Here is a 288,358-nt window from a genome sequence, read left to right on the forward strand (position 1 = left end):
TGTAAATATGAAAACTTCTTTCGGTAATTTATAAGTGAGATTGATGTTGAATTCTGGACTATATATCGATGCTCCACAACTTTTATTTTCTAATTTGGAACCATCTGTGTAAAGGATGGAAAATCCAGGGAATTTTGAAGCCACAATGCTTTTAAAACAGTCATCCACATTTTGAAATTCATTTGGGGAAGATAAAATACTCTTCCGAAAGTCTGATGTTATTGTGTTCGGCATAAAAGTGATTGCCTTAAATGGAATATTGTATATAGGGAGATTGGGAACTTCTTTAAGATATTGGAGGGAAGATGACAAATAATTATAGAGATGAAAACTTTTAATTAGGAGAGGAAAACATTTTTTTTCACTCAATCTTTTATTAGAATTCAAATAAACACTTAACCGATTAAGACTTTATTTAATAGGATGATGTGATAACGATAAAGCCTTGAAAATATATTTATTGGCAAGGAATTACCTTCTGAAATATAATGGAGGCTCCCCACATTCCACCTGAAGCGCATTAATTGGAGAAGACTTCATAGCTCCAATAATCATTCTGAAGGCTTTTGATTGAATTCTTTCCATTTTCTTATCTAAATATTTAGGGAGGGGGTCAAAAAGGAATGTGCCATAATCCAAGTGGCTCCAAACTAGGGAATTATACATTAATTTAAGAGTGGTAGAATGAGATCCCCACCATACTCTGGAAACTGCTCGCATCATATTCAGTCCCTTTTCACACTTTGTAGAAATTATCTGAATGTGTGGAAGCCAGGATAATTTATGGTTCAAAAGAAGACCAAGGAATTTGATTTGAGTAGCGGTTTGTAGAGGCACATTATCAAAAGAGATTGAGAAGTGGCGAATTTTTCTTTTGCGCGTGAAAGCCACGACCCTTGTTTTAGATGCCGCCAGATTCATCCCATTTATTGACAACCAGCTTTTAATATATTGTAAAGCCAAATTCATTTCCTTAGCTGCAAGAATAACATTTTTATGTAACAAATATATAAGGATATCATCCGCAAAGTAAAGTCGCTTGATAGAAAAAGGAATTACTGAGTCTAGGTCGCTAATATAAATATTAAACAACAGAGGACTGATAACAGAACCCTGGGGTAAACCTCTCCATAGTTTGCGCCTTAAGCATTTAGAGGAAGACTCAATAATAACGGACCTATCTGTGAGCAAATTAATAATAAATTGGACTAATTTCGGGGGGATTTGTTTTTTAATTAGCTTTTCTTTCAAAACATTCAGTAAAACATCATCGTAAGCTGATGAAAGGTCAAGGAATGTGGCCAATGTATAAGAATTTAGGGATTGAGAAACTCGGATATCAGTTGTGGACAAACTCAAATTATCCATTGTAGATTTCTTTTTCCGAAAACCATACTGATTTGGTGAGATAATATCTTGACTTTCAACAAACCACTCTAGTCTGTTTTTTATCAAACGCTCCGCTACTTTCACCAAACATGATGAAAGAGCAATAGGCCGATAAGACGAAATTTCAGATGGATTTTTTCCAGGTTTTAAAATGGGAATGATTTTTTGAGTTTTCCAATCATCTGGAATTAGTCCTGTTTCAAACATATTATTAATTAGAGATAAGAAATATTCAACCACCATATCAGAAAATGATTTAATGAAACTATAAAATATTCCATCGGGACCCGGAGCAGAGTCAGAAAGGGCTCTTATCACTCGTTTCATCTCATCAATGGAGAAAAGAGCATCTAGCCAGTTAGAGTGAGATGGATACGGCTTAATAGAAGGCATTTCTTCACATCCGGCTTAAGAATTTCTTCTGATATATGTTTGATTCTCGGCGGAGAATACGATGATCCGATTTTTTTTAAGCTAGACCAAACTGAAGACTGAGGAGTTTCCGGAGACAGGTTTTCACCGAACTTCCGCCATCCAGCGCGCTTCTTATTTTTCAAAATTCGTTTGATTTCTGCCTGGGCTTTTTTAACTGATAAAAATTTTTCTAGTGACATACACTTACGAAAAGAGGAAATTGCCTTTTTTCGAGAGTTGACGGAGCGAGTGCATTCCTCGTCCCACAACGGAGTAGAGTGTTTTATTTTAATGTTCGCATTGCGTTTCGGGATGGATTTGTCTGCTGCATTTATAACCATAGAAGGAAACGTCTCACATTGCATTCTGATGTCTCCCGGGGACGATTTTGTTAAATTAATAAGGTTATCTAGTTCAGAAGAGAAAGTGCTCCAATTCGCATTTTTCGTTCTAAATTTGAGATTATTTTTAACTGGGGGGGGAATAAGTATTGAATTGATGGTGGAAGCGAATTATAATTGGGAAATGATCACTAGAGAGGGGATCGTTTAGGATTTCCCAAGAGCATTTAGATGCTAACGAATACGAACAAAGAGATATATCAACAGCACTTTTCCGTTGATGAGGGGGGGTGAATCTGGTTGGCGATCCGTCAATTAAAAAACATAGGTTATGGGTATCAATAAAATCTAAAAGATCGCGGCCAGAACGATTTGTTATTTCGCTACCCCAAGAAGGGGAATGTGCATAAATTAAATCTCCAAGGATCATATAAGGGGAACAAATCTGGGTTAAGATTGGTGCCCATTCATTTTCAATAAAAGTCGTAGAGGGAGTAATATATATTGACAATATTGTGATATCAGATAAGACAGCTGCTATTATCTGGATATCGTCGGAGGGAGTATGAATATTAATTTGTTTAAACGGGATAGAATTATGGATTATCAGAGCCGTGCCGCCTTTACCATCCGGTCTGTCGTGTCTGAGACAATAATAACCTGGAATTCTTAAGTGAAAGGAGGGTTTTAACCACGTTTCAGAAATGGCGGCAACTGAAACCCTAAATTTTAACGATTTATATTTATGATTTGAGAGCGAGTCAATTTTTTTTACAAATCCATTTGCGGAAGCGGCAGTGTTAAACTCGATAGATAATTTATATCGCCCTTCCGGTTTAATTGAACCGTTCACAATACCAAGGTTATTATTTTTTGATTCAAATACGAATTTTCCAAAATCCAAAGGATGAATAAGTTTTCCCTGTTCAGTTCTCTGAACACTAACAATAAATGGACCGGAAGCTGAAGCAGGATAAAGTAAGTCAGTCCTTTTTGTATTATCGCTAGTTAAAGGGCTAGGCGCTAGGGGAGGGGGTGGGGGGGGGGTCGCTAGTTACCAATAGAAGATGTCTCGTTACATTTGATTTTGGCAGGCTGGCGTATTTTCCCGACAATTTACGTAATATGACAGTTTTGATTTGAGGTTTGGGATGTGTGATTTAAAGCATGTTTTTGTTCCTAATTTAGATTCTAAAGACCAATTCACATTACATTAGTATAATTCAATATATAGTGTCCGGGGGTAAAGTGACTAACTTCGGGAGGTATTTACTGTGGTATGTTTTTTTATGTATCGTATGTTTGCGGATATGAAAGAGACCGCATGCCTAAGTGAAACAGTTGAATGGGAGTATAAATAGTACGTAAGTTGTCCATTGTCTCGGATTCGGAACAACAACCTTACCCTATATACCCGATAGAATTAAAGAACGGAAAAGTACCTGTCTTAAAGAGTGCGTATCTTATTTATCAGAAATAATAAATTTGGGTAATTTGTCGGCCACGATACATAATTACTACATTTACTTTGGTGTGTGTGTGTTATTTTTTGTCACTTTTAATCCATAGTGTAATTTTGTGAATTTTGTTTTGAAAAAGCTACCTTATTTCAGACATACTATTTTTAGTTGACTGTTACCGCGTGAATTTTATAAGAATTTTATGAAATTGATGTTTTTTATCAATAAAAATGCCTTATGCATACGTATGTAAATACAAAATCAAAAAATTACGTTTATATCTAGCTACAATCAATTCAAAATGTCTAATGTTTTGGTTATCCTCTGGGAATTATTATAACAATTTTTAACTGTATGAACAAGATAAAAAGAGAAGTGAAAATTTTCTTGCAAATTCTTTAAACGAAAGGGACTGTGTTTTGGGAATTTTTAATCCTCTGATATTTTAGATTTTAATTAAAAATGTTTTTGATACGTTTTTTTTTCAATTTTAAATATTACTTAATATATATTTCAAATATAAAAATCTAAAAGGTAATTTTATCTACTTTTGTTTTTTTTGGTTTACGACATCTTCAAAATGAAGATGTATATAGAACATTTAAAACGCCTTGCAAAAAATCAGAAATTCGATGAGAAATTATTATTATTTCAAGTTTATACAACAGGTAAATAACCCTCTTTGACTGCATAAGCAATGTATGTACGCAATGTATACGTCTTCTTCGGCGAGATTACAAGGATGCTTTGTTGGCAGCTACTCGTCGCCACCGGACTTTGACTTCAGCAAATATCGGGCCTTCCAGGAGTAGCAAGCCGTATATTCCTCAATGATCACCTTACACCCTCTAAAAAGTTACTTATGAAGAAAGCCAGGGAACTTAAAACTTTAAAAAAATTAAAAATACCTGTGGACAAAAAACTGTTATATATTTATGAGAAAAAAATACGGTTCTCCTGTTATTCGAATTTCCTCTGAGGCACATATATAAACAGAATAGCATGACTCTTTTCAAATACTCCAATGATTTCACTTACACCATCTAATCATAATCTTTTTCTTTTAATTTCTTTTCGCATTTAGTATTTTTAAGTAGCAGACAAAATTTAAATCTTTTCTTTGATCTTATAACTTCCAGTAAACAAATTACTTTTAATCAAGTTATGGCTTATCATACGTCTCGTAATGGGTTAAATTTACTTCTCAGATTTTTGTCAACACAAATCGAACTCGCATTACTACTATACATACCATTTTTATTATTATTATGAAATTTTCCATTTTTATTATTATTATGAATACCATTTTTATTATTAATATGAAAATTGAATGTTTCTGATATTTTATTTATGTTTTACAATATCGCTTCTTTAACCGTATATTATCAAAACATACACGGATTACGTACAAAAACGCACGACTCTCTTAGGGCTGTTCTAAATAATGACTTTGTTATCTGTATTTCAGAAATTTGGCTTCTCGACAATATTTGTGAAGGGAGATATTTGACGACAGATAAAATATTTTTAGACGTGATAGAAACTATAATCTCATAGGTAAAACATCGGTGTTCTTATTGCTGTCCAGTCCAAAAATAATGATACTCATCAACCTAGCTTCCTAGCTCACATTAGAGGCTGAAGATATTTGGGTAACTATTACTTCAACTACCAATAGTAAAAAATTATAATATTTGCTGTTTTTACCATCCCAATGGCATAAATCATATTAAAAAAACCTTAAATATCACCTTGAGTCCGCTAGTCAGCTCCGATTGAACTATTCTGATGATGACTTTCTTCTTCTTCTTCAAATATTTTTGAATACAGTGGGTATGGAAGAAGCTACTAATAAATTCTTCAAAATTATTTATAAAGCAATTGATCACTATGTTCCATCAAGAACCATACATCTGTCTCCCAAATATCCCCCGTGATATGCTTCCAGCCTAATCAAAATCATCGAAGAAAATCTAAAGTTTCACCGAAAGTTCAAAAAGTATTCACACCTCTCAGACTACCATACCATCTCATTACTTAGAACTCGATGAAAGAGAACTGAAATAGAATGTTATACTAACTATATAAAGAATTCTTAGTTAAATATAAGGAAAGATGTAAAATATCTTTGGACTTTCTTGAAATCAAAACAACCATCTTCTGAAGTACCTAATAACATAAAAATAATAATTATTATATTTGGCTGATTCATATAGCGCTATTTTCGTGAAAAATCGCCTTAAGAACGCTTTACAAATATACAGGGTATCCGGGGGTAAAGTGCACTAACTTCGGGAGTTGATTCTACATGATGGTAGGAGTAAAAAAGATAATTAACTTTTTCAGAAATTCCTACTCTATTTCCTACAAAACGACATACCTACTTAAAATCCTGTGAATCCAGTATGAGGACAAACTTAACGGTTAAATTCGCTGTGAGCTTGCTGAGATCGAGGTGGCAGGGTGGTGACCGGAACAATAAAATTAGGCCGAGTGTTTGAACTTTACAATTATGCTACTATTCGTATGTGTTAAACCGAATTCAAATAGAACTGTACTAAAATTAACAAAATGTATTAACACTTTATTCAACTTATTTAAGTATAATCACTTACTTAATGCCACTGCTTTTGACTAATTTAACGAATTTTTTAAATGTCCACCTTCCATGTGTATTTATATCGTGTAACCCGTAAACCTAATGAATGTCTTCCCATTCATCATGGGTGAAGCCAGACATTGTCACAGTGATTAAAATTACTCACAAATAAACACAAAGTGTTGAAAATAAGTCTTTGCAGAAAACACGCACTGAATAAAGATGTTCTTTCAAGTAAGTCTTACCTAATGCACACTAATATAGAGTGCTAAAATACACAAAATTAACAAGTTTGATTAAAACAATCAAGTTTTTAAAGTTATGTGTTACAAATAACACATCTGCCCTGATGATGAATACTGCAATGCTGTCCTAAACGTTGGCTAAAGAAAGAGTTAGCGCAACACGGCATAAGACCCTAAAAACAAATAACAAAAATACTTTTGGCCGTGAAAATCTTAAATCATATTTGTATTTTTACTTGTGCAGATAAAGCCTGCCGTTGTCATTGATGAAGCTCTTTTTGTCCGCAATAAGTCGGCTCGTCGGGCGGCCACTTTGTACGACTATTAGCGCAATTATCGGCGACTGTATCAACATGACATGTTACATGGAATTCCATGATATTTCATCTAAATATTCCGAAAATATTTGAGTCAATAATTACAAAGAAAATCACTCCTATTTTCAAAAATGTTCTGATTGAGGAACAGCATGGATTTAGATCGGCGAAATCTACAACTACTAATTTACTGTCTTTTAAAAACATCATTGTTAAAGCTTTAGAAGACAACTCTCAGGCTGATGTCCTTTACACCGACTTCTCTAAAGCCTTTGACAAAGTAAATCACTCAATCCTCATGGCCAAACTTTATGCTATAGGTATTAGAAACCCAATGTTATCATTTTTTCAATCTTACTTGAGTGACAGAAAACAAAGAGTAATAAATTTGAATCCTTTAACATTGATGTAACGTCCGGTGTTCCCCAAGGAGCCCATTTAGCAACGCTTCTTTTTAACCTTTTTATTAAAGACTTAACTAAAGTTTTTTCGCACACACGCTTCTGGCGTTTTGCTGATGATAATAAGATTTTTAAGATAAATTAATCCTTTCATGACTGTTTACTATTTCAACTTGATATTGATTCATTTAATGATTGGTGCAAACTAAACTGCTTGGAACTTAATGCTGATAAATGCAAAGTTTTTTCCTTTTACAGAGCCAATAAACCTATTCAGTTTGAGTATAAACTAAATGGTGCTTGTCTATCAACTGTCACATCCATCAAGGACCTTGGGGTCACTCTTGATTGCAAACTCTCTTTTCGAGATTATATAAATAACATCGTAAATAAATCACTTAAACTACTCGGGTTCATTCATAGAATTACCTCAGACTATATAAGAACACTTAAAACTCTTTATTGTTCGTTGGTTCGCCCTCACCTTGAATATGCCAGTGTCATTTGGTCTCCTTTCTATCCTGTCCACATTAGTCACATCGAATATGTCCAACATCGCTTCCCACGGCGAATTGCTTGGAGGTTAGGACTCGAAAGAGGCGATTACTCAAATGAGGAAATTGAACAAACTTTAAACCTATCTTCATTAGAAAAACGTAGAAAAGACTCCGATCTAATTTGCATATTTAAAATAATCAACAGTATAACCGACTCACCTGAACTGTTACAACTCATTCAATTCAACACCCCATCCTGTAGACTCCGAAATAATGAATTGTTGTTCCTCAATCAAAACTCAACTAACTATGGGTACCATTCTTCTTTGTCCAGAATGTCGAGACTTGTAAACTCAAGTCAGAGCATTGATTTTTTTGGTGTAAGTCTAAATGACTTTCAAAAAGCGATACGTAATGTGTGATTTTTCATAACTTAATCGTTATTGATGCTCTGACTTGTAGTTATTTTCTATATGTACATTTTCTATTTTACATTGTCTTTGCCCTTCACATTCATGTACTCTCCATTCACTGTCATCTATGTTTTCTTATTCGTGTCAATATTATGGTATTAATGGACATATTGTCCGTAAATTAATAAATAAATGAATAAATAAATTACAATTAAACACACCTTTAAAAAGTGATATAGAGTCACTAAAAGTCATTCAATAGGTGACATAGGTAACTATTTAACCTAGTTTTTGTTTCATCACTTTTCATGACTTTATATCACTTTTTGTAGGTGTGTTGAGCTGTCATTTTGATGAGATACCCGGTCACCGTTGCATGGCTACTTACGTTTGGGAGTATCAAATGTACCTAAATGGTAATACATCCAAAAGAAGAACTTAAACTGCGGAGCTAATATATTATTCAAATAGGAATAAATTGTGTTGAGTGGTACGAGACATCATTGCGGAATAAATACCACAAATAAAGGTTACTAGTTATTACTATATATAGGTATATTATTGTTTCGATATTATTCCACTTCGTCCTTCAGGACGCAATTCGCCGCGAGGTGATTAGAAGGATTAGTCCCTTTGGATTACTTATCATATTGTCGCTCATCAAACACCAGGTTTTTGTTCATTGATAACGGAAAATGTGCGATAGAATCGATATATTATTGATTATTTTCTATCGACCATAATATTGAAATGACATATTCGATAGGTTGGTTTATTCCAACATCTGGTTGGGCAATTTGCATATACAATAGTAGGTATATGAAACTACTATAGTGACTGACAGGTACATTAGAAGTTAGACTGCAGACTGCAGACAGGATTAATTCTGTAATAACACCCTTTGAGATCCGAAAGGTACTCCAAAATCCGAGAAGTACGACTTCTCCGCTCCATCCGAACGGAACGGCAAATCGCCGATTGGGTGGCACAAAGCGCCTATACACCGAGATCCGAATTGAAATATTAATACCTCCTGGTATGGTCCTCTGTGAGACGGGTCCCTCTTTCCTCCTTCAGAGCGTTTAGTTGTACTGCTGCATGCCAACAGGATTTGGAAGGCAAAGTATAGCGTTTATAATAGTAGACACAGATTTGGGCTGTCGTACATTAGTTGTGTCGAATTAAAAAAATGTATTTTGAGCTTTTGAAAGTGATATCAATCAATACATCATAATTCGACAAAATCTAAGAAAAAAATCATGATTGGTTAGATGTAATCCGCAGATATACAACTTTACATAGGGCTAGTCAAATTACATTTGTCAGAAAATATTTAAAAAATAGTCACAAAAACCAAATTATAACATAAAAGTATTGTAATGAAAAGGAGAAATAAGTGTATGGCTTGGAAAAACACCTCGAGCACATGAGTCATCCTACGATGAATTCAATTCAGTTGGAGCAAAAAAGCCGTCATAAAGTTTGGTGTAACATGATGCCTACAAAAAGAGCTTTGTGAATCAAAGGATAAAGAAAACAATGTTACCAGTGCAAACACAGACATGTCTATTCATTTTTCGATGGTAAAAAGGGACGTCGGACTATGTAAACATGTACCATCACAAAAACGTTTGCACAAGTGATGGTCAGCGAATTTGCAATCTTTTTAATGATTATTTCCAATCTGTCCTTATCCCTGATAAAACTACTAGTAATACTTCCTTTAATAATGTGTAAATAAGTAATTATGATACCATGAATACAATTAATTTCAATTTTTTGTGTGTTTATGTATTATGTGAAATATTTAGAGTCACCTGTTGTAAATTGTATAGACTCTTTGTTTTTGGAAAAAGAATGTATTAAAATAAAATATCTTAGCCAGGTCTTGAGTTAGCCGGGGGAGGATGTTAGGAAGCTTTGTAGATGCACGCACAGATGGCAGTGCATAGAGCTTGCGGGGAAATCCACAAGATGGAGCCAGTGGCCGGTTGTCGCCATGGACAATGCGAAGGCTCTCAGAGAATCTCACTGGCCCAGATTCCAATTAGCCAGCTTCTAGCTAGGTCGACTATCGAGTCACCAATATAATACGCGGAGTATTAATAAATCCCTGATTAATATAAATAACCTATTATTTATAAACTTCTTCCTAGACGAGTTGGAGATCTGTGTGTGCGAATATAAAATTTTTAATATTTTCGAAGGAAGCAAATACTTTGGGGTGTGACATATTGAATGAAAAAACATACATACAAACATACAGTTGATATTTAGCCCCGATGAAGGTTGAGACAAGCGAAACCCGGTTGGCTATTGTTATTGATTCAAAAATAAAGTGGTGTCTTACTAAGTGTATGTTTTTTCATTTAAAATTTTTAAATTTGCATGATTACGATTTTTTTCATATGCATCGTACATTGATAGATATATTATACTAGATTATAAATAACTTTTCATTTGATTAAACTGTCAAGCCACAAAGTAAATGCTTTCTTTGATAATTATATACTTTTTTATATAAATAATTTTGTAAATTCATAAAACTTCTGATCAATAGTAAATATATGTACGTTTCCCGTTTTGGTTCAATATGTAGTGTACAGAATCCAAAACTTGAAATGTGAAAATAAAAATCATTTTGTGTTATTTATTAGTCCTTTACCTGATTCAGACCTGGTTTAGCAAAAAAATATTGCTTTGGTGACGGCTTTGTATTCAAATTACAACAACACCTCGGTAACAAAATGAACGCTGTTCCTTTGTTTCGCTTACGAGTTTGAACACTTGTACAAGGAGTTTAAACAGAGTTGGGTTGTTAAGTTCATCTCCATATTTGTGACGTACGCTATGTGGTGTCATTTTTAAAATGAATTTAACTAGACAGGGCTAATCTAGTATAATACATCAATGTACGATGCATATGAAAAAATTCGTCATCATGCAAATTAAACAAATTTTATCCATGTAATAATGTATAAATATTTGATACAAACTGTAAAGAATAATTATTTATCTTTCCAATGACGAACATATCACATATCTACGCATTATAGAAAAAAATATAAAAATATGTCCTTCAGAGGTTGTAATGGAATATGATGTTTGTGGTTAGTCATGTCCTTCCGAGGCCTCAAGTGTTAAGGACCATACATAAAATGATTTAGAAATATAAACAATTGGGCTTTATTATATGCATTACAAAGCCTTTTATTGTAGCACACACACTAATTCTGCTATATATATCATATGTAAGGTTGTTATGAAAATAATTACTTTTGTTTTATAAATAATTATTTTCCTAGCTAAAGTTAGTAATGTTTCATATTACCCCGGGTAAATTGCAGTCAGTTCATTATAATCGACTGGCTATGTATAGTTTCATCTTTTCTCCGGGAATAGTTTAATATTTGAACTCCAGAGGGTTATTGGTCGTTTCGGTCACTTTTTGGGAACGCGTCGACAGGCCACGGCACGTTACCGACTGGTCACAAAAATGTGGATTATTTATTAATAAAGTGTAACGGATCGGTGTGCAATTTAGTAGTATTATGTGATCGTTAAGTTTACAGCCGGCCGAGGAGCGACCGCGCTGATTTAATTGTTTTATTTTGGAAATTCAAGTTAAGAATTCCGGCTATAATGGCGGGCGGTGATACCGTCTTTGTAATATTCATATCCGCGGGATATTTACGTCATCCGACCATGTTGCACAGCGGAGGAATAAACGTCACATCGCATTACCGTATCTTCGTGTCCGCTTATTTGTGGAATTTGGGGATTCCACCTACCTCATGTCGAGGTTCCACGCGCACACCAGCCAGGGGGGGGGGAAAGAGCTACAAGACCAGACGCTGATGCCATGAGGAGGGAGATGGAGGGCTCCTCAGGCCCGGGGAGTCTCCATCCCGTTTCCAGGAACCCGAATCGTCGCATCGAGTGATCTTAGGTACTATTTAGATAGATAGCTCAGGTGTAGAATTGGTCCACAGGTATGTGTTTAAACCCAGGTATATTAATTAATAAATCTTTATATACATCTATTTTATTTATTATGATTCCAAAGCTCTAGGTAATGTAAAAAACAGTGCCCATCCCTGATGATGATGATTCTCATACTCTACCACACTGTTCAGCATACTTTGTCTTCACTGGCATAGTTTGGCGTCCAAGTTTCCATCAAAGGAAATGTTCACTGTGCAAATTGATTGCATCTATGTACCATATATTATATTACCTACAACGGATTTAGTATGATTCCATTGCCCGTAGCAAGGTCACCACTCGAGTTTGCCTCAGTCATTTGGAATCCTCAATATCAAACATACATTGATCGCATTGAAAATATCCAATACAAATTTATTTAACGCCTATCGTATCGCTTTAGCGATCATCTGTTTGACCCTACCGCTTTATATAAAAGCAGAAAAAATTCTGATGCCCTATTCTTATATAAAATCGTTAACAATCTTGTTGATTTATCATATCTGTTAGAAAAGATTGCATTTCGTTAGCTGAACACAACACAAGATCGAACGACTTATTTAGAACACCACACTGTAAAGCCAAATATGTTCAAAACTCTTTAATAGGACGTATCTATAAAACTCACAATGCCTCTTGAGATGTACACATTTTTGACTGTAACTTGAAAACATTTTAAATGCAGCTTACTAAACTGATAACTTCATTATTTATTGTTATGAAAATAGTTAATTTAAACATAACAATTGTAATCAGGTACTGATTATCACTTCAATTATTGTCTATGGGTTTTTTTTTGACAACCACATTTGAGCGCAACATAGGACGATAGGAATTATTCTTGCGGGTTTTGGCACTTACCCACAGGGTCCAGTTGGGCTCGGACTCTGTGGGAATGTCAAAAGTGCCAAGTGGATAACAATTGTGAATTTTAAAAGTCGAGCGGAGCAAATGCTCGAATAATTTGATCCAGGCATCCGATCCTGAAACGCGGATTATTGCGATCATGGGCAACATCGCGAGTAAATACGATTAATGCGCGATTTAAATCTGAACCCGGGACAGTGAAACGCGGTCAATGGACACCGGGGTGCGAGATTCCGTTTCGAGAGTAATCCTCAAAAAGGGCGGCAATCCTCACTCGCTTCGCGCGTATTACCCGACAGGAGCAGGCAGTAATTGACAATTTATCGGTTGGGTGTCATATTTGAGAGCGGAATCGCCTATTTCCCGCCTTACCACACACGCCTCGCGGTCCTCGCGAATACTCGGATGGATGGTAACCGGAGGCCATCGCAGAGGAACTGATAGTCCCTGGGCTGGGACTGAACGAGAGACGGAGCGGGCGGGCTGGTCGCCCGCGCTGAAGCAGTCGCGGACCCTTGAAGGAAGGCGTCTCCATCCATCCTCAACATAGCTAGATAGATAGGGTATTGGTATACGGTCTGTGATGGGGGGTAAGTTTATACACGGTGTCCGGAAACTCGTAGTACAAGCGGGAAACTGGAGAATCTACACCACATGGGGAACCCAAAAAAACATAAAGTTTTTTGATTTGAGCATTTTCAAAAAAAAAAAAAAAAAAACCAAAAAAAAATATTTTTCGGCTATTTTAGGGTTAAAGTTTTTTCTGGTGTTTAGGGTTGAATAACAGATGTTTTAACCCTGCAGAGCAGAAATATTTTATGATTACACCGGGTTAAATGAAGGGTGATTTCAAAATAATGCTTCAAATCCGAGTTTCTTCATTTGTTTTACTTTCAAATAGTTTTAATTAGTTGGGTACTTTGATCTTCAGTAATAATTTATAAGAATTTGATTAAAAAAAAAAAAAAAATCAACTTCAAACTCGATTTACTCGATAACGAAAGCTCAAATAAAAAAAAAAATATACTACAAAATCGACTCCAAATGTGATGTAGATTCACCAGTTTCCCGCTTGTACTACGAGTTTCCGGACACCCTGTATAATATCTTTTCTGTAAAAACTACTTATGTTTGAAATAGAGATTATTGGTCCTATTTGAGAAATTGGCTTTCATTAATACGCAGCAGATCTGCTTGCGAATAAGCCCCTTATGCCCATCCCCGAGGGAGGGTGTCATGTATCTACCACAGCGCTCGGCATACTTTGTCACTCAAAGTTTGGCGTCCTAAGTTTCCTACGGAAACAAAGCCGACTGTACTGGACGGGAGTCCGCACAAGACTGTAGATTTAGGCGCCGGGTCCAAACCGTGTCTTCAACCGATGAGATGCTCCTTTACGGCCGATGATGATGATTGTAGTTGATATTGGTGATGAAATCTGCCTCCCGCACCCAGGCTTGGTGAATGGTGGGCACTGGGTGTGCTTTCGTCTCTGCTCGCTTCTGGTGTTGGCGGTTTTCCAAAGGAGGGCCGGCTGGTCTCGAAGAGGTAACACCAGAAGATCTTGGAGCAGCAGACTTGGCGAGGTGAGGCAGATGTTGGGCAGGAGTCACTTGTAGATAATAAAACGCTTGGTTTTGGTGGTAAAGATGAACTGATTTATTTTGAATTATGTGGCTGCTTATATTTAATTAGCCTGACTCGCGCCCGACATTGGGCTAGGAGCCCAAAAGTGGTGGGGGGTTGTACCCGCGCCAACAATGAGTTTATAGCCTCCGACAAACTGTTGCATATTCATTTTGTCGGCAGCAATGGTGATAGTGGTCGCTTAAATTTGCGAGTTAGAAAAGATTTTGAACGCTTACATGAATGACAATTACATAGTTTAAAAGCATAGTAGTTATGAGAATGTGTATCTTGACAACTAGATTTTTTGTTTGCCAAGATACGACAAAAAATAAGAAATGTTTGTAAAATAAATGTGTAAAAATGATCTCAAGCGATCAAATTTGTAAAACATGTTAAGTTAGTATTTTTCCGAGGTCCCCCGTAACATAGCGCTCAGAAAGAGATAAGATTCACTATGCTACGAGGTTCCTGGATTTTTGTACACGCAAAAAAGGTAAAAAATATTGTTCAAAAATGGGTTTACATATGGGTGAAAAACAGCTTTTTTAATATCTCCTCAGCGGTAGTATATCGAAAATAGTGTTTATTTGACTACCGCCGAGGGGATGAACAAGTAAAATATACATATTTGCAATGTTTAAAAATTGATTTTTCTATGTAAATTTTACATAGAAAAAATGCTGGACATTGATCCACGCGGCAGGTAAGCCGGCGACGCGGTATCGATGCCGTTCGTAGACAAAGTTTTCAAGCCGCTTGGGCCGAAAACTGGACAAAATGACCAGTGGCGGGGAGTGGTGATTTTGCCAGTGGCGTGGAGTAGGGACATTTTATAAAAGTAAACAATTTTTATGATATTAAATAATATGGTCAACTACGTCCGTTACACTCCCCCCGTTTAGCTATGCTGAACTAAAAAATAGGACGTTTGTTGGTACGGCGCAGTCCGCGGCGGCCAGTCCCTCTGGGATGGTGCTGGGCTGGTGGTACTGTTGAGGCTGCATCGGTAGGTGGGGCCGGCAAGATTACAGCGAGCTTCACAGCGGGGCGGACGTAAATTCCGGTGCTCGTCTGGATCCTGGCGGTCCTCACTTGGCCGTCTGCAGCAGGGGTGGCATCAAGGACTCGACCGCGTGGCCAGCTGTTGCGGGGCATAGCGGGGTCCATGATGATCACGAGGTCATCCTTCTTGATGGGGATGACTGGCTGTTGCCATTTTTGGCGAGCAGCCAGGGTGGGGAGATATTCGCGGAGCCACCGTCTCCAGAACATATCAGCAAGTTGTTGGCTGATACGCCACTGGCGACGGAGGCATACCTCCTCATCCTGCCTGTCGTATAGTGACAGATGAGGTCGGTTTCCGGCTCTTCCCAGTAAAAAGTGGTTGGGGGTGAGGGGCTCTTCGTCCCTGGGATCCACCGAGACGTGTGTGAGGGGGCGGTTGTTTACAGTCCACTCGGCCTCGGCAAACGCTGTCCTCAAGGTCTCTTCGCGTGGAGCTCGTTCCAGCAAGATGGCCTTCAGGGCGGTTTTTACAGAACGCACCAGGCGCTCCCAAGCTCCCCCCATATGAGGAGACATTGGAGGGATGAAGTTCCATTCGATCCCCTTTGTTGACAAATGATCCCTCATCCGGGTATCATTTTTGAGTGATTCGATGGCATCCTTCAGCTCGTTGTCGGCACCATGGAAGTTCGTACCATTGTCTGAGAACAGAGCTTTTGGTTGGCCTCGGCGCGCCGTCATGCGTTGTAAAGCCATGATGGCGGAGTCCGTGGTCAGTGAAGTTGTCAGCTCAAGGTGAATGGCACGAGTAGATAGGCATGTGAAGATTGCACCATATCTTTTCTCCCGATGTCTGCATACGGTGACTTCCATCGGCCCAAAGTAATCTAGTCCACAGTTTGTGAATGGAGGAACATGGTGGGCTAGCCTTGATGGCGGCAAGGGCCCCATCAGTGGGGGGGCTGGCTTGCTCCTGCGCATCTTGCAGGTGGGGCAGTTGTGGGCGATCATCCGAATATTTGTTCGCAGTCGCAGCACAAGGTAGCTGCCTCGCACCTCAGCCATCGTTCTCTCCGTACTTGGGTGATCGGCTTCCTGATGATGATGTCTCACCAGAAGTCTTGTATAGGCGTGATCACCATCCAATATGATCGGTGTCCGCACTGCTTGAGGCACTTTACTGAGGGCTTGTAATCTGGAATTCATCCTCAGTAGGCCATCAGGTCCAAGGAAGGGGCTCAAGGCTTTGGCCGGCTGTCACTTGGTAGTGGATCTCCTTTCTGGAGCGCATTTATGTCATGATAAAATGTCTCTTCTTGACATATTCTTGCCCATCGGGCCTCTGCTTCTTTGATTTCATCGCTTCTTAAATATTTATCAGGTTGTTCGTGATGTTTTCCACGACACCTTTTAATAAAACGGTGTATCCAGCAGGTAGTTCGAATAAGTCGACGCCATGAAGAGAATCTGTTGATTTCGGGCAGTGTCTCTGCCACAGTTGTTGTGATGCCAACGTATTGAGGCCTCACTTCCAGGGTGCCATCATCAGGCTGAGGCAGTTTGCACCGTTCGCGCGGCCATTCTGCCTCGTCTGAGGTCAGGAAGGCTGGTCCACTGAACCATCGTCCAGAGTGCGAGAGGTCAGGAGTGTTGACGTCTCGGGTGCCGATGTCTGCCGGGTTTAGTTTGGTAGGGACCCATCTCCAATCTGCAATGCGGGTGAGCTCGTCGATTTCGCCGAGTCTGTTGGCCACAAAGGCGGAGTATGTGCGTGGATCTGTGCGCAGCCAGCACAACACTGTTGTCGAGTCTGTCCAGAACACTGTTCGCGCAATGTTGCTGCGACATTCTTTCTTCAGGGTTGCTGCCAGTCTGGCCGCCATGAGCGCTGATTGTAGCTCAAGGCGGGGTATTGAAAGAGGTTTCAGAGGAGCCACTTTGCACTTGCTGGCCAAGAAGGTGGCTGTGGTGTTCCCATCAATCTCCTCGGTATGGTAGGCGACCGCACAGCATGCCTGCTCTGAGGCATCACAGAAGAGGTGGAGGGTGACGAAGCTCTCTTTGTTTTGTAAGCAGCGCCGAGGTATGGCAACTTTGCAGTCTTGCAGAAGTCCCAGCCAGTCCATCCACCTTTCGTTGTGTTCAGGTGTGATGATGTCGTCCCATCCGATGTTGGATCGCCAAACAGCTTGTAGTAGTATCTTCGATCGGACTGTGAGGCAAGCGACGAAGCCCACAGGGTCGAAGATTTTCATAACAATGCTGAGCAGCTGGCGTTTGGTAGGCCTGCTGATCAGTTCAGGATCGGCAGCATCGCGAAATGCATATAAAAATCGATCTGTGACAGGATCCCACAGAAGTCCGAGGATTCTCTCGGTATCTGCTTCTCCGCTGTTTATGGTGATGGCTGACCTGGCTCGGTCTATAAGCGGGATAGTAGCCATCACTGAAGTGTCGTTAGAGGCCCAGTTTGTTAGGTGGAATCCTCCAGTTGACAGTACTTTGGCAACAGTAGTGATGAGTGCTGTCGCTTCAGTTTTGGTATCGACCGCATCCAAATAGTCATCCATATAAAACTTTGTTTGGATGGCGGCTGCGGCAGCAGGGAATAGTGCAGAATTCTCCTGGGCCACTTTGTTTCGCACGTACTGGGCGCTGCTTGGTGAACAGGTAGCGCCAAACATCATTGATGACATCATGTAAGTACGTGGTTCTTGTTGAGGTGTTGGTCTCCATAAAAACAATTGTGACTGTTGATCTTCACTTTTGATTTTCACTTGTAAAAACATCTCCTTGATGTCGGCGGCGAGAGCTATTTTTCCCTCTCGAAACCGGAGTATGTTTCCTAACAATGAAGTCAGCAGGTCAGGCCCAGTCAGCAACTGATCATTGAGGGAGGTCCCTCGGCAGCGGCTGGCAGCATCAAACACCACACGGATCTTGTTTGGTTTGTTTTGGTTCACTACGGCAAAATGCGGTAGGTACCATTTGCGGGCAGAGGGTTTTTCTACCTCTCGATCCGTAAGTTCACGTGCGTGGCCTTGTGTTATAAGTCCGTTGATTTTAGCTGCATAGGCGGTTGCCAAGTCCTTTTCCTTCGATAATTTTCTCTCCAGAGACCACAGTCGTTTTAATGCACATTGCCGATTGTCAGGCAGTGTGATATTATTCTCCTTCCACAGAAGGCCGGTTTCCCATCGGCCAGATGTCAGTTGATGGGTTGTATCTTCCATCAGCTGATTTGCACGTACTATGTGCGCAGTTACACGAGAGGCGGACGTGATCCCCAATGAGTCAATCGCAAAATTGTGTTTGATGAGATCACTCATGAGGTCGTCTTTATGGCTCTCCTCGCGCAGGGCCAGTGTTGTAGCCTCAGCTTCGTGTTCAGGGGGCCCTCCGCCATGGGTGATCCACCCCAACGCCGTCCGTGACAATATTCGCGTAGAGTCACGAACGTCGCGCACTTCCCTCGAGACAATAAGGTGTACATTGTCTTGCCCGATGAGAAGTGTGGGGGTGATGTAGCGGCCGTGGACCCTCTGTTCAGGAAGGCTGAGCTGCTGGACGGTGTTGGCCTTGATGACGTACTCATCAGAGATTCCGGCGCCGCGTAGAGTAATTGGCACGCGGCGGGACGTCAAGTCTGTTGAGCACATGTTTTTTGCTCCGTGTAGTCGTAGCTCACGGGTAGGTCCGGATGTGCCGATTTTCTGTGCTGTGGTGGCATCAATAAGGGTGACAGTTGAGCCCTCGTCCAGAAGCGCAAAGGTTTTAATCTGTCGCTTGGGGCCCGACAATATGACCCCCACCACTTTTAACACGGCACTTTCGGTGTGGCGTCACATATTGTGAACGTTTGCCACTGTATTGTTATTTTCACGATAGTTCGGGTTGTGAAGAAGTCGGTGGTGGGGGTATCTGCACTCCCCCACTCCGCACCAGTCACTAACTTTGCAGAATTTGGTAAAATGTTTGCCATTGAGGCATACTCGGCACAATCCGGCACTTTTAACTGTCACAAAACGGGTTTTTATGTCTTTCGCGGCGAAAGTACGACATTCGCTAAGTTGGTGGCCATTTTCACCGCACTGAACACACCCGGCGCGGTTGTCGAACTCGCGAACTTCATCGTAACTGTTTTGCACTTTTTCCCCGCTTCGATTATTTTCTCGATTATTACCAGACAAAATTTGGGGCATTCGATTATTACCAGACAAAATTTGGGGCTTTCGATTATTTTTCGCGAACTGTTGTTTTTCACTAGAATTGTTGTTGTAAACATTGTTTTCCCGCGATAAAAACCGTTCTGACGCGGCAGACGTGTTTAAACTGTTGTCACAAGTGTCACTTTTGTTCGAATTGTTTTTTCGCGAAAACTTATCTGACGCGGCAGACATATTTAAGAAACTTTCACAGGTATCACGTTTTTTAGCACCGTTTTTGCGCGAAAACTGTTCCGTTGTCGCGAGCGTGTGTTCACGGCGTGGGCGGGACCTCGCGGGGTCAACCAAACCGGACTTTGGGATGGCGTTCGCGACGGTTTTCAGGAAGGCGGCAAACTGGCAGATGGTAGCGGAGGCCTCGTAGTGCCGCACTTCCATCAGCCACGCCAACCGCAAGGTGGGCGGCATCTTCCCCGCGATGTCACTGAGCAGCGCTGGATTCGTCAGGTAGCCATCATTGTTGAGGGAGCGGAGTGATGCCACCAGGTTCTGAACTGTGCCAGAGAAGTCTGCGATGTCCTCCAGAGAGGCCTCAATTGTGAGGTGGGGCAGCTTCTTCACCTTGTCCAGCATCAGAGCAGCGAGTGAGGTAGTCCCTCCAAATCTCTGCTCCAGGACTGCCAGGATCTCCGGAACCTGAGCAGGGTCCATCAGAAGGGGGCCGACGGCTTCTCGGGCTTTCCCCTTGAGGGCCCGCTGTAGGCGGATCAAGTTTTCACTGGAGGTCATCCGACATGTGGAGGTAGACTGGTTAAACTGTGCCCTCCAGGTGGGCCACTCCAGTGGATCTCCAGAGAATGGAGGCAGGTCCTTGGCCATAGATTGTCTGGCAATAAGGGCCGCCATTCGTGGATCGTCCTCGATTGTGGGACGGGGGCTGTCCTGAGCCCTTGAAGCTCTGATGGCTTCTGTCAGGGCGGAGGCCAGCTGAGCCATGGGACTGCCATCATGCTGAACCCAGGCTCTGGTATGTTGGGCCGTCTCATCCGCCGTAGGTTGGGGCGGGAATCTCGGCATGGAGCTGGTACTGGCTGTGGGCGGGCCATCTGGCCGTGCCGGCACGCCATACTCCTGTTCGCGCAGTGGTACGGGCGGCACATGTCCAGATGGTCCAGATGGTCCAGAGGGTCCAGGTGGTCCAGGCTGTGTCCATGGCACGTCCCACTGCTCCAGCAGTCCGGCAGGTGATCCTGGCGTCGGCGCTGGGTACCCCGGGTGGGGCAGAGGTACGGGCAGCACAGGGCCATGAGGTCCAGGCTGCACCAGTACTGGGCATCCCTGAATGGTCCAGGGTGCTGGTTGCGCAGGGCCTGCTGGCTCTTGCTGCGCTCGTGATGCGTACCTCTGGTCCACCAGAGGTACAGGTCCGGCTGGCACTTCAGGTACGGCTTGCCTCTGTTCTATCAGAGGGGCGGGCGGTACGGGGCCAGAGGGTCCAGGCTGCATCATGTTTGGCCACCCTGCATTGGGCCAGGGTGACGAGGGCGGGGGACCGGCTGGCCTTGGCTGCGCCGCTGCTGAGTACCTCTGGTCCACCAGAGGCACCGGGCTCGGTTGGCCGGGCTGCACCCATCCAGGGCTGTACCCTTGGAAGCGCCAGGGTCCTCCTTGGGCAGGATACCCTTCCAGGAGTACGGGTCCAGATCGGGCAGGCACTGCTGCTGCTGGTTCCTCGTACCTCTGGTCCACCAGAGGCACCGGGCTCGATTGGCCGGGCTGCGTCCATGATGGTGGTGACCTCTCCAGGAGCTTCGAAGGTCCAGGAGGGGCAGGGGCTGCTGCTGTTGGAGCTGATTGAAGAGCTGCTTTAAGTCTCTCAATGTGCTCGGTTTGACTGCGAAGCTGTTGTCGCAATGACTCCATCGCATCCTCTTGAGATGTGGAGGGCGGTGAGTCATGATGTGCAGGTGGTGCCATGTCAGGAGTAGTGCTGGGCGTGGGCATGGGGGTTACGTCAGGCGTGACGTGAACCGCAGCCGTGGCCTGAGACCCAGCGTCCAGGGCATCTGCAGATGGTGTTGAGGATCCATCGTCTTGGATCCGGCTCGACCGTAAAGTTGGAGACATCCTGGTTGAAGGCGTGTGAGAATCCGGCTCGAAGGACCACTTGTACTGGACGGGAGTCCGCACAAGACTGTAGATTTAGGCGCCGGGTCCAAACCGTGTCTTCAACCGATGAGATGCTCCTTTACGGCCGATGATGATGATTGTAGTTGATATTGGTGATGAAATCTGCCTCCCGCACCCAGGCTTGGTGAATGGTGGGCACTGGGTGTGCTTTCGTCTCTGCTCGCTTCTGGTGTTGGCGGTTTTCCAAAGGAGGGCCGGCTGGTCTCGAAGAGGTAACACCAGAAGATCTTGGAGCAGCAGACTTGGCGAGGTGAGGCAGATGTTGGGCAGGAGTCACTTGTAGATAATAAAACGCTTGGTTTTGGTGGTAAAGATGAACTGATTTATTTTGAATTATGTGGCTGCTTATATTTAATTAGCCTGACTCGCGCCCGACATTGGGCTAGGAGCCCAAAAGTGGTGGGGGGTTGTACCCGCGCCAACAATGAGTTTATAGCCTCCGACAAACTGTTGCATATTCATTTTGTCGGCAGCAATGGTGATAGTGGTCGCTTAAATTTGCGAGTTAGAAAAGATTTTGAACGCTTACATGAATGACAATTACATAGTTTAAAAGCATAGTAGTTATGAGAATGTGTATCTTGACAACTAGATTTTTTGTTTGCCAAGATACGACAAAAAATAAGAAATGTTTGTAAAATAAATGTGTAAAAATGATCTCAAGCGATCAAATTTGTAAAACATGTTAAGTTAGTATTTTTCCGAGGTCCCCCGTAACATAGCGCTCAGAAAGAGATAAGATTCACTATGCTACGAGGTTCCTGGATTTTTGTACACGCAAAAAAGGTAAAAAATATTGTTCAAAAATGGGTTTACATATGGGTGAAAAACAGCTTTTTTAATATCTCCTCAGCGGTAGTATATCGAAAATAGTGTTTATTTGACTACCGCCGAGGGGATGAACAAGTAAAATATACATATTTGCAATGTTTAAAAATTGATTTTTCTATGTAAATTTTACATAGAAAAAATGCTGGACATTGATCCACGCGGCAGGTAAGCCGGCGACGCGGTATCGATGCCGTTCGTAGACAAAGTTTTCAAGCCGCTTGGGCCGAAAACTGGACAAAATGACCAGTGGCGGGGAGTGGTGATTTTGCCAGTGGCGTGGAGTAGGGACATTTTATAAAAGTAAACAATTTTTATGATATTAAATAATATGGTCAACTACGTCCGTTACACCGACCACTGGGTTGGATGAGAATCATTATGTAAGTACCCACGTATCAGATGGCGCCCAACGTGGGGCCATCTGATACGTGGATGATAATTTGAAATAATACTATCATCGTAGTTTATTTTATTATTTTTAGTATAATCTTGCGAAAACTGTATTAGGTACTACTAACTGTCTTTATTTGTTTTAAAACATTTTGTAATTCCTTATAATGTTTATTTATTTTTATATTTCCTTGTCATTTATAAATATATACTTGAAAAAAAATCGAAAATCTCCTACTACCACCACAGTAAGCGGAAAATGTTGCTTGTGTTGTGATATTGTGTAGGTACAAATACTAAATCAACAAATAAATTTAATGGAACTTTATTGGTCTAGAACAGTGGTCGGCAAAGTGCGGCTCCGGAGCCGCATGCGGCTCTTTGGCTTCTTGAGTGCGGCTCTGGCACAAATATGCACGGGCAGCAGGTATCAGCAGGTTTCAGGAGTTTAAAAACAGCAGAGCGACCTTAACATTCGTCAAAAATCCCCTTAATGCTACGATAACTGAGTTGAAATTTTCTCCTTTTGGCATTGACACATTGGTAACTTTGAAATACAATTGCAGGATTTTTAAATCGGAGGAAATATGGAGCTCTAAATTTCAACGTCTTTGTATTGATTTGGAAATATTGAAGAAGAATAAATGTGATCTTAGTTCACAACACAAGTGGTCTGTTTGAAAGACCTGGAGAAGGACGACATGATCATTTTCAACGTGTGGAATAGTATTCCTGACTCTTACGATCAGCTGAAAAAACTCGCGTTTGCTGTTCTTTCCCTTTTTGGTTACATATTCATTTGGCTACATATTAATGCGAACAATCTTTTTCAATCATGAACTTTATAAAGAGTAAACTGAGAAGTCATCTTATTGATGAGAATCTGAAATCATGCCTAAAATTAAAAACAACAACAGACAAACCTGACTAACTGAAATTTTCCAAGGAGATGCAAGGACATTGTTCGCATTAAGTGTTTGTCAGTCATTGTCATGATTTAAATTTATGGATACCTTACTTTCGTATTACTGTTTATCAAGGAATAAACCTTTATTAACTGTGAAATCAAGTTTTATTCAGTGTACCCGTAATTTAATGAAGGTCTAAAATTATAATAAAGGTTTACTTAATTAAAAAAACAGATTTGGCTTTCAGATTTTTTTAAAATCGTTGTAATGTACGTATTTGGCTCATTGGCCAATAAGTTTGCCGACCACTGGTCTAGAACATATGAATAATTACTTTTATGCTAAATGTATGACTGTTTGTTTCATAAATAATAAAATTTAAAAAATTACACAACCGTACTCAATCTATATTCCCATCTACTCTATATCTTTCGTACTTTATCATAATCCTTAGTAAGTTATAGGTTATATTATAAAGAAAATGGTGACAGCTGGTGTGCGGCTGGCGATTAACATTTCCCCCGGCATACTAAGAACTTAATATGGGGATTTGGTTATCAGTTGTGTAAAGTTTGAAATAGTTTATTAGTAAGGAACTGAATGTATAAATAACTTTGTTTTAGAAAATTTGACAATACGGCGTATTTTGGCTTCTTCAAGCTGCGCACTCCAACCCTGGTGGTGAGGGACCTGGGGCTCACCAAGAAAGTGCTGGTCAATCTAATAAACTCTCTTCATATACGAGTATCTATATTTGTTTACTTCAAAATTAAAATAGCTTCCCATATTGCGAACAAATCATTTTACTTCTTCAATATTTGTAAATTCACTTTGTGGCATCATTTAATTCAAATCAATTCGTTCAATATTAAATCTTAAGGCGATGCCATACGTAGTAATGCACAATCATGTGTTTTTGGTTTGAAAATTTGGTCGCCTAGAAATGTTTCAGATAAGTACTTTCTACTTATTGGCCTTTGAAATAATCGAGTATTTTTTAGATAAGTCTTTTTATAAGCCCAGAAGAAAATAATGTATAAGTCCTATGAAAACGTCTTTAAAGTTCAAAATCTCCTACTAAAGAACCTATTTTCGGTTATGATTTTATTGTATAATGTGGCAAATTAAGTTATTTATAAAATGATCGAAATTTTTTTTAATATTTATGCCTGAACATCCACAAAATAAAATAAAAGGCACTTTTTGGCCATGTTTTTTTCTTGCTTAAATCAAAACAGGCGGATGGTGTTAAGCGGGAATTTAAACCTTATTTGCCATATAAGGGCTGTTATTGATAGCGGCTCAATTTAAAATATTACAAGACGTAGTACATCGCCTTAAGATAAACTACCGAGGCATTATTCTTGTAGAATGTACACAACAGAATAAATTATTCCTAAAAATACGAGAGTGTTGAAAATGAAATTAACAAGGTAAATAGGTACTTAACCCAAAAACGGCTTATATGCGAGCAGGTCTGCACCAGGGAAATCTTGTCGAGTGCATGTCCACCTAGACAGATTGTATTTCTGTTTGAGCTGAAATTCCGTGTATTATAAGAGAATTCAATAGTATTAACAGGGCGGCCCGAATTCCCATTGATTCAGGTGTGAAGACAATGGTACAACATACGCCTTCAGAACTTCATCTATTTCACTTTGTTTTGCGTCTATACTTATTAATCTCTCTATACTTCTATTAATTTAGGTAAAAACCAATTAATTTAACATTTTTTGTAGAATTATTGTGGGGTTCGTTTAGAAGTGTGCATCTCAAAAATAAAAATAAAAATTGCGCACTGACGCATTTCGGAAAAATGCGTTTGGTAAAATCATCTGTTCAAATCATTCCGTTGACGTGACGTGTAGATTTTACGGATAAAAATTTAATTTTAAATTACAAACAGCCTCACCGTCCTACACTGACATTATCATACATAACACATCAAATCATCCATTTTCCCATAAACACTCAATTCCATTCAATGGTCCATCGCTTGGTCACGATACCAATGTAACCAATGTCTAATAATAATTTCGCCAAATAATTAATATTAATTAAAAAAATTTGCTGTCAATAATGGTTATGATACAGATTTCATAAATATAATCCTAAATAAAAAACTAACACAAATAGCTATTAATCAATTATTATTCTCCAGTCCATCTCACAAAATCAATGATAATAATCTTAATTACATAATTACCAATGGCGGAGGATTTTATTCATCAATGATTTTTTCACTTTAAGTGTAAAAAACCTTCCATCTGAAGTAAGACTGGATTTTTATACAATTCTAATGAGTCATTCGGGTATTTACAAATTGAATTGTAATAATTGTTCAACTTTTTATATCGGTAAGAATATTAGGATAAAAGAACACCTTCCCTGCCTAAATAATATCGGCTATTCAGAATTCGCTAATTACCTGATTGATAAGGATTATTAACTTGTCCGAAAGGCGTGCAAGATGGATCGACCATGTTATACGACAAGAAGGCCTCTTGCATGTCATAATGGAGGGTATGACCGAGGGGACCAACTCTAGGGGACGCCCACGCCGAGAGTACCTGGAGGACCTGCTGGTGGACCGCTGCTCATCATATGCAGAAGTCAAAAGATCCGCACAAGACAGGGAAGAATGGAAGAGGAGATTAGATGAAATTGCTGCAAACCAATCCCAGGATTGAAACCAGAGAGATAAGGATTATAATTTCTGCCATAGCACCGGCGCTAATCTCCTACATCAGAATGGGCATGGTATCAGATTAAATAATTTAGAGTCTAAATAATCAATTAGAAGTATCCAGTAGTCCAATTTTAAGTCTGCTTCCAATAAACCCAGTTCCCCGAGTCAGTTGATGCTTTGTCTCTTCCAATAGATTATGTTAACGTATTAGTATACATAACGGTCTGTCGATTTTTCCTTATTTCCTTTGTATTCATATTCATTTATTTAACTCACTGTTTTGTTATATCTTTATCTTGTTGTCTCCCTCTACATCTGTCTTTTTATATATAAGCACACACTTTATATTTATCGTTTAGTATTAATTTGCACCCTGATAATGTTTGAGCTAAATCAATAAAAAATCTTGGTTTTAAACAAAATAATTGTTTTATTTTTTAGTGTTATAACCACAAAGTGATTGATTTCTACAATAATTTTAATTGATTTAAATATTTATTCATATTGTTTATGTACAGGCTAAAAAAACAATTAATCTAAATATATGCGGGCTCAAACAAACAATTCATCGAAATATGTTTTGATAAATATAAAAAAAAACAGTTTTTTTTTAAATAATTAAATTTAAATTAGCGCCATCTATGAACGAGTAGTTTATGAATAATTTTAAGTTTACCCTTAATAATAACAACATTATAAAATATTTGTTCATAAGTTTGTCAATTTAATAGTTAGTTTTATTTTTAAATGTTACCAATTTTGAAAAAATCTATTATAAACGAAAAACGTCCACTATTATTGTATTCAGGTTACAATTTTTATACATTTTTAAATGCCTACTATTAAAAGTTCATACCCGTTAATGTGTGAAAGCCAAAATAAATAGTAAAGAATATTATGAAACCTGTTTTAAGTAATATTAAAAACAACATATTTTTCTAAGTATTAAACACAATAAGAACCACGTTCGTGATTTCTGGATTTTCATTGAGCGGCTTATGCTAAAAAAATTTTCGTTTCTCGCTCAAAAGTACAAATATTTGGTGACCGGTGAAAATCACGTCTGGTTGGACATAGTTTTTTGAAAAACCCACGGAGGTGTAAACCATAATAAATTAAAACCATACATCTGGCAGCACTGAAATATGATAATAATCAACATGCAAGCTAGCCACCGCTATCTTTATTGCTGTAAAAACTGAACTACAGGACTTCTTGCAAAGGATTTAGCAGGGATTAGTACTAATAAGATGGCGGTGTCCTATCACAGTGATAAGCATGCATAGTCAGGTACCTAACCATTGCAGTTAATCCATCATAAATATTATCAAAGAACGGTTCCGACACCCGACGTGCTTATCAACAACACCCGTTGTAACGCTCATGATGTTACCCGTAAGTAACACTTCACATTATAATATTTATAAAATTATTTCTCATCAAATAAGATGTTCATTGTTAGGTAACTAATATCAAATGTAAATAAAAAAAGTTAGAATTAATATTAATGTAAAAATAAATAAATAATATAAAATCGTTTTTAATCATGACGATAACTTTACGTGATTTTTTCGCTAATAAATAAATGTCGGTTTCGACAATATTGCTGCTGAATATCTTAAAGGAGGTTGCTGTATAATTCTCACATGGTTGTGAAATCTTTTTAACCAATGTTTAAATGAGGGTTACACGCCTTTAGATTGGAGAAGGGCTGTGATCATGCCATTATACAAAGGTAAAGGGTCACGTATGGAATGTGGGAATCATAGGGCTATTAGCCTGCTAAGTTCAGTTGGCAAGCTGCATGGTAGAATTTTGATTGAAAGGATAAGAAAGGAAACAAAGGATAAAATATGGGATGTGCAAGGTGCTTTTTGAGAAGTTTCTGGAAAAAAACCAGAAACTTTTCTGTGCCTTTGTAGATCTACAAAAAGCATACGAAATGAGATTCCATGTATGATTGTGTGAGAATGTGGAGATCCGCAAAGAGTGCAAGGCTGATGTAAGCGTAATGAGTAAGATTAAGAAAGGGACTCTTAGATGGTTTGGGCATATAGAGCGAATGAGCGAAGAAAGGAGTGTAAGGAGAATATCTGATGCGAATGCAAATGGTAGCAGAAGTCAGGGACACCCGAGGAAGACATGGCACGATCAAGTGAATCAGATACTCAAGTCGGGCCATGTCAAAAGAATAATAGAATAGTATGTACGAGACGATGTATGAATGTGAATGAGGCAAGGAGAGTGTGCCAAGACCGAGTTGTTTGGCGGTCCGTCCTCTCTGGTGATGGTTAGTTAGATAAATAAACAAATAATAAACTCACCTCAAGTTATATTACTGATCCGTCACACAAGGTCAATCAAAGAACTGTTACAAGATCATATATTTTATAAATGTTTGTTTTAAATTGTTGTATGGATTGATTAAATTATATTATCAGTTCCCGCCGGCAAGCCTAGAGTCAAGAATCTTTACCGCTCAGCCACGGAGGTCAAAACTAAACACTTTTAAAGTAAAACTCCAAACAATTTGATTGGAACCGCCAGCAAGGTGCGAGAGATACGGTAATATTATAGAAGGATAAGCTAAGCAGCCTTAAGACTGGCACTGACTTCTCTGAAGACTGATTTTACAAAAGTTATTTAAATATATACATAAAATTTCTTTATCTAAAAATATAGATATCGATTTTGAGTTACTATGGTGATATATAATTTTTAAATCCGTAGCAGATAGGCGCACCCTACACAAAAATTAGTGAAAGTACGTTTGATCAACGATCGTGAACAAAATAGGATGAATATTTTTTCTTTCTGCTCAGAGGCGTGCATTCCATATAGTCACATACCTATACTATTCCAAATAGGCACATACGCACTGCCCTCGTCCGTTCAAAGGAGCCGTAGGTTATTAGGGTAAAAGGGAAAAGCTATTTGAGCAGTATGATGATATTGAGTCGGTACCATGTACGCACCGCCTCCCCTATCCTATTTGTGAACAAATATAAATAATATCAATATTTATAAATTTATTGCAAGAAATCAATATATTCTTTCAAAAATCACCACACCGAATACAGACATTATAGTGTCAAAAGCAGAAACTAGATATGCCAAAAACCGCTCACATCAGAGTATTCAATGTTTATTTTAGACTACCCAAAATATGAACGTATGTGTTGTGTAAGTATTCAGAACAAATCGCAACGGCCAGCAAATACTGTAGCAATCTGTGCCATCTGTTGGTACCTCTATTCATTTGCGTCGTCTTTCTTTCAAATAAGTTATTCTCCAAGTAAAATGTGTAGAGCCTCCCCTATTTTTGAGATGAAAATTTTATCGCATCACCCTTTTGTTTTTTCAGTAATTTGAGCAACAGAATGAGAGTAATAGATTCCCTCTCCTACTAAAAAGTTTTCTTTCATTCAGATCACTGTCTTCTTCCCTCTTTTTACAGTACCGTACTTATTTACAGTACCCCGTTTGATGCCATCAATTTTATCCCCAACGTAATAACTTCTGACTTCCGGACGAACATTTTAACATCCCCTAATAACTTTAAAAATGTTGAGGAACATTTTTAAAACATTATCTCTTTGAAGTTTCCTGAATTTTACCTCATATACACAGATGGTTCCAAAACTGTCTGATCTCGGTGCAATTTATTCAATCGTGGATTATAATAATTACTAGCAGTATTTAGGCAGAAATCTACAAAATATGCAAAGATGAACTTTTTTATACATGTTTGTGTGCAAATAAAAAGCGCGGTATTTCCTCTTTCGAATACTTCTCAAATCACATATATCTTACCATAACAAAAAGGAGATAGAACGACGTTGATGAATCGGTCGCAGTTTGTGCTTTAAAGTATCCAAAAATAGCAGAGTGGTTAACAAAACGGAAATATTCAATATATTGCGTAAATAGCTGTATTTTTACATACTGCTACCATTCAATAACAATTGTGACGAGATGCCGACATTTTACAATGTGTTAGTCATTAAAAGCGATTTATTTAATTAATAAAAAAAACGTATCGGTTCTGAGTAATAACAGTTATTTAGTCACTAAATTTACCCTGTCGAAAATAGAAGTAAGCTCCTTGTTACTTGTGATGTTACACAGACACTCCACCGATTAAGTGGGTTTTGACGAGACTAGAAAAATTATTTTTATCACTAAAACTAACTGTAACAATAAAATATACTTATTAAAATATAATACATTAGGTATTTAGAAGGTTAATATTATTTAAAAAAAATGGATTGGATTTCCTTATTCTGTAAATAGAAAAAAATTACATTCAATATAACATTGTATGTGGGCTCGAGCGCAAAACCGACTCGTACAGTGATCGCGGAGTCATGATATCCATGGCGACAATCTGAGATGTAAAATAACTGTATTGAAAAAAATATTTTTTATGTAAAAGTTTCATTTGAAAAATTATAAAATTTTTCTATTATTCGTACTGTTTCGTAAGTGGAACTTATAATTTTGATATCAAAATACCAATGTTAAATTGTAACTATTAACTCCCACCTATGTATTGTAAGTTCCTCCCGTCTTACAATGAGTTTTTTAACTCATCGGGGTTGCTCTAGTAAGAAAAAAAATAATAACAAAAAAAGTATATGTGATTTATAATTATTTAGGATCCCTTACATGCTACTTATATGAGATGATTATATTTTGTACGTAGATACCACAAATTTCAAAACACAAATAATGCCAATAATAATGATAATTATTATTATCGTTTGAAATTTTATATTTTTAAAATTTGTCCGTGTGAAATCAAACCATGTCACACTGTGCGATATTTTGGCCAACGCGCCGCGTAAACAAAACGGTTCGGTCTCTAGCTCCGCCCACCGGAAGGCCGTCAACTCTTTGTATACGCCCATATCTAATATTTTTTGGAATAACATAATAGAAAATAATATATTATTTATAATACATTAAAATTAATGTAATAATAAATATACGGGGACTATGCAAAATGGGCTAGTCCGCCCTCAGTAGCAAGAATCTAACATCCTGATCGCGGCATGTGTGCCTTTGGAGATTCAATTTATGTTTGTTATTTATTTCCCATTTTTGAAAACCAATATTATTTAACCGATAAATGCTATATACACGTAAAATAAGTTATTTAAATATTTGAAATTAAATATTATTTACAATAAATCACGTAATTTTAGATGCCGAAAATACTAGCACAGGTCCAATAGGCATGCCGTCTGAGCGTTGAATGACGATTGTTTGAAATGGACTTATACAGGGTGCGGCAGAGAGGACGGACGGTTTTAAAAAAATCATAAAATACTTAATTTTTACTCAAAAACAAATTTATTGATGGAATCAGGTTTGCGAGGAAATAGCATTTGAGACAGTCAAGTGTGGAAAATCACATCAGGCATGTGGTGGCCGAAATCGTTGATGAAGTGCTGGAGGCGTTCTTGGAAGTTTGCGCAGACTCTCTCCAACATCGCTCTCTCAACTTGGGCGACTTCCACGCAAATTGCGTCCTTCAATTCATCCAGAGTTCGGGTCTTGTTCTTGTATACTCTAGCCTTGAGGTGTCCCCATAAGAAAAAGTCGCATATGGATAAATCTGGGGACCGAGGAGGCCAATGAACATCGCCAAACCTGGAAATAAGGCGACCAGGGAAGAGAGGGCGAATAACGTCCATTGATGCTCTGGCTGTGTGGGCGGTCGCCCCATCCTGCTGGAACCACACACGTCGGATTGTAACATGTCGCCGTCGTAATTCAGGGGAAAAGAAGTTGGTGATCATTTCGACGTAGCGCTCTGAGTTCACGGTAACAGCACGACCATTACCGTCTTCGAAGAAGTAAGGTCCAATGATGCAAGTTTGCGATACAGCGCACCAAACCGTTACTTTTGGGCTGTGCAGCGGTCTTTCGTGTAACTGTTGCGGATTTTCATTAGCCCAATAACGGAAATTCTGCTTGTTAACCATGTTGTTTAGGCGAAAGTGGGCTTCGTCACTCATGAACAAAATGAGGTTCTCATTTTGATCGATCAGTGCTTCTATCTCACGTGCGAAGTTCATTCGTTGTACATAATCTCCGGGCTGTAATTGTTGCACAGTGGCCAATTTGTAGGGGTGAAAGCGGAGATTCATATGCGAAATTCGCCTTACCGAACGATCACTGAGGCGAAGTGCAGCAGCATGTTTCTGGGCAGATCGAGTCGGGCTGCGAAGAAAGGCTTGTCGAACGCGTTCAACATTTTCAGGAGTTCGAACTGTTCGCAGAGTTCCTCTTGGTCTTTTGTTGATCAGTTCACCACGCCTGCGAAGTGATTCAACCCAACTAAGGATGGTGTTTCGAGAGGGAACAGCTCTATTCCGATGAATGTTGAAGTGGCGACGAAACTCACGCTGTACGATTGTGACTGACTCATTATTTCGGACGAAACAATCATAGGCGAAAACGCGGTGCTCCACCGTCCACGGCTCCATGACGACAACTGGTAAAACAATGCTAGGAACTAACGAGTTAAGCGGCAATCCCCCCTCCCCACCTCTCTCGTAGACGGAGGGGGAGAGTACTACCCATCTCAAAAACGTCCGTCCTCTCTGCGTCACCCTGCATAATGGACTTGTTAGAGAGAGCGCGCTAATATTTAAAACGATTGGAATGTCTTATTTGAAATAGAGCAAAAATCTCTCGACAAATTATTTAGTTGCATTTAAACATACATTCTGAATTTTTTCATGCCTATAACATATTAAATAACAGAAAAAACGTGTTTTTAATAATTATCGGAGCTTATTTTTCGTTTTTTGTCTCTATCGAGAGAATTTTAAATAATTAACGTTTCGGCAAAACAAATGTATTGATACTATCTTCGAAAATCACATTTTTTGGAACTTAAAGACTTGAGGAGTTAGCGAGAAACTTAAATCGGTAGAAAATTAGAATGCCGAGGCTTAATGAACTGTTCAAATTCTGTGAAACAACTGGCCTTTGATATCATTTTTTTCGTCAATCAACACGTCAGGAGGCCTACTCTGTATCTTTGGAAACTTTCCTGCCGACGGTTTAGCCACGTCACAAACCCGTATTAACTCTTCCCTTACGGTGTTAAAAAGGTCCACGTCCTCCAGTGTTATACACTCGGTAAATATTTATACATTGTAATTACCTAATGCATATGCACCTAATGCAATTACCTAAACGGTCGCACTAGACATATCCAAGGCCTTTGACCGGGTCTGGCACCGAGGACTTGTCAACAAATTGCCTTCTTACGGACTTCCCGCATCCCTGTGTACGTGGATTGCTGACTTTTTAAGGGATAGGTCGATTCAGGCGGTTGCTGACGGTTTCACCTCTTCCTTACACTCCATAAATGCTGGCGTCCCACAGGGATCGGTTCTGTCTCCGACTTTGTTTTTGTTGCACATCAATGACCTTTTGACATGTGCACCGATTCATTGCTACGCGGATGACAGTACAGTTTATGATAGCTTTTTGTTTGACAAGCCCCCAAAGGGCACACAAACCCCAACGGCTCGGAGGGCTTTGAAGCAGAGAATGGACGGTTATCTCGAGAGTATTTCCTCCTGGGGCAAAAATAATCTCGTCGAATTTAATGTTTCAAAGACCCAATCCTGTCTGATTACGTCTAAAAGGGATCCAAATGATAATCTAGTCTCCTTCAACGGAAGCAATCTTCCGAAAGGCCTTCCATTGATATGCTTGGTGTAACTTTAAGTGACCAGCTCAGGTACGGGGGCTCCATCGAAGCCAGAGTAAAGCTGGCCTCTCAGAAGCTGGGCGTACTGTACAGGGCCCGCAGATACTTTAATAGTACATAACTGCTGACCCTGTACAAATCGCAAGTGCGCTGTACTGTCAAATTTGGCAGCCATCTCTGGTCCGGAGCCCCTAAATACCTGAAAAAAACCCTTGACTCTGTGCAAAAACGGGCGGTCCGTTTGATAGATTCCCCAATCTTAACAATCGAACTGCAATCTTTAGAGCACAGGCGTCAGGTAGGTATGCTGTCCTTGTTCTATCGGTATTACAATGGAAGATGCTCTGAGGAACTAGCGTCATTGATCCCTTCGGCACAGGTGCGTAGTCGGGATACACACCAAATGCCCGCCCAACATTTGTACACGGTTGACATTTGTCACATGAGAACGCGTCGCTTCTACGATTCGTTCTTAAGTTCAACAGCTCGGCTGTGGAACGAACTGCCGGACTCTGTGTTTCCTCCCTCCTACAACATGGGACTCTTCAAGACCCATGTTCACTCCTTCCTCTCCACAAAAAGACCCTCCACAGAGCATCCCCAAAGATGACATAGGCCCTGAGTGAAATTATTTTCTTCAGGGCCTCCTGTGTGGAGTTAATATATATAAAAAAATAATGTAATACTTAAATATATTGCGGAGAAATACTAAAAAATTTGAACCCTGTGGTGAGATATTTTATTAATTAGAAACAGTGTTCACTCAGTTGACAGCACCAGCAAGGAAAGGTTAAACCACGAACTTACTGGTTTGTTAACCCGAAAGATACGGAGTAGGCCCCCGGATTCGACATTCAAGCATAACCCAACATTTTAGTTAAAAATAAAATTTGTTCCGAAATCGGTGTTGCCTTGATAATGAACATTTTTAGTTCCATTTTATTAAATTTCTTAATGATTTTGACATGAGAACTGTATTCACGATAATCTATTGATCCAGAGACCTCCTCAGTCCTCAACACCTTGCTACGCAGCTCCCTCGGTAACCGCGGGGGAGTGCACCCCCTTCAGGACCACTTCTGTTGTGGGCACGTCCTCCGGCACCTCCATCTGGTAGTTAATGCCGAAAGGCTTCAGGTGGTAGATGAGGTATTCCAGGACGTACATCATATTCGGTGAGATGTAGTGGAACGACACGGCACTGTCGGAGCAACATTCCAGGCCCTAAAATGCAATAAAGTACATACAAACAACATATAAACCATTTTATAAAATCGCCGTTGGGACGGCTATATCTGTAAATTAACACCGTGCCCAAAGTGTTATAAATTGTTTAAAAAATTGCGACTTTGTTCAACAAAATTATTTGATCGGTATATCGAGGGTATAATCAGTGAAAAGACCTCGTTATAACGGCCAATTATTCTAATTGTAGTTGCTCGTTATAGCGGTGATTGTTATAATCAAGTACGACTGAATTAATATAAATGCACATTACCTGCATATTATTATTTATTTATTTATTGACGCCCTATTGGGCTTTTAAGTACATAAAAATTACAAATTTCATTTTTAACAACAGTATAAAACAAACAATAGAAAATCGAAATAAAATATAATGATTTCTTATGCATTATTTACATTTAAAAAATGGTGGACTAATTTGGCTTTAAATGTATTGAAGTTTAAATTAAATATATCAGCGACATCACTTAGTTCATTGCCCAACCTATGTATTCTTTCTAATACAGAATTCGTAGCGAAGTTATTGTTGTAGAATAAAATATTCCGTCTAGTATATTTTGGAGGTATATGTAAAGATAGCAAGTTTATAGTGTCAGGACAGTCTAACCTTGAATGGACAATTTTATATAATAAAATGAGATCAAATATTTTTCGCCTTTCAGATAATTTCGATAAGTTAATTAGGTTTACTGCGTAAATTGACATAATTGATTTCAATAATAGGAATACCAATTTTGAAATTAATAAAACGTAAAAATTTATTTTGAATTTTTTCAATTTGTAAACAATGAGAGTTAAAATGAGGACACCAAATGGTTGCATTGTATCCAACCTGACTTCTAACCAGAGACGTGTATAGTAATTTTATAGTTTTTATGTTATAAAAGTCTTTAGCGATTCTGAGAATAAATCCAAGCATTTGTAATCCCTTACTGGTAATGCTATTAATGTGATTCAAGAAGCGTAATTTGGAGTCAAAGATAACTCCAAGGTCATTGAATTCAAAAACTCTTTTTAGATTGGCATTGTTAATTGAGTAGTCGAATAATAAAGGGGTTTTAGATCTATGGAAACTGATCGTTTGGCATTTGTTGATATTAAGATGTAATTTGTTTACGATGCACCATTCATAAAGTTTATTTAAGTTAATTTGTAGAGTTAAACAATCAGAAGAATTACCGATCGATTTAAACATCTTTAGATCGTCGGCGAATAGAAGAAAGTGAATATTATCGAATATTAGTGAAATGTCATTAATAAATAGTAGGAAAAGAATTGGTCCTAGGTGGGAACCTTGGGGGACCCCACTTTAGGCAAAAAAAGTGTAAGAAGTTGTGGAGGTATTTTTTACAGATAATTTTTTGTATGATAAGTAACTTCTAAGCCATTCAAGAAAGTTGCCGCTTATTCCCAAATGTTCTAATTTTTCCATTAAAATGCGATGAGAAACAGTATCAAAGGCTTTGCTAAAGTCAGTATAAATTGTATCAACTTGAAGACCCTAGGACAATGCACTAGAAATAAAATGTTCGTAAAGCAATAAGTTAGATGACGTAGATCTGTCTGGCATAAAACCATGTTGAAATGTTGATATAATTGGTTTAATTTGATGCATGATTTTACTTAATATAATCTTTTCTAAAAGTTTAGGTAGCGATGACATAATACATATGGGTCTATAATTTTCAATTTGACATTTATCTCCTTTTTTAAAAATAGGTGTTATAAAACTACTTTTCCAAATATCAGGAAAACAACCTGTAGATAAGGATAAATTGAAAATTATAGTAATAGGAAGAGCTAGAACATGAATACAGTTTTTAAGTAATATTGAGGGAATCATATCTGGCCCCGAATTCGACCTGGTATCCAGCTGTTTGATAAAAGTCACAACATCATATACTACCACATGGATGTTATGCAAGTTGAGTGAGCTTTCGGTAAATTGGGGTTTATCAGATAATATGTTGTCATTGTCTTCAACATATACATTCTTGAAGAAATCTGCAAATAAATTTACAATATCGTTTTTGTCATGACCCACTTTTTTCCCGTAAAACATTGTACCGGGAAAGTTAGAATTATTTTTCCGAAAGGAGTAGTAATTCCAAAATTTATTAATATTTGTTAAAATAGAATTTTCAACATTGTTGGTGTATTTCTTGAAACATACTTTCGATTTCCTAGTACAATCTTTACGCAGAGTGGAGAATGCGATATAATTATCTAGCGTTCTATTTATTTTATAACGTTTGTGGGCAATTTTTTTATCGTACGTTAGATTAATTAGTTCAGAATCGAACCATTTAGGGAATTTAGAAGTGTAATATTTTTGTAGGGGTACAAAGCTATCGATTGCTTGATAAATTACATTGTAAAAAAGTTGCATTGTAGAAAAGTATTCTAAGGCCTCATTTAAACTTGAGCTTTTACAAGTGAGATCATAAGCCCAATTATAAGTGGATAAAAATTCTATAATCTTTGGGTAATCTGCTTTTTCAAAATTACGCTTGACAATCGTGGGGTCAATTACCTTAACATAAGTATTGAGGTAATTGATTATTAGAGGGGGGTGGTATTTATCGAATGGAAGAATCATTTCATCAGAGGCATACACATTAACACTAGAAGAATTTGTAAAGACAAGATCGAGAAGACGAGAATTGATGTTGTAAACATGGTTTTTCTGATGCAGATTTAAAAAGTTCGAAATTTCTATAATTTTATGGGAGCCATGATTGATGTTGTCCGGACTCGAGGACGCGATGTTCTCAATGTCCCATACAATATTTGAGAGGTTGTAGTCACCCATCAGAATAAATGTGGCGTCAGGAAATTTTCTTCGCATAGTTTTCACCGGTCAGTGGTTGAGTGGGCATAGCGCTTGGGTATCACCCGAGCGTCGCGTGTTCGATTCCTCGGCTGGCTAAGTCCTCCAGCACAACACAAGCAACATTTTCGGCTTTCTGTGGTGGTAGTAGGAGATTTTCAAACATTGTTGGGTTATTCGTAACCTGGGAATGTTTGTCTTTCTTTTTAAAAGAAAAAAAAAAAAAAGTTTCAACTTCAAGGTGGTGCTCCTTATATGTTTGCAGGCCGGAGGATGGTGGTATATATGTGCAACCGATTATAAGTTTTTCATTTTTTAAGGAAACCATTACAAACACTTGTTCAAGATGTTTGTGAAGGCATTTCAGTTTTTTCGAATTCAGTTTGGTTGATACTGACAATAGTACGCCGCCACCTCTTGTTTTATTGCTGGAACTTTGACATCTGTCGTTTCTGTAAATGAAATGATCTAAAAACCCCAGCTCTTGATCGTTTATGCCAGCATTCAGCCATGTTTCAGTAAGGGCATAAATTTCGTAATTCATCGTTGGTAATGTACATTTTAGTTCTTGAAGTTTCGTTCTCAGTCCTCTTACATTTTGATAATATATTATTAGTTTGTGGGTCAGTTTTTTGGATTTAATTTTACAATTGTTGGGTGATTATTAATGCACTTGATTGTAATGTCTTGCTCACCCGATGATTGCCTATTTTTTAGTTCGATTCGTAAATTATTTAGATAGTTCCTTTGAGCAACTGATTGATCAGGGTACATGAGGATGTTATTCTTCAGCGAGTGTTTTTTGCCGAGTAGGATTTTCGGCCATTTAGACTCATGGAACTCGACTTTTACACCCCTCGGTTTATTAGTATCCCCTTTCCCGATTCTGTAAACTTTCAGGTCAAGAGAATTGGTAGAGTTGTCCAGGTCGAAAATGATTTTTTTATGCTGGTAGTGTCGTCTTTCATCATATCAGTCTGGGTTATTGCTTTGCTTTCGGGGAAGTTACATATTATAATATTTTTTCCCTTAAATTTTGATCATTCACCTCAGCAATAATATCGCAGATGTTATTTGTTTGCAAATTAGTAGTGGTAACAGCAGGAGGAATATTTTTGTACACTGATAATTCGCCTTCTAGGGTAGCCATTCTTGCAGCCATTTGGCCTATGGACCCTAGGATATTATTAGTTTTGGGCATTATTTTGGCAATATGCTCCTTGGTAAATTTGTTATTGGGATCCATCACAATATTAGTTAGTGCATTGATGGCATCTTGTGCAAGGAATATGTATGTCTGCGCATCCATGATGAGTTCGGAATTAAGTTAATAAAAATTAAAAATTAATAGTAGGTTGAACTCTCCTGATTACTGTGTGGAATCAAGTTCACTAACAGGTAGTAATGAGTAGGTATCAGTACCTACAACGGTCACAAGGCGTGCGGAAATGCAGGTTACCTGCCTTTGGTGTAACAATAATATTAAATATTGAATTTAAGTAAAGTTATTATTATTTGTTATTAAAACTTCGGGCTTTTATTTTATTGTTGAGGACACAAAGAAATGAACAGATTCACAACTTTTACACTGGAACACAATGGCACAGGAATAGTGTGTTAAGTTTTATTTTAAATATTTTGTGGACAGAAATAATTCGTGACTGGTTTAGTTAACTGTTGTTGAGTGAGTGATTATAAATGCAAATTACCTACATATTATTATCAAAACCACCTAGATCGCAGGCCGGGACAATGAATGAAATCGGCCTCTTATTCCTCTTTACTTGTACGAGGTCTTTGACATATAGCTGGCGTTGCTCGGAGATATGAATGGTTTGGAGTAAATTTGACCAAACATTATTATTTTATCGTACATAAGTATTTGTTTAATTTGTTCTTCAACATCATACATTTTTCTTACACCCTTACTTCTTTCAAGTTAGGAGGCTGATTTTATGCAGTATTGCCTCATGTCCTAGGTGGTGTTGGTTTAATCCGAGTACCACTTTGTATTTGGGATGCATTTAGGTTCATACATCAACATGTACTAATATTTAATTTCTTTAAATTAAAACGATTCTTGAAATGTTACAGATCTAAATTGTAGTGAGCTATCACAGGTCCTAGTATATCGTACCGGTTCAGACTTGTAGTAGACGTACTTGAAGTACCAGCTGTCATTCTTCAAGATACCGGGGACGAGGTGGTGCTCCGGGACGAAAGGAAAGAAGCGCCCTCGACCCAGCGGGTCCCGCGAGTCCCCAGCCTGGATCCCAACGTTGGAGAGACACTTGCCTAGAGTCAGACAACACACAAACTTATTGCATGTAACCATCAATGCTTGTTTTCCGAGCTCTGTGCGAACCATGGACCTAAAAAGCCCTGGACGGAGTTATTCGATAACAATTTGAAGCTGGGGGGTGAGAGGGAAGATAGAATAAAAGACAAAAAAATAGAATAGAAAAAGAAAGAGTAGAAGAGAAAAATGTCAAAACCTATAAATTTTTCAAATGACATATCCCATTTCTTGTCTCATCAAATACTCAAATGAATTTATAAGCCGTTATAGTCATAACGGCAAATTATTAATGCAGTTGCATTAACAACACAAAAATAAAATTATAATAATTCTTTAAGCACCACATTGCGTACAAATTATTCCAAAAGATTGTCATACAAGATGGCTGCCATTCAATTTAGCTTCAATGCAATTCATACAAAATCGCACCAATGCTCTGTCCAGGGCTTTTAGGTCCATGGTGCGAGCAGCGCCACCTTGACGACGTGTACCAGCGCCGATTGATTCAGCACGTAGACAGAACCCCCGTTCAACGAATCTCTAACCAGGGGTTTCCAGGGCAATACGAGAGTATCTACCACTCTGAATGAATGAATGAACTAGCCTATTTCAGCGTCTTCTGCGCCCTCGTCCCCCTGCCGGCAGAGCTTGTCGTCGGGCAGCGCCGCCTCCACAAAGCGGTTCAGCGCGGAGCGGCTCAACACGTAGCCGGCGCCCCCGCTCATGTAGCAACGTATTTCTAACCGGGGGTTTCCAGAGCAATACAAGAGTATCTACCACTCTGAATGAATGAATGAACTAGCCTATTTCAACGTCTTCTGCGCCCTCGTCCCCCTGCCGGCAGAGCTTGTCATCGGGCAGCGCCGCCTCCACAAAGCGGTTCAGCGCGGAGCGGCTCAACACGTAGCCGGCGCCCCCGCTCATGTAGCCCTGCTTCACGTAGGGTTTGAATCGGCACCCGAAGTACACGGGCTCCTGGGGGCTGTGCGCCGACAGCATGTAGCGCAGATTCTCCACGATCACGTACCTGCAAAGAGAACCATCAGAAATGGGCGAAATTTACGTATCGGGCGAGCATAGTATGCTCATTGCTCATACGCTCTGAGCTCACGGCTCCCGTTCAATTGAAGCGACCTACTAGACAGGGCAAAAAGTCAATTTTTTGAGGATCAAATTGTAATAGGCCACTTGAATGAATTTTATAATGTCTTCAAAATATCGTGTGGATAGATCTTTCTAATAAGATTTCAAAAAATGATACAAAAAATTAGAATGTATGTATGGAAGGACTTCTAGTTTTCTTATTTGTTCTATGGGCTAAATGAAACAATTGTTTTAATTCAAATTTGTATGTAAGGCACTTCTATTTTTATTTATTGATTCTATGCTCTAGCTAGAATGTACAGGATTGGACTACATTATTAGTAAATTCAATATTACGTGTCATCATCTGCCTTCATGAACCAGTCTGCATCATCCCGGTGGTGTTCATAAATATACGCAAAGGCTTCTTTGGTTTTACCCCATAAATGGTCGTGTCCTTCTCTCGTAGGTAGCGCAATTGAGGGAAGTTTTTCATCTGAAATAAAATAATTTTATAATGTTCATAATAATGGGATGTGTCATGATGCTGCGTAGAGAGTCAACGGTTTTTCCAGGAATTTTAGGACTTGACACTAGAGGTGTCAAATGTAAAAGTGGGGCGCACTTGGGACGCCCAAAATGCAACGATTATTTATTTGTTTGCCTGTTCCTGAATACTTTTTAAACATGCTTTTACAACATAATAAGAAGTTGATTAGCATTGCACTAATTATTGGGATTCAAGTTGCTTATTAGTGCGTACATAAAAAGAAAATTTTCAAGAATTTCTCCAGCCTTCCTTTGCAAAGTCAGAAATCGATATTTATTTCTTAAAATTACAATAGCTACGTGCGCAAGTAAATTTGGTACATTTTTGACGGCCTCTCTTATTAAGGGTAAGGCTCTTACTAGTTCACCGGTTCAAATAGTCACGTAAACTTAAAAGTAAAAATTTTAAAAAGATAATTTCTCAATGTTTCCTTTGCGTGGTCGGAACGTGGTACATATTTTCAACAATTTGATACGTATTTGAAGATCTCCATGGTCAAGTGGTTCAAGAGGGCCAGACAGTTTGCGGTGCAGACTACACAGGGCAGGCCGCATACATAGATAATAAAATGAACTTATAATAATTTCTTTAATTAGAACTGTGATTTAAAACATTGAATTTTCACCATATAAAAAACGGCCGCTTTTTGTCTGGCCAAAATAGACCATAAACGGAGAGTGGTCGTTTTTCACTGGCCAAATCTTAAAAAAACACTCCGACGGCTGAAAATGATTACCGGCCACAGAGCTCATGAAGAGAAGGATGTTGCAGCGGCGGCCCCAAGTATTCTTGACGTGGATGGCCTTCGTTTCGTGGTTGGCGGGCCCCGTCATGATCCAGCACAGCACGCGCACCTTGCTCGCCATGGCGTCTGCCACCGCCGTGTCCTCGAACTTGTGGAATGCCTCGTCGTGTTCATGTGCCCCAAACTGGAAGTCCGTCACTACTTGGTCCTGGTCTTCGTCGAATTGTGGCGGGCCCCGGAAATCGTATTGGTGGTGTATGTCACTTTTACTGGAAGAGAATTTTAAAATAAGTTGTTGATTCTAGCCGCTCGGGCTTTTCAATGTTTTTAAATAATTAACGCCTCTGCCATAAGTCGCCCCAAGTGGTTTAATACGTCTAGTGATTTGGCAGGGATGGCCGGGTTTGTGGGCTGAGTAGGTCGTCTTAGCAGCGAATGCGTCTGCCCACCACCACTACTGAGGTTTCCTTTACATCAAGTCTTTGTGAATCTATACCTACCCTCGCCCATATATAAATAAATATTATAATCCACATTTTATGTCGAAGTTAAATTTAAGTAGATTTTATTCCATTTTGTTTCCTATTTCTGATGTCTTGGCGACATAAAGACGGTCAAAGTCCTGTTCAAGTTCTGTTAATATATAATTATGAACCAGTTGCTTCACAGAACTGAAATAATAACAGAACTTAAATAGAATTTTCACAGAACTTGAAAATTAACTTTGAAATTTGCTGAATTGCTCAAATTCTGTGAAACAACCCGTTATAACAGAACTACACAGTAACTATCATTGGATCCATGTTGAGTGTTCGGGGACCATATGTGATTTGTGCTTGCAAAATTTAAAAAAAAGTGTGTCTCAAATGGGAGCACTTTTTTAATGTTATATAACTATGTTCCCGAAGAAATGTTAGACTTAAGCGATTTAATTATAATCGTAAATATTTTTTTCTCTAAGCTATTCCATATTCAATACATCCTCTAACTGTGGGAAACTAAAATCGTGGGACATGACAAAAACGCTGCGTACAAACTTTGGAGAAAAAGCCCAAAGTTATATTGTAATCAGATTGTTTATAAAAATCATTTATCATAACAACAAGTATTTCGAACTTTAGGATTATTTCTTCGAAACTGTTCAGTTGTTGTTTTATAATTACCAAAGTATTTATTATATATCAACTCACCCAAACCAGCCACTCTGTAGATTGCTTTCTCTGGGAATGAGTAAAATGTAGGCAAAACTGAACCCAGCGGATACTCCTGTCGCTAGCGTTAGGATAAATCTGTAATTCACCGCAGCCATGATCCCTAAAAGCAGAAAATACTGTATTATTTCTAAGTTCGTCCCAACTTGATTTCACTAACAATAATTCATTTTACTGTCCCAAGAGGGCAGAAACTCAGCTATCGTGGAGAGAGCATATTTGAACACAAATCAACTAACTAATATTCCGCCTTATAATTATATCCTTATAATCCATTATTGATAGAATTATAAGGCTTTATCGAAAGCTATCGCAATCATTTGCGAATTTAGGAAGAACAATTTGATGTACTGATGTCTAAGATATAATTACGCTAAGATACCTGGCAACATGGTATTATTTTCATGTCTAGCTTATATGCACAGAGTTCCAAAAAATATAGTTTCATTGTTTTTGCCGTTGTTTTTTAAATCATTGTTTATGAAAAAGTGTTCGTTGCAATAGTTGATACCCTAAAATTTGGTATGAAGGTAAAACAATAATTATTTTTTGAAACATTCAGAGAGGTGTTATTTAACTTTAATTTACTAAGTTACAGTAAAATTTCAAATATAATATTATTAATTGCAGAATCACAGTCATTCTTATTTTTGTAAGCTTCTTGCTTCTGATCCCAAAGACAGGGATAACTTTGGTATAGAGTCATAAATCTAACCATTATGTCATTCGACCACTTAAAACATTCTTTCATTTAATTAGATGCCATGATGGTAGGTACTAGGTACGCATAAATAAACCACTCACCAGGAACGTCTTTCGTCTACTTTAGACCGCAGGGAACTAAAAATCGCAAGCGACTTGAAACGTATGTTCAGACTTGATCAACTAAAATCGCCCTGTGTGAACGGGGTATTACACGCGGTATAAAGAATTTAAATACCCAGTCTGGTTTAGTAGAGATTTGATAAATTTAATTAAACGTAAAAAATAACCCACAAACTATATAGGGAACACGAAACACGGAGTTTGTACGTGACGTAATATTGTCTATATTTTGCCGACTTCTTCAGTTTTCCTTACCTAACTATACTCCTAATGCCAATTTAAACATGTCAAATGTATGCATTGAACTCAACAAAATTATAAAATAAATAAATCTACTTGATCCCAATAAAAATGTCGGTCCTGATAACATTCCACCATTACTCTTACAGAAGTGTGTCACCGTTCCTGCTTATCCCCTCAACATACTATTCAGTCATTCTTTGTCGAAGGGTATATTTCCTGATCTATGGAAACATAGTTATATAAGGCTAATATTCAAAAAGGGTGATAAAAATATAGCTAATATAACTAATTATAGACTGATATGCATACTATCAACAATTCCAAAACTTTTTAAGAAGCTGATTTTGGATAAAATAATTGAAAAAATTAAAGACAGCGTATGTCCTGAACAGCATAGTTTTATAACTGGTAAATCAACACTTACCAATCATATCCTCTATCAAAATTTTATTTCCGATGCAATGGCAAAGACGCTTCAAGTCGACTCGATTTACATTGACTTCTGTAAAGCGTTCGACAAGGTTTGTCACGCTATTCTTACTGAAAACTGTCTAAAGCTGGAGTTGATGGAAATATGTTGCGTTGGTTTACAATCTATTTTAATAGAAAACTTAGTGTTAAACTAAATGGGGTATTATCTAATGATTTTTGTCTATCCAGTCGCGTACCGCAAGGTTCCCACATAGGACCGGTTTTATTTATCTTTTTTATGAACGACATTTGTAGTATTTTTGAAAACGTCGATGTACTTATGTTCGCAGATAATTTGAAGCTTTTAAAAATAATTTGAACAACTGTCATACTTCTCAGAAAACTTGTTAAAATGATTTGAGTGGTGTAGCGATAACAAGCTCTACTTAAATTTTAATAAATGTATAACTATGAGATTTAAAAACATAAAACTCCAATTTTTTTTCAATTACACAATAAATAACATCAATCTCGAATCTGTTTCAAAATTTAGCCATAACTTTTGACACCAAACTTAGCTTCATACCACACATTGAAAATGTTTCAAAGAAGGGCATAAATGATAAGTTTTGTACTGAGAGTGGCCAAAGATTTTACCAACGTTAAAGCATTAAAACTTCTGTACACATCACTAGTGAGGAGTCAGCTTGAATATAACTCAACTGAATAGTCTCCCCACTATAATGTGCATTCTTAAAGAATAGAAAGAGTAAAAAAAAATCCTAAGCTTTTTAAATTATAAAATCAAAATAATTAAAGAACAACTTAACTACATTTATCTGTGATGATTAACGAATTTGTTAAATTTGATGTTTCCGATCGAGGGTTTTAATTTAAAATCATACATAATAAAATTGACAGCCCCTGAGTTACTGCAGCTAAGTTTAATATGCCGGCCAGAAATAGAATAGAATGAATATCACTACCTTATTACTGTAACAATACTGCAGCTGCAGCACTGTTCAACAGTCCGATGCATAGAATCCAGAACTTGGGTAATACGTATGGACATAATATAACAGATGCATGGAAATTATCGCTGTCACAATATAGATGTGTACCCACGAACCATTTATCTACGGGTGATATAGGTACTCCCTAAGAAGTTATTTCATAAATTTATTAACTACACCGACGAAAATATTAAACTTGTTTTGTCAATTTCTATCCAATGTTTTGAATATAGACAATGTTTTGTCTCCCCAGATACTGCAGCGCTTCCCGTATGTTCACGGAGGGGCGAGTTCCCGGATATGCAGCCCTTATTAGATCCAGGGTGGCAGGAATGAGGGAAAGGATAAGAAGCTCTGGAAATATCCTCACTATGGAAGCCCGCCTCACTCCATCCTCCAGCATTGACGCACACTGGACAAAAATACTAGCGCCTAATATAGTCACGGCTCCCTAAAGGCTTCAACTTTCTATTATTCTATTATTTTATCATTTTATTCTATTTAATTCTCAATTTATTCTGTTTTCTTTTCTTTGTTTTTCTGTTCTATCTTTTTGTTTTTGATTATATATTTTATTATATATTATCTCTATATGGAATGTGTGGGACTGCACTAACCTCCCCACATACCGGAATAAACACTTTATTATATTATTATTATCCAATTTTTATTCAAAATACTAAAATTAATCTTCGACTGTTGCGAACCTCCGTAATAATAATAAATAATAATAATGTTTTGGTAATTTGTATATAGCGCCGTTTTTGTGCAAAATTACCTCAAGGTCGCACACCATAAACCTAAACATACCCACAAAACAACACGACAAAATAAACGTTGTACCCAAACGCAACTATATTGGCCACCACCATAGACATATGAATATTAGTAGACCTGCCCTAAGTGATTAAAAGCGTATTATCCCCACTCCCCATACCGGTTCCATTGGAGCCGGCTGTGCTCGCGTATGGCCTCAAGTGAAATTTGAAAACGTGACGTCATCATTCTTGTGCGAACTACGGTCGAGGCATCATCGGTTCATTTTACGAAATAACACGGCAAAATGTTGACTTGTACTATGAAAACTTGTAAAAATAGATTTGAAAAAGAGAATAAACCCAATTGTCGTATTACATTGCATATATAAGCATTATTTTACTTTATTTTAAGCATATTCACATCGTATAATATAGATCAGTTTTAGAAACATATACTATCACATCGAGAAACGTCTGGACGCGAAACACAAAGCTGGTTGGTTGCTGGGAAGTAAATTATGAACATTTATAAAAGTGTCTTAACTAAATACTTAAACGAAATATTCGACTTTGAAAATAGAACCGAATTTTCTTGCCGAATTTGGACTTCGCAAATTAGTTCATAACGTGGCGAGTAATTTGCGCTCCCATGTAAAAATGTCTATTCATTCAAAAGCAGATTTTACTTTTAAGAAGTAAATGGTGATATTATAATGCGAGATGCCTATTTATTGTCAGATTGATTTATTGACGAAACACAGTCAGCCTTACTCCCTTCGTTCTTCAACAGTTGATTTTACCCCTCGCCATTATCTTCTCGTCTATTAATTCCTATGTCTGTGGCCACCACTATATTTTTACTTTTGTTCGTTGTATTTTATTTTTATTCTTTCTTTTTATGTTTCAAAATTACCTGTCATCTTAAAGTTGTACTACCTACTAGTAAAGGCCCTCTGGGCGATAAATATATAAATAAATAAATATCGACCTTTTTTACGACCAATTTTCCCAGAATATTTTTTTTCAGAAGAATAAAGTTTTCCAGGATCAAAAATATCCCAAAATGAAAAATTTCCATTCTTCAAATAACAAAATCAAAAGAATAAACGTCTAACCAAATAAAAGTTAAGTCAAATATAAAAACTGAAGAGAAAAATCGATCGTATTAACCCAATATATGTTAACATAACTCTTGTTGTAATCATTTTAAATAAAATGTAGTACCTACGCTGTTTAAATATTAAATACAAACAGCCTTACTAATAAAAACACTTCACAACCGTTAAACGGTGTTTTGTTACACATTGGACAAAGACTGTAAAATTTCTATTTCTTTTAAAAGATGTCTTGGCAGGCTGGCGTATTTTCCCGATAATTTGCGTAATTTGACAGTTTTGATTTGAGGTTTGAGATGTGTGATTTAAATTGTAATAACAAATTCACTATTATATTGGTATAATTCAATATATAGAGTGTCCGGGGGTAAAGTGACTAACTTCGGGAGGTATTATTTGTGTTATCAGTTTTAATCCATAATATCATTTTGTGAATTTAGTTTCATGTTATTGGAAAAAGCTAGGTTGTTGCAGACATATCATTTGTTAGTTGACTGTTATCGCGTGAATTTTATGAAATTTCATGTTTTTTTATTAATATAGGTAAATGCCTTATGCATACGTATGTAAATACATACTCAAAAAATGTACGTTTATATCGTGCTACAATGAATTCAAAACATCTGATTTTTTGGTTCTCCTCTGGGAATTATTATTACAATTCTTAATTGTATTAATTGTATAACTTCTTTAAAGTACCGTATTTTGGAAATTTTTAATTCTCTGGTATTTTAGATTTTAGTTAAAAAGGTTCTTGATACGTTTTTTCACTTTTTTAAAGTTTTGAATGTAATTAAAACATGCATTGCAATTTTTAAATATAAAATCTAAAAAGTAATTTTATCTACTTTATAATTTGTTTTTTGTTTTTACGACATCTTCAAAATGAAGAAGTATATAGAACATTTAAAACACGTTGGAAAAATTCCGAAATTCTATGAGAAATTATTATTATTTCAAGTTTATACAACAGGTAAACAACTTTCTTTGACTGGATAAGCAATGTATATATCTTATTTATTTTTATATGACCTATTTTATGTCAGTTTCAATTAGTAAGGTTTTCACATTCACAGTCGATTATCCATTGAATAAAATTTTCACCGCGTTTTTAGTAAGACCGATAATGTATTAGTAGATAGGTATAATAAGGAAATTTATAATTGGTAGATACCTGAGATCAGTTAAGTTCACAAGTAAATTCACATTTATAAACGAACACTATTATAAACTGTCACATAAACATCGTTAAACACAGACTTGAAATCCGGAGCATTCGAGCCGCGAGCAGTACTGCCGCCTGTGTGGAAAACAGGCATATTGTGCTAGTGCAGTTTATAGATAATAGTGAGATTTGGCAATCATTCAATAATACAATCAAAGGTATGGTGCATGACGTATCAGAATATACAGAGGAGAAGTAGAGAAAGAGGAAAACAGGCATAATATGCTATTGCAGTTTATAGATAATAGTGAGATTTGGCAATCATTCAATAATACAATCAAAGGGATGGTGCATGACGTATCAGAATATACAGAGGAGAAGTAGAGAAAGAGGAAAACAGGCATAATATGCTATTGCAGTTTATAGATAATTGTGAGATTTGACAATCATTCAATAATACAATCAAAAGGATGGTGCATGACGTATCAGAATATACAGAGGAGAAGTAGAGAAAGAGGAAAACAGGCATAATATGCTATTGCAGTTTATAGATAATAGTGAGATTTGGCAATCATTCAATAATACAATCAAAGGGATGGTGCATGACGTATCAGAATATACAGAGGAGAAGTAGAGAAAGAGGAAAACAGGCATAATATGCTATTGCAGTTTATAGATAATTGTGAGATTTGACAATCATTCAATAATACAATCAAAAGGATGGTGCATGACGTATCAGAATATACAGAGGAGAAGTAGAGAAAGAGGAAAACAGGCATAATATGCTATTGCAGTTTATAGATAATTGTGAGATTTGACAATCATTCAATAATACAATCAAAGGGATGGTGCATGACGTATCAGAATATACAGAGGAGAAGTAGAGAAAGAGGAAAACGATGACATGGTGGTGAGTAGCATGATTTTCAGGCATTCGTTTCTACTGCAATCAGTCTGACATACAATCTTTCTCTACCAGTTTCATGTCTCTCTGCCATACATTAGGGCTGGTATACATTCTGTACTGCTAGCTTTGCTTCTTTGAATATTTTTGCTCGCGCCAACCGCGTTCAGTCCTCCATTTTCCACTATTTGATAAGTTTATTGATTTATTTTCACAATTTTTCTAAAGTTGAGTTATAATTAAAAAAATGAAAAAAATACCGTGTTCACTCTCAAACGCCTAGGGCACAAATTAACTAACTAACTAACTAACCATCACGACGTTTCCAGAGAGGACGGACCGCCAAACAACTCGGTCTTGGCACACACTCCTTGTCTCATTCACTTTCATACATCGTCGCTTACATACTCTGACTACTATTCGTACTCTATTATTCTGACTCTTGACATGGCCCGACTCAAGTATCTGATTCACTTGATCGTGCCATGTCTTCCTCGGGCTTTTTAGCTATATATTTCAGCTACTTAACCTACAAATTCATCCAAAATCTTAAATCTCCGAAAGTTCTTCACCAACTGCTTTGAAATTTTGACACAATGTTGATTTCAAATTCGCGTGTGTTTTTATTTACTTATACTATGTAGATGTAACCTGTGAGAGGTAAAAACAAACTTTATTTGAAAAAAAACAGCGTAATCTATTGGACAAACATGCTTTTTAAAAAAAACCGCGCCATCTGTTGATCGTGAAAGCAACAAGCGCCATTGTTTTTCTATCGGCACAGACAGACTGAGCCACAGCAATGCGAGACGGGGTACAGCTAGTATAAAAATAAAAACAGTGCAACTAAATTAATGTCCGAACAGCTCGGGAAGTTTTGAAGCGAAAAATTGACCACCACCTAGAGATGGTTCGTGCCTGGGGTAAGGCCAACTTGGTCAGTTTCAACGTCTCAAAAACCCAAGCGTGTCTGATTTCGGCAAAGAGGGAGATCAATGACTGTCTGGTGCAATTTGATGGGAGCACTCTCCCCAATAAAGACTCCATTGAAATGCTTGGAGTTACTATATCAGACCAGCTCAAGTATCGGGGATCCATAGAAGCCCGAGTAAATCAGGCCTCCAAAAAGTTGGGCGTCTTGTACAGGGCTAGGAGATTCTTCAACAGTGACCAGCTGCTGACCCTGTACAAGTCTCAAGTCCGCCCAACTATTGAATTTGGGAGCCACCTTTGGGCTGGTGCCCCAAAATACTTGATAAACCTGCTTGAGTCTGTGCAAAGGAGAGCGATCCGTCTGATTGACAATCCGTTGTTAACAGACCGATTGCCTTCTCTGATGCATAGACGCAATGTAGGCATGCTGTGTCTGTTCTACAGGTATTTCAATGGAGCCTGCTCCAAGGAGCTAGCAGCATTGATTCCTGATGCACCGGTGCACGTGCGCGAAACTCGAAGGACACGAACTGAACACCCGTTCACGGTTGACGTTGGCTTCATGAGAACGGGCCGTTTTTACGACTCGTTTTTGTGTAAGTCGGCTCGTATGTGGAACGAGCTACCGGCATCTGTTTTTCCTCCCTCCTATAATCCGAGCCTCTTCAAGGCCCGCATTAACAAATCCCTTCCTACAGCCCCTAACTTACTCCGCCTCACAACGCCGCCCAACCGGGTGGTGACATAGTTCCCCTGTCTGTACACTGCACAGGCAGGGACACTCTTGTGAGGTGTCACATAAAAAAAAAAAATAAAAAAAAAATCAAGACTGTCATGTGAGTGTGCGATTTGCCGGCACCTGTGTTTCCTCCCTCCTACTACATGGGTTTCTTCAAGAACCATGTTCACTCCTTCCACTCCTCAAAAAGACCTTCTACACAGTATTCCCAAAGATGACGGTTTCTTGATAGAAACTAAACACAATGGAAATTCAACACACAAAGTGATCAAAAGTCATTAAAAGCGATGAAAAAATGATCATATAAACCTAACCTACGTAACCTAACCTAACCTAACCTAAGTAAGATGTTTAATTTAGTATTTGTTTCACCACTTTATAAAGGTGGGTTGAATTGTCATTTTGATGAGTTATTCAGTCTCCCTCCAAACTCATTTCTGTTGCAATGAGATTTCACTAATTTGAATTTTTGAGTTTTCGCTTAGAACGGGTTGTGTCACAAAATTTCATCAAATTTCAAAGTTAATCTTCAAGTTCTGTGAACGTTATATTCAAGTTCTGTTATTAAATCATTATGGGTTCTTTCACCGAACTTAAATAATAAGAGAACTTTCACAGAACTTTAAATTTGATGAATTGTTAAAATTCTGTGAAACAACCCGTTCTAAACTACTTTGTTTTGTTTGAAAGTGACAGTTAAGATTATTTTCCTTTCCTCAAACTTGCAAAGAATTAATATTTTTTATGCTGACTGTTTTGGTCTTCGATGTATTTGAAATTGCAAACTTTGAGATTTTTTATTGTTTCAGTTAAAATCTCGTTTTAAGTCTGAGCTCAATTCGTAGATTTGGGAAATCTTGGCAGAAACCTGGCGACCCATCAGGGGAACCCACTTCACGGAGAAAAATCAGTATTTCTGATTTATCAAAAGCTCTTCAAATTATTGATAATCCGTTTAAAAACGGGACTGCCGGCCGCTTTCTGATAAACTTTTCGTAAATTCGTTATAATGCGTTCATGCACCTGTGTGTCTTAGTAATGATAATAATATTTGGATGATTGTATAGAGCCGTTTTTTGAAAAATCACCTCAAGAAAATGTTAGGATTTTTATGAACACGTGTTCCGACTTCCGACATCATGACAATACATTGGTATTTTACTAAAAGTTTTATCAGGAAACCTATTAATTCATTCGTCGATGGCCTGCAATTCAGTTATTAACCGGATAATAAATTAGGGATATTTTTATCAGTAAGTTTTCTCCGTGTTGGGGATTTAGATTATCACGTGGAAAGGAATTACATCAAAATAAATTGGAATACTATTGGAGGGTTCGTGCAAATAATCTACAATCAGATAATATAACTACGACTAAATTCCCCGAAAGGGTGATAATAGAAACTTCCAAATAATAATGGTTACATATAATTATTTTAGTTGTTATCTTTTGATAAAAAATTAGATCAAATTTTGTAGGTCGTCGGCTTAGCTAAACTGCATTATCTATAATAAAATCAAATTGAAATGTGAAATTCAGTGAAAACCATTAGAAAATAACAATATTATTGCTTTACAGAATTTGAACAATTCATCAAATTTAAAAGATAATTTTCATGTTCTGTTATTATATGAATATGAATAAGTTGCTTTACAGAACTGAAATAATATCAGAAGTTGAATAAAAGTATTATAAAACTTGTAAATGAACTTTAAATTCGATGAATTGTTCAAATTCTTTGTAACAACTAACTGACCATAAGCTTTTAGGCTCTCTTGAACAATTTGCTAAAATGTAGTTATATGCAGTCTGATAGTCTGATGTGAGAATTAATTAACAAACACGTTTTTACTTTTATTGATATCGAGCAATGGTCGCCAAAAGATCGTAACTGATACTTTGATCAAATGGCGTTTTCTATCATAAGCTTCGTAAACGGCTAGACCGGGGTTGCCAATTCTTAGTAAATTCCCTAACTTTTGGGGAGTTGTTATTTTTTCTCCCTAATTTATTAATGTACATTAAATATGCCAAAGCAAGTAGAATGACCTGACTTGTTTTTATTTTATTTTAGAAATATACGTCCGTTTTTACTTGAATTTTATGCTTCTTCGTTCAAAATATATTTTGTGATTTATTAAAAGTGATAAAACAAAAACTAGGTACCCTACCCTACTATAAGCGGGTAGGGTAGGGTAGGTAACTACCTATGTAACCTATTTAACCCAGTTTTTATTTTATCACTTTTAATGACTTTATATCACCATTTAAAAGTGTGTTGAATTGTCATTTTGATGAGTTACACCCGAAATTTCAATGTATTTTTTCAAAAACAATTTTAATGGTCATTTTTAAGATGATTAAATATCCCGAACGCGGATCTTAGTCCAATACATTAATATTATATATTTTCCATGTGGCTTGATCAGTTAACATATATTATGACTAAGTTACGTATTTGGTACACCATTTTGATTTTAGGGTATTTACGTTGCAAACATTGTTTTTTTTTGTACGCCAACAGTCGTGTGTATTTATGACTTTGTATGTACCTTTCCTTATTTATTTGTATTCTATTTTATTTGGTACATTATTTTTTACAATTTATGTTTTCCAGTAATGTAGGCCTCACTGGGTGGCTTGCCCGTGCTGATACCTTCATTTTATAATATGAAAATTTAATCTACATATTACATTTAAAAAGAAAATAATACATTTAAAAAAAAATCATTTAAAATTAAAAATACGAAATACATAGTAATACATTTATAATTAAAAAATAATACAATGAAAATAATCTTGTGTGTTTGTGAGTTATGTGTGTTTATATTGGTTTTGTGTGTTACGTGTAGGTTTTATTTTTATTTTATGCTATGACATTTTGGTAATATTGTCTTTTTTGTTCTTTAATCCATTTTGTAATTTTGTGTGTGAATTTATTTTTATTTTCCTCAATTTTAATTTCAAGTTTTACACTGTTGAAAGCTTTTATAGCATTGTATTGGTAGTGTCTTTGTCCAAAGCTTGAATTTATTGTCGGAGTTTTTATGTTTTCTTTGTACGCTTGTCTAACTGGTCTGTTAGTGTTATTTTGTGTATGTTGAAATTGATTTTTTTTTGTCAAAAATGTAGTTTAGTAGTGTTTTAACGTATAATTGGCGTATATCTAGTACGTCACATCTGTTGAATATTTGGTCTGTATCAGTCAGTCTATGTTTTTTAGTATTATTCTGACAACTTGCATGAGGTGAGTGTATAAGCATTCATTAAGTATTTTTTGCACTAATAATAATACCGTTGTCGTGGGACTATTTAAATACATAATTCATACCTATTTGCATAAAATCTTCAATTTTTCGTGGTTCTCTGTTTCCGCAAACATGCAACATTTACATTTTTTTGTTTTATTTTGTAGACCATTAACATTGACATGAATACAAAGAATAAAAATATAGCACGTTTCTATTTCTGATTGAAATCGAATTTTCGAATCGCATAAGTAAAGAATAGCCACCACCAGTAGCGGCGTTAGGGTAGGGCGCGGTTGGGCGACCGCCCAGGGCGCCGGATTTAAAGGGGCGCCACAGGCGCCCGGCGCGCCCCTTTATATACCCCGTTCTTTGAACGAGGCCTACTTAACTACTTACTCGTAAATTCCCTAAATATAAGGAAAAAATTGTTATGGTTGCAACGCTAGAATCTAGAATGGAACCTTCGATTGCACCGCATGCAGTTCATTTTACCGGGAATCCCCAACCAATTGGCAACCATAGAGAAAAACAATAAAGTTTATGAATATAGATAAATATATCACAACATAAAATCAAGACCTGAATGTGGCATCTACATCTGGAATACAAACGAATTCATCGGTAGTGGAGCCTCTGTCTGACAAGTCAGATCAGATAGCTGCTGAAGAGATTGTGAACGAAGTTTCCCGAAGTGAGGGAACAAGTTGTGCTACAATTACAGATGCTGCTCAGGATGATTCCATTGGTGATGTACAACAAATACAAATGCTAGATGACGTTAGTACTGTTGTCCCGAATATAGCGGATCCAGCCACTTGGCCACTCATTCGAAATAGCAAAAATTAATTGATCATATAATAACAAGTGGCCCAGTGCAAACTCACATTGATAATTATCCGAAGAACGATACAGGGAGACGTTTCTCTAATTCTCATTTCATAAAAAAACTACCGAACAATGAAACAATTCAGCGTCGTTGGTTAATATACTCCGTTTCTAAGGATCGAATTTATTGTTTTTGTTGCAAGCTATTTGATAGTAGCTCAACGTCGAGTTTAGTATCTGAAGGATATAACAACTGGAAACCCTTGTCTGAAATGTTAAAAAATCATGAGAATAGCACTTCACACAAGAAGTTTTACCTTTCATGGGTTGATACTGAACTACGATTAAAAACAGGAAAAACAATAGATTGCCAAGAGCAACATTTGATTAGAAACGAAACTACCAGATGGAATAATGTTTTGTCTAGATTGATGCATATTACACTTTACTTAGCTGAAAACAATATGGCGTTCAGAGGTACTTCTGACAAACTATATACGCCAAATAACGGAAAGTTCTTGGGCTTAGTACAACTACTAGCCAAATTTGATCCAGTTATGCAGGAGCACTTGCGATTAGCTATGAAGGGTGATGTTTCAGACCACTACTGCGGAAAAGACATTCAAAATGAATTAATAGAGTTGATCGGTGAAAAAACATAGTCAGAAATCATATCTCGCGCAAAGAAATCAAAATATTATTCTATTATAGCTGACTGTACTCCGGACATTAGTCATGTAGAACAACTTTCACTGACAATACGATTTGATGATTTATCATCAGATGACGATAAAGTATCAGTAAAAGAGCATTTCATAGAATTTATACCTGTAAATGAGTCGACTGGTGAAAAACTGACTGAAGTTATTATTGATTTTTTAAATAAACACGGACTGGAATTGAACGACTGTAGGGGTCAGGGTTATGACAACGGAGCGAATATGAAAGGGAAAAATATTGGGGTTCAAAGGAGGATTCTGGACCTAAATCTCTTAGCTGTTTATGTACCTTGTGGTTGTCATAGCTACAATCTCGTACTATGCGATGCCGCTAAGTCATCCGTAAAATCAGTCACTTTGTTTGGGGTACTTCAGAGGTTGTTCACATTGTTTTCAGCTTCTGTTCATCGATGGAAAATTCTAACCGATCATTTGGGATTATATACTATAAAAAAGCTCAGTGACACACGTTGGGAAGCAAGAATAAACAGTGTTAAAGCAGTCCGTTATCAAATTAGTGCCATCCATGACGCTTTAATTACTTTGGCTATTGAAACTCAGAAAACTGATGTTCAAGTCTCCCATGAGGCTACTACTCTAGCCGAACAGTTAAAAGATTTCAGCTTCATAGTTTCGTTGGTTGTTTGGTATGACATACTTTTTCAAATTAATGTCGTTAGTAAATCTCTACAATCAACAGATATGGACAGAGGCGGATTTGCCCTTAGGCCTATGTAGGCCCGGGCCTAGGGCGGCCAGATATTAGGGGCGGCCAATCGTGACAAAAAAGTCACAGAAGATAACAAGAAATTACTTCCTAAGTACCTAAATATTCTACGTACGAAATAGCGATATGCAAGAGCGTGTTCACACACAGCACACAGCGCGCCCCCACGCCCCGCAGCCGGGAACTCCTACAAGCCCATTTCACCGTCAAAAGTCTATCAACGACTCGTTGGTCAGCTCGTGCAGATGCATGCAAAAGTTTACGCGAATCGTGGCATGAAATCCATAAAGCGTTAGTCTCGATCGAAAATGACACAGAACAGAAGAAAGCCGTTATATGTGAAGCAAGAGGTATTCGTTTAAAACTGGAACGCTTTGAAACGGCCATCATGACTGTGTTTTGGGGATTTTTACTGAATCGTATTAACGCCACAAGTAAAAAACTTCAGAGTGTGGAAATTGACATCACCATTGTCATAGAACTGTATGAGGTACTTATACATTTTATTGGCAAAATGCGAGATAATTTCGATGATTTCGAAAACCAAGCCAAAAAACTGTCCTTTTTACAGGAATATGAAAGAGATTTTCGACGCAATCGAAAGCCTAAGCTACTTCCTGGCGAGAATAATACCTACAGGTGAAGAGATGCAACAAAAAAACGGCCGCGAAAATTTCAGAATCGCTACTTTTTTAGTAATAATCGATTCCTTATCAGCAGAACTAAAAAAACGACTGGGTGCTTACAAATCACTTTAAAATAAATTTAATTTTATTACTCAATTGACAAAACTAAGCCCGTCTGAAGTCGAAGAAAAGGCAAAATCATTGCAAATGATTTTTTCTAGTGATTTAGAAGCCCATTTTTCAGAAGAATGTCTCCATTTTCGTGCTCACTGCAGTGTGAAAAATAAGGATCGAAACAATGCTGTCAGTTTGTTAAAATGGTTAACTGAAGATCTTCAAACCATTTATCCAAACGTGGATATTGCTCTTCGAATGTGTGTGTGTACTCCCGCCAGTAACTGTTCTGGAGAACGATCATTTTCTTGTTTACGACGTGTAAAAAATTATTTACGCACAACAATGGCGGAGCAAAGGCTGAACAATCTTGCTTTGCTTAACATAGAAGCAGATTTTTTAAGGAAATTGGATTGCGAAGATCCAATTAATGATTTTGCTGCACTTAAGTGCAGACGAGAATTGTAGCTGCCAGATTTTTGTTTTGAGTTCAGTTTTTTTTTATGTTAGATAATGCTTTACGTAAATTTTTTTACCAACGTTTTAATTTGTATTTTAAGTTTAGTTATTATATTCGAATATGTACCTTAAGTTGATTTTTATTTAAAAGAGGTGCTGATTTCTTTTATTTGTTTGGAGACTTAATAATAACTTTTTATCCAGCCCGTATCTGGCAACCCTAATTGTAACTGTGAAACACTTATATATTATTGTATGAGAATAAACCTGAAACTAGTTAAATAAATTAAACCTAAAACTGTTTTAAATGTTTTATTCAAATCCTTGAAACCTTTGAAAGTATTACAAACTAGCAGCTATTATAGTTAACTAAATTTCTGAATCGATTTTGATAAAAGTTGTCAATAAAGTAAATTCATTATGTAGTCTATAGTCTATATCAGGGGTCTCCAAACAACAGCCCGCCAATGTCATCAATCCGGCCTGCGACAATCGACAATTATACAGTAATTGAACTAGCGAATTTAGCAAGCGTATTTTTTTACATTAATTCCACACAGGAGGCTTTGAGGAAAATATTTTCCCTCAAAAAAATTTGAGGTTGAATTTTTCAACTCTCTCTTGGACACTACATTAATTTCAGTTAATGAAAGATTTGAACAGTTAAATGAGTACTCGGAATCTTGGTCTTTTTTGTACAATATAAAACAGATTCCGGAAAAACCCGACCTTGTCAAACTCTGTGGTAATCTCCAATTGAAATTAACTGTAGACTCTAAATCTGATATAGATGGTTGTATGTTGTGTGATGAACTCGTAAGCCTGAAATCTTTTTTGCCTAATCAGAATGTGGTTACCCCTGCTTATGTTTTAAATTTTATCAAAGATCGCAACCTACGAGAACTGTATCCTAATGTGTGGATAGTATTGCGTATATTATTGACTATACCTGTAACGGTTTGCTAGTGGGGAGAGGAGTTTTTCTAAGCTTAAGCTGATTAAAACCTATCTGCGATCGACAATATCACAATCTAGATTGACAAACTTGGCAACTTTGTCAATCGAAAATAAAATTGCTGAAAATATCGATTTTGATAACCTTATAAAAGAGTTCGCCGATAGAAAGGCTAGAAAAGTGAAGTTTTTTTTTAAATAAATAGTTTTTTTTTTAATAAACGGTTATTCCATTATACCCATTGCCTTTTTTCGTATGGAATTGAATTGCAGTTAGGGGGCGCCGTAAAAATCTCGCCCAGGGCGCTGATAGTACTAAAACCGGCCCTGGCCACCACGAATATGTGTGAATTAATGAAATGGCTACAAATAAAATCTTTCATAGCGAAATGGAACGGAAAGCTTTAGAAAGAGTTAGCCATGCAACGAGCGAGTGAAACAGCTATAATATTATGAACGCCCATCGTTTCTGAATGCTTTCCGAAACGAGCGAGCAGAGTAGTAAAATACGACGTACGTACTGTCAGTAGGTTATCCTTCATTTACTTATGTGTTTCTGCGTTTGCTGTCTCACTTTATTTTATTTGATATTTAACGTTGTCGTTAACCACTCACTCTCTAGTCCTCTATTTATCCATAGATTGGCCAATGTATAAACAGTTCAATTCAATTGAAAATTGACAGTTCAGACAACTCTCATTCAGAACCTGCTTATTATACTAAAAAAATGAATGAGAGTCACAAACTGAAGGACATCTCGCTAATATTGGATAAACAATGAAGAATGTGAAAGTGAAGAATTGTATTCAAATCCGTTAAAACTACACGAGAACGGCGTAGTTCGAGATCAAAATATCAAACAACCATAAATGTTCCACTCAGACAGCAGTTTAGTCCATAGACTTTAGAGTTTTTCGTTGGGTAGTTAGGTGTCAGAATATTTCGGTTCCAATTTTCGATCGGAGTTATATCCCCTGGACGGACTTATGTGCGATACTAGTCGCAGTAAATCACAAGTTTGTCCACTGTAACAAGTTCAGTAAAATCACGCGCGTTGTCTCAGTAACCTATCTTCATTGTTATTAATCTAAGACTATTAACTTGCATTATTTGACATGTAGGCCCGAGATCGACTTCCTCTCTTGTATTCTTGTTAATTATAACTTAAAATTTTCCATCCAAAATATCATTGACCTCTCTAATTCTTATTTGGTCTTCTTGACTTGCCTTGATATATCTATCATATTATTTGTTTTACGTATGATAACCTTTACTCCCTGTTTAATCTTGAATTCGTTTTGGCATTAATAAACTGATGAATAAAATATAATTGTCATTTGATCATCATGAAACCAAAATTTAAAATAATTCTGAAATCCTCTCGCGGTGAAATCATTTTTTCTGGAACGTTTCTTCATAATATCTTTAAAGGGCTAGTTGTTTCACAGAACTTGAACAAATGAGGTTTCATACAACTGGAATAATAACTTTAAAATTTGATGAATTGTTCAAACTCTGTGAAACAAAAGTTTTCATATCATAACTGTTTTTTCATCAAAACCGTTGACTTTATCACAAATAAACTTGGCGTTGGTCATTATGGTATGGACCTATCAAGAGACAACCCGGCATTCGTAACAATCGTCTGTAATAATAACTCTTACTGAAGACAATATTAGCGATTTCTAAACGAAAATCTGAAACAGAAAAATCAGAAAAGGATACGGTCACATCTAGTACACGAACCCAGGACCCTTGTCTTTCCGGGACACAGACAAGGGTCATGGGTTTGTGTCCTAGATGTGACCGTATCCTTTTCTGATTTTTCTGTTTCAGATTTTCGTTTAGAAATCGCTAATATTGTCTTCAATAATTAAATATTACAATTTGAGGTTTTACTCAATAAAGTTATTCCGAAAAATAAATAACTCTTACATCTATAAACATTTGAGCCACTGAACACAAAATGCGTTGAAGTGAGATCTACTCGTATACTGAATTGCAAGACAACCGCTGTTAATTAACGTGATACTTTTCAACTCCTAGAACCCAGACGAGCCAATTAAACTTATGATATCTTCAAAAAAGAACTATTGCGACATTTGAAAATGTTTGATCAATTGCTCGTAACTATAAATTTGGTAAAAATAATAGGGCACACAGACAATTTATAAAAACCTTGCAACCCCTGGGCCCCAGACAGATAAAGAATATGATAATCTGTCCGAGAAAGAATAATTGCGATATTTGAAAATGTTTTCAGCGGAAGTAAGGTATAATTGAGCCTATTGCTATTATTTTCTTAAAGCGGAGACAGATTACGGAAAGTTCTCGCAGGCACTCGGGCCATATGCACATTGTGCTATCTGCCATTTAACCTCATTCTTTTCAGTAACCCGATCCTTATAAAGTTCAATAGGGTTGTCATTGGATGTGTGACTATGTCTCCTGGTCTCACAATGTATATTGCCAGGTGTCCGAGAGTTGTTGCCTTTATAGCGGGACATTGGCACCGTAGGATAATTAGAGAATATTTTTCTGCATCTATTGGTGTTTTCCACCCCCAAAACTGCATTTGTCTCCTGAGATGGCAGTGTCCCGTTAGTAGTCTACCAGTTCCTACCAGTTCCCTCAGTGAGTATCTGTACATGTTCATTGAGTAGTTATAATAGAGCTTATTAAAGTATAGTCACCTTTCGCCCCTAATATGCCTCGAACCTTGTACGGACTAACGAAATTGATTAGGCCCTGTTCAAGAAAGAATAAAAAAAACTAAAAATATTGATCGATTACTGCACCAAAAGTCAAGACACGTGGACACAACAAACTTCTGTCGCGTTATTTCGTCATTGAACCGAGACGAGGTCATATGTAATTTGGTTCATTACCGTGGGGGGTATTTTTTCACAGTCTACCTATATAATAATAGTTTAGAGTTAAATAATTTATTAATCTAGGTATTGCCTCTCTTTCTTTTATACGTGCCGTTTATTATAAAGTGGGAGAGGTCACAGTGGGGCTATCAATAGCGTGGCTTTTCACCATTTTCAACGAACAGTTTGTTGACGACCAGTCAAAATAAATCTCCCGCCGAAACGGTTTTGTTTGAATACACAGCGCGATAGCTGGCTAACATGTTATTTATTGTATTATTTGTTGTTTTTTCGTTTGTGGTGGTGATATATTTGTACTATTCGTGGAATAATAACTACTGGAAGAAACGAGGAATACCACATGAAGAACCTTCTTTCTTTTTCGGCAATTTCAAAGAAGTGTTGGCGGGAAATGTACATTTTGGTATTCCTTATTGTGATTTGTACAAGTAAGACATATATATATATATAAAATTTAAAATTGAATGTTTCCTTATTTGGTTTAAGATTTTCACGGCCAAAAGTATTTTTTTTATTTTTGTTTTTGGGGTGTTATGCCGTGTTGCGCTAACTCCTTCTTTAGCCAAAAGGCTAAAGGCAAAAGGCCAAAAGGCTTTAGGCTAAATAAGGAGTTAGCGCAACACGGCATAACACCCCAAAAACAAAAAAACAAAAATGAATGTTTCCTTATTTGTTTCTATACTATTCATCCGACTTCGCAGAAAATTTCAAAGATTGTTCGTATTAGTGTTAGTAGTCTTTAGAGAGTGGTTTAAATGGTATAAGAAGTCGGGGATGCTCAAGAAAGACTTAAAGGATTATCTCTGCACCGAAATGAGATACGGAGTCGAATTCGAATGGCAGAAAAAATTGGGGATGCCCGAGGGAGATACGAATCGAATAATTATTTGTGATAAAATGAGAGTGAATCTACACACATTTTTAACTCGACTATACAGGACATTAACCGACAATAGCAAACACAACCGCACTCAATCTACCTTCCCTTCCTTTCCATCTACTCTATATCCTTCGTCCCTTTATCATAATCCTTAGCAAGTTATAGGATATATTTTAAAGAAAATGGTGACAGCTGGTGTGCGGCTGGCGATTAACATTTTCCCCCGACACACTAAGAACTTAATATGGAGTTTGGTTATCAGTTGTGTAATGTTTGAAATAGTTTATTAGTAAGGGGGTCAATGTATAAATATCTTTGTTATAGAAAATTTGACAATACGGCGTATTTTGGCTTCTTCAAGCTGCGCACTCCAACCCTGGTGGTGAGGGACCTGGGGCTTATCAAGGAAGTGCTGGTCAAGGAATTCAACTGTTTCGCTGAAAACGAACTACACGTAATAAACTCTTTTCATATATTTATATTTGTTTACTTCCGTAGTTTCATCCAATTTAGCTACATTCGACTCTCGCCTCGTCCATCTAATGAAGTTATTAGCTTCGTCCGCGCGGTGCGAGGCAGGCATATGAGGCAATCTAGCAACGCGTACTGCGAGGAAGTGTCTCCGCGACTCCTACCTCAAGCAGGTAAAACTAATTTGATTAGGCATCCGTTCAAGAAAGAATTCACACCAGAAAAAATGTTGAACATATCTCACCCGAGGGAAAATTCAATGGTTAAAGAAAATACCCTAAAATTGACCATACTTCCAGAGATAACACATTTTTTTACAAGAAATATTGACACAAAAATATATAAATTTTTGTTATAAAACTACATAAGTAGTTTAGCAGGTTTAAATGTTAATAAATAAAAAAATAGAAATAAAAAAAAATCAGATTAAAAATTCATATGTATAATATATAATAAATTATTATAATTATGTATCTACATTTTTAATTCAAGATGAGCCCTCATAAAAACCTGTGATTATGTGTATTTATTCTTGTTAGTCTAAATATTTATTGATTATATGTTTATACGGCTAAAAAGGTTTTTACCAAAAAAAATATAATGCTGCAGCGTACATAGGAGAATATCTGTATTGTAAAAGAAATAATAACAGTATGTAGATGTATTCCAATTCAAAGTAGGCTCAAAATAGATTAATGACACAAATATAAAACTCTGATTACAAGTCTAAGGAGAATGTAATGAAAATAACAATATTAGTAAAACGTAAAAGTAATATAAAATAAAATATAAACATGGAGCCATGAACATGAAACCGTACGAATAAATGGGCCACCAACATCTTTAACGCATACTACTACATAAGAGGGCCACCAACATCTTTAACGCATACAACTACATAAGAGGGTCACCAACATCGTTAACCCATACTATTACATAAGAGGGTCACCAACATCTTTAACCCATACTACTACATAAGAGGGTCACCAACACCGTTAACCCATACTACTACAAATCACATCTACACGGAGAAAAATGAGTATTGCTTATTTATTTTTCAAATTGTTGGTAATCCGGTTAAAAACAAAATTGCAGGAATGTAGGTGTTCCGACATTATAATATATTAGTTTGTTACTAAAAGTTTCTCAGAAAACCTTTTAAGTCAATCGTAATTCATGCAATCCCGTTTTTAACCAGATTACCAATCATTTAAAAAAGATTCTAAGTAAATTAGCAAATACTAATTTATCTCCGTGCATACAAGCCGGCGCTCCACTTTTTTATCTACTAATTATTCCGCTCCTTTGATATAGTCGGAACGCTTCAATGCCATATCTCATATAATGTCAATTATCTACATCTCTAGTACAAAACTCTACATTGGTTGCAGGTCGAACCCGAACAAGAACCCATTTTGGCTGAGAACCCTGCGTTCCTGCGTTCCTGCGGTACGGCGAAGAATGGCGGCTGCGCAGGTCCCACTGGTCCAGCGGTATGACTATGAACAAAATAAAGCTGATGTTCCCCAACATGCTGGATGAGTGCGACATCATGATAACATATTTGAACACCCACTGCGAGGAAAGGCCAGAGGAGCCGCTGGAAGCCAGAGAGGTTAGTTCTGTTGCTTGTCGGTTATTAATAAGTAGCTTACTAACTATGATAAAGTTCCGTTTCTCTGGAGAGGTGGGCAGAATGGATTGATCACCATACGATACTGACTTGCCACACGTTGCTTGCTTCATTAGTTTACCAAATAAATAGATTAGAAGTCAAAATAGATAAATAAAGTACAGTAAGTGAAACCAACTGTGAACTGTGACTTTGTAGTCATAAATATATTCGCGCCTTTCAACTAATGTTTTAACCATTATAACGTGTAACAGCGTTGGAGTGTTAAATGTCATGTATAAATTAATGCCGGGGCTGTTGAGACCCTCTCAGGTTAAGGTGGGCTATGGCAAAGATTGTGCTGTTATTGAAAAAAGGTTCTATTTTTTGTTCTTAAATAAAAGAGTTTGCTAGGAGCAATCATATAATATATATTTAAACCAAAACATTGTATGTATTAGTAATCAGCATTTGGAAAAATAATTATCAAACAACCATCATACTTCCTCCTCGGCGTGTTGACATCTCCATCGAGGGGGACCACAAATTAGGCATTTGCGTGAACGACTCAGTTTCGAATATTAAATCAATACTCCATAATCTCCAGCGGCAGATGGCTTTCGATTAGCAAGGAAAAGCAAAACTCCCGGTGTCACTCAGCACACTTTAAATTAAAACCGAAAAGAGAGTACTCATTTTGAAAACTCAAATTACCACGATGGCACGCGGCACTATCAACCTTAACAACATGGATTGCCCGAAAATTAAAAAGCAAGTCAATTACTTTAATTACGTGACATAATCGAATAGTCGTCGTTCCCCAAACGGCGAGAATTCAAACAGTCCTCTCAGTGCTGAAACCGATGCCAAAATTCTTCAAAAAAATGTTGGCATTCAAATTCAAGCTTGTGAATTTATTCCTTCACTGGCCAGGTCAGGAAAAATAATAATTTTGGACAATAGGAATTATTTTCGTGACACCATAAACTTTAGTGGCCAGTGGCCTTTTAAATGCCAGTAGGTAGAAGTGTAGATGTGCACAGCAGGCCGTGAATTTTTAATCAAAATAAATCATTTTTAAATCTTATTTTTATAAATTAAAAACATTACACCTTGAAATGATATTTAAATGACTTACCAAATTTATTCAATATTCGATGTTTTTGCTTCCCTTCACTTAGATAAATATATTTAAAAAAAAACGGGACATATGTATGATACAGAGGCTCAAAGGAGAGCGAGTAAACTCGCTATTTTTCTATGGCTGGCCTGCTGGGCACGGCCAAGAATGCGAGTAAACTCGCTCTTGGCACAGAAGCGGTTTTAAGCAATCCAGTAAATATGTAATTTTATGTAGATTATTATGTATGTAAACTGTTGTTTCCCAATAAAGTAACATAAGTTCACACTTTTATGGCTCATTCGACACACGCCTCGTGCCGTCTGAACGAAGCTTATGAGATATTAGAGCACTCAATAAAAATATCTAACTAAAAAATTACATTAGTTAAATTACTCCCCTGCTCTAAAAACCACGACGGTGTTTCAATATGTTTTTCTTCTTGTCCCCTTGGATGTACCTGTATGTCCTGTATTACCCGCGTGTGGGTACTAAAAGATTTATTTAGCGTGTAGGTACAAAAATATTATTTCAACTTTTCCACAATTCATAAGCCAGGGGCCCCTCAGTTACCCTCGAGGTAAGTTGACTATTGATCGGGAACCGCTGTTATATGTCAATTTCTACCCCTAATGCACCGGTCTATTCTTTTGATTTTAGTTGTTTCCTTTATCATGTTTCCGATATTCCTCCCCTGATTATCATTTGGGTAAATATTGTAGCTAGGTATCTCAAATTCGAACACACTTGGGCGAGTCCATTTTTATGAAATTTGAATTCCTCAATTAGTCAATACCAATGGCATCCATAATGAAGAAACGATGAACTTATAGGTGTAGCAGCGAATGTTGATGCAAATACTTGTTTTTCGACTTCAGAAAAGAAAATTCCAATGAAATTGAATAAAAGTCACATCTTTTCGACCAGAACTTTTTAAATCTAAAAAAAAATACCAATATTCAAATTCGATCAACGTATACACACGTTTCTCTCTTTTTTGCTAAAACAATAAGTAGGCGTAAAAACTACACAATTCTGATCCTCAGTGACGTTTAAGATGGACATAGTTATCGGAAGTGTACAAATATCTATTCACCAGCGACCGATCACAAGTTGTGTTAGTCGCCTTAACCTAATTGTACCACTCATCTTATCAGGCTTTACTGCTTTATTCACAGCTTGCCGTGAAGTACCTCACGGATATTATAGTATCATCGGTGCTGGGTCTCCAGGTAAACTCCTTCCATGATGACCAGAATGCCTTTAAGAGGATTGCAAGCGCAGGCTTTACTACAGACTTTTGGGATGGAATAATCAATCCGATTTACTTAATAGCTCCTTGGATGTATTCCTTCTATAAACCCAGGTAGGTACCCATTCACATTACGGTGTCATGACCAAACAGAACAGTGACCGAGCTTTCGAAAGTTTTCTGTTTTGTCACTTTTCTATTTAGTCCGGTTACCCAATACACAGTGCTGACTGAGACAATCCCATTATGTATACGTCATTGATGTGTGGGTTGTGATGAGTCAGCGGCAGCCGGACGGTTGCGGCCTCAGCAATTTTAAAGAGTATACGTCTGTTTGGCATACGATCAGTTTATTTTAATTTTTAGGGGTTAGTGTGTGCTCATAAAGATAATATTTAACACATGTTTGCAACACTCGCACCATTTAACCAGAATTTTTTTCCAGGTTTCTAAAGAAAAACATTGAAGAGGATTTATACAATATCTCAAAAAATATAATAACGATCAGAAAGGAACACGTGTTTCTGCAGAACGATGTCTTTGGGGAAGTGCTAAAACAAGAAAATGGTACCTATCCCTATTTGACTACACATATATTCCGGGTTCCACGTAGTGGCCGGTTTTGGGTGTTCTGGAGTACTAATATTACAAAAATGGCATTATTGATGTTGTTGTAGCTGAAAATGATTTTTTATTTTTTTTCGAGAATTTGATTTGTATGAAAATTTTCAGGAAATTTCAGTTTGGCCACGCGCCGCACGGATTTCCTGAAAACCTTCATCTAATTTTCTAAAACAAAAAAAAATCATTTCAGCTACAACAACATCAATAATGCAATTTTTTGTAATATTAGCACTTCAAAACACCCAAAAGTTACGAGCCGCCACTGGTTCCTCGATATGAGACTGATTTGTAACTGACATTTGTACTTTTTTCAGTAAATAAAACGCAAATTATCGCTGGAAGAGTTTTCGGATTTCTTTCAGAGGGAATTGAAACTTCTAGCGGTCTAATATCTTTCATGCTGTTCGAGGTAATTTGATTTTCTTACGAAAATATGACATCCATGATATGATAAATGGTGTACAATTTTCAAAAAAATAGTAATGACTTCTTGTTTGATTTAGTTGGCATCCAACCGCCAAATCCAAACCAAATTACGAAAAGAACTGGTGGAAGCCGCAGCACAAAACGATGGAAAGCTCACGTTTGAAAATATCCACAGCTTGCAATATTTGGAAATGGTTGTACTCGGTGAGTATGAACTAAGGCTATATCATATTGAATTTTTTTTGGATTAGGCCCTTTTTTGTGTTCTACTTCTTGCTTCTAAAAGTTAGTTAGATAATTGTACAGCTATCACAACGAGAGTTGATACTCAGTACTCATGCAGATGCGTTATTATGGTCAACCAAAGAATATAGATGAATACAAAAAATGCGATGTGTGAGTGTTTCTCGATACAAAAGATGAGACAGCCAATGTTAAATTGCTGTCTCCATAGTCAAAAGGTACTATGTCAAAGGCGTCTTTTTGGGGGTGTGGATCATCAATTCAGTGGGGTCAACCCTAACTAGGAACAACAGTACGTTTTTTTTAATGAATAGTGACCTTCTAAGGTCAAAGTTAGTTTTAATAGTTATCGGGTTAGTTTTAATAGTTTTAATAGTTAACTATTAGTAGTTATTATAGTTAAATAGTTTCGGGTATCCAAAAAATGTTTCAAATCTGGGAGTCGAGACGATTTTATTTTTACTATTACCCGCTTTTAACATCGAAGAACACTTGAAAAAAGTTAGCATCTCGTCACTGATGTTATAGTATTGAATCAAAGAGTAAAAATGCCTCCATGACCGCACCTGAGAAAAAATTTACCGGTGTTTAAAAACCTGCATTAAAACATTTTCATCGGTTCAAATATGTATGGGAAGCAGAGTTTCTAATGCATATGTTCTAAAAACATATGCATTAGAAACACTGGTTCCCATACATATTAAAATATGTATGGGAAGCAGAGATTCTAATGCATACTATGTTCTAAAATACCCACAGGAGATGAAGAGATTTTAAAATTCGCCACAAGTTCTTTTACCTCCGAAATGAAACGAAATTCTATTTAAATTACCGTTTATTTTTAATTATTTAGTCATTTTCGTATTTTCCCTTTCGTTCAGGCTTTAAAAAGACTATGTCATTGAAAATTTGCGGCGAAAAAATGAAATATAATGCGTTCTCACAATTATTGTAAATATTATTTTTGGATATGGTTGGATAGTCAAGAAATGCCAAGAATCCAACATTTTCCACACAAAAGGTTTTCCAAGCAAAAACCCAATTCTTGAAAAAACTTAAAAATTCCCCGCAATTCGGAAATTATCCACTAATTTTCAACTCTAATGTGGAAAATTTACACCATAAATATATTTAATTATTGAAGATAATGTTAGCGATATTTTAACGAAAATTTGAAACAGAAATATTGCTAACAATGTCTACAATAAATAAATATTACAATTTGACGTTTTAATCATTAAGTTATTCAAAAAAGTAAATATAAATATATTACTCACGTTGACTGGTTGAGATTAAACAGCAGATAAGTCGTACCAACTAAACAGTGTATTTAATGGGTTGGTATTTTATTTGTTTTTAAATGACGATTTATAAATTCTTATATTGCAGTAATATTACAGTACTACCTATGCAGATTTAACTTTTTATTATAATTCCAAACATTGTTGATGTTGCTTGGCAGATAAAATGAGAATAATCCTCACTTTGAAAGATGTCACGACGTAAATAATAACAATCAATAAATTCATCGCCGAATGAAAGCCGAGACGCGTCGCAATACGAATGTCCGGATGCGCAACTTGTTATTTGAATTGTAAGAGTGCTAGCGAATTATTAATTATCTTTAAATAAAGAAGCTTTGAGGAATTTCACTCCCGATGTGAAAACTGGGCATAACTTAGCTGACCGTAATGTTACTGTGTAACATAGACAATTGAACTGGTTCGATTCGATGGTCGAGCAGTCCAAAGCATCGGGTTCTCACTTCTATCATTGCTTTAGCCAACAAAAGTTTTGTGTAACCACTTTTATCATCGAAATTATATTTTTTTATTAATATTTACATCACTTTCGAATAGGTTATCTAGATTCTAATGAACTTCGGAGTTCATACTATGTCAGATATGTAGATGATATTCTCATATGTTGGGAAAGGCACCAAACGACAGTTAGATATTTTTACGAATTGGGCCAACACCATTAATAATAAAATATGCTTCACAGTAGAACACGACATCGAAGGTAAAATAATTTTTTTGGATTTAACAATCGGTAAAAATAATAATAAACATACCTTCGAAATATTTAAAAAACCAACATTTACCGACACAACAATAAATGCAAACTCAACTCACCCTTGGTCCCATAAATTATATGCTTACCATTCAATGGTACATAGATTAATTAACATTCCCTTAGAAAATAAAGCATATCAAAAAGAAAAAGAAACAAATACCAAATGGAGAATGAAACAAATAAATTATTTATTATTTTTCGGAATAACTTATTGAGTAAAACCTCAAATTATAATATTTAAATATTGAAGACAATATTAGTGATTCTTAAACGCAAATCTGAAACAGAAAAATCAGAAAAGGAAACGGTCACATCTGGGACTCGAACCCAGGACCCTTGTCTTTCCGGGACAATGCTCTACCAACTGCGCTAATGGGACCCTATCCTCATCGGTCACTTTTAACTGTATCATACTTCGAATAAGAACTACCAACGTTGTCTTCATTTTTTCACCGCACATTTTTATTGGCAACTATCTTTTATGTATGATCGCAAGATTCAACCCGAACTAAATGCAATCCTAGACAGCGTCTTATAGATAAACCTATCTTATTGTTTTTATTTTTAATGTGCGACATCTATTGACTATTTCTGCAAGTCTAGAAATGAATTATTATTTTTCGGAATAACTTATTGAGTAAAACCTCAAATTATAATATTTAAATATTGAAGACAATATTAGTGATTCTTAAACGCAAATCTGAAACAGAAAAATCAGAAAAGGAAACGGTCACATCTGGGACTCGAACCCAGGACCCTTGTCTTTCCGGGACAATGCTCTACCAACTGCGCTAATGGGACCCTATCCTCATCGGTCACTTTTAACTGTATCATACTTCGAATAAGAACTACCAACGTTGTCTTCATTTTTTCACCGCACATTTTTATTGGCAACTATCTTTTATGTATGATCGCAAGATTCAACCCGAACTAAATGCAATCCTAGACAGCGTCTTATAGATAAACCTATCTTATTGTTTTTATTTTTAATGTGCGACATCTATTGACTATTTCTGCAAGTCTAGAAATGAATTATTATTTTTCGGAATAACTTATTGAGTAAAACCTCAAATTATAATATTTAAATATTGAAGACAATATTAGTGATTCTTAAACGCAAATCTGAAACAGAAAAATCAGAAAAGGAAACGGTCACATCTGGGACTCGAACCCAGGACCCTTGTCTTTCCGGGACAATGCTCTACCAACTGCGCTAATGGGACCCTATCCTCATCGGTCACTTTTAACTGTATCATACTTCGAATAAGAACTACCAACGTTTTCTTCATTTTTTCACCGCACATTTTTATTGGCAACTATCTTTTATGTATGATCGCAAGATTCAACCCGAACTAACACACAATTCAGACACCTGCGTTGTGTACATGTGAAAATATGGAACTGGTTAAAAAATATGATTCTTTGGGTGTTATTATTGATTGTTTTTTCAAATGGGATTTACAGATAAATAAAGTCTGTGAACGACTGAGATCTATTGTTAGTAGATTATATAAATTAAAATTTTATGTTCCAATATGCACACTTCGAATAATCTATTTATCACTGGCTGAATCTATCATGAGGTATGGAATTACAGCTTGGGGATTTTCCTCTAAAACAAATATGAATCATGTTCAATCAGTTCAAAATTCTCTTGTTAAATTATTAGCTCATAAAAGTTTATATGAACAAAGGCATAATGTTCCATACCTTTATCAAAATCTGAAAATCCTCTCGGTAAGAGCAATTATGTGGTATAAAATAATTTTTCAACACATAAATAGCCCTATGTACATAAATAGACTGGAACACACTTACAATACTCGTTTTACATTAAATGAAGGACTAATCGTACCAAAGCATGTAAACAAATATGGACAAAGAACGCTAGACTACATGATACCAAATTGTTTAAATATGTTACCTGCAGAAATCAAAAAATTTACAAATATAAAAAGAAATTTTTTGTTGAAAAATTGGCTAGCTGAAAGAAATAGTTTGTACTAGACTCTAATACAAACTATTTCTAACTGCATACGCTTTAATTGTTTTTTGTTTTTATTTTTATTGTATTACACCTCTCATGATATGAATGTATACATTTGATATAATCTGTTTAAGTTAAAAGCACCCAATGACAAACTACTTTAAAGTAGTTTATTGGGACTTTTTGATATTTTTGTATATTATTTTGATATTTAATAAAAAAAAAAATAAAAAAAATCAAAACAATCGCGGTTAATAACGGCTACGAGGCAAATAACATCGACAAAATTATAAGAAAGAAAAAATATATAAATAAAATCAATTTAATATATCCGGTACGTAATAATAAGTTAGATATATTTGCATGTTTAGAATTTTTCGGTCCAATATCTTTAAAAATAGCGAAAGAAATTAAAAAATGTGGTCTAAATATATATTGCTTTTAAAACTAATAATAATATAAGAACTAACCTCAAAAACTCTAAAAGTAAAATCCCTAAACTTAAAAATAGCGGCATTTATGAATTAAAATGCGACCATATAGACTGTGATGCCGTTTATATTGGACAGACTGGGAGAGCCTTTTCAACTAGATTCAAAGAACATATGCGTTGCTATAAAAATAATAAAATTGATTCAAAATTCGCAGCTCACCTCTTGGAGAAAAACCACGTCCCGCTTGACAACAACTAGCCTAAACCTTTACACATAGAAAGAAAGGGTTTTAGATTAAATTTACTAGAACAATAAATTAGAGATAAATAAAAGAACTAATGATCCAAACATAACCCTAATTAATAATCAAACAAAAATGATCAATTCTCCCCTGCTTAATACTTTCAAAAAACCCAAAAAATATAATTCCTTAACATAATCACCCACGTAGGTACCAACAAAACCCTTAGGTCATTAATTTTAATATAATAATAATAATAATATCTTTATTTAGGAAAGTTTACACATTACAACTATACATACATATTATGGTGTACATTAATTTGTAACTTTTATATTTAAGGTTATAAAATTAACAAAAATGAAGAACTATTAATATAAACATAATATTGTGAAGGTAAGTAGAAAATAAAAGTACAGTTGTGGTTTCTCAAATACCGCCTCACTAGGCTAGCCTGTGTTGAGGCAGAATTTTTCGTGTTAGTGGTGTGCAACAGGTGTGCAAACACTGCTGGATTCCCAAATATTTTGGTTATTCCAATTCTTAACAGTCCAAGAGGGCTTTTTCTATTTTTGCGGTTTTTTTCGTATTTTCGAAGTCACTTGTGTCCGTAACAGCATATTCAAAAAAATATTTATCGTGTATGTTTTTTAGATACATGTATGTAATATACAACCTGTTAAAAATAAATAATCTAAAAAAATATTTTTCTTACTTTACAGCTGTTTATAAAATAGTAGTTTTCAATAAATCGCCAATCGACCTCAAGATTACTTTCATCTGCTACTACATACAACATGACAAAAATATATAAAAAATATTTTTTGATAGAACATATCTCAACCTATAAGACCCAACTTCTATATTTTTATATAATAGCTAAGTAACTTTGTGATATTATTTTGAAAAACTATGTAAATACACTTACTTTGAAGTCAATTTTATGTATTAAAAAACAGCAATTTGAAAAAAAAAAAAAACCGTATAATTAAACAGTATTTATACTATCTTAATTGATTAATAAATTAAATTAATTTAAAGATTTAATTGGTGATATTCTATATTCATTTAAACTCTAAACACATATAAATGATTGCATTTTACATATTCAATCATAACGCGAAGATCGTTCGCCACAAGCGGTCGTTCGCGACGCTCTCTTCTGTAAAGTAGTGTTAAAAAACGTAAGGGTAATAGTTTATTTTCGATATACGTATATATTGTAGACATAAAATCAAAACGTAGACTTTGTTCATGTAATTTGAAGGGAGCGTGTCAAAGGTGAACAAGAATTTGAATAGCGTTGAGGCGAACGTTGTTGAGATGATTGTACCTTGTTATATATTACCTTCCAGCTGAACAATATGTAGCAGGTCTTAATTATTGTCAACTCATCTCATTTGCTTGCGCCCGCTGTGGATATGTACGAACGAGACAGCAGTATTATAATTGCTTCCAGCAGTATAGACGGGCAGACGTATCGTATTTCATGTGCCTAGTGTTATAGGGCTGTGCAAATAGGTGTTTAATTATAATAATAATTTGATTATTTAATTTGGCTATTATAGCTCTTCGTGAATTGAACAAATGAAAATAAAATATAATTATATAATATAATATATGTACATATATATAATTTTTTTTTGTAAAAGATTATATATAACTGTTTGAACCCGTTAGTCAATCTGCCAAAAAATGGTTTATCGGGACGTTATAAAAATACATATATAAAAATACATAAATATTGTAAAAAATTCGTAAATCATTTTACTGCCAAACTTTTTCACTATCACGATCTAGGCGAAAAAAAATAGCACAAAAGTTCTATTATTTGGAATATTCCAATCTGTAAATATCCCTTAAATTAATTTTCCCCCATCAGAAACACCAGATAAAGCAAACAACACAAACCTGACCTCAATTATTTGATTTCCCAAAAAAAATTATTCGCACATGCCGGGATTTGAACCCGCAACCTCTGCAATCGAAGTCGAGAACCTTACTTACAATAAAAATATCAATATCCACTTATTCCAAGAAGGGAAAGACATTATTCTAGTATATTTTTAAAGTGATTGTTACCATACCAAATTTTGGAAGAATCTTAAATGTGTATTTATTTATAAGCCTAAAAAGTTTTAACGTAAAAGTGGAATCATTAGTGTTTATATGAAAATATCAATATTTCATAGGAAACTATAATAGTCATTTTTTGTTTTTAACGAGTTTTATTATTCACAATGTACATTTGTTACGTATAAATTTTATTAAATTAGCGACCGTTTTCGACACGTCCGTGTCATTAACTAGCTATTACAAAAAATGTCTAGAAATTGTTACATAGTGAATGCCAAAGAAATACAAAAAACAATAATAATATTAATAAAAATGCATAACAATAATAATAAAATATTATTGAATTTTATAAAATATATTATGATAAAACTATACTAACAGACCGAACGATTAGTCATAATAGACCCGGTATAGTTTTACATGAAAATATTATAAAAATAACTTATATCATTGATGTCGCTATTCCAAATTCCTGTAACATTCAAAAATGTGTTAATGAAAAAATAAGAAAATACACAGATTTAGAAAACGAAATAAAAAGAATTTGGCATTCTCAGACTATAAAAATATTACCATTCGTTATTTCGGCTACTGGCATCATACCTAGCTCTCTCATTAAAAATTAAGGCGTATTAGATCTATCAAAAAATTTATATATAAAGATGCAAAAGTCGGTCATTTTGAATACATGTAGGATAACGAAAGATTTTTTAAATATTTATGTTGAGGGATCAGTAGGATTTATAGGCCCTGTTAGAAGTTTTACCGAGCCGAACCCTCTGATATGAAAATATCTGGAGTCGGTGATTTTTTTTTCCCATTTGATCTCTGGTGAGTTGACGTGTTGTTGTTCTTGATTGTTTTGTATTTATTTTACTTATATAATGCACTTGCATAGTGTTGATTGACTAGCTGATCATTTGTGGAAAAGTGAGTGGAAGGGTTTAGTTTTTCCTATAATAAATAATGATAATAATTCTTGGATGACTTGTATAGCGCCGTTTTTGTGCAAAAACACCTCAAGGGCGGGGGGGAAGATTATGGGGAAGATTTAACCCGGACAACAAAATCGGAAGCATAAAAAAAATTATAAAAACTGTTTTTTATATGCCTACTCACTGTCAAAACCAAAACTTTTAATTAAATAAATGTATTCTCAACTGTGTTTTATATTTCAATGTTATGACAGCCTATTCACTGTAAAAACCTAAACTTTTAAATAAATAAAAGTATTCTCAACGGTGTTTTATATTTCAATGTTGTGACAGCCCTCATCAGTCGCAAGTCGGAAGAGCCGGCCGTTGGGGAGTGTGCTCATTGAATTGAAATATTTCCAATATTTGGGGAAAAAATATTTTTTCCTAAATTCTTACAATTTTATAGGGAATTTTAGTTTACATGTTAATTAAATCAATACCTCTCTAATAATTATTTCATATGGAGAAGATGCAGATTTACATAAAACTTTGAGATCTCTTTCGACATTTATGTATTTTGAAACTAAAATAAGCATAAATAGTAGTGGTTAAACCCAGTAAAAAGCTCATAGTTTACTTATAAAATCAAATTATTTTAATCGTGGATATCCGCCAGTTTTTAAAAAGCCGTTCATATAATGTTTATCAACAAATTAGGGAATCTCAAGGGAAAATTCCCACATTGTAGGGAAAAATTGAAAGCCAGCTACCACATAAACGGCTAAGATAAAACACGCTATTTTTAATTTGTCATCGGGAATGTTCGTTGTTGTCGATCGGGAGACCTCGGGTGTTTATGCCCGGATATTAGCATCAAACCACTTGTTCAGTAACGTTTTGGCGGAATTGTCTACAAAATACGATGAGGGCGACACAGTTGACCAATTTTTTAACTATTTTAGTAAATTTCGACAAAATCGTTATCTCTGCTACCCTCTTGAAATTTAAATGGGTGGGGATAAATAAAATCATATAAATAAGTCGTCGCCGTGTGGACATATCCACAGTTTGATAATGGCCTCAAAAGCCGAAACAGCTGTCACATTAAAAACTGTAAAAATAACAGAAATACTTGCAGAACTTAATGATTATTATAACATTTTAAAATTTGATTTATTTTAAATTTATTTAAAAAAAGAAAAAAATAAAAATTAATAAAAAAAGAAAATATCTCCATTCATCTCTACATAATCTTTGTTTGATATGATTTTCTAATATTTGGGTTATTATGCCGCATTTAGCTTCCTCATTATTTAACCAACGTTTCGGAGAGCGTAACATGAGGGTAGATGATTATTCTTGGTTAGGTTTCTTTACTCATTTTTAGAAAAAAATCATAAAAGAATCAAAAATATTCCAAAAATCATTTTATAAGTATGTACCACACTGAAGTTCAGCATAATAAGACCACAGTTATTGTCATGACGGCCGAATTTGAACGCCGGTGAATACATTTATGTCCACAATCGCTGTAGATTACTTTTCCCTTGATACTTAATCATGGATCTTTATCCTGCACAAGACAGGTAAACTTCTAGCCAACTCCTAGGATAATATTAACATTTTCCTATGTAAAAAAGTTTCAATAGATTTCACATACGTACGCACAACTTAATTTTACCCTTTTAATAGCAAAATATTTATTTCTTAGTTGTAAACTGTTCTAAGTCTCGACACGGCGCATTTTTTACATTTTTCGGGCACACACCGCCTAGCAGAGACCTACATGGCACAAGGCATGCGTTACCGTTACTACGCTGTCTCATACGCCTACTTCGGGCACACACCGCCTAGCAGAGACCTACATGGCACAAGGCATGCGTTACCGTTACTACGCTGTCTCATACGCCTACTTCGGGCACACACCGCCTAGCAGAGACCTACATGGCACAAGGCATGCGTTATCGTTACTATTCTGTCTCATACGCCTACTTCGGGCACACACCGCCTAGCAGAGACACGTCTAGATGGCGTAAAGCATGCGTTACTACGCTGTCTCAAACACCTGCTTCGATAATTGATTTATTATAGCCCCTTTTAGGGCTTTTACATATGATCAGTAAATATTTATTATACATAATTAAACTTTTAATTCATTTGATCTTTTGTATTTGTTAAGTGATAAATTAAAGAATTCCACTGAATCGATTTAATTGTTTCCCTCCATTAGTATTGTGAGCAACCAGGAATACATAATATATGGTAGTTAGTTCCAGAATGTCTGCATTGGAATAAATTCCGATTTCTCGTTTTACGTAGTGAAATCCAAAAGCTTATCAATTCAAGTAATTCTGCATTATCAAATACATCATTTAGGATTTCACAATGAAATACTAAGTCGGTGAAAATTTTTCTGCCTGACAATTTAAGCATATTCATTTAATTTAAATGAGTGCTGTAGTTCAACAAATCTGCTGAAATTACCCATTTTAAAACTTAGAAAATGTAACAATTTATTTTTTATTCCTTCATGAATATTTATTTATTATTATTACACGCCCTAATGGGCTTTTACACACTACAAAGTTTAATAGTAGAGTATCACAGTTATTATAGATTCTACAAAATTAAAACAATAAAGGAAACATAATACAACGAAAAAAGAAAAAAATAAAATATTACAACAAAAGCATATAATAAAATAAGATACATTAGTAAAAATGATAAGAAGTCTCACATAAATAGATATTCAAAATAAAAATAAAAATATATATATTGCGGAAATTATAGATGTCTATTTGTGTCTCGATCTATAAAAGAATTGAAATAAACAATATTTATATTGATTATTTTTCAGATGAAATATATCTCCCAGATCAGAGTATTTATTTCCGAGACTGTGAAGTCTTGGAATTGGGGAATTTGATGAATATTGATAGTATTGTGGGTTCCAGACGGGAGAATTGTACTCAAGTTTACTTATAACAAAAGAAGGCAAAATACAACAGTTTGATACATATTTTTGAAATTTATAGTTAACCTAGTTATAAATCCCAACATTTTAAAGCTTTCGTTAGAGATTTCCTTTATGTGGTTAACAACATGTACTGGACGGGAGTCCGCACAACACTGTAGATTTTGGAACCGGTTCCAAAACGTGTCTTCAACCGATGGGAATGCTCCTTTACGGCCGATGATGATGAAAGTGGTACGAAATTATGTCAATCTGCCTCCCGCACCCGGCGCTCGGTGAATGTTGGGCACTGGGTGTGCTGTCGTCTCTGCTCGCTTCCGGCGTTGGCGGTTTTCCTAAGCAGGGCCGGCTGGTCTTGATGAGGTAACACCTGAAGGTTTGGAGCAGAAGACTTGGCGAGGTGAGGCAGTTGGTGGGCAGGAGTCACTTGTTGAAAATAAAACGCTTGTTTTGGTGGTAAAGTTGAACTGATTTAATATTTTTAGTGTCGCTGCTTAATTTAATAAGCTTGACTCGCAGCCGATATTTGGCTGTCGGCCGAAAAAGGGTGGGGATTCTATCCGCGCCACAAACGCGTACATAGGCCACCGTAAAATGTTGCATATTCATTTTGCCGGTGGGATAGCCGAAGGCAGACGCTTGAATTTGGGAGTTTGCAAAGATTTTGCAAGCTCTCCTGAATTAAAATTACATAGCAGTTATAACAATGTGTATCTTGACAACTAGATTTTTAGTTTGTCAAGATACGAAAAAAAATAAGAAATGTTTGTAAAATAAATGTGTAAAAATGATCTTGAAGTGATTAAATTTGTAAAATGGTTAAGTTAGTATTTTTCGCAGGTCCCCGTGACAAAGCGCTAAGAAAGAGAAAAGATTCACCATGCTACGAGGTCCTTGGATTTTTGTAGAGGCAAAAAAGTAAAAATAATTGTACAAAAATGGTTACACAAATTCGTTAAAAAACGGAATTTTAAATATCTCCTCAGTGGTAGCACATCGCAAATAGTGTTTATTTAACTACCGCCTAGGAGATGTACAAGTAAAAAATAGGCAATTGTAACATTTAATAAATTGTTATTTGTTAGTAATTTACTGAATTTAAAGTTAATGTTCTTTATACAAATAGAACGGCGTCATATGCACCTCACAATTTTTACCTCATATGGGTGTTTAAAATATTACCTGGCTTTTATAGACTTATAGGCCTTGTATTTTCTCGGTAGGGAAAAAATTTGTTTAACTAAAAACTAGAGATGTGCCGATTATGACTTTCGCCGACTAGCCGACTAGCCGATTAGTCGGTTGTAATAAGACCGACTAGTCGGCTAAGCCGATTACGGTTTCGGGGATAGTTCTAGGTACCCAAATGTCGCGCATGGCCACAGTGTACCTCTGCTGTCCCGCAGTCCCTGCTGTTTACAGTGAGAAGCTGTTCTCAGAGGCCGGAAACATATGTGAAACAAAAAGAAATCGATTGCTACCAGAAAGGGCAGAAGCTTTAGTCTTCATACATCATAATTTACCCTTAATTAAAAAATATAAGTAAGTTATAAAAAATATAAGGAGATTATGATATTTTTGGTTGTCATAATTGTGACTTTGATTTGATTAGATTATGTAGGTATGGTTATAAGTAATATGTTTTTTTCATTTTTTTTTTGTTTTTATCAAACAGTTCATGTTTAGAATTTTTGGATATATATATATATATAATATATACATATATTACTGTGCATCTTGTACATACAATCTTGCTTTAATACATATAACTGAAATTATTATTTTTTTGATAAATTAATGTTTTAAAGACAAGATTTTATTTATGCATAGCACAAAGGATAACAATTATTTTTATAAGCAATAATTGTTCGCCTGAAACACTCATCCACATTGAAAAAATCTCCTGATAAAAAATACATGACGCCAACGGGACATTGGCGTCATGTATTTTTTATCAGGAGATTTTTTCAATGTGGATGAGTGTTTCAGGCGAACAATTATTGCTTATAAAAATAACATATAACTGAGTTTGTTAATTTAAAAAAATCTACTTTTTATTTTAATAATAAGAAATACTTATAAATGTTCATTGAAGATACGAAGATATTATGTTGTTTTTATGTTAATTAGGATAGGTACTAATTTTGTTCAATAAATGTCATAATTATGTTTTATTTACAAACAAGTAATTTTAAAAACTGATTACCAAAGGAAAGATTGCTTTACATTTTTTAATGTATAAGACTGATTATAAAAAATAAAAAAAATATAATCAAGGTTTTTATTTCATGTAGTCCCCCGCATTCATATTATTGAGAAATACATACAACGTAAGAAGCCGGATAGTCGGCGCTCTTTGCCGATTAGTCGCCGACTAATCGACGACTACAATAGTGGCCGGATAGTCGGCTTTACCGACTAGTCGCCGACTAGTCGGAACATCTCTACTAAAAACCCTACTAAAATTATTGCATGTTTTTTCCCCAGAAGAACATCGTACCGCTCGGCCGGGGAACGTGCGCGATAAGGTACCGATGCTTTTCGGAGTCAGAGTTTTCAGGCCATTTCGGCCGAAACGGGATACAAAATGAGCAGTGGCGGGGAGTGAGGATTTTGCCAGTGACGTGGAGTTGGCACATTTTATAAATGTAATTTGACAAAAAGAAATAATGTGGCCAACAACGTCCGTTACACAAGACTTTAATTTGTATTAATGTCTCAAGAGCATTGTTATCAATGTTTTAATTAAAATCCAGTCACCTTTACAACATTAAAGGTCACTGGCATTGATGTATAATACTAGATTAGCCCTGTCTAGTTTAATTAGTTTAAAAAATAACCCCTCGTAGCAGTAATTTCACAATTCAACTCTACATCGAATTCCGCCGCCTCGCTTAGAAAGCCTAGATAATATAAACACGTGTTCCATACAATATAAAACACAGCACAACGTTATTCCTAAAATCTCATCATGTAGTTTGTTCATTTGTCAGCCAATAGAGACAGCGTACGTCACAAATATGGAGATGAACTTAACAACCCAACTCTGTTTAAACTCCTTGTACAAGCGTTCAAACTCGTAAGCAAAACCAGGGAGAATTTGTTCTCAGAGGTGTTTTAATATGGACATAAAGCCAAAAAGAAACTAATACTTCAGCAAATTTTATGTGCTGAATAAGGGCTGAATCAGGAAAATAATTAATAAATAATACAAAATGGTTTTAATTTATTTTATTTGTGTTTTTGAATTCTGTACAGGTCCTATAGAACAAAAAACGTTTACATTTTTAATATTGTGCATAGGATTTTTTTCTAATTTTATTTGTATAGAATGGTATATAATTATTGAAGAAACCAATCACTTTGTGAGATGACATCATTTTATTTTATTTGGTTTTATCCCCAGCCGGGATTTTGCATGCATTTTAAAACAGAATATATCTAGTAAGCTAACGAAAATTATACACAAAAAAATTAAAGCTGATGAATATAAAATAATATTAGTAAAACATGTAACAGTAACATAAAAATTATAGAGACTAGAACAACTCTATGTATCATTAAATAATTATACTTCTATCATTAAATGAAAAGTTATTTTGTTTTCAACCACTTTGTTAGAATTAAGACGTTGTGTTAAATTAGTTTTGGTTATACTCAACCTTCTTCAAGATAGCAATATTGAAAACAAACCTAAGTACTAAACGACTTTACATTAAATATATTGTAAGATTAAGATAAAGAGAGAGATAAATCATGTAATGTTGCGTATTCACACGCAAGCTGAACCACGACTTATGGGAAAGGAACGAAGCAACCTAATATTGCTTCGTTCCTTTCCCATAATTCGTAGTTCGGCTCGCTTTCCGGTTCGCAAATAAATAAGCAGCATTGATGTATTGTATTGTATTGTTGTATTTAGTCTATGGTCACTGGACTTTAATTACAACAATGCTCTTGAGATATTGTTATCAATGTTGTAATTAAAATCCAGTGACCTTTACAACATTAAAGGTCACTGGACTTTTTAAAAACTGACTATTCTATGTATTGAGATATTTAAGTAAAGTCTGTTTTCATTGCACCAAATTAATATTTAAACCTATATAAATAATTGAATACACTTAACAGAAACCTTGCGAAGCTACCCTCCCGTGTTGACATTCAACAAGACGTGCACGAGACCCTTTAGCATGCCACCGGCGGCGCCCGGCGCCGAACCCTTCGAAGTGCCCGTGGGCATGACCGTCACTATCCCCAACTACGCCACCCAGATGGACCCGCACTACTTCGCGGACCCTGGCACCTTTGACCCCGACAGGTTTGCGGAGGACGCCAGAGAGGGCATTCCGAAGTTTGCTTTCATGCCTTTCGGGGAAGGCCCGAGAATTTGTGTTGGTAAGAAGAAGATACCACTACTAATAAATCTACACAAAACATGAAACAGAACAAGACACAGAAAAATAAATATATATTTAGGGAATCAAAACCAGGTTTTCTGTCTTACCGGGACAACATATTTAACCACTTGACAATTCGGACATTTTTTTCAAATTCAGAATTAACAATATTATCTTGCAACAATTTTTTCCCATATTTTAGGCAGCTATCTTTTTGAATGATTAAGAAGTTCTAAAGAATTCGTTTGTAACCGATATTTATTTCTGGATACTTATTCACTTTTTGTAAAAAGTCTATATGATTTTTGTTTTTTTTCTTCTCTACTTCTTGTTACCAGAAGATTTTAAAATCACAAGGCACACACCGCCTAGCAGAGACCTACATGGCACAAGGCATGCGTTACCGTTAATACGCTGTCTCATACGCCTACTTCGGGCACACACCGCCTAGCAGAGACCTACATGGCACAAGGCATGCGTTACCGTTAATACGCTGTCTCATACGCCTACTTCGGGCACACACCGCCTAGCAGAGACCTACATGGCACAAGGCATGCGTTACCGTTAATACGCTGTCTCATACGCCTACTTCGGGCACACACCGCCTAGCAGAGACCTACATGGCACAAGGCATACGTTAAAAAGTAGAAATCCTAAACTTAATAATAGTGGCATATATGAATTAAAATGTGACAACGCCGACTGCAACGACTACTTAAATCGGACAGACGGGAAGGGCTTTCTCAACTAGATTCAAAGAACATATAAGATGTTATAATAATAAAAGCACCTTTTCAAAATTCGCAGAACATCTCTTAGTAAATAATAACGTCCCGCTTGACAACAATGAACTTAAACCCTTGCACATAAAAAAGGGCCTTAGATTAAATTAACTTGAACAATTAGAAATCAATAAAAGAACCAATGACCCTAATATAACATTAATCAATAAGGTAAGGAAAATTATTTATTCCCCGCTTCTAAGTATGTTCACAAAACCTAAACAATATAACACATTTAAATAATTTAATAACTGCTACATCATTATTGAACAATTAAGAAAACATTAATGTGGGGAAAACATACTTCAAAATACCCCCACAGAATATGAAATCTATTGTCACAATTATTTTTATCAGTAAATTGGTTTAACCGGTAATAAATTATTTTAAATTTGGGAGGGGCTAAAATAGAATCATATTAATAAGTCGTCTGAACGTGGCTAAACCACAGTTTGAAAATGGCCTTGAAAGCCAAAACAGCTGTAACAATAACAAAAACAAAAAAAAATACTTGCAGAACTTAATAATTATATTATTAAATTTGATTTTAATTAAATTAAAAAAATAAATTAAATGGAATTCTACGAATTAAACACAAAAACAATAAATAATTTTTTTAAACAACATTTTTTTTTAAATAATTCCTGAAGGTTATATCCGATCGACAAAAATGACAGTTTTTTTCAGTGTGACGAATTCGTTCCCGCCTCCCTGGTTGATAAACTGCAGTGGTCCCGTTCCCGCGACTCTGATGCACACAGTACACAAAGAGACCACTTACTAGTTCTCCCCAGACAAAGCAAACCGCTGTACTTCAGGGTAGTTACTGCTCACTGCTACTCATAATTAAAACTCTGGAATGAATTACCAATGTGTCTATTCAAATGTCAGCAGTGAGCAAAGCTTCAAGAAACGCTGCAGCGAATGGTTGCCGACTGCACAGTCAAGCGCACTACGTCATAACGAAGGGCATATCTATGCACTTGTGTTTGTGATTACATTATCTCATTTTCATTTTAATTATCCTTAAATAGTATAAAACAAAGTCGCTATTTGCACCTCTTTGTTTGTGTCCTTAGTTCTTCTCGACTACGCGACGGATTTTTATAGAGTTTTCACTATTTAATTTAGAGAATTTCTTCAGGAAGGTTCATATTTATAATACATGCATATTGTAAGGTTTTGAAATGACAATACGTATAGTTCCTACTGGTGCTACTATTGTGAAAACAGGAGACAACCAAAACATATACCTGGGTTAAGACACATTGTGAAAACAGGAGACAACCAAAACATATACATGAGTTAAGACACATTGTGAAAACAGGAGACAACCAAAAAATATACCTGGGTTAAGACACATTGTGAAAACAGGAGACAACCAAAACATATACCTGGGTTAAGACATATTGTGAAAACAGGAGACAACCAAAATATATACATGGGTCAAGACACATTGTGAAAACAGGAGACAACCAAAACATTTATCTGGGTTAAGACACATTGTGAAAACAAGAGATAACCAAAACATATACATGGGTTAAGACACATTATGAAAACAAGAGACAACCAAAACATATACATGGGTTAAGACACATTGTGAAAACAGGAGACAACCAAAACATATACCTGGGTTAAGACATATTGTGAAAACAGGAGACAACCAAAACATATACCTGGGTTAAGACACATTGTTAAAACAGGAGACAACCAAAACATATACCTGGGTTAAGACATACTGTGAAAACAGGAGACAACCAAAACATATACATGAGTTAAGACACATTGTGAAAACAGGAGACAACCAAAACGTTTACCTGGGTTAACTCTGACAATAATGACTAAAACTCTAATCTACATATACACACCATTGAATCAATTATATTACTTAATTATTAAAAAAAACTTTATCTGAATAAAAGAGCGGGATCTGATTTAATTCCACTAATATTTTATGTAAAATGTCGAAACTAATTGTCCAATCCTTGCTATTCAAAATGTCATTTGAGGAAAGCAAAACTCACCGACGTTTGGAAGCAAGCTCTGCAACTTTACACCTATCTACAAAACCGGGGACAAAAATAATATTACCAATTACGGGTCCATCTCTAAACTCCCGATTGTCAGTAAGATAATGGAAAACATAGTTCTTGATCAACTTTTTCCAGCAGCATAAACAATCATATCAAAAATCAACACGGCTTTTTCAGAAAACGGTCAGTCGAAACCAATCTGCTGGAATTCACAGATTTTATATTAAATTCTATGGGTGGAAAAATCAAATTGACTCAATTTAAACGGATTTTTCTAAAGCCTTTGATAAATTTAATATCGAACTGCTTATGAAGAAGCTGATAAAAATAGGTATTCAAGTTGGATCAAGTCGTATCTCACAAAAAAAAGTAAAGCAGTTAGATATAAGGGTTTCTCTCCACATTTCTATAAAATACCATCAGGAATTACACAAGGATCACATCTTAGACCTTTATTGTTTATTTTGTATATCAATGATAATGGGAGATGTTTTAAAAACTCAAAATTCCAAATTTTTGTAGATGACACTAAAATTTACAAAAAAGTCACTAACATCAACGACTGCTTTGAATTGCAAGAGGATATTAATAGACTTGGAATATATTGTGCGAACAACTGTTCCTTAACCTGGAAAAATGTAACACAATATATTTCACCAAAAGTATTAACCCTCTAACATTCCCATACAAAATCAATAACGTAGAACTAAAAATATGTAGTGAAGTAAGGACTTAGGTATAATAATGGACTCGGTTTTTTTTTCCGATCACATATAAATTTCATCTGAGACAGGGCCTACAAAATTCTAGAATTCATCATAAGAGTGACGAAACTATTCAGATCACCTTATGTAATTAAAATAGTATATCTCGCTTTCGCTCAATATTAGAATTTGGATCAGTAATGTAGAATCCCAATATAAAGCTAATATTGAAAGGTTAGAAGGAATTAAAAAATTCTGCAAAAAAAAAAAACATTTGTACTTTAAATCTTTCCAATCACCCAAACATTTAAAAGACTCATTAGCATTCCCCAAACTATCAACATTAGAAGTTAGAAAAAATACATCCGACCAAAACTTTTTATTAAAAATTTTCCACAATGCTTTTGATTGACGACTACCTTCTGGAAAATGTTCATTTCCACTGTCCAGTTTGAAATACACAGTCAAACAAACAATTCCAGATCCCACACTCAAAAACCAACTACACACAACATTCATTTTTCAGAAGGACATGCACAACATAGGTACAATAATATATTTTCAGACGCCGATGTTTTCTATCTGTCCTTAGTTCAGTTTACTAAATACATATTGGAGAAAATAAAATCAAATTGTTTATTACGTACCCTCTTCCCCTGCTGAGTGTAAGATATTTTGTTATTTTCATTAAGTTGTTTTTATGTTTTCACTTTCAGTTTTTCTTTTAATTTATGTTTTTCTGCATGTAAGATGAATTTTACTTGGAAACTTCATTGGTTCATGAAAACATGTCAAATTTACTTATTTACATAAAGAGATTAAAATATTTATATGAACTTAATCAAAGGGAACCAGGTTACTGACAAGAATGTGGGTAAACTGGAAGATAGCACAAAATGCTCAGAGTACTCACGGGAACCCTCAGTAATCCGCTTAAATAAATAAATAAAATCTGTTCAGTGTAATGAAGCCTGCCCTGCGCTGATTTGTTAATGTATTTAAGTTATGTATTGTTTCCCACAGGAATGCGTCTCGGCCTGACGAACGCCAAGACTTGCGTTTCAGCCATTATCAGGAACTTCGAACTGAAGGTCGCTCCGAGAACCAAACCAAAGCCCCTGCCGATAGATCCCAACGTTTTCGCCACCAGAGCCGTTGGCAACATCTGGATCACCTTCCATAAACTATTCAAATAATGTATTGACCGGTCGGTAGCTGAGTTGACAGTTCATTTTTTACTCATATCATATAATATTATATCTTTTAATATCTGCTTGCTTCCTATTCTGTAACCAAAATATCTACTTGTTTCCAAATCTGTAAACAAAATATCTACGTGCTTCCTAATCTGTAACCAAAATATCTACTTGCTTCCTAATCTGTAACCAAAATATCTTCGCGCTTCCTATATATTTATTGTTTTTATGTTTAATTCGTAGAACTCCATTTTTTAAATACCTGCTTCCTAATCCGTAAAAAAAATAAAAACTATTGTAAATAGAACTTGTTTAAACTGGTTTATTTTATATTTACCATTAACTGTAAATATAATTTACATGCAACAATGTATGTTTCATGAATTAAATTAAATAATAAAAAATGTACCTAAATATTTCACTAAATTATTAATTATTGTAATACTATTAATTAGTAATGTAATATTTTAACGGTGCGGATTTGCTGAGTATGGTGCTAAACTGACATACAAGTACCATTATTTGCTAAGTATGGTGCCAAACTCACATACAGGTTCCATTATTCGATGTAAACCCGATATCGAACAGGATTAGTTTTTTGGTATCACATTATTTCTAAATGAAATATGTTTCTTATCAAGCTGTCCAGCCCTGTCAAAATTGAAAAATAGTAAACAGACCTCTAGACGATATCTAGAAATAGATATAAAATTATTGAAGTGGAATTTATTAGCCGAGGCCCCGTCCATCCCAATTGATTCAACCGCTTATTCAAATTCAGATAACACGATAATGATACCTACATATTCAGTTCCCGCTCGTTCAGTTTATATCACAGCGCATTGAATATTAGACGAGATGCTCGTGGAACTGAGTGCGGTGTTCGCCGTTTTGACTTTGGTGACTTATTTATTCCTTACTTGGAACTTTAACTACTGGAAGAAGTATGGAATACCCTACGAAAAGCCAAAGTTCTTCTTTGGCAACTTTAAGGAGGCCCTGACCGGAAAAAAGCACTTTGGCTTAATCTACCACGACTTGTACAAGTAAGTGTTTAAGTGTACTATGAAATACTATTATAATAATACTTGGATGATTTTTATAGCGCCGTATTCGTGAAAACTATCTAAAGGGCGCTGAATAAATAGGGCGACCCTAAACTATGGATCAAACCAAAGTGGGGTGATAGTTGAAGTCATTTACGGTGACCGGATAACTCATCAAAATAAATGACAATTCAACACATCCATAAAAAGTGTTATAAAGTTATGAGAAATGATGAAACAAAAAATCGGTTACATATGTAACTATTTAACCTAGTTTTTGTTTAATCACTTTTAATGACATTATACCTTTTAAAGGTGTGTTGAATTGTCATTTTGAGGAGTTATCATGGAACCAATATTGTTTCAACAAATATTACAATGATTTCTTATATATTTTCACCGGCAACGAACGAATGTTTTGAGAGCTTACTATCTTTGATAAATAATTTATTAAAATGAATTGGTTTGAATTCTTTAGAAAGTTCACGGATGCAGCTTACTTCGGTTTCTTCAAGCTTGGGACCCCCACTCTAGTCATCAGGGACCTGGACATCATCAAGGCAGTGTTGATCAAAGATTACAACCACTTTGCCGAAAATGATTTTCACGTAAGACAAAACCTTTAATATGTGGCAGATGAATTGTACACAATACAATTTGGTCGTATCCTAATTTTATTTTGATTTTGATGAAAATCTGTTGTATAATAATTTTCAAATTGTAAAATGTATGCAATAGTGTCCCGTGAAGTCACACGCAGTACATTACAATTCAAATGGAGTGCTGCATGCTGCGCAGCCACGATTGTCTCGTGACGTCTCACTCTTTTCGGCCTCCCGCACAAATGGAGTGCTGCATGCTGCGCAGCCACGATTGTCTCGTGACGTCTCACTCTTTTCGGCCTCCCGCACAAATGGAGTGCTGCATGCTGCGCAGCCACGATTGTCTCGTGACGTCTCACTCTTTTCGGCCTCCCGCACAAATGGAGTGCTGCATGCTGCGCAGCCACGATTGTCTCGTGACGTCTCACTCTTTTCGGCCTGCCGCACAAATGGAATGCTGCATGCTGCGCAGCCACGATTGTCTCGTGACGTCTCACTCTTTTCGGCCTGCCGCACAAATGGAATGCTGCATGCTGCGCAGCCACGATTGTCTCGTGACGTCTCACTCTTTTCGGCCTGCCGCACAAATGGAATGCTGCATGCTGCGCAGCCACGATTGTCTCGTGACGTCTCACTCTTTTCGGCCTCCCGCACAAATGGAGTGCTGCATGCTGCGCAGCCACGATTGTCTCGTGACGTCTCACTCTTTTCGGCCTCCCGCACAAATGGAGTGCTGCATGCTGCGCAGCCACGATTGTCTCGTGACGTCTCACTCTTTTCGGCCTCCCGCACAAATGGAGTGCTGCATGCTGCGCAGCCACGATTGTCTCGTGACGTCTCACTCTTTTCGGCCTGCCGCACAAATGGAATGCTGCATGCTGCGCAGCCACGATTGTCTCGTGACGTCTCACTCTTTTCGGCCTGCCGCACAAATGGAATGCTGCATGCTGCGCAGCCACGATTGTCTCGTGACGTCTCACTCTTTTCGGCCTGCCGCAAAAATAAAAATTTTGAAGGCTTATATTATCTTTGATACTATTCGGTGTTTTACGAAATTTTAAAAAGTTCCGTCCTCAGCATGCTCTAATTTATGTGATACATTTGTAAAATGTATGAAATTTAGTTGTAGTAGACGACCTCATTCAAAGAAAGCAAATATAAAAACAGCAAGTTTATCACGATTGCATTTCCTTGTATTGAAAGTGTGATTTCCATTATTTGCTAATGTGGGCCTGACTGGATGCTTTAAAAGTGTTTGCCGTGACCCCTTAAACCTGGCCTTAACTGTTATTGATCGTTTATTCAATTGCCACCATACTGCTCGTATACGCACACTCTTTACTGGGCGATACCATGATCTAGCATGACCGCAGCATGGCAGCGTCCATCATCAGGGCAGATTGGCTAAAGAAGGAGGTAGCGCAACACGGCATAATACCTCTAAAACAGATCATTAAAATGATCTATTCCGATTCGAAATTTGTACCAAGACCTTGTCAAACCCATCGGCCACAGTTAGATTAAATTTGTTAACATGTTCAAGAAAGCTTTTTGGTATTTGAAAGAGTTTGATCCACTTTTCACTCTAAGCAATGTAAAAGTACCATTACTCCTGGCATACAGACATTCCCACAACACTTTATCATCGTTTTATCTTTTCAATGAATGCAGTATTTCCAACCGATACAAAAGATGGCAATAAATATTGATTATCATAACAACAATTAAGATGCTTGTTTATCATTGCAAAAAGGTCTCCCCAACTCTCCCTAACAAAGGGTTGTTTCATAACCCCTAAAAAAAGGTTGCTTCAACTCTACCTAATAATTAATTGTTTCAAAACCCCTAACAAAATGTTGCTTTAACTCTATCTAACAAAGGGTTGTTTCATAACCCGTAATTGCTTTAACTGTATTTAAGAAAATCTTGCTTCAATTCTATCTCACAAAAAGTTGCTTTAACACTATCTAATCAATGATCAATCCTTTTTTATCACTGAATGGATGATATACAAATGCCTTCCATGTAGATTTGAATGAAAACCGATATCGTATTTCATCATTCTATTTGAAAAAAAGAAAATTTTATTATCAATTTTGAATCAGAAATTTTGAATTTTGACTGTCGAAACACTCCCACTTCGCGTTTCTATGTTCTTCAATATCGTTTGATGTTAAACTTTACTTTAATTTGGGAGGTGGGTTCGAGAACCGCCGCCCCGGGAACCATTTATTGGATAACCAACACCTCTGTCATAGGTCACCCCAAATGGATCGCTACGTTTGGTGATTTAACAAGAGTGTCCGGGTTCATCGAGTGAGGTGTGTTCTGGATGTGCCGGCCACCAGCTGCGTGGCGGGCCGGATCGGGAGAGGCTGGTTTGGGTAGACTCTTTGACTTCTCCAACTTGTCTCTATTGACCCATCGTTTTGCACCGCAGCGCGAGGGTTAGATCATACGTCCGCACTGATCCCTAGATTCCAACCCATCCCTCACACCTTTTCCTTCCCAGAACATCTCGTTCCTTTCCTTAAAACGACACTCCACACTGCATCCTCAAAGAAGAGTGTAGGGTTAATGTTATCCAAAACTGATTAATTTAAAAATCCACGTTTGTCTCCAGACCGACACGGAGAAAGACGCCATCCTCGCGGAGAACCCTTTTTTCCACGTCGGCGAGTTGTGGAAGGCGAAGCGCGCTCGCTGGTCCATAGTGCTTACCCCGACCAAGATAAAGGGAATGTACGACATCATGGATGAGAAGAGTCAGCGCATGGTGGAGTATCTGCAGAACCACATCAGGAACAACCCTGGCCAACCCATGGAAGCGAGAGAGGTATTAACTTATCTATACTTTATTAAGTGATGACCACAGTAAATTCCAAGCTACCTGGGCCTTTCGAGATCCTTTGTTCTGTGCCCAGAAGTTTCAAGTATCCGCAGAACCACATCAGGGACCACCCTGGCGAACCCACGGAAGCGAGGCGCTGTTCGTTCATTTCGTCGGCTGGCTAATTCACTCACTATGGTGGTAGTGGGAGATTTTCAAACATTGTCAGTTTATCCTAACCCGGAAATATTTGTCTATCTTAAATAAAAGAAGCCTTTGAGACTGATACACCTGATCGTGCCATGTCTTCCCCGGGCGTCTCCGACTTTTGTCCCGAAAATTCTCATATTAACTGTCCTTTCTTATATTATGGAAGATGATTAATTTAATAATAATCGGTAAATTTAGAGATTAGGTTTATTGTTTTAACCGTGCTCAAAGATTACAGATGCGTGATACCTGTCTGCGAGCTGGGATGTGAGAGAGGGATGCCTGTCTGCGAGCTGGGATGTGAGAGGGGGATGCCTGTCTAACTAACTAGTACTACGCCTCTTTTGGCCGTATTACTTGGTTGTGTTTAGTGGTCATATGAATAAATAGTTTTGTACGAACACAAAAAAGTCGAATTCTTTAAGAAAGTCGTACAAATATGATATTGAATTGAATCACCGAAGAATTATTACATTTGAAATAATTGCGTTTTTATACTGACAAAACTATTTATTCATATTCATATTACGTGTGTACGTTAGATAGATGGTTAGTTCAATTAAGAATGAACTGGTGTGTAAATATGTCTATCTATTGATAAAATACCACAGCATTCTACCAATGATAATTGGGAATACCAAGGGATACTTTGTCGGATGCTTTCGAAAAGTCTGTATATATGAAGTCGACTTGTTTATTTTTTGCAAAAGATTCTAATATAAAGTTTTGAAATATTGTTAACTTAGTTGCGATTGATCTACCTTTGATAAAACCGTGTTGTTTTTGGTCAATTAGTTTTATTAATTTGGGATAGATTTCATCAAGGACCAGTGATTCAAAAAGCTTAGGAAGTACTGACTGTATACAAATGGGGCGATAATTGGCTATCTCAGTGTCGTCTCCTTTTTGAGGATAGGTGTAATGAAACTCGATTTCCAGCGGCTTGGAAAATATCCAAGGAACAAGAGGCGGTTGAATAGTACTGTAAGCGGTTTAGATAATGCATTGGAGCATTTTTAAGGAATATTGGTGAAATTTTGTCTGGGCCAGAAGATTTGTCAGTGTCTAAGGAAAGTAATTTCGGTTCGCAAGATTTTTATGTGATATGGCAATTTGTTAAATGTGTAGTATTACTAAATTTGTATTCGGGTATTTTATCATCTGGGGTTTCCTCATCGTATACGTTTTTGAAGAAGTCTGAAAAAAGGTTTACAATGTCCTGTGTTTTGTTTGCACTTATTCCATTCATTTGCATTATTAGTGGGTAATCCATGTTTTCATTGTTTATTTTTTAAAGAAATTTTCAGAGATTTTTGGATTTAAAAACATTATTCTCGATGGTAGTTATGTACATTTTGTAGCAATGTTTAAAAAGATATTTACATTTTTTCCTAGTTTCCCTAAAGTTTATATAATCAGCTATGGATTTGCTTTTTTTGAATTTTTTGTATTGACCTTTTTTTTGCTGAAGAGAGGCAGTTAGCTCCGATGAGAACCAAACTGGGTAGGTGTAGTTTTTCGATGTGTAAAAAGGTTGCAGTTAATTGAGTCAAAGTCTGCTCGTTTAAAGTTCAGAGTTTTTTGTTCAGGTTTGGTATCGTTATCACATAGGGGAAAATGGTGATTATCGGCAGGTAGGGGCGGATCATTAAACAGTTCTACAGATATTTTAGGGATGTTTGATAGTACCAAGTCTAGTAAACGATCGTTATTATTATAGATGAAATTGTGCTGGTACAGGTTTAAAAAATTTGCTGTGTCCAAGATTTCTCGTGCCGGTCATTTTCGCTTTCGTTTGTGATGTAGCCGCTGTCGTTGGATTCCCATTTCAGATTTGGAAGGTTGTAGTCTCCAAGAGTAACAAGTTTTGAGTTTGGGTATTTTGACAGGAGATGTTCAACGTCTTCACAATGGTTTCTATATGTTTGAATATCGGAGAGTGGTGGTAGGTAGGTGGTTCCAATAATATTTTTTCCAGTCCAGTAGAGATTTGCAAAAATAAATGTTCAATGTTGTTGTTTTTCGTCTGTCACTTTCTAGATGAGTACTTTGGTTTAATTGCAATTAAAACACCTCCACCTCTGGACTTCGAACTTGATCTGGCATTTCTGTCACAACGAAAATTTTTTTAGTTAGTGAGTCCAAGTTCAGATGATCTTATTGCAGGGTCAAGCTAGGTTTCCGTAAGTGCATATACGTCATGATGATGGGACGGAAGAGCTGCGTGTAGATCGTCTAGTTTTGTTTGTAGTCGACGGATGTTTCGGTAGTATATTTTCAGTTTCATTATACTCGGTTTTTTGGATGGATGTTGACTATTTTAGGTGACGAATTTATGTACTTTATAGTTATGTCCGTTTCTCCATTGGCTTTTCGTTTTTCAAGTTCTGTCTGTAAGTCCATTAGGTGCTTTTGCTGTGCCGGGGTCGAGTCAAAGTAAGTGCGTACATTATTCTTTAAGAGATGTTTTTTCCTTGTAGTATTCTAGCTGTCTGGGAGTCTTTAAACTGGATTTTAATTGGTCTTGGCTTGTTATTGTTACTATTACCAAATCGGTAAACTTTTATAATTTTATTTTTCTTCTTTCTCAACTTCTATCAGTAATAAAAAATTAGACGTATTTATTTAATAAAATAATGATTAGAACATTGATCTTTTATAATTCACGGTTCAATAATAAGATGAAAATAATACTTCTTCCATAGAACGTGACAAACATGATTCGGTGGATACCTACCTACCTACTTTTGCTTATATTGATACCTACCGTTCACAATTTAGTAGCAATATTTTATTTTTTTAAATACTTTTCAGCAAAACTATATTTATCTTTTGTCAAATGAACTATTGGCAATGTTGTTAGATAGATATGAAATGATAGCATTAACATGATTTAATTATAACATCCATTTAATTCGGGCACTCTAGTAGGTAATAATCTTGTATTATCGCAAATGTATAATACAGAATAATATTATTGTTAGATTGTGTATTATTTAGTATTTTTATTTGTCATCATGCCCTGATAGTGTGACAATGTTGTTTCAGAAACTATTTATAAATAAACCAAGTTAGCGTGTTAATTAAAAAGTTATGTAAGTTACGGTTTTTTTATTAAGAGATTGCAGAATTTAACACAGAGTTACATTAGTGACATCTTTTGGTGGTTTTTATAGCACCTTATTTCAAAAAGATTTGTTATAATCCGTAAGATGGCAGGCAATGTCCATAATTAATTAACTACTAAATGTTATTTTCCAGCTGGCTGTGAAGTACTTGACGGACGTGGTTGTTTCTGGAGTTCTGGGCCTGCAATGTAATACGTTTGCTGACGAGGAGAATATCTTTAAGAAAATAGCTTTGTCGTTTTTCGTCTCTGACTTTTGGGAGGGAATGAGCAATTTTGCTTACATCATAGCCCCCTGGATTCACAACTATTTGAGCACGGGGTAAGGGCACAAAAGTTGATATGATTGTATACTTATTTTACTAGTTGTTCTGAGAAGAGAATACCTCATGTCTAAAAAATTTTGTTTCTAATTTTCTCTAATTTAATCGTAATTAATAAAAATCAAAATTTCATCTGAAATCATAAGATTTGTAAGTAGGCAGATACTTAAATACTTTCCTATTCAAAACGGTCAAGTTAAAACAGGTTCAGTCAATAATTCACTAGTTATTTTATAACTCATATATATATGGCCTACGTGACAGAGCAGTAAACTCATTAGATCGTACCCCGATGTTGCGGGATTACTTAATGTGCAAAATAACGTAGAACATCCGGAATGGTATCGAACTGGTGCGAGTCCCCTATTCAGAATCTAAATAACGTAGAACATCCGGAATGGTATCGAACTGGTGCGAGTCCACTATTCAGAATCTAAATAACGTAGAACATCCGGAATGTTATCGAACTGGTGCGAGTCCACTATTCAGAATCTAAATAACGTAGAACGTCCGGAATGGTATCGAACTGGTGCGAGTCCACTATTCAGAATCTAAATAACGTAGAACATCCGGAATGGTATCGAACTGGTGCGAGTCCACTATTCAGAATCTAAATAACGTAGAACATCCGGAATGGTATCGAACTGGTGCGAGTCCACTATTCAGAATCTAAATAACGTAGAACATCCGGAATGTTATCGAACTGGTGCGAGTCCACTATTCAGAATCTAAATAACGTAGAACGTCCGGAATGGTATCGAACTGGTGCGAGTCCACTATTCAGAATCTAAATAACGTAGAACATCCGGAATGGTATCGAACTGGTGCGAGTCCACTATTCAGAATCTAAATAACGTAGAACATCCGGAATGGTATCGAACTGGTGCGAGTCCACTATTCAGAATCTAAATAACGTAGAACATCCGGAATGGTATCGAACTGGTGCGAGTCCACTATTCAGAATCTAAATAACGTAGAACATCCGGAATGTTATCGAACTGGTGCGAGTCCACTATTCAGAATCTAAATAACGTAGAACATCCGGAATGGTATCGAACTGGTGCGAGTCCACTATTCAGAATCTAAATAACGTAGAACATCCGGAATGGTATCGAACTGGTGCGAGTCCACTATTCAGAATCTAAATAACGTAGAACATCCGGAATGGTATCGAACTGGTGCGAGTCCACTATTCAGAATCTAAATAACGTAGAACATCCGGAATGGTATCGAACTGGTGCGAGTCCACTATTCAGAATCTAAATAACGTAGAACATCCGGAATGGTATCGAACTGGTGCGAGTCCACTATTCAGAATCTAAATAACGTAGAACATCCGGAATGGTATCGAACTGGTGCGAGTCCACTATTCAGAATCTAAATAACGTAGAACATCCGGAATGTTATCGAACTGGTGCGAGTCCACTATTCAGAATCTAAATAACGTAGAACATCCGGAATGGTATCGAACTGGTGCGAGTCCACTATTCAGAATCTAAATAACGTAGAACATCCGGAATGTTATCGAACTGGTGCGAGTCCACTATTCAGAATCTAAATAACGTAGAACGTCCGGAATGGTATCGAACTGGTGCGAGTCCACTATTCAGAATCTAAATAACGTAGAACATCCGGAATGGTATCGAACTGGTGCGAGTCCACTATTCAGAATCTAAATAACGTAGAACATCCGGAATGGTATCGAACTGGTGCGAGTCCACTATTCAGAATCTAAATAACGTAGAACATCCGGAATGGTATCGAACTGGTGCGAGTCCACTATTCAGAATCTAAATAACGTAGAACATCCGGAATGTTATCGAACTGGTGCGAGTCCACTATTCAGAATCTAAATAACGTAGAACATCCGGAATGGTATCGAACTGGTGCGAGTCCACTATTCAGAATCTAAATAACGTAGAACATCCGGAATGTTATCGAACTGGTGCGAGTCCACTATTCAGAATCTAAATAACGTAGAACGTCCGGAATGGTATCGAACTGGTGCGAGTCCACTATTCAGAATCTAAATAACGTAGAACATCCGGAATGGTATCGAACTGGTGCGAGTCCACTATTCAGAATCTAAATAACGTAGAACATCCGGAATGGTATCGAACTGGTGCGAGTCCACTATTCAGAATCTAAATAACGTAGAACATCCGGAATGGTATCGAACTGGTGCGAGTCCACTATTCAGAATCTAAATAACGTAGAACATCCGGAATGTTATCGAACTGGTGCGAGTCCACTATTCAGAATCTAAATAACGTAGAACATCCGGAATGGTATCGAACTGGTGCGAGTCCACTATTCAGAATCTAAATAACGTAGAACATCCGGAATGTTATCGAACTGGTGCGAGTCCACTATTCAGAATCTAAATAACGTAGAACGTCCGGAATGGTATCGAACTGGTGCGAGTCCACTATTCAGAATCTAAATAACGTAGAACATCCGGAATGGTATCGAACTGGTGCGAGTCCACTATTCAGAATCTAAATAACGTAGAACATCCGGAATGGTATCGAACTGGTGCGAGTCCACTATTCAGAATCTAAATAACGTAGAACATCCGGAATGGTATCGAACTGGTGCGAGTCCACTATTCAGAATCTAAATAACGTAGAACATCCGGAATGTTATCGAACTGGTGCGAGTCCACTATTCAGAATCTAAATAACGTAGAACATCCGGAATGGTATCGAACTGGTGCGAGTCCACTATTCAGAATCTAAATAACGTAGAACATCCGGAATGTTATCGAACTGGTGCGAGTCCACTATTCAGAATCTAAATAACGTAGAACGTCCGGAATGGTATCGAACTGGTGCGAGTCCACTATTCAGAATCTAAATAACGTAGAACATCCGGAATGGTATCAGCGGCGTAGCTACCTAGGGGCCACGCGGGGCAGTGCCCCGGGGCCCTCAAGCTCAGGGGGCCCTCGAATCCTTATCAGAAATCTCGATCGAACTGAACTTTTGGAAATTTCTCCCATTTTCAAAATAAATATGACAGGTTGCAACTTGCAACCCCACTTTAATCATGACAAATCAGTTGAGAGAAATTCAAAAGTTATGCCTAGGGAATTCCCCTAAATTCAGCTAAATTCAGGAAACAACATCAAACGTTGGGATCTACTGTCAAAATTCACCAGCGAATCGGACACCACTCCAAAAAAACTAAATTAGACTAGATGGTCCACTAGGGTCAATACGATATCTGCAATAAAACTTCGTTATTTTGATATTATCAAAGCATTATCAGAAATGGTTCTAAAGAGTCCTAATAAAGATGAGCGTAGTGAAGCAGGGAGTATTAAAACAAAAATGCTAAATTTCGAGTTCGTGTTGCTTTGCGAATTCACGCACAGTGTATTGAACGACATCAATTATGCATCCAAAACTTTACAAAAATGCGACATCAATTTGGGCGAGGCGAGTAAAGTTTTAGCAGAGACCAAAGCAAAGTTGCAAATTCATAGAAATGATTTCGAATTATTCAAGTGCAAAGCCAGTGAAACTGCAAAAATATGGTATTGATACCCATTTTCAAGAAAAAAGGCAAAGAAAAGTTAAAAAAACATTTTGATGAATTAGCTGCTGATCACCGATTTCCAAGCCGAGAAAAAATATTTAAAATTGAGATTTTCAATAATTTACTACACACAGTAATATCTCAATTAGATACACGTTTTATTGGTATGAGTGCAGTCTGTCATATATTCGATTTTCTAACACCAACATTTTTATTACATGTTGATGAAGCAACTTTATTACAAAAGTGTGACGAATTCATATTCAGATATAATAGGCCCTAGTTTTTCACTTCAATTTATTAATATTTACCATCTAGTTTTACCTCAACTAACTCAAGCATGGACTGTTCACCAATTATCTAAGGAAATAATGAGCAAATATGGAGTGCTAGAATGCGACCTAACGGAAGTATTTACAGCAATGTTATTATTCTTTACAATTCCTGCCCTATTCTGTAGCAGCTGAAAGGTCATTTAGCAAATTAAAAATAGTAAAAAATTATTTAAGAAATAAGATGGTCCAACTCGACTCCGACATTTATCGCTAATAGCAATTGAAAACAAAACCGCATCAAGCCTGGATTTAAACGAAGTCATTGATACTTTTGCGAAAACTAAAGATAGGAAAAAATTGTAAATATAATTGTTATTTAGTCAGTTGGTAGGCCCGACCTTTATATAATAAACCCTCGAATCTTCTCTATTTCGTTTTATTAGCCAAACCTACACCAAGAATTAATTGTAATTTATGTTGTTACTGTTTAATATTTTTATTACCTGCCCTGCAGTCTGCAGTGCACAAAAAAGAGCTTAAGTAGCTTAGCATTTTTAAAGTGTTTGTATATTTCATATTTTTATTTGATAAAACCTAATCAGTTTACATAGCAGTGGGGCCCCATTTTTTAATTTGCCCCAGGGCCCTTGGTTACCTAGCTACGCCACTGAATGGTATCGAACTGGTGCGAGTCCACTATTCAGAATCTAAATAACGTAGAACATCCGGAATGGTATCGAACTGGTGCGAGTCCACTATTCAGAATCTAAATAACGTAGAACATCCGGAATGGTATCGAACTGGTGCGAGTCCACTATTCAGAATCTAAATAACGTAGAACATCCGGAATGTTATCGAACTGGTGCGAGTCCACTATTCAGAATCTAAATAACGTAGAACATCCGGAATGGTATCGAACTGGTGCGAGTCCACTATTCAGAATCTAAATAACGTAGAACATCCGGAATGGTATCGAACTGGTGCGAGTCCACTATTCAGAATCTAAATAACGTAGAACATCCGGAATGGTATCGAACTGTTGCGAGTCCACTATTCAGAATCTAAATAACGTAGAACATCCGGAATGGTATCGAACTGGTGCGAGTCCACTATTCAGAATCTAAATAACGTAGAACATCCGGAATGGTATCGAACTGGTGCGAGTCCACTATTCAGAATCTAAATAACGTAGAACATCCGGAATGGTATCGAACTGGTGCGAGTCCACTATTCAGAATCTAAATAACGTAGAACATCCGGAATGGTATCGAACTGGTGCGAGTCCACTATTCAGAATCTAAATAACGTAGAACATCCGGAATGGTATCGAACTGGTGCGAGTCCACTATTCAGAATCTAAATAACGTAGAACATCCGGAATGGTATCGAACTGGTGCGAGTCCACTATTCAGAATCTAAATAACGTAGAACATCCGGAATGGTATCGAACTGGTGCGAGTCCACTATTCAGAATCTAAATAACGTAGAACATCCGGAATGGTATCGAACTGGTGCGAGTCCACTATTCAGAATCTAAATAACGTAGAACATCCGGAATGGTATCGAACTGGTGCGAGTCCACTATTCAGAATCTAAATAACGTAGAACATCCGGAATGGTATCGAACTGGTGCGAGTCCACTATTCAGAATCTAAATAACGTAGAACATCCGGAATGGTATCGAACTGGTGCGAGTCCACTATTCAGAATCTAAAAGCTGCTTTTTTCCCACTTCCTTCTTCTCACACTTCTTTGAACCTCATAACAGATCCCAAATCAGGGGTTCTATGAATGAATTGTCCCACTGACCCCGGACGGAGATTATAGTGACTCTAACACTCGCTCTAGTGGTAATGAATAGTCCCACTGACCCCGGCCAGAGCTAATAGTGACTCTGCTTAGTGACTCTAACACTCGCTCTAGTGGTAATGAATAGTCCCACTGACCCCGGCCAGAGCTAATAGTGACTCTGCTTAGTGACTCTAACACTCGCTCTAGTGGTAATGAATAGTCCCACTGACCCCGGCCAGAGCTAATAGTGACTCTGCTTAGTGACTCTAACACTCGCTCTAGTGGTAATGAATAGTCCCACTGACCCCGGCCAGAGCTAATAATGACTCAAGTGGTTATCACGCAACAGGAGGGTGTAACGGCGCACACTGCTCGAGCCACAACCGATATTCTGAAGGTAGCATTTCCGAGTCACCGGCGGCCACTTGGCCGATATCATTTTCTCGACTTGATGGAATAAATTCTAATGGATTAAATAAATAAATTTCACAAGCAGTAGCAAAGTTTATCATAAAAAAATACAGCAAAAGAACATCGGTCATCAATGATTACTTTTACCCCACCCTGTATAACGTAAACCAAATACCAAATAAAGAGAGAGTCCGGCTGGAGAGGTGAAAGGTCTCCCTCAACCAGTCTCTCCCGATCCGACCATTCGCCGCTATTATGTAGATAAATGTTACCCCATGGACGCGGCAGGGGTGTTGGTTATCCAATAAATGGTTTCCGGGGCGGCGGTACCCACACCCGCCTCCCAAATTGAGCGTGGCATTATCATGAATAAAATCCATTACAACCCTCACAACTCGTGCCGTTAGGCGGCGCTAGTGTAGTCTACTGCCATTAGAATGTATGGGGAATATCAGATGTTGGAGGTATTATAACTATTCTACAGTATTTACAAGTGAGAAAATTAAAACTCTATTAACTTAATATTATTGGTACTGGGTCCAATATTATTCATCTTATATGTAAATGGGATATTTTCTCAAACACTTCATGGTAATATAACCTCTTATACTGACGATAAAGTCATCATTGAAAGTGACGATACATGGGAATTACTAAAACTAAAAGCAAGAGAAGACACAAACACTTAAATACTGGTTTCACATAAACTTACTATCTCTAAATATTGAAAAACTCACGTTATACCATTTGCAATAAAATCAAATGACGTTCCACAAAATTTTTACATAATTATACATGACAATTTTAAAAAACATAATAAAAACTGTGCAATAAACTGTTCCACATTGAAAATTTCAAATAAAATTAAATACTTAGGAATAATAATAGACAAAAACCTAAACTGGAAAGATCAAATCAACCACTTTGATTATTGCTCATACACAATTAAAACATACACAACAGCTCAAGTTCGACTCTATCCTAAGATTGTAACGATTAAACATCACAAATTAATACATTAATGAGATATATTATAGACATAGACAAATCACACACTTACTTTCACATATTTTTTGGTTCCTTGGAACGGGCAATTTGCCTAGTTAGGAACCAATAATTTCGACCTGATAAGGTACAATAATCTATAATCACTAAAAATATTTTAATTATATCTTGTATCATATTGTACTGAAAAAAAACAAACCGTCAACAAAATAAGAAAATTAATTTATGTAATTTTGAAAATTCGAAATTTTCTCCCATTGGAAATTCTAACATCAGTCTACCACGATTTAGTACAATTAAATCTCCAATACGCTGTAATCAACTGGGAATCTGCATACAAAACAAATCTACTCCCTGTTGAAATTGTACTTTTTTATTTTTATTGAATAAATAGTTAATACATATCAACAAACAAGTCCTGCTAAGCCAATTGAATTGGCTTGTCAACAGGCGCTTAAAGTTTAGTTACATATACATTTTTATAAGTTATAATTTACATCTTATATCTACAGAAACAACAATTTTTTCATACAATTTTTCATACATATTAAAGTAATTTTTTTTTCAATAGCCAAGTTTTCACCACATATTTAACCTTATTCATAGACTTACATTGCTTTATAGTGTCAGGTAATAAATTAAATTTAATATCTTCGGTATGTTGTATTCAAACGTTCTCTGTCCGAATTTATTATTAAATTTCGGAATTATTAACCCGTCATTGCGCGTGAATCTAGTACTGTATTTATGTTCTAATTTTTCTTTATGCTGCGGGGTAAATATATACTGAATTATGATTTTTCGTCATAGAATAATTTTGGAGCGACACAACGAGCGAACAACCTCTAATTATAAAAATAATAATGAAAAAACAAGAGATTATCCAACACACCTAATTTTTGAAAAATTTAAAATATTAAAATTTACTGATCTTGTCCAAAAAAAACATAATAACTTAAATAATAAAAGTAAAACAAAATCAAAGCTTTTTAACTGAAAGTCGCACTCGTCAAAAATATATATTTCCAACACAAAAATGTAACACCACTTTTGCTTAACATTGTATATATCTAGGGTAAAAATACTTCAACAACCTACCCGAAAATATCAGAACAATAGAAAACGATAAACACCTACTAAGCTGTTGTACCCTTAAATTAAATATACCATTCCTAAGAGAAACTCGAATTATATTCAATTTTCCAATTATGTCCTAAATCCTGTATCTAAATTTCGCTAATAAACAATTAGAAAATTTTAATTAAGTATTAATCTCAAGTGACCTACCAGGTAAGTATTGTACTGCATATAATCTCCATAAATAGTTAAGTAATAACATAGATCACTGTAGAAATGTATTATAAGTTTGTACAGTGCCCTTGAGGTGATTTTGCACAAAAACGGCGCTATAAAAGTCATCCAATTAGTATTATTATTATTAAAAGCAATTAAAGAGAAGTTCAATGTAAAAATACCAAAATTATGAAACTATCTTTGTAATTAATTATCAATTTTAATATTCATAATTACAAACACTAAATATTCTTCATCTTGATACTATTCTTTTAGACACAAGCGCCAGCTTCTATAGAAGAGAAACATTAAAAAATCAAAAGCAGTGAAAACTAATTGTATGAATTATCTTTGTTAAAATTATTGATTATACTGTAAATTGATTAATTATTTTATAAATATATTTAAAGTAAGACAAAAAAACAAAAATTAAAAAAAAATAGTTTACAATACTATTACTAACTAGCGTAGAACCCATTAGAAATCATACCCGGGATTATATAAATTGAATTTTAAATAGAACAAAATAAAATAACTTTCAGTTATAATATTATACTATAGGTAGGTACTTTCGATTTATCGCTTTATTAGTTAGATCCCATTTTGAAAAAACACTTAAATTCAAAGCAAATCAGAGTTATAGACAGACACATGAGTATTTATGATGATAATATATTGTAATTGTATATTACAGATTTCTTAAACAATGGGTAAAAGTTGAATGCCTTGACATCGCCAAGAACATAGTTGCCCTGAAGAAACAGAATGGCTACACTTCTAATGATTTCTTTGAAGCATTGATGAAAGAAGACGGAAGTAAGTACCTTTTTATTAGTATCTGTAAATATATGTTTAAAAAAAATTAAAAATCTTCTTCAAACATTAAAATATAGAAGTCGACAAAACGCTCCACAGCCGACCATTCTTTAGTGCATATTGTTTTATGTCAGCTTCATTTAAATGATAGGTTTTATTTTTAAAGAAATAAATAATATTACAAAACGAATACACGGAGTCTATAAAAATACTCTAATTGAAAGGATGCACCATTTAAGAAAATCCCAATAATCACTATGTTTTTTATTTGATTATTAAAAAAAACACACACACACAAATAATAATATAACACTGGAAGAGTTAAGAATTGGATAACAACATGTGATATATTTAATTCTAAAATAATGTTGATGGTATTAAAGACAGTCCTGATTTACTAAAGTTATTCTAATACTTTTTTTTCAAAAGAAGCAAACACATTGTGTCATGACATTTTAAATAAATTAAATAAAAAACTTTGTTTAAGGTCACTTTATTGATAAAATTTATTGTCTCACGGTTTCGATACCTCCTTACCATCATCAGACAGTTATAAAAATTATGCAATTATACATATATTATCAAAAAAGAAAGAGACAGTATAGTAGAGTGGGACAGTGCGTCAGTTGTGGGAGAGAGGTGGGGGAGGGGAACTTCGGATAAGTGAAGTAATGGGGAACATACTAAGAATTGGGCTGACAGTTAAATTTAATTGGTTATTGATAGTTTCAACCTTTGAATTTTCGGATTTTTTATTTCAAAAGCATCCATACATGCTGTGGATGCTCCGCATCCCTTGCAGTTTAGAGTAAAAAGATTTGGACTTCTACCCGTAAACAGAAATACTGCAATTTAAATATTTTAATTTATCTACAGCGACCTTAATGTGATTTTTTTACAAGACATCGCGTATATTATCGTCCCGTTTCTGTGTACGCACAACGAACCTCACGATACAAACAGCGCGGACGAGTCTAAATACACATTCTCAAATACTGTAAAACGCGTAAAGCCGTTGTGGTGTGGAAGAGATCTGTAAACCGTATCTAAGAATGCTAGAACGTATGTACTTTCCGCACATGCGCACTGAGACCCGCAAGCCAATATCTTCGTCAACTTTATACGATATTAATGACAGCATCCAACGTGCAAAAACCTTCTTTATTGCTCATATGTATAATAGACAGAATCGTATACTCTATTATATTAAAAGGGACACGTGTGTAAACCTTCAATCTTTTAAAAAGTACATCAAATCTTGGCTAAAAAACAAATAGATATTTTTTCTTATAAGTTTTAGCAAAGCTATCTGTAACATTTATATCCATGGAGAGATTATTTTTTATTATTTCACATACATACAAAACAGCGGATATATTTTATTGTTTGTAATGCTTTGTCTGCTAATTCACCTTATTTTTTATGTTATTTTAAAACTTTTACATATTTCATGATTTAGTTTCTTGTATTGCATCTCTACAGTAACTCTTTTAAAATAACTTAAATTTATATTTGATATTGTATCTCCACTTAAACCATGGAAATAAGATAAAAATACTTATATAACCCACACTCAGGCTTCGCCTTCGTGGGATTTTTTTTTAATTATGTACATTTATTACAATATTTTTTATACATTTTTCAATATTTTATGTAACTATCCATGTATGTATAAAAAAAGAATTCAATAATAAATTTTTTTTAAATAAATAAAAATTATTCCATTGGATTGTATGCGCGCGCTGCTTTGAAAAATTATAATATTGAATTATGTGGTTGTATGCGAAAAAGTTTTGTGTCTCGGCCATTTGCGGAAAAAAAACTTATTCTGGATTCTGGAAATATTGAGTTATGGATTTATGGAGATAATTTTAGACGGTACCTAGTTGTATCTTTTTTGATATAAAGTACGTAGTAAGTACGAGTATATCCCTTCTACAAAAAGTCACCGACCGCCACTGGTATATATGTGTACTTCTGTATTTAATAGCATATTTTTTATAACTGTCTGATGATGGTACGGAGGTACTGAAACCGGTAGACAATAAAATTTATCAATAAAGTGAACTAAAACCAAGTATTTTCATTTAATTTATTTATTATTCTAATATTTATTTGCGCCCGTACATACTACATATGAAATATGAATATACATTACAATTACATTGTTCAAGGGTATTTTAATTGTTATTTCAGGCACTGAAGTAGATATTGCCGGTCGAGTCCTCGGATTCCTGTCGGAAGGGGTAGAAACTTCCAGTGGTCTCGTTTCCTTTGCCCTGTATGAGGTGGGTAAATTAATTATCAAAATTATAGATCATTGATCACTTTCACTAGGAAATGTTTTCTAACTTCTGTCAACTAAATTACATAGTACGATTCATTATTTACCAAATTTCGATGACTTTGAATTAAAATGTTGTGTCCCCATAAATTAATATTATTGAGAAAAATGAGTACAAAGATTTGAAAACCTGGAAACATAACAATATAAAGTTACAATATATGTGCTCATCAGCACATTGCTTGGAGGATTTACAACATATTTTAATGTGTTCGTATATTTGGTACGGTAGGTTCAGAAGATGAAATATTTGAACTCTTTTAAAGGTTGTATTGGTACCTTTCAGTATTAAGGACATTTTCGATTCAAAATGAATATATAATATTTTCACTCTGAGCCATCGATTTGAACTACGAGTATTTACATAATATTCAAACAATTACCAATTACCAATAAGTCAATTACCGGATACCAAGAACTATTGAGCTTAGCGCCATCGTCAGATTTGGCTCTTATGAAAGCAAAAAAAATCCCGTAAATATTAATAGAGACGATGGAGCTAAGCTCAATAGTTCTTGGTATCCGGTAATTGACGGCTACACCAGAGCTAAACGAAGAAAACCACTTTAAAAATTATACGTCAATGTTAGCTCAGAGGGTTGGAGCTGGCAACATTCTCATAAATAAGCTCACATTGATGATGGACACTGCAATGCTGTCCGAAACGTTGGCTAAAGAAGGAGTTAGCGCAACACGGCATAACACCCCAAAAACAAATAACAAAAATCCTTTGGTTGTGAAAATCTTGACATGATTATTTATATCACGGGAGATGGTAAAAGATGCATTAAAGTTCCATTTCTTCTCAATCAAAGTAATGTTTTAACGTTAGGAAATACAAATAAATTAAAAACCTATGCGTATTTACTTAAGCCTCCTAAGTGTTGTTGCTTTAAAGAACTCTTGCAAGCAGCGGAATTCGAAAGTTTACCGGGAAACGTATTTGCCAGTGGTGCTACACAAAACCATTTCCTAACTGCCATTTTAATCGATCTCAATTTTCCATCCTTCATTCGTCCATTGTTATGATTGATTGGTATCATATAACGGTAATTTGGCAATGGATATAATTTAAAAACGATGTTTTCTCATATATTTCAGATGGCTGCAAATCCTCAAATTCAAGCAAAACTAAGAAATGAATTAAATGATGCGGCTGCTGCCAATAACGGGCACTTATCATACGACCATCTTCAAAATAACAAATATTTGGATATGATTTTGAAAGGTGAGAACTTGCTATTCGATTATTACTTATAGAGTCAGTCAATTAGAAACATTGTCTGTTTAAAGCCTGTATTTGGAAACATTGTTTGTTAAATGACTATATTTAGAAACATTGTGTGTTAAATGACTGTATTTGGAAACATTGCCACTTGAATCATTGTGTGTTGAATGACCGTATTTGGAAACAGTGTGTGTTGAATGATTGTGTTTGGAAACGCTGTGTGTTGAGTGTATTTGTAAACATTGTGACTGAATCATTTTGTGTTGAATGACTGTATTTGGTAACATATTACGATAATCAATTTCATTAGCTTCATACTAACGGGTCGCACAACGCACTCTTACCGCTCCCAACTCTCAAACAAATAAGTAAGCAATCAAAAGGACAACCAAAAGGTATAAAATCAATTACTGATACTGTTTTCCTACCCTCCCATCAAAAGGATTGCAATTTTTGCGTGTTTATACAATGCAAAACGAATATACTGTCGGTCAAAAACCATTTAATACATTCCTTTGACCCTTTGCCGCAAACGTATGCTGTGCAGCTAACAAATATATTTCGTCCCTTCTCGATCCAGGCGGCCCGGTTCGCCTAGTAATATATATCAATATAGGAAACTGAACGTCTCGAACACACTATTTAGTCACAAATTGTAATATCCTTGATACTTGATATTAGCATAAGAGCACATCCATAGATGCCACTAGATTAATCTATGAAATTACCCATAGATGGCACGAGCTGTCGAGTCCGATAAGTCCGAGTGTGATAAATGAGGTGGGAACCTCCAGGTTGGGTTCCATATTATTCTAATCGCCTGTTAATTAAATTAATTGACATGTTCCAGTCAATCCCATCCTGTCACATTTCAGTTACTTTTGAAAATCTATTTTTCGAATGTACCTATCACATTAAAAGTCCAAGTATTTTGTTGAAACTGGAGTTTTATTGCTTAAGAGAGTTTGTGAGAAACCCCGCAGACACAATACAAATGATTATATAAACTTTATTTCCCCCCTTTGGCTGTTTTTAATTAAGAACGTAGCCATCGGATTGTCCTGTTAGATTGTTGCCTAGAAATTAAAACGTTTTACGAAAACTGGCGATGACAATCTGTAACATTGCGTTTTTAAACTTAATGTGTAACGAACTTGAAAACGTATTTTTGTAGAAACAATGAGGATATATCCAGGAGTGCTCACGATCAATAGGGTGTGCACCATTCCTTACACCCTCGCACCAGCAGTTCCGGGAGGAAGGCCGTTCACCATCCCAGCAGGGATGCCCGTAACCATCTGCAACTACGCCACCCATCATGACCCGCAGTACTTCCCGAACCCGCAGACCTTCGACCCTGAACGCTTCCGGGATGAAGAGAACATCCCCAAATATGCCTACCTGCCATTTGGAGAGGGACCTAGAATTTGCATTGGTAAACCTTCACTCCTAATCCAACCTAACCTAACATCATATCAAAATGGCTTTATAATTATGTCTGTCCAATCATCTGGAAATCCAACTTATGAAGTAGAAACATGTGCTGCAAAGAGCACAAGCACATCCAAAAAGGTTTTATCGACAATAGCGGTAACTTGTCGTCGTTCCGTAACATTTCGCGTTGATTAATTTAAGCGTAAAGCATATTTATTAATAACTCGCTAAAGTCCCCGGCGTTGTCCGGGCTTTAGATAAACTTTTATAAATCAGTTAAAGACAGTAATTTTCCTCTTACTTTGAACGTCAAGTATGCAAAATTTCATCACGAAGTGTCAAAATTCTACTTGAAAGCGTAGGCAATGACCTTTCTTTGTTTTTGAAGATCAGATGTACAAAATTTCATCAATCTCTGAACAAAACTAGATAATAGACATATTTATAGAGGATTACCAACACTGTCGATAAACTCTTCATCGATGTGCCTGTGTCCTGAAAGGCCTTTGCGAGGCGATAACTGTTAACAATTGTTATGTTGTGTTTTCAGGATTGCGACTTGGTCTTACCAACTCGAAGGTGGCGCTATCCGCCATCTTGAGGAATTTTGAAGTGAGGATTTCTCCTAAAACTGCGGCCAAGCCCCTCCCCATTGACCCTTCCGTCCTTGTCATCCGAACCCTCGGAGACCTGTGGATTACCTTCCACCAGATATCAACGTAGTACTATACATAAAGCTTATTTACTCGTATGTATATGTCATTTTGCAGTCCGGTAACATTTATTTAAATTAAAACTGCCTAGCGGTTCACGTGATATTCACTCCGTCTCGTTCTAGCAGCACCGCGCACACGAGGTAAAGCGCGTATCACGTGATATGCACTCCCTCTTGTTCCAGCAGCACCGTGCACACGAGGTAAAGCGCGTATCACGTGACCCGTCGTGACGTGTGGTTGTGGGGTCAGTAGCGAAGCGTGAAAATTTTTTTTTTTGTTGTTTTTAATTGAAAAAATATAAAAGACGGATTTGAGTGTGATAGAGTGCTAAGCTTGAAAAAATTGACACTATTGACGTTGTTTAGACCAAAAGATTTTTTTTTCGAAAACTTGATTTTTTGTATAAAGATTTAAGAATACATATCAAAAATACAAATTTGTTTAATATTATACACCCAAATCTGCATCGGACAGCAAAATTACTAATACATATTTAGGTACTCCAAATACACATTTAAATCGCTGGTTAAAATCGTTCGAGTACCTACATGCTGATACATCCTGCATATATATATATAGAAAAAAAAACTAGTATAAAAACATTCGTCATATGATACGTAATGAAAAAAACAGTCAAAAATACGCGCGCTTTATTGTTTTTAAATTTAATTCCATCAAAACTGCTTACGTTTTTTTGTCTATGTATAAAATCCTGGAATGGCGACAATTGGTGCACGCTGAGATGCACCATCGACTTATACCAGAATCATACAGAAGAAAATGTCAGTTACTATAGCTAATAATTTTTTACCTACCTTTGTGTAATACCTATGTGTAATCAATAACAATTTTTGTGTAATATCTACTTATCAATAAAAAAAACCTATTTGTAATACCTACATCGTATGGAGTGTAGCTTGGCTAGTCGAGATCAAAGCCGAAATTTTGTTTCCACTGAATCGATGAAAATAAAATGGAATGAAAAATAATTAACATCTTTTAGTATACATATACCGAACAAATGAATTTACTAAAGACGTACCTGTTTCATTTTCGTACACACACAAGGAGAATTTACCTACTCAAGACTCAGGTATGCATGTTATCAACTTTCTGGTCCTTTACGAATATAACTATTGGCAGTTTTCCTAGTTTTGAAAGCCAACATAATAATTTCTCTCATGAGCATGATTTTTTGACTAAAGTTAAAAACACCTTTAAAAAGGGATATAAATTAATTAAAAGCGGTGATATATAAGCTTCATATAAGCCCCTACGTGAACTATTTAACCTTGTTTTTGTTTCATCACTTTTCATGACTTTATATTATCTTTTAAAGTTTTCACTTTCAAAAATACACTTATTACACGCAACACAACCCAACGCACTGTGCAGATCGGCGCGCATAAATAAACCACTCATTCACCGTAATCGGTGAAAGAATGATGGCGTTGGTTGTTTTGAATGAAGTGCTTGTTTTGACTACTGAATATCGCAATACTACAAAAATTCAAATTTGCGATGCGCGTGTAGGGCAAATTTAGGTACACGTTGGCCCTGGAACGTAGTATCAAGTATCATTGCCTTAAATGTCGTACAAAAAATATCTAGGTTTCTAATGCACGTATTGTGTTTAAAAAGATATCCATACAAAGCAGACATTAATTCAAGCTTTTTGTGAAACGGACATATTTATAATGTTAACGCCTGCAAACAGATCAGTGGGTGTTGTTGGCATGAATTCTCATAGCAAAAAGTAATAGACGATAACTTGAAGAGATTACTAATTTGCATCGGTTTTATCCAAAGGCATTAGAATACAAGTCTAATATCTCTGGTTTTATCGTTGTTTTCCTACAGGATTACGTAGCTGGCAAATTCAGTCGGTCTCCAATGGCCAACTACCCGCTACATATTCTCGAATCGTAAAATCAGTAGAGAGGATAATCTGTAAGAAAATTCAATCATCCATGTTGTTAGTTTTGGTAGAAATACTTGCTGCGGTAGGGGTGACTATTTACGTGATATTCACGTGGAACTACGGCCTTTCGAAGGATATGAAATTCCTCACACAGGTATTTTTATACTTAAGGCCCCGTTGTAAGCGTTCAAATGCTTTAGATGCATTTAAAGATACACTGTGAATTTATCTATAACATATTAAATAATAGAACAAAACGCTTTTTAATATTTCTATTTTTGCAACTGACAATTCATGGTGGAATTCCATTATAATATATTATAAAAACAGTTTATTTTTAAACAAGTTCTGCTGTGTAATTACACAGCAGAAATTGTTTAAAAATAAACTGTTTTTATAAACCCAATAATAATATTATTGTATATATAAAAAAAATAATATAATAATATATTATAATAAAACAAATATGAAACTTTTTTCAACTTTAATTTAATTGACCGTAACCGGTTTCAGCTCGTTAAAGCCATCTTCAGACTGGTAATAATTGACTGTAACCGGTTTCAGCTCGTCAAAGCCATCTTCAGACTGGTACTAATTGACCGTAACCGGTTTCAGCTCGTTAAAGCCATCTTCAGACTGGTACTAATTGACTGTAACCGGTTTCAGCCATCTTCAAACTGGTACTAATTATTCTTAGGTACTCTACGGTTTACATACATAACATATGGGGGAGGGAGAGGGGTGGTCTACAAGGGTTTTTAATCAATTATATTAATTACATATACTGTATTAATAATTGTCGCAGTTCACATGGTAAACGCCTGAGTTTTAAATTTTTCTCTCTTATATTTATTGTTGATTAAAATTCTCCCTAGAGAATACACATCATAAAAAGCTGTTTTGCATTTATCATTATTAGTTAATCTGGATATTTTTTTCGATATTTCTCCAATATAAGGTATTTCAACCCATTGTTTAGTGATATTTTTTCATTTTTATTTTCAAGGCCTTGTGAAATGATTGTTAATTTCCGTTTTCTTTAATAAACTATCAATAGTTTCGCTCTTGTATCCATTGTTCTTTGCTATGGTTGTTGTAATATTTAATTGATTAGTATAATTTATATAATTCAAAGGAACATGTAAAAGTCTGTGAAGGAGTGAATAGAATTTTTAATTCAAACTGAAAGCAATTTTCCTTGACTAGTAAAAAATTGTAATTAAACACAGTAGTTGTATGGTATCAAAAATTATTACGTTTAATTTTTCAATTTGGAAGGCGTTTTCGGGTGCCGCCGCCTCGGGAAGAAATTATTGGTGTCCGGGTTCATCGGGAGAGATGTGTTCAGGAGGCGCCTGCCCACCAGCTTCGTGGTGTGCCAGATCGGGAGAGGCTGCTTTGGGGAGTTCCTTTGACCTCTCCAACTTGTTTCTTTTGACCTATCGGGAGGGACAGATCGTTCGTCCGTCACTCCTAGACGTTCTGATCCCTAGATTCCTACCCACCCATAACTTTTCCCAGAATAATCATCAATAATCTTTAACCAACACGGCTTTTACCAATTCGGGATCTCTTATAACCCGCAGCTTGTAAAGCCCATTGTAGGAAGCGTTGTTGAACTTTCTGTTAAATTTGTTTATACCTATCTTGTTAAATTTGTTTAAACTTATCTTGTTAGATTTTTTTATACCCATGTTGCTAAATTTTGAAAAAAAATTAAAAACTATTTCCTTTATTATCAACTAGCAAACGTGTACCCGGCGTTGCTAGGGGTTGTGAATGGTTTTGTGTAAGGTTTTGTATAACTAGCTGACGTGTACCCGGCGTTGCTAGGGGTTGTGAATGGTTTTGTGTAAGGTTTTGTATAACTAGCTGACGTGTACCCGGCGTTGCTAGGGGTTGTGAATGGTTTTGTGTAAGGTTTTGTATAACTAGCTGACGTGTACCCGGCGTTGCTAGGGGTTGTGAATGGTTTTGTGTAAGGTTTTGTATAACTAGCTGACGTGTACCCGGCGTTGCTAGGGGTTGTGAATGGTTTGAAGTAAGGTTTTGTATAACTAGCTGACGTGTACCCGGCGTTGCTAGGGGTTGTGAATGGTTTTGTGTAAGGTTTTGTATAACTAGCTGACGTGTACCCGGCGTTGCTAGGGGTTGTGAATGGTTTGAAGTAAGGTTTTGTATAACTAGCTGACGTGTACCCGGCGTTGCTAGGGGTTGTGAATGGTTTGAAGTAAGGTTTTGTATAACTAGCTGACGTGTACCCGGCGTTGCTAGGGGTTGTGAATGGTTTTGTGTAAGGTTTTGTATAACTAGCTGACGTGTACCCGGCGTTGCTAGGGGTTGTGAATGGTTTGAAGTAAGGTTTTGTATAACTAGCTGACGTGTACCCGGCGTTGCTAGGGGTTGTGAATGGTTTTGTGTAAGGTTTTGTATAACTAGCTGACGTGTACCCGGCGTTGCTAGGGGTTGTGAATGGTTTTGTGTAAGGTTTTGTATAACTAGCTGACGTGTACCCGGCGTTGCTAGGGGTTGTGAATGGTTTTGTGTAAGGTTTTGTATAACTAGCTGACGTGTACCCGGCGTTGCTAGGGGTTGTGAATGGTTTGAAGTAAGGTTTTGTATAACTAGCTGACGTGTACCCGGCGTTGCTAGGGGTTGTGAATGGTTTGAAGTAAGGTTTTGTATAACTAGCTGACGTGTACCCGGCGTTGCTAGGGGTTGTGAATGGTTTTGTGTAAGGTTTTGTATAACTAGCTGACGTGTACCCGGCGTTGCTAGGGGTTGTGAATGGTTTTGTGTAAGGTTTTGTATAACTAGCTGACGTGTACCCGGCGTTGCTAGGGGTTGTGAATGGTTTTGTGTAAGGTTTTGTATAACTAGCTGACGTGTACCCGGCGTTGCTAGGGGTTGTGAATGGTTTTGTGTAAGGTTTTGTATAACTAGCTGACGTGTACCCGGCGTTGCTAGGGGTTGTGAATGGTTTGAAGTAAGGTTTTGTATAACTAGCTGACGTGTACCCGGCGTTGCTAGGGGTTGTGAATGGTTTGAAGTAAGGTTTTGTATAACTAGCTGACGTGTACCCGGCGTTGCTAGGGGTTGTGAATGGTTTTGTGTAAGGTTTTGTATAACTAGCTGACGTGTACCCGGCGTTGCTAGGGGTTGTGAATGGTTTTGTGTAAGGTTTTGTATAACTAGCTGACGTGTACCCGGCGTTGCTAGGGGTTGTGAATGGTTTTGTGTAAGGTTTTGTATAACTAGCTGACGTGTACCCGGCGTTGCTAGGGGTTGTGAATGGTTTTGTGTAAGGTTTTGTATAACTAGCTGACGTGTACCCGGCGTTGCTAGGGGTTGTGAATGGTTTTGTGTAAGGTTTTGTATAACTAGCTGACGTGTACCCGGCGTTGCTAGGGGTTGTGAATGGTTTGAAGTAAGGTTTTGTATAACTAGCTGACGTGTACCCGGCGTTGCTAGGGGTTGTGAATGGTTTGAAGTAAGGTTTTGTATAACTAGCTGACGTGTACCCGGCGTTGCTAGGGGTTGTGAATGGTTTTGTGTAAGGTTTTGTATAACTAGCTGACGTGTACCCGGCGTTGCTAGGGGTTGTGAATGGTTTTGTGTAAGGTTTTGTATAACTAGCTGACGTGTACCCGGCGTTGCTAGGGGTTGTGAATGGTTTTGTGTAAGGTTTTGTATAACTAGCTGACGTGTACCCGGCGTTGCTAGGGGTTGTGAATGGTTTTGTGTAAGGTTTTGTATAACTAGCTGACGTGTACCCGGCGTTGCTAGGGGTTGTGAATGGTTTGAAGTAAGGTTTTGTATAACTAGCTGACGTGTACCCGGCGTTGCTAGGGGTTGTGAATGGTTTTGTGTAAGGTTTTGTATAACTAGCTGACGTGTACCCGGCGTTGCTAGGGGTTGTGAATGGTTTGAAGTAAGGTTTTGTATAACTAGCTGACGTGTACCCGGCGTTGCTAGGGGTTGTGAATGGTTTTGTGTAAGGTTTTGTATAACTAGCTGACGTGTACCCGGCGTTGCTAGGGGTTGTGAATGGTTTTGTGTAAGGTTTTGTATAACTAGCTGACGTGTACCCGGCGTTGCTAGGGGTTGTGAATGGTTTGAAGTAAGGTTTTGTATAACTAGCTGACGTGTACCCGGCGTTGCTAGGGGTTGTGAATGGTTTTGTGTAAGGTTTTGTATAACTAGCTGACGTGTACCCGGCGTTGCTAGGGGTTGTGAATGGTTTGAAGTAAGGTTTTGTATAACTAGCTGACGTGTACCCGGCGTTGCTAGGGGTTGTGAATGGTTTTGTGTAAGGTTTTGTATAACTAGCTGACGTGTACCCGGCGTTGCTAGGGGTTGTGAATGGTTTTGTGTAAGGTTTTGTATAACTAGCTGACGTGTACCCGGCGTTGCTAGGGGTTGTGAATGGTTTGAAGTAAGGTTTTGTATAACTAGCTGACGTGTACCCGGCGTTGCTAGGGGTTGTGAATGGTTTTGTGTAAGGTTTTGTATAACTAGCTGACGTGTACCCGGCGTTGCTAGGGGTTGTGAATGGTTTGAAGTAAGGTTTTGTATAACTAGCTGACGTGTACCCGGCGTTGCTAGGGGTTGTGAATGGTTTTGTGTAAGGTTTTGTATAACTAGCTGACGTGTACCCGGCGTTGCTAGGGGTTGTGAATGGTTTGAAGTAAGGTTTTGTATAACTAGCTGACGTGTACCCGGCGTTGCTAGGGGTTGTGAATGGTTTTGTGTAAGGTTTTGTATAACTAGCTGACGTGTACCCGGCGTTGCTAGGGGTTGTGAATGGTTTGAAGTAAGGTTTTGTATAACTAGCTGACGTGTACCCGGCGTTGCTAGGGGTTGTGAATGGTTTGAAGTAAGGTTTTGTATAACTAGCTGACGTGTACCCGGCGTTGCTAGGGGTTGTGAATGGTTTTGTGTAAGGTTTTGTATAACTAGCTGACGTGTACCCGGCGTTGCTAGGGGTTGTGAATGGTTTTGTGTAAGGTTTTGTATAACTAGCTGACGTGTACCCGGCGTTGCTAGGGGTTGTGAATGGTTTTGTGTAAGGTTTTGTATAACTAGCTGACGTGTACCCGGCGTTGCTAGGGGTTGTGAATGGTTTTGTGTAAGGTTTTGTATAACTAGCTGACGTGTACCCGGCGTTGCTAGGGGTTGTGAATGGTTTGAAGTAAGGTTTTGTATAACTAGCTGACGTGTACCCGGCGTTGCTAGGGGTTGTGAATGGTTTTGTGTAAGGTTTTGTATAACTAGCTGACGTGTACCCGGCGTTGCTAGGGGTTGTGAATGGTTTGAAGTAAGGTTTTGTATAACTAGCTGACGTGTACCCGGCGTTGCTAGGGGTTGTGAATGGTTTTGTGTAAGGTTTTGTATAACTAGCTGACGTGTACCCGGCGTTGCTAGGGGTTGTGAATGGTTTGAAGTAAGGTTTTGTATAACTAGCTGACGTGTACCCGGCGTTGCTAGGGGTTGTGAATGGTTTGAAGTAAGGTTTTGTATAACTAGCTGACGTGTACCCGGCGTTGCTAGGGGTTGTGAATGGTTTTGTGTAAGGTTTTGTATAACTAGCTGACGTGTACCCGGCGTTGCTAGGGGTTGTGAATGGTTTTGTGTAAGGTTTTGTATAACTAGCTGACGTGTACCCGGCGTTGCTAGGGGTTGTGAATGGTTTGAAGTAAGGTTTTGTATAACTAGCTGACGTGTACCCGGCGTTGCTAGGGGTTGTGAATGGTTTTGTGTAAGGTTTTGTATAACTAGCTGACGTGTACCCGGCGTTGCTAGGGGTTGTGAATGGTTTGAAGTAAGGTTTTGTATAACTAGCTGACGTGTATCCGGCGTTGCTAGGGGTTGTGAATGGTTTTGTGTAAGGTTTTGTATAACTAGCTGACGTGTACCCGGCGTTGCTAGGGGTTGTGAATGGTTTGAAGTAAGGTTTTGTATAACTAGCTGACGTGTACCCGGCGTTGCTAGGGGTTGTGAATGGTTTTGTGTAAGGTTTTGTATAACTAGCTGACGTGTACCCGGCGTTGCTAGGGGTTGTGAATGGTTTTGTGTAAGGTTTTGTATAACTAGCTGACGTGTACCCGGCGTTGCTAGGGGTTGTGAATGGTTTGAAGTAAGGTTTTGTATAACTAGCTGACGTGTACCCGGCGTTGCTAGGGGTTGTGAATGGTTTTGTGTAAGGTTTTGTATAACTAGCTGACGTGTACCCGGCGTTGCTAGGGGTTGTGAATGGTTTTGTGTAAGGTTTTGTATAACTAGCTGACGTGTACCCGGCGTTGCTAGGGGTTGTGAATGGTTTTGTGTAAGGTTTTGTATAACTAGCTGACGTGTACCCGGCGTTGCTAGGGGTTGTGAATGGTTTGAAGTAAGGTTTTGTATAACTAGCTGACGTGTACCCGGCGTTGCTAGGGGTTGTGAATGGTTTTGTGTAAGGTTTTGTATAACTAGCTGACGTGTACCCGGCGTTGCTAGGGGTTGTGAATGGTTTGAAGTAAGGTTTTGTATAACTAGCTGACGTGTACCCGGCGTTGCTAGGGGTTGTGAATGGTTTTGTGTAAGGTTTTGTATAACTAGCTGACGTGTACCCGGCGTTGCTAGGGGTTGTGAATGGTTTTGTGTAAGGTTTTGTATAACTAGCTGACGTGTACCCGGCGTTGCTAGGGGTTGTGAATGGTTTTGTGTAAGGTTTTGTATAACTAGCTGACGTGTACCCGGCGTTGCTAGGGGTTGTGAATGGTTTTGTGTAAGGTTTTGTATAACTAGCTGACGTGTACCCGGCGTTGCTAGGGGTTGTGAATGGTTTGAAGTAAGGTTTTGTATAACTAGCTGACGTGTACCCGGCGTTGCTAGGGGTTGTGAATGGTTTTGTGTAAGGTTTTGTATAACTAGCTGACGTGTACCCGGCGTTGCTAGGGGTTGTGAATGGTTTTGTGTAAGGTTTTGTATAACTAGCTGACGTGTACCCGGCGTTGCTAGGGGTTGTGAATGGTTTTGTGTAAGGTTTTGTATAACTAGCTGACGTGTACCCGGCGTCGCTAGGGGTTGTGAATGGTTTTGTGTAAGGTTTTGTATAACTAGCTGACGTGTACCCGGCGTTGCTAGGGGTTGTGAATGGTTTTGTGTAAGGTTTTGTATAACTAGCTGACGTGTACCCGGCGTTGCTAGGGGTTGTGAATGGTTTGAAGTAAGGTTTTTTATAACTAGCTGACGTGTACCCGGCGTTGCTAGGGGTTGTGAATGGTTTTGTGTAAGGTTTTGTACAACTAGCTGACGTGTACCCGGCGTTGCTAGGGGTTGTGAATGGTTTTGTGTAAGGTTTTGTATAACTAGCTGACGTGTACCCGGCGTTGCTAGGGGTTGTGAATGGTTTGAAGTAAGGTTTTGTATAACTAGCTGACGTGTACCCGGCGTTGCTAGGGGTTGTGAATGGTTTGAAGTAAGGTTTTGTATAACTAGCTGACGTGTACCCGGCGTTGCTAGGGGTTGTGAATGGTTTTGTGTAAGGTTTTGTATAACTAGCTGACGTGTACCCGGCGTTGCTAGGGGTTGTGAATGGTTTGAAGTAAGGTTTTGTATAACTAGCTGACGTGTACCCGGCGTTGCTAGGGGTTGTGAATGGTTTGAAGTAAGGTTTTGTATAACTAGCTGACGTGTACCCGGCGTTGCTAGGGGTTGTGAATGGTTTTGTGTAAGGTTTTGTATAACTAGCTGACGTGTACCCGGCGTTGCTAGGGGTTGTGAATGGTTTGAAGTAAGGTTTTGTATAACTAGCTGTCGTGTACCCGGCGTTGCTAGGGGTTGTGAATGGTTTGAAGTAAGGTTTTGTATAACTAGCTGACGTGTACCCGGCGTTGCTAGGGGTTGTGAATGGTTTTGTGTAAGGTTTTGTATAACTAGCTGACGTGTACCCGGCGTTGCTAGGGGTTGTGAATGGTTTTGTGTAAGGTTTTGTATAACTAGCTGACGTGTACCCGGCGTTGCTAGGGGTTGTGAATGGTTTGAAGTAAGGTTTTGTATAACTAGCTGACGTGTACCCGGCGTTGCTAGGGGTTGTGAATGGTTTTGTGTAAGGTTTTGTATAACTAGCTGACGTGTACCCGGCGTTGCTAGGGGTTGTGAATGGTTTTGTGTAAGGTTTTGTATAACTAGCTGACGTGTACCCGGCGTTGCTAGGGGTTGTGAATGGTTTGAAGTAAGGTTTTGTATAACTAGCTGACGTGTACCCGGCGTTGCTAGGGGTTGTGAATGGTTTGAAGTAAGGTTTTGTATAACTAGCTGACGTGTACCCGGCGTTGCTAGGGGTTGTGAATGGTTTTGTGTAAGGTTTTGTATAACTAGCTGACGTGTACCCGGCGTTGCTAGGGGTTGTGAATGGTTTGAAGTAAGGTTTTGTATAACTAGCTGACGTGTACCCGGCGTTGCTAGGGGTTGTGAATGGTTTTGTGTAAGGTTTTGTATAACTAGCTGACGTGTACCCGGCGTTGCTAGGGGTTGTGAATGGTTTGAAGTAAGGTTTTGTATAACTAGCTGACGTGTACCCGGCGTTGCTAGGGGTTGTGAATGGTTTTGTGTAAGGTTTTGTATAACTAGCTGACGTGTACCCGGCGTTGCTAGGGGTTGTGAATGGTTTGAAGTAAGGTTTTGTATAACTAGCTGACGTGTACCCGGCGTTGCTAGGGGTTGTGAATGGTTTGAAGTAAGGTTTTGTATAACTAGCTGACGTGTACCCGGCGTTGCTAGGGGTTGTGAATGGTTTTGTGTAAGGTTTTGTATAACTAGCTGACGTGTACCCGGCGTTGCTAGGGGTTGTGAATGGTTTGAAGTAAGGTTTTGTATAACTAGCTGACGTGTACCCGGCGTTGCTAGGGGTTGTGAATGGTTTTGTGTAAGGTTTTGTATAACTAGCTGACGTGTACCCGGCGTTGCTAGGGGTTGTGAATGGTTTGAAGTAAGGTTTTGTATAACTAGCTGACGTGTACCCGGCGTTGCTAGGGGTTGTGAATGGTTTTGTGTAAGGTTTTGTATAACTAGCTGACGTGTACCCGGCGTTACTAGGGGTTGTGAATGGTTTGAAGTAAGGTTTTGTATAACTAGCTGACGTGTACCCGGCGTTGCTTGGGGTTGTGAATGGTTTGAAGTAAGGTTTTGTATAACTAGCTGACGTGTACCCGGCGTTGCTAGGGGTTGTGAATGGTTTTGTGTAAGGTTTTGTATAACTAGCTGACGTGTACCCGTCGTTGCTAGGGGTTGTGAATGGTTTTGTGTAAGGTTTTGTATAACTAGCTGACGTGTACCCGGCGTTGCTAGGGGTTGTGAATGGTTTTGTGTAAGGTTTTGTATAACTAGCTGACGTGTACCCGGCGTTGCTAGGGGTTGTGAATGGTTTTGTGTAAGGTTTTGTATAACTAGCTGACGTGTACCCGGCGTTGCTAGGGGTTGTGAATGGTTTTGTGTAAGGTTTTGTATAACTAGCTGACGTGTACCCGGCGTTGCTAGGGGTTGTGAATGGTTTTGTGTAAGGTTTTGTATAGCTAGCTGACGTGTACCCGGCGTTGCTAGGGGTTGTGAATGGTTTTGTGTAAGGTTTTGTATAACTAGCTGACGTGTACCCGGCGTTGCTAGGGGTTGTGAATGGTTTGAAGTAAGGTTTTGTATAACTAGCTGACGTGTACCCGTCGTTGCTAGGGGTTGTGAATGGTTTTGTGTAAGGTTTTGTATAACTAGCTGACGTGTACCCGGCGTTGCTAGGGGTTGTGAATGGTTTGAAGTAAGATTTTGAGATTGTTTATTCGAGTGTACCGGAAAACTGGGTTCATTTTTTTGGAAATAATATTATTGTAAAGAATTAAAAAAAGTTAACGGACGTCCACGACTACTTCAAACATTGAATTCCACTTAATACAATCTCCTTACACCTGTAAGAATTTGTGGGTGTTATGATTAAAATGTATTGCAGATGAAAGGATGAACATAATATAAATATGATAAATTTTCGAGAATGATTTTTTTTTGCATAAATAAAAAAATACAAAACAAAGAATGCTGAAAACTTCATTTCGCCGCAAACAAAAGCTGCAGGTTGGGAATGCCTGGTTTAGGACAAGTCATATTATTGTTATATCTCCTGGTGTCGGGTGCACGTGACCGGGTTCCTAATCAATACGGCCTTCAAGTTAAACGACTATTATGCAATGGAACAATTGATAACGATAGACATCCGTTTGTTATTTTGTTAATAGATTCAATGGTCGGTCAGATTACATGGTCATTTAAAAAATAAATCATGATGTTACATAAAACGTAAAATACCAAAAGCATCAACTATTCCATTTCTCTTTTTAGATTTATTTCTCATTGTTTTATTAGACTGTTATGAAGATAAATGATTGCCTCACATGATCAGGGCAAGAGACCACAACGTTACGTGTTGTAGTTAATAATTATACAAATATTATACTGTTATCTTTTTATTTCTGTGAAATGCATTCTAAAATGTTTTTTTATGCGCAGTTTGAAAACCAGCAAAGTCATTTTAGATTTCTTTCAAAAACTTTTGTCGATATATAAATAATTTAAAATGTTTAAAAAAATTTTATTCATCGCAGATGAATAATCTATCTTGTTATGTTGCCGAAAAAATTGGGAAAAAATTCAAAATAAATCGATATGATTAGATCGATAAAAAACGTTTTTTTGGGTTCTCTCTATGATGTAGGTTCGCCAGTTTCCGACTTGTACTGAATGCTGAACATCAACCAACTTATATATCTAATAAAAATTAATTTCTAAAAAGAAAATTATGTTAAAAAATTTAAATATTTGTGTAAAATAAAATATAATTCACTTATTGGCGATGTTTTTTTCCTGCATAAATCAAAACAGGCGGCTGGTATTAAGCGAGAATTCAAACCTTATTGCCATCTACATAAGGAGTGTTATCGTCCCGATTTCAAGGAACACGACGTGGTGCATCGCCTTAATGCGACGCTCAATGCTAAATCACTATTTTTGACACAGACATATCAATATTAGTAGATCTGCCCTAAGTGGTTAAAAGCGTATTATTCCCCACTCCCCATACCGGTTCCATTGGAGCCGGCTAGGATCGCGTATGGCCTCCCGTGAATCTGACGACTGACTGAAAATGTGACGTCATCATTCTTGTGCGAACTAGCGTCGAGCTATGGTCGAGGCATCATCGGTTCATTTTACGAAATAACACGGCAAAATGGTGGCTTGTGCTATGAAAACTTGTAAAAATAGATGTGAAAAATAGAAAATACCCAATTGTCGTATTACATTCCATATGTAAGCATTATGTTACTTTATTTTACGGCTATTCACATCGTATAATATGGATCAGTTGTAGAAACATATACTATCACATCTTGATACATCTGGACGCAAAACACAAAGCCGTTTGCATAAGAATCAGGGATGTGCCATCGCCTTTTGCGCCTTGATAAAATACATTGTACCGGACAGCAGATGGGTGTACCTAATAATTAATTAATAATTAAGAAAATGAATATTCTAATATCACACATTTTACGATGAAGAATCCTTTGAGGCTTATCTCGCACGATGAGTCATCTTGCTAAGAATTTAAAGCCCCGTACACGTGTCATATCGCCAGTTCAAGGATGAATTACTCGCACGACAAACCGTGGGACCTCAGTATATGTTTAGATTTAAAAATAATTACTCCACATTAACACGTGTAGAAATTGTTGAATTCGAACCCAATAAATTCGCAAACAACTGGCTCAACCACGACATTCGCAAGTTGTGTTTCTTTTCAAATCCTTACCCAAGGTGCCCCAAGAGGAAACCGGCATTTACAGTCAATGTCACTGGCGTAGGTGTCCAGTATATACATATTCGTATCATTGTATTTTGTCATCCGAACTCCGTCGTATTAATAAAGGATAATAAACCAATCATTTTTAAATTTATTCCACTTCAATGGCGTTATTACTAAACGAGTTTTGAATTTTACACAACTCATAAACAACACTTAATATAGGATAAATGGTTGGTTATCAATTGCGAAAAATTGGTATGTTTGGAAGTAAAATGTAGATACAGTGAGCATGTTTGGAATGAAAAATTTATGTGTCATTTTGCGGTCCGATGATATTTTTTTATCTATTCAAATTAAAAATATAATATTTTTCTATCGCACGTTGCCACCGATCATATATTATCTTTGGATCATACTATCACACGTCGAAACGGACTACGTGTTAGGTACGCGCTTGTTTCGTATGTACGGTACTGCTGGAACGAGAAGGAGTGCATATCACGTAATGCGCTAGGTTATACTGAGTGGCGATGTGTGATAGAAAATCATGTTTTTTGTTTTTAATTGAAAAAGTGTCATCGGACGGCAAAATGATGTCCAAATTTTTACTCCAAATACTCTTAGGAATCGCTGGTAAAAGCTGTGTGTATATAATTTAATTTGTTTTTTTAGTTGTTTTACATTTCTATTATCTTCTTAAAAGTGAAATGTTATATATTTTCTTAAAGATTTCATTATTTTATTATTAATAGGAACAGAGCGGTTGTGACAACTCTCCAACATTGGTCGAATGTAGCGATTCTCATTGTTTACTGGGAAATAAATTATGAAACATTTATAAAAGTGTCTTAACTAAATACGTAAACAAAATATTCTACTCTCAAAATAGAAGAAATTTACTTTGCCGAATTTGGACTTCGCAAATTTGTTCATAACATGGCCAGTAATTTGCGCTCCCATGTAAAAATGTCTATTCATTCAAAAACAGATTTTACTTTTAAGAACTAAATGGTGATATTATAATGCGATATGCCTATATACTGTCAGATTGATTTATTGACGAATCACAGTCAGCTTTCCCCTCTGCGTCCCGCAACTGTTGGTTTTACCCCTCACCCTTAAGTTTTAGTCTATTAATATTCATATGTCTGTGATTTTCGAGTATTCTTTATTATGAATTGGTTTACATTGGTTTAAAAAATATGCTTTATATAAATTTAAGCTTTTTCCATCGTTTCCTTTGAATAGAATTACACTAACTTCGGGAGTTGATTCTACATGATCCGAAAGTACAAATAAAAATACGAATAAATTATTTCGAACATACAATCTTTTAAGTTAGCTTCAAGTAATATGTATGTTTTATACGACAGAACAGGCTAATATTACGTGCATACCTAACTTTTTAATCGTGCAATTTTTGGAAAAATTAGTGTATGGATATTGGTAAAAACGGTATTTCCCTGAGACAGAAGGACCGAACTACGAATGATGGTTCGTTAAGAGGAAGCTACAAGCCAAAAATGTGTGTATTCTTGGTATACCTTGCATCGTAGGTAATAGGCATTAAAATCACTTTACAAACGGAGTCTAGGAACGTTCGATTTCAAGAATAAAACTGTTTTTTTTTATTTATTTTGTAAATAATTTTATAAGAAAGCAAAAAAGTTAATCAAGTTAAACTGTCACAAATAATCTTAGCTATAATACTGTATTTTTTAAAGTTTTTCCTTTATGCCTTCATACATTTCTATTGAAAAAATATATTTTTTAGTACTTTGCATTTATTTTTTTTATTCAGTAATTTATTTATTTATTTGTATTCTACTCAAGCGAAGTGATAGGAAAACCTTCAATTTATCTAAAACATATTTTTTTATATTCATAATGTTTACCAATTCGTTATAAAGATTAATCAAAATAGTGATTTGGCATTAATCTTCGCCTTTAAGACGAGAAAGGTAAATAATAATATTGATATTAGAAAAATACATAACTGTATCAGCTGTCCAAACTCAAACTGTGGAGTTTTTGAGCCTTTCCTTGAAATCAGCAAGCCGATGTCTAATGAAGAAGGCTAAACTGTGATAGGAGGCTTGGCAAACATGGCTGAAGCGCTGCAATAGCGTGGGAGCTTACTTAACCTCTTAGGATAATTTGTTCGCTTTTGGGAACAGCTTTTGGTCTCATAGATATCGTTGTGTCTCCCTTACTGTCATAGCTTTAAATATGATCTAAACGGTATTAGAAAGAGAAAACACTACGTTTTTTATATTCAAATCTAGATGTTAACCACCGAATAATTAAAATGAAAACCCCTATGAAACAAGAGGTTCCGATCACAATTTGAGTAAAAGTATGAAATATAGTGATTTTTTTTGTGAAATAAAAAAATGAGGTGACAATAATTTTCATAATTTGTTTAATAAAGTGTGTGTTTTTTGTTCATCAGTAATTTTAGGTCAGGGTTTAGACGAAAAGTCTAATTTAACACTAGACTCTTATAGGTCGGGGTAATTCTAAATCTTTTCAAACAGCGTTTTTCTTCATCAGTAATTTTAGGTCAGGGTTTAGACGAAAAGTCTAATTTAAAACAATACCCTCATAGGTCGGGGTAATTCTAAATCTTTTAAAACAGAGTTTTTCTTCATCAGTAATTTTAGGTCAGGGTTTAGACGAAAAGTCTAATTTAAAACAATACCCTCATATATGATTTAAGATTTTCACGGCCAAAAGTATTTTTGTTATTTGTTTTTGGGGTATTATGCCGTGTTGCGCTAACTCCTTCTTTAGCCAACGTTTCGGACAGCATTGCAGTGTCCATCATCAGGGCAGATGTCTTATTTGAGGTTGTGTTAAAATGTGAGCTTAAGTATGAGGTTGTGATACCGTGTTGCCAGCTCCAACCCTCTGAGCTAACATTAACGTATCATTTTTTTATTTAAAGTGGTTTTCTTCGTTTAGCTCTGGTGTATCCGTCAATTACCGGATACCAAGAACTATTAAGCTTAACTCCATCGTCTCTATTAATGTTTACGGGATTTTTATGAATTTCAATGGCCTCCGTAATCAGCCGTGCTCTATAAGTTTTCGGTCTCCCCAGGATTTCAGGAACAAATCCAAAGTAATGCCCGGTGTCAATCAAATGCTCGGCAATTGCCGATTTGTCAGGGTGGCCGAGTTTACAAGCTCTGAAGTGTTCCGAAATTCTTTTGGAGATAGTCCGCTCTGTCTGGCCTACATAGACCTTGTCACATCCGGAACAGCTGAGTTTATACACTCCATCTGTTTCCAGAGGAAACTTAGTCTTTGCAGACCTCAGTAAGTCCTGTATCTTTGTTGTTGTTCCGAAGACAGTCTTGATATTTTCCTTTCTCAAAAGCTTGGCAATTTTGTCTGTCACATTGTGCACATAAGGCAGGAAGGCACAGCCTTTCGACTCTTGTTCAACTCTGTCTTCGTTTGGTGCAGATTTGGCTCTTATGATTTGCCTTGTCTGACTTGCTGGGTAGCCGTTACGCTCCAGTGCATCGGTCAGCTTCGTAAGTTCCGCTCCGATTTTATGTTCTTCGCATATTCTGGTCGCTCGGGTCACCAATGTATGGATAAGTCCTCTCTTCTGCGCTGGGTGGTGGTGCGAATCAGCGTGTAAGTACCGATTCGTATGGGTTGGTTTCCTATATACAGTATGCCCTAGGCTACCATCGTGTTTCCGCATCACCTCCACATCTAGAAAGGGCAGGATTTTATCTTCGTTTTCCAGTTCCATTGTGAATTTAATTTTGCTGTGGAGAGAATTAAGATGGTCCAGGAATTCGTTTAGTTTCTCCGTTCCATGAGGCCAAATGGCGAAGACATCGTCGACGTAGCGCCACCATACTTTAGGGACAGCCGAAGCTGTGTCGAGTGCCACTTCTTCAAACTTCTCCATAAAAAAGTTGGCTAGTACTGGCGATAACGGACTGCCCATCGCAACTCCCTCCAATTGCTCAAATAGTTCACCCTGAAATGCAAAGTATCCCGTTTTGAGGCAGTGTTCAAAAAGTTTGCAAATGTCTTCCTCATATATCTCCCTGAGCATTGTCATGGAGTCTTCTAGAGGCACATTTGTGAAAAGTGACACGACGTCAAAGCTGACCAGAATATCTCCTTCCTCAGTCTTAACTTTCTTGAGCTTACTTATCAGATCTGTTGAATCCTTAATCCACGATTCAGTTTTACCAGTTTGCATCTGCAGTAATCTTGAGAGGTATTGGGAAAGTTTGTATGTAGGAGCGCCAATAGCGCTGACAATCGGTCTCATTGGGATTTCCTTTTTATGTATTTTTGGGAGACCATACAGGGCAGGAGTTCTAGAGGCTTTTACAAAAAGCTTAGACCAATCCTCTTTCCTTCGCCATTTGGCCTCATGGAACGGAGAAACTAAACGAATTCCTGGACCATCTTAATTCTCTCCACAGCAAAATTAAATTCACAATGGAACTGGAAAACGAAGATAAAATCCTGCCCTTTCTAGATGTGGAGGTGATGCGGAAACACGATGGTAGCCTAGGGCATACTGTATATAGGAAACCAACCCATACGAATCGGTACTTACACGCTGATTCGCACCACCACCCAGCGCAGAAGAGAGGACTTATCCATACATTGGTGACCCGAGCGACCAGAATATGCGAAGAACATAAAATCGGAGCGGAACTTACGAAGCTGACCGATGCACTGGAGCGTAACGGCTACCCAGCAAGTCAGACAAGGCAAATCATAAGAGCCAAATCTGCACCAAACGAAGACAGAGTTGAACAAGAGTCGAAAGGCTGTGCCTTCCTGCCTTATGTGCACAATGTGACAGACAAAATTGCCAAGCTTTTGAGAAAGGAAAATATCAAGACTGTCTTCGGAACAACAACAAAGATACAGGACTTACTGAGGTCTCCAAAGACTAAGTTTCCTCTGGAAACAGATGGAGTGTATAAACTCAGCTGTTCCGGATGTGACAAGGTCTATGTAGGCCAGACAGAGCGGACTATCTCCAAAAGAATTTCGGAACACTTCAGAGCTTGTAAACTCGGCCACCCTGACAAATCGGCAATTGCCGAGCATTTGATTGACACCGGGCATTACTTTGGATTTGTTCCTGAAATCCTGGGGAGACCGAAAACTTATAGAGCACGGCTGATTACGGAGGCCATTGAAATTCATAAAAATCCCGTAAACATTAATAGAGACGATGGAGTTAAGCTTAATAGTTCTTGGTATCCGGTAATTGACGGATACACCAGAGCTAAACGAAGAAAACCACTTTAAATAAAAAAAATGATACGTTAATGTTAGCTCAGAGGGTTGGAGCTGGCAACACGGTATCACAACCTCATACTTAAGCTCACATTTTAACACAACCTCAAATAAGACATCTGCCCTGATGATGGACACTGCAATGCTGTCCGAAACGTTGGCTAAAGAAGGAGTTAGCGCAACACGGCATAATACCCCAAAAACAAATAACAAAAATACCCTCATAGGTCGGGGTAATTCTAAATCTTTTCAAACAGCGTTTTTCTTCATCAGTAATTTTAGGTCAGGGTTTAGACGAAAAGTCTAATTTAAAACAATACCCTCATAGGTCGGGGTAATTCTAAATCTTTTAAAACAGAGTTTTTCTTCATCAGTAATTTTAGGTCAGGGTTTAGACTAAAAGTCTAATTTAACACATTACCCTCATAGGTCGGTGTAATTCTAAATCTTTTCAAACAGAGTTTTTCTTCATCAGTAATTTTAGGTCAGGGTTTAGACGAAAAGTCTAAGTTAACACTATACCCTTATAGGTCGGGGTAGTTCTAAATCTTTTCAAACAGCGTTTTTCTTCATCAGTAATTTTAGGTCAGGGTTTAGACTAAAAGTCTAATTTAACACAATACCCTCATAGGTCGGGGTAATTCTAAATCTTTTCAAACAGAGTTTTTCTTCATCAGTAATTTTAGGTCAGGGTTTTGACGAAAAGTCTAATTTAACACTATATCCTTATAGGTCGGGGTAATTCTAAATCTTTTCAAACAGCATTTTTCGACCGGTTTCAGCCGTTGATAAAATTGTGAAGAAAAACGGTCATGTTTGTTATGCTCATCACCTGATCACTACTTGATTAAAAGTTTAAACGAACAGAGAATCGGAATTTAGTAAGAACCATTAATTTTTAGTAGTAAATGCGAGAAACTGGTTTGTGATCAATTTTGTGAAATAAAATTTTTAATTTGAGCTTTCGTGTTAGAGTAAATCGAGTCCAAATATGGACTTTTTCAGTCAAATTTTAAAAAAAATCGGTCGCTTCTATCAGATGTTTATGTTTTTTAAATTTTTTAGCCGTAAAGGAAAAATCATCGAAAAACTAAGTTTTTGGGGTTATCTATAATCTATGTGATGAGAACACCAGTTTCCCGTTTGTATTACGAGTTTCCGGACACCGTGTATAAAATAAAAATTAGACGTTTAAAACATTTACATAGAATAAAATTAACACAATGTAGCTGTTCCCGACCATAAATAAACAAGGTCCGTGTATACATAAAGACAATTTGTTTTCTACATATTTTCCAAAAATAATGTAAGTATAATTATGTGAACGATTTAAATATATTTATTTCCACTACACATATATACAGGGTGTATCGGCACTAACCCGACAAACTTTAACCAGCTATTCCTTAGCACATTTGGAGTAAAAAATGTTATGTACACTTTGCTGTCCGGTAACATTTTTTTTCTTTTAAAAACAAAAAATAAATAAAATTTCCACACTCCGCTACTGCCCACAGTATAGGGGTAAAATAATTGGCAACGCCGCGCTACTGTCATCTCTTTCACACATATTCTGTCTCAAGTCCCGTGTGGTTCCCGCCACCCCGTCTCGTATCAGTGGTCAGTGCTGTTTTGGGAGTTCGCATGTCATCAAGTTTCTAGTTTCGTTTTTGTTTTGTTATCTAAGTTTTTACTGTTGAAATATGCCCCTCAATTATCCACCTGCCGAGCAAGCAGATATTGTTTTTGTTTATGGATTTTGCAATGGAAATTCACGAGCAGCCGTAAGGGAGTATCGCATGAGGTTTCCTGGAAGACGCGTCCCACACCATGCTACCTTTGTCCAGGTTTGTACCCTATCAATTGTTTATTGAAACTATTTACATTCATTGATAATGCCAAAAAGCGCTTTTGAAATTTAAACTGGGAACATTAAAAACATAACAAGGGGCCACCAACTTTAAAAATGTAAATTGTACTTTAGGTGATTTGTGTTCAGTGGTCACTAAACGGCGTTTTAAAAAGTTAATTAATTTTAATCTCTAATAAATGCATCATTCACTGCAATTGAATTCACTCCCTTTCTCACCATGGGATTATTTAAATTACTTGAATTCAATTTCACCCCTGTGAATCCAAGATATCAACCGTACCTAGTTAAGAAAATTATAATTTAAAACACTTTGTTATACATTTTACTATAAAAAAATGAAATAAATGAAGAGAAAACGTAAGTTTTCTGATATGTGCCTAAAATAAGTGTTCTTTAAAAATAAAATGAGTGAAAAAGCCCGCGATTGTTTATTTGACATTATTACTGAGCTGAATAATAAAAGCAGTTGTTATTTGTTGTTTTGTTTCAGATGTATCAACAATTGCGTGACTGTGGCATCGGACGGATTGAAGGCGCCGGCGGAGGACACAACATCGTTCCTGTGGCAGTTGAGGAGAGAATCCTGAACTTAATTACCGAAGACCCCACGCTGTCCGTGCGTCGGGTCGCTCTGATGATAGGACACAGGGAACACATGGCGGTATGGAGAGTTCTGAAGAAGCACGGGCTCAAACCTTTTCACTATAGGCGCTGCCAAGGCCTCATGGAGAATGACCACTTTTCCAGAGTCGTGTACTGCAGAAGAATGCTGCATAATGTCATAAGAGATGCAGACTTCATGAAAAACATATTGTTTACCGACGAAGCACAGTTCACTAAAACAGGAGTGCTAAATGTGCACAACTTGCACCATTGGGCTGAACAAAACCCCAAGCTTGTTCGGGAGTCGTCGAGCCAGGACAGATTTTCCATCAACATGTGGGCAGGAATCCTGGGAAATCAAATACTCGGTCCAATCGAGTTGCCTCCCAGACTAAATGGACCGATGTATTTGGAGTTCTTACAAGTGCAACTGGGCGAGATTCTGGAAGATGTGAACCTCGAATTACTACGGAGAATGTGGTTCCAGCACGATGGAGCCCCACCACACTATTCGATTGCCGTGCGGAACTACTTGGATGTCGAGTTTCCTGGTCGTTGGATAGGCCGTGGAAGTCCGGCCATTGCTTGGCCACCAAGATCACCCGACCTGACCCCCCTGGATTACTACCTGTGGGGGGCTCTCAAGGAAAAAGTGTATGCTAAGCCAATAGCCTCAAGAGAGCAACTGCTCGAACGAGTGATGGAAGCCGCTGCAGAAATTAAAGCAAATCCTGCAAACTTAAATAATCAAAATATAACAAGACTACACGCTTGCATCGAAAATAATGGTAGTCACTTCGAACAAATGCTCCAATAAAAAAATTAACATAAACTACATGTCCGCATTTTCATTTATTATTTATTGGTAAAATTCTCACAATGTCATTCATTTACACATCAATATTACCTACATATCAATATTTAATAAAATCTGTAGAAGAGTATGCCCGTCGGCATTCAACAAGTTTTTCGACAAGTGTGTCGAAAAGCGTCTTCTCTCTTTCCTACACACTAAATATTAATGGTTAAAAATGAGACGACTGATGCTTGTAAGCGCGCCAATACGTAAAAACAACGAAACTCGAATAAGAATTGCCAGGTGGGTTTTTTAATCGCTTTAATCTGACTTTAAACAATAATTAAACACGTAAAAATTATTTAATATAATATTACAGTACAGTACTTTGAACCTTCGCAATAAATTTATTTGATTTTAAGTTTAGTTTGTAGAACTCCATTTCAATTTAGAGATTTTTTTTATTTTAACAGTCTTATTAAAAAATTTATAAAAACAGTGTGTTTATAAACAAGTTCTGCTAGTTGTAATTATTATTACGCGTGACAGCTGTTTCACCTTCTGACGGCATTATCAAACTTTGGTAAAGCCACTTACAGACGACGTAAGTGATAACTTTCTTTTTTTATTATTCTGGCTTTATTGATTTCCGAGTAAATTGTCGTAAATTATTATTTGCTAATCCCAATATTATTTGCTAATGCTAATAATTAAGTGAAATTTTAAACAATGCAATAATAGGATTATTGCATTGTTAATTTCACTTAATGTCGTTGGTATTTCCAACTGATGACTCAGGGGTTTATTTCCCTGAATAATTAAGTATTTTGGGGTCTAATTATTATGCATTTCATTACATCCGATAATTTAAACAATTTTTATGTTGAATTGGGGTAAGTTTTATGGCTAAGGGAAGGAGTGGAAGGTGAGGAAGTACCTGGATATTCAGATCTGGTCACCAAATACGGCTAGTCATTTCAAGCAACGTTTAAATTCTAAACCTGGATATTCAGATCTGGTCACCAAATACGGCTAGTCATTTCAAGCAACGTTTAAATTCTGAACCTGGATATTCAGATCTGGTCACCAAATACGGCTAGTCATTTCAAGTAACGTTTAAATTCTAAACCTGGATATTCAGATCTGGTCACCAAATACGGCTAGTCATTTCAAGCAACGTTTAAATTCTGAACCTGGATATTCAGATCTGGTCACCAAATACGGCTAGTCATTTCAAGCAACGTTTAAATTCTAAACCTGGATATTCAGATCTGGTCACCAAATACGGCTAGTCATTTCAAGCAACGTTTAAATTCTGAACCTGGATATTCAGATCTGGTCACCAAATACGGCTAGTCATTTCAAGCAACGTTTAAATTCTAAACCTGGATATTCAGATCTGGTCACCAAATACGGCTAGTCATTTCAAGCAACGTTTAAATTCTGAACCTGGATATTCAGATCTGGTCACCAAATACGGCTAGTCATTTCAAGCAACGTTTAAATTCTGAATTAATTAATCAATTACGAAAAAGCGTGGGGTTAAGAATATTTTTTTTAAATTATAGTTGTAATTTATTGTCGATTTTTTAAAAAAATTGCGATATTTTAAATAAAATTTAATAATTATTGTTTAAATAAATTAGCAATCTGGCAGCATTCATTTGCAGGTGGTCAATCCAATGCAGTCATGACGTTTGTGTGAGTGCTTTCCTTTGTCTCAGTGTGTTGCGCAGCAGTTTTATATGAACCGTTTTTTGATTCATCGGGATTGTTTTTAAAACTATACATTCTTTGTACCTTCAAATTAGTGGAAATAAACTTAAGTGTGTCAAGCTGCTCGTTATATTCCGGTAATTCTGGAAGGCTTTTAACATAAGCAATAATATTCATAAATCACATTCCGCGAAGTTGTAAATAACTAAATTTATTAAAAAATATACGTTGTAGGATAGCCTAGCAAGTAACATTTTGACAGAGCACTTACGGTGATTTAAAAAACAACGGCGCTGTTCAAATAATCCAATTATTATTATTGATAAGTACCTAAGTGAGGAAAATTGTTTTTAAAAGTGCTCAGAATTATTGGACTTCGATTATAAATTCAGGAAATCTACTAATTAGTTTCTTAGTTTCAAAATTAGACTATTTAATACGTGAAACGCGTAAGAGGTGAAACCAAAGCATTCCAGAGGTGAAACAATTTAGATACAAAAATAAAACTGATGTGTACAATACAAGAAGACAATCAGTGATTCGCATACGAAAAATGTGAATAATCATTATTGTTAAATAAAATATTTCTTTTCTGGTACTGGATTATGTAATACGGGCTTCGTTCGCAGCAACACGCGAGAGTTGCGATGTTGCTTTCAAATTTTGACAAAGGATAAAACAGTGGTGACATGTGGTGAAAATATGTTTAATTAATTTTTTATTAAAAAAAAACGTTACCGGACAGCAAAGTGCACATAACATTTTTTACTCCAAATGTGCTAAGGAATAGCTGGTTAAAGTTTGTCGGGTTAGTGCCGATACACCCTGTATAGTTTAAGCTGCTGCCAGACGCAAAGCTCACATCAAAAGTTAATGTACAGCGCATCATCTTTTCTACCGACACACGACGCTATCAAATATTTCTTCCTATGGTAGGAGAGGGGGTCAGTTGAATTCGAGAGCGGCCGAGGAACATAATTTCATCTGTCAAAGTGGCAACTTTACTTACTGATAGCTTGAGCACGTTTTCGAAATGGATGATACTTGTCGCCTATTGCTGGATCTGTTGGACAGCTCATCCTCAGATGATGATGCTGCCAACTATATAATTATAAATGCTATTTATAAACTTTTTAGATTTTAAACAATCTGCGCGTAAATAGCGCATTTTCACATAACCTGACATAACCTCTCCGTCGAATCAGGAAATTCGCAGTTCGCACGCCGATCGACGAAAGCGACATATAATAAATTATTGTAAAATAAGCTCAAGTCGATTTCCAAAAATGTCGAAGGCAAAGGCGGCAAGGACCAACACCAGGGCAGGGAACGAGAAGAGAGCACGAGAGCTGACGAGAGCAAACCAGATTACCCAGGAAAACAATTGAAAACAATCAACAAACGAACAAACTAGAAGCTTCTCTATGTAGGTATCAGGCCGTCCAACTTTATCAAAAAACCGAATGATATTACCATATAAACATACTGAGTTAAAAATATGATTAATTTTGAAAGGGCGAAAATTTGTTTACTTCAAATTCAAATATTGATTTTTTTTTTTTTTTTTTTTTTTTTTTCTTTATTCATGAAATATTAATGTGTACAGTTTTTACATGCTTTTCGACTACCACACTAGACACACGCCCGTATTATGGTAGTCGAAATTTATATACATAGGTTTATATAATTATATAAATGTAATATTTGATAACTTGTTAATCTAAGTATTTTTTTTTACATGCAATGTATGTGTATAATAGGTGACACTTTTACTGGTTCCCAGTTCAGTAGATTGCTCAAGTGTACATCAACCGTATTTTAAACTGTTGATATTAATGAGATAAAATGAACACAATCAGCAAATAAATAGGTTACTTTACTTGTTAAAATAATGAAAATAAAGTAGAAATTATGAAAATGAACTTGTTGAAATAATGAAATTATATTTATTTTAATTATATTTATATTTTAAATATATGTTAAGTATGTTTGCCAAATAAAGTTTTTTTTATGTTTCTAAATTTACTAGCACACATGACGATATGAGCTAACATAATAAATAAGAAATGCATTATTAGGCTGCTTATGTCATGGCTGTCAAAGGGAACACGGAACTTAGTCGGTAGCTCCGCAATTAAAATGACCCCCTCTCCTTTTTACGGCGGAGAGGGGGACGCATAACTTTTCAAATATCGCGTCGGGAGCGGTTACGTAAAATAAATTCGGTTAGCGAAGTTCAGAACCACACTTATAGCGCGTTATCTTTTTACGTGTGTCGGGTCTGTATGGGATTGTATGGCGAGCGCTATTGTGCTTTATATTATCTGTTGATGTGAGCTTTGCGTGTGGCAGCACCTTTAATCTCATTTCACTTCAGGTATATCTTATTTTTTTTAAAATTATAATTAGGTATTTTAATACATTTGTTGTACAACTTATTTATGAAATAATGTTTCTTTGTTTGTTCCGTACGCCTCCCGACACCATTCATCGGGTTTCGTTGAAAATTTTAAACTTTGTTCTTATTAGTGCCAGGAGTGTTTAGAGAGCGGTTTGAATGATATAAAATGTCGGGGTGCACTAGAGTGAGATACGGAGTAGAATTGAAGTCGACATAATAGTGTAATTGTACCATAGTTGTGGTAAAATGACACATAACTTACGAACTAAGGAAGAGATGTAAGGTGAATGCATGACTTGGAAGTGAATGGTTCAAGAGGTCGAGGACGCCCAAGGAAAACATAGCATAAATACTTATTACAATACAATAATATTTTTTTCACCTAAAAAATGCACCCAGTTGTCAGGTACTATAGAATACAAAACCTTATAACTATACCCAAAACCATTTTTTAATTCCCAAGCGACGCCGGGTACATGACAGTTAATATTATATAAGATGTAAAAAAGTTCAATAAAAAACTATTTTAGTGGCGCTGATCGTCGAATAACGGTTATCAAAATTTTTATGTTATTTTTTTTTTTTTTGATTTTATAAGTACATTTTTGTTTATTTGTTACAATATATGATCAAATATTTCAAGACCCCTCTTCCATAGAAGCATTAGCTTGTGGCTGGAAGAGGAGTGTACATTGTTTTATTACAGTAAGTAAGTAATTAAAAATAAAATGATTTTAAACTTATTTGAAGAATGGAATGTTAAAATATTGAAGAAAATATTAGTGATTTCTAAACGAAAATCTGAAACAGAAAAATCAGAAAAGGAAACGGTCACATCTGGGACTCGAACCCAGGACCCTTGTCTTTCCGTGACAGTGCTCTACCAACTGAGCGAGGGGAATAGGGTCCCATTAGCTCAGTTGGTAGAATCAGAATGATAGTCTTCAATATTTAAATATTACAATTTGAGGTTTTACTCAATAAAGTCATTCCGAAAAATAAAAATGGAATGTTACTTAAGGAAACTAATTGAGATGAGTTATTCTTAAGATTAATTCAATTGGAAACATTTTTATTTTTTGTAAGTTTGTCTTTAAAATATTTTTTCACAGTGTTTATTATTTGGATGTTATCATTAATGTTTCTAATTTCTTCAGGTTATATTTCTTCAGGTAATTTCTTCAAAAAATTCTTGCCCGGTAAGTGTAATAATTTTGTGCAAAAGAAGTGTTTAATTTTGGGCATATAATATATGGTGAGATTTTTAAAAAGCCATCCTTAGCATTGCTATTTTCCGATTATGCAGGTTTTGTTTACACAGCTCCACGACTTGCTCTGGTAAATGCAAAGGTTGCAAAATCATCCGTCATGAGGACTTATGAACTGAGGGTGAATCCCAAGACCTTACCAAGACCCCTTCCTATTGACCCTTCATCCCTCTTAACCAAGCCGGTTGGAGACCTCTGGTTTACTTTCCATACATTTTTTTAATTGTTATTGGATTTAATGTACCAACATTTGAATTTGTAAGATTTATTAGATTATTGTTTTCACTATTTTGATGATTTAAATCTAATGTTTCGAAGGGATTCGGTAGTTTTACTTAGAGCGTTGGGAGAGTTGGAGGTCAGTTGGAGGTAAAAAAGCTAAACATATTTTTTCGTTTCATGTCACATCTAAATATATCAATGCTTATACCACGAATCACTTTACATTTTTAAAATCAACTTATTAGTTGACATTTTGTTTCCTGTAGTCTGATTATTTACTATTATTTGGTTTTCATATTAGCATGTTTATATTGTATTATTGTTTTGTAATAAATGTTTTATTATGTATTTGACGGTACTTGTACCGCAAGTAAATAAAAACATATTGATTAAGACCCGGCATTTTCAATTTCTACCGATTTATAAGCAGTTTCTCGCTAACTCCTTAAGTTTTGAAGTTCCATAAAAAATAAATGTTATTTTTGAAGATTATATCTATACATTTGTTTTGCCGAAACGTTAACTATATGAAATTCCCTCGATAGAAAAAATCGCAAAGTAAGCTCCGAAACTTATTAAAAACACGTTTTGTTCTGTTATTTAATATGTTAATGGAATGAAAAAAATTTAGAGTGTATGTTTAAATGCAAATAAAACTAAAACGAGAGATTTTTTTTCTATTTTAAATGTGTCGTGTTTTATTAAATATTTTCTCAGCAGTCGCTTACGTCTGTTCATTTCAATCGCGTTAAATATTAGCGCGCTCTCTCTAACATTAAGATTTACATAAGACCATTTCAAACATTCGTCAGTCCCCGCGCAGTCGGCAGGCATAGTGGACATGTGTCAGAATTTTTGGCATCTAAAATTACGTGATTTATTGTAAATAATATTTAATTTAAAATATTTGAATACCTTATTTAACGTGAATATTGCATTTATCGGTTAAATAATATTGTTTTTCAAAAATGAGAAATAATTAACAAACATATATGAAATCTCCAAAGGCAGCGGCTTGTGTACAAAAGTATACCGATTCGCCAAAAATTCGTTTGCCACAAGGCGATGGAAGCTGATTGTTCTAAAACTGTGAGATTATTTCTTGAATGAATTCCGCAGTCGTTTTTTGCCACTCTGGAAATATTAGAGTAAAACACGTCAGGTGTTTAACAAATACTGGTTATTCAGACTTTGCCGAACATTTAATTAATACTATCCATACTTTTGATAAAAAAACAGGAGTCAAAATTATACATAAAAATAAAATAGGAATACGCCTTAATAATTTAGAAGAATTAGAAATAGTAGTAGGTTGAGATCAACCGAAACCGGTCGACGTATACAGCAAAATAAAGTGGTTTAAAACAAAAAAAAATATTTTGAATAACATATTTAATTCAAATGTATCTATCACGTATACTTTTATAAAATTTACAAATATCTTTATGAAATTCAATTTTTATTTAAAAAAAGAAAAAAGTGAAGTAAAGCAAAAAATCGAATATTAGAAATTATCCTCAAGGGACAACTCTGTATTACAAAACATATTCAACTTTTTCCAGTTGTTTTTATAATTTTATATTTTATATTATTTTTTAGAATGCGTCCATTTAAAGACATATTTAATGCATTGATAACTGGAAAAACCGAATAAGTTTGTTTTGTATTGGCCATTAAATGATGATGATGTTTTTGTTACGTAACTCCACACAGGATGCAGGTAATTCTGCGTGATTGTACAAGTAAAAAACAAAATGTTAATTTTTCAAAATTCCAACGCTTTGAGGTCGATTTCAGGTAAATAAGTTAATAAACTAAAGGATAAATAGATATTTTTCCATGGAATAATATTGTTCTATAGGAAAAAATTCAATGGATTGGTAACCCTATACGAACTCTATGATAAGTAAAAGTGGTGGGCGTCGCTCATCTACAATTCGAAATGCAGAATGCCGCGTCTTAAGAGGAAGCTACAAGCCAAAAATATGTATATTCTTTGTTTGCCTTATTTTGTGACGAATACACAGGTAGTAAGCATTAAAATCTCTTAAAAATGGAGTCAAGAAACACTCGATTTCATGCGCAAAAGTGGTTTTTATTTATTTTGTATAAAAATTTATAAGTACGCAAAAAATTAATCAAAGGAAACTGTCACAGATAATCTTACCCATAATATGTTATTTTTTAAAAGTTGATTCATTTGTGCATTCATACATTTTTATTGAATAAATACATTTTTTAGTAGCTTACATTTATATTTTATATGGAGTAAATAATTTTTTCATTTGAATTCTCCTCAAGGGGAAAGATAAGAAAAGCATGAATTTATATAAAGCATTTTATTTGGTATTCATAATGTAAACAAATTCGTTATAAAGATTAATTGAAAATCACTATTTAGCATTAATTGAGCTTCGCCTTTAGTCCGAGTTCTGTTGATTTTATTTCCGAGTAGAGCCGATTTTCCGTCAGCACAATATATACGTCGTAATGGGGTAAAATATGGTAGATTGTAGTTCATAATGTTATAATGCAAACATATTAGATAATTCTTTAAAATTATTGTACTGTTTAAATGAATAAATAAATAATTACAAAAAGTCCTTAGGAGGAACCTAGAGTTCAAACCCTGTTGATATAAAAAAGCTTAAAACAATAATTTTTTTTTTAACTATGTAATTATTAATTAATATAATATAAAAAAAGATTTAATTAATTAAATCTGTAATATCCTTAGTTTGAGAATTGTAGGCGTTTTAAGTCCCGCGCGCGTCCAGGTCAAGTAACGTCGCTAGTATTTGTCCACCGAAATAAAAGTTTATTTATCAAGTACCAAATACCTAACGATCGGTGGACTTCTGTCGACCCTTACTACGTATTGCCGTTAAATGCACGGAAAATTTGGAGAGTATGTCCAACTTTTGGTAAAATTAATTTTAGTTTTCAATAATATCAACAGATGTAGCAAACGCAAGAAGTGAAATATCTAAAATTGCTATCTTAGCGACAATCAAAACCCTATGCCCAGTTGTGAAAACTAAAAAGGTGGGTGTTACCCAAATCGCAATTCCAAACAGCATATAATGCTGAGGCTTAATGCAATATTTAAGATTATTATTATAAAAAATACTAATTTCGGTTATGTGTCAGTTCTATAAACTCTGGAACTAGAATTTATGTGACGAAATATTATTTAAATTATTTTCTTCATTATTATTCCGAAGTAGGTAAGTTTGTTTTATTCAACAAGTTTTTTTTAAATAACTCCACATGTCATCTTTGGGGATGCTCTACGGGGAGTCTTTTAAAAGAAAGAATTGTGCGGAAGTTCAGGGAAGGAAAATACTCGTAGTTCGAGGGGTGGCTATAAATCTGAGGGCATCAGTGAAGTGTTGCCAAGTTAGCATATTATATGCTAAATTTGGCATAATACTCCATGTTTAGCATAACTATTATGCTTTTAGCATATATCATATTTATTTGGCTTATTTTTACAGAAACATGAAATAATAAAAACCAATTTTTTAACTAACAAAAATGATATCGATAACTTTGTCGGTCTCCCCACCTCACTTGCACTATGGACAACACTTTTTCGGGCGATAAAGATAAAGATACTTTAGGTAGAAAAACCATCCATTGTAAAAATAGCCCAAGAGTTCCGACTAAATGAACCTACTATTGAAAAACTGGTGTCTCAATGGAGAAACATGGTTTACAAAATGGGAATCCTTGTCTTCCACTGTAGAGTTTTGGAATGAAGTCATGCAATATAAAGATGCAGCTAATAATAACCCCTTAGGTGATTTATGTCAGTTTGCAATGTCTTTTTTAATATTGCCGCATTCAAATGCGGACATTGAACGTGTATTTAGCCAAATGAGTCTGGTCAAAACAAAACTCCCAAATCGTTTGGCGGTGAGAACCCTGAATGCCATTTTGTACGTGAGATTTGGCCTAAAGAGAGCAGGAAAGTTCTGTTATTCTTACACTGTTCCTGACGAAGTACTACGCTGCATTGGGACCAAAGAAAGTTAAGACTCCGTCTCTCAGCCTTCCACATCAGCTGCTGTTAATGAAGAAGAAGAAGATGAAGATATTGATATTTTATTTCACTGATTTTATTTCTAAGTCAAATTTATGTTGGCTTTTTTTTGGCATTTTTTAAAGGAATTTAGCATATTTCTGGCATATTTTTCCCATCACTCTAGCATATTTTGAAGAAGTTGAGTTGGCAACACTGCAACAGTGTATCTAGGAGTGATGGACATATGAATGCATCACTCTCACTGCGGTGCAAAGCGATGGTCGAGAGAGGTCAAAGGGTCTCCCTCAACCGATCTCTACCGATCCGGCCCGCAACGCAATTGTGGGCAGACGCGTCCGCCGCCAAGTCCTAAACGTACCTCACCCCATGAACCGGGGATCCCTGCTAAGTCACCACGAGTCAGTATCAAACCACTTGGGGTGACGTATTACAGAGGTATTGGCTATCCAATAAATGGTTCCCGGGCGGCGGTACCCGAATCGCTTATTGCCGATGATATTGATGACTGTGTGAGTTGTATAATAAAGTATATTTCTGACTACATATTATATAATTATGCTGTAAAACGGATGTACCGAAATGAGTCCTCCTATCTACCACTATAAATATATTCTATAGCTCTATAAGTATAAGTTACAATTGCCCAATAAAGTTTTCATTGATCACACTAATATTTATAAACCCAATAATTCGTTCAATATTAAATCTTAAGACAAACTGCTGAGGCATCATTCTCATAAAATGTACAATACAGAATTAATTATTCCTTAAATTACGAGAGTGTTGAAAATGAAATTAACAATATAAATAGGTACTTACCCCAAAAAAGGGCTTGCATGCGAGCAGGTCTGCACCAAGGAAATCTTGACGAGTTCATGTCTACCACTATACAGATATTTCTGTTTGAGCTGAAATTCCTTGTATTATAAGAGAATTCAATAGTGTTGGCAGGGGCGGTCCGAATTGGCAGTTGATTCAGCTGTGAAGACAATGGTGCAACATACGTCGTCGGAACTTACATCTATTTCACTTTGTTTTGCGTCTCAAAAAATATATATCAATAACAATGGGTTCACCTTTTCTCTATACTTCTATTAATCTGGGTAAAAACCGATTAATTTAGCATACTGTATACAATTATTGTGTGGCCCGTTTAAAACGGTGCATCTCAAAAATAACATATAACTGACTCATTTCTGAAAAATGCGTTTGGTAAAATCATCTTTTGATGTGTAGATTTTACGGATAAAACATATATTTTAAATTAAAAACAGCCGATTTACGTAGGAGCATAAATTTGTCGTACATAAATTAAATGCACAAAAAAGCTGTTTTCACAATTTTTATATATTTTTCACTATGAAAATATTTGTTACTAATTAGATTCTTACACGCACCTTCAACGTTGGTGTGATCGAGCTCGGTTTAAAACCAAACAAACGCAATGGTAATAAGTCAAGTTTTTCACTGTCCTGACCAAAGATATTAAAAGAACGAGATGTGCTATGAGCAGTTCGTACTATGTGAAATTGTTTTGCCCAGTGTCGCCGGTTTTGTTCACCAATACTACTGCACACCTTCGCTTGCGCTAAGGACGTATCGTTTCAGTTGGCACTAATACATAGAACAGATTTCTGTGCGTACACGTCCCGATAGTATTCAAAGTACCCTAATTAGGTAGTACTCCGCCTACGATCCGGCGGCCAACATAGCATATCTCGTTCTTCTCATATCTCGTCCTGACATTACAAGCCGCGTAATATTTACACCTCGTTTTTTTTTAAACTCTGTAAATAGGAAGAAAGTGTGTGCAGAGATGAAGAGATCGTTTTTAAATCAAGAAGTACACGAATTATAATAGACTATTAACAAAAGTTTCATGAAAATTAAGTTTTGTTTATTTTTTTATTCGTAAAATATATTTCAATACAGTTTTTACGTGCTTTTCGACTACCACACTAGACACATGTCCGTATTATTGTAGTCGAAGTGCAAGTAATTAAAAAATAATTTGCAACACCAAATATTTTAATAAATTAATTTTGTATGTTAGCAAAGGATCACAAAAAATGTCTAATTGTAGTAATTTTTCGCAGTGGGTATAAGTTGTGATTGCGTGAGTTATTGATGATGTTTTTACTGCATTAGTGTCGTTGACTTCTACATGGAGGAAAATGAGTATTACTTATTAGTAATCCGGTTAAATTTTCAGTACATTTCTAATATATCGGAACACGTGTTCATCCACCTGCACCATGCCTTGATTATATATAATGACGAAATTTGAAAATATTATGATTTTTATGAACACGTGTTCCGACATCGAGATGATACATTCCTCTTTTACTAAAAGTTTAACAGGAAACAAAACAATACATTCGTTAAGGGCCTGCAATTAGAAATATTTCAAATCAGTAAGTTTTCTCCGCGTACATTATGAGGAAGTGTAGTGTGCCTGGTACGCCTCTTCGGCCTCTTCCATTTTATATTTTGAAAAAAATAGATTTGCCAATGTACTATAAATATATTTATTCAAAAATTTTTGGACAATCTAATTGATGGTTATAAATGAATATATAAATATAGTATGTAGGTACACATTTGAAATTAAGGTAATTATTATTTTTTTTATGATAATCTAAGGTTTATAAGACTAGGTTTTTATGCATAGCACAAAGGATAACAAATTATTATAAGCAATAATTAGTGGGAAATTTAGCACTTACAAAGCCTTTCCTACAAAAATATAGTTGGTTGTTTGCAAGTAGAAAAAAAAATTAAAAAATTAAAATAAAATATAATAAGCAGTAATTGTTAATTGACATATTGAATTATTTGGCGTATTGGAAATAAGCCGACGTGGCTCAGTGGTCCAGAGCATCTGACCGGACATCAGAAGGCACTGGTTCAATTCCCGTTGGCGGCATTCATTTTTACTGAGATATTTTCAATTTGTATTGATATTTCAGGCGACTAATTATTGCTTATAATAATTTGAAAGTAAAGTGATTATGACGTCCTCTTGTGTAAGGTGACTAGAAGTTTTCCAACAGCTCTGAAGACGAAGACATTGGGGTCTGGCAGGATGGGCTTCTTTTGGCCTTCAGGACAGAACCTCACATCGAAATTGCGGATAATGTGCGCCACAGCTACCTTCGTCTGAGCGTTGGCAAGCTTCATACCTGAAACCATTTATTTATTAAATTATTTTCTTTCAGGAATGTTGGGGCGGTAAAAGGTAATGCACGCCAATCTAAAACGTCTTATGGCGTCGACAATCATATCGTACTAAAAAAAACTCCTTTTTAATGGTACAAATACGGTGGTTTGCGAAACGGTACTGATTTATATTAGGGAAAAGCAATAAGCTAGATCAATATTATTTAGATAATGTATTATTTCAAATATGGATAAAATTGAAAAAAACTTCGTTCGTTAGTTATTATGTTAGGTTTAGTTATGTTATTGTGGTCCCGAAATGGATCCCTGGGTGCTTACCGATACAAATTCTAGGTCCTTCTCCAAAAGGCAAGTATGTAAATTTAGTGATTTCGGCCTTGGCTTCCGGTGTGAACCTCTCTGGGTGGAATTTTTCGGGGTCCGGGAAGTACTGCGGGTCTCTGTGCAGCGCGAAGGTTGGGATGGTGACGGTCATGCCCACGGGGACCCTGACGGACTGACCGCCAGACAGGGCAGCCGGGAGATCATACTCCACGCCGCAGATGCGGTTCATGGAAAGCACTGGCGAGTACATCCTGCTTGTTTCTGGAAAGGAAAGCAATTGTTATTTAGATTTCTTTATTTAACGGTTACTGCGTGGCAGTAGTCTAAAAGATCTCCGTGCTTGGCCAGTGATTAGTGATTTCGATCTTAACATTATCGAAGTGCGCGACCGACTTCAATCCACCACACCGCAATATAACCCGAGCTAGTGAGGATAAAAGTGTATAATACTTTGTATTAGACCCGGACGTGGCGCTTTCTATCGCGCACTGTACAAATAGATCTAAAAACAGCTATAATACCTAGCGAGGTCTATATAACAAAACAGCTATAATACCTAGCGAGGTCCAAATAACAAAACAGTTATAATACCTAGCGAGGTCTATATAACAAAACAGCTATAATACCTAGCGAGGTCCAAATAACAAAACAATTATAATACCTAGCGAGGTCTATTTAAAAAAACACCTATAATACCTAGCGAGGTCCAAATAACAAAACAGTTATAATACCTAGCGAGGTCCAAATAACAAAACAGTTATAATACCTAGCGAGGTCTATATAACAAAACAGCTATAATACCTAGCGAGGTCCAAATAACAAAACAGTTATAATACCTAGCGAAGTCTATATAACAAAACAGCTATAATACATAGCGAGGTCCAAATAACAAAACAGTTATAATACCTAGCGAGGTCTATATAACAAAACACCTATAATACCTAGCGAGGTCCAAATAACAAAACAGTTATAATACCTAGCGAGGTCTATATAACAAAACAGTTATAATACCTAGCGAGGTCTATATAACAAAACAGCTATAATACCTAGCGAGGTCCAAATAACAAAACAGTTATAATACCTAGCGAGGTCTATATAACAAAACAGCTATAATACCTAGCGAGGTCCAAATAAAAAAACAGTTGTAATACCTTGCGAGGTCTATATAACAAAACAGCTATAATAACTAGCGAGGTCTATATGATAAAACAGCTATAATACCTAGCGAGGTCTATATAACAAAACAGCTATAATACCTAGCGAGGTCTTTAAAACAAAATAAACAATTTATAACTAGTTTTTAAACATTCAATATAAAAAGTGAGTACAAAGCAAGCAATGACGCAATGTATAAAAAATGCTTACCAGAAAACACCATGTCTAAGTACGGAAGACGAGTGAGATCATCAAATGGAATCATCTCCCCTTTGGGGGCTGCAGCATCAAGCTCGGCTCTTAATTTATTTTGTATTTCAGGATGGGCTGCCAACTACAACAAAAAATATTTTAGGATGATGATTATATAAGATAACAAAATAAAATAAATCTAACAAAGCAATCTTATCCGCACACATTTCCACAGTGAAATTCTAACCTCGAATAGCATAAATCCCAGTACGCCGCTAGAAGTTTCGGTTCCATCAACTAAGAAACCAAAAACTCGACCGGCTAATTCCATGACAGATATCGCTGAAATAAAGCAGTAACTCATATTTACCCAAAACACTATTGTTTTATTTCTATATTCAATAATAGAGTAATAGGTTGTAGTTTGCGATGTATAATGTATGAAAATCAGTAATAAACGAAACGTTTTAGTGCAAACTAACAAGAATAGTACTTACCACGCTTGGAGTCAAGTTCACTGTATTTTTTCATAATTTCATATACATCGTTTTTCAGCAAACTTGTTTCATTTCGACATGTTATAATTTCTTGTGCTATTGCTGTCAGCCTGACTTCGACAGATTTCGAAGTAAACCTATTATAGACATTTGAATAAAACTCAAATATTTCATAGTTAAGCATTTAAGAAACCAAAACTTAACATTATGGGCACACCGGTTATGTAAAATATATTATTATGTTCAAATATATTTTTAAAGACAACGTCCTCCCTCCCTGTTCTTACCTCAGATTGAATAATTTGCTCATCCAAGGCGCCACCGCGAAAGTCAAGTTGATCAACCCATCCCAGAAAGTAGCTAAAAAGATGCTTCGCGTAATTTTTCTAAATTGATTATCTGTATCTTTCCAAGAATTGACTTGCAATCCAAACACTGCTGAAACAATTACGTCTGTGAAAAAATTTGCGGCCATCTGAAAGCAGAATGCGGCGAAATATTAGGTTTTAAGTATTGATGCGACCAAAACATTATTATGCTGGACAAACACGACAGAGACATTCGGCTCCATTTGGATGCGGTCCAAATTAAGAGGACTCAAGCAGAGCCATTCCATGCCTGGACATTTTAATATAATGTCACCATAAGGCGAACATCTTGAACTTGTGAACTAAAATCATAAGTGATACATAAAATAAGATTTTTTTTTCACAAATATTCAACAAAGGTTTATTTAAAATGAAGTGGTAAGAAATAATAAAAACTTTTTTATTTTTATTTTAAGACACTGTTAATCCATTTGTACAACCATCTCATTTCTGAACGTCTGGAAAAGGATTATACAAAAAAGTCGGCTAGATTCATAACCATTCGTCTTCAATGCCTTTTGAATCTTTAAATACAAGAACCCTAGCTAGGAATATCGTACATGTAATTCAGGGTACAGCTAATAACGCGAAGGATATTACGGAACCGGTCGATTGCTTTACTAATTTTATAACTGCTGATATGATTCGTAAGATACTTATACACACAAATTAATAAATTGAGATGAGAAGTGCGAATATATAAAGATAAAACTGCCACTGTTGCTTCTACATGCGAAGAAGAATTGACTGCTTTGCTTGGGTTGCTTTTATTATCAGCTGCAAAAAAAGATAATCACCTCACGAGCTTAGAACTATTTGATCATACTTTCAGTGGAACTCGCTATATATCAGTAATGTCGCGTGAAAGATTTGACTTTTTACTAAACTGCTTGAGATTTGATGATAAATCAACCAGAGATGAACGCAAAGCTCAAAATAAATTCGCGCCTATCAGAGAATGTTGGAAAGTGTTCATTCAGATATGCAGGGATAGTTACAAAGCTGGAAGTTATCTTACCATAGATGAGCAACTGTTGGGCTTCAGAGGCCGGTGTCCATTTAGGATGTATTTTTTTTTTTTTTTTTTGTAATTATTTTTTTTTTTTTAATAATATGTTTACATGGTACATAATTCATTTTACATCTTGTATTTTTTTACTACTCTTCCATTGAAAGCATTTGCTTGTGTATGGAAGGGGAGTGTACATAAATGTTGTTGTTAGTTAGTACTTAAATAATTCTTTTTACATAAATGTATGTTTGCTGTAGTATTTTTTTTGATAGTAGTGAAGGATAATATATTAATTTATTAAATTTAAAAAAGAAAGGAATTTATGGAAAACTAAGGATATTTGTGAGATTAATTAAGTGAGAGTAGTTTTTTTTTTCAGAATATTTTTAAAATGTCTCTTGACAGAGAGCAGTATTCGGGTTTTATCATTAATGCTTCTGATTTCTTCTGGTAGAAGATTGAAAAAAGTTCTTCCCTGGTAAGTATAATGATGTTGTGCAAAAGATGTATTTAGTTTTGGGCATAGAAAAACATGTCTAAGTCGCGTTCTGTTTTCATTTGAAAATTGATATTTATCTTTTTCTTTTATAATTTGGATTAATGAGTTTTTAATATATAGGTCTTCAAATGTAGGTACTTGAAATTCTTCAAACAGGCGTTCTGTTGGGTAGTCAAAGGATTTTTTTAATATAATTTTAATAATTGTTCTTTGTATAATTTCAATTGGAAGAAGGTTACATTTATACGCGGATCCCCAACTAATAATAGCGTATTGTAAAGTGGATTGAACTAAGGCATAGTAAATTAAATATAGATTTTTTATGGACAGAAAGTTTCTAATTCTTAAAAATATATATATTAATTTTCTAATTTTGTTTACTACTTGACATATTTGTTCCTTCCATTTCAGATTTTTATCAATAATTACTCCTAGATATTTAATTTTATTTGTTGTTTTTAGTACTGTTCAGTTTGATTTGCAATAGTTTTGGCTGTGAATTTTAGTATTATTATGTATGAAATTATTTAAATTATTTATTTCAATGTTAAAATTTTTAGGAGTATCATTTGTATGGATTGCAAATGGAATTACAAATGTCTTTTCATTATTAAGTGACAGTAAATTAGTGTCGAAAAAATTCTTGAGCGTGTTGATGTCTTCTATGGCCTTTAATTCTACATTTTCCCAAGTCGTATCACTTATTATTAATACTGTATCATCGGCGTATGACGTAATTTGACCATGTAAGGGTTGAAAAAAAATATCGTTTACATATATAGTAAATAGAATTGGTCCAAGCACTGTACCTTGGGGGATTCCAAAGCTTGTAATCTCTTGATCACTATTAACACGATTGATTTTTACTACTTGAGGACGGTTTTTTAAGTAGTCGGTGATCCATTTAATTGCGTTGCCTTTTATGCCAATATTATTCAATTTTTTTAATAACATCTCATGGGATATGCTATCGAATGCCTTTCTAAGGTCAATAAATATACCCGCACATTTTTTACCTTTATCTAATGATTCGTAAATGTATGAAGTTACGTTAGCAATAGCATCTTGTGTGCTGAGTGATTTTATAAAGCCAAACTGGTTTTTGTGTAATATTTTATTATTATCTAGAAAATTTACCAATTGTTTTTTTACTATTTTTTCAAAGATCTTTCCTATATTAGAAATTAGACATATTGGGCGATAATTCGTTGCTTGATGTGGATCTCCAGATTTGTAAATAGGTGAGATTATTGTGGTTTTGTAGTTCATTGGAAAAATTCCATTTGTTAAACTTAAGTTTATTAAATGAGTGATAGGTTTTATTAAGTGAGGTTTCATAGTTTTTAACATGTGTGTCGTAATAGAATCAAAACCGGGGGACGAACCTCCTTTCATATTTTCTATTATTTTCGAGATTTCACATTCTGTTGTTGTTTCAAACATTGAAAGTATATTACGTTTCTGTATATTTTTATTTTTATGGTTTTCTTGGTTTGAAGGCTTATGAATATTTTTCGCAAGATTTTTCCCAACATTTGCAAAGAAGGAATTAAATATGTTTGCACATTGTTTAGGCTGTATATTGGCATTTATAATTTTTTTATCATGTTCAATGTACTTAATGTTTTGTGTTTTTTTTCTATTTTCTATGGCGAAATTAACAGTTTTCCACATTTGTTTATGGTTATTTTCTGAAGATAATATTTTATTTTTAAAATACTCTTCTTTACTTTTTTTAATATAAGATGTTAATTTATTTTTATATTTTTATAGAAAGTATATGCTTTTTCATCTTGGGGATTTTTTAAAGTTATTTTGTAAAGTTTTTCTTTATTTCTGATAGATATAATAAGTCCTTTGGTAATCCAAGGTTTTAAACATCTTAATTTTGATTTTATGTATGTTGTTATCTCAGTTGTCGAATTTTTAATGTGTTGTGACATAATATTTTCGAAGTTAGTCGAACAAATTTCAGTATCATCACTGTTTAAAACATTATTCCAATCTTCCTTTTTTAATTTTTCAGAGAGAATAGTCATATCTATTGTTGATTTTTTGGTTATTAAATTATGTTTTTTATGTTTAATATTATTATTATACAGAAGTAAGCATGAGTGATGATCAGTTATGTTAGTTTTCCAAACAATTGATTTTATTTTGTGAAGATCTTTAATGTTTACATTTGTCCAAATGTGGTCTAAACAAGATGGAGTATGTTCTTTTATTACCCTAGTATTTTTATTTATGCAAGATATAAAATTTTGTTCAGTCATACAATTGATGTATTCATTTTTGTTATTATTTTCTATTTTTTCATTAATATTAACGTTAAAATCTCCTACGACGAAACAAAGTTTATTTTTTAATTTTAATAATATGTATTTGAGGTCATTAATAAATGTAATAATACTCGAGCCATGCGTTCTATAGATAGCTATTAGATGGTATATGGATTTGCCGAGTTTGAAATGTACTTCGATGCAGTTTACTAAGTGTATTGGATGTTCTATTATGTTAACAATACTAAATTTATTGCTTGCAAATATTATTATTCCCGAATTTTTATTGATGTCTACTTTGGTAGAAATATAGTTGTACTCAGGTAAGTGATAAGGCGGTGACTCAGCGTTCGTAAATGTTTCGGATAACACTATAAAGTCCGGTTTTTTAATTAAATTATTTATTTTTAGAATTAATTCATCTAAATTTTTTTGAATTGAACGGATGTTTATGTGCATAGTAATTATATCATTGATGTTTTTAGAAATAATTTTGTTACACGAATCGGTACATATACATTCATATTCTTGAATTTTAATATTTAAATCTAATTCGTTACTTAAGAAATCATCCATTTAATGCATTTTCGGTTGTATTTTACAAAATTATTTAAAAGATTTTTATTCAATGTCGTAGTTAATTCTTTCTTTGGCTAATTTAAGCATGTAAGATCGGAACTTACATGTTTCGCTGTTTGTTCGGTGGTCTACTTCATTCATTTTACTGTTCAAGGAGTTTATTTCTTTCTTCTTGTTAGCTGAGTTGCAGTTAGCGCATTTGGGTGGCAGTTCCAGGGATTTACACTCGGAGATAGAATGATCTTCTGAACAGTGCTTGCATGTTGGTTTATTCATTCTATTGTAGCATTTTTGTGCTGTGTGTCCAAATCTTTGACAGTGGAAACATTGGGTAAGAGGACTGCAGTCTTCTACATAGATTCTCATGAATCCTAGATGAATTTTTTTTTATTAATAAGATGTAGTCTCATTTCGGGATTTGTTTGTAGTATTAAGTTCTTGCTGTTAGTTTTTTTGTTTGTAATGATGGCCTTAACTTGTAATATTTCTTTGTCTTGGTATTTTTCACATATCATTTTGATGTCGTTGTTTTGTTCAATGATGTCTTCTAAGAATTCTTTTTCGGTATAGTCTTTGTCAAGACCTTTGAATATTACGCATGGATCCGTTTTCAGAAGTACCTCCGCTATTATGGTTTTGTCGACTTCATTTATCTAATCTTTTAATTTGTTTGCGTCTTCTTTTTCTGGGCATGTTATTATAAGGTTTTTTTTTGTTTTTTTTAATTTCGCATACTCGAATTCCCAACTGCGATATTTTAATCTTTTGTATTTTCTCTTTTATTTTTTCAGTGTCTTCTTTTAAGCTTTTAATTATTATAGGAAATCGTTTTTCTTGAGTTTGTGATATTAAGTTTTTTACTGCAGAAGAGTATGAAAATGGGTATTTTTGTGCTTGGTTTTTTTCTTGAATATCACACTTTTCTTGTAATTTAGCTAATTCTATTGTCATGTGCGATATCATTTCCATGATGTTATTTATTTCTTTCATCATTTTTGATTTGGTTTCTTTGGTAAGTTTATTTTCTTCGATGATTGTATGTAAGTCACTTATGTTTTGTTTCGCCTTTGTTATGAAGGCATGCGGATCAACCGCTTCCTCCATTTTTCCAGGTTAAAAAAATATATTTTCCGTAAATTTATGTATTTATATAATTTGTCTTGTATATTCCGTCAAAATCTAATAAGTGTGGTCTAAAAATATTGATGCTGTGTGACTGCAAAACAAATTACATGCTAAAAGCTATACCATATGTTGGAAAAACTGAAACGAATGGTGATTCACTCGGAACTTACTATGTCAGGACTTTGACTGCAAATTTGTGGGGTAGCAACCGCAACGTCACCATGGACAATTGATTCACTTCAGTCCCTTTAGCCCTACAGTTACTACAGGCACCATATACATGTACAATAGTAGGAACGCTTCGAGCAAATAAACGCGAAATACCGCCGAGTTGCATCAGATCAAAGAAAGACCAATAGGTTCATCCGTATTTTCTAATGACAGGCAGTGTACGTTAGTATCTTACAAACCTAAAAATAACAAGAACGTTCTCTTGCTTTCTACCACACATAGTAACGGTGCTATTGCAGCTTCTGAGTTCTACAATTCCACGAAGGGTGCTGTTCGACCAAATGTGTGGAAATATGTGTTGTAGTAGAAAAACGCAAAGATGGCCTTTATGCTACTTCTATGGCATACTGAACATGACAATAATAAACTCATACGTAATATACGGGCAAAATAATGTGAAACTAGGGCGAAAACCAACAAGCAGACGATGTTTCGTGAAGGATGTTTCGGAGAAGTTGACCGAACCTTGGTTACGTAAAAGACACGAAATGCCAACTTTGAAGAGATGCCTAAAAAGGAAAATCGACGAAGTTTTAGATGAAATGCCTACCATTGCCACACCTGGTCCAAGTGGTACTCAAAAAAAGGTTTGTGGTTATTGTGATTATAAAAAACGGCATATGACAAGGTTCCAATGCAAGCAATGCAAAAAGTAAATGTGCATGGACCATCGCGGCCTCATGTGTGTGGAATGTACCGATGAAATTTAATTTTAACTCATTTATCATTTTTTTGTTACCTAATTAAACATATTAAAGAGTGCCATACTTAATTTATTTATAAGTACCCCAAAACTCGTTACTTAAATTTAGTCGTCTGTGAGATGAATGTTTATGAATAATGTTCCTCTTAGATAAGGTTATGAATTTAGGGTTAAAGCGGAATGAAATAATCCACTTCTAAAATTTCATTCAACCAGCATCAACCAAGCACCATTCCTCGTGTCATGCTGTTTCGTGCTAGAACATCTTTCTGGCGTGTGGTATCTTGAACAAGCCATGGCGACGACTACCTATGAAGTTTTCGGGCATGTATAAGTCATAGCATTCCAAGAGGAATGGGCTATCGGCTATTTGGCTTGCGTACCGAATCGATTGGTACTCGACGAATGGACTGTAAATTTGAATAAGAAAATAAGATTGAACAATCGTGTTTATCACAAGGAGAAATATATGTGGAAAGGAGATCTTTTCCTTGTGAATGTTGTGGCTTCAATTGGAAGTTCCGATGTTGGTCTTGGTCTGGGCACAATACTCTATAGATGTGTGTATACCTAGTAATAGTTCGCAAAAAAAAGGTTTTCTAACATGAATCAGCTCATCGGCTCTTCGATCATTTTCGATAACACAATATCAATCAAATGTATGACAATTGGGGCTTATTAATTATACCGATTTTTGACAATTACTACGAACGGGCGACAAATATGCAACAACAACAATAACGACAATAATAATGTCACTTGCTTTTTACGAAGGTAAGACTTTTAGGAAACGGAATAACCAAGGGAGAGGGCAATTTAGGTAGGAACCGGATTGGAATAACCATAAAAGTGTTTCAATAATAAACAAATGAATTATTTTCAAGCTAAGTACCTATTGCAAAGTAGGTACTGTCATCCAGATAAAAATCATATCCGCTTGAAAAGGCAGTACTAGGTCTGAGGTCTAGAGGTCTGAATTCATGCGGATTTTGATTTAGAATCTCGGGGATCGTACAAACTTTTGAGACACATGAGTACACGACATTAGCTCAACAATACCAACAGCCTATCATGACATAGAAGTTATAAGTGGTTAAAACAGAGAAAAAACGTTATTCCCGTCAGTGTTCAAGAAAAACATGCTTGAAACTTATTTAACTTTTTTTTTTAGTTATTTATTAAGTTAAAAGAAATACATATTTCGATTTGTTAACTTAAGTGTACATTGATTAAAACAAAAATAATATGTATTAATAATTATGGTTTACTACCTAAGTAAAATATTTTTCTTAAGTAAGAGCATTTTGGTTTTGCTCATTGATCTTAAGGGCAAACAGTTTTTTCTTAAATATATTTATTCTATTTACGGCTGTCAGGCTATCAGGAAGGAGATTATTTAAGTGTACACCCTCATGGCCTATGTTTCTTTTACCATGTCTTTGCTGAATTTGTGTATAATTTATTATGTTGTCTTGTGTGGTATTTGTGTGTATGAGGCCATTTTGGATTTTATGAATTAATAGGCATATGTTGTATTCGTACAGTTTTCTAATTTTAAGTAAGTTAGTTTCTTGGTATACTTTTTTGGTGGGGGTATCTGGTCTATAGTTAAAAAATTTTGTTGTTTGTTTTTGGGGTTTTATGCCGTGTTGCGCTAACTCCTTCTTTAGCCGACGTTTCGGACAGCGTTGCAGTGTCCATCATCAGGGCAGATCCGGTAGATCCGAAGATGAAAACTTACCTATAGTTAAAAAGTTTTTTTATAACTTTATTTTGTATTATTTGAATTTCGTTTAGATATGTGATGTTTGTGTTTCCCCATATTTCTATGAGATAATTTAGATGGGATTGAATTAAACTAAAGTATAATCCCCTCTTTACTTGTATTGGTAGAAGAAGGGCTATTCTACCAAATACACCAATTTGTGGGATAATTTTTTCTTTTACTTTTTGTATGTGGTGTTTAAAAGATAAGTGTTTATCGATATGAAGTCCCAGGTATTTTTCACTATCTGAAATTTGTAGGTTTTTTTCTTCTATTTGCAAAGGTTTATGAGACGGCGTTTTTCTTTTTTGTGAACTTAAGATCATATAATTTGTTTTTTTTTTGTGTTAATAGTTAATATGTTTTCAATTAGCCAGTTATTTAATTTATGAAGATCCAGTTGGGCTTTTTCAAGTAAGTTTTCTAAGTTTTTACCAAAGTAAAATATAGCAGTATCATCCGCGTATAAAAAAATTTCCCCATTTAGGTTTAACTGACAGATATCGTTAATATATATTTGAAACAAGAGAGGCCCTAATATGGATCCTTGAGGAACACCATAATTGATATTATTGTGTTGACTGTTTTAGTCTTATCGATTTTTAACTTATCGATTCATGACTCAATGTGCTAAACTAAATCAATACCCAATTATAAAATACATTGGAATAATAATCGACGGCAAAATAAAAAAATAACACATTAACCTCACAAAGCGAATTCAAAGCGAATGCGTAAACTTTTCACATCATCTATAACTTACGAAACATAATTGATAGGAAAACAATTAAAATGATATACCACGCTTTAGTGTGATCGGGTGTTCGATTTGGCCATTCGATTTAATTACTATCACTCAAAATGTTAATATGGAAATAGATGAACTGCTTACTGGGGCTTAAAGCGAATGAATCCATATTGATTTCACCGTTTATCCCATATTTTTAGGATCTACATAAATTGCCACATTATGGCGAGCGATCGCTCAAGACGTTTTGCAAACTTGCCACAAAATGACAAAAATCGTTTGAGTGGCTGGTAACTAAGTTAAACTAAAATAATAAACGTGAACTATAAACCTTTTAAAATGCAGAAAAAGTTTATAATTATTTATAGTAATAAGAAATTTCACAATACATTTCTTATTACGATATATTTCTTTATTTAAATAAGATATGTATAGTGAAATTACATCACACTATTACGATTACGAACAGAGTTTCCCCCCACACAGTTTTGGCTCGTTGGCTCTCTCGTGTGTGTCCAAGCTTTAGATTTCTGCGTATTTGTGAATATTTAACTTGATATACTTGATCGTTATAATTGACCGACAAGTAATGTCCTTGCGAGACGTGTTGTCAGACAGCGTGTCGTCTTTCTTATGCCTACAAGGGGCAAAAAAACTTTGGACTCACTTTGGTATCAGTACTCTACAAAGTGCTTTTCCTTAGTAGAATTTTATTAGTAGATTTATGAAAATGAAAAACCACACATCTACTTATATACAATAACGGTCCATACCTCTCTGGCTTCCCATTGTTGATTTGGGCTGTCCTTGATAACACTCTCTATGTGCTCCACCATAACATTCCCCTTCCTCCAAATGACCTCGTACATGGTCTTGACCTTACTAGAGGTCAGGCTGGCCGACCACTGACCTCGGGAGGTCTTCCAATCCTCGTCCATCTTGTTGAAGGGGTTGGTACCCCAAATAGGATCCGCGATGGGGTCAACCTAAACAGTTAAATATACGTACTTAGTACCTAAGCGGTAAGTACCTCTATTGCATTTTTTTTCTCTTCCGACTTTATGTCCGGGTTAAATCTTCCCCACGGGAAAAACTAAACCCTTCCACACACTTTTCCACAAATGATTATCTAGTCAATCCACATTATGCAAGTGCATTATACAAGCATAATAAATACAAAATAATACAAAAACAACACGTCTAATCTCCAGAGATCAAATGGGAAAATAATTCACCGACTCCAGATATTATCAGAGGGTTCGGCTCGGTAGAACTTCTAACTGGACCTATAAATCCTACTGATCCCTCAGTATAAATTTTTTTTTAAATATTTCTTAATCCTAAATGTATTTAAAATGACTGATTTTTGCATTTTTTTATATTAATTCTTTGACAGATCTAATACGCCTAAATTTTGAATGAGAGAGCTAGGTATAATGCCAGTAGCCGAAATAACAAATGGTAATATTTTTATGGTCTGAGAATGCCAAATTCTTTTAATTTCATTTCCTAAGTCTGTGTATTTTCTTATTTTTTCAGAAACCTATTTTTGAATATTACAGGAATTTGGAATAGCGACATCAATGATATAAGTTATTTTTTAAATTTTGTCATGTAAAACTATATCGGGTCTATTATGACTAATCGTAATAATAGTAATATAGTTTTATCATAATATATTTTATAAAATTCATTTTCTAAAAATGAATTAGGTTCGTATTCATAATATGGTACTATATTACGGCAGTCAATCAAGTTATCTTTAATCACAAAACTTTGAATTATTTTTAAAACTTGATTATGCCTAAATGTATACTCGGACGGTGCTAATATAGAAGATCCCGATATAATTATGTTCTATAGTTTCCGGAAAAGTCAAACATTTTCCACATAAATCATTAATTTGATTTGTATAAATATTATTATTTTATATAATATTATTATTCTCAATATGTTATTAGGTTCCATGATAACTCGACTCAGTGACAATTCAACACACCTTTAAAAAGTGATATAAAGTCTTTAGAAACGATGAAAAAAATAAAATTTAAACCTAACCTCACCTAACCTAACCTACTTAACCCAGTTAATAAAGTTTTTGTTTCATCACTTTCCATGACTTTATATAACCTTTTAAAGACGTGATGAATTATCATTTTGATGATTTATCCGGTCACCATATTATTATAATGTTGGGAAGCGAACACAGCAGCGATCTCACGATGGAGTACCTTCTACTTGCGACTCGTCCACCAATATCGTCCACCGACGGGCCGAGCTACCCCGCATTGATTAATTCCATTAGTAACTGTCAATCCGCGAGTAACTACAATCCGCGAGTAACTACAGTCCGCAAGTTACTTCCATTTTCGCTCTCCACCTTCTCGTTAAAATATCAATATTAAATTATGAGTCTTAATTGATTTTAAATATAGGTACCTGTAATTGATACCTGTAAGTAACTTTGATTTATTTGTAAAATTTCAAGTAGCATCCATAGGTAAGTCATCCAGTGAGGCCCACATTATAAAATAATATTTTTTAAAAAGACATTGTATAAAAATAAATAAAATAAATATTACCTACCTAATTATCTAGGAATAGTCTCGACGAATAGATCCTGAATCCAGAAATCAAATTAGCATGATTGGGAGTGACATTGCGCAATTTTACAGCCTTATGATGTAAGTATGTTTTTAGTTTTTGTTAAATATACATTTGACTTGAAAAAAAACAAATCGGCTATACTTACGTGAAATTCATTGTTAGTGAAGCTATAAAAGTCCTTCACAAGGACATTCCTTATAAGTTCAGGATCTCTCAGAACTATCGCAGGACTATTCAACTTGAAGTAACCCACGTAACGAGCAGTTTCGAATTTTCTGGAAGAAGAACATTATTAGATTTAAGATTTTCACGGCCAAAAGTATTTTTCTTATTTGTTTTTGGGGTGTTATGCCGTGTTGCGCTAACTCCTTCTTTAGCCAACGTTTCGGACAGCATTGCAGTGCCAATGCTGTCCAAAACGTTGGCTAAAGAAGGAGTTAGCGCAACACGGCATAACACCCCAAAAACAAATAACAAAAAAAGAACATTATTATTTTTTTTTTAAATATATAAAAACTTTCTAAATGTTGTCAAATCTAAATGATAAAAGTTTCGTAACATTTGCTCGTCAATACACTTGAATTTGACTCCCTCTGTGTTGGCCGAGGTCACTTGTTGTTATTAGCAAAATGGGATAGTCAAATTTATAGATATGTAGCGGCAGCTACTAGTAGGTTATAGAAATTCAATACATGTAGCGCGCATCACATTGGAACCTACGAGTAAGACGTACATTTGGCTTACTTCATAGAAAAGGTGAGTAGTATTAAATATCTGGGTGTAATATTAGATTAAAAATTAAAATTTGATGAACACTTAGAATATATAACAAAGAAAATTGCTAAAAAAGTTGGATTCCTAAAAAGGATCAGAAATAACTTGGATCTAAAGACAACGCGCCTTGTTTACAATTCTATTGTTACTCCGCATTTAAATTATTGTTCTAGTGTTTTATTCTTATGTAACGAAGCCCAAAATAATAAACTACAGGTTATACAAAATATGGGGATGAGGATGATTTTAAAATGTAGTAAAACATTTTTACTAGAGTTAAAATTATGTTACAAAATTTAAATATGATGACAACCAAACAACACATAGTATATAATACGTTAACAATGATGTATAACCTTCAAAATAATATGCTCCCAAATTATCTGCAAAGAAATATTATGTATCATGAAAATGTTCACAATTATCCTACGAGAAGACGCAGAGATTTTAGGCTTCCCAAAACTAAACTTTCATGCACACAAAACAGCGCGTTTTATAAAGGGCAAAAACTTTATAATAACCTACCAAATGTCATAAAGGAAGCCCCAAGCCTTAGCACTTTTCGTAGGACATGTGCTTTATATGTAAAAAATAATTTTTGATTGTTGAACATACTCACCAATATTATTTTAGTCACCTAGATATCTTATATAATATAATTTTGTGTATTTATCTTTTTCTCTTAAAATGTAATTGTTATTTTTTTGTATTTTTTATATATTCCTACTAGATGTATGAAAAAATTTGCGTACATCTAAATAAAGATTCAAAAACAAACAAACTTCACACTGGATCACCTGGAAGTCTCAACGTCATCACCAGTGATGAACAACATCTGCAATACCGGTCTCCATTGACGCGGTTTTGAGACACCTACTTCATCGCTGTGATCATGGATCACGGATTAACATCCCACTGTGCTGTGACCTACATGCAAAATCAAAACATCCAACGTGATACACGTCTACTACCATGACAATCGTCATCCATCGTCAGTAACGACTGTGACCAATCTGTCTACTCTATTGGACTGTAAATCGATTAGCTCAATAAAGCCGCTGTTAAGGTGACACAATACCCTGATAACGGGGATTTGCCCCGACGCTCACATTTTAATTATTTCTGATTTATTTTTTATTTTTTATTTATTTATTTATAATGTATTACAAAAAACATGGTAGGTAACACATTATTCCCTATGAGTTGAGATTAAACTCATTACGGGAAGTACAGACACATAAAATACATTTTACAAGGATATTACACTTTAAAAAAAATACAACATATTGAAAAGGAAAAGAAAAATAAATAAAAAAGGAAAAATACATTGTTAAGAATAGAGATTTTAGAAATACTGAGAGACATCTATACACATGAAACATAGTAAACCAACATATGAAAGCGAACGAAAATTCACTGGTTTAAAAACATTTTCAGGAAATAATCTTTAAGCGTTTTAACTAATATTTTTTTGTTAGTTACTGATTGCTTTATTTCATTAGGTAATGCATTGTATTGTCTATATGCAATATATTGTAATGAGTTAATACCAAATTTTGTTGTGTGGGTAGACGATGATAGGTGTATTAGATTTTGGGACCGTGTTTTGTGCTGGTGTATGTCTGAATTAAATGCTGGTTTGATGTTAGTGTGTGAGGATCTATGTATGATTTGTAATATTGTACAAGTGATATTGTATTTAGGTAGAACCGTAAAAGGAAGTATGTTTGTCTTTAAATATATATCTTTGATATGTGTATCCCACGGTAGACGGTAGATATTCCTTATTGCTCGATTTTGAATCACTTGTATTTCTGATATTTGTTTTTTAGTAATAGTTCCCCAGATACTAACTAAATAACTCAGATGAGAGTGAATCATCGCATAGTATGTGGCCCGTAGTAGAGATATAGAGAGAAGACCTTGGAGTCGGTACAGTACGCCGGTTATTGGGGATATTTTAGATTTCACATGCTCAACATGGGAATTCCACGAAAGTTTAGAGTCTATTAATAGCCCTAAATATTGATGAGCTTATTACTAAAATATTAAATGTTTCTAGAGGGATTCGAAGGGATGCAAGTTATTTATATTTAAGATTAATAAAAACAGGACCTTACCATTAAATATATTATGTAAAACAATAAGTACATTTTATTAAATGTAAAATCTTGTAAGATAAGTGGCAAGTACCAGATTTTATTTTTCTAGACGATGAATTAGTAAAATCCCGACGAATCCCTCAAAAAAGATTAGAGATTTTATTAATGTATTCATAAGAATTAATTAAAATAAAAACACTCGCAAAAATTCAATTTCTGGCCAGATAAACCAAAGTCGACCGCCAGTACTTCAAAACTCTGGATTGTGTGTTGTATATTTGTGTGCGCGTCGGCAAGGAGTTACTACGTATTGATTCAGACGCCGCCAAAGTTCCGGCCTATAAGGTTGTCTGTCACCTGGCCCGTCGCTCCGGTCATTTCTTTTACGTATTTTTTTTATTTAATCAAACGATTACTTTGAAATCTATTAGTGAAATTTTCTGTTTTTTATAATTTAACTTCTTCCTCAAGTGAGTAAAGGTTTTTTGTATGTTTCACCAATATAAAAGATAACATTATTTTTTTTCAATTGTTGATTCTTAAAATGTGTACAGTGGTCATGTTTCAGATAAAATTGGACATTGTTAAAATAATATGAAAACAGTTTATTTAGTAGAAGTTTTTTTAATTCTTAAGTTTCTTTATTTTAATAGTTAAATATTACTTACCTTAAATATTTTTTTCAATAAAAAGTTCCGCTGTTATGTGTGATTTTTATTTGTAATTGTCACGCCTAAAAATGATAATCAAGTAAAACTTATTTCATATAAAAAGTATTTCAAATATAATAATTATAAACAATGTAGTTTATTTTTACATATAAATTATATTATTTGGCTTTCAGTCACACCAATTTTTGGGCACGGAAAATTGGAACTGATTGTGAAGAACTCAGACATGCTATAAATACCTAATATAATATTTTAACAAAAAATTAAATGCGTAAATGTGTAGGCACTTGAGAAAAAAGATGACACTAAAGTATTGTCGTTATGTTATTATGTATCATTTCTAGCCCAAGTAGACTTTTTTACTATTAATCCTTTTTTTCACGACACTTGGCGCACCGGCTGTCTGACCGGTTGTCACAACCAGCGGCACAGAATGTTATAGAGTGCCCCTTCACTAGAATCGTTTTCCTAGTTTTATTTATTTACGCCCTACTGGGCTTTTACATATATTTCTAATTATACAGTCATGTTAGTTGTAACAATGGTATATCTAATAAATTATGGTAAAATAAAAGGAGTTTTTTTACTAAGGAGTGGTATTCTCTTATATTTCAATAAAGTGTTTGTGAAGAGTTCGTTTCATTACTAATACTCCAGGGCAATTAGCGATTCGCGATCGTAATTATTCCGGTAGTCCCAATTTTTTTATATGTTTTATAAACTGGTCCCCTGATGTAAAATCTGAGTTTCCGACCTTGGCACACCTGTGCTCGCGCCGCCATTTTGAAAAAAACCGGCCGAAATCGCGCCAAAATCTAGTTTTTCCAAAATATCTCATTCCCAATGCAAATTTCGGCTAAATTAGCTAAACAATTAAAGTAGAACATAAAATTACTTACAACTTTTGTGAAAACAATTATCTTCAATCTCTAATAGGTACTGAGATAGAAAGTCGTAAAGGTGCGTATATTTTTGAAAAAAACAAGTTTTTTGCGCGACTAGCTTTGGTTTTTTGTAAATATCTCGTTTCCAGTAAAATTTAGTGAAAAAATTGTTGATATTAATTTTGTAGAAAATAAAATTTTATAAAATAAATAGGTATATAATTTATGTGTTTTAACTCTAATACGTATCCAAGCTCTAATCCACCAAAACCAGTTAAATTACCCAACAACAAATTTTTGAAATTCGAAAGTTTTTTTTCCATAAAACAAAAACTCTACATCGAAAGTTTTTCTCCATACAGACAATTAGACATATTTCACCTATAAAGTACCTAAAGTCATTCGAATAATAAAAAGAGTCATTAATCTTTTAAGTTTAGATTGTTAGATCATTTGTTGTAGATAGAATTGTGCAATTATCTCCCCAAGTTACTGCACTTACTTACGTTGAAATGATTTTCAAATTTAAGGTAAAATTGAACCAATTTATAATAAACCTCTTGGCTAATATATACGTAGGTTTCAGTGAAATATGGGAAAACAGAAGACAAAAGGAGTTTTATCCCGAACAAAATTACGACACCAAGGAAAATGTTTAACGGAATGGAGAAGGTACTACTTAAATACACACATAAAAGTAGATCTTTGGGATACGTTTTTTACAGAACATAATTGTACAATGTCAGCTTAAATAATTTTATATATGTAGTAGTCTAAGATCCCTTAAAGAACGACCGTCACCGAGATGTTTATTTGATGAAACGTATTTTATATTTAATTTAATATGTCAATAAATAGGTATATTGCATATCGGTTGCCTAGCAAATTTTAGTCCATGGTATGATTAATTAATTATTTAAAAAAACAATTTTTTTAATCATTTCACCGGTTTGATTATTATACAAATTCTATACCAATCGAAAGTATGAAACCCATAGAATATGCAAACGTTAGGTTACCTACTCTTTTCCGGTCACAACTCTCAGGTTGCCATGTATAAACAGGTAAATCGAAAAAGCATTTTGCACTGGTCTGATTATTGAATAAAAATTATATGAAATTAAAGATTATTTCATTATGAACACGATGGTTTATACCAACCTTATGGTTGCCTGCTAAAAATCAGTCCCGAATTCCGGTTGTCGAATTTTGAAAACTAAAACTTTTTGAAAACATGCCGCGAATTCTCGTGTGCGACTGAGAGGTCCCAACCAACCATCCCATGCGATAGAAGAGGACAAAGCATAGCAACTGTCCGTCCATTAAAACAAAGAGAGTGCGCATGCTATTTGTTCTTGAAAATGAAAAGGATAGCGATAGACTCGTGCACTCTAGACTAGATGGTACCTTGCAAATCTCTAAATATACACTAGTAGTTCTGATAATGAGAGACCTAGCGTCCAAATATACACTAGTAGTTCTGAGAATGAGAGACCTAGCATCCAAATATACACTTGTAGTTCTGAGAATGAGAGACCTAGCGTCCAAATATACACTAGTAGTTCTGAGAATGAGAGAACTAGCATCCAAATATACACTAGTAGTTCTGAGAATGATAGACCTAGCGTCCAAATATACACTAGTAGTTCTGAGAATGATAGACCTAGCGTCCAAATATACACTAGTAGTTCTGAGAATGATAGACCAAGCGTCGAAATATACACTAGTAGTTCTGAGAATGATAGACCTAGCGTCCAAATATACACCAATAGTTCTGTGAACGGTAGACCTCGCGTCCAAAAACGTACATTTCTAATTTTCTCTTATTTAATAAATCAAAACCAAATTTTAAGTCAAAAGATTTATAAGTATTCAAATACTTACATTCCTTCTTATATATTTTTTAAAATTTCAAATAAGTAATTGTACAATTTGTGCAAAGAAACGTCACTACCTCAATAAAAATTATTTTTTTAAACATTCTTCAGGCAGGTAGGTAGGTTCCATAGAATAAAAAAGAAAACTAGAAGTGCAATGTAAACTTTTGGTTCTAGACCATTTTACACGCGGTCTGTCTCTCTTACACTTGCCTGAAATTGTATATCGCCATCACATTTAAATTCGTAATCATGGTGAAACACAGTTTTATAGGCCCACGTTGGGCTTATATTTGGATCACGAAACAAGCCCACAAGGCACTTGTTGTGTTATTCTTTATTATGTGGTAGATGCCAGAATATTTATTTTTACGATTTGACAGCTCGTGGAAGGATCCACGCTCGTACGAACTCTGGGATTTTATAAAATCACAGAAAGCTAACTCCAGGTCACATAACGGCCTGAATAGTGGAGACAAATTTATAACGGACTCAGAATCTATATGTCAGAAATTTGCAGACTACTTTCAATCTGTGTATGATAGTGAAACCCCTAATCTTAGTACAGATTTTACGCGAACAGAGGTCCCATGGAACGTAGGTAACATTTCCCTAAAATTAACGAACCCGACATTGTTAGCATTGTTCGATGGCATACTGAGAAGCAAAAAAAAAAAGTATGCGAGCGATGTTTGGGCGCCGTACCACCAGAAGTACATTGAAATGATAGAGCAAATCCAGAAGAAATTCCTCAGGTATGTCTATATGCGGACGAATGTAACCTATCCCAGGTTCATGCACCATATCGACTTACTTGAGGAAATTAATTCTGTGAGTCTGGAAACTAGGCGGAAAGCAAGCCTAGCCATTATATTTTTCAAAATTTGGAACAATTTTATTGATAGCCCATTCCTCTTGGGATGCTATGATTTATATGTACCAGACCACTACAACCGAAGTCGATACCATGACTTATTCAGAGTACCAAAAGGCAAAACCGACGTCCTGGCAAAGCATAGCATGACTGAAGTGAAATGAATGTTCTGTTGTACAATGAAAAAAAAAAAAAAAAAAAACATGTGTCAGCGGTAACGACTAAACGGTCGTGTTAAAATAATAGATAACAATTCTTACTTATACAAATCCGCTTGAATCATTCCAACGTGCTTCCTCCCTAGCAACGATTCCAAGTAATTTCCAAATAAAAACATCGGTTTCTCAAACGGAACTCCTCTTTTCTTCCAGTAATCATTGTTCTGAGTAATATAAGAGTAAAATATTATTCCAAGTCCCAATAATACGGACAGCAGTATTTCGGTGATCATGTTGTCGCACCAGTTGTTCAACAACTTATGAATTGAATAATGATGATGACCTTATGACCAATCTATCTATGCTCAGGCAGGGCCGGCCTTTTTCAGGTACAATATGGACCTTTTTTCAGCTAAAAACCCTAAAGGTAGAACAACTATATTGGGGGGGGGTAGTTGATTTCACATCTATGAGTGGTATTATCTATGCATCTATTGTTCTGTTTGATATATCTATGGTTGACTCAATAAAATAATAAACTGCGTAAATCATCTTCAAATTCGCTCTTTGAATCGCATGACATGACTAATCTATAAATTGCGTCTGCTGACAAGTGAAACACATAAACTTCAAAATAATCGTCAAATCAACTTACGCGTCTCCGCACCGCGTTGAAGAAATAGATACCACTTGTCACGTAGTCACACGCGTTGCGTTCCAGTGGGCAAGTTGACCTGGGATCTTAAATGATCGACCTTCTTTTGCGTAACCCCAATTCCAATAAATATAGTTAATTTACAATAAGGAACTCGGCTTAATGGCTTAAAAAACACATATTCGTGTAAATCAACTAATGCTTCTGTCTTCAAGTCTTCAAGTCTTCATTTAAAAACAATTGAAACCCTGACAAACTCAAATGCCTTGTGATTGGTCAGCGGGTTCTGACTGCACTTAAGACGCTACCTCACGTGTTGACCGGCCACGTGCATTAAATTGTTTGTTGAATTCTTCAAACGCGATTTACTCAATTGCCCCTTTTTGGGTTGCATGGTTTTGTCATAACACTGCAGCAAGTAGCCAAGTAGCCGATATTACCTAACACCTAATACAGCTCCCTTGAGGTTTTTACTAGTCTCAGGCGCTGTTTGGCTCAGGGCCGGCCCTGTGCTCAGGATAGCAGATGGATTAGTTAATTTGAGTGGTAGGGTCTTCAGAGACTTGATACTTATCACTGTGTAGTGCATACTCTTGTACTATCAAATATATCATTTTAAACTTTTCTTGGAGAGGAGCGATACTAAAAAAATATCTTGTTTGATAGATTTTCGGACTTTAACTAACAGATCTTTGTCTTTGGAGTCTTTGGAGTGTAGTCAGGTGGAAATGCCGTCCTTGTTCTTTTGGTATTTCAATGAGAAATGCTCCGAGGAACAACTGGTGTCATTAATCCCTTCGGCACCATTGAACATGTGGGAAACACGCCAAACGCGCGCCCAACATTTGTTGTGCTAGGTTGATATTATTTGCCACACGAAAACGTATTGTTTCTAAATCTCGTTCTTATGTTTAACAGTTCGGGTGTGGAATAATTTGCTGTGCTCTATTAATCAATTCAATTCAAGTCAAGAGTCGTTCCCCCCTCCTACAACATGGGTCAAGGAAGAGCAGGTTTACTCCTTCCTTTAGACAAATCGACCCTCCAGAGAGTATCCCCAAATATGACACAGACGCTAAGGGAGTTGATTTCGCTCAGGGCCTGTGTCATATTTTCGGCATGAATTCGAGGTATTATTGGATTAAAAAAATATATACTTTTAATATCAGCTCCACAATGAGGCCCTGAAGATTTTTTCCCTCAGGGCCTATGTCATCATTGGGTATTTTTTATGTAAAGGAAGCAGAGAAAATTCTGGGAAGGAATAAGGTATGAGGGGTGGGTAGGAATCTGGAGGTCAATGTGTCCAGGAGTGACGGAGGTATGAATCCAACCCTCCCACTGCGGTATAAGGCGATGGGTCGAGAGAGTCCGGCTGGAGAGGCCAAAAGGCCCAAAAGTTCTCCCGCGACCAGCCTCTCCCGATTCGGCCCGTCACGCATTTTTGCTATATTTTAAACGAGTCGTTTTTTATTAAAAATTTTCGCTTAGTTATTATTGTTTTTAAATATTAGCGCGCTCCCTCTAACATTCGTATTTACATATCTTCCTTTTAAACCATCTTTGAACGCTTACTACGGGGCCTTAACGCAGTCAGTAACGGGGTCTAAGCACTGGAATCAGATACAGAGTCACATTAAAGTCGACATGATGTAGTTTTAAACAGTTACAATGTGGATTTCATGATTTTACATGAATTGAATGATAGAAAAAGTCGGGGATGCCCGAGGAAGATACAAATCAAATAATTACTATGCTAAACGAAGAAATAGGTGTAAGGAGAATGTATGACTTTGAGGTAAATGGTTGAAGGGGTCGAGGACGTCCGAGGAAGACATGAAACGATCAAAGTGAAACAAATACTCATTACAATGCGACAGTATTAGATCCACCTTCAAAATGCATGAGTTGTCAGCAGTGTTGCCAAGTTAGCATATTATATGCTAAATTTGGCATAATTACTCCATGTTTAGCATAACTATTATGCTTTTAGCATATAGCATATTTATTTGGCTTATTTTTACAGAAACATGAAATAATAAAAACCAATTTTTTAACTAACAAAAATGATATCGATAACTTTGTCGGTCTCCCCAACTCACTTGCACTATGGACAACACTTTTTCGGGCGATAAAGATAAAGATACTTTAGGTAGAAAAACCATCCATTGTAAAAATAGCCCGACTAAAAAGAGTTCCGACTAAATGAACCTACTATTGAAAAACTGGTGTCTCAATGGAGAAACATAGTTTACAAAATGGGAATCCTTGACTTCCACTGTAGAGTTTTGGAATGAAGTCATGCAATATAAAGATGCAGCTAATAATAACCCCTTCGGTGATTTATGTCAGTTGACAATGTCTATTTTAACATTGCCGCATTCAAATGCGGACATTGAACGTGTATTTAGCCAAATGAGTCTGGTCAAAACAAAACTCCCAAATCGTTTGGCGGTAAGAACCCTGAATGCAATTTTGTACGTGAGATTTGGCCTAAAGAGAGCAGGAAAGTGCTGTTATTCTTACACTGTTCCTGACGAAGTACTACGCTCCATTGGGACCAAAGAAAATTACGACTCCGTCTCTCAGCCTTCCACATCAGCTGCTGTTAATGAAGAAGAAGAAGATGAAGATATTGATATTTTATTTTACTGATTTTTTTTCTAAGTTAAATTTATGTTAGCTTTTTTTGGCATTTTTCAAAGTAATTTAGCATTTTTCTGGCATATTTTTCCCATCACTCTATTTCTCAATAAATACTAAGTTTAATTTATGTTGGCTTTTTTTTGGCATTTTTTAAAGGAATTTAGCATTTTTCTGGCATATTTTTCCCATCACTCTATTTCTCAATAAATACTAAGTTTAATTTATGTTGGCTTTTTTTTGGCATTTTTTAAAGGAATTTAGCATTTTTCTGGCATATTTTTCCCATCACTCTAGCATATTTTGAAGTAATTAAGTTGGCAACACTGGTTGTCCGGTACTCTTCACTTCACAACCTCAAAACTTTATTATATTTTTTAATGATAAACTTATGTTTATAAGACAAGGTTTTATGCATAGCACAAAGGATAAGGAATTATAATAAGCAATAATTGTTGATTGAAGTACTAGTACATATTGAATCATTTGGCGGGTTGGAAATAAGCCGACGTGGCTCAGTGGACCAGAGCATCTGACCGGACATCAGAAGGTGCGGGTTCAATTCCCGTCGGCGGCATTTATTTTTACTCGGGAGATATTTTCAATTTGTATTGATATTTCAGGCGACTAATTATTGGTTATAATAATTTGCTCAAAACTTTACCCCAACAAACTATTCAAGTCTCCGAGTAACGCCGGGTACACGTCAGCTAGTATTCAATAAAAAATATAACATGAAATAATAAATTGAAACGGGAAAAAAAGACATGACATAAGCGCAAATGAAAAAAAAAGAGAAATATTATTTATTTATTGACGCCCTATTGGGGTTTTAAGTACATAATAATTACAAATTTCATTTTTAACAACAATAGATAATCGAAATAAAATATAATGATTTCTCATACATTATTTACATTTAAAAAGTGGTGGAATAATTTGGCTTTAAATGTATTGAAGTTTAAATTAAATATGTCAGCGACATCACTTAGTTCATTGCCCAACCTATGTATTCTTTCTAACACAGAATTCGTAGCGAAGTTATTGTTGTAGAATAAAATATTCCGTCTAGTATATTTTGGAGGTATATGTAAAGATAGCAAATTTATAGTGTCACGGCAGTACAACCTTGAATGAACAATTTTATATAATAAAAGGAGATCAAATATTTTTCGCCTTTCGGATAATTTCGATAAGTTAAGTTTACTGCGTAAATTGACATAATTGATTTCAATAATAGGAATGCCAATTTTGAAATTAATAAAACGTAAAAAAATATTTTGAATTTTTTCAATTTGTAAATAATTAGAGTTGAAATGAGGACAGAGACTTGTATTGTAATTTTATAGTTTTTATTTTATTAAAGTCTTTAACGATTCTGAGAATAAATCCAAGCATTTGTAATCCCTTACTGGTAATGCTATTAATGTGATTCAAGAAGCGTAATTTGGAGTCAAAGATAACTCCAAGGTCATTGAATTCAAAGACTCTTTTTAGATTGGCATTGTTAATTGAGTAGTCGAATAATAAAGAGGTTTTAGATCTATGTAAACTGATCGTTTGGCATTTGTTGATATTAAGATGTAATTTGTTTACGATGCACCATTCATAAAGTTTATTTAAGTTCATTTGTAGACTTAAACAATCAGAAGAATTACCGATCGATTTAAACATCTTTAGATCGTCGGCGAATAGAAGAAAGTGAATATTATCGAAAATTAGTGAAATGTCATTAATAAATAGTAGGAAAAGAATTGGTCCTAGGTGGGAACCTTGGGGGACCCCACTTAAGGCAAAAAAGTGTAAGAAGTTGTGGAGGTAATTTTTACAGATAATTTTCTGTATGATAAGTAACTTCTAAGCCATTCGAGAAAGTTGCCGCTTATTCCCAAGTGTTCTAATTTTTCCATTAAAATGCGATGAGAAACAGTATCAAAGGCTTTGCTAAAGTCAGTATAAATTGTATCAACTTGAAGACCCTTGGACAGTGCATTAGAAATAAAAAATTTCGTAAAGCAATAAATTAGATGACGTAGATCTGTCTGGCATAAAACCATGTTGAAATGTTGATATAATTGTTTTAATTTGATGCATGATTTTGCTTAATATAATCTTTTCTAAAAGTTTAGGTAGTGATGACATAATACATATGGTTCTATAATTTTCAATTTGACATTTATCTCCTATTTAAAAATAGGTGTTATAAAGCTACTTTTCCAAATTTCAGGAAAACAACCTGTAGATAAGGATAAATTGAAAATTATAGTAATAGGAAGAGCTAGAACATGAATACATTTTGTAAGTAATTTTGAGGGAATCATATCTGGCCCCGAATTCGACCTGATATCAAGCTGTTTGATAAAAGTCACAACATCATTTACTACCACATGGATGCTATGCAAGTTGAGTGAGCTTTCGGTAAATTGGGGTTTATCAGATAATAATATGTTGTCATTGTCTTCAACATATACACTCTTGAAGAAATCTGCAAATAAATCAACAATATCTTTTTTTCATGACCCACTTTTTTCCCGTAAAACATTGTACCGGGAAAGTTAGAGTTATTTTTCCGAAAGGAGCGTAATTCCAAAATTTATTAATATTTGTTAAAATAGAATTTTCAACATTGTTGGTGTATTTCTTGAAACATACTTTCGATTTCCTAGTACAATCTTTACGCAGAATGGAGAATGCGATATAATTATCTAGCGTTCTATTTATTTTATAACGTTTGTGTGCAATTTTTTTATCGTACGTTAGATTAATCAGTTCAGAATCGAACCATTTAGGGAATTTAGAAGTGTAATATTTTTGTAGGGGTACAAAGCTATCGATTGCTTGATAAATTACATTGTAAAAGTATTCTAAGGCCTCATTTAAACTTGATCTTTTACAAGTGAGATCATAAGCCCAATTATAAGTAGATAAAAATTCTACAATTGTTGGGTAATCTGCTTTTTAAAATTACGCTTGACAATCGGGGGGTCAATTACCATAACGTAAGTATTGAGGTAATTGATTATTAGAGGGGGTGGTATTTATCGATTGGAAGAATCATTTCATCAGAGGCATACACATTAACACTTGAAGAATTTGTAAAGACAAGATCGAGAAGACGAGAATTGATGTTGTATACATGGTTTTTCTGATGCAGATTTAAAAAGTTCGACATTTCCATAATTTCATGGGAGCCATGATTGATGTTTTCCGGACTCAAGGACGCGATGTTCTCAATATCCCATAGAATATTTGGAAGGTTGTAGTCACCCATCAGAATAAATGTAGCATCAGGAAATTTTCTTCACATATTTTCAACTTCAAGGTGGTGCTCCTTATATGTTTGCAGGCCGGAGGATGGTGGTATATATGTGCAACCGATTATAAGTTTTTCATTTTTTAAGGAAACCATTACAAACACTTGTTCAAGATGTTTTTGAAGGCATTTCAGTTTCTTCGAATTCAGTTTGGTTGATACTGACAATAGTACGCCGCCACTTTTTGTTTTAATGCTGGAACTTTGACATCTGTCATTTCTGTAAATGAAATGATAAAAAAACCCAGTTCTTGATCGTTTATGTCAGCATTTAGCCATGTTTAAATGCTGACATAAATGGGCCTAAATTTCGTAATTCATCGTTGGTAATGTAAATTTTAGTTCTTGAAGTTTCGTTCTCAGTCCTCTTACATTTTGATAATATATTAATAGTTCGGGGTAAGTTTTTTAGATTTAATTTTACAATTGTTGGGTGATTATTGATGTACTTGATTTGAATGTCTTGCTCATCCGATGATTGCCTATTTTTTTAGTTCGATTCGTAAATTATTTAGATAGTTCCTTTGAGCAACTGATTGGTCAGTGTACATGCGGATGTTTTTCTTTAGCGAGTGTTTTTTTGCCGAGTAGGATTTTCTGCCATTTAGACTCAGGGAACTCGACTTTTACACCCCTCGGTTTATTAGTATCCCTTTTCCCGATTCTGTAAACTTTCATGTCAAGAGAATTGGTAGAGTTGTCCAGGTCGAAAATGATTTTTTATGCTGGTAGTGTCGTCTTTCATAATATCAGTCTGGGTTATTGCTTCGCTTTCGGGGAAGTTACATATTATAATATTTTTTTCCCTTAAATTTTGATCATTCATCTCAGCAATAATATCACAGATGTTATTTGTTTGCAAATTAGTAGTGGTTACAGCAGGAGGAATATTTTTGTACACTGATAATTCGCCTTCTAGGGTAGCCATTCTTGCAGCCATTTGGCCTATGGACCCTAGGATATCATTAGTTTTGGGCATTATTTTGGCAATATGCTCCTTTGTAAATTTGTTATTGGGATCCATCACAATATTAGTTAGTGCATTGATGGCATCTTGTGCAAGGGATATGTATGTCTGCGCATCCATGATAAGTTCGGATTTAGGTTAGTAAAAATTAATAGTAAGTTGAACTCCCCTAATTAGTTCATTTACAAGTAGTAATGAGTAGGTATCAGTACCTACTACGGTCACAAGGCGTGCGGAAATGTAGGTTACCTGCCTTTGGTGTAACAATAATATTAAATATTGAATTTAAGTAAAGTTATTATTATTTGTTATTAAAACTTCGGGCTTTTATTTTATTGTTGAGGACACAAAGAAATGAGCAGATTCACAACTTTTACACTGGAACACAATGGCACAGGAATAGTGTGTTACGTTTTATTTTAAATATTTTGTGGACAGAAATAATACGTGACTGGTTTAGTTTACTGTTGTTGTGTGAATGAGTTATGAGTTACAGTTGTATAAAACGATTAATATATTGTGTATTATAGATATTTTTTATACTTTTGTTGTAACATTTAATATTTTTTCTTTTTTCGTTGTATTATGTTTCCTTTATTGTTTTAATTTTGTAGAATCTATAATAACTGTGATACTCTACTGTTAAACTTTGTAGTGTGTAAAAGCCCATTAGGGCGTGTAATAATAATAAATAAATAAATAAATATTGTAGCGCACCGTTTTTACGCTTGCCACTACACCATCTCTTTTCCCCGTACAGCGCCATCCTGCTCACCCAAACCTAGGCAAACCTGACTGCGCAGACGCCCTCTGCGCATTTCCGACTCTCGAGTCGTCACATAAACCACGCCCCGCCACAAGGAACGGCCTATATAAAGAGCTGCGGACCTCATTTCAGGCAGTTCTTCTGCAGCTCGCCCTTGGCTAGTACACTCTCTTAGTTGCGCCTCGTCCTTTGGCACTACCCTCTAAGGAGTATTCTACTTTCATAAGCAAAGCACCAACCAGACCCCGACTGCTGCCTTAGTTGCGCTTCGTCCTATGGTACGACCCTCTAAGCAGAACACAGTCGCCGCCGCCCGTTACTATAACGGCACAAGTCAGTTTTGTTGCTCCCAAAGACTAAATCGGCAAGGTTCCCTCCGATCCCGTGCTCAGTTAATTATTATTGTGATTTGATACATTGTGACTATTTTTACTATATGTGATCTATGAACTTACCTTAAATAAATAATATTTAATCAACAATTGTATTATAATATTTAATTCTTTTTGTAATTTGCCCTTTTTGTCCTTAAATCCATTTTTAATTTTGTATCTGAAATGTTTACCGTCAGAGATTTAAGTTTTTTTGTACGCTTGTCTAACTGGACTATTAGTCATTCTATGTTTTTTATTTTAGATAAGGTGGTTTCTGTTCGATTTCCATATGTCCGATAGATGTTGTGAGGCTAAAGGGTATGGGAATGAGAAGGAGATGGGAAGAGGAATTTTTTGGGAAAAACCTGAATATTCAGATTTGTTCACCAAACACGGCTAAAGTCATATGAAGCAATGCACGTTTCAATATATCTAACGAAATCATATTACTTATGTGTTATTATAGATGATCAACTGCGCTGGGAGGCACATACCAATTATACGACAAAAAGACTCCCGCGAATTATGCTACATTTTCAGGTCTCTCAGATCTATCCTTAACCTAAAAAGATTAAAATGTGTCTACTTTGCACTCTTTCAAGAAATTGCTACACATGGAATTGTGGGATGGGGAGGTTGTGCATAATATATTCTCCATCCCATGATTTTAACTCAAAAACTATTGCTAAGGATAATATTCAAATGTGACCCGTCGGAGCCACTTTTCAAAAAATTAAAATCCTAGATATTCGTCAACTATTCATTGCGAATATTATTTTAACATATGGAAAAAATCATGAAAAAACACAACAAAATATTCACACCGTTACTCCTCTCTTCTAATTATATTTTGTGAAAATTGTGAAAAAAACATATATAATGAATTAAGAAAAACTCTAAAAAATATATCAGAAAGATTAAAAACTATTCATATTAATTAGAAAAAATGTTTGACACCACTGATATGCGTCTTGTACTTAAAGAGTCGTTCTAAAATTTATTGAGAAAATATTGTGACAATAATTGTTCACTCTAATATTTCAAATCGTAATTCAAACAAGAATTTATAGTAAAATTGTTGAATAATAATATATCTTTCTCTAAAATGTTTATATCTCTTAGTTTATATTGAATTATGTATTATATATATCTAAATATGTATCTAGACTTATTTTTCCGAAAGTATGTTTTCTTTTTTTTAATCTTTTTTATTTCTCTTTCTTATTTATTATGTTTTATAACACCTATTGTATTTTGTTTTACAACATGCTATTTTTCTGCACATTCCAAGTAATTTTGTATATTTTATTTATTGAATTATGACTATGGTACATATTGAATTATGACATAATACGAGTATGAGCCCAGTATAGTGGTTGTAAAGAACACGAACAAATTGTAATCACTTAAATTTTATGAATAAAGAAACACTAAAAAAACAAATTCACCATGGCGCGGCGATACTGAAAGAATCTAACAACGAATGTGACGCAAGTACGCCAGGTATATACGAGGCGAATCTAGAAAGTAAGTTTACTGAGGCTCTCACGACCGAATGAATTTTATTTTCGACATGTTGGCTACACTTACGTGTAGCCTCACTCTTCCCCTCCGCAACGAAACCGGTTCAAGGTCAGTACATCGAGAAGTGTCGATGCAACGACACGTTTCGTGAAAAATGTCAATCCAATCTCCCGCTAAGTGCGAAATACACGGCGTCATCCGTTATCTCGTTTGGAAGGGAAAACCTTTGTTTGAGGTTTATAATTTGCTGAAAACTGCATTTGGTGATAAAGCTATGAATTGTACGAGTGGGTACAAGTGGTTTAAAAATGGTTTTCACCTCTTCACCCTCCGCCAAAAAGTTCAAAACAACAATTTCAGCCAAGAAAATCATGACATCCGTGGTTTGGGACTGTCAAGGCATAATTTTGATTGAATATCTGCCTCAAGGGGAGACCATCAACTCTGCAAGATACTGTGAGACCCTAAAAAAATTGCGGAAGGTGATTCAAAACAAGAGGAGAGGCATGCTGACAAAAGGAGTCAGCCTGCTGCACGACAATGCCAGACCACACATGGTAAACGCAACGAAGGAACTGCTTGCTTCGTTTAAATGGGATATCCTGAACCACCCCGCGCATTTCCCTGACCTAGCACCTTCAGATTATTATCTCTTTACTTTCCTGAAGCTGTAGATGGGTGGAAAAAGATTTTCAACCGACGATGAGGTAAAGGAGGAGGTGGAAAAGTGGAAGAAGGGGTTGGCGGGAAAGTACTTCGAGGAAGGCATCAAAAAGTTGATACCCCGCTTCACCATCTGCATTGAGAGGATTGGCGACTATGTCGAAAAATAGCTTACATATGTACTACGGTAACCATGTAATTTTTTTGTTTCAATAAAAAAAATTGTTACCTACAAAAATTCAGTACACTTACTTTCTGGATACGCCTCGTATTATTTTATATGAATTCAATTTGAAATAACAGAAAATAATTCAAATCAATTTATCGATTCGATCCCGCGACCTCCGGATTCATAGCCGAAGATCTTACCCCTCAACTAAGGATGGCGTCAAAACTTCCGTGGTTGGTATCGCACTCCAAGGAAGAATTTTTTATCTGTATTTAAATTTCATTAACGGATGTATGAATATGAAACATCACAATGTTTTAAGATTTTCACAGCCAAAAGTATTTGTTTTTGGGGTGTTATGCCGTGTTGCGCTAACTCCTTCTTTAGCCAACGTTTCCGACAAAGTTACAGTGTCTATCATCAGGGCAGATGTGTGCAGATGTGTGGCAGATGTGTCACGCAACAAGACATAACACCCCAAAAACAAATAACAAAAATCAAAATATGTACTTATAACAGTTGTTCGGGGGGGGGGGTGCTTCTATATGACAAGTAAAAAAGATTTAAAAAACTTTTTTCGAAATTCCAACGTACAAGGTAATTTTTAGGTTAAACAGTTGAATTGTTTGTAAGGGTCAATAAATATCCTTTTAAGGAAACATATTTTTGTATGGGAACATATACATTGGACTTGCGAAAAAAGTTATTTATCTTTTTTCTTTTACCATCATATATAGAACCGAGCACCTTGCATACGATAACTGTTCATAGTTAATACTTCTCTGGCTTCCCACTGTTGATTTGGGTTGTCCTTGATAACGCTTTCTATGAGCTCCACCATAACACTCCCCTTCCCCCACATGACCTCGTACATGGTCTTGACCTTGCTGGAGGTCAGGCTGGCCGACCACTGACCTCGGGAGGTCTTCCAATCTTCGTCCTTCTTGCTGAAGGGGTTGGTAGCCTGAATAGGATCCGCGAGGATACAAAGGCGTTCGACGCAAGACCCAGACAAGTGCAAGCAAGTATCATGCATATTGCAATGTCCGGAATATTATTATTGTAATTAAACCTGGCGGTTTTGTTGATAGGGAACTAACTCGAACGCTAATGAAGCATCCCAGAGGCTTTTAATAAAACATGAACTCCAGACAGGAGCCCCAGAGGGAAGGATTTTCTCTCAGGGCATGTTATATTTAGGAAGAAAGGAAGTTCTGGAAAGTAAAAAGTTATAGGGGAGGGAAGGAAACTGGGGGGTCAGGTATCCAGGAGTGGCGGACGTATGTATCTGTCATGCAAATTATAGGGGAGGGAAGGAAACTGGGGGGTCAGGTATCCAGGAGTGGCGGCCGTATGAATCTGTCATGCAAGTTATAGGGGAGGGAAGGAAACTGGGGGTCAGGTATCCAGGAGTGGCGGACGTATGAATCTGTCATGCAAGTTATAGGGGAGGGAAGGAAACTGGGGGGTCAGGTATCCAGGAGTGGCGGACGTATGAATCTGTCATGCAAGTTATAGGGGAGGGAAGGAAACTGGGGGGTCAGGTATCCAGGAGTGGCGGACGTATGAATCTGTCATGCAAGTTATAGGGGAGGGAAGAAAACTGGGGGGTCAGGTATCCAGGAGTGGCGGACGTATGAATCTGTCATGCAAGTTATAGGGGAGGGAAGGAAACTGGGGGGTCAGGTATCCAGGAGTGGCAGACGTATGAATCTGTCATGCAAGTTATAGGGGAGGGAAGGAAACTGGGGGGTCAGGTATCCAGGAGTGGCGGACGTATGAATCTGTCATGCAAGTTATAGGGGAGGGAAGGAAACTGGGGGGTCAGGTATCCAGGAGTGGCGGACGTATGAATCTGTCATGCAAGTTATAGGGGAGGGAAGGAAACTGGGGGGTCAGGTATCCAGGAGTGGCGGACGTATGAATCTGTCATGCAAGTTATAGGGGAGGGAAGGAAACTGGGGGGTCAGGTATCCAGGAGTGGCGGACGTATGAATCTGACATGCAAGTTATAGGGGAGGGAAGGAAACTGGGGGGTCAGGTATCCAGGAGTGGCGGACGTATGAATCTGTCATGCAAGTTATAGGGGAGGGAAGGAAACTGGGGGGTCAGGTATCCAGGAGTGGCGGACGTATGAATCTGTCATGCAAGTTATAGGGGAGGGAAGGAAACTGGGGGGTCAGGTATCCAGGAGTGGCGGACGTATGAATCTGTCATGCAAGTTATAGGGGAGGGAAGGAAACTGGGGGGTCAGGTATCCAGGAGTGGCGGACGTATGAATCTGTCATGCAAGTTATAGGGGAGAGAAGGAAACTGGGGGGTCAGGTATCCAGGAGTGGCGGACGTATGAATCTGTCATGCAATTTATAGGGGAGGGAAGGAAACTGGGGGGTCAGGTATCCAGGAGTGGCGGACGTATGAATCTGTCATGCAAGTTATAGGGGAGGGAAGGAAACTGGGGGGTCAGGTATCCAGGAGAGGCGGACGTATGAATCTGTCATGCAAGTTATAGGGGAGGGAAGGAATCTGGGGGGTCAGGTATCCAGGAGTGGCGGACGTATGAATCTGTCATGCAAGTTATAGGGGAGGGAAGGAAACTGGGGGGTCAGGTATCCAGGAGTGGCGGACGTATGAATCTGTCATGCAAGTTATAGGGGAGGGAAGGAAACTGGGGGGTCAGGTATCTAGGAGTGGCGGACGTATGAATCTGTCATGCAAGTTATAGGGGAGGGAAGGAAACTGGGGGGTCAGGTATCCAGGAGTGGCGGACGTATGAATCTGTCATGCAAGTTATAGGGGAGGGAAGGAAACTGGGGGGTCAGGTATTCAGGAGTGGCGGACGTATGAATCTGTCATGCAAGGCGATGCTTTGAAATCTTTTTTGTCATATTTATTACACATGTTTAAACTATCTAAATATATTATTTAAAAAAATGCATGGGTAAAAAAGTGCATGGGCATCCAAAAAAAAATCTTTGCGAGTGGGGCGACTTCGATAAGCCATTTCTCATAAGTTTATTACAACGATGCGCCACTTCAAATAATAGTTAAAAACATGGGTTAGAATATTTAAGTAATTATATAAATTTATCAATAGATACTTGTTCAACTTTACAGTTGTAATGGCTTATGGCACGATTAACGATTGTAATTGCAACTATATTATAATATTACAAACCGTCAATTAATTTATAACTTGTGCCGTTAATTCTAAATGAATAAATTATAATGTGCTTAAATTACTGTTTTTGTATAGGATACCTCACATAATAAATATTAATAAATTTTTAGGATTTAATGTTTTTTATGAGAAGATCTCACAAAAAAAAATTCTATTGTAATATACAGGTATCCGGGGGTAAAGTGTACTAATTTCGTGAGTGATTCTACATGATGGTAGAAGTAAAAAAAATAAATAACTTTTTTCGAAATTCAATCGTTTTTTCCGCGTACATAGCAATGTAGAATTACTAATAGTATAGAATCTCATGTAGAATCACCTCCCGAATTTAGTGCACTTTACCCCCGGACACCCTGTATATTTAAGAAGGTTCACTCATACAATCATTTTTCGGAAAAAAAACATCTAGGGCCGCTCGCAAGCTCATGACGTAGCTCGAAATTCAGTTAAAGTCCGAAACACATCGGGCCGCTCGCAAGCTCATGACGTAGCTCGAAGATCAGTTAAAGTCCGAAACACATCGGGCCGCTCGCAAGCTCGTGACGTAATTCGAAATTCAGTTAAGGTCCGAAACACATCGGGCCGCTCACAAGCTCATGACGTAGCTCGAAATTCAGTTAAAGTCCGAAACTCATCGGGCCGCTCGCAAGCTCATGACGTAACTCGAAGTTCAGTTAAAGTCCGAAACACATCGGGCCGCTCGCAAGCTCATGATGTAGCTCGAAATTCAGTTAGAGTCCGAAACACATCGGGCCGCTCGCAAGCTCATGATAGTCTCACGATGTCCGATCTCCTTCACTTTTCACTTGTATGCACATGATATTATTTATTTGCAAATCAAAGTTAATTTCCCCACACTTATTTACATACGAGTCGAATTAACATCGATGAAATGTGGTTTTTTAACAGTAACAATGTGGTAGGTACTTACACAGTAATGAATGGTGAATACATGGCGGAATCGAGTGAAATAAATACTTGGATATAGTATTATATAATTAGGCGTATGCGATGAACGAAGGGGTATAGGGAGAATGTAGGTATGTAGTGGAAGTGAATGATTGAAAATTTTGAATGTCTACATTGCCTACGAAAGTAATATATAGGTACAATAACCTCGATTCTACAGCATCCTTCTCCACCTTCCTCTTCCCCATTTCCTTCTTTTTGAGAAGATGAATATGGGTCTTGAAGAGATCTATACTATATGAGGTAGGAAACACGATAATCTTTCCACAACCAAACTGTTGTGAATTAAAGAAATAATCGTAGAAACGATCCGTTCTCATAAGATCAATAATGTCAACCAAGTACAAATGTTGGGCATGCGTTTGACGACTTTGCACAGGTGCCGAAGGGATAAATGACCCTAGTTCATCGGAGCATCTTCCATTGAAATATCGAGACGAACCACGAATTACGGGAAATGAAAGTTTCGCGCCATTTGAGGTAGCTTCGTTTCTCTTCTATAATTCGTGGTTCGGCTCTCGGTTTTTTCTCCTGTTGATACACAGCATTATATAGTAAAAAGAGAAAGAAATCGTTCCTTTCGATCTCCAACTGGACTTCCAGCTACGTCACGATTCGTTTTTATTAGAATAGTGCATCTATGGACATTTTCGACCTCCATAAATAGAAACCAGGAATCAAATTGGCATGATTTGGAGATATCACGATTTTTTATAACTTTATGATGTAAGTATATTTTTTTAACATTTACATTTGACTGGAAAACTTGGATTTTAACATTTAAATCGGCTACACCTACTTGAAACTCGTTGTTGGCAAAGCTATAAAAGTCCTTCACAAGGACATTCCTTATAAGTTCAGATCTCTCAGAACTATCGCAGGATTATTCAACTTGAAGTAACCCACGTAACGAGCACCTTTGAATTTGCTGAAAGAAGAAAATTATTCAGTTAGATTACATGTTTAAAAAAATCCTTCTTTAAACCCAAAATGTTAAAAGTTTCGTAATATTTACTCGTATATACACTTAACTTTGACTCTTTTGTTGGATGAGGTCACTCATCGTTATTAGCAAAAAATGACAACCAAATTACCAAACCTATTGGGTGGGCAGACGATCGATTTTTAATATTATAAAAGTTTGTAAAAACTCTCGAAAACTTTTGAGTGCGATTAGATTGTAAAATTTGAAATATGTGAAACGTGCTATATACAAGCATTTCATTTGTGTAAAACTTTTTTTATACGGGATCGCATTGTTTACTATTTTAGTAACAAAAGAAGTTAATTTATTCCGAAATGTGGGAAGGTTGATTGAATTCTACCAGAGATGTGCAAAATGGGTACCCAAAACCATTTGAAATGCAAAATGGAAATGGGTCAAAACTTTTCCATTTGAAATGCAAAATGCAAAATGGTTTTTAGAAAAGCATTTCAAATGCAAAATGGAAAATACCCATTTTGCATTTTGCATTTCCATTTGAAATGGATTTATTTGAAATAAAGCACATCTCTGAATTCTACAAATCCCATAAAGTTCAAATAAGTTCGAAGTGTATAATATCTAAATATAGATAAAAATAAAATTTAAAATTTCTTACTTGTACAAATCCGCTTGAATCATTCCAACATGCTTCCTCCCTAGCAACGATTCCAAGTAATTTCCAAACAAAAACACTGGTTTCTCAAACGGAACTCCTATTTTCTTCCAGTAATCATTGTTCTGAGTAATATAAAAGTAAAATATAATTTCAAGTCCCAATAATATGGACAGCAGTATTTCGGTGATCATGTTGTCGCACCAGTTGTTACGTAACCTATAAATTGAATAATAACGATGACCATGAATAATCTATCTCTTCTTTAGATAGATAGTAGATAATTAAGTAATTTGTTTGATCAGATTGTCTTTAGAATCAAATTCAGTGCCTTGGCAAGTTGGTCCCCGGAGCGGACTGCTCCAATTGCGCGTGCACAGGGTCATCCCTAACTTCAGGTAGGTACTTGATCTGCCGGTATTTCAATGGTAAATGCTCAGAGGAACTTGCGTCATTGATACCTTCGGCACCCGATAAACACGGTAAACTAATGATAGTAAATACGATCAATGATCATTAGACATCGGATTATATGCACTAACAAAGTGCCAAAATATGCATGCAAATATGCACTAAAAAAGGCCGAAATATGCACTAAAAACTCTTGATTTGCACAAAATATGCACAATGCAAAATCAAAAAACCATTTATATTTTTATATATTTTAATTAAAGACCGTACAAAAACAGCGAAATATTCTTAAAATTATGCATAGTTTTTGTGACAATATACAACTAAGTATTTTTCCAAATTTTCGAGCTCAAATCTGTGACGTTTGTCACCCAGTATTAATTTGTACGCCGAAAACGACCTCTCTACGTCAACTGACGTCATTGGACAAAATTTAAAATTTGGCGCCATTTCTGGAGATATCTGTTTAGGCAAGGTATGACCTGTGCCGTTGATGTAGGCATTAATGTTCTTCATATCTTCAAGACTCGGGTTTTTAAGCAAAATAGAGTCTAACTTTTTACGAATCTTTTTTGATATTGAATTAGGAAGGGCGTTGGCGAGTTCGATCATTGTTTCCAGTATTTCTATTGCCTTAATTAGAGGAAGGTTTTTTGTTTCAAATTTTTTATGGTATCTGGTAACTTGTGGAAATGTGTTGAGATGAGGGCGATATTCTATTTAATGGATGCGTCTTCAAATGCTAGCTTGCTTGAATGAATTGCAATGGCCTCAGAACTGTCAAATTGCCCAACTACTTGTTTTACGGCCTCAAAATTTTCAGCATAGAATAATACTGACTTTAGCCAAGTACCCCATCGAGTAATTATGGGTTCTGGCGGCAATGCTAGATTTGGCAATTGCTCTTTATAAGACTGCACACGCGACGGTGCTTTTAAAAACACTTTTTTGTAGAGGAAATCAATTTATTAACATTCCCATACTCTTACCGTATTTCTTCTGCAAGGCGATGAAACCCGTGAGCTAAGCAGGTAATGTGTAAAAAAAAGTAAATTTGGATAAAAAGGCTTGGCCAGCTTTCACCATGTATGGCGCTGCATCAAAAACAAACATGCAGATTTTTTCATCCACAGAACAATCGGGAAACAAAGATCTCATGGAATCATTTATGAAACGAGCAACAGTTATATGATTTGTTTTTTCTAGGATTTTACAGGCAACCAAGTCACCTAGCTCCCTATACGTAGATGATACCTCCCGCTATCAAACGAAATATGCACGATTTGGGAAAAAAAGGCTGAAATATGCATTAACGTCATAATTAGAGAGTTATATGCATTTGCATATGCATATTTGCAAATGCATATAATCCGATGTCTAATGATCATGTTATTCGAAGTGTTTAATTACGCACCTCAGAAGTGCCGATGAAATTATGGCATCGAAAATAATTTGGGGTAGGTACGTTGTGATGCTGAAGGAAGAGGGAAGGAGGAGTAGATTGAAGGGAGGGAGATGTTGACGTACATTCATATTCTGATCTTTGAATCTAAATGGTGTTCTTACCACTGATCTAGCACACCTGCAAAGTTATACATGTCAAGCTGTGCACTGTCACTTACGGCAGTGATAGAGGGTTCAGACGTTTCAATTTTAGTTGATCAACTTTAGACTACGGTTTCCCCTCAAGGGTAGGCAGAGAGTTCGGACCGCCAAACAACTCGGTCTTGCCACACACTTCTTGCCTTATTCATCGTACCATACATACTTTTCTATTATGACATAGCCCGACTCAAGTATCTGATTCACTTGATCGTGTCATGTCTCCTCGGGCGTCCCCGACTTCTGCTACCATTCACATTTGTGTCTTTTACTCTCCTTAAACCCCTTTCTTCGTTCATTCGCCTTACATGCCCAAACCATTTAAGCGTCTTAATCTTAATCTTACTCATTACGCTTACATTCGCCATGCATTATTTGCGGATCTCGACATTTCTCACACTACCATACATGGTTTTATCTTACACACGCCTCAGGGATCTCATTCCTACAGCATTCAGTTCAGACGGAAAGAAAAGATAGTCTAACTAAAAATTTTAACAACTTTGTTAAAAGAAGGTTCAGTACATATTTAAGATGTTTAAAGATTTATTATAATTCCATTTTTATTCAATCACAGTTCAAAATTTACTTTATAAAACAATCCATTTGCCGCAATCTTGGACCTTTTGTATGTAGTGACAATTGCTAATCTTTCGTTTCAATCTAAATACGTATAAATTACTTACTTAACCCAAAATAAGAACTGAATAACAGAATAATTTGTGAATGTTTATAAAATTTTTTGTAAATTTTTACTACCGTTTCCAAAATCTTGTGTCAGTTAGCCGATTTTCCATAATCGTAAATGCAAAAGGTTGTATTTATTGTCATTAATTTGAATCAAAGGATTGTTTTTTTAATGCGTATTAAAAACGGTAGTCGTAGGTAAAAGTTTTCCTGATCACCAAAGGTTTACACTTACTTGTCAATATGCTTTTAGATCAAGGGTCGAGTTGCCAAACTAAAATTTAAACGTCTGAACTGCTATTAGCTTCTTCAAATTCGGACAAAGTTAGAAGTAAGTGGTAACATGGTGCCTGGTTTATTTATGCCATAGAGCTACAATTAGAGGCGCTATTGCGTATTTATATCTCGTCGAAAGTTGTTCCACTCTTAGAACGTGATAAGCGGTGCGCGTAGACCGGATTCGGTAGTTTTAGTAAGAGCGTTGGGAGAGTTGGAGATAAAAAAACGGAACCTCTTTTTTCGCTTCATATCTCATCTAAATATAATACATCAATGCACGGTGATCAATCGAGAAATCAGAAGTACTAAAAAATCCCACCATCTTCTAGTTTTAATTGACTCAACGATTTGACAGTTTATTTTTTTATTTCACAATCTATGGATTAGTACAAAAATCTCCACATCCGTCAAACAAACATTGCCTCGCATAACCTCAAAAAATATCTATCAGCCGGTTTGTTTATGGCGTGGCTTTGTTTGTTTCTGTGCAATATAAATCAAAATGACTTCGGTTATTGAAGAGTTACCCGCGAAACTGATGGAAGAACCTTTGGTAATTTCCGAAGACCCAATACCGTCCGAGAAGAATGAAGAGACCAAGGAACTTGACGAATTTTCCTACCTGAAGACTGGAGGATTTTCCTCTGAGCTTTACAAAATTGAAATTAAAAATATGCCAAAGTTTTATGGAATCAGTGTAAGTATTTTAGGTAAACTTGTCTAATACAGCTGCATGCAGAGGCTCTTTAAAAAAACAACACTTGATTTCAACTTGAATATCAAATGGAGACAACTATTTAGGTCGGGGGTTTAAATAAACATGCACAAAATAGGTTTTTAAGGTTTAGTTTGGGTTATTTTAATAATTTCTGCGTATTTCCTAACCTTCAAATCTAACTTTGATTGAGAAAAAATATATTTGAATTCCTACTAAACCAAAGGCGGCCTATGTATCTCAATAAATAAATATATCAATATTACCCCCAAGTATGGGGTACATACAAATAATACATTTTCCTTCAAGACACTTCGCACATGCATCGATAATGCACGGGATGAGTTATATATTTGCGCTGCTCTGATACGTGATCTGTTTCGGCTGGCCGAGCTGTCTCGATACCGCCCGTTACTGTTCCTGAAGTTTGGTAACAACTTCAACACAAATGAACATATCAAGGAACTGCCCCTGACTACCACGCATCAACATTAGTGGAAAATGTTGCCTGTGCAAGGTGGAAGACATGGCTAACAGAAGATTGAACCTGCATTGCCTGGCGGGAACCCGACGTATTGAAGCATTCGACTAACTAACTGATCAAAAGAACATGTGTGTAGTTTACATGTTATCATTATTGTAGGAACTAAAGAAGCTGTTGAATAACAAACTGCAGCTAAAGACGGGTAAGATCAAGCCACCGAGGCGAGGAAGCAGCTGGCTCTATGTGTGTTTCCACAACGAAGTCGACAGACTCAAGGCTATTCAAACCCTGGATGGGTACAAATGGAAAGGGAGTGACTTGAAGGCTGTGGTAAGTAACTCTTTACCTTTTTATTTCCACATATAGACCATATTTTTTGTTTATTTATTTTTAAAGACTGTTTTCTAATTTAATTTTATTGTATTATTTTTAGGTCTTAAAGGGTTAATTTTTATTACTCGGGATAAAAAACCTATCAAACAAACATTTGATTAAAAAAAATATTAACATGCCTAAATATAAACATAACTTGTGAAAAAAAACATAAAAATGATAATGGATTTCAGTCCAAGAAAAATAGCCAAAATGGGATCTGTCATTATATTTACAGTATTTGTTGCTGTAATAAAGTTTGCAACCAGTGGCGGCTCATGTCTTTTGAGTGTGATAAGGTACTTAGTTTGACAAATTCGACATTATTGATGTTGTTTAGTCCGAAACGATTTTTTATATTTTTCCAAAATTCGATTTTTTGTATGAAGATTTTCAAGAAATTTTAGTTTGGCTCTTATTTCCTGAAAATTTTCATACAAAAACCGAATTTTAGAAAAAAAATCAATATAATTTTCAGATATCACGATATCAATAATTCAATTTTTTGTAATAATATCAGCACTCTAGTGCACCCAAAAGTCACGACATGCCACTTGTTGCAAGCTAGCATAAAATATGGACGCACTTGAGGAACATCCTTCAGAAGGGATACGTAAAATACGGCCCATTTGTTTAACAAAATCTAGAGATATTCATTTTTTGTTCATGTTCCTCAGGAGGACTCTGGTATTGAAAGGGTTAACTCCTCAGGCATATTCTGTCAGAAGGTCGGAGTATTTCTGAATGTATCCCCAAAACTGTTTTTGAAAGGTGAAGAAATATACTTTCAAATTTCATTATTAGAAATAAACATGTATTTTTTAAATATTAAAATTCGGAATACAAACGTAATAATTGCTCACTTTACGTTTTTTGTGACAAAAATGATAATGAAAAAATGTATAAAAACACACTTATATTATTAGACAAATGTATAATAAGCGTAATCTCACTTTTAGGAGGTTTCATATAAAAATAATTAATAAAAAATACTTAAATTGCAGTCGGAATTTTTGGTTTCATAAAGGTGCAATTTTAATTATTTTGTGGTTAACTTCTAAATTTGGAAGACGATGGGTCCAAAAGTAAAATGTCAATTTTTTTTATATTTTTTTTCACATATTATTATTTTTATTAACATTTAAACCTGCTAAACTACTTACGTAGTTTGTCAGCATTGTCAATGTTGTTATCATTTGTAGATTGCTAATCCCGCTCCCGACCCCCTGGTGAGGAAGCGTAAAGCAGAAGCAGAAGAGGAAGACGATGGATCCAAAAGTAAAAAAGTTGCCAAATCGCAGGAGGAGCAAATCAAAGACAGTACAATTCCATACTGGAATGTTCCATATGAAAAACAAGTATGTACCTGCAAGCTTAATGCAAGCACTAAGGACTAGTTCAAAGTTAAAGTTCAACTTCTGTGACAGTCCTCCGTGGTTGAGGGGTAAGGCTCTCCATTGGCAATCCGAAGATCCCTGGATCTTCTCCTCCCCACTACCTTCAGCCTCACAACATACCTCACTGGCTGCAGACAGTTGGGAGCAGTTGGAACTTATGTGCAGTATTCACTTTAAAAACAAAGTCCTAATCGAGTTCTGTTATCATCCAAATACTTAGAACCAACTGGCCCATGATGAAATAATAACAGAACTTGAATAGATCTTCCACAGACCTAGAATTTTAACTTTGAAATTTGATGAATTAATTATTACTAATAATCCACAAAACTTTCAACATTGTTGGCACATTCCCTACAATTTCGTTTTTGCCAAAAAATGTAACAAATTCCACCAGAAAACTGTGTAGCGTCAAACAATGTCTTAACTAACTAATCATCACGCCGTTTCCCCTCAGGGATGGGCAAAACAACTCGTCCTTGGCACACTCTCCTTGCCTCATTCACATTCATACATCGTCTCATGCATACTCTTCTGTTATTCTGACTCTTGACAGCCCGACTCAAGTATTTGATTCAGTTGATCGTGCCATGTCTTCCTCGGGTGTTCCCAGGTTCTACCATCAACTTTCGCGCTATACATTCTCTTATATTCGCATAAACAACATCACCAATGACAAGTTACTAATTTAATTATTATTTTTTACTTCAGGTTGAGTACAAACACCGATCAGTTCGCGGGGTTATTCTCAAAATGGGTAACGAACTCTGGAAGAGTCACTCAAACATACGCGGCTACATCGAGGCACAGAGGAAGGCTAACGACGGCCTCATCTGCAGCTTCGGCCCCGTTAAAACCGCCGAAACCATCGATGGCTACAGGAACAAGTGCGAGTTCACCGTGGGCATGGACTCTGAAACCAAGCTGCCGACGGTCGGCTTCAGGATCAGCAGCTACGTGAAGGGGGTAACGGGGGTCGCTCCCGTCGAGGGACTCAATCACATCTCCAAATCCATGAAGAAAGCTGTTTTGGTTAGAAACATGTACCTAATTATTCTTTTATTATACAGTGACACAACTGTGTGCACCTCCCTTTAACATAATATAATCCTGCATTCCCCACCCAACCTGTTACACAATTACCTGTCCCTGTCTGACAGTGTGGAGTACCTACATCAGAGACAATTTCAACAATATACTTATACATGACCAGTTTGTTAAGAAAACCTGTGCAGTGTACACGTTAAGTGTTCCCTCAGCACGTTTAATTCGAGTCTGTTATGGAAGCTTGTGAAATCCATAATATTGTTCGAAAAGACCAAGGGGAAGTCAGAACCTTTTCCAATTCTAACTGTTAACCACAGCTACCCCAATAGTTGTTTCAAACATTGATTACAGTCCACCATATAACCAAAAACTGATTTGTGTACAATCTTGCAACTATAGATAGATTGTCCACGGAACAAAATATATCAGAAAATACATATTCAGATTGACGTGCTTCAAACTGCTTCACATTTTGAATTTTCCACATTCGAAATGTTGACTTTCAATTTTGACGTTGATTCTCTGCCTATTCTAGATTTTGATCAAATTGTGCTCAGCTGATAAAACATAACAACATGGCCGTTATGCTTAGCAGATGATCACAATCTGATCAAACGCTAGAACCCTTGAGGTGATTTTGCACAAAAACGGCACTATAAAAATCATCCAAATATTATTATTGACGTTCCGAGAATCGGCATTTAACCTCTTTTACGCCGCATCTAACAGACGCAATCAAAAAAATCATTTCTCTCAGCTTTTATAGGGAAACTACTAATCAAAGATTATACACTATTTTTATAAATATATTATCTTGTAAAATGCTACAATTTACAAAAGCATCATTTTATAGCTATCTATATTAACCTCTGAAACATCTGTCGTGCACCAGTGATAAGAATTTTTTCCTGCCGACAAACTGTCCGTGCACTGGTGACATTAGATTTTCGCCCTAGCAGCTGGAATTTGTTGAGATGCGATTTAAACCTCTATCCTATTAGAAAGTGTATTAAAAAATATATCAGAATTGCTTGCGCTTGAAACACTTTAGGATTCATTTTTGATTTCACGCATCTAGCCCCTTGGGAAGTTCAAAAAATAAATTATCTATGACTATTAAATTTCAACTGACACTTCTATCTAAAGTTGCAAAATATAAAATATTGGGGGATTTTAAAAGAGTGTCAAAGTCTTTATTTCTTTGAAAACACCTTATGGTTATTTTTATTTGTACGGGGTATTTATTCAGGGTTAGGTAGAAAAAAATAAAACCAGTGTATTTACTAATATATATATATATATATATATATTTTTTTTAGATAATGTAATATTTTCTATTAAAATGTCTTACAACAAACATGAAATGTATATCAATAACTAGCTGACGTTTACCCGGCTTTGCTGGGGGTTGTCCTTAGACATAAAGCATCCAGGACTTTTCTAGATATACAATTCCGTAATACATTATTTTGATGTATCTCATAAGGTTAAGCCAGCATTATTAATGTAAGCGCCCGAAAATATTTTTTTTCATCTTAATTACAAATCGACTTTTCTCTATTTTATATAAAAATAATATGCATGTATTATTATAAATATAAACCTTCCGGAAAAAAATCTCTAAATTATGAAATGAGAAATGTGAAAACCCTATCGAAATCCGTCGTAGTTTAGAAGAACTAAGCGCACAAACTGACAGCCACGGATAGCAGCTTTGTTTTATATTGTTTAGAGATAAGATACATTATCTGGTAAACAGAAAACAATAGCAAAATTATAAAATCATAGTTCGTATTCTGATATCTAAGCAAAATTCATCTAAAGTAATTTTCGCAAGGTTCTGCAAATTTTTGGCCAGTGTTCAGGGTTATCTGAGGATTTCCTTATCCAGTGTTCCAGAGGTTAATAAGACTTGTATCATATTGATTCCAGGTTTTCCAGGAGTATGTGCGCTCCAGCCCGCTGAAGGCATACTCCCCCGAGGACCACAGCGGCCACTGGTCGCAGGTCATGATCAGGGAATCGGCCAACTCGGGAGACCTAATGCTGGTTATAGGAGTCATTCCGCAGGTGTGTTGGCTATCGGCGATTATTGCACAAGTCTCAACTACCGAGATTCGGTGGGACTTTACCAATACATATTGTTTTAACAGCATTCAGTTTACTTAGTTCTGCTCTATCATATTATATTGGATCTGGAACTTTCCTATCTTTGACAACTTATAGGGAAAACCTACAGATTTTCCCTTTCTGTCAATCATTGTTTGTGGTTATTCTCAATGAGGGTTCAAGATTAAGAGAGGAAAAGTAAATTAGTTTAAATCTCAGTTTACATAAAAATCTATCTATTCAATCTATTAAAAAAAAAAGTTTTGCATGTCCAATAATAATTTATTTTCCAGTCCAACGATGGTTAGGTCCCATCATTTTAAAAAAACCTACAGATTTGGGAAAAGCGATAGAATGTAGGTGGATTCATTGGCTTTAAAGCACAGTATGGAGTTTATTGATTTACGTATTAAGCGCTTGTTATATGCCAGCGGATTTTCTCAAACTGTCAAAATCTCTTCATTTTTTTGTCGCTAGAGGGCGGTAGTTGTACATTAATGAACTTGTCAAAATACAACATCAAATGTGCGTCATGATCATGTCGCGCATCATCACGTACGCAATTGGAAATCGGAAATATTAAGTAAAACAAACAGCTTAGTAAAAAGGTATGACTTATTTGCAGAACCTACTATTTTGGTAAAGCATTTACTTTGACATTTTTTATAAATGTTTATCATTCACTTGCTGTTGTTAAATCTAATTAGATTTGAACGGCTTTTGGCTTTACGAATCGCATTTCAGAAACATTTCCTATACAAAGAAAGGTTGTTTTGCACGGTATTCGGAAACTCGTGGTATAAACGGTATAACTTGTGAATGAATCTACCTTTCATTTAAAGTCAATTTTGGGTTATGATATTTTTTATTTGAGCTTTCGTTTTCGAGAAAATCGAAGGCGGATTTATTTGGTAGATTTATAAATTTTATATTTGATAGAATATCTATACATATTAATAATATTGACCTCGAAAAATAAAAGAAAGTTTTTTTTAAATTTATATATTTGTTAAATTATTCAGTGTTAACTAAACAATAATCTGTTTTAACCATGGCAGTATCGTGCAAGGCATACTAGTACTGTATCAAAATATAACTAGCCGTTGGAAATAATAGTTATATTTATTTAACGACCAACGCTATTGAAAAAAATTACGTCAATGGGTTGAAATATAATACCTAAATACAAATATTATAACGAATCCACGATTCGACCTATTGTTTAAGATGTATTGACGCGTAATAAATATATGAAATGGTGAATCATTTAAATTTACTGAATTTAAAGTTACTGTTCTTTATACAAATAGAACGGCGACATATGCGCCTCACAATTTTTGCCGCATTTGGGTGTTTAAAATGTTACCTGGCTATTATAGACTTAGAGGCCTTGTGTTTTCTCGGTAGGGAAAAAATTGTTTCCTAAAAAACCCTTATTATTTGGAACTTTACAACACAATACGTAGATAGAATATCTTTGATTTGACAAATTGTGAATGGTTACGTGTGTATACGCAGAAAGGTGATATAATCGTAAATTTACTTATAAAGTTTTTTTTGTCTGTTTAATCTAAAGATAAAAAAACGGTAATAAACTTGTTTACTCCTTATGTGAATACGCCTTACCATGTAAGGTCGGAATAGTGAAAAACTTGACATGTTATCACTTAAAATTGCCGATTTTACCAAACTAAAAATGATTTGGCGTGAGATGGTAATTTTTGGTTTGATTACCAAACGCGCTCACAACTGAGTCAGAGCGACAATGAATTCTCACACACACTTGCATAAAGGGCACGCAAATCAACATCGTGACGTTCGTGCTAACCGTTAGGAAAAGGTACGCACAACGCACATTGAATATTGCATTTTATTCGTTTCAAAGAATATGACAGTTCAAAAAATACAATGCGACAAATTTACGTGAAAAAAGAGTATTTGTGAGTACTTAGCGTTTTTGTAGCTTCCTAAAATTATTGCAATGCTTCAAGTGAGTCGGTATTCTACTTTTAGACCCAGAAATGAAACATTTTGATGGCATTTTAGAAATATATACGCCGTAAAACAAGGAGCGTATAGTCCCACTACCGCTCTCGGGGGCTTCTCACCCGTAATAAGTAAAACAGTGTAAATGTGTTGAAAATTTGGTGCAAGATGAAGTATTTATTTAATTGTTAATATCCACAGATATCATAACGATAATAAGAGGCCGTACTTCTACAGATGTGTGTATTATATACATATTTTAAATTAAAAATATAGTGTAAAGCCGTTATTAACGCGATAATCATACATCCAAGTTTTAAAAGTGGGTTGTATGGTGTATCAATGTTTTTATTTTTTATAGTCGAATGCCTACAACAACTACAAAAAAAAATAGGCAGACTGAAAAATAATAGTCCATTAATTGGTATTAAAAAATATGAAGTCTGAGAATGACATACGAAAGGTAGTATTAAGCCGTTTTAGGGAGCCGTTTTCCAGCAAATCACCATTATGCCCTATAACCCACTCTTAATATATTCAGAAGTATGATTTTGCGAATCCAAAACTGAATGCACGGAAATCTCCATTGCTCAAGGCGTGTTCCCATTGCTGGAGTGGTTATTTTTTAATGTGCTTCACTTTCATCCGAGGCGCACTCAAATATGACATAATTTTATAAAAGATCAGATGTCATGCACATAATTAAATTAATAATAAATTAATTAGTAAATTCAGTGACCAGATAACTCATCAAAAACTCGCTTTAAATGACAAATCACTTTTTAAAGGTGTGTAGAATTGTCATTGTGTTAAGGTATCATGGAATCTGTAAATGCTAGTGTAAGGTTTGCCGCGACACACGTTTTGTTTCTGGAGAAAGTACCTCTCACTCTACGAGACAGAATATTGTTCGTAAGATTCTGCTCCTATTTTTCGCTAGCTGATTTTTTAGTATGATGTTTAGGTGGCTCGTTGTTCAATATCTAGTAATATCTTACTTTATTCATATTTGTCTTTGCTACTGTTTTGGAGTTCACGTATGCTTCTTGTCGCCAATTTACGTAAGACCTATCAACTCCTCGGGCCCAGACAGACCAATGAAATTGATTGGTCAATTCACCCAAAGTAAGATAAAATTGACCTTACTTTGGGCATACAGAGATGCCCACAACTCAGTTTTATCGTTTCTACGATTCACAACATTCTAAAATTTTAAATGACCACTCGTCCTTTGGTTTGCTCGCTGTATGTGTGTTTAATCCACTGACAACCGATTTTAGTAAGTTTGGTTTTATGTCCCTTAATAATTGTCTGTTATAATATTTTCAGCAATTAACAGAAGAAGAGATTGAGCTGCTAAAGAAATCCCTAGTAGACCATTTCACATCTGATATCAGCAGACAAGGCAGCATCAAATCCATCTATTTTCAAAATATGCCACAAAGGTACATTATTGCTTAATTAGTAGGTAATATTATTGTTTCTTATACTAAAGTAAACTAATTGAAGGAACATTATTGAATTCATGTTTTCGTGTGAGAAATTTAAGTGATCCAAAAAAGAAGTGAAAAAGGTAAATTTCTACTTCCAAGATTTACATTCATTCTTTTACTTAAATAAAAGTGATATTCAAATGGATGTATTTAAAAATATAATATAAATTGATTTCAGGAGGGCCAGAGATGCTTCAGCTAAATTGGAATTAATTTGGGGAGAGTCTCATATTTTTGACAGCATTCTTGGACTTCAATTCAGAATATCCCCGGCTTCTTTCTTCCAAGTAAGTTATTTTCACCTCATTATATATATATTTTTTAAACATTTATAACAATATTTTTTTAACCTTCAGAGAGGCGCCATTCATAAAAATCAAAAGTGGAATCTAAAGTTTTATTAGCCCAAGCGATGCCGATTTTTTTTTTCATAAATTTTTCGAAGCATTAAGGTCAAAATCGCATCGAAAATTATTCTAAAAGGGATAATATTAGAATGCTCGCATGTTCTCCAGAGAACCATCGGCATTCCACTGGTTAAAGAAAGACAAACATTCCCGGATTACGAATAACCTGACAATATTTGAAAATCTCTTACTATATCACCACAGAAAGTGGAAAATGTTGCTTGTGTTGTGATGGAGGACTGCCAGCTGAGGAATTGAACTCACGACTCCTGTGTGGGACCCATTCGCGATGTCATCTCAGCCACTGACCGGTCTGGTCTGGTCCAGCATATATATTTTTATTTGTTTTTGTACATTAGCTCTACACGGACCTTCAGGAATTTCATTTCCCTCAAGGCCTACATCGTCTTCGGAGATGCTGTATGGAGGATATTTTAAGAAAATGAAGGAGCGGAGTTTCTGGCAAGGAAAAGGGTATGAAGAGTGGGTAGAAATCTGGAGATCAGGGTGTCCAGAAGTGACATCCCTCCCACTGCAGTGTCAGGCGATGGGTCCTGAGAGTCCAGCTAAAGAGGTGAAAGGGTCTCCTTTAACTGGCCTCTCCTGAACCGCAGTTGGTGGGCAGATGCATCCGCTGCCAAGACCGAGACAAACCTCCCAAAATGAGGTTGATTTATAGCATTTCAATGATATAACTTATGATAAACACAACCTAACCTGTAATGTGTAATGTTGTAGATCAACACGGCCGGTGCAGACAAGCTGTACGAGACGGCTATAGAACTGGCTCAACCCACGCAGACCTCCACAGTGTTGGACATTTGCTGCGGAACCGGAACCATTGGATTGTGCTTTGCTAAAGTGAGTGTATGCAATGTGTCCAAATATAGTATTCACCTTGGTCGGCAGCAGATACCTTTCTTTTCTTATTACATAATTAGTGGATGATTTGTAAAGCGCTGTTTTTGTGAAAAATCACCTCAAGGGTGCCTAAGAGTGCGACATGTATTAGTTACCATTGTTAAAAAAAAACAACTAAAAAAATTGAAGACCAAAATAAAAAAATGTATGAAGTAGTCACAAAAAGTTTAACACATAATTATAAAACACTGCCTCGGTTTATATTTAAAAATGGATTTGGGTATTGATACCCACTTTGATAATAACAGTGAGAGAAAGTGATTTTATTTATTTCAAACTATTTGTTTCATATTATCTTTTTATTATTCAATATTATTAAACTCTAAAATGGGGGCCTCAGCACGGGTAAAGCACCCAGTTAGAGGACCACATTATCAAATAATTTTTTTTAAATATTTTAACTATCTAATTTTTTAATTCTAAATTTTGATTGCAAAAAAAGGAAGAAAAGATTATGAAAAAATACAATAAAATAATATTGTCTTCAATCATTAAATATTCCAATCCGAGGTTTTACCCATTAAGTTTTTGCAAAAATAATAAGTTTTCTATGATACATATTTGATTGAATGTTTGTTTTTTTTTTTAAATATGTTAAGAATTTTGAGAGGTTTGTGTTGAATATGTGGAGAAATATGAGAAAGAGGAGAGTAAAGGTCAACAGCATTTGAAAGAAAACTGATTGCGCCACTTTACATAAGGCCTATTGACTGCCAGGCCCCAGAAGGACTAATGAAATTGATTATCTGCCTAAGAAAAAAAAAAATTTCAACCAATCCACAAGGAAAAATTGATCTTACTTCGGACACACAGACAAGTCTACAACACACTTGTCGGTTTTTCACTCCAGTGATTAAAAGTAGTAAGCGATATCACATGCAAATTGTGAACTTAATTATGTAGTTATGGTGATCCTGCATTGAAACAATAGTTAAATTTATGATAAAATGAATTATATTAAACACAATAATTTTGATTGTATTCCAGCACTGCGGCCAGGTACTCGGTTTAGAGCTGATTCCCGAGGCCATTTCCGATGCCAAAGTCAACGCCGTGGCCAACAACATCACCAACTCTGACTTCTTCGCCGGCCGTGCCGAGGACATCCTAACCGCCGTGGTGGGCCGTGCTACTCACCAGGACGTCATCGCCATTGTGGATCCCCCAAGAGCAGGATTACGTGCGTATTAACTTATCTAATTACTTGCATCATCGGTGCTGAAAGCTTTAGAGCTGAGATGGGGAACCTGCGGCCCCGACGCTGTTTGGTGCAGCCCGCAGTTTCAGTGCAGCCTGCTGATCACAAAAAATTACTTTTAGAACTCGAGAACTGTTTTCTTTCACGGTGTTTGAGATGCATTATGACAAAACCCAGAGAAAGGAATAACATAGCTGACAGGTACATACGTATGCACCTACGTTACTAGAAAGCAGTTTAGGCACAAATAAATAGGGGATCCAACATGCCTTTTTAATTTCTTACTATTTTACTAATAACAAATTATGAGGTAATGCTAATTAAACTAGAGACTCGCTTATTGATTCATCTGCACCCATTTAAGAAGGAAACCATTAATAGGGGGCAGCCAAGAACGTTTAATGTTAAATCCACACAGGAGGCCCCAATGGGAAATAAGTTTCTCAAGGCTTACTGAGTCATCTTCGGTAATGCTGTGAAAATGATAAAATAATGTATCTAATTGTCCACAGGGCCCCAACGTCGGAGAACCCCAGCTAGCTTCCAAAATGATACATTTTGAGGATTTCACATTTTTGTATAACTAGAAAAAGGTTGCAATGATGAAGGACTATACAGTAGAACCCCGTTAATTCGTACCCCGATAATTCTAAAAAATGCGTAATTCGAAATTTTGGCCAAAAAAATATCCACAGAAAAATTTTTTCATACATAATGATTTTTTGATTAGAAATTTGTTAATTCGTAATTCGAAATTTATTTTTGTCCACACACGAAAATTTGTCCATTTAATTCGAAAAAATTCGATTTTTGTGAAAATAAATCTTTCGTAAATCTGAATCCAAAAGACAGCCGTGGCGGTAAAACGCCGAAAAATGTATTTTTAAATTGTCCTAATTAGTATCATTATTTTGTAAATCTGAATCGATTTACACTGGAATGTCGTATTTTTCCCAATTTATTTCGAATATCCGAATTTGAAGGTCCGAGAAAATACGTTTTACGCGGAAATATGTTGTAATTTTATGTATTTACACCAAATATCTGAATTTAAAGGGTCGGCTGCGAAATCGCATTTTTACGAATTTATTTTGAATATCTGAATTTTAAAGGGCCTGCTGCGACGGAAATCGGACGCAAAATTTCAATTTACTCGGAAGTATATCGTATTTTTACGAATATTTTAATTTAAGGGGTAGGCCGCGACCGAAATCACTAAGACACTTCCCGGATTTGAAGGGGCGACCGAGAAATTCGTTTTTCGGCTTTTTTTTTTTTTCTTTTTCTTCCTAAAATTTCGAATTAAGTGGGGATTCGTTAATTCGAAATTTGATTTTTGATGTCCCGTGGATTTCGAATTAACGAGGTTCTACTGTAGTGGTTTGAAGTCGCGACACCTGGATGAGAATACGACACGTTTGTCCACTCGGCTGGTTAAGCTGATATGTTTTAAATGTTTCCCTTTTAAACAATACTACAAAATTTTCATCTAAATATTGTTGGGATACCGATTCTCTGAAAAATAAAAATCGAAAGCGCTTATTGGTTTGCGCTTCGACCTTGAAAAATTATTATTATTATTATTATGTAATGAGCAAGCAGCATTCTGCTGATGCGCTCATATCTGATTTCACAACAAGTTTGACAGTAATTGAGTTGTTTTAAGTTTGAGCTAAGTCCTTTCTTCTCTCCAAATGTGAATCCAATAGAGCTTTGAATTGATTTATATTTGTTGCATCGATGACATGTTGTGGGAGTTTGTTCCAAGCATCCACTACTCTATTTGCAAGGAAGTGTTTTCTAGGATTAGATGCAAAAGTCGTTTTGGTAATTTTTTTTGAGTGTCCACGGAGATTTATATTTTTATTAGTAGTGAAGATTTCTTGGATGCTAGGGCAACTGTAATGTCCAGATAAAATTTTGAAAGTCTCGATCAAGTCACCCCTTTCTCTTCTTTCTTGTAAGGTTGGTAATCTTAGTTCCTCGAGTCTATCTTCGTATCGTAGATCTTTCAGAGCTCTTGGTATTTTGTCTCTGTACTCTCTCTAACAGATTTATATCCTTTGCGAAGTAAGGACTCCATATTTGGAAAGCATATTCCAGGAGAGGTCGCACATATGTTTTATATATTTTTAACATCATGTCCGGTGTTAGGTCAAGGAAGGTTTTTGAATTGCTTTCCGTGTCTTTGTGAATGTAATAATTCATATTCCACTCCCTTCACCCACACCACAAGCCTACCCCAATGGGGGATACAATAGATAAAATTCTACAGCGGCGCTTTTTCTGTGGGTTTGTGAGAGTTATTCATTTTCCACTTTCTTCGCTCTCGTCACTTACTCCGGTTGGACTTATCTGCGGTGTTCGCAATTCTTTTCAAAGTCTTTTTTTTTGTATCTAGATATTTAGATAATCTACACAAATTAAAAAATAACATACATTTAATTTTTATTTGACCATTCCAAATTAAAAGAATATTTTTGGCTCCTTCACGGCTTAAAACGACCCTGTTTATAATAACCCCGAGCAATTCCGGGTACACTTGTATGTAAATATTTGTTCTGACTACTTTTTCCTTCCCTATAAGCTCTATAAAAAAAATTAAGCTGTCCCCCCTAGCTTGGAAGCTGGCGACGCCCTTAAAGCCATTCTCGTGTTTCAAGTGCAGTGATAAAATTCTAGTTGCAGAGTGTTGAAAAACTCGGAAGAAACCATTTTCATGTTCTGGGTGTAGTTTTAATTAAAGTTGAGAACTCGCACAAGGAGTAACTCTTAATTTAAAACCAGTATTGTGTTGAGAATATAAAGATAAAATTCCATTTGTGGATTCATCTGCAGACGCATTTTGAAGGAAAACATTATCGTGTTTGAAGTGCAGTTATAAAATGCAAGATGCAGACTGTGTGCTCAGATCGGAGGAAACCATTTTCATGTGCTGGGTGTAGTTTTGATCAAAGCTCGGATTTGCACAAAATTAATTAATTATTAAGTTAAAAGGAGTTTTGTCTTCCGAATGATGTGTTAAAATTCCAGTTGCAGATTCATATCTATATTCAGTTGCGGATAATATACATTGAAAGTACCAACTACCCCCCCCTCCTCCCCCAACAGCGTAATCTTGATGCGGGTGATACCACAAACATCCAAATGGCCCCCGACAACGAAAAGGTTCCCCACCCCTGCTTTAGAAAGTCTGGAAAATCCTTCAACTCCTATTGGTCTCTCTTCGGTTCGAGCACTCCTTCGTCCTGCAGTTTTATAAAAAATATGTGGTTATTATATCTAATTTTAGTTCTGTCAATATAACTTAACTTTATTGTAAACATGTTACCAATTGATACATTCTCCTTATCACAGGCCCAGTCTCTCTTCGCACAGCCTCTGAAGTTGCTTTCCCCAACTTTGTCTTTGGCAGCCAAATAGACGTCTCTGTTCTAGAATTGCCGGCAGTATTTTATGCGGAAGTCCATCTTCTGACATTCCGAGCATGAGATTTTCAGTACATGTCCAAGCCATTCCATTTTCAACTTTTCTATGAGATCATGTACATATTCTATTTTTAAAGTCGTTAATTTTAATTATCCCGACGAAGAAGCCTTTGGCTTTGAAACATGCAGATTATTATTAATTGAAAGTGGTGTGAATGAAGTGTTTAAAAAATGACTTTTGTGTAGATATGCGTGCCATCACCCAGCTGCGCCGGATGAAGCAGATCAAGCGGCTGGTGTACCTGTCCTGCGATCCCTCAGCTGCCATGAAGAACTTCCTGGACTTGGGCCGCGCCAGCTCCAAGACTATGCACGGGGACCCTTTTGTGTGCACACGGGCCGTGGGCGTGGATATGTTCCCGTACACCAAGCACACCGAGCTAGTGCTGCTCTTCGAGAGGATGACCGAGGAGGTAAATACAGTATTTACTTCTGATTTATAGGTTAATAGTTCTGCAGACGGCTTGGTAATGTGGCCCAAGTGTTTCCTCCATTCTCCTGTACGGCATGGAAACCAGTGGGACGATTAAGCAAAGCATCAAACTAACTAACTAACCAACCAGCACGGGGACCCTTTTGTGTGCACACGGGCCGTGGGCGTGGATATGTTCCCGTACACCAAGCACACCGAGCTAGTGCTGCTCTTCGAGAGAATGACCGAGGAGGTAAATACAGTATTTACTTCAATCTGCAAAGTATCAAACTAACTAACCAACCATCACGGGGACCCTTTTGTGTGCACACGGGCCGTGGGCGTGGATATGTTCCCGTACACCAAGCACACCGAGCTAGTGCTGCTCTTCGAGAGGATGACCGAGGAGGTAAATACAGTATTTACTTCTGATTTATAGGTTAATAGTTCTGCAGACGGCTTGGTAATGTGGCCCAAGTGTTTCCTCCATTCTCCTGTACGGCATGGAAACCAGTGGGACGATTAAGCAAAGCATCAAACTAACTAACTAACCAACCAGCACGGGGACCCTTTTGTGTGCACACGGGCCGTGGGCGTGGATATGTTCCCGTACACCAAGCACACCGAGCTAGTGCTGCTCTTCGAGAGGATGACCGAGGAGGTAAATACAGTATTTACTTCTGATTTATAGGTTAATAGTTCTGCAGACGGCTTGGTAATGTGGCCCAAGTGTTTCCTCCATTCTCCTGTACGGCATGGAAACCAGTGGGACGATTAAGCAAAGCATCAAACTAACTAACTAACCAACCAGCACGGGGACCCTTTTGTGTGCACACGGGCCGTGGGCGTGGATATGTTCCCGTACACCAAGCACACCGAGCTAGTGCTGCTCTTCGAGAGGATGACCGAGGAGGTAAATACAGTATTTACTTCTGATTTATAGGTTAATAGTTCTGCAGACGGCTTGGTAATGTGGCCCAAGTGTTTCCTCCATTCTCCTGTACGGCATGGAAACCAGTGGGACGATTAAGCAAAGCATCAAACTAACTAACTAACCAACCAGCACGGGGACCCTTTTGTGTGCACACGGGCCGTGGGCGTGGATATGTTCCCGTACACCAAGCACACCGAGCTAGTGCTGCTCTTCGAGAGGATGACCGAGGAGGTAAATACAGTATTTACTTCTGATTTATAGGTTAATAGTTCTGCAGACGGCTTGGTAATGTGGCCCAAGTGTTTCCTCCATTCTCCTGTACGGCATGGAAACCAGTGGGACGATTAAGCAAAGCATCAAACTAACTAACTAACCAACCAGCACGGGGACCCTTTTGTGTGCACACGGGCCGTGGGCGTGGATATGTTCCCGTACACCAAGCACACCGAGCTAGTGCTGCTCTTCGAGAGGATGACCGAGGAGGTAAATACAGTATTTACTTCTGATTTATAGGTTAATAGTTCTGCAGACGGCTTGGTAATGTGGCCCAAGTGTTTCCTCCATTCTCCTGTACGGCATGGAAACCAGTGGGACGATTAAGCAAAGCATCAAACTAACTAACTAACCAACCAGCACGGGGACCCTTTTGTGTGCACACGGGCCGTGGGCGTGGATATGTTCCCGTACACCAAGCACACCGAGCTAGTGCTGCTCTTCGAGAGAATGACCGAGGAGGTAAATACAGTATTTACTTCAATCTGCAAAGTATCAAACTAACTAACCAACCATCACGGGGACCCTTTTGTGTGCACACGGGCCGTGGGCGTGGATATGTTCCCGTACACCAAGCACACCGAGCTAGTGCTGCTCTTCGAGAGGATGACCGAGGAGGTAAATACAGTATTTACTTCTGATTTATAGGTTAATAGTTCTGCAGACGGCTTGGTAATGTGGCCCAAGTGTTTCCTCCATTCTCCTGTACGGCATGGAAACCAGTGGGACGATTAAGCAAAGCATCAAACTAACTAACTAACCAACCATCACGCTGTTTCCTGCAGGGGTAGGCAGAGAGGACGGACCGCCAAACAACTCCGTCTTGGCACACACTCTTTGCCTCACACACATTCATACATCGTCTCATACATACTCTTCTATTATTCTGACTCTTGACATGGCCCGACTCAAGCATCTGATTCCCTTGGTCGTGCCATGTCTTCTTCGGGCATCTCCAACTTCTGCTACCATTCACATTTGCATCATATCACATCCTTACACTCCTTTCTTCGCTCATTCGCTCTACATGCCCAAACCATATAAGCGTCCCTTTCTTGATCTTACTCATTACGCTTACCAGCCTTGAACTCTTTGCGGATATCCACATTTCTCACACGATCATACATGGTTTTATTTAACAGGTTTGGAACAGTTATAAAAATACATCATCATAATTGATTACTTTACACTGAGGCATTTTTCTAAGATCAAAAGGAAGCAAATTTTTCACTACAAATGCAACAAAGTATAAAAAATAATATTGTAAATCTGCCCATAATAGCTAATAACTTGTGAAGGATAGTTATATGATTCAATATTTGTTCAGGCCACAATTCATTGATAATGTACTAATAGATTAACATTGTCTTTCCCTTGACTTTGTCGACTTCCACATTCATTTGTGAAATTTATGGGTTATGTCATGTAAAACCAAAAAAATGTACATATTACCAAAAGAGCTTCAACCTTTGGAACTCTGAGCTTCCGCAATCTAATAACTCCGTAGTGCGCCGAGGGTACAAATCTGAAAAACGGATTGTATTAGTGTCGAATACCATATGGATGTATACCATAGTATCCACTATAGCAGTGTTCCGCAAACTTTTTGTGTTCAAGGTACACCTATCAAATCAAGAAATTTTAGAGGTACACCAAAGAAAAAAGCAATATTTATTTATTACTAAAATCAATATACCTATTATGAAAAGATGTTTAGTGAGAAATGTGAGCCTGTTTAACTGAGCACAGTCGATCGAAATTTGGAGCAATCGTTGATAAGGCTGTTCTCAACTCTTCATTGATCGTCCTCAGACGTTCTCTTTTTTTCGATTTAATAGTATTGAGAGTTGAAAATCCCAATTCGCATAAGTAGGTTGTGGCAAATAGTAATATATTTTTAACAGCACACTTTGAAAGCAGTGGATACTCATTTTTTATATGTAGCCAAAAATGTGCTAGCTCTACTTTGGAAGATTTTAGTTTTAATGTCTGATCAGTTTTTAACTCTATGAATTCTTCCTGCTCGTTTATCGGTAAGTGTCCGAGGGAAATATTATCCGAGAGTGGATTTCGTACCCAGTCCATAGGTTGTAGGTTACACTCAGGAAAATAACAGTTAGCTGCTAATAGATCCAAGTGTTTCACTATCAAATTCTGCACTGTTTCTGAATCGGCAGCCATGAAATTTGGAAACAATTCATTACTACCATTGACAGTGTGGCTGATCCATAATACCAACTCAGCTCGAAAGCTTTCAATTTTGTTCGAAGATCTTAAAATATAAGAATTCCTGCCTTGCATTGTTCTGTTGAGCTCATTTAAATGAACGAATACGTCCGCTATATATGCAAGTTTTACTACCCATTCTTCTTGTTTAAACACAGAAGTAAAATCTGACCCTGGGCCTCTAAAAACGTCTGGGACTCATTTTTTAGCTTGTAAATCCGAAATAGCACTTTTCCGCGAGAAAGCCATCGTACTTCTGTATGAACAGAAGTGACTGATGATCTGCTCCCATTTGCTTTCTTATTATCTTCACAATACCTTGATTTTTTCCGCGGCAAACCAACTGATGACCACGGTACACTAGTGTGCCGCGGCACACGCTTTGCGGAACACTGCACTATAGTACCAAGGGGTACTTTTGGCGCTTGCGCAGTTAAAATACTTCCCTGAAAAATACTTACTTGAAATAACTTATTTTGATTTTGTAATGGCAACACCAAGATTGCTTAGTATTTAGGAAACTCGCGATTTGCATGATATTAAATTATTTTTCTGGTTTCAGGGTTTGGAAAAACTTAACACAACAGAAAAAATGGACGTGGTACCTCCATCCATTAAGGAGGAAATTAAAGACGAGGATGTAAAAAAAGAAAATGACGAAGAAGTGGATGTAAAAGAAGCCAATGTAAAGAAAGAAATTGATATAAAAGAAGAAATTACAGACAAAGTGTGAGACGTGACTTTAAATAATAAATCTTCACTTCAGATTCATTATTTAAAAAAATACTAATGTGTAAAAAAAAAACTAAAAATTTTGAACTAAATATGTATCCTTCCTGTTAAAATTAAAACCCATGAAATTAAAATTTTATTTAATTTAAAATTTAAAAGTACATATTTTTATTAAATGCCATGGCTGAGAATTGAATTCGATCAACTGCTTGGAAGGCAACTATTGTAATAACACCTTTATAAATTCACATTATAAAAGTTACATATACTGAAAATCCAAAATTTTGTAGGTATTATTTTTAATTTTTGAATATCACATCCAAAATGTTATGTAACAACCGAAATTCAGGAGCGTTTTCACAAAGAGAAATATCTACCCAAAATAGTTTTATTTTATTTTTTATTCTTATTCTCTGTGTGTGTATGTAGATGTAGGTGTCCTAGAAAAGATTAATTCAGATTTTCAAAAATCAATTTATTTACCTGCGCCACGTCTAATGGAAAGTGCAACATCTGCATACCTACCATACCTAGGTATATAAAAACATGCGCGTATTCAAATGCAATGTTACGTCCAAATTTAAAAGCAATCGGTGATGAAATTTTGGAGATTTAAGATTTTTAACGAATGAACATTTACATTTTTATTATAGATTACCTCTAATAGTTAATTGAATTTTCATTTAAAGATTATCATAAAATTTTAACCCCTAATGATTATTCACTTAAAATTGCTGACTCATGAAAAAAAAGTATTTTGTAGATACATATTTCTCTTTGTGAAAACGCTCCTCATATTATATGTATTTGATATATTTTTTTAAATAAAGAATGTAAAACAGATAAATAATGAACAGTTGTGATATTTATTATTATTTATAATATGAAGAATATTTATTATTTATAATATGTCAATATACATTACCATTAATAAGACTTAAATGAACTTTGAACTTCATCGCTAAATGACTGCATAACAAAATATTGAGATTTATTCATTTTACATTAAATACAATATTAATGTAACTAACTAAAAGTACACATAGTTTGACAGGCTTATCTTAGCAGCCAGCCGAAAGATGAACAAACTATTTTTATATCCATACATTGTGTATCTACAAATCACAATTGCAAATTTAAGTATGTACTTATGTCTACATATATTTTTCTTACTACAAAAGACTTGGTACACTTGGTGTTAATTTAAAAATATATATTCCTAATGTTTAATATATGGCCACAAGATATAGAAATACTGTAGTGTTTGGTGTTTGCGCTCGTTTAGCTTCGGGTTCTACCGAAGATAACCGAACGCTACTACAGGCCTTGTATGACATCGTCGGCTGGCGCGAAGTCATTCCCTCGCTAGACGGCCGTTAGGCTACTTGTTACTTGTATTGTCAGTATATTATATTACGATTAAAACAACCTCCGTATATCAGAATCTACGACTTTTAATAGAGATAATACCAGATCCCTATCCTCGATAGAATACTGGAGATTGAGGGCCCAGTATTCTATAACCTGTAAACATCAATACGTTACAGTGGCGCAGCTTAAAAAGGAGTATACGGAAACAGTTTTTCGGATTGCCGGCAAGTCGGATTATTTCACACCAGTGACTTGCAAAAAAAAAAAAAATCTCCGGGATTTTATTGTCAAGGTGACAATAAATGGAGATAAACTGGGCATAATAAGGACAATTGGAAGTAAATAAAGTGCCTCTGGGTAACAAAGACCAGACGAAGAATCCAGCGAAGAATCAATAATTTCGTGGTTCTGGGTAACAAAGACCAGACGAAGAATCCAGCGAAGAATAAATAACCACGTGGTCCTGGGTAACAAAGACCAGATCGGTGGTCCTGGGTAACAAAGACCAGATCGGTGGCCCTGGGTAACAAAGACCAGACAAGTTTCACAGAAGAAGAAGATTTGGAATTCCGGGAAGCGGCTGGGCGCTGGACTGCATCGGCGCCGGTTCCTGGAGTCAGGTTGTCTTGTTTCTTGTTTGTTTTCTGGAAGGTGTTATTGTTGCCGGGTGGGTTTTTTTTTTTTTTTTGTGTTGTTGTCGTTGCAATCATGGAATCGGGCGGAATTTCCAGGTTCTCCCACGTTAATGGAGATTGGAGTCTATTCCGCTTGAGGTTAGAACAGTTCCTTCTAATTCGTGATGACATTAAAACGACTAAGTTAGATGCTTCACAGAAACGCGCTTATTTGCTGAATCTTCTGGAAGCGGAGACATTAACTCTTTTGATCAACTTATGTTTCCCTGCTAAAGTTACAGACGTGGCATTTGATCAGTTAATAGAATTAATTGAGAAACATTGTTCCAGACCGCGATCGGTATTCAGGGAACGAGAAAAATTTTATCAAGCCAAGCAATCGCATGGGGAATCGGTTAGAGATTTCGCGGTCCGTCTAAGGGGTTTATCTTCTTTTTGCGAATTTGGAACGCGCTTGCCAGAAAGCTTAGCGGATGCCTTTGCAATCGGTATTTTACCAGGCCGGGCTAAGGAGAAAATTTTTCTAGAGGGAACTAAATTAACATTTAACGAGATGGAAGAGTTAGCAATAACGGTTTCAGCGTTAGACAATCTGGTTCCGGAAATTAAATCTGAATTTTCCGCAGAGAATTCGGATGTGAATGCCATTTCGAATCGTTCAAATTCGCCCGGGAGACATTCGTCGCGTTTGGGAGAAACTCAAGGTTTTTCAAGGTTATCTCGTTCAAAGAGCCCCGAACCGAGGAATAAAAAATGTACGATTTGCGGTGAATATCATGTAGAAAAATATTGTAAATTCAAGAACGCAAAATGTTTTAATTGTCACAAGGTAGGGCATTTGAAGAGATTTTGTAGGAATAACAAGGTTAATCCGATTTTTGAACAATCCCAGAATAATAGTATTTCATACATTAATCCGTTTAGGGCTAATGTGGTAATTAACGAAGTGAAATGTGCTGCTATGATTGATTCAGGGGCAAGCATGTCGGTCATGCCGGATTTTATTTTCAATCGTTATTTTAGAAATGTAACATTGTCACCAGATAAGCGTACTTTATCAGGATACGATGGCAAACCACTTAATATTGTAGGTAGTGCCTGTTTTACCGTAGAATACAATAATCTTAAAAATAATTTATTATTTACTGTTGTGGTTAATGGCACGGAATTGATAGTGGGTAGGGATTTTATGGAGATTTTTAATCTGAAGATAGTTCCTGTGATGAATAATTCGGTTTCATCAATCAAGGACAAAATCTGTTTTATTGAAAATTGTGAGCATGTAAATTTTCAAGCAGTTGTGGTAGCCACCGCAGCGGACAGCGAATTACAGCTGGTATTTAGGTATTTGCGGCAGGGCTGGCCCAAACGAGTAAATCGTGATAGCAGTATATGGAAATATTGGCTAAAAAGGAACGAACTTTCTATCGTAGGAGATTGTTTGTTTTTGCAACACAGAATAGTTATACCTTTTTCTCTCCAAAAGCAAGTGTTAGATTCTTTACACAGGTCACATCTTGGTATTGTTAAAATGAAGGGAATAGCTAGAGCATATTTTTGGTGGACAACTCTGAACAATGACTTGGAGAAAGTCGTTCAATCATGTTCAGATTGTGCGTTGTCAAAACAGTCAGCACCAAAAAGTCAATTGGCGGTTTGGCCAAATCCAGGTAAAGCTTGGAGTAGGGTACACGTAGATTACTGTGGGCCTTTAGCGGGGAAGATGTTCCTCGTGGTGTGTGACTCACTCTCGAAATGGTTGGACTGTATTGAAGTACAGAAGGCAGATTCAACTCATACGATTTTGGAATTGAGGAAAATTTTTTCAAATTTTGGCAACCCTGAGTTTATTGTGTCTAACAATGGCTCAGTTTTTACAAGTGAGGAATTTAGAGGGTTCTTAAAGGAGAACAATATTAAGCTTATGACTTCTCCTGCGAAACACCCCCAATCAAACGGATTGGCGGAAAACGCTGTTAAAACTTCGGAAACGTTCCTCAAGAAACTGTTAGTAAACGGTAAATTCCCACTAAATTTTAATGTCAAGTTATTAAATTTTTTAATGGACTATAGAAATTCTTTGCATTGCTCGACAGGTATTGAACCAGCGGTACTGTTATTAGGAAGGAGGCTGCGTTCTACTTTCGACAATTTAATTCCAGTGAAAAATGGTGATGAGTTTTCGGAAAAAGTCAAGCAAGCAAACGTTAACATTTCTAAAGCTCAATCTGATCAGGTTAAGTTTTACAAAGGGGTTAAAACCAGGGTTTTTAAAGTTGGACAAAAGTGTTTAACAAAAGATTATCGTCAGGATAATAAAGTAGTTTGGGCTAAGGGAGTAGTCTCTAGGAAGCTAGGTAAAAAAGTTTATATTATTAAGATAGGGAACACAGATGTGACATGGAAGAGACATGTTGATCAAATGAGGGAAGTGTCAGAGAGCCGGAAGGAAGATGGCAATAGTGCACAGCATCCCGCGTCTGAAATTTCGAGGAATGAGCCTCATGAGTTAGAGACTTCAACCTTATTGCGTGGATTCACTGGTTTTCCTCCTGATTTCAGGTTGGCGGCAGAGGAGGTGGTGTCGGAGCAGACACAGGCCCGGCAACAGAGACCATGGTCGGGGAGATTGCGGCCAAGACGCGAGACACCTACATCTTCCAGAGGAAACGGGGCAACTTGACCCAGGCACCGCGGTTATTAGTCTTAGGATTATTTGTTAGCAAATGTAATAACTTCAATTGATGATTTAATCGTGTTTGGTGCTTAATATTTTAAATTTCTAAGTTGTCTATCTTTAAGAATCATTGTTAAAACCAAATGTAATATAAAATGAATATCTATGTTGTGATTTATATATATGTGAAATATTTATGTTGGTTTGTAAGTAGCTTCAGAATTGAAGGAGGGAAGGTGTAGTGTTTGGTGTTTGCGCTCGTTTAGCTTCGGGTTCTACCGAAGATAACCGAACGCTACTACAGGCCTTGTATGACATCGTCGGCTGGCGCGAAGTCATTCCCTCGCTAGACGGCCGTTAGGCTACTTGTTACTTGTATTGTCAGTATATTATATTACGATTAAAACAACCTCCGTATATCAGAATCTACGACTTTTAATAGAGATAATACCAGATCCCTATCCTCGATAGAATACTGGAGATTGAGGGCCCAGTATTCTATAACCTGTAAACATCAATACGTTACAAATACCTAGTACTTACATATATAATATTAAAGATTCTATGTACCGTAGTTATAGGTGTTGCAGTGAATTGTGTGTCAAACACAGTTCTCACACAGAGGCGGCACTGCTTTCATATCCACTGGAGTGATTTTTGGCATTTTATGGCAAATTTTGTAAAAATATTTTAAGCAATCACTTGTCATGATGTTAACGTGCCAAATTAATAGAATCTAAAAATATGAGATAAAATGCGAAATCTAGGTGGGTTCATTAGCTTTAAACTGCAGAAAGCAGTTCGTATGTTTCCATAATAACACACTTCGGGCGGCAAAGGTAGTTCTACCCGTTCGGTCGATTGATGCTTAACGGCGGGAAGGGTAGTTCTACCTTCTGCGCCCGCCTCATTTCAATGGCAGAAAAGACTGAATTATTCAATGTTTTTATATGAATATTATATACCAATCTCTTTGTAAAGGTCCCAACTATATGTACCTAATTATCGAATCGTAATGTGAGTCTTCTTTTTATATTTGTCTTCGTGCCTTTCGTTTTCATCGGTATTTCAACAAAAGGATAGTATATTATTTAGATAACATATTTTGTTACTGAAATAATTCAATTCCTGGATTGAGGTTTTTTATGACCGTGAAACCCGAATAGAATATCTATCTGTATTCCGCACCCACTCAACTCCTATGTGCAAGCGAGTGAGAGATGTCGGGCATATTTAAAGAAAGCAGGTATGGGCAAATACCGATGGGCAGACCGTATTAAACATATTATAAGGATAATTGAGTTGCATTTCAAATAATATTCGATTTTCGATTAGTAATTTTATAGCTTGGGTATGCTGAGCTACTATGTAGAATTTTTTATAAAAATATTTTTACTATTTTCAAAGATATAGGATTTAAAACAAATTAAAGAAATCGCGGTGGACCTTTATTTTCGCCCGGATATAGCGTAGTTCCGGCGCAAAAAATAACCACCAGAAATGTGTTAATATTCTGAGGAATGATATTAATTAAAAAATATGGTAAATGTGTATATATATGTATATATCCCTTTCAGGCCTGAATTTTTTTTTTCTAAAATCACATTTTTTTTGCAGTTATCTTACAAAACGGCCTTATAAGGCAGATGCAAAAAATAATTAAAAAAATCCTAGCTATCCCCAAGGTCATATACTACCCCTGCACGATCGTGACGTTTGGGCTAGAACTCTACTAATGCACGGTCGTGACGCTGTTAGAATTTCGGCTTTTTTGTGCTTGTTTAGCAGAAATAAAATTCGGTTTAGCAAAAATAACATTTATTATTTAGGTAATCACATAATACATTTTATCATCATAGTAACAAGATGTAAGAATAAGTCTTCAATGTGTTTGTGTAGCTAGAATTGAGATCTGACAAAAAAATATTCTCCACGCTTAATTAATAATAAAAAGACTGCTATTTTTCAATCAGACTTGAAAATAGCGATATTCAATCTTATTTTTTGTGATAAACTGCAAAGCAATTTTTTTTCCTTGAAAGGCAGAGATACGCATCGCACTTTTCACACCTAATCTTTGACCTGCTTTTACAATTTTCCATTCTGCAGGCACGTGGATTTTCAATCTCGTCAAAACATGGAAGATGGTCATAGCCGTCGTACCTTTTAGCTTGAGAGGGTTGGTTCGATCGCCTATACTTCACATTTGGCTCTAAATTTTCAACAGCCTCACCATCACTCTCGCTAATCCTCCTTTGGCGAATAGGTGCGTTGGTAAGTCCATCTGCAACTTGCATGCGAAACTCCAACAAGTCCATAACTTTGTTGCCTGGAACCCCAGCTGCCGCACAATCTAATTTATACAAGCGCCATGCGTTGGAAATGGCCAAGTCAAAGAAATGGAGTATGACTTTTAGGGTCCATTTCCTTGTCTTCATAAATGTGCGGTAGTATTCAATAGACTGATCGAGAATGTCAACGCCGCCCATGTGTTGATTGTAATTAGCGATTACTTTAGGAGCGGTGACATCAATGAAAGCTGAACAATTTTTATTCCAGCGTTTCACAGTTACTGTTTCGTCTGCAGATGTGCAATTTGAAGAAACTAGTACAGATTTGTTGTCCATCCATTTGACAACTACCACATCGTCGCTCACGAACTGCTGAGATTCACCGCGCTGCATATGACGATCTTGTTTAAAATCTATGCTTTTCCGCTCAGGTATTCGATTCATCATTAGCGTACCTGTGCCGTGCAGTCCCATAGCGTTCAGTTTTTCAAGTAATGGTATGGACGAGAAGTAGCGGTCAAAATAAATGCAACTTCCTCTTGGAATGCTTTTCGAAAGATGCAATATTATCGATGCCCCAACTCCTAATGATCTGTCTCCAATCGGAGTACTAGCACCTCGATAGACTTCAAAATCAATCATGAGCCCATCGTGAGTTGTAGCCACGAAAGCTTTTAGACCTTGGGGTCGTGGCTTAGTTTTGATGACTTGTCGCAGCCCACGCGGGCATACACCACTAAAAGGGATCATTTGCTCATCTATAGAATAAAATCCCGGCTGCCTTTCCAGTCTATCACATGCTTTTTTAACCTGGTTTAGTACAGGTTGTACCTTCCAAAGTGTGTTGTTATTCCCTGGTGGAGGTGTATCACTGTCAACAACGTGTAACGCTGTACGCAGAGTCTTGAATCGGTCTCTGGCCATTACGTCCGCAACTAAGCCCAATCGCATTCCTTCTCGCCAGTACATGTACATCCGCGGGTATGGGATGTATCCCATGATAAAATGAATTCCTATGAGCTTCTTTAACTCCACGACATTCGTATTTAAAATACGGCCAGTGTGGCGCATGTAATAGTTATTGGTACACATGGCAGAGTGTTCGAAAAACTCGTCGTCAAAGTAGTCTTCAAAATATTTATTTGGTTCTCTAATTACTCCTGGGTCGTCACGCTGCGGGTAACTGTGTCCTTTTTGGTTAAATGGCACCTGTCTCCAAAGTCTTCTTCTAACCGGGCCGGCGCTTCTTTGGCCTACAATCCTGCGTGGGAGTTGAGATGGGGTCGGTATTGGTGGAGCTTCTTCATCAACATGGTCATACGGCATTTGGGGAGGCAATTCTTCATCGTCATCCATGCCATCCACTTCTGAATTGTTGCCATCTCCTATCAGTTGCAGTACTAAATCACTATTCAGCTCCATCTCTGCAAAAAATGTGAATAATAGTGATCAAATCAACGAAGTATTGGTCAATAACAAAAACTGCCTAAAGTCACGTTAGGCCTAACCGTCACGATCGTGACTCCTGATCCAAAAAGTGTGATTCTATTTACAAATCTCAAGTTTTCAATGTAAATACTTGTAAAATACAACCACCGGCATTAAAACAACAAACTAATAACAATTGCATGATGTATCAATTAAAAAATGTACAAAATAACATCACTTACGTCTACCGCTCTCATCGGAGAAAAACACTGCCATCCTGGTCGCCTCACTAATATCAACTGGCCGGCCGATGACGGGAACAATCTAAATTAGTGGGTAGCTAATTTTGTGCACTATCGTTTGCCGTCGTCTTCGTTCCGAAAAGTTGATTAGGCGAAGCGCGGGAATTTTTTCATTGAATATGCACGCTCGTGTTGGAGCGTCCTTAAAGGGATATACAGCCAATCGCTCAAGTGGATACGGCATGTTTAAAACTTGTTATTCTACTTTAGAAAAGAAAATTTCAGAATGGTAGATACTCTTAGTATCACCCTGGTGAAAGACTACCATTCAGAATCGAAAAGTTGCTTGAAATGGCTTAAGCTATATTTGGAGACCAGTTCTGAATAGCTGCGTACTACCCCATCTTCTTCCCCTATCCAATACCTTCAGCCTCACTCACAACATATCCCGATTGGGGATGCCATAGTCCTACTGGCTCCAGACAGTTAAGAGCAGTAAGAACTCTTGTGCGACATTAACATTAAAAAATATATTCAAGGGGATGAAGCTTAAAATTCAGTCTATGCCAAGCATTGAACAGATAATCTCTAATGTAGTAAATATACCACCTTGAAAGAAAACTGATGTCATCAATTTACACAGGACTTTTCACCCCACAGGCACGCAGACAGGAAAAGACAATGAAATCGATCATTTGTTCAAGAAAGAAATTCAATATGTGTTCATTCTCTACAAAGTAAGGGAAATTTTACTCTAATTCGGGCATACTTAACACGCCCACAACACACTCCTGCCATCGCTTTATCTCTCCAATGATGCCTTGACTATCGCATTATATCAATTATGCATTTAAACTACGAAGAAAGTATTAAACAGTTATTTGATCCACTCAACCGTAACGTTATAAAATTAATTGTAAGTCTCCCGGCAGATTTAAAACAGGTCACAACAATACGATACATAAGCATAAAACATAGAATAAATAGTTAATATAACATAATAGCGATGACTTACAGACAAGATACTGTATCTCCATAAACCATTACTTCGAAATAAATTAATGAAATTCAAATCTTGAACATCTTGATATTAACACATTGACAAATCTAAATTTCTTTGAAATTGTTTCTAGTTCGAGATGCCAACTTTTACAAATTTTAAATTTGGTTTCCCCTCAGTAATCTAATTCATAACTTATTTCCGACAAAAGAGGGAGACACAATGTCTTGGCTTTAAGCAACCGTTATGTAATTTCGTAATATGTATTTATATTTGGTCGTTATTAGTCTACAGTCTATCCAAATAGATTCTTCAATTTCTCCTTGTCCTCAGCGTCTCGCACTTTGTGCATCTCCTCGATAGATTTGAGATCTTTGTTGACGGCAGCCGACAGGAGAGGATCCAACTCCTTGACCCTCGTGAAGTCATTGACGGCCGCCGTGGGGCTCCAAGCCGCCATGTTTGCCTTAGCCCTCTTGTACAGAGCCTTGACGTTATCTGAATAAAAGATATCATCAAATTACTTATTTTAAAATTGCTAATACAAATCTTATTAACTTAAAACATGCTTATGAACAAGATTCAAATGTAAAACATTGGGACAGAGGCAAGAAATGTACTTTCAGCAGTCACCTCTGTATTTCCACATAACTTTTTCAGTTTCAATGTTTTCTATAATAGCATTTTGCTCTTTATAAATATTTGTACAATCCGCTTTAGATGTATTATGTACCTACAAATCAATAATGGTTCACATGCACGTTTCTTGCAACAATGTATGATTAATTTGATATGTATTATCAGGACTCCACCCCACGAGGACACCACCCACTGTGGGAATCACTACTTCACAGAATGGTTCTTACCTGGGTCAGCCTTCAAGACAGTCGTGCAATGTTCAATGACAGCGTAGAAGTCTCCTTCGATCAATTTACATTGAGAATAATTTAGCAACAGTGGTATTTTAGTATCTTCTAGTTTTTTCCATTCTTCGTCGTGTGGTTTTTCTCTAGAAAATATTAATAAATCAGTTTGGGTTTAAAACAACTTCAATGTGCAAAAACAAGATTGACAAACAACATATTGATATGACACCTCAGGAGCTGGATTGGCTAAGAGACTGATGTTCCACTTTGACCCCGCCATAGGAAAGAATAAGAGCAAAACTAACTTAATACTGAGCTGTTCGCACAGGGCGATGGCTTCATGGTACATGTCTGCCGCCGCCTTGTAGCTCTTCCTGCGGAACAATTCATTGCCTTTCTCTTTCAGCACGGGGATATTATTCAGCCTTTCCTCATCACTCAGCTGCCAAGAATCCTTCTCATAGTCTTCCGGGAATTCCACTTTTAATAATTCTGAAAAAATAAACATTCCAATTCTTTAAATATGAACTATTTACAGTGCTGCTGAACTGTTTAGTTACTTTTCCACCGAACTTGTTTTTGGGAAACATAGTGTGGTGTGTACGCAATGTTAAAAGCCTTGAAGCCGTGTTTTCAAAAACTGTACAAATTTTAATTAATTTAATTTAACGATATTTATTGAATATACAAACATATTACAATAGATTTACAAATACAGATATTTCTAGACTAATTGCCAATGAGTTGCAACAAAGTAGGTGAGTCAATCATACTGTAATAATACAAAAATGAAAGATTTAGAAAATTCTTTGTCTATTTGTTACTTCCTCTTTTGGCTGCATCCAGATAAAAGTTAGTATAGCAGTCTAGCGACCCGCCCCGGCTTCGTACGGGTGCAGTGTGTAATGTGGCGATATGATGGCGTGTCAGAGTGATTTAGACACATGAACTATCCCATCCTTTTTTGGTGCTTTGACATTGACAGTTTGTAGGTCCAAAAAGTGCGTTAGCAATAATTAAAAAAATAATTTTACTTTCCATAATGTGTTTAGTTTTTTTCTATTAACCGTTTGATTGCCAATCGTCGATTCGTGTTTTAACGAAGATTGCCGATCGTCGATTTCCATCGATTGCGTCAGTCGTGTTCTGATTCGCGCGTACGTCGGGTGTGGTGCTGCGGCGTTGGTAAATATTATTCTAATATTATCTTAATAGTTGTAAGATCGTAGTAAACTGTTTAAATTTCAGATTCATTTATTATTTTTTTTATTTTAGTTAATTGAAAAAATACAACTTCGAGGGCGTCCTCTGAAATGTCTGACAGCGGGAGCGACAATTTCCACTCGTCTAATTCAAGTTGGAGTAAGAGTAGCTCTGATGAGAGTGGTGTCAGTGATGTCATACCTGTGTTTCCCAACCGCAGGATGCGAATTTCCAGTAATTCTTCGGATCGTGACCAAGAAATGGAGAGTAACACCGGAAATTACTCATTTTCAAATGTACCTCCCGGAACCAATTTTTCTACTGAAAATTCTCATTTTTTCGAAACGCCTGAACTTCGGGATCCTCCTCCGCGTGATTCTAAACCAATATTCTTTAATAAAACACCGAAAAAATCATCGAAATCCTTGAAAATTCAAAGAATTTATGGGGTTTTAAAAAAATATATAGTTTCATAAAAAATAATGTTTTTTTGGTGGAATTTTACAAGCAACTGTATGAATTTTTTGGTACTCAAACGGTTAATATTCTATTGTTAACATACATTTTTTACACAGCTTACCGATTTTGCGACTTTGTTAGATTGTATTAACTGTAAATATCAAAGTTTTATCTTGAGTCTACTATACTGCCAGTAACTACAGAATACCTTTATGTACAAAGTTTACAGGTGTTTCTCACTGATTAGAAGTTACACGCGAAAGGGTATACATATAGGGTAGTCCGAGGATAGTTGTCCGTGTGAAAAACACAACATTCAAACCTAAACCTGCAACATTGAATGTTTGACTTATTGACGGTCATTGAAAAAGACAGTTTTACTGGAAATTGCAGTTCTTTAAATTGAAACATTATATCTGTTGGTCTTAAATGAATTAGGGGAATTAAGACAACTTCTTCAGTTCCACATGCGGTCAGTATTGCACACTCTATTTTGAATGTTTTTTAAGATTTTACCTGCAAACGTGTGTCATTGCACAATTTGGGTGGATTAAGGTTCCGTAATAAAATAACAAGACACTCTACTTTGAACATCAATTATGTGGGGAGAGTCCAGAGGGCTGCAAGGAATTGAGAAATTTTGTAGGAAAATGAACAGCTTCTTCAATATCGAGGTTTGCTTGCGTCAGTGCATCAATCTTCGAGAGAATTAAGTTAGTTACATTGCCTACTTGTTCATTAAGTTCGTTAATAGGCGACAAAATTGCTCTCTCCTTGAACCAATGTATAGTCTTACAAAATATGTTATAATAATTTCATAATTCATTGCTGAAATTAATTTTTCCATTGCCTTGGTAGCTGCCCATTACCAATTTTGAACAATAACTCTGAAGCCTGTTTTAATGTGTAGACAACGAAACTCTCATGTTGGTTAGTTTGAAAATGGCCTTGAAAGCCGAAACAGCTGTAACAATAACAAAAACCAAAAAATACTTGCAGAACTTAATAATTATATTATTAAATTTGATTTTAATTAAATTAAAAAAAAAAAAAAATTAAATGGAGTTCTACGAATTAAACACAAAAACAAGAAATAAAATCCTCCATATTGCTCCAGAGCTGCAGATGTAACCATCAGATTGATATTTCTCCACTTCATTTGGTGATTGTATGCTGAACGTAGCTTGATCGGTGTACCTTTATTTATATATTGGATTGATTTTACTGAACTGTACAATTCAACATTGATTTGAGCGTCGAAAATATTTATATGTAGTGACTCATAGGGAATGACCTACCGGTTGTCAATTTCATGGTTTGGCATGGTGGCAGATTGTCCACCTTCGTAAAGGCGCCTGTATTTGTGCGTGCGACTAACCGTTTTGTTGCAAGTGATTCAAATTGCGAAATCTTATATATATAATAAAAAAGATATTATTAAAATAATTTTTATCTATATTTAAAGCCAAATGTAACTAATATGAGAAATTGGGTAAGGATTGAAACTATATCGGTGAAAGAAGCTTCTTGACTTTTTTTTGCATGTAATTTTAAATTCATAATATCTTCTAAGATATTCATTTAAATCATATGCTATAAAGGGCAATTTTGATTTACATTAAATGCCCAACGTAACTTATATATTTAATTGAATAAGAATTAATATTTTATTGGTCAAAATAGCTTCGCAAAAAAGCCATTATATATGTAAAAGATAAAAATGATTACTGTGGGTTATCCTCAGGAGATAGACATACCATCGAAGACTTTTCTGCAGGCCTTTTTTTAAGATATGCAATTCCGTAGTTGTATCGCGGTTGATTACAAAACATCGATTTTTCTCTACTTTCCATAAATATAATATGCATGTACTGTATATATAAACCTTCCGGAAGAAAATCATTAAAAAACATTAGTTTATCATTAAAAAATAATAATATTTGACAAAAATAAGTAAAAAATATTTCACCAATAATGAAGATATTATATGTATCGACGCCATCTAGTGAGAAATTTAGCAATAACAAAGCCTTTCCTACAAAAATAAAGTTGGTTGTTTACAGGTGGAAAAAATATAATAAGCAGTAATTGTTGATTGAGGTACTAGTACATATTGAATCATTTGGCAGGTTGGAAATAAACCGACATATCTCAGTGGTTACAGAGCACCTGACCGGACATCAGAAGGCACGGGTTCAATTCTCGTCGGCGGCTTTTATTTTTACTCGGGAGATATTTTCAATTTGTATTGATATTTCAGGCGACTAATTATTGCTTATAATTATTTGTTCTCCTTTATGCTATGCATAAAAGCTTGTCTTATAAACATTAGTTTATCATTAAATAAAAATCCATTGCGTAGTTTAGAAGAACTAAGCACACAAACAGACAGACGCGGATAGTGACTTTATTTAATACTATTTATTAGAGAATTTGTGCCATTATACATGTCATGTGGTCCAAACATAACAACCATTTAATTATAGTTACCTATAATAAATATCAGATCGCAGGGTTTAGCTATGAGACCATTAAGATCTTTGTATCCAATTCCTTCATTCTGTAGAGTCACACCGCAGAAGTGGTTCCTCCTGTCGCAGGCGTTCTTGCTGAGATCCCGCAGGGTCTTGGACACAAATGGATACTGTATCACCAGCTGAAATTTTATCAAAACAAATTAATTTAAAGCACCAAATCTGGGATATTTGAAGTAGCAAACGCTCTTGAACGGTGAGCTTGCAATTTGCACAACGTCTTCTGTTTGTGATTTCTACTTCAATGTAACTATTTTCCGATTGCAACATCATTTTCATCAACAGCTTTAAAATAATCAGTTAATTGTAAAAACATGCAGCGGTAATTATTCAGGATCGCTGGCCACGCTTAATACGCTTTTTTTTAAACTTTTACTTTCTTTACTTACCTTAATTACTATAAAAGGAAACTCTCTGCATTTGGAAAATTTGTAATTTTAGCATTCTATTTTTAATTACGTAAAATGAACATTCGTTTTCGTTATATGGGATGACAGCAATTAATATCTGTTGATGACATTTTCTAATGTTGGTATTCCTTGTACTATAAGAATCATTATTACCATTTAATCAATGCAAATTAGGTGAGCATGTTTTTTAGATAAAATTTTTTTTTTTAAGAAGGTTGGGTTATTATGGGTTATGTTAGGTTACTATAGGTTAGGTTAGGATAGTAAAGGTTAGTATATAAGTTAGGTTAGGATAGTATAGGTTAGTATATATGTTAGGTTAGTACAGGTTAGGTTAGTATTGGTAAGGTTAGGTGTAATTACATACAAAATTATTAAAAAACTTGCCTAAATACCTAATAAAATTTTTTTTCAGAATTCCGCCAAAGTAGTGCCTACCTAATATGCAGGAATTAAATGGTACTAACGTTTCTTCTAGCCCCCCGTGTGGTATCAGGAATACCAACATATGAAAATATTGTTGAAAGAAATTATTGGAAATGGTGTCATCCCATTCAATTCTCATTTTGCGTAATAAAAAATTTGAATGTCAAAATTAAAAAATTTCCAAATGCAGATAGTTGCCTTTTACAGTAATTAAGGTGAATCGAGAGGTTTTATTTAAAAACAAATCGCATTAAGCGTGGCCAGCGATCCCAAATACTTACCAATAAGGCCATATGCCAAATGGACAAAATCATTTGACATACAAAAAACAACAATGAGTCCATTATTTTAAACATATTAATTCCTTTTTTTAGGAATGACGTACATCTTTGGAATTTTCATTACTTAATAGATTTGAAGGATCTGTTATTCTTTCAATGAATTTTAAATTGATTAGAAACGAGAGAGATTTTTATAAAACTTACGCTCTTGTCTACTGTGAATTTAGCAACCTCCTCGACGGCCATCTTCTGCACCATGGCCTCCCAGCATTCCATCTTGAACTTCTTCCCCAAAACCAACATCATAGGCTCCTTATTCCCAATAACGCGACTGTCGTCAATCAGACTATTATCAAAATCAGTCCTCCTCGTTTGAAAATGAAAGTGAAGCTAAAAAGAAAGCAATAACGATGAAAAAAATAACATTAACAACAGGACCTACTGATGTTTACAAATAACCTCGATAAACCTCACGACAGTAAAGTATAATCAGTTTTTACCTTGCACCCATCTCTAAGCGGTGTGTATTTTTTCCCTGGATGCACAACTTCTTTAACAATAAGCGAATTTTCGACGTCGGGATTCATTTTATAAAATTTATTTTTCGATTTATATTTCAGGAAAACAGTATTTTGACATGTGACAGTCACTGTCACTAGCTGTCAGTCAATTCCATAGATTAATAATATTTTAGACGAGAATGTAATGCCCTCCAGTGTTGCCAACGGATCTTGTCCTAATGTCGCCGTTTTTCAAACATTTAGTAGCCTAATGTAGCCGAATTTCAGTTGCAGTAATTCTGCCACCATATTCCCCACAAATATTCTACGTGAGCTTGATTCCCCCTTTTATTATTCAAAATCCATGGGGGGGGGGGGGGGGGGGTTGTTAGAGAATTTCTGTAAAACATAATTCCCCACAAAAATGTTTCAAAATAAGTACTCCCCGCAAAATATTTGAAATCCATGGGGGGGGGTGGCTACGGAATTCCATTTCAAAAAATTCCTCACATTTTTCCAAAATTTGAGGTAGCCTAATCGGCGACCAGTCGCCTTTTAAAATTTTACGTCGCCGATTCTCGTTCTGAGTAGCCTAAATGGCGATAAATTGCCTTCGTTGGCAACACTGATGCCCTCTGCTAGGGAGGAACTTTTTGATATTTTACTTGCGCGTAAATTATTAAATTATAATTATCCGTAAGGACTGATGCCTTTTGCAATTAAGAAATCGGTTACAATTATAATTTTTGTTTTAAGTTTTACATGTATTCTCAGGAACCTCAACTGTTGCACAACTAATGGTCGACTTAACACGCGTCCAGATTTCAGCAGGTGAAAACAAGGCTCCCTCCCGTTCGAAAAAATGAATTTTGTTGTCTTAGAAAATAATGGATATATTTTAATGATTTTTTTTACATAATATGGTATAAAAGTATTTTTTGACAAAAGCGTATTTTGTAATACGACTCCATAAAAGTTTAAAACTTTTCTACTCTGATGTTAAAGTCAGTGTTTGATCATTTTTTTACAAAATATGTTTGTCTCATTACAAAAGAAATAACAATTTCCACATCTCCAATGCCACAAGACAGATCTAAGGATTTATTAACTGTTTAATGATGGGTTTAATATTATAGTGTCCTTTTGATAATATTCTTCCATACGAAAGATGAGGAAGACTAAACTTGGATCGTATGTGTTTCTATGCATGTACGTTATACATATAGTTGGGACTAAGAGATTGGTAAACAATTTTCATATAAAAATATCGAATAGCATTGCCTTTCCCGCCGATGTAAAAAGTTATACTACCCTTCCCGCAGGAAGTGTGTTAACCAGTAGAACGATGGCTACCCATATTTAGGTCTCATCGCTCTAGGCCAGTCATACTCAACCTGCGGCCCGCCAAGCTATTTTGTGTGGCCCTCAATACGAATATCTGAAAAAATGCAAATACTTAAGTTTGGCTTTTGATTCTAGCACCGATATTTCAGCAACATCTCAATGTTCCGTTTTTGTTAGATATTTTACAGGACACAATTCAGTATAAGAAGATTTTTTTTAACTTATTCCTATGAAAAATCAAACCAGAGGCACAGACTATCTCAATACTATCAGTACATTTATGGATAACATGATATTGATATTAAAAAAATTGGTTTGTGTATGCACGGATGGATGCCCTTCAATGATCGGATCCAAAAAAGAATTTGTTGCTTTATTGAAAGAGAAATATAAATTAACAAATCTCTTATCTTTCCACTGTATCATACACCAAGAGAACTTATCAGCACGTATCTCCATTGCCGAAATAGACGCCGTGATGAAGATTGCAATAAGTATAGTTAATTATACTAGAGCCCAAGAACTGAACCGCAGGAAGTTTAAAAGTCTTTTGGAAGAATTAAACAGTTAATTAAACAATACTGACATTCTTTTACATACCTCGATGAGATTGCTAAGCCAAGGTAAAGTTCTGGAACGGTCACATCAATATCACAGAAAAACTTAATGAACTCAATCGCGGCCTACAGGGCGAAAATAAAATCATTTCGCAGATGGCGAATAAAGTGTTTGCTTTTGAAGAGAAATTGAACTTCTACCACGAAGAAATAGAGAACCAAGTATTGCATAACTTTCCAACTGTTATATAAGCTAAACAAGATGGTATACATGTTTTTGAAGAAAACTATAAGATATTTTAAAATTATTTAGCTGCCTTAGCTAAGGAATTTAAGAGCAGATTTCAGGACTTACGTAGTATCAAGAAAAGTTTGTTACTTATAGAAAATCCCTGGCACCTAGAAACAGCAACTTTAACACACTTAGCCACATTGGGATATGATTATGCAGTGCTTTTTGGTGAATTTATCGAATTTAAGAATGATACTAATCTGAAAGCTATTTTTGAAGAAAAAAGAGAGGGGAAGGAGTACATCCATTTTTGGGAATTAGTTCCTGAAAAATACAAGACTGTCAAAAATTGTGCCTGCCTGCTCCTAATATTGTTTGCATCAACATATCTTTGTGAGTCATCAGATTCCAAAATGAAATATGCAAAAAACGTATACAGGAATCGACTTACTGATTCTCACCTTGATGACGTATTGAGGGTAGCATGCAGCAATTATAAACCCGATTTGTCTAAAATTGTTGAAAATTTATCCCAATGTCAAAAATCACACTAATTTCAAAATAAACGCTTAGTTACATGTTACTTTTGAGTTTTATTTTTTTCACTATTGTAATTTTTAACGATGGGTATGCTGATAAGTGATATGTACTATTATTATTCTGTTTTGGTTATATTTTTATAAATCTCAAATGGTTTTCCAAAAAAACGGGGGTGGTGGGTTTCATGATATTTTGTTGTCATACCAGTATAGTGTTCCGGCCTGCGTAGCTTTACAAACATATGAATGTGGCCCGCAGAAGAAAAAGGTTGAGTATCATTGCTCTAGGCCTTGAGTGATGGCTGCAATGACTAAATAAAATCATTCTCTATTCAATGGATGGCTGCCAAAATTTAGGTAGACGATTTTTTAGAATTTATTTTGAAATTCGTAATTTAGACATTTTTACAAAAACCTTCAAATGTGATATAAACTTTGAAATATAGTTGGATTCATTGTCTTTAGACCACAGTATGCAGTTTATATGTTTCCATATTAATATTTGGAGATATGATTTCTTGAATAAGCGCTTGTGAATCCAAAACCGAATGCCCAGAAATCTCCATAATACAATACCCCATCGCTAAATTTTTTAATTATTTTAACATCATCATAAGCAAATAAAACCAAATAAAATTTAATTAAAGTGTTTTATTTTGATTAAAAAAATTCTACACTGAACTTAAGCGATACTAAATGCTTGCACCTTCATTATGGTTAAAAAATCCCTTCAATATGCAAAAAAATTAGCGTAATTTATCGGTAAACATACTTCACATTCACAGGTATACAAAAGTCATTTACGCAAAATATTTATAATGTGACAGAATATAGCGGAACTGCTTCCTCTGCTATTTCATTCGCTCCAAAACACTAAAATAAACATAGAATGGCACTCATCATATTCACACGTAAAAGATAATCTATAATGGTAACTTAAATTCAGGTCAATACAGTAAAACTAACCAAACACTTTTGACATTATTTTGTTGATACCTAATTCATAAATGAATACATAAATATACTTCCCAAACGAACCCTGTTTTTACTTGTCAACCATTATGTCGTCATTCTTAAAATGTATCCCGAAATCCAAAGGCTTGGGTTGGAACGTTTCCTATCAATCCCGTCACATTATTGGATGACTATCAATTTAACCATCAGCTCCATTCTTAAATTTTGACAATTGAACAGTCCCTTAACGCAGATATAGAATTGTAATCAGCTAATAAGCATATATAATTTGATCAAAAGCTAAATTGTGCCAAGTGTAAAAAAATCACAATGGAACTAATCATCAATTTGATGGTGTTTAAAAGACCTCAACTTCATTTTGCCTTTGGATATTACCTCCACTAGTTAAATAATAAAGTAGTATGGTATTTATCGACTTTGTTGGCTTTTGAAAAATCTTTTTACTGTGGTTTCGCGAGGTCGACATCCAGAAAATATCTTCTATGGAAAGAAACATTTTACATATATTATACATAAACCATAAAAAAGAAATATCAAGGATTGACTTATGAAAAAAAAAAAAACATACAAAATAACACATTAAATACAAACATAGAATAAACCATAGTACGAAATTTTAGAATGAAACTTGACATAACATTATACAATGGACTTAGTTAAATAGTTAAATCGCTGTGAAATGACAGTTATTTTATTCTTCTTTTGCGTGATCATTATTACCTATTGCCATGTCTTTGTTTCTAACTTTACTAAGTAATTTATTGTTTTGAAATTAAACATATGAAGATCATTATCTTTTGACTATTAATCAAAATTACATTAAGGTTAAATTATCTTTGTTCATTTCTAATTGTTATGTGTAATAACTTTGATCCAAATTCATTTATTCAAATACGAAAGAGGTATACATTTTTTATTAATCATGGAATTATTAAATTAGAGTTGTAAAAGCCGTTTCCGTTTGTTTTGTAACAATAACAAACGAGTTATATTTAACTATAAAAATAGTGTGTGGCATCCTTACAAATTAAACACAAAAGTACTATCTATGTCAAACATAAAACCAAAGAAATAGTTTAAAAATTAGTACACTGTTGCAATTTAAGAACCTGCCTGCATACACAAAAGAGGTAACTCCATACTTAAATACGCATTGAAAATGAAAATAATTTTTAAAATATGTATACAATGTATTCACAATATTATCTATCATAATATGTAATTAGATATTTCGATATGTATTTTTTTTGGTTTTTGACTAAATTTGGATGGCAAGTAGTAAAACCTAACTTTACAAAATAAAGTCACATAGGTCAAAATGATTTAATTCAATATTTTAAGAATGTTAGAAAATGTTGCCTGTGTTAGAAAATATTATTATAACAAAGACAGAAATAGTGTCTTGATTATGTGATGTTTCTCATTCATAAATTAAATTTAAAAACAAAAAAACAAAGCTGAAATATATTTTTTTGCGATATTTAGTATAATGGACTCAGACTCGTTGTACCTTTACTGAATATTGTGTTTACCACAATAATTATTATATATTTACCCTAATTATATCTGTGAGCAGAAGGAAAAGTAGTTTAAATAAAGAAAACTTATTTGTCAACTACATATTGTGGCAGAAAACTAATTAAGTACCTACATACGATTTTTAAAAATAATGTCCACTATATTGCTATGAGGGCGCACAAGTTGCCCCAATTTACAATGAAGCAAACAATGGGGCAAATAGGACTTTTTATCACGGAAGTAAACATCTGAACAATGAAATTTGTTCCATTTATTATTTTTTTCACCTTTTTTATTTTGATCACAAGATGGATAAAAATAATATTATTTCGGAGAAAGTGGGTAATTGAGATGCATTTGTTTCAATAATTTCACAGTTTTTATAATAAGATCTAGGTTTAATTCTACCTTAAAGATGGTTTTTCTAATGTAATAGAAATATTTTATTTTCTAAGACTGGCTCGACAAAACAAAAGTACGGTTTATAGAGAACAAAATATTACATAATAATAACTGTAATCCTAAGTCATGTTTTTTTTTTGATTGAGTGAAATATCCAATTTATAATATAAAATCACTCGATGATTTTGAGTTTCATAAAATCACCACAATTAATTACCGAAATAAAACAAAAGCAATAGAAAGTCACTTTATTAGAATGGCATTTCGATGCAAAACAAAAAAGAAATCAACTTTGGTATGGCTTTTAACACAAAATATATTTTTTAATTAAAATAATATAATATATAATTATGTATGTACATGTAAGGTAAAAACTAAAGTAGAGTTAATCAAATCTCTACTTATAATTATTCAAATTGTAATTCAACAGCCAAATAATTCAATTAACTAGCAAGAATATAATTTATCAACAGCTTTGTAGAAATGGCATTCTGACGTCTTATCATAGATCATTTTGCATTTATTATTTATTATTATAATACCATGATTGTGTTGCCACGGTAAGGCAAGTGGAATGAAACGTCGTACATATTAATTATAAACCATATCTATTGTTAGCCACACAATATTCTAATAAGACACGGCCATTTCAATCACTTTAAGGATATCATATATAAACTGATTTGCACGAGCTACACCCCTGGAAGAAGCTTGCTAAGTATTTATACCGTCTACAAAAGATACAAAGGAGGTTTATAAAATGCAATGACAATAATTCCTTTTAATGTCAAATACATATATGTACATAACTAACAAAGTTAAAAGTATACAATTAAATATATTATAAATATTGGTTCGAGAAATTAGACAATGTTCAAAAGATAAATGATGAATAAAAAAATACATAGACATATTCACTTTTATCTTGTTAAAAAAAAGATGTGTGTATTGCAGTTGTGGCAATATATGTAGTTGTGGCAATATATGTAACTAGTTCATATCTGAAGAATATAATCTCCTTTGTGTTTACGCTTGCTCAAATTAATTGAAATAATATGGAATTCATCCTTCCCTCTGTCTCATTTCTAAACCTCAATCAATGGGCGCCTATACGCGGTTACGTTATGAACCAAACGTTACTTTAAATCCCAATGTAATAATAGCCTAAATAAAAATATTATTCATTTACACAATAAATCAGTCAATAAACATGTTTTTAATAAAAAGGATTTCGTCCTAATTGAGTTATTGAGTATTTTTTTCCATATGACTAGTTCTATCCATCTACAAAAAATGTTTACATACCTTTTATAATAATAATATGTATTTTCAAAACAAATGAATAATATGAAAAGGCGATGCTATTTACACCAACTGGCACCACTGGCACGGGTGCATCAGCAATGTTCCGAGGGGACGATAAACAATAAAAAAATAACTGTGGAGATTTCGGTAAATAATAATTAGTATAAAAAGTTCTAGTATAATATTTGCGTATGATTTTATCAGTAATTGTGAAAAAATTATACTTTTTGTTCTTCACACATTTGTAAAATATACTGCGATGAACGTAGAGATTTGTTTAACTTAAAACCCTAAATTTGGTAAAATTCAACGAGAAACACAGCGGATGAGATTCTTCATGAGAGGCAATTGTCGTACAGATCAGGGAAGTACGGAGCCGACAGGTTCCAGTTGGCAGACTATCTGGGCCCCTCAGCCGGGGATCCCGAGACGTCTTCGGGGCCAGCCTCGGGGCCGCGCTTTGCAGATCCCTCGCTGACCACTGCCGAGTGCACCCCTTTCAGGATCACATCGGTATTGGGCTCGTCCCCAGATATCTCCATCTTATAGTTGATGCCGAAAGGCTTCAGGTGGTAGATGAGGTAATCCAGGACGTACATCATGTTGGGGCTGACGTAATGGAACGACACTGCATTATCAGAGCAACAGTCTAAGCCCTAAAACACAAAAAACATATTAAATCAAGAAAACCATTTACTACAAACATCAGAACCTCAGAAGTAATATATTGGTGTAGTGATTAAAAGTACTGACTGCACGGATCAATGAAATGAATATATTATAAAAAGTTTTTTACCTCTTCCGCCTTGTAGTAGATGTACTTCCAGTACCAGTTGTTTTTGTCCAGGGTGCCGGGGATGAGGTGGTGCTCCGGGATGAAAGGGAAGAAGCGCCCCCGGCCCAGCGGGTCCCGCGAGTCCCCCGCCTTCACTCCCACGTTGGATAGACACTTTCCTAAAATCAAACAAGACAAATAATTATTTATAACACGCACCCAACATATGTACACGGTTGACATTCGTCACATGAGAACGGGTCGCTTCTACGATTCATTCTTGAGTTCAATAGCTCGGCTGTGGAACCATTTACCGGCCTCTGTGTTTACTCCCTCCAACAACATGGATTCAAGTCTCAAAATGACCCTCCACACAGCATCCCCAAAGATGACATTTATTTTATTTATTTATTTATTTATAATGTATTACAAAAAACATGGTAAGTAACACATTATTCCCAATGAGTTGAGATAAAACTCATTACGGGAAGTACAGACACATAAAATACATTTTACAAGGATATTACACTTTTAAAAAAATACAACATTTTGAAAAGGAAAAGAAAAATAAATAAAAAAGGAAAATACATTGTTAAGAATAGAGATTTTAGAAATACTGAGAGACATCTATACACATGAGACATAGTAAACCAACATATGAAAGCGAGCGAAAATTCACTGGTTTAAAAACATTTTCAGGAAATAATCTTTAAGCGTTTTAACTAATATTTTTTTGTTAGTTACTGATTGCTTTATTTCATTAGGTAATGCATTGTATTGTCTATATGCAATATATTGTAATGAGTTAATACCAAATTTTGTTGTGTGGGTAGACGATGCTAGGTGTATTAGATTTTGGGACCGTGTTTTGTGCTGGTGTATGTCTGAATTAAATGCTGGTTTGATGTTAGTGTGTGAGGATCTATGTATGATTTGTAATATTGTACAAGTGATATTGTATTTAGGTAGAACCGTAAAAGGAAGTATGTTTGTCTTTAAATATATATCTTTGATATGTATATCCCACGGTAGACGGTAGATATTCCTTATTGCTCGATTTTGAATCACTTGTATTTCTGATATTTGTTTTTTAGTAATAGTGCCCCAGATACTAACTAAATAACTCAGATGGGAGTGAATCATCGCATAGTATGTGGCCCTTAGTAGAGATGTAGAGAGAAGACCTTGGAGTCGGTACAGTACGCCGGTTATTGGGGATATTTTAGATTTCACATGCTCAACATGGGAATTCCACGAAAGTTTAGAGTCTATTAATAGCCCTAAATATTTCGTGACTTCTATATTTTGGAGCTTCTCAGTTCCAAGTGTGATATTCATGGGCACATAATCCTTATTACCGAAAGTTAGGTAGTGCGTTTTTTTTATATTGAGGCTCAATTTATTAATACGCAGCCAATTAGCTAGAATTGAGACATCTACATTCATTTGAGACTCCAGGTCACTCAGGCTTGTACTGTGATAATAGATTACAGTGTCATCCGCATAAAGTTGGAGGTTTCCAGAGATACCACATTTAGTTATGTCATTGACATATAGCAAGAAAAGCAGAGGCCCAAGAATTGATCCCTGTGGCACTCCACATGTGATTTTACCTAAGCCACTCGAGACACCTTTGACTTCAACAAGACAAAATCTATCATCTAAGTAGCTTCGGAGGAGATTTAGGGGCTTCCCAACAATTCCCAAATATTCCAATTTCTTTAAGAGTATTTCATGATCGACCGTATCAAAGGCTTTTTTGAGATCTATAAATATGGCTGCCACATATTCACCCTGGTCTATATACTGTTGAAGGTTGGGGATAAAATCAAAGGCGGCACATTGAGTACTAGAATTTTTCCGAAAGCCATATTGTTGTGGTGTAAGGATATTATTCGCAGATATGTATTTTAGGAGTCTATCTTTGATTATGGTCTCAAATACTTTTGAAAAAACCGATAGAAGTGATATAGGACGGTAGTTAGAGATACATGTTTTACAGTCTCCTTTGTGTATAGGTATTATCTTCGCTAACTTTAATTCATTTGGAAACTTTCCCGAGGACAGTGACCAATTAAAAAGTTCTGTAAGGTGACCCGCTAATTCTTCTTCACAAGTCTTAAGAACTGATGGTGTTACTCCATCGAGTCCCGGTGCTGCTTTCAGCTTAGTTTTAGAGATGATCCTCAGTACCTCATCTTTGTTTGTCCTAGCCATGTACAAGGATTGGCAAGCCTTCAGTTCCACAAATACGGTATTACAGTCATCCGGGAATGACGGAATGGTAGCTGCTAGTTTTTTTCCTATTGAGAGAAAAAACTCATTAAATGCGGATGCTATTTGGCTCGGATCCTTAATTACGCAGTCATTTACCACGAGGGATTCTATTTCGTTAGTTGGTTTATGTGTTCGGTTTGATAGAATAGAGTTTATGATTTTCCAGGTTTTAGTGGGGTTATTTTGGTTTTGTTGAAAGCTGTTCGCATAATATTTGTGTTTTAGATTTCGCCTATAATTAGTAATGGTATTTCTCAATCTCTTTTTAAGTGTTACAAGAGTAAGATTACCAGGGTTTTGTTTCCACTGCTTGTGAAACTGGTTTCGTTCTTTGATTAATGTATTTAATTTGGAATCAAACCACGGAGTATTCAGTTGTACCCGACTTCTTAATCCTGTTTTTGGTGTAGTTGTACCTGATTCTATTGCCTTTTTAATGTGATAATTGAAACTTTTAAAAGGGTCTTCTGAGTTGCTTAAGTTGATCGTGAAATTGTTATCAAGAAGATAGGATTTTACTGACATACTGTTGATGATAGGTCTCGTAATCCGGGATTTGGTTCTATTATTCAAACATTTTTTTAAGTTGTTCTTATAATCAACAATAAGTATATTATGGTCACTAAGTGGATCATCAATATTCGATATAGTAGTCTGAATGTTTTGCCTATTTGATAAGATGTGATCTATTAAGGTGCAGCTTGTATCAGTGACTCTCGTGGGAAATGTTTTGTTATGTATTGAAAAATTGTAAGATTGTAAGATGTTGCAAAAATTTAATGAAGAGTGTGTGGATATGGATATGTCAATGTTAAAGTCTCCGAATATTAATGTATCTTGTCTACTTTCGTTCAGTATTTTTTCTAGATGTATTAGAAAATCCTGCATATTTTTGTTGGGTTTTCGATAGATAGCATAGATGTTAACTGGTTTCCTATCACTGCTACTAAGCGTTATACCTAAAAAGGAATTTTCATTTGAGAAATTTTCAATAATTGCACACTTCATAGTATCAATCACATATATTGCTACGCCACCTCCTCCTTCGTTGGGGCGAGAAGCAAAAACACTTTTGTAACCATTCAGGGAGTAAAACTTTTCCTCTCCAATCTTAAGCCACGTTTCCGTAATGACGAGCACGTGTACAATGTACCGCGAACTTCTTACTTTTTCTTCGATCTCATCAAACTTATTACGGATGCTTCTCGCGTTCATATACATTATTCGTAGACAGTTCGTCACGGGATTATAATTCTCGATGGTGAGGCACTTATGCTCATGTATGTTACACTCCATAATCTATAGTTGCAAGGTCGTTCTTGAGTGCAGCGATGTAGGCCGGGCAGTTGTCCCTATCTCCAGTTGAGTGATCAGCAGGCTTACCAAATCTGGTGCATGTCGCGCAAACTGGTTTGATGGTGGAATTTGGGCAGGACTCACCAGTATGATTCTGTTGAGCACAATGTCCACATGTGGGTTTGGTATCTCTGCAATACTTGTATGAGTGACCAATCATGTGGCATTTGGTGCAGACAGTAAGGCCAATAAAATCTCGGACGCGGCAAATAGTCCAGCTTATAAATACTTTCTCTTGCTCGACTAGAAATTTACGTACGGTAGCGGGTACTGCGTAGATACGGTGACAAGCGTTACCTGTGCGAGCACCAGCCAGGTGACTTAGTTTACAGCCTGCAATGGTTTCTTCAATGTCTTCAACGTTGGGAATACCAGTGAGCGCCATCCTTAAAAAATCTTCGTCGGTCAGGTCCCGGGGAACATTAAAGAATATCAGTCTCGGTAGACGCTTTGACGGTAGTCGGGCTTTCAGTTTGCTCGAGTTGTCGAAGCAAGGTGCATTTAATAGCTTTTGTTGTTCGCCCGTGGTTGCCGTATTTATCAAAATACCTTTATTTCTTATTTTTTTTATTCCCGTGACCCGAACGCCTAGTTCAGATGGCCGAATTGTATCTTCAATCATTTTTTTCGTACCGTCACTGTCCTTTGTGGCGTCCGCATCCGTTGGAAAGATGCAAACGGCAGGTCTTGGTGGTCCGACGCGATGTCCTTGTTGAGTGATTGGTGGGGGTTGGTGAGCATCATATGGCTGTTTTCGGGCGATGTCAGCAAAAGAGAGGGTAGCCTCCGTTGCCACTGCCACTCTCCGCATTACAGGCCCGAGATCAGACTCTAGTTGTATGATTTTTTGCTCAAGGTGCCTTTTTTCCCTCTTCTCGTGGCGTATTTTTATTTCTGCCATTCTAAGTTGTGCTGTAACTGTAGCTAAATCCGCACGCATCGTCTCGCGCTCCAACAACAGCTGAGATACGGATCTGAAAACTTCCGATACGTTTCTAGCGATCCTCAGCTGCTGGTCTTTTGAGACCTTAGATTGCTTCTCTGCTAACACAAGTTGAAGAGCTGTCAAATGTGCTTGGGTTTCATTGAGCACATCTACTCCTGAAGCGCAAGGATATTCCGCTTCGGTGACGTCCGAGCCTTTGGATGACGTAACCGAGCTGTTTTCATCCGCATCCTCAAATGTGACGCACTTTCCTCCTATATCCTCTGGACTAGGAGACATCATGGTGCTTATGTGTCGTTTTTTAGGACGATTCATTATTAAACACTACTTTATAAGGACACATAAAAAAAAAAAAACAATGTTTGAAACAAAGTATTAGTTCTGTTCAGCTTTGCGCCTGAAAATTCGTAGGTGGGCAATCGGTCTAGCTCTATGTAAATCAAAACAAAAGTCGCCGTATCGAGTTTTTATATCACGATTTTTTTTATATTTGCACTAATTGAGCACAAATAACTTTAAACAGTTTATCACTATGAATGTATCTACGAAATCCACTATCGGTTTTACCGAAAAGTTTCTGTTTTATTCACGAAATTATCGGATATGTTTTTTTGTAGGTTTTGGATAATTTTATTTAAAAGAAAAAATACACAAATGTACAATACACACAAATGTAAATGTACTAAAAAGTATTTTGCGAGATGAGAGTAATCTCTTTCGACGCACAATTGTCACTTTAAAAGGATTTAATACTGAGAATTTAGATAGTTTCGATTGTAAACAAGGGGTATCACAAATTCACAACACAAACGCAACCAATAGGAGCCCTGAAAGGTGAGCTCATAATTAAAGCGGCCAATCCGCGCACTTTATCCGTTGTACACAACACTTTGGTTTGGGATGCAGTGAATTTTATAGTTTATATTATTAAAAAAACAATGGTAAAATGTTAAAAAGTCACTGGAGAACACTACCACGTGTTAAACTTTCGTTGTTTTTAACGACAATTACGTTTTTTCTTCCGTCGGATTTATTATAAAGTTGTTTACTATTATTAACGATAGCTTGACAGAGCACGACGCTTCGTAGGTACTTCGTAGGTATTTACTTTTTTAACATAGGTCCAGAGGGAAATTATTTTCCTCAAAAAAAATTACTGCTAAATTCGTATATTTGCATACAATGTTCCAAATAAAATGATTTTTATGCAAGTGGGTAATACCCACAAAAGTCACAAGAATCCCAACTGCCTAAATTCGTATATTTGCATACAATGTTCCAAATAAAACGATTTTTATGCAAGTGGGTAGTACCCACAAAAGTCACAAGAATCCCAACTGCCTGGAGCCGGTTGCATAATGAGATTGCTGATTTGGTGAATGTTGTAAGAAGTGGCGGCTTGCACCCACAAAAGTCACAAGAATCCCAACTGCCTGGAGCCGGTTGCATAATGAGATTGCTGATTTGGTGAATGTTGTAAGAAGTGGCGGCTTGCACCCACAAAAGTCACAAGAATCCCAACTGCCTGGAGCCGGTTGCATAATGAGATTGCTTATTTGGTGAATGTTGTAAGAAGTGGCGGCTTGCACCCACAAAAGTCACAAGAATCCCAACTGCCTGGAGCCGGTTCCATTATGAGATTGCTGATTTGGTGAATGTTGTAAGAAGTGGCGGCTTGCACCCACAAAAGTCACAAGAATCCCAACTGCCTGGAGCCGGTTCCATTATGAGATTGCTGATTTGGTGAATGTTGTAAGAAGTGGCGGCTTGTACCCACAAAAGTCACAAGAATCCCAACTGCCTGGAGCCGGTTGCATAATGAGATTGCTGATTTGGTGAATGTTGTAAGAAGTGGCGGCTTGTACCCACAAAAGTCACAAGAATCCCAACTGCCTGGAGCCGGTTGCATAATGAGATTGCTGATTTGGTGAATGTTGTAAGAAGTGGCGGCTTGCACCCACAAAAGTCACAAGAATCCCAACTGCCTGGAGCCGGTTGCATAATGAGATTGCTGATTTGGTGAATGTTGTAAGAAGTGGCGGCTTGCACCCACAAAAGTCACAAGAATCCCAACTGCCTGGAGCCGGTTGCATAATGAGATTGTTGATTTGGTGAATGTTGTAAGAAGTGGCGGCTTGTACCCACAAAAGTCACAAGAATCCCAACTGCCTGGAGCCGGTTGCATAATGAGATTGCTGATTTGGTGAATGTTGTAAGAAGTGGCGGCTTGTACCCACAAAAGTCACAAGAATCCCAACTGCCTGGAGCCGGTTGCATAATGAGATTGCTGATTTGGTGAATGTTGTAAGAAGTGGCGGCTTGCACCCACAAAAGTCACAAGAATCCCAACTGCCTGGAGCCGGTTGCATAATGAGATTGCTGATTTGGTGAATGTTGTAAGAAGTGGCGGCTTGTACCCACAAAAGTCACAAGAATCCCAACTGCCTGGAGCCGGTTGCATAATGAGATTGCTGATTTGGTGAATGTTGTAAGAAGTGGCGGCTTGTACCCACAAAAGTCACAAGAATCCCAACTGCCTGGAGCCGGTTGCATAATGAGATTGTTGATTTGGTGAATGTTGTAAGAAGTGGCGGCTTGTACCCACAAAAGTCACAAGAATCCCAACTGCCTGGAGCCGGTTGCATAATGAGATTGCTGATTTGGTGAATAATGTTGTAAGAAGTGGCGGCTTGCACCCACAAAAGTCACAAGAATCCCAACTGCCTGGAGCCGGTTGCATAATGAGATTGCTGATTTGGTGAATGTTGTAAGAAGTGGCGGCTTGCACCCACAAAAGTCACAAGAATCCCAACTGCCTGGAGCCGGTTGCATAATGAGATTGTTGATTTGGTGAATGTTGTAAGAAGTGGCGGCTTGCACCTACAAAAGTCAGAAGAATCCCAACTGCCTGGAGCCGGTTCCATTATGAGATTGCTGATTTGGTGAATGTTGTAAGAAGTGGCGGCTTGTACCCACAAAAGTCACAAGAATCCCAACTGCCTGGAGCTGGTTGTATAATGAGATTGCTGATTTGGTGAATGTTGTAAGAAGTGGCGGCTTGCACCCACAAAAGTCACAAGAATCCCAACTGCCTGGAGCCGGTTGCATAATGAGATTGCTGATTTGGTGAATGTTGTAAGAAGTGGCGGCTTGCACCTACAAAAGTCACAAGAATCCCAACTGCCTGGAGCCGGTTCCATTATGAGATTGCTGATTTGGTGAATGTTGTAAGAAGTGGCGGCTTGTACCCACAAAAGTCACAAGAATCCTAACTGCCTGGAGCCGGTTGCATAATGAGATTGCTGATTTGGTGAATGTTGTAAGAAGTGGCGGCTTGTACCCACAAAAGTCACAAGAATCCCAACTGCCTGGAGCTGGTTGTATAATGAGATTGCTGATTTGGTGAATGTTGTAAGAAGTGGCGGCTTGCACCCACAAAAGTCACAAGAATCCCAACTGCCTGGAGCCGGTTGCATAATGAGATTGCTGATTTGGTGAATGTTGTAAGAAGTGGCGGCTTGCACCTACAAAAGTCACAAGAATCCCAACTGCCTGGAGCCGGTTCCATTATGAGATTGTTGATTTGGTGAATGTTGTAAGAAGTGGCGTTGTATCCCAACTGCCTGGAGCCGGTTGCATAATGAGATTGCTGATTTGGTGAATGTTGTAAGAAGTGGCGGCTTGCACCCACAAAAGTCACAAGAATCCCAACTGCCTGGAGCCGGTTGCATAATGAGATTGCTGATTTGGTGAATGTTGTAAGAAGTGGCGGCTTGTACCCACAAAAGTCACAAGAATCCCAACTGCCTGGAGCCGGTTGCATAATGAGATTGCTGATTTGGTGAATGTTGTAAGAAGTGGCGGCTTGTACCCACAAAAGTCACAAGAATCCCAACTGCCTGGAGCCGGTTGCATAATGAGATTGTTGATTTGGAGAATGTTGTAAGAAGTGGCGGCTTGTACCCACAAAAGTCACAAGAATCCCAACTGCCTGGAGCCGGTTGCATAATGAGATTGCTGATTTGGTGAATAATGTTGTAAGAAGTGGCGGCTTGCACCCACAAAAGTCACAAGAATCCCAACTGCCTGGAGCCGGTTGCATAATGAGATTGCTGATTTGGTGAATGTTGTAAGAAGTGGCGGCTTGCACCCACAAAAGTCACAAGAATCCCAACTGCCTGGAGCCGGTTGCATAATGAGATTGCTGATTTGGTGAATGTTGTAAGAAGTGGCGGCTTGCACCCACAAAAGTCACAAGAATCCCAACTGCCTGGAGCCGGTTGCATAATGAGATTGCTGATTTGGTGAATGTTGTAAGAAGTGGCGGCTTGCACCCACAAAAGTCACAAGAATCCCAACTGCCTGGAGCCGGTTGCATAATGAGATTGCTTATTTGGTGAATGTTGTAAGAAGTGGCGGCTTGCACCCACAAAAGTCACAAGAATCCCAACTGCCTGGAGCCGGTTGCATAATGAGATTGCTTATTTGGTGAATGTTGTAAGAAGTGGCGGCTTGCACCCACAAAAGTCACAAGAATCCCAACTGCCTGGAGCCGGTTGCATAATGAGATTGCTGATTTGGTGAATGTTGTAAGAAGTGGCGGCTTGCACCCACAAAAGTCACAAGAATCCCAACTGCCTGGAGCCGGTTGCATAATGAGATTGCTGATTTGGTGAATGTTGTAAGAAGTGGCGGCTTGCACCCACAAAAGTCACAAGAATCCCAACTGCCTGGAGCCGGTTGCATAATGAGATTGCTGATTTGGTGAATGTTGTAAGAAGTGGCGGCTTGCACCCACAAAAGTCACAAGAATCCCAACTGCCTGGAGCCGGTTCCATTATGAGATTGCTGATTTGGTGAATGTTGTAAGAAGTGGCGGCTTGCACCTACAAAAGTCACAAGAATCCCAACTGCCTGGAGCCGGTTCCATTATGAGATTGCTGATTTGGTGAATGTTGTAAGAAGTGGCGGCTTGTACCCACAAAAGTCACAAGAATCCCAACTGCCTGGAGCCGGTTGCATAATGAGATTGCTGATTTGGTGAATGTTGTAAGAAGTGGCGGCTTGCACCCACAAAAGTCACAAGAATCCCAACTGCCTGGAGCCGGTTGCATAATGAGATTGCTGATTTGGTGAATGTTGTAAGAAGTGGCGGCTTGCACCCACAAAAGTCACAAGAATCCCAACTGCCTGGAGCCGGTTGCATAATGAGATTGTTGATTTGGTGAATGTTGTAAGAAGTGGCGGCTTGCACCTACAAAAGTCAGAAGAATCCCAACTGCCTGGAGCCGGTTCCATTATGAGATTGCTGATTTGGTGAATGTTGTAAGAAGTGGCGGCTTGTACCCACAAAAGTCACAAGAATCCCAACTGCCTGGAGCTGGTTGTATAATGAGATTGCTGATTTGGTGAATGTTGTAAGAAGTGGCGGCTTGCACCCACAAAAGTCACAAGAATCCCAACTGCCTGGAGCCGGTTGCATAATGAGATTGCTGATTTGGTGAATGTTGTAAGAAGTGGCGGCTTGCACCCACAAAAGTCACAAGAATCCCAACTGCCTGGAGCCGGTTGCATAATGAGATTGCTGATTTGGTGAATGTTGTAAGAAGTGGCGGCTTGCACCTACAAAAGTCACAAGAATCCCAACTGCCTGGAGCCGGTTCCATTATGAGATTGCTGATTTGGTGAATGTTGTAAGAAGTGGCGGCTTGTACCCACAAAAGTCACAAGAATCCCAACTGCCTGGAGCTGGTTGTATAATGAGATTGCTGATTTGGTGAATGTTGTAAGAAGTGGCGGCTTGCACCCACAAAAGTCACAAGAATCCCAACTGCCTGGAGCCGGTTGCATAATGAGATTGCTGATTTGGTGAATGTTGTAAGAAGTGGCGGCTTGCACCTACAAAAGTCACAAGAATCCCAACTGCCTGGAGCCGGTTCCATTATGAGATTGCTGATTTGGTGAATGTTGTAAGAAGTGGCGGCTTGTACCCACAAAAGTCACAAGAATCCCAACTGCCTGGAGCCGGTTGCATAATGAGATTGCTGATTTGGTGAATGTTGTAAGAAGTGGCGGCTTGCACCTACAAAAGTCACAAGAATCCCAACTCCCTGGAGCCGGTTCCATTATGAGATTGCTGATTTGGTGAATGTTGTAAGAAGTGGCGGCTTGTACCCACAAAAGTCACAAGAATCCCAACTGCCTGGAGCCGGTTGCATAATGAGATTGCTGATTTGGTGAATGTTGTAAGAAGTGGCGGCTTGCACCCACAAAAGTCACAAGAATCCCAACTGTCTGGAGCCGGTTGCATAATGAGATTGCTGATTTGGTGAATGTTGTAAGAAGTGGCGGCTTGCACCTACAAAAGTCACAAGAATCCCAACTGCCTGGAGCCGGTTCCATTATGAGATTGCTGATTTGGTGAATGTTGTAAGAAGTGGCGGCTTGCACCCACAAAAGTCACAAGAATCCCAACTGTCTGGAGCCGGTTGCATAATGAGATTGCTGATTTGGTGAATGTTGTAAGAAGTGGCGGCTTGCACCTACAAAAGTCACAAGAATCCCAACTGCCTGGAGCCGGTTCCATTATGAGATTGCTGATTTGGTGAATGTTGTAAGAAGTGGCGGCTTGCACCTACAAAAGTCACAAGAATCCCAACTGCCTGGAGCCGGTTCCATTATGAGATTGCTGATTTGGTGAATGTTGTAAGAAGTGGCGGCTTGCACCTACAAAAGTCAGAAGAATCCCAACTGCCTGGAGCCGGTTCCATTATGAGATTGCTGATTTGGTGAATGTTGTAAGAAGTGGCGGCTTGTACCCACAAAAGTCACAAGAATCCCAACTGCCTGGAACAGTGCGCTAAAAATATTGTCAATCTATCCCTACATCAAGGGGCCTACTCTGTATCTTTCGTAACTCTCCTGCCGCCGGTTTAGCCACGTCAAAAACCCGTATTAACCCTTCTCTTACGGTGTTAAAAATTCCACGTCAACCGGTGCTACTATACACTCGGTAAATATTTATATATTGTAATTACTTTATGCAATACTTAAATGTATTGCGGAGGAATTCCAACAAATTTTAACCCTGTGTTTATTATATTTACAGAGATTTTTTATTAATTAGAGACAATGTTCACTCAGTTGAGAGCACCGACAAGGAAAGATTAAACCATGAACTTACTGGTTTGTTAACCCAAATGATACAGGGCAGGACCCCATGTCACGTGAACCTTCAGCGGTGAAAGATTTATCAATTGGCAATTTTAAAGCTTATTCTGACCTGCTGAAATGATCGGTATGCGAACTGTAAACTAAAGTGGCTCCATCTCACCGAAGAGTTTGAGAGGGATTGGCGAGCGCAGTTTCAGAGAAATTTCAATACTCTGCGCGTAGAGATAATTGATGTTCCCGGGTGATGTTTCTCAGTGAGCGATATGGAATTTGCTCGCACCACGTGACTTATGACACATGATACAAAGAAGGACAATTTGAGCCGGTTGAATATAACTTAATACTTTCATAGTATTACTTTTATTACCGTTACTTGCTTTGATTTGATAGCTCAATGATATTATAATCATTTGATAATAATAATTTTCAGATTGACTGAAGTTTTGGGAGTGAGTTGCTCCAATGATCCTTAGAGCTAGCCGCCACTGGTTGTAAGGCTGAAAGAAGTGGACGAGAACAGTGGAACCCGGAAACGTTACATTATTTATAATTTTTTTTATTTTTAAATGTATTTATAATTATAATACAATGTAAAGAAAACCACTTAGGATAGCTTCCCTTAAGTTTGAATTTGTCGCGTTACCGACAAGTTAGTTGGTGGCCCACTAGATGTCACTGCTGACAACTTTAACATTAGCAAATTAAAGCGAGATATAAAAGTAAAAGGGTCATCATTATTTCATTAAATACACCGAATACACCTGAATATAATATCTCACATTATTAAGAAACCTGAAATAAGGGCTTTAAATGTTGTTTCTTTTGTTTTTTACAGGTGAGTGAATCTTTTGTTAACAGATAATGTGATGGTTAAGAGTTGTAAATACGTATTGTTAATAAATCTTTTGTTTTTTACAGAGAAACGCAATTACGCCTTTGATTTAAAATTATAGTTTTTAGATTATAAAAAAAAACTATTATATATATATATATATGTATATATAATGATTTTCTCGGTTTACCGGCGTAACGTATTCCTTAAAAGGACAACATTGTAACAATAGCTAGTATACAACAAAAATAGCTAGCATATACAATGAATCAAAAAGAATTTACCGCAAAGCAATTGAAATTCATAAACATAAAAATAATATGAATACCAGAAATGACTCAATTAGAATTCCCAACACCTGGAAAGTTATAATTGACCAAAATAACCCAAAATCGGCATTTCCAAAATTCTCAGAAGTACCTCTAACAAAGCAACCCAATCAGGCCACTACACGCATACTGCTATTGCCAACCCCGCCCCCACCCCCTCTACCGTCAAATCAACACGCATACTTCGTCCTAGACACAAGAATTGATAAGCACCCACTTGCATCTGGACCGAACAGACGCGCGAAAGCGTTCAGTTTGAGACAAAATTCAGGACATAAGGCCTCTGAAGATGGACAGTGAGATCTGTCCGAAACCTCAGGAATTAAAAAGTCCTCTTAAGGACTACTTTACGCGGGTAAACTGAGAAAATTACTCTACATCTTACACCCGTGAAAACCTTAACCATAACATATATATATATATATATATATGTGGGAAGCATAGAATGAGAACAGTTTTTCGAGCGCGCCCATACTTCGGGGACATTTGTATAGTTTGGGGACAGGCCCAAAGTATCTGTCCCCAAACTAACACTTTGCATTATATACGCAACGCATAGATTGAAGCCAATTTTAAAATTATGCAGAAGGCATGCTTTGAGCCATACATTACTAAAATATCCATAGATGCCACTATCGTATCGTTCTCAGATTTTTGAAATTTTCTATTGTGAATTTTCGAATTAGCAAAGGCTCGGTACCTATTTACCTAATTTATGTTTGTATTTTTTTTCGCTTGCTTTTGTCGGAGAATGTCACATTTTTAAACCCGGTGTCCGCAAATATTTTTTTTTATTTAATTGTTGGTATTATTTTTTCTCAATAGATAATAATAAAATTAACATGCTTATAATATATGCTCGTACATAATATTATGATGGTGTATTAAAAACTGATTTTAAAATAATCTAATACAAATAATTACACATATTACGTTTGTGCAAACATTAAAAAAATACTTCAATAATTTTTAATCATATTACAGATACATGTATTTTCAAAATAAATTTATTTTCATACTTTGACAATGTGGGCTTCACCACCCGTACTGAAATTTATACTTTTTATTTTTATGTTTTTTTTCTAGTTACCTATTCAAAAGTATAAATGTACGTAAAATAATAATGAGAGGTACATACTTCATACTCTCATGTTACGTGAATAATGCAATAATAATATAACTATAAAAAAAGAATTCAGAAATCGCGGGTTCAAATTACGCCGTGCAATTTGCATAATTTCACAATATTTGTTTGTTTAAATAATACGTTAGTACCTATATGGTATATTTTTGGCAAGTTCAAGAATGGTAGATAGGTACTGTCAGTATCGCCATGTTACGTGAAAAATGCAATATTTTAAATAACTACAAAAGAGTTGTTAATTTTTTCGCCGTTGAGATTGAGATTACGATCCTTGACTACGAATTTGGAGGTCGCGGGTTCAAATTAGGGCGTGCGCAAGTAAATTTTATTTGATAAATTTCTATAATTTCACAATATTTATTAGTTTTAAATAATTCGTTCGTACCTATATGGTATATTTGCGGCAAGTTCAAGAATGGTAGATAGGTACTTTCAGTATCGCCATGTTACGTGAATGATGCAATATTTTAAATAACTACAAAATAGTTGTTCATTGTTTCGCCGTTGAGATTGAGATTACGATCCTTGGCTACGAATTCGGAGGTGGCGGGTTCAAATTAGGGCGTGCGCAAGTAAATTTTATTTGATAAATTTCTATAATTTCACAATATTTATTTTGTTTAAATAATACGTTGGTACCTAAATGATATTTTTGCGGCAAGTTCAAGAATGGTAGATAGGTACTTTCAGTATCGCCATGTTACGTGAATAATGCAATATTTTAAATAAATACAAAATAGTTGTTCATTGTGTCGCCGTTGAGATTGAGATTACGATCCTTGGCTACGAATTCGGAGGTCGCGGGTTCAAATTACGGCGTGCGCAAGTAAATTTTATTTGATAAATTTGTATAATTTCACAATATTTATTTGTTTAAATAATACGTTAGTAACTATATGGTATATTTGCGGCAAGTTCAAGAATGGTAGATAGGTACTTTCAGTATCGCCATGTTACGTGAATAATGCAATATTTTAAATAACTACAAAATAGTTGTTCATTGTTTCGCCGTTGAGATTGAGATTACGATCCTTGGCTACGAATTCGGAGGTCGCGGGTTCAAATAACGGCGTGCGCAAGTAAATTTTATCTGATAAATTTGTATAATTTCACAATATTTAATTGTTTAAATAATACGTTAGTACCTTTATGGTATATTTGCGGCAAGTTCAAGAATGGTAGATAGGTACTTTCAGTATCGCCATGTTACGTGAATAATGCAATATTTTAAATAACTACAAAATAGTTGTTCATTGTTTCGCCGTTGAGATTGAGATTACGATCCTTGGCTACGAATTCGGAGGTCGCGGGTTCAAATTACGGCGTGCGCAAGTAAATTTTATTTGATAAATTTGTATAATTTCACAATACTTATTAGTTTTAAATAATTCGTTCGTACCTATGTGGTATATTTGCGGCAAGTTCAAGAATGGTAGATAGGTACTTTCAGTATCGCCATGTTACGTGAATAATGCAATATTTTAAAAACTAAAAAATAGTTGTTAATAGTATAGTGTTTGAGGTTGAGATTACGCTCCTTGGCTACGCATTTTGAGGTCGCGGATTCGAATTCCGGCGTGCGCAAGTAAATTTGATTTGAGCCTGAATTTTTGATGACTTAATGCGTTCATATGTGTTCATTCCGTGTCATGGGGAAGTATGGGAAAAGGACACGAGGTTTCCATGTCTAATGGTGGGCTCTGGCATTTTAAAATTTGTATGACCATTTTGCAACTAGAGGCGCGCGATTCGTTTCAACAGATGTGTGTATTTCATATAGTTTAGAATCAGGGTAAGGAAGGCGAGAGAAGGAGGGGAATATCGGAGTGGGGTAGGGTACGAATTATGGGGAGGGGGGAAAGCGGGGAAGGTGGAAGGGTAACGCGAAAAGGAGTGACGCGGAAGGGGAACGGAGCGGGAACGGGGGTTTATGGGAAAGAACACAAAAGTTTCTATATTTCATGGTGAGATCTACCGTTTGTATAAGCATTTTACAACAGTGTGTGTATTGCATAATGTTTAGAGGCATACATGGAAGGCGGGAGCGGGGAAGGCGGGGAAAGTGTAAAAGGAATAATTTATATGGCAGTCATTGTACAATAATTTTATTTAAAAAAAAATTGTTAGGTTCCAAATTTTATTAATTAAAAAATTTTGTTAGGCACGAGCTTAATGTAGATGTGTAAATAATAATGATAGATACCTATTTCTAATAATAATTATGTGACGAGAATATTGTCAAAATTGTGCCGCACAAATTATAAATCCATTTATTATTATAATTATGTCCTCTGCGTGCAAACTATATCTAAATTTTACTAAAACACAATAGCGTCATTCTCAACCGACCTTCCAGATTAGTATGGTCCTGTTTATTATCTGCCTGTATAGAATGTAAATAAATACATAATAATTGTACATTTTAACGCAATATCACGTTCGTTGGTCAAATGAATTGTACATACATATTGTCTTGTATTAGTGATCGATCAACCGGTGGATGCAATCTGCTAGCCATAAGTTGCTATAATGGTTTGCTTAATCTGTAGTTAGTAGTAAGATAGATTATAGAAATACATTAGTGATATTTTAAATAACATATTATAAATTTGTACAGAGCCCTTAAGGTGATTATGATTTTTCACAAAAACGGCGCTATACAAACCATCATTAGTATTATTATTATCCAACAGTTTTTTTACGCCAATACCGCACAAGATGACGTCTCCGTGGTCTAGAGGTATCGCTTTTGACTAGATATCCGGAGGTCGCGGGTTCAAATCCCGGTGTGCGCAAGTAAATTTTATTTCACTAATTTGTGTTATTTCACAAATCATTGATTTAAAATAACATTTAGTATATTTGCGGCACGTTCCAGACTTGAAGATACTCTCAGTATAGCCCTGGTGAAAGACCACCATTCAGAATAGAATCGTTTCTTGAAATGGCTTTAGCCGTGTTTAGTGACCAAATCTGAATAGCCAGGTACTTTCCCACCTTCCTCTTCCACATCGCCTTCCTCTTCCCACCACCTACAGCCTCACAACATACCCCATTTTTTTTCAGAAAAATAATATCTTCCGCACATTTTTAATTGTATTCATAGTTTGTGAAACTTTCCAAATGGATTATTAAATAAATCCAACATGAACTTGACCTCTTTAAAATCGAAAAACTTTTAATTTCATTAATTTTGTGTAAATAAATTGATTACATTTTTAGAAAACTTATTGTTCATAGATATAATAATAATAATATTTGGCTAATTTATATAGCGCCGTTTTCGTGAGAAATCACCTCAAGGGCGCTGTACAAATATATTTCTCAAATAGTTAATACTAGAACTACCGACTTATCTCTAAGACTTATATCTAGTGACTTACGACTAAGGCCTATAACTACTATCTTAATGACATATATACGACTATGTAATAGGGCTATGTAACTAGGTACCTAGGTAACTGGGCTAAATATTGGTAGGTTACAAGATGAATTTTAATTTAATTGAAAAACTTCATAGGTAGGTGGTTAATAAGAAGTGTAAAAATTAATTCATAACAAAGTCTCAAACGATTTGCTATGAATTCACTCCGCGAACACGTGAACATGTTAACACGTATTACTGACGTGCTCCTGCCACCGCGCAGAAAAGAGACAGCTACCCAACAGTTTGTTCCATAATTTGATTGAACCCTTTCCACATATTCTCGACCGGATATATTCCAGACAGCTATCGGATTACATCGAAAAAATATATTGCTTTTAGGAAAGGGTTGTCACAACCAATGATAATTAAAATACATTTTTAATATTATTTTTAGTTAGTGGCCATATAAGATTATCGGTATTATCATTCTGTGAACCATCATTTCTATTTGTTGTATTTTAGGGAAATCAACAGGAATAAACCAGTTTTAAAATGAAAAATGTTATCCTTATCAAAACCGTAATAATTACTAGTGTTTAATTTTTTATCAAATCTTGTATTATAAAATTCTGAACAATGGCCGAGACTCGCCAGAGCTTACCAATTTAATAAAAATTCCAATTCCATCAAGATCAACCCGACAATCCAATTTATTCCATTTGCCCACATGTAGAACAAACATTAGAAAAAAAATCCCAATTCCCGGAATATGTACGCATTATAACAAAAACATTCACAGCATAGACATTTAAAAAAAAAATCTTCAGAAATGTCGAATAGAAGAAACGCGTACGATAAATTAATACGAAAGTATGAAATGTATCGGGAGCATCTTATATCCTTATCATATATTCCTCTCCTTTTTCTCTAACCAAACATTAATTTTAAGATATAATAAAACTCCATCTCCAAACCAATATTAGCATTAGAAACTTTTTTGGCTTGACTGCAATTCACTTGTGTGAATACACAAGTGGATTGCAGTCGTATTGTAGGTATTTATCTCTGTATTATATATTATGTAAACTGTAAGCTGTTTGTTTCTTACAAATAAATACATATCAATTAGTTAATTACTTATCTAACTTATTTAAATATCGAATAAAATAGTTAATATTTATTCAGTTGTTAGATTTGAAGAGGTTTTAATTAAGACGTTTACACAGTAATTAACTAGGTTTGAACAGTCAGGATTCGATTGTATTCTCTTTACACTCTTTTTTCCATTAATCCGTGCAATATGCCTAATCCATATAAAGCGTCCACTTCTTTATCGTGTTCATTATAATAACTTTAGTCTTGCTTGGTGACCAGATATAAATACCTAGTCAGGAACCTTTACCGCTCCATTCCCTTCTCCTCGTACCTACAGTACCTAGTACAAGTAAATGTTCGTTTCGGGACACCGACTGGATTCTGATTTGGTAAGTACCTAGATAAACAAAATACACCAGAGATTTTTCCGAAAGGCGAAATAGCGAACCTAATTGTATTGTGAGAACTGTGGTAGGTATGCGGTCTATCTTCTTTGATCTTACGAATTCGAATCAATTTACAGAATGCAACATAATTACATTCCTACCTACTTTTTACATATCTTTTCATAAATTATCATAAAGTCCAAGTAAGTAGCGACCTAGGTAGGTACCTGCCTACCAAAGTCTAAAACATCAAGATTTGATTTAACTATCGATATCAAGCAAGAAACTAAATTGTTTGTTTTGTGTATCCCTTGCCGGAAACCCTTTAGGTCTTGTGGCGTGATACATTTTAGCTCTCATTGGTTAACACTATCGCGTAGGGATATATAATAGTGCTATTCTATGGGAGTTCGATTTATATGCACCACTTAAAAATTTTCAACACTCCTGATGGAGAAAATTAATAATGTTTGTGGTAAGGTTTGGTCGAGGGGTAAGGCTCTCAACTAGCAATTCGGAGTTGCGAGTAAATTTTATTCAATTAATTTGTCATATTTCACAATCAATTCATTTGTCTTATTTCATAATCAATTCATTTAAATAATCTGTTGTGCACTTGCGGCGCATCGCATAGTGAAAGAGGCATTCTGAGTAAAACCACCGCTCACAATTGAAAAGTTGCTTTAAATAGTTTTAGCTATATTTAGTAACAAGATCTGAATAGCCAGTTATTTTTTTTAAGTTTTCTTAACCTTTTGAACGCGTTAATTTGCTCCGTTTTATCTATACCCGTACGCGGTACATATTTTCAAATACCTATGCATGCAATTAAATGTCAAATTATAGCATTCTGGCTTGATTTATTGGACTATATAGACAGAACAGATTATTCTCCACAATATGAAAACAAATCCTCGTGTGTCAACACTCTTAAATGTTTATAAAAACAAAAACATATAATTTCACACAAAGACGTACCGTATCTTTTGACTGTGGTCCCGCCATTCACTCGGCGTCATAAATAAACCACTCTCGGTGTGTGTGTACTTAGGCCACTGTGTTTATAGACACAAGTGGGACACCATGATCACTTATCATTCTTAGTTATGAAAAGTTGTGAATGACAAACTAGTACTAACGCCATCCGTTGACAAAAATGTAAACTAAAGGACTAAAAGGCGAGAAGAGGCGCACTTGGTTATCGATCTTTTTTTATGAAATACAATTTTATTTTTGAGAAATTCTTGTAGATGTCAGCATCGTGATAGTTCTACAAATGTCCAAGTGAGCAAGAAATTCATTTATGACGAAAGAGAGCGGGAATATCGGCCGTCAAAGTTGCCGTATCAACTGTTGATACAGCCGCGTGTGAGTGTAGACTTTTTGCCGTAACAACAGTTGATACGGCCGCGTGCAAAGAGTTAAGAAACTGTTTTTCACCTTCCGTACAAATTAAATTGGTGTGGCATGGAGTTATCAAAATATTGATCGATGAAAAACATGAAAAAAAAAAAACATTTTCTTCCTGTTATAATATAATAAAGCATTGTATTGGGTTTTGGACATTTTGAAGTCTGTTTCTACATTAAAAAATATATTATGTTGCCCTACAAAAAGTTGCGGTTTCGGAATTCGGTTTTGTTATCGAAATATACGAACATTCTTATCATATCTCACTGCAAATTTTTTATATATTTTTGAAGTGAAACTTCTTTAGGCGCGTAATGGATTTTCGATGGACGGAGTAAAACCGAGTCAGGATCGACACGAAAATGCGGGTACCCCCACCACCGCTCACCGTTCACTGTCCCTCTCTCACCATATGCGCTTGTTGAGGTGGGGGAGCCGCTCACGAACGTTCTCTCTCTTCTCTTCTTTCCTCTCTCTCAGACACCAGCGAACTGCGCCACGCCAAGCATCAGCTGCTTGGTTAGTATACTGCGTCGTGAGTGTAATACGAGTGAAATACGTAATTGATTGTGGTTCATACGGTTTAACAAAAGAAGTTTCACTTCTGTCTTGCGTAGGCTTGACACACCCACTTTTTTTTAAGTGTAACATTTCGATATTTATGATATTGTGATATTTCTACGAACCATAAAAAGTGTTTTAAGGGGCGCCCACATACTTGTCTCGGCTTGGCAAGCGTCCGCAAGCTCCAACATGTTTGGCTTGGCTTGAATAGGCTTGCGATAGCTTGCCGCCGATCAGGCCGGGGTCCGGTTGGTATTCTGTCCACAAGGCCCGGCAAGCGTTGGTAACTTGCGCCTTGTATATGGCAATTAACCCTGAGAAGAGTACAACTCCGAGCTGTTTATAGTAAATATCGAAAAAATGAATAACTGGACAAACGATAATCATTTTTTTAAAATTATATCAAGCAGGGTCCTATGTATGGATTTATTAATTTAAAAACATATTTAATTAATTCAAGTAAATTAGTTAATTTTTATATGAAAAGGAACAAGTCACAGAAAAATAAATAAAGTAACGGTTGAAACTGGGTCTCTCGTATATCCGGGACGAATGCATTATACCACTCTTTTTGTGTGTGAATACCGCACAAGAGTCTCAACAGCTCCAAGCCATCTGGAGCCAGTGAGACTATGGCATCCCCAATTGGGGTATGTTGTGATGCTGGAGGTAGTGGAGGAGGGGAAGATAAGTAAATGGGGAAGAGGAAGGTAGGGAAGTACCTAGCTATTTGGATCTGATCACTAAACACGGCTACAGCCATTTCAAGCAACTTTTCTGCTAGCGAGAGCACTTATTTTTAAGTTGTTTCTGACGATTTCAAATTTCAAAATTAACAATATTATCTTCAACTATTTTTTCCCATAGTTTTGGCAGCAATCTTTTTACATTATTTTCAAATTTCTTCTCAAATTATCAATAAAATTAATTTGTCTTTTTTTTGGGCAATTTCTTCGTTTAGCTTTTAAATAGAAATAGGAAAAATGACAGCTGTCACAGCTGATGTAGTTGCCTCAACGTCCGCCAAGAGCGTAGATGCCGACGTTTGGCTTGCCTACGCTTACCTAGGCTTGCGTTGCCACAAGTGTCAAGTGGCAAGTGTCTGGGCGTAGCATTCACTTTTCGTCGGGACAGTTTTTTTTCGAGCTTGTTGCCGTGAATTCAAGGTAAAATACTTTATTATTTGAGGTGATTTTTAAATTACTAAGAAAGCGGTGTAAGTGGTGTAAACAAAGTGATTTGTTTTTATTTAATTTGTTATTATTATTAGAAGTGAGTGCATATAATAAAGGCTTCGCATTTATCGTTCTCGATGGTAGTCAACGCGCATGGACTTGGCACGCGTGAATCGAATGTTACCTACAGGCTGTTTCAAAGTTCGTTCGTCGCTCAACAATATTAAAATATTTAGGTACTACTATTTCGGATTTTCTTCGCTCAACAATATTAAAATATTTAGGTACTACTATTTCGGATTTTCGTCGCTCAACAATATTAAAATATTTATGTACTACTATTTCGGATTTCTTTCGGAAACTGCTTCCTTGAACCCATTATTAGAACCATTTAGCGCCCATCTTTCACAAAAACGGCGCTCTACAAATTATCCAATTACTATTATTATATTTATTTGCCTGTGATTAATGAGGATCGTTAATTAAGCTAGTGTGTGTCGGAGTAATCGATAAATACTGAAAGCATGCCTTCCGTTCGATGTTTCCTGCTTTAATTAAGACAGTTACTATTGGCAAACTGCGTTAATTGTATCATTTTGTGGAACAATAAAAGAAATCAGTTTTAATCGAATACTAAATGTTGTTTTATTAATTTAAAAGCAGGAATATTTCTGTGTCATTTATGAAAATGAGATGTAGTATATGCAGTTCTACTATAAAAGGTAAACAAAGTGTTTTTATTTTATTTAATGGTGTTACTAAGGTTAGGTAAAGAGATGCAACTCGGTAAAAAAAACTTAAGTATTTAGAAAATAAAATTGGTATAAATAGGTATTCATCAAAATTAAAAAGTAATTATGGGAATAGAGGTAAAATCTTTTTTGTTATTTGTTTTTGGGGTGTTATGCCGTTTTGAGCTAACTCATTCTTTAGCCAACGTTTCGGACAGCATTGCAGTGTCCATCATCAGGGCAGAACCAAGAATCAAGGGCAATAAATAACACATCTGCCCTGATGATGGACACTGCAATGCTGTCCGAAACGTTTGCTAAAGAAGGAGTTAGCGCAACACGGCATAACACCCCAAAAGCAAATAACAAAAATACTTTTGGCCGTGAAAATCTTAAATCATATTTGAGGTATAATCTGATTACTATAACATTACGGCCACTTTTTCTAAATATTGACGTAAATAAACTAACGTGAAGTTGACAACACGCCGAAAATGTTAAATGCTAATGAGTATTGCCACGCTAAAAAAATCGTCACCAATATAATTCGTCAAATCTTCTTGTAAAAAATTTACAATCCGGCAGAATCAGTCCCCTCCCCAGAATATTTATGAGTAGGGCCGTAGATATATTTATTTTCAAATGTATTGACTTAATATTTAATATACGTAATAAGTATGCAAGGACATTTTAAGAAATAAAGGAAGTGATAAATTAACTTTATATCTCCTAATGGAGAATAGGGAATTCTCGTGCATTTTGTAAATAATTTATTTCAATAAAGATAATTATTTTATTATGTGCCTTTTTTTTCTTTTTTTTAAATGCATTTTCAATTTTTTGTAGTTGTTTTAAAAATTGCGTGCTATTTCGGCTCTGAAAACGGTCATGCGCCATCTTGACCGCTACGTCACAAGTGCTACGTCACACCTTTGCCGCCGCTGCCGCCATCGGTTTGCAGGATCTACTCGGGCCGGTCAACAGTGACGTCATCGTTCGCCCTTGAACGCTTGATCAATCACCGGGCGTTTTTAGCTGCATTGAAATATTTCGTTCGCGCCTGTTTTTAAAGTCATTATAACTTTAATAAATGATTTTTGAAAATTATAAAAACTATGTATTCTTGTGTCTGAAGTGTTTCTACATATGAATAATTTATAATAAGTGATTTTTTGGTGTGAAGAGAATTCCCTATTGTGATAAAAAATATTCATCTAAATGTTACAGATTTAAAATTTAATGTGTTTTTGTTGCTGTAGGTAAATGCTTATTTTTTTCTGAATGTTTAGTCGAATTACACATTTTTTTTCGAAATCATAAAAATATATATTTTCAATTCATAAACGTTTCCACTTCTTTAGTAAATCCTTTTTTGGTTTGCGAAGGATTACCACGCACAAGTTTCATCATGAAAAAGATTTACGGCAAAAAAATTACTTTGCGAACTCCATATATTATACTTTTGCATCAAATATGCACTCACTCATTCAAGGCTTCGGCCAATAGTGTTATACGAAAAAACTCACACAATCACAGACCAAGTTTTACTCCCCACACGATGCAATCTCTGAGAACAGGAATTGCGTAGAAAATTAGTGCGAGAAGCAACTACATTAAATGGAGCATGGGGTCTAGTATTGTATTTATTGGGTACGTACTAGGTCAGGGCTGCCTGACCAGATCTGAATAGCCAGGTACTTTCCTCTTCCCCATATCCTTCCCCTCCCCACTACCGTCAGCCGCAGAACATAACCCAATTGTGAACGCCATAGCCTCACTAGCTCCGGATGGCTGGAAGTTGAGACTCTTGTGCGGCATTCAAATATCAACTGAAAACAATACAAATAACTCCTCGATTAATATATTTTTTATGTGAATACATCACAAGAGTCCCGAGTGCTCCCAACCGCCTGGAGCCAGTGAGACTATGGCATCCCAAATAATTGGGGTATGTTTTTATATACATATATGTGACACCTCACAAGAGCGTCCCTGCCTGTGCAGTGTACAGACAGGGGAACTATGTCACCACCCGGTTGGGCGGCGTTGTGAGGCGGATTAAGGTAGGGGCTGTAGGAAGGGATTTATTAATGCGGGCCTTGAAGAGGCTCGGATTATAGGAGGGAGGAAAAACAGATGCCGGTAGCTCGAAATTGCTCGTTGATAAGCTAAAAGTATTGGAGAGAGGAAGGAGATGTGGAAGAGAAAGGTGGGGAAGTACCTGGTCACCAAACACGGCTAAAGCCATTTCAATCAAATTTTCAATTCTGAATGATGGTATTACACCAGGGCAATACTGAGAGTACCCTCCAATCTGGAACGTATCGCAAATATACCTTACATTATTTTTAAAGATAAATTGTGAAATAATACAATGTCATATCTGCTTTGTTTCTATTATCTATGGGTAAAACCATGTAGGTGCCTACCTAACACAAAAGTTAAAATGTGTAACGGAATAAGGAAGATATGCCATTAATCGTTGTTAGTTTGTGTGTAGTGTCGCCAACATCATATAACCTAACAATGCCCTGCATCTACACTCCTACATAGTCACCAAACGTACAACCCGTGCAGTATGGTCTAAGCTCGATGACAGTTGGCAAGCTTCCATGCCATATCTGCTTTGTTTCTATTATCTATGGGTAAAGCCATGTAGGCACCTACCTAACACATAAGTTAAAATGTGTAACGGAACAGGGAAGATAGGCCATTAATCGTTGATAGTTTGTGTGTAGTGTCGCCAAAATCATATAACCTAACAATGCCCTGCATCTACACTCCTACATAGTCACCAAACGTACAACCCGTGCAGTATGGTCTAAGCTCGATGACAGTTGGCACGCTTCCATGCCATATCCGCTTTGTTTCTATTATCTATGGGTAAAAGTTTGTTGGTACCTATAAAAAAGCTAAAATTAACAATAAGTATTAAAAATGTTTTTTTTCGATATGGATGAAATTTTTCACTCTTACCTTTCGAAAAACTCAACGAAAAAGTTTCATAATGGATTTGACTTGAAGACGAAACATTACTTTATCATAATGTACCAAATTCACAGCGCGTAAATATCTACATATTTGATATTATTATTTGTGCCATCTGGCGTAAAAAATATTAATAATTACACATTATTCCAATGGAAGTTTCCTACTTACCATAGGTCCAAAGTATGCTTTATGTACACGAAACACCTCTCTGTGAAAAGCATTATTTGAGACCACCACGGGAAATTATATATAACGCATACATTGAGGACTGTCTTCAAACTATCGTCTGTACAGAATAAAAATATGTCTTCAAAGTATGCTCTAGATGTATGTATCGATATATATTTTAAACGGTACATCATAGACGTATATAGCTGTGAGGGGGTAGTTTTAAAGGGTTGATTAAACAAAATGGCATTAAAAAAAAAGTGTATATAATGTGGCTCAAAGTATGCTTTATACAAATATATATATATATATATATATTTATCCCCTCTCGTACTATGTTGATCTCGCGCGACGGTACGCCAGGTATATGTTGATCCGTTTGCATTTGTTGATCCACCCCGGATATGTTGATCCACTACCCAAGCTGGCATACATATGTAAATCCCTACAGATCAACTTGTGTCATCGAGATTTTGCTGTAAGCCACGCCCATTTTTCGGTCGCATATACATTTTACACGATTTATTTTGTTGATCTATATATTTCTGACAAACTTGACGGCTTGCATGCGTTGTAACTTAACCGCCAATTTCGCGCGCGCTGTCGTACTTTTTAGATCCTGTTAGTACATCCATATTCTATGAAAATGACTTTATACTTACAGAGGATAGACTGCCTCACGAGTATTTATATTGAAATGGAACTTTCGCAAACGTCAAATCCATGCTAAAAAAATCTTTTGAACTTGATTAAACAAAAATTGTAAATTTAATACATCATTTACTACGTTTCGTGACTTAGCAGGGGTGCTCGGGTTCATAGGGTGAGGTTTGTCTGGGTCATTTTATAAGAGAAATTTTGAACTTTGATTGAATAAAATTTTATTTTAATGTATCTTTTACCATCTCTCCCGACGTAAGTTTCTTGTAATGATTAAGTTGAAACAAAGCGTAATATCCATAATATGTGCCTATTAAAATTGCGGCGATTAGATTGGTGAGAATTAAATTTTACAAATTTTAAATTATGATTGCTAAAAAATCTATTCTAATTTGTTTATTACTAAACATGGCTAAAGTCATTTCAAGCTACGATTCCAACCAACGATGTTTTAGTATATGTTCGTCAATCAACAGGAGCCATAATGTCTGTACATCAGAGCCCTCGAGAACTATTACAATTATGTGTACCGCCGCCCCGGGAACCATTTATTAGATAACCAACACCCCTACCATAGGTCACCGTCCACGTTTAGCGAGATTGTTGTTTATTTCTTAAATTTTTTACAACATATCCACTCAGGAGGCCCTGAGGAAAATCGTAACCCTCAGGGCCTATGTCATCTTTGTGAATGCTGTGTTGGGGGAATTTTGAAGGAAAGGAAGGAGAGTGGGTTCTGGGAAGTAAATAGGTATGATGGGTGGGTAGTAATCTGGGGTTCAGTGTGATTGAGTGATATACATAAGAATCCAACTCTCCTACTGCGTTGCAAGGCCATGCGTTGAAAGAGGACTAATCGATCCGGCCCACCTCGCAGTTATTAGGCAGGCGCATCCGCCGCCAAGCCCCTCACATACCTCACCCCATAAACTCGGGCACACCTGATAAGTCACCAAACATATCCAACAACTTGGGGAGACCTATGGCAGAAGTGTAGGTTATCCAATAAATGGTTCCCGGGGCGGCGGTGCACATACCCTCCTCCCAAATTGTAATAAACGTCTACTTTCAAATGTAAAACATAATTTAAAACGTTCCTAAATGACGGCCTCCGTTATCGAGGGGTAAGGCTATCGACTAGCAATCCGAAGGTCGCGGGCTCAAATAAATTTTACTAAAATTAATTTGTACTATTTTACATAAAAAAATACAAATCAAATCACACCACATCCAGACAAAGAAGCCGATATGTTTTTATACACAAAAAAGGTTTATTTGGATATTCTCTGTATTAAACTAATTTCGTTAAAAAATAATACTTTATTGTGAATTTGATCAGACCTAACTTCGTTGTTAAGATAATGCAGCTGCGTGGCCGCCCGCGGATATATCCCGGCCGGCGTTCTTTTGTTATAACGACACCCTGATTAGAATACATTTAATTGTTTTGTCTTTGATTTTATAAATATTTTTAATAAATTAAAAACGGCTATGGAATTCCACGTTTTGCCACCGCGTTTCCGGATACTATTGATTACTTAACACGGCTAAATATTTCAAAACGACTTATTAACGATTCCAGAATGTACTTTATTTATTACTGTTTTAAAAATGTATCTGTTTCTTTAGACAATTTTTTTTTATATAAACTGCCTATAAACTACGTTTTATTACTTATCCACTGGAGCGATCTCTGTCATATTTTAGACCGGTCGGTGGCCGAGTTGACATCGCGTTTGGGTCCCACCCAGGCGCGGCGTAGTGTGTTCAATTCCTGGGCTGGCTAAGTCCTCCATCACAACACAAGCAACATTTTCAGCTGACTGTGGTGGTAGTAGGAGATTTTCAAATATTGCCAGGTTATTCGAAACCCGGGAATGTATGTCTTTCTTTTAAAAAAGTAGTTTATATTGTTTCCGTTTTAATGTTTTCGGGGGATAATTATACCAGTACAACTCAATTACTGTCAAACTTGTTGTAAAATCAGATATGAGCGCATCAGCAGAATGCTGCCTGCTCATTACATAATAATAATAATAATAATTGACCCCGTACTACAAATAAACCCAAGTTTTTTTAAAGTTTCTGTGAGTACAGCTCCCAAGTCTTGCTCAAGTGCATGTCCGTCCGTAACACTTAGTCAATGTAATTATTTGTTCGTTGTCCTCTTTCCTAATGTGAAGTTTATATTTTGATTTTAATTAATATATTTACACGTTGTTCGGGGTAAAGTTTTATCTCATTCATAAAAAAAAACTTTTTCTTCTTCTGTTTTTATCGAGATTAAAGCAAACTATGATATTAACATATATTTGTTTTTCTTTTTTTATTACATCAAGTAGTTACGGTTCGTGATTAAACAGATTTTCTTGAGGATATATAGTGTATTACGTTAAAAATAATTGAAATTTTGAAGAGTAAGTTTAAACTAATCCTAACTAAATTAAACTAATACTAACCCCGGGGTCGGGGTCATTGCAGCATTTCACTCAATTGGTTTATGAGAATATAGCTTCAACGGAGTGCTGGTACCTACCTTGATGTATGGAAGTGAGGCATGGAACTGGCAAAGAAAGGATGAAAGTAGATTGAATGCTGTTGAAATGAGATCCCTGAGGCGTATGTGTGGTAAAACCATGTTTGATCGTGTGAGGAATGTGGAGATCCGCAAAGAGTGCAAGGCTGATGTAAGCGTAATGAGTAAGATTAAGAAAGGGACGCTTAGATGGTTTGGGCATGTAGAGCGAATGAGCGAAGATAGGAGTGTAAGGAGGATATATGATGCAAATGCGAATGGTAGCAGAAGTCGGGGACGCCCGAGGAAGACATGGCACGATCAAGTGAATCAGATACTAGAGTCGGGCCATGTCAAGAGTCAGAATAATAGAAGAGTATGTATGAGACGATGTATGAATGTGAATGAGGCAAGAAGTGTGTGCCAAGACCGAGTTGTTTGGCGGTCCGTCCTCTCTGCCTACCCCTGCGGGGAAACGGCGTGATGGTTAGTTAGTTAGTTAGTTAGTAGCTTAATTTATATGAGATTGAAAAAAAATCATATACGAATTTGGTGGGCAGTTAAATTGTCTGACGTTGATTATAAGTATTTTTATCGTAAACTTTATATGCAAGACGTAGAAAATGTTAAAGTCAAATTGGTTCAATTGGCTTTGGTCTCCTCTACCGATGAAGCAAGTGATTTCATTGTATTTCATTAATATTCATTGGGCCTCTGTGAAAAATTCTTCACATAAAATATAATCGAAAAAATTGATTAAACATAATTGCATTTGTAACCACCTTGTGGTGTTTTTTTAGTTCTTATTTCACTTAAAGATGCCGACTTCCGGTCATGTTGTTTTAAAATATTAAATGTGAGATAATTCTTTTAAATAAGAAGATTTAATTTTATTTAGAGAATTTTAAAATATAACGATTTCCGGTAAGATGTGACAATAATTTATACAGAATATTAATATTTAAAAAATAATATTTATTCGATTTGAATGATTTATGCCAATCATCGGGACTTTCTTTTCAAGAGTTATGCGATTTTTTTTATAGTGAATACCTCACAAGAGTCGCAACTGCTCCCGTCTGGAGCCAGTGAGACTATGGCATCCCCAATTGGGGGATGTTGTGAGGCTGAAGGTAAGTGGGGAAGGGAAAGAGGAAGGTGGGGAAGTACCTGGCTATTCAGATCTAGTCACTAAACACGGCTAAAGCCATTTGGAGCAACGTTTCAATTCTGAATGGTGGTCTTACACCAGGGCGATACTGGTAGTATCTTCCACTCTGGAACGTGCCGCAAATATACTATATATTATTTTAATTAATTAATTGTGAAATAACACAAATTAATCAAATAAAATTTATTTGCGCACGCCGGGTTCGAACCCGCGACCTTCGGAATGGCAGTCCAATGCGTTACCACTGGACTATGCCGGTCGTCAATTATAAAGTTAAGTTTTTGGCGATTATAAAGTTAATGATTTTTTTTAAATCCTAATTAAACGTATATAATCGATAAAAGATGGGTGGATTCATTGGTTATAATAAACATCATTTTGTATGTCTCCATATTCAAATTCGGAGGTACGATTTTTTTAAGTGGGCGGAGATATTGTTCGCTCAGGAATGTCAATCAATCCAAGAATATATATACTTTTTAAATTCTGTAATCGCTCCAGTGGTTATGGAGTTCATATGAATCAAAAATATCAAGTCTCATTATTTTGACTAAGATTAATTTGTATAGGTAATCAGAGAAAAGAGTTGAACCACCACACAACTCTTTGCTGAAAAACGTTGCTTTATTAACAATAAAGAGATTAGTAATAAAATAATGACGTTTGTAAATAGTGTGCAAATAGAGCGAGTTGAACTATGATATCCTCAATACGACAAATTGTGAGGCTGAAAATTTTTACATATGATTATTTCTATGTAGTATACTTCCAAACCGGATCGTGTTATAGATTTGTATGTGAATATCGAGTGCCCGCAGCCACTAGGACTATTGCATCCCTAATTAAGTATGTTGTGAGGCTGAAGGGTGTGAACATTCATCTGTGTGTAACCTACCGATTTGACTCCAAAGTTCATCATGTCAATGTAGATTACCGGTTTCACTTAAGTCAAATTTCACCGGAGACTGGTTTACCGGTAAAAAAAAAACGTAACTTAAAATGTAAAATAATATATGAAACCTCCATTTTTTTTGCTCTTAACATATGCATCTCACTGAACTTCTTTTGAATGTAATTCAAGTATTGTACCGACCAAAGTTCATAAGAATTCCTCATTTCATTTATAAAAACATTGTAATACCGAACCGAAATCTATCGTGGTCACCCTTATCAATGGCTAATGGAATGAATTTTTTGCAATATAAAAGCCGAGTATTTAACGGATTGTTCATTGTTTATTGAAAAGCTTGTGCAGTGCTGGGTCATATTATAATTCCATAAGTGCTGTGTTCTCCAGAGATATCTACTCATAACTCGTACATCGGCCTTCCACAGTGAAAGTAGAAGGTACCTATCGTTACATTACGCCGGGAGTTAGTTAATAAATCGCAACATGATGAAAAAAGAAGACGAGGAGACAGGTATGATTTTTAATTTATAAATTTTTTTTAAGATATGTAATTTTTTTATGCAAAAGGTTAAAACTTTATATCTTAGGTTTTGTAATTAAAATAATTTAAATTATACCTAATTTATATTAATATTAGTTTTTTGTTATCTACTCAGCGCCTTTTGACGTGATTTTTCACAAAAACGGCGCTCTATAAATTATCCAATTATTATTATTATTAATTTTAGAGGATAAAACTGATATTAATGATTAAAATATAAAACATCTTTTAACTATCGAATAACTTGCTCAAGAGAGATTTTATATAAGAATATACAACAATGGTTTGAGGTTCTTGTGAAAGTTAGTTTTGTTTTCGCCTGCTTATTTTTTTTAACATACTTTTATACATTGTGTGGGAATTTCAATTTCAAAGCATACCTAAGACGTGAGTTATTTTCATTCAAATCGAGCGAGTAGCGGATTATTATATTCATAGTTTAGTACCTACCTAGTGCATCTCCGTAAATAACGCTATTGGTACAGTTTGAATACTTACCTGCAAATAATACTGCACAAAAGTCACAACCGTCAGGGGCCAGTGAGACTATGGCATCCTCAATTGGAGTATGTTGTAAGGCTGAAGGTGGTGGGGTCGTGGGGAAAGGAAGGAGATGAGCAAGAGAAAGGTTGAAAGTTCCTGGCTATTCAGATATGGCCAGGAACTTCCAACACGCTTAGAGTCCTTTCAAGCAATTTCAATTCTGATTGGTGTTCAAACAAGAGCGACACTGAGGGCATCTTCTACTCCGTATTATGTATTATTTGAAGTCGAATCTTTCATTATGTATTACGAGTTGGAATTAGAAGGTAGCATTCTTATGTTTCTATTTTAAGTAATAACTATTATTATCAATTTATTTATAATGACTATTTTATTTAGAGAATAATAATATTTTGCTAATTTATATAGCGCCGTTTTCGTGAGAAATCACCTCAAGGGCGCTGTAAATGAATGCTGAATAAAAATATTTAATATAATGTTATTTTCCCTTGTAGGTTTATAATTTCTTGGGTTGTTTTAGCAAATAAAAAAGTGGTGATATTATAGTCCACAAATCTATTTACTGTTTCAGGAAATTCTTCTTTCTTGACGAATTCTTCCATCATGTCTGAAATTTCACCAATAGTTATTAAAAAAGAATTATTGGAAAATATCGTATTATGCCACGATACAGAAGACTCTTCTGATGACAACGATAAGAGTGATTCGTCAATAGCAAAAAAAAATAAAGCGAATTTTATAATTCCGGAAAGTCCGCAATCATCAGACTTAAAAAATAGTGGTCTGTTCATCTATCCAGAGGTAATTGCTGAGATACTTTTCTGTTAATATTTTAATATTGATATCATGTGGAATTATGGGTTTTCATAGTTATGGGGTTCATAAAATACCTTATTATAATATTTTCGTTTGTTTAACCTGTACGATTTTTTTAGAGTCCCAGTGGTGGAGAATATGAATATACTGAAACGCCGATGGAGAAAGAAGTAGAGGACTTACGCAATGACCTTTCTCCGACTGATGGGATAGACTACATCTCTGACAGCGAACTCGAATCACCTTCAAGACTGATGTATCAAAGTATGAGACCGCATCAAGCTACTGAAACATCTGCACCGAACAACACTGATATTACTTTAACAAAAGTTGAGGTGACTTACTTTCTTTAGTTTATTATGTATTATACCTTTTACTATATTTAAGCTTTAGAACTACTTTCTGAGGCGTGTTTAAATTGTTACTGTTTTTACTCTGAATTAAATCAGAATATACCTAATACCTATAAAGTAGGTACATATTTTATTACCCCTTTTTTTTTAGAATTCTAAAGCAACGTGGAAAAAAACAGAGAGAAATTGGGACAGAAAAAATGCATGCATCTATTGTGAACATTTGGTAACCAATTTTACAAGACATTTAAAGAGACACCATTCTAACGAGATAGAAGTGATACAATATTTATCAATAGAAGATACCGATCCAAAAAAAAAAAAAAAGAAGACAAGTTATTACTGACGAGTTAAGGAACCGTGGAAATTATGTGTACAATAGTAAAGTTTGCTTTGAAAGGACAGGAAATTTACTACCTAATAGGAGGAATATTCAGGATAAAACAGCAAGTCCTTCAAATTTCGTGATTTGCAAAACATGCTTAGGCACGTTCAAACGTTGTACATTTTATAGGCACAGCAAGAAATGCAGAAAAGACGTTGAAAAAATACACGAGGACGTGTCCTTTCAAATCAGTCCATATCTATTGTACCAAACATATCTTCAGCATCACGTGAATTTCAAGATACAATTCTGCCAAGGTTGAGAAATGATGACATATCACTTTTGATCAAATATGATCCGCTGTTAATAAAATTTGGTTCGAGGCTATTAAAGAAAAAAAAAGAACGAAGGAGCCGAAAAGGTATATGCTCAAAATTGAGGGACCTAGCAAGTTTGCTGAGTATTATTAGAAAAAAAGACCCAGCTGTGGAACAGTTCAAAGATATAATAGACCCGAAAAAGTACGAAGTATTTATAGACGGGGTAAAAGAAATGTGTGGTTTTAACGAAAGCACAGGCCATGTTAAAGTACCAAGTATTCCAGCAAGAATCCGTCCATCAATTTTGGGGTGTATTGAAATTCTATACACGGAATCATTAATGTCGAAAGATTTTTCAACCACTTACGTAGAATTTATTAAGAAAAAACTAGATAACTTCAAAATACTATTAGAGTCAAACTGGCAGTGGGAAGTGTCCTCAAATGCTGAAAAAACAAGAAAAAGAAATTTAATGGTCAAAGAGCAGGTGCTACCTCTGGATGAAGATATTGCAAAAGTGATGGTGAAAATACATTCACTAGAAGAAAAATATTATCAGAAGTTAAAAGAAGATATTACAATACTTAATTATGAAAATTTGTGTGAGGTGGCAATTGTTCACATTATACTATTAGATCGCAAAAGGTCTGGTGATGTGGCTGAAGCAGAACTCGCTTTTTACCTCAACAGAAAAACCGATGAAATACCGTTGGATGTATTGAGTTTATTAGATAAAGAACAAAGAAATGCAATTGCCGAATTAGATATATTTCAAATACCTGGAAAAAGAGTTCGTTCCGTGCCTGTATTATTAACCAAAGTCATGCGACGAAATATGGACCTAATAGTTTCTTGTAGAATGAAGTTAAATATACCACCATCGAATACTTACTTATTTGCAAGACCACTAACTGCAGAGCCATTTGATGGAGGAAAATGTCTAAGCAGAATAAAAAGTATTTGCCTTTTGAAGAATCCCAAAATGTTGACGGCGACAGGAATGAGGCATCACATAGCAACCATGTCCCAAGTCCATGCCAATAAAAACGACCAATATACGGAGCATCTGGCCGGTTTCCTCGGACATGATATTTCAGTCCACTCAAAAAATTATAGATTGCCTCTACAAGCTCTGCAAAAAGGGATTGTGGGGAGTAAGTTACTCGCAATCGAAAAAACGTCATCCAATCAAAAAGAAACCACTGAAATTATTGAAGACAGAAATACCTTAGAAATCGACGCAGTTGGGCTAGATGGGCTAGGTCATGACAGTGAAAACGTAGAAAAAAAAAAGGACAGTAAAGAAACGAGGAGACGCTTACGCTTTAGTTCTGACACGGCGAGTGAAATCGATGACATCATTGAAGAAAAAAAAAGGATCAAAGAGAAGGAAAAAGGTACACGTGAAATGGACAGAAGAAGAAATCAAAATTGTAAAAAAATGGTTCAAAGAAAACATATTAAAAAAAAAAAATCCAGGCAAAGCAAAATGCTTGGAAGTTTTGAAAAAAGAACCAAAACTACATAAACGCTCCTGGGAGCAGTTAAATACTTATGTCAATAATATTTACAAAAAAAAAAATTAAATTGCAGCAGAATTTAAATTCCTTCACTTAAATTTTAATATTTTGAAAACAAAATACCAAATAGAGCAACCCGGCGACCACGACCGCAGGTACCTATTTAATTATTGTTTGCTGTTTTTTGTTTCTTTTTTTTTTCTTAAACCTAAACATAAAGATGTTTATTTTTTTGGTAATTACCTATAATTTTTACGCAAAACTGTTTTCGTTATTTTAAAATTATGATCAACATTATTTTTCTTCACTTCATTTTACGTATCTTATTTTATATAATTACATTTTTATATTATTTGATTGTGTAATATTTTCGTAATTTTATTATATTTTGTTATGAATCTAATAAGTAAATAAAATTATTGGTTTCTAAGCTGTCTTTCATTTATCCCATCCACTTGATTTAAAAAAAAAAAACAGTCCTAAGAATTACTCGCCTAAATACTCCTTTAATAATAAATTACACAAATTTGTGGAGAAGGAGTACTGGCACTCTGCAAACTGTTTATCCATGAGGAATACGCTTGGTGGGGTGTCAGACAATTTTATCCAAAATATTTATAATTTTTTTATGTGACACCTCTCACAAAAGCGCCCCTATCTTTACACTTTAAATACGTTATATGTATAACGTTATGAGGCGGGTTAAGATAGGGGCTGAAGGAATGAATTTATTAATGCGGGACTTAAAGAGGCCTGGATTATATGGAGGAGGAAAACCAGATGCCGATAGTTCGTTCCACATGCGAGCCGACTTAAGATAAAACGAGTCGGAGAAACGACCCATTCTCATAAAGACAACATCAACTTTACTGTGAACGTATGTTCCGCTCGTGTCCGTCAAGTATCATGCAGGTGCACGGTGCACCGGGGATCAATGCTGCTTCCTCCTTATAACAGGCTCCAATAAAATACCTGTAGAATAGACACAGCATACGCACATTTCATCGTACATGCTTTTACCGCACATATGACTTAGGGATTTAATTTTTACAGTATTCAGTCTACTTTCAGCCTTCTTCTGCCAGTAGGTACCAGTACTCCATTGTGGACTGCTAGCTTCGCTTCATTGGACAGTTTTTTGTTAGCTCCCACCGCGTTCAATCACCATTAATTACCCATTTTAAATAATTACCGATTATAACCAAGAACCCGACCGCCCCTACTAAGTCACGAAGCGTAATCAGGAGAGATGGTAAAAGATGCAAGTTCAAAATTTGCCATATTTCATTATTCCTTTTGCCACCATTTTGGATTTTTATGGTCAAAAGGTATCCCTCAACTAGTCTCTATCGATCCAGCCCGCCACGCAGTAGGTGGGCAAACGCATCCGCCGACAGGACTTAGAAAAACCTTCCTCTATGAACCCGTGTACTGATTTGACTTTTGCGAAAGTTTCGTTTCAATCTAAATCCTCATACATTTCTTATTTTTATTTTTATTTTTTTATAGTGAATACCTCACAAGAGTCCCAACTGCTCCCGTCTGGAGCCAGCGAGACTATGGCATCCCCAATTGGGGGATGTTGTGAGGCTGAAGGTAGGTGGGGAAGGGAAAGAGGAAGGTGGGGAAGTACCTGGCTATTCAGATCTAGTCACTAAACACGGCTAAAGCCATTTGGAGCAACGTTTCAATTCTGAATGGTGGTCTTACACCAGGGCGATACTGGTAGTATCTTCCACTCTGGAACGTGCCGCAAATATACTAAATATTATTTTAATTAATTAATTGTGAAATAACACAAATTAATCAAATAAAATTTATTTGCGCACGCCGGGTTCGAACCCGCGACCTTCGGAATGGCAGTCCAATGCGTTACCACTGGACTATGCCGGCCGTCAGAAATATTATAAAACAATTCAAGCATTTCAAGTCATTTTGATTTTAAATGGTAACATCTCACAGTCATTTCATGCGATATTCGACTCTAGAGACTAATACTTTGAGTTCAATATCACAAAAGATTACGGAATCAGATAAAACCTTGTTATGAACAGTCCACCGATTGCCCCCTTGATTAGTTCATTTAGTAAAAACATATATAGGGACACAGATCAACTTTGTCTAATAACTTCTTACCTGGATCAACATACTACGGGAATAGATCAATATATATGAGATCAACATAAGTATGCCAATTTAGGTAGATCAACATAAATTATGCATCCGATTTCCATACAAATTTTGAAAATTTTATGAACAGTTGTAACGTCAAAGAATTGTGCAAGTTTGGATTGCCACGGTAGTGCCTGATTATTGTTTTGGTGAGAGTTTTTCGGGTGGCTGCCCTGCGATCGGTTTGACGGGCGAACAAAAATTACGCGGGTAGGGAGATTGACAACAATACGGGGGAGGACGATTCCGCGGTGCGCGTGGCGTTAGGCGAGAAAAAAATGGAGATTGAAATTTTGAGAAAAAGATCGCGCGGATACCTTGAACTTATCCTTTGGAGACTTTCCGTTTAAATTTAGAAAACACATAACCAACGTTTCGACTCCTGTGTGAGATCGGCCTGTGCTTGTTCGAGTGTTGTGGCTTGAAGAGATGAAAATATACAATCGGTTATTTGGATTAAAAAATGGTTTTATTTGTGAAGCGTAATTCCTTGGAGACTACACTGGATTACCAAGCATGCTGTCGAGGTGACACAAAGATGAATCATCATTGTTCCGTTAAACGTTCAATGGATGCTGTTTAATTGAGGATGGCCTCGCGCACTCCATCAGACGAATCTCTACCCGGCGCAACCTGCTCACCGCTGGCGGACTCTCAAAACACCTTCAGACGTGACAACATGATCAAGGTTCTTCAATGCTTTTACACATTATGTCTTCTTGCTTTAGCCCCATAATAGCCCTGGTGATTGACAAGGGTCCATGCTCATCAGACGCTCATCAGACGCTCATCCGACGCTCATCAGACGTGACATCAAACGTGACACAGTATATCTAATGGTTTTTCTGGCAAACTGGCAACATTGATAATTATTGTACCACTGTTGTCAGTTCATACAGATGTATTCCTTAATAGCCAAGTTATATGGTGTTAAAGGTGGATCAACTTAGTCTAACAACTTCTTACTGGATCAACATACTACGGGAAGAGGACAATATATATATATATAATAGGAAGTTGAGAAGTAGTTGGCAATTCAGATCTGATAAGTAAAAGTGATACTGAGAACATCTACCACTCTCATGATTGAACTTGCCTATTTCAACATCCTCCGAACCCTCGTCCCCCTGCGAGCAGTGCTTGCTGGAGGGCAGTGCCACCGTGACGAGGCGGTCCAGAGCGGTGCGGCTCAGCACGTAGCCAGCGCCCCCGCTCATGTAGCCCTGCTTCACGAAGGGTTTGAAACGGCACCCGAAGTACACAGGCTCCTGGGGGCTGTGCGCAGACAGCATGTAGCGCAGGTTCTCCACCACCACGTACCTGCAAAGAGAATCATCAGAATTCTTTTAGACAATCATACATTTTCCTTTAAAATAAATGCATAAACGTATTCATGTCACGCTGAGCCCGTGGATTTTGCACACGGCACCATATGGGTAAAGGAAGCATGCCTGAAAACTTGTAAGAGTAGTTATCGAGAGAGATAATGATCTTTATGGGAATACTCATATTTATTTTGAACGTATTAAATTATAATAGTTAAAATATGAACTTAATAAGTATTACGTGTCATCGTCGGCTTTCATAAACCAGTCTGCTTCATCCCGGTAGTGTTCATAGATGTACTCAAAGGCCGCCTTGGTTTTGCCCCATAAATGGTTGTGTCCTTCTTTCACAGGGAGCGCAATTGAGGGAAGTTTTTCATCTGAAATCACATACGTTGACAATATTTAGTAAATTTTTTTTGTTGCATATTCTCTGATGTTTTAGTTTGTGATTCAGCCATACCACGAGGAGTCATTATCAGAGCTAATGAAGACAGTTGAAAGATAAAATTTAAAAAAAAGAATTATATTGAACTAGACTTGTAAATCACTTGATTTAATTTCTCCTTCAGATACATAAATAAATAGGCCAGTCCACACAGCTTGAGGTCGCTCAACACTTGAAACTCCCACAATACGTATATGCACTTTTAGTAGTATGTGTAGTGGCACTGCATATGGGATGGGAGAAACATTTAGTTAGGGCGTCACAACAGGCTTATTTGCCGTAGTCAGGGTAGAATGGTATGATTACCGGCCACAGAGCTCATAAACAGCAGAGTGTTGCAGCGAGTGCCCCATGTCTTCTTGACATGCATAGCCTTTTTCTCATGGTTGGCGGGCCCCGTCATGACCCAGCAGAGCACACGCACCTTGCGTGCCATGGCTTCCGCCACCGCTGTGTCCTCAAACTTGTGGAATGCCTCATCGTGCTTATGCGCCCCAAACTGGAAGGCCGTCTCCACTTGGTCCTGGTCGTGGTTGAGGTGCGGCGGGCCCCGGGAGTCATGTTGGTAGCATATGTCACTTTTACTGGAAGAGAATTGAATAATAAGCTGTGGATTCTAGTGAAATTTTCTTTTAACAGGTTCACTGCCAGCATTGAATAGCGTAGGCTTGGGAAAATTCTGATATGTAAACTTGCAAAGCTCTGTACCCTATATTGAACACGGTATAACTTCAAAAGTAGAGTAGGTAGTCAAAAGCGGCGTGCGGACAACAATTTTTGATTCATTCAAGCACAGGGCCAGCATAAAAACAACACGTGGCGAAAGTTATACATATAAGAGTATCTTGAAACATTCGAACTCTACCAATCTGTTGAAAAGAAAGACAAACATTCCCGGTTAACAAATATCCTGACAATACTTTTACGTTTTTCATAAACATGAAATGTTGCCTGTGCTAGTTAGCAGAGGAACTGAACCCACAATCCCACGACGATAAGTAGACACATTCCTATGACCAACCATACAAAGAATACTGAACTCCGATCGTGGCAATGCCTGTGGTGCGTACAATGCCGAGTAAGTAGCATATAGTAGTATATATAGTTTAAAGCAACTCACCCAAACCAACCATTCCGTAGACTGTATTCACTGGATATGAGTAAAATGTAAGCAAAACTAAACCCAGTGGAGATTCCTATAGCTAGGGTTAGTATAAATTTGTGATTCATCGCAGGCCTGATCCCTGAAAATACAAAATACACGCATTATTATTTCTATGTTCGAGAGGTACTCTTCTGATATTCTGACTGTTGACATGACCCCAATAGAGTAATTGATTCACATGATTGCGCCCACCATTCACTTTCGCATTGTATGTTCTTCTTTTGGGATTCGTAATTTATATGGAATACATTTGTACTAGAACTTTTATGTGACCATTAATGCATTAAATTACACTTGACAATATTAAAAAACACATGCAACGGTAATTAATAAAACAGTATAACAGGGTCATAAAATGAATAGCGTGCGTTAATTACGGAAACAATAAAATTACTAGCATAACATAAAATAATATATAGGACATTAGCAGCATGGTGAGTGGTAGATACTTTCATTGTAACCATGGTGAAAGACCACCAATCAGAATCGAAACGTGCCAGATCTCAATAGCCAGGTACTTCCTAACCTTCCTCTTTCTCTTCTCCTTCTCCTCCCCACTCTCTTCAGCCTCAAAACATACCCCAATTGGGGATGTCATAATCCCACTGGTTCCGGATAATTGGGAGCAGTTGGAACTCTTGTATGGTAATCACATAAAAAAAGTTAACACAAGAATAAAAAAATGTTTAATTTTATTTTTCCCGTGTGAAAATTTTATAGTCACCAAACAAATTTATTACCAATTAAATAAGTTTTACAGCACAAAATTAACTGCCGTGGCGTCCTTAAATGTTTTAGAACAGCTATTCCGATTTGAAATGCTCGATAAAAATGTAGCCAATTCATAAAAATGTTACCACTATTGCAGTACTTATGCGTCGTAGACATTTAAATTACTAGATGAGTCAATCAGGAAAAGGAGAACGAACCAAATCCACCATCCCACTTTCGGTGATTTGTCAATAAATGAATCTGACAGTATACAGGCAACTCGCAATGTAATATCACCATTCGGTGTTCGAAAATAAAACCTGCTTACGAATTACTAGTCCTTATTAGAATGGTGCATAAATTGCTGGCATATCCCAGAACGGGTAAATAAAAGTTCAGGCTTGATTCCAAAATTTAATAATTTGTCACACTATTTATAAACTTTTACAAATGTGTTATAATTTAACAACCTTATGATTCGTTTAAGAATGAATATTCAGATCCTGCTCAGAAACATCACACATTGGGCAACGCCGCAAACTTTTACCTTGCCTTACTTTTCTGGGCATGATCTGGTTATTTCAATGTGAGTTCTTGACGGTCATGAACCCTCCTAAAAGTATGGCCGCGTGCTTTGCCTCCAGCTCGTCGAAATTATACCCACATTTCATGTCATGATTCAATGTCTATGGCAGGGGTCGCGGTCGCGGTCTGGAATCAAATCATCTGAACTTGAACTCATTGTGACAGAATTCCAGATCAAGTTTGAAGTCAAGAGGTGGAGGTGTTTTAATAGCAATTAAACGAAAGTACTCATCTAAGTTACAGATAAAAAACAACAACATTGAACATTTATTTGTACAAATCTCTACTGAACTGGAAAAAAATATTATTGGAACCACAACTCTCCGAAATATATAGAAAATGGTTTCTGAAAAAATATGTTGAAAATCTCTTGTCAAAATCCCGAAACTCAAAACTTGTTATTCTTGGAGACTACAACCTTTCAAATCTAAAATGGGAATCCAACGACAGCGGATACATCACAAACGAAAGCGAAAATGACCGGGCACGAGAAATATTGGACGCAGCAAATTTTTTAAACCTGTACCAGCACAATTTCATCTACAATAAAGATCGCTTACTAGATTTGATACTATCAAATATTCCTAAAATATCTGTGAAATTATCTAATGATCCGCTCCTACCTACCGACAATCACCATTCTCCCCTATACACGAAATTAAACATACTACATATGTGATAACGATATCAAACCTGAACAAAAAAAACTCGGAACTTTAAACGAGCAGACTTTGCCTCAATTAACTGTCATCTCTCAAATATAGACTGGTCTTTTTTGTCCGATGAAAACATTGATAAATCTTTAGACATGCTTTATTTAACATTTTCTAGCTCTATTGAATCCTATGTACCTTTTTACACACCGAAAAAGTATAATTACCCAGTTTGGTTCCCATCAGAGCTAACTGCCTCTCTTCAGTAAAAAAAAAAGTCAACACAAAAAATTCAAACAAAGCAAATCCATAGCTGATTAAATAAACTTTAGGGAAACTGTAAAGATCTTTCCAAACAATGCTACAAAATGTACATAACTACCATCGAGGATAATGTCTTTAAATCCAAAAACCTCCGGATATTTCAATCAAATAAACAATGAAAACACCGATTACCCACCAATAATACAAATGAATGGAATCAGTGCAAACAATACACAGGAAATTGTAAACCTTTTTTCAGACTTCTTCAAAAACGTATACGATGACGAAACCCCAGATGATAAAATACCCAAATACAAATTTAGTAATACCACACACTTAACGAAATGTATTGCATTGCACTACCCCTGCATACATTCTGGAATAAATCTTATTATTATTATTAAGAAATTGCCATATCAATTGCAATTTGATTATTTCCCAAATGCAGTCAGATTCCTTTTATAGTCATTGAGGTAAATCAGAAGGTTTTATTTAAAAATGTTTCGTATAATCCATATTCAGCAATTCCGAATAATTACCAACAATTTTTTTTAAAAGTCACTGTATCTTAAATTGTATTTAATTAATTATATCTTTTATATAAATATGTCAACGAAAAAAAAAAATATATATTTTCAGTAAAGGTTACGAATTCCGCTTCACGGTAAATATGGAATGTTTACTTTGAATTAATACTTGAATTTAGTTATATTGTTACTAAAAGTTACTATAAATGTTGGGGAACCTTTAATAACGCCTGCTCGCGTCCCCTTTAGAGTTATATCCCAGTTTTCAAGTAGTTTGTGGGCTACGCTAGGTTTGTATAGACTGGTTTGTGATTTAATTCTAATACGATATTATGAATATAATCCAACTCTTGATATGAACATAGTCGCCGTCGGCTGTGACTATAACGGCGCCGCATACTAATTGACATATCGCGTAAGTGACTTAATAAAGGAAATTAAAATTAAAAGTGCGTATTTTTCCGTCTCCCCCGACATAATAAATCATGTTTTGAATTAATAAAGCTAAATCCATTTATTTGAAAGTGAAATATTGCGTATTAAGAGTGAAGCGGAATAAGAGAAAAATAATATATTTTCATATGAATTCCCCACCCACGTGGGCCTTTTTTGTTTCTCTCAGATCCTCTTTCTCCCGTCATCTTTGGGGAAGCTGTGCAGAAGGTAAAACTGAGAGAGAAAGGGTTGAATCCGGAAAAGACCCATGTTATACGAGGAAGGAAATACAAAGGCCGGTGGGTTATTCCACGAATGCGATATTGATCCCAAGAACAAGTCGTAAAAACAACCCATTCTCATGCAGAAATACACATATCAATGCAGGGTACGTGTGTGGCGTGTCTTGAAAACAATAATTAATGGAGGAAAATTCATGCAAACATACCAATGATCCGCCACACTATCTTGTCAATAAATTCCACAATTACACGCCAGAAGTATAAAAGAAATGATTTAAGGCGACACATGTTAAGAGCAATAAGATCACAAATGTAAATCAATAATAATTAATGAATCGGTGAAAACAACCTAAATATATACCTAATTAAAAATCTATAGCAAAATAATATATCATTTTCAAGAAAACAATTGAATATTAATGGTTCTTGTTCAAGTGACTGTCAGTCTGGCTAGATTCCTATTTTGAATCTTTTCATTTGTTGATAATAGTGTTTACCTACCTTTCTAATTTAATTATTTTGAACGGAATAAGAAAATCTTAAGTAAAAAGAACAAACCCATAAAAAATACATTTTATTATAATACATCTATTTTAAAATGCCTTTTAAAACTTAACAACTTAGCCAGATCCCAATTGGGTAGGACCGACATTTATTTAGTATATTAACTGCTATAATTTCATCATTTATTTATTTATTTACGAACGGACCATGTCAAATTGCAACACATTACATATTACACAAAGTTAATACAAGGAGAATGTTACAATAATGGATAATTAAAAAAATAATGCTATTAAAAAAATAGGGCACATAAACAATAAAGATAACGTCAAGTCAAGACAGGAACAAGGTTTTGATGTTTTGAAAATGTAGCGATGCTACGAGAATATTCTGGAACGATCGCCAATGCAAAACGCATTGTAGCGGGAACACTCTAGATACAATGTGAGCGTTCGGCGTTTCTACCTACAGGTCTGAAATGTTCTCGATGCACCCTGGCGGCTATATAAAGAGACGCGTCGAGATGTACTCAGTCAGTCATTAATTAGCAGTTTTACGAGTGACCAACATGCGAGCACTGCTTGCTGCATGCTGAAGCGGCCGACCACCGACTGCCGGTTCCCCCCGTGTCGCGCCCTGCTGTTACTTCACCGCGCCGCTACAGGACCTTATCTACCTACACCCAGCTGTGCACGGACTACAAATTATTATGGACTCCTCGGGATCACATCAGGGCCCCGGCTATCATCCCTGGCCAGCGCTTCTCACGCGCCTAGATCCTGCGACACCTTCGCCGGTCTGCTCCTCGGCCCCGCGGCATCGTTGCCGGCCTGCATCTCCCGCACATCTGCCGACCAGGTCCATCGAACCTTCGGCTACCTTGTTCACACTGGAGAACCCGGAAGATTCCACATCTTCACCAGTGCTGCACACATCCACGAATCCGGTCTCCACCAACGCGGTGGAGACCGGACATTAAGGCTTGTACCAAAAAATTCAAGATCCTGACTTGAGTTGACAAGTCTTGCCATTCTAGACAATGGTGAATGGTATCCATAATATTATTTCTGAGTCTACGGGAAGGTATATTGAAAGATATTATGAGAGTATAACACTTATGCGAGGCTAGTATTAAACTTTTTTCATTATTTGATGCTTTGAGGAAGACATGAAAAGGCGAATTTTTTGTTACTAATTTAATTTTGTTGTTAATTATTTAATTTAAATAAATCAAAATAAAATAAAACCGATTCATAGATGAAATTATAAATAAAGTAAAACATTGACAAAGACAGAGTGACGGGCTTGGTGTTGCTGTAGTAACGAAAATGTTAGAACCATTTGAATAAATTTGTAGTTTATTTTTAATTTGTATTAAAATGATCTTATTACAGACAAGATTTTAAAACAATTCTCTCCGTGATATTAAATAATGTTGAAACCACTATCTCTGGGCAGTTGAGACACTCGTCCTATAATCACACTGAAGTGTTCAATATCAATTATTTTAACCCATAGGAGCCGGAGCCCTGCAATTGCAGTGTTGAAGAATTGTACCCACGCACGTCACGAAGCACTACAATTGCAACGTCGATCTTATACATTCATTTTGCCTTTGGATATTACTTCTACCGGGTTTGTTAAACACAAAAATCAAAATTTCACTTTATCAAGTATGGTATTGTCTATTTGTTGGCACCTATGGGTTAATTCAATTTCAAGTTGCTATAGAAAACACTTCTATTGGTTTTCTGGTGGGTAATCACATCAAATACATTATGGGGAGTGACAACTGGTGGCTTAAATATTATACAGGTTCAAATAATACAACTTACTAAAAAAAAACTATGGAACTTCAAGTTAAATACAGTCAACTCAACAAAAACCATTATTATACACTGTGTGATGAGAACTGTTTTCAAAAACTTCCAACCATGTATTAACACACTTCAAGCGAACGAAAATAGGATCCCATTCGGCAAAAGCATTCAACCATATATTAACACACTTCAAGCGGACGAAAATAGGATCCCATTCGACAAAAGCATTCAACCATGTATTAATACACTTCAAGCGGGCGAAAATAGGATCCCATTCGACAAAAGCATTCAACCATGTATTAATACACTGCAAGCGGACGAAAATAGGATCCCATTCGACAAAAGCATCCAACCATGTATTAACACACTTCAAGCGGGCGAAAATAGGATCCCATTTGACAAAGGCATCCAACCATGTATTAACACACTTCAAGGGGGCGAAAACAGTATCCCATCCAACAAAAGCATCCAACCATGTATTAACACACTTCAAGGGGGCGAAAACAGTATCCCATCCAACAAAAGCATCCAACCATGTATTAACACACTTCAAGGGGGCGAAAACAGTATCCCATCCAACAAAAGCATCCAACCATGTATTAACACACTTCAAGGGGGCGAAAACAGTATCCCATCCAACAGAAGCATCCAACCATGTATTAACACACTTCAAGGGGGCGAAAACAGTATCCCATCCAACAGAAGCATCCAACCATGTATTAACACACTTCAAGGGGGCGAAAACAGTATCCCGTTTGACAAAATGGATATTGCTTTAAACCGCTATATCTTTGAAAATAATACATATATTTGAATGATTTTTTCACCACAGTAGTAGTCACCACACCACAACTATAAAAGTGCTGTCTAAAATTAAAGCCTACTTTTTAATACTACTCCATAAACTAAAGTTTTGGGCCATTTAGTGATATTTTATGTGCATAAAATTATGTATTTTATTACATTACAAAAAATTTGGTATTCTCTGTCGTACAAATCATTACAAAAAGAAGAATGATTGTCGCATCTCCAGTGCCATAAAAAATGGTAGGATTTATTACCCATTCTACAGGATTAGTATAGTTTCCTTTTGATTAAATACTCTTCCACACGAGACAACATAACAAAATGGGAGACTTGTATCACATTGTTTATACCTATACATATTTATAGTTGGGACACTTAAAAAAAGATTGGCATACGTATTCAATATTTATATAGAATTATAGAACAGCAATGCCTTTAACCCTTAAATGCATACTGTTGCAAAACTGCAACATACCGTTCAAACCACCTTTAACTCTTTGGTGTATACTTAATGCATGCCGTTTTAGAATTATCAAGTTCACGGTAATATATTTTATCGAGTGGCATCACCTTTTTTTTCTTTCGCGAATGTCAAATGTCACTTTTTCTTTAACTACTCAGAACATTAGAACGTCAAAAGACGTAAATATGATAATAGCGGTCAAGACATTAGAACGTCTTTTCACGTAAACGCGCGAGATTTTACAAAAATCGATTTATTTCCATCACTAGTATACGGATTGCCATGATTTAAAAAACAGAGTATCGATAATGAATAACGCTATGCGTCTGTATTCAAGAATATCTATGGAACGTAGAAGTGCATTATCTAAGCCGATTGAATCTGTCATCTTGTTCGTTCATAATTTATTGCGTTTCTAAATAATTTATTAAAAATATTTTAGTTTGGACGGTTAATATTTTGAGGTGACTAATAGTTTTTAATTATATTTCTTCAATATATAAAGTGTTATTTCTTTATGATACTCAGAAAAAAGTACATTTTTCACGGCTTTGAAATAATGGTAAGCGATTCTTACATATTTTTGACGTTTTCATAAAATGTATATTTAGAAACGCAAATATTTACGTATAACAACACAATGCGATAGTGGATTTCATAATCTTTCCAAAACATTTTTTAGAATGAGGCTACGTTTCCCAAAACGTGAGTTATGAAGCTTTTAGCAAAACTCGTAAATAACACAAAAATTATCACGTTTTGACAGTTCTCAAAGGAACACATAGTAAATAAATGTCTTTGTCTGAGAGGTTAACAAAGTGAAGATTCTCGAAAATTTGTTGGAGGTTAGAATTACAGTTTGGTTTTGCTGTTATTATTTTGATTTTCTTAGGTAAGTGGAAACAATAATACAATACTTATATCTAATAACTCGTATTTTTCCGGTACACTTATTAGTTTTGAGAAATTTATTTTGGTTTTTTTTTTTTTTTTCATACGTAAATTGTTCATATTATTTTTTATTAAATACATGGTGTTGTAAATCTGCAACAATTTTTTTTATCAAATATCATTAAAAAATTACAAAAAAAATAAATTCTTTATATTTCCTTGCATATGCATGTAAATATCTACAAATATTTTTTTTTCCAGAAAAATTAATAAATCATGCATTTAAGGGTTAAAGCCATTCAAGTAGGACCGGCCTAAAGGGTAGAACTACCCTTCCGCTGGAAGTGTGTTATCATGGTTTTCTCATTTAATATATAGGCCCTGTCAGGTCTGGGTGGTGTGATGTTGTCAAAATGTTTGGGGTAATTCTTGAAAACCCTGGCTGAAAATATTTTTATAGAGTTTTGATTAATTTACACTGCATGTCCTAAATGGAACTAAATGTGAAGAACCGGTTTGCATAGCACGAAATTAAAAAAAAAATCGTAACTAGGTACCTTCATAAACATATTTATTCGTTTTAAATCAAAATTGATGAAGAGTTGTAATACAAAAGAAGACGTAAAAAGGGAACAAATTTGCCAAGTTATGACAATTTTACATAGTGCCTGATGGATAGCAATGTTTCACATAGTCGCTAATCTTACACAGGTAGTGCCATATGAATCCGTCCCTAACAAACTGGGTAATTCATGCCGCCCCTTTCTATTAATAATGAATATATTAATGTTATAACAGCCAACAATTATATACTTAAAGATAAGCCTGAACTAAAATATGGTTATGTAATTTCTCTTTATAGCCGTGAACTCGCTATTGCCGTGACCGTTATAACCTAGTTCCACGGTATATTTCGAATTTATCAGAATCTTAAAATTTTCTCAGTAAGATCAATTCTGTGGTATAAAATTATATTTCAGCATATGAATAGCCCTATATACATAAATAGACTGGACCACACTTACAATACTCGTTTTACGATAAATGAAGGACTAATTGTACCTAAGCATTTAAACAAATATGGACAAAGAACACTGGACTATATGATACCTAGTTGCTTAAATAAAAAAATGTACAAATGTAAAAACAAATATTATGTTGAAAAATTGGCTCGCTGAAAGAAATAGTTTGTATTAGAGTCTAATACAAACTATAGGTAGATACTATCACTGTTGTGTATTTGTTTTTATATTTTTAAAACAAATTGTTATTTTTTATTGTTATCACTGCTGTCATTAAGTAAAATAAGTTTTTATCTTTTTTTGATATTTTTATGTGAAAAGTTGCCATCGACAAACTACTGAAAAGTAGTTTATTGGAACTTTTCTGTTTTTTTTTTTCTGTATTTTATTTTATTATTTACTGTAATATATATTTTTGTCTTGCTTTCTTTAAATAAAAAAAAAAATAATAATAAAATAAAAAAAAATTCAAAAATCAAATAGGTAATTAAATCTAGTTTCTTCTTCACATCTTCAAAATTAAGAAATATGTAGAACATTTAAAATACCTTGGAAATTCAATGAGAAATTATTATTATTTCAAGTTTACACAACAGATAATCTACCCCATGTGACTGGATAAGCAATGTATATATCTTATATATATTTCCATGAACTATTTTATGTCATTATAGTGATTTGCTTTTGGGGTATTATGCCATGTTTCGCTACCTCCTTCTTTAGCCAACGTTTCGGACAGCATTGCAGTGTCCATCATCAGAATCAAAATCACTATAATACTTTTGGCCGTGAAAATCTCAAATCATAACTATTTTATGTCAGTTTCTATTTTACGTTTCAATTAGTAAGCCTTTCACAAATACGGTTGTTTATCAATTGAATAAAACTTTCACCACTTTCTTTTAGTAATAAAGGAATATAAAGAAGGGAAAAAATCACTTTCCATAAAAAAAATATCCAACCTGTTACAAAGTAATATCCAAGAACAAAAAATGGCACATGCAGCAATGTTTCACTTTTTTTATCAACGAACAATGTTAACTTTCAAAGGCATAAAACACAAATGAATATTGCAGATCAACCAGAGTAAATCTGCATAAGTAATAATAATTAGGTATTATTTCTGTTGGAATATCAACTGCCGACACATTAAAATATAATGCAGCTGAATTAACCTAGATTATCATGTGGATAGGGAAAAATACCCTGTAAAATAGTAGTCAGGATGTGGGTTATTAATAATTCAACACTATGTTCTGTGAACTGCCATCATAATACATAATAATAATTAGGAGTGTGATTGCAGGATTTAAGTATGTAATCTGTAATCAGCAAATAATAACGCTTCGAAAAAGTTATGATAAGAGAGTGAAAACAATAATATGCTGTTATTATTGTGATAAAAAAACACTACATAAAATATGACATTATTGTCAACATTCTATACATATATTTTTTTAATGATAAACTAATGTTCATAAAGCATCGATGACACGGGGCTAGTTTACAAGCTACAAGCCAGCGAGTTCGCTAGCAGCTTGTAAACTAGCCCCGTGTCATCGGCTTTTTTACAATCTGCTAGTTGCCTATCCGATTGTAAAAAAGCAGCGAGTAAAATAAAAAGACGGGCTAATTTACTCGCCATTCGCTGGCGTGTTGGCTTATAAGCTAGTTAACTAGCCGTGTGTCATCATCGCTGCTAGTGAACTACTTGCGAGTATCTTTGCGTTTTGGCAGTCAGCAAAAATGTCAACGGAAGTAGTTCGCGCGGCAGTAGTTATCTTAGCCTTTGCTATCAAGAAGGATTTACAATGAAAACTAAAGAAAAACTTGAAGCAGAAAAGAAAATGGACAAGATCAAGGATAGAAAAACGCGATGAATATGGTGCTTCCAGCCGTTTATTGAGAGACTTCAAGGACGAAGATTTTATTTATTTATTTATTTTTATTTAATATATATAAAGTGGGTACAGGATATAATATGAGTACATAAAGAATATATTTACATTACAAAATATATTTATGTTCGCAATCTCACCAATGAAGAAACTGGTTCTTGTGCTTGGTGAGAGAGTTACACTAATTATAAGAAAAATAGAATATCATTATGCTATAAGTAAGTATATATATATATAGATTGATGTATTATACTAGATTAGCCCTGTCTAGTTAAATTCATTTTAAAAATAACGCCACGTAGCCTACGTCACAAATATGGAGATGAACTTAACAACCCAACTCTGTTTAAACTCCTTGTACAAGCGTTCAAACTCGTAAGCGAAACCATGGAGAATTTGTTGTCAGAGGTGTTGTAATATGGACATAATTCAAATTTAAATATTTGGAACTGGGTTATTTTTGTGATTGAAAAAATGAACCTGCCCAGCATAGCTGAGAAGCAAAATAGCTTACTCTAGACCAACAAAAGGTAAAACGCAATGCATAGTGCCCATTTCGCATTGCGACACAGTGCGTGGGCCTTTTTATAAATGTGCACGTGAACCAAACCAAAATTGTGTTGGGGTTATTTTTAAATGAATATGCCGTGTCTAGTCTAATTAAGTCTATGTATATATATGATAGGAACAAAATATAAAGAGACAAAATCTAAATACAGTGGAGATGAGTATAGACTGATATTAAATATCGATGAAGGGAAAAACAGGCTATTATTTAGTTAATTATTTCTGAAAGAGTAACTTCAGTTTTAGTTTAAGTATGTTAATATCCTTTAATTTCTTTATTTCAATCGGAAGGTTGTTGAAATACTTTATTCCTAAATATTTATAGTTATTTTGCATTTGTTTGGTATTACATTTTGGAATTTTGATATTGTATTGATATCTTTTAGATAAGTGGGTTTCAAATTTTTTGATTATATTATCTTTATAAATTTGGATAATTGCATTTTTCTTGAATATATCTTCTACTCGGGACACCCCGAAATCTGTGAATAGTGTTTCTGTTGGATACGATTAAGATCCTTTGGCTTTTAGCGAGTGGAAAGTTTTGTGTGTCATCGACACTCGCCAACTCGCTTACTCGCTAGCTTACAGACTCGTCGACTAGCAGCTCCTAAACTAGCCCCGTGTCATCGATGCTTTAGACAAGGTTTTTATGCATAGAACAAAGGATAATAAATTATTATAAGCAATAATCATTTGCTTGTAATATCAATACAAATTGAAAATATCTCCGACGGGAATTGAAGTACTAGTACGTATTGAATTATCTGGCGGGTGGGAAATAAGCCGAGGTGGCTCAGTGGTTCATAGAGTCTGACTGGACATCAGAAGGCACGGGTTCAATTCCCGTCGGCGGCATTTATTTTTACTCGGGAGATATTTTCAATTTGTAAGGATATTACATGCGACTAATTATTGCTTATAATGATTTATTAACATTCTATATGACTTCTGATTTCTGTGTTGGCAACCCGAGTGTCTATTATTTGATGTAAATATACGTTATACACATAACTGTTCAGACCTCTGAGATGTGTTATATCAGACTGTTTCTACACAATTACACTTCATTCTTCTGCAGATTTGTCACTGTTCTGTTGAACTGTTTTACAGCTTAGGGATGTGGCATGTGGCAGAAATCCGATGTTGATGATGGTGTAAAGTTATACGAGTAGGTCCATAGAGGTCTTCGCTAAACAAAAACCCCCACATATCTTGACCGCCACTGAAGTCAACAACTCAGTTTTGTAACACAATAAAACGTTAAAAAATACGCGCAATCGGCACAATAAGGTCACACGAGAAATTAAAAAAATATATATTGATATCTCAAGCAAACGAATAAAGTTAAATTTTTCGTAATAATTTAATATTACAAGAACAAAGAATATTATCGGCACAGACTCCGCAGATTAACTCGGCACGCGCAAGCGCAGATAACTAACGATAAGATGAACTAGTAATAACGCCATCCGTTGACAAAATTGTAAACTATGGCACTCGAAGGCGCACTTGATTATCAATGTTTTTTTATGAAATACAACTTTATTTTCGACAAATTCTTGTAGATGTCAGCATCTTGATAGTTCTACGAATGTTCAAGCGAGCAAGAAATAAGTATCAACTGTTGATACAGCCGCGTGTGAGTATGGACTTTTTGCCGTATCTACCTATAAAACAGATAAGCCATATTTTATTTGAAATTTTTGTTTTTGTTTATGTTTTTTGTTTCAGATGACACACATACACTTCACGTTGACTTTGGTTCAAGATTTTGTTTATAATAGCCTGCGATAAGCGAGCCCTGTAGGTCTGAGACAGAGGTATGAAATCGTTGGATCACGACACAATAGAAGAAATTGTAATTTAAATTTTTTTGTTGGTTTTTATTTAGGTATTAGAGCCAGGAAAGAGTCTAAAAGGGTCGAGAAGATACACCAAGTGGTATGAATAGCTACGAAGTGACTAGAAGAGACTAAAATAGACTAGGAGAGATGAGGTGATTTTGCACAAGAGCGGCGCTGTATAAATCGTCCAAATATTATTATTAATAGAGGCTAGATATGATGGACTCGCCGAACCTAACAGCGGTGCTGCCAAAGTCTGTTACCTATGTGAGGATATTATGTCAGAGCTTTATTAGCAGCAGACACATACCTGGACGGATGACGAACCTCGTGCTGGCGCTGTTGGTGGACTCTCTCCCTGCAGCAGCTGGTCCAGTTTCCCACCTAGGATTCTTGCTGCAGAGTCTCCGTTTTCTATTTTCGTCGAACGTCACAGCGGTGCTGCCAAGGCCTGTTCTCTATGTGCGGATATTGTGTCAGCGCTTTATTAGCAGCAGACACATACCTGGACGGATGAAGAACCTCGTGCTGGCACTGTTGGTGGACGCGGTAGTCTCTTTCGCTGCAGCAGCTGGTCCAGTTTCTTCACCACCTAAGATTCTCGCTGCAGAGTCTCCATCTTCTATCTTCATGTCACCTGTTCCTGTTCTTCATTTTACTTTACTTAACTTCACTTTATTTTGGTAATATTTATAATTTTTGTAATACCTGCATCAACTGTAAAGCACCCCTGAGGTGATAACTCACAAAAGCGGCGCTATAAAAATTGTCAAATTTTTTATAAATTATTTTTATATGAAACAACGAAAAAGTGATGTGGCAATATAAAACATTTGTGAAATAATTTATTTTTTTTTGTTATCATTATATAATTTTAGTTCAGTGTTTAGACGAGTGAGAAGGTGAGCCATTTTAAAAACTTTTTCGTTTTATTTCCAATAATAAAATTTGAAAGCGTATTTCATCACCTTTCAAAAACAGTTTTAGTTTTCGGATACGTTCAGAAATATCCAATTTATTTGGATTTTATTGAGAAGCGGAAATACACACAAATTCTCTGACTTTCTGACTGCATTTTTAAGAAATTTATTAATTTAATTCAATTTGCACAATTTTTTTTACGGGTATACATGAACATGAAAACCACGGTTGATGTCGGCATCATAATTTTAACAATCGGTTTAATTGTTGGCAGATGAATCATCTAAATGCGTAAAAGATCGACGATTAATTTCATTCATTCATTTAAGATATATATCCAGCTAACTCATTGGGCGCATTTTGCACCCGTGTTCTAAAATTAATTATAAAAACACCTTAATATCATAGAACTTCCTTCTTCTTCTGGCG

At 36.2% G+C, this 288,358-nt stretch overlaps 8 protein-coding genes, 1 long non-coding RNA gene and 1 pseudogene across 15 annotated transcripts in view; 4 read left to right on the top strand and 6 right to left on the bottom strand.

Moving 5' to 3' along the window:
* Nucleotides 1-15,468: 15,468 nt before the first annotated feature.
* On the bottom strand, nt 15,469-16,767 carry LOC149420131 (uncharacterized). The gene has a single exon (XM_089636310.1). The coding sequence runs from the start codon at nt 16,765-16,767 to the stop codon at nt 15,469-15,471; it is 1,299 nt and encodes a 432-aa protein (XP_089492436.1).
* Nucleotides 16,768-32,134: 15,367 nt separating this feature from the next.
* LOC149420132 (uncharacterized) lies at nt 32,135-32,890 on the bottom strand. Its single transcript, XM_089636311.1, has one exon. The coding sequence runs from the start codon at nt 32,888-32,890 to the stop codon at nt 32,135-32,137; it is 756 nt and encodes a 251-aa protein (XP_089492437.1).
* A 2,584-nt stretch (nt 32,891-35,474) lies between these two features.
* On the bottom strand, nt 35,475-145,386 carry LOC149420133 (glycoprotein-N-acetylgalactosamine 3-beta-galactosyltransferase 1-like). The gene is made up of 8 exons (XM_089636405.1): nt 145,334-145,386; nt 144,457-144,535; nt 44,413-44,536; nt 43,214-43,491; nt 42,285-42,423; nt 41,648-41,871; nt 40,683-40,840; nt 35,475-35,694 (listed from the first exon to the last, which is right to left on the bottom strand). The coding sequence occupies exons 2-8, from the start codon at nt 144,527-144,529 to the stop codon at nt 35,497-35,499; spliced, it is 1,194 nt and encodes a 397-aa protein (XP_089492531.1). The 5' UTR covers nt 144,530-144,535; nt 145,334-145,386; the 3' UTR covers nt 35,475-35,496.
* Nucleotides 55,782-90,149, top strand: LOC149420134 (cytochrome P450 6j1-like; annotated as a pseudogene). Its single transcript, XR_016302701.1, has 9 exons — nt 55,782-55,786; nt 64,313-64,442; nt 65,851-66,074; nt 68,370-68,557; nt 68,889-69,010; nt 69,382-69,476; nt 69,571-69,697; nt 84,573-84,839; nt 89,384-90,149. The product of XR_016302701.1 is annotated as a cytochrome P450 6j1-like (transcript).
* LOC149420135 (cytochrome P450 6j1-like) lies at nt 90,291-113,536 on the top strand. Its single transcript, XM_089636404.1, has 9 exons — nt 90,291-90,602; nt 91,081-91,210; nt 93,828-94,040; nt 97,506-97,693; nt 106,704-106,825; nt 109,022-109,113; nt 110,271-110,397; nt 111,572-111,832; nt 112,382-113,536. Exons 1-9 carry the CDS (start codon nt 90,415-90,417, stop codon nt 112,552-112,554), a joined length of 1,494 nt encoding a protein of 497 aa, XP_089492530.1. The 5' UTR covers nt 90,291-90,414; the 3' UTR covers nt 112,555-113,536.
* Nucleotides 145,387-147,064: 1,678 nt separating the features above from the next.
* LOC149420136 (cytochrome P450 6j1-like) lies at nt 147,065-185,966 on the bottom strand. Its single transcript, XM_089636406.1, has 9 exons — nt 185,944-185,966; nt 161,924-162,053; nt 159,945-160,157; nt 150,150-150,337; nt 149,863-149,999; nt 149,613-149,707; nt 149,384-149,507; nt 148,013-148,279; nt 147,065-147,696 (listed from the first exon to the last, which is right to left on the bottom strand). The coding sequence occupies exons 1-9, from the start codon at nt 185,964-185,966 to the stop codon at nt 147,524-147,526; spliced, it is 1,350 nt and encodes a 449-aa protein (XP_089492532.1). The 3' UTR covers nt 147,065-147,523.
* Nucleotides 185,967-189,281: 3,315 nt separating this feature from the next.
* On the top strand, nt 189,282-205,000 carry LOC149420137 (tRNA (uracil-5-)-methyltransferase homolog A). The gene is made up of 10 exons (XM_089635993.1): nt 189,282-189,616; nt 190,278-190,448; nt 191,693-191,848; nt 192,599-192,919; nt 194,867-195,004; nt 198,359-198,474; nt 198,701-198,809; nt 199,668-199,790; nt 200,838-201,030; nt 204,723-205,000. Exons 1-10 carry the CDS (start codon nt 189,422-189,424, stop codon nt 204,977-204,979), a joined length of 1,779 nt encoding a protein of 592 aa, XP_089492119.1. The 5' UTR covers nt 189,282-189,421; the 3' UTR covers nt 204,980-205,000.
* Nucleotides 205,001-206,677: 1,677 nt separating this feature from the next.
* LOC149420138 (uncharacterized) lies at nt 206,678-209,945 on the top strand. Its single transcript, XR_016302703.1, has 2 exons — nt 206,678-206,773; nt 208,944-209,945. It is a non-coding gene; the product is annotated as an uncharacterized LOC149420138 (long non-coding RNA).
* A 4,389-nt stretch (nt 209,946-214,334) lies between these two features.
* Nucleotides 214,335-225,596, bottom strand: LOC149420139 (AH receptor-interacting protein). Its single transcript, XM_089635995.1, has 7 exons — nt 225,437-225,596; nt 225,141-225,326; nt 223,776-223,941; nt 219,929-220,115; nt 219,624-219,766; nt 217,975-219,255; nt 214,335-215,366 (listed from the first exon to the last, which is right to left on the bottom strand). Exons 1-6 carry the CDS (start codon nt 225,521-225,523, stop codon nt 219,053-219,055), a joined length of 972 nt encoding a protein of 323 aa, XP_089492121.1. The 5' UTR covers nt 225,524-225,596; the 3' UTR covers nt 214,335-215,366; nt 217,975-219,052.
* A 3,148-nt stretch (nt 225,597-228,744) lies between these two features.
* LOC149420140 (glycoprotein-N-acetylgalactosamine 3-beta-galactosyltransferase 1-like) overlaps nt 228,745-288,358 on the bottom strand; it is a 63,941-nt gene continuing 4,327 nt past the window's right edge. For 4 of the 6 annotated variants that reach the window (XM_089636409.1, XM_089636408.1, XM_089636407.1 and 1 more), the window contains 6 exons: nt 273,728-273,851; nt 272,914-273,191; nt 272,401-272,539; nt 271,931-272,154; nt 233,105-233,262; nt 228,745-232,964 (listed from right to left, as the gene is read on the bottom strand). In XM_089636409.1, the coding sequence (XP_089492535.1) occupies nt 232,707-232,964; nt 233,105-233,262; nt 271,931-272,154; nt 272,401-272,539; nt 272,914-273,191; nt 273,728-273,837 (1,167 nt within the window). In that variant the 5' untranslated portion in view covers nt 273,838-273,851 and the 3' untranslated portion in view covers nt 228,745-232,706. Of the gene's footprint in view, nt 232,965-233,104; nt 233,263-271,930; nt 272,155-272,400; nt 272,540-272,913; nt 273,192-273,727; nt 273,852-283,658; nt 283,880-283,901; nt 284,035-288,358 lie in introns of those variants that run through there. The other 2 variants (XM_089636412.1, XM_089636410.1) reach the window with 2 other exon arrangements.

The sequence above is a fragment of the Hesperophylax consimilis genome, chromosome 10 (assembly GCF_061612785.1).
Source record: "Hesperophylax consimilis isolate HC1 chromosome 10, BYU_Hcon_1.0, whole genome shotgun sequence".
In the NCBI taxonomy this organism is placed as follows: Eukaryota; Metazoa; Arthropoda; class Insecta; order Trichoptera; family Limnephilidae; genus Hesperophylax; species Hesperophylax consimilis.

Excerpts from the sequence above, each read along its gene's own strand:
- LOC149420133 (XM_089636405.1), bottom strand. The coding sequence starts at position 144,529 with ATGTGGAAGGCTGAGAGACGGAGTCTTAACTTTCTTTGGTCCCAATGC. Across the intron at positions 44,537-144,456 it reads AGTACTTCGTCAGGAACAGT|GGATCATGGCTGCGGTGAAT; the intron begins GTAAGAATAACA and ends TTCTGCTTTTAG. Across the intron at positions 43,492-44,412 it reads CTACAGAGTGGCTGGTTTGG|TAAAAGTGACATACACCACC; the intron begins GTGAGTTGATAT and ends ATTCTCTTCCAG.
- LOC149420136 (XM_089636406.1), bottom strand. The coding sequence starts at position 185,966 with ATGATTCAAGCGGATTTGTACAA. Across the intron at positions 149,508-149,612 it reads TGGGATTTATGCTATTCGAG|TTGGCAGCCCATCCTGAAAT; the intron begins GTTAGAATTTCA and ends TTTTTGTTGTAG. Across the intron at positions 147,697-148,012 it reads AGGACCTAGAATTTGTATCG|GTATGAAGCTTGCCAACGCT; the intron begins GTAAGCACCCAG and ends AAATGGTTTCAG.
- LOC149420137 (XM_089635993.1), top strand. The coding sequence starts at position 189,422 with ATGACTTCGGTTATTGAAGAGTTACCCGCGAAACTGATGGAAGAACCT. Across the intron at positions 191,849-192,598 it reads ATGTTCCATATGAAAAACAA|GTTGAGTACAAACACCGATC; the intron begins GTATGTACCTGC and ends TTTTTACTTCAG. Across the intron at positions 199,791-200,837 it reads TTGGATTGTGCTTTGCTAAA|CACTGCGGCCAGGTACTCGG; the intron begins GTGAGTGTATGC and ends ATTGTATTCCAG.
- LOC149420132 (XM_089636311.1), bottom strand. The coding sequence starts at position 32,890 with ATGAATCTCCGCTTTCACCCCTACAAATTGGCCACTGTGCAACAATTA.
- LOC149420135 (XM_089636404.1), top strand. The coding sequence starts at position 90,415 with ATGCTCGTGGAACTGAGTGCGGTGTTCGCCGTTTTGACTTTGGTGACT. Across the intron at positions 97,694-106,703 it reads CACAACTATTTGAGCACGGG|ATTTCTTAAACAATGGGTAA; the intron begins GTAAGGGCACAA and ends TGTATATTACAG. Across the intron at positions 109,114-110,270 it reads TTTCCTTTGCCCTGTATGAG|ATGGCTGCAAATCCTCAAAT; the intron begins GTGGGTAAATTA and ends CATATATTTCAG.
- LOC149420131 (XM_089636310.1), bottom strand. The coding sequence starts at position 16,767 with ATGAATTCCAGATTACAAGCCCTCAGTAAAGTGCCTCAAGCAGTGCGG.
- LOC149420139 (XM_089635995.1), bottom strand. The coding sequence starts at position 225,523 with ATGAATCCCGACGTCGAAAATTCGCTTATTGTTAAAGAAGTTGTGCAT. Across the intron at positions 225,327-225,436 it reads CGCTTAGAGATGGGTGCAAG|CTTCACTTTCATTTTCAAAC; the intron begins GTAAAAACTGAT and ends CTTTCTTTTTAG. Across the intron at positions 219,256-219,623 it reads TGTCTTGAAGGCTGACCCAG|ATAACGTCAAGGCTCTGTAC; the intron begins GTAAGAACCATT and ends TCTTTTATTCAG.